Raw genomic sequence first — 231,311 nt, forward strand, 5'->3', positions numbered from 1 at the left:
ACTGAGCACATGCAAACCCAGCTTTCTCCACATCAAGGCAAGAAGCAGTAACCACGGTCCCACGCTCTGTAACCAAACAGCACATCTTGCTGCAAACTGGCCCAGGCTGTCACTCTCAAAATTATTATATAGTGATGGAAAAAATAAAGTGTGAATTATGCCCTACTCATTAGAATTAAGAATCTGACTCAAAATGTAGACACAGAATACCTTCATTAATCATATTCTATTAGCAAGTAGCAAAACAAAAAAAAGGTTTTTGGCTTAGGGGAACAGGGAAGACTTTCTAGAAGGGGTGGTCCTTATTTTAGGCCTTAAAGGATATGTAGGATAAGGAAATGGCAAGTAGAGATCATTCCCAGCAGAGAGAACATCATACATGAAAACACAGTAATGAGGTCATAACTCATCAGACTTCCTTCCACCCAATCCATCCATCCATTCATTCAATTTCAACAAGCATTTGTGCAGTGCCAGCTATGTGTCAGAAACTGCCTTGAGCACCGTATGAACCACAATTAAATCCCTGCCTTTATGGAATTAACAATCTGGGCTGAGAGGCCAACACTAAACAAGTGTAAACAAGAAAAGAAATTCAAATCGTCATATTATTAAGGAAATGAAAACTGTGACGTGATTAAAAATAATGTCTAAGGGTGAGGTTCTGAAAAATGCAAGGACAGAGGTCCCAAGGCAGTCAGCTTAGTCATTTGGCTGCCGACTAATGTAATGGACCAGGGGAGACAAGGAACAGGATGAGGTTGGAGAGAAGAGGCAGTGGCCAGAGAAAACACAGTCTTGGGGATGAGGTAAGAAGTCTGGATCGCATTCCAAGTGCAAAGAAAATTACAGGAGAATTTTACATAGATCCAATTTGGCTTTTAAACAAACTCATTCTAGCTGCTATGCTCAGAGTATTGGAGGGGGGAAGTGGGAAGGCAGAAGCCCAGTTAAGAGATCTATGCAGTAATTCGGGTTAGAGGGGATGATGGCTGCCTTCACTGGGATGCCCCCCCCAGGAGCAGAACCTGGGATGAGCATTTGAGTGCAAGTAGTTCATGTGGGAGGAGAGCCAGGGCACTGTGGCATGTGAGAAGTGAGACAGTAAAGCAAAGGCTGCTGATAAAAAAAAATGCATTCATTATCAGACAAGTTATTGCTCTGAGCAACTAGAGCTTAATACCCCTGGGGAATTCTGGAAGCCAGCGCAAAACACGCACTCAGAATCGTCCCTCCAAGGGCAAGGAGCTGGAGTATTTATACACCAATTCTCTTCAGTGATTGGTTGAGAGCTTGTGGGGCTGGGTAGTATTTTCCCAACATTTCTAACCTGCTCTTTGTGGAGAAGGGGCAGGGCAGATGTCAGACCCCAAATCGTCGCTCAAGCAAAGAAACACAGATACTTACTGGCAGTTGGAAGTCAGGCCACCAAAATGCTAAGACCTGAAGAGACACAGACAGCACCTGCTACAATGGCTTAAACCTACAGATGTGCTAAAGATGAGCACCTTTCTTCTCTGCTCAGCCCCGGAAGAAGCCTTACATTTCACATAATCTGATCCACACCCCACCCCAGCCTCAGCCACAGCTGATTGGACAAGAAGTGAATGACTGACTCTAGAAAGTCCAAACCGATTCTCTCTCACAAAAACTTGAACGTGGAGCAGAGAGAAGAATGATCTAGGTCTGAAAAGATGAACTAGAAGGTCAGTAGAGTGGAAGAGCTAAGGTCCTCATTCTGTAGCAGCCATGAAGAGCCACAGGTTAGCTCATGAGTGGACAAAAAACTAGGTTTTGCCAAAAGTTATGCAACAGATGCATATTAAGCATCTACCATTTGCTTCTTGTAGGGGTTCTGAAAATGAAGACAATCTGGTATCTACCCTCAAGGAACTCAGTCTTGCAGAGGAGACATAATATAGATGATAAGAGTAGGAAATTAGAGAATTTGAACAATCTCAACCTACCTTTGTCAACTGCAAAGTAAGCATTCCATGGGTCTAGTTCAAAGGTTAAGTCTCCCAAGTAATCTTCATCGGTTGCCTGGCATACTCCAACCGTTTCCCCGGTTGGAATTTCCTCATCCAGTGTGATGTCGACTTTATTGTGCAGAGTTTGAGTTTACAGAGGTAACACTCAAAATAGCATTTTCCATATTGAATAATCTTGTTTTAAAAGAGAAGACAATTAGAGTGGCATTTGTTTGGTGTGTATTGCTCTCCACCTCTTATGGTGGTGGAGGGGTAGGGGCTACAGGTAGTAATGATGAAAGTGGAAACTATGGACCATGGTATTAACCCATTTACTGAGCATTTGCCTAGAGTGTAGACACAACGTTAACCACTTTTCATGTGTTTTCTCATTTATTCCTCACAGCAGCCCCAAGAAGTCGGTACCATTTTACAGATGTGGAAAGAGATTTTAAGAAATTAAGTAACTCTAAGAAGTAAATACCAAGGTGGCTAAGAGAGGATTTGACCCCTAGCGTATCTGGCTCTAGAGACTGTATGCTTAACCATTGTGCTCTTAGCCCTATATTGTAAGAACCAGTTTCTTAAAAATGCTGTCCCCTCAATATGGTTTTATAGACTCCCTGGTGATAATTATCTCCAGAATTTTTCTTGAGGGCAGTAAGAGAGAATCCAGCCCATCAGATACTAAGAACATATTGCACTAATAACACCTAATTCTGTTGCAATTTCAATATATTTTATACTTTAAAAAACTACTTTGCTTTCAGTTATTAAGAAAGCCTTTTCTTTGGAATCTGAAGAGATTGTTTACATCTGACTTGTTTATTTTCCTTCTCAGCAAAAAAAAAAAAGAAAAAAAGAAACCATTTCATTCTAATGGAAATTTCACTAATGAATTTCAGAGACTACATCTTCATATTCAATTTTCAAGGCCAAATTAGAAGAATAAGTTTTATTTCCTTACCTGCAGGTAAGAATGGGGTCCTTATTGTTGGCATTGATGAGGAAAATCTTTAGATTCCCAGCAGTAAAAGTCCTCCAGGATCAATCACTTTAATAACTAGTGAGAAACTGAAAGGGCAGCCACAGGAAAGACAGCTAAGATTTTATAGTAACTGACAGACTTTCACAGAAATAGAATCTGTTGGGCTTTAACTGACCAGTGAAAACAATTGATTCATTTAGTTAAAATGTCAGTCAAACAAGTTGTTTTAACACTTGGAAATGGCTAACACTTTGTTAGGAACCATATTAGTCAAATCCATTGAAAAGACGGGCAGAAACTTAGAAAAGTCTGTTAATCCCCATCAATCATACAAAATCGAAGGGAATTCCTTAGAGTGGTAGAGCAAACAAAGCTATGGAGATATTTATGGGTTTGAAGAATCAAAGTACGGAATATATCCTGATGGAAAGATGAATGTTCATACCGATAAACTGTGTCCTAGAGTCACCAATGGTCCCAATTTGCCCAGGACTATCCAGTCTAGCACTGAAAGTCCCACACACATCAGAGAAACTTCCCAGGCAAACCAGGATGGTTGGTCACCTTTCCAGAAAAAAAAAAAAAAAAATCTATTTTAACTTGAAATATACTGACAATCGAGACCAGAATGAATGTTTTCCTTCTATTTATCCTAAAAATCAAATCAGTTCTCAATTTTCCTCTTATTTTAAAACCTCTCTTACAAAAAGATGATTATTTAGGAGACAACTCTTGACAAAAATCATAAAGCCAATCCACTTTTAAGAATAAAGACGTTTCTTTCATAATTCTGGGAAGTCTTAACCACAAGACGAGAAGGAATAAGGTGTGGGCAGGATTACGTTTGGTCTAGCTGGATGCTGAAGAGCAGACTGCAAAGGGATAAGGAAGAAATGAGCCTTGCTAACTCTTTCGTATGGATTTGAACAAGTGCTTTCACGGCCCCTATATCTCCTTTAAAGAGAGGGAATTGATAAGATTCCCTTGCCAATGAGGCATTCCAAAATTTCCTTTCCTCTCATTTATAGGTCTGCTCAGTGACCCTGGAAACTCTGGAGTTAGGAAAATTAAGGCGTAGTGTGCTCTCTGTAAAGTTTTAGTGAAAATCCACTGCAAAATTTTAGCCAAAGAATTATTTATTCAAATTCTTCAAACAGAGCTTCAGTCTTTCAGTGCCAGCTCCTCTGATTTCAAAGATGCTGAAAAAAAGGAAAGCTTTAGTTTTCACTTATCAAGAAAAAAAGTTAATTTCTTAAACTCTCATTAATAAGTTTTACTCCAATTTGTTAACAAATTTAAGATTTGTAAATATCTTGAATACACATAATCATTTTTCCATGATTATGCCAGGCCAACAAAAGAAAAAAAGGAAACTGTTACAGACATTATCCATTATTCCCAGGGCTATTTATGCGATCAGATAAACATGGGGGCAGAGGATTTTGAGCGTAAGGGGAAATGGATAAAGATTTTGGCAATTTCTACCTCCCAAATATATAATGATAATACAAATTTAGGAGTGTTCTTCTCCTGCTGACTTCAGTCACATCCCATTTTTGAACCCTCAATCTGTTTTACTGAAGATGCTAAGACAGGATATATCCCATCCTCGACTTTCATAATCAGGAAGAATGTCGTTAAGAGATTCAGGAGCAAGCTGATTGGAATGGTTTAAAGGTCCATTTCGTTTTCCTGTAGAGCACGTTGATGCAGAACATGAGACTGAAAAGGGTGGTCATAAAAAACATTATAAAAATAGAAATAATAACTATGAACCAATCCCCTTCGGCAGATATGGAGGAAATAAGGAGAAATTGTCAGTCCATTAACTTTTCAAAGCTGCTGGATTACATCGTAAATGAATTCTGGGTCCCAGCCATCTAGAGGGAAGTCCCCACCGCCTTCTATGGCAGGTCACAAACGCCATCACTGAAATCACCTTGATGCTTAGATCTGAAGAAAGTGGATGATTCAGAGAAAGGCCAAAATAGCCACATCTATACCTAAACCAGTAATTGTGCAATTACAGTTTAGATGATGATTTCATATCTAAGGCAATGCCAAAAGCATGCTCATTTGGGAGCACATTAAGGCCAGATGGGGTGAAATACTCTTGAAAAGGGAAATATGAACCAAAGGGCAGGCATTTTGAGTAAATGAAAAGCCAGTAGCAGTATTTACCTTCTAGCTTCGCTCTCAAAAATCAAAAACTGCTGATGTAGAAATTGTTCCAGTGCTGTTGATTGTGAAGCCAGAGCCCTCCGGGGAAAGGAAGTACTATTTACTGGACAGGAAAGAGAAAGGAAAATATTGCAGAGACATTGACATAGCTAGGTTACGCCCGCCTCCAAGAACCAGGACTGAAATCTCTTTGTGCTCTGAGCCACCCCCCTCCCTCCCCCCCACCCCACGTGAGAAGATCCTCCTTAAATGTTTGCCAGTGACGATGATGATGATGAAATTGTACTCCATTCAACTGACTTCAAGCCAGATCATTTGCCCTTAAATATTAAAAATAGATTTTCCTAATACATCCCCTATGTTATCTGAACATTTTTCACACTCCAACCAAAGCTAAAATTAAAAAGGAGTTACATTTAGAAAAACATGATGACTGTCTAATGAGAACTTAGAGATTATTTTGTGTTCATTTGGTGGTGCTGAAGGTACACTTTTTGTGTGGGGGGGCTTGGGGGACAGAGAGCTGTGGAAGGGGAAAACGGAAATATTGGGATGTCTGTTCATCTCATTTTATGTGTGTAGGTACAGACAATCCTTTATTAAGTTGTTTTTTTCTTTGACTTTCATTTATACTATCTTCTAGTTTTCTGTTAAATGCTTCAAATACATTGTCTTTTAATGATCACAACTCTGCCATAGATACTGATATTATTCCCCATTTCACAGATAGGAATTCTGAGGCTTAGAAAATTCAAGTGGCTTGCCTCCAGTCTGAGAGCTGAGCTTTTCATAAGGCCTCTTTGCTCACCACACTGCATCCCCAAGAAAAATGCTTTCTTTGTTTTGTTTTGTTTTTGTTTTTTGCCAACGAGGGTAGGTGTGGTCAAGGTTTCTAGAATAGGTAAGAATCAAACGATTAGAAAAAGCTGGGGCAAAAAAAAATCCATGGGAGGATTAATATCAGGAGTTAATTATACCAAGCACTACTGGCTTAATAATTGTGTAGACCCAGAGATAATTTAATAGAGAAGACTAAACCCAGAAGGATTGCAAAGCTGCCTAAAAATCATTTGGAGACATTTGTGACCTTTTAATTTATTGATTTTCTGATGAATCACAGTGTTCTGATTAATTTAAATTCATACCATCCATTTCTACACATAAAAATAAGATGGAATTGAGTTCTGCTTTTTCTGTAGAACAATGCTGTAGAAATTAGCTTTCAGGAACTGCAGGAAAATCAATACTTACTTTTGGGCAAACAGAGGAATAATGATGTCCGTTTCATGGTGGAAGGACGAAGGATAGCTGGTAGTTACATTACTTGAGAGTGCTCAGAAGCACTGGTTATATGTAAAAATACATGATTATTTAAAGGACACCTGCATTTATGTGTGTAACCACTCAAGAACTGGCAGTTCTCAATTCAATTTCTACATTACAGAGTTGTCAACAATTGTTTGGGAACAACATATAGTGGGAAGCTGTATTTTTATGAGGTTTAATTTTTCATAAAATGAAATGGTCTTTAAAAAAAGTGATGGCACTTTTATGAACAACTCCTGCCATTGTTCGGAGAAGGTTGGAGCTGACAGAAGTTAGTCCAAGGGATGAGAAATTAACTCCCTGTGGGACCAGGCACCTTAGATTCGTTTTTCCCCATTTTATCTATAACAACACCATCAACTAGTGAAGAAGTATCTCAGCCATAAGAATAACAATGGCAGTCTCATCCAGGTTCAGAATTATGACAATATCTCATGGGGGGGAAGTATGGCAAGGGGAGCTTTATGTCCTTCTGGATGGACTTACCTTCAAAATCCAGTTTATTCCCTTCTCTGAAAGGCTTGTTCATGACTATTTGCTCTCAGAGAAGCTCAGGAATTAGAAATGTCAGAGCCCAAACTGCAGGCCAACCCCAGCAAAGAGAGTTAGGGCCTCCGTGCTTCAGGAGCAGTGACAGGATTCTTCTGGATTTTTCTGTGTTAATAAAAACAAATATGATGGCTACCCGTTACTGTGACCCAGATTCTGTGCTAAACATTTTTTCCTGAACTATCTCATTTAATCCTTAAGATGACGCTAACAGATTGGTACTCTCCTAAGCCCCATCTTACAAGTGAGGAAGCTGAGGCTTACAAAGGTCACGGAAATGGTCCAAGAACATATAACTTGTCAGTGGTTAAGCTGAACCTCAGACCCAGGTCTTTCTGACTCCAGAACCATTATGTCATACTGGCCATCTCATGGGAGACTGTCTCTACGGGGGAAAGGCAGTATATATTTCTATTTTTAAAACATTACATTTAAACTTGTTTTTAAATGTTTAGGGTGGGGATTAGAGAATCTATGTGGGTGAAGACAGAGTGACAGTAACTCAATGTTACTGTTTACAGAGGACAGTAAGGGAGGGAAAGGAAGAGAAGGCAAGGGAAGACTAAGATGAAGCCCAGAAAAACTTTTAACATTTGAAGGTCCAACAGAGGAGGATGAACCAGGAAAGAAAAAAGAGTAGGCAGAAAGATAAAAGAAAAACCCGGAGAGTTTATTGTGAAAGAAGAACCCTAACATTATCTACTATTATTGAGTACACTCTGTCAAGCACTATTCTAAGCCCTCTGCATGTAGGACCTTATTTAATCTTCATAACAGCCCCAAGGTAGATCCTATTATTAACCTCATTACACATAAACTGAGGCACAGAGTGGCTAAGGGATTTGCTGAAGTTCACAAAGCCAGAAAGTGGCAAAGCCTGAACTTTAACCTAGGCTAGCTGACATTAGAATCTGAACTCTTTGCTGAAATACTGTGTCGAACTTAGTAGTTTGTCCCAAGGTAATATTTTCTTGAAGGAAATTAGTACAGAAGTATGATCTAAATGTTTTCATAACAAGACATTCTGTGATGGTTTTAAAGCACAAATACCGGCTAATCACAGATCACCTACAAAACCTTTTTATAGGAGAGATACATCCTCAAGAAAATATTTTCAAACTATAAACAAGGATATGATTCTAGACTAAACATTAATTATGTTAGTATAACCTTGCATTTCAGTCCTATTAGAGCGCTCTGTTACATTCACTTTATAAACAATAGGAATAGTTTGCTACCTATACACTTACACTGGAATATTAGAGCCCTCATTCTTTCTAGAACAAAGCCTTATTAACCATGTCTAACACATTGTCCCAGTGGCTAGCTAAAGTTACAGACCTTTAATGAAGTGCTGATCATGGTATCTTTGCTGGTTGAACCTAGACTCTGCCTCAGAATCCTTCTCTATCCATCAGAGAGGGTATGCAAGTTGAAACAGATTTGCCATCCCTGACCGAGCCAGATGTTCCCAGTGGACTTGCCCGGGTATTTATTATACACCTGGTAGCAGTTACAGCATCTGAAAAGCTAACTTTACAAACCATCTTGCAATGTTTCTCGGGCCTGTGGCTCAAGGACCACCTACACATTAAGAACCTTCATCCGCGAGTTAATTGTTAAAGCTGGGACTCAGTGGGAATTCATTACACTGTTCTCTCTACTTTTATATATGGATGAAATTTCCATAAATGTTTATTAGATACACAGACCTACTTGGTTCAGAATACCTGGGGCAGGGAGGCCTGGGAATGTAAATTTTTAGCAGGCTGACAAGAGTGACTTTTAGGTACCCTAAAGTTGGTTCTTTTAGAGTGATTCTCAGCCTTGGCTGTACAGCAGATTCACTTGGGGAACTTTAAACATGCCAATGTTCAGACCACATCCCAGATTAATGAAATCAGAATCTCTGGGCGGGGGCAGGGGGGTGTCACCTGGGCATCAGTAATTTTCGAAACTCTTTGGATATCTTCACGGTGCAGTCACGTCTCAGATCTATTGATACAGCACATCCTACCTCTTCTCACACATCAGTAGTCTATTTAGGTCCCACATTTTTCATGCACTGAAAGGTACAAAGGTATCCAAGGGGATCTGGGAAGAGCATGGATATTATCTCATACTGTCTCTAGAACTTCCTTTGTTACAGCAGCTGAAAACAATTGTTGGGCCAACTTGTACTAGAAAGCAGAGTTAGTTACCGCACACACTCTTTCACAGGTTTCCACCAGATGGGTTAACTCTGCATGATTTCAAGAATGGTTTATATAGATGCTCCTAGAGTCCAGTGGCCTTAAATTTTAGCCTCTGTCTTAGGGGTTCCCCAGCAACTGATCCAGAGGTGAAAATTTCTGTGCAAGAGATTTATTCATTAAGTACTCCAGGAAGACTAAGGTGGAAGTTGGGGAAACAGGACAGAGAAGGGGAGGAAGCCAAGCAAATTGCTACCTCCAAAGCCCACAGAAGCAGTTTCAGCCTGATGCCACAGAGAAGCTGTGGAGGGGACCTCATGCCTCTGAATTTTCCCCACTCAAAGAAAAGGAGATGGGGCTTTCCTACCCTTGCACCCCTCATTCAGTGGTTAAGGGCTACCCCAGAGAGATGGAAATTCCCAGGTGCTTCCTGCCCTTGGAAGTGCAAGAAAAGTCCAACGACCGTCCTCCTCTTGCTGAAGGAAGCAAAAACACATTGAAGTTGGCGGAAGGAAGCAGGGAGCATCACACAGAAAAGGTACAAAGGTATCCAAGGAGATCTGGGAAGAGTATGGATATTATCCCCTACAGTCTCTAAAACGTCCTCTGTTACAAGCAGCTGAAAACAATTGTTCGGCTGACTCAGGCTAGAGAGCAGAGATAGTTACCATATTAAGAAACCCATCACCTTCCACGAAACAGTTCACTGTCCCATATTCTTTGATAATTCTGATAGCAAGTAGGATTCATTTCAACTCTGAATTGATTGGTAAGGGCTACCCAGAGCATTTTACTGAGAAAGACCATGAGCTCCGGTTGGAAAAGTGTCACGTTCGATTAGTGATGCCTGCCACGAGCAAATGAGAAGGCAATCGCAGTAGGTACTCTCAGAGAACTTTGATGTCTAAGACATTGCTAGATTGCCTGGGCAAGTTTTTAAAAACACTGATGCCTGGATGCCACCTCCAGCGATTCTGATTTAGTCTGAGGAGGGAAGCTGGCATCTGTGTTTTATTAAAGCATCCCAAGTGACTATATTATTGCCGCAAAGGTAAAGAACCACAGTAATATTCAGATAAATCGACATGCTGCTTCCCAGTTGTCCCAGGAAATGTTTTCAGGCATACTTTAAAAGAACAAAATAAATCCTCCAAAACCCAAATATTTTATTTATAATTCCTTTCTCAATCTCATAAAAATGTCTTTTCAAACATGAACAGCAGAACACTTTTGTTTGTTTTGTCTTTTCCTGAAACTTCAATACAATGTGGACTTTGAATAGGCTAGTCATGGCCAAATCTTCAGTTGCCTTGTATGAATAGACTTAAATTACTGACTTCTATTCACACATTCTTCAAATAATTACATTTTGATATGCATCTCTGAAAGACAATGGTCTTTACCTATTGAAAACATTGCTTGAATGTATATACTTGCAATTTGTAAGGCAAAAAAATAACTTGTGTGATGTGAGTCAATGTAATTGTTTGATACAAGATCATTTAGCAAGAGCATGACTGCTGGCTAAAGTATGTTACAAACTTGCATGCCATCTTGTGGAGGATGGTGCAAGTGATGTAATTGCAAAGTAAATACTCCAAAAAAATAGTTATTAAAAATATGACTGTGGTTTTCTCCAAACATCCGCCTTTCGTGTGGAGAATTAAAGATTTTTTTTTCTAGGTAATTAAAGCTTTTCTTAAAATCACTTTTTTCCCCAATTATATACTATTCTAAGCAAAATTGTTCTTTAGCTTGAATAACTCAGATAATTATCTCAATTCTCAAATTCATTTAGCTAGTATATGCCAAAACGATATATTTCATCACATACCAGAACTTGACAAGAATGTCGTATTGTAGGATTTAACCCTTTCCCCCCTTTCTCTTGGTGTCACAGAGAGGTGAAATTTTAAGGTGAGGTTAGGGTAGAAGACCAGGCCATTGGAGCAACTCAGAAATAAATCTTTTGGATACATACCCAGAAGCGAGATTGCTAAATCACGTGTAGTTCACTTTTAATTTTTTGAGGAACCTCCATGCTGTTTTACGTAGTGGCTGCACCATTGTGCATCCCCATCAACAGTGTATAAGCTTTCCAGTTTCTCCACATCCTTGCCAGTACTTGCTGTCTTTGTTTTTGTTTGTTTGGTTGTTGTTGTTTTTTATAACAGCCATACTGACCCTTATAAGATAACTCGTGTTTTTGATTTGCATTTCCCTGATGATTAGTGACATTGAGCTTTTTTTTTTTTTTTTAATTTATTTATTTTTGGCTGCGTTGGGTCTTCATTGCTGCGCACGGGCTTTCTCTAGTTGTGGCGAGTGAGGGCTACTCTTCTTTGCGGTATGCGGGCTTCTCATTGAGGTGGCTTCTCTTGTTGCAGAGCACGGCTCTAGGGCGTGTGGGCTTCAGTAGTTGTGGCGCACAGGCTCAGTAGTTGTGTGGCGCACGGGCTTAGTTGCTCCGCACCATGTGGGATCTTCCTGGACCAGGGCTCGAACCCGTGTCCCCTGCATTGGCAGGCAGATTCTTAACTACTGCCACCAGGGAAGTCCTTGAGCATTTTTTATATACTTTTGGCCATTGTATATCTTTGGAAAAATGTCTGTTCAAGTCCTTAGCCCATTTTTAAATTGGGTCATTAGGGGGTTTTTTGCTATTGAGTTGTAGGAATGCCCCCCACACACAAATGAAACTTTAAAAATTGAAAGTGTAGGTGCTATCCAAAGGAAACACGGGCCTTTTCCCTAAAACGATTATACTTAAAAACAGGCCATTAAAACCAGAATTGCCACCCCAAATTATAAAGCAAAATTTACATATTCTGATTTCTAACTCAATAGACTGATCTTTTTCTCCCGTTAATGTTTGTTTTTACAGCTGAGTTACAACATAGGAGTATATAATTAAAATCCTCAGGTCCGTAATTATAAGCTCTACTGCAGTATAACTCTTGAGTCTTTTGATGATTCCATCACTAATTATGCCTCTCAGAAGATCCAAATATCACTTTACCATAAAAATCTGATCATCGTCAGCTTTCAGTCAGTATACTTGACTGAATGGAAAATATTATTTATTTCCATATAAAATCTGTGGGCTGCAATGATTCATTGTACGTATTTTATCAAAGAGGGAAAAATAATAAAACCATAGAAACAGATTTCTTTTTGTCATTAAATGGTACATCTTTTATCTTTAAAGGGATACCATGAAACTTTCAGAAATTATTCTTTATTGGAATTAAAAAAAAAAAAATCTTTCCAGCAAGTTATTAGTATGCTGGTTTAGTTAGCTGATTATTTCCTTATCCTATTACATAATGCCCAAAAGAAAGTAAAAGTTTATTAATGAAATGGCAATATATATCCAAGATCTATATTCTAAGGTTTGTCACTAAATTTGGAATACCTTGTATGAGATATTTTACCTTGAAGTAGAGTGATTAAATCTTATTTCATGAAAATAGTGCCATTTTATCTAACTTTCATCCTTCTCACCCTCAACCCTACTCTCATCTCTCCCACTGTCTGGCCATTTCTTGTCCTCAAAGCCTGGGCTTATTTTTACAAGCTGCTAATTAACTGTTTTGATAGACACAGTAAGGCACAACACAGTACTCTGAAAACTAACTTTAAGGGAATAAGTTTATTTCACCATGAAGAAAGGAAAAGACAGAATACATGTTGAGCAAGATACCTCTCTCCCTGCTACTTCTTGTTCATGACAGTCAGAGGCATCTATGTTGCCCCAGGAAGTAGGATTCTTAAAGCAAAATTGAACTGAGACAATGTACATAGATTTCTAAAACTGCCTCTCTATGTAATAGATAATAGAGAAAGCCACATGCAACCCCCTTACCACCACTACTCTCACCACCATGGAACCAGGAAGGTTAAGGTGGTCACATGGGGGGAGGGGTTGGTAATATGAATGGGGTGTGACATGGAGAGTTGGGGTACAGTAGAGACCCAGGGAAGCATTGGAAAGACCTCTGTGGGGAGGAGTAGGGTCAGCTTCAAGTCACCCAGGGATTTCAGTACTATGGGGTGGGAAAGAAGGGGGATCTTCTATCTGTGGCCATTTTTAAATCATCCCTAGATGGACCCCAGATATTGCTGACTTGCCCTTTCTGGAAATTCCCTAGCTGCCTACTCCCCACTTTCTGTTTGAAATTAATATAGCTACTCCAGCTTTCCAGGAATTGCTGTTAACATGGTATTTCTATTTCTACCCCTTTACTTTGAGCCTATTGGTGTTTTTATATTTAAAGTATGTTTCTTACAGACATTATATAGTTGGGCCTTGTTTTTGTTTTTGTTTTTGTCTTCATCCACTCTGACAATCTCTGTCTTTGAATTGATGCATTTGGACCATTTGTATTAGTTGAATTCATATCTACCACATTTGTAACTGTTTTCTATTCATTGCAATTGTCCTTTGTTTTTTCCCTCTTTGTTTTAACTGAACATTTTATATGATTCCATTTTGTCTTCTTTATTAGCATATCAGTTTCACTTCTTAATTTTTTTGTTATTGCCTCAATTTCTAATGTACATTTTTAACTAACCTAAACGTAGCTTCACATAACACTATATTGCTTTCTAGAGACTGCAACAATAACAGTATAGGTAGCTTATACCAGGGTATTCCCAATTCCTCTCTCCTGCTGCTTGTGATACTGCTGACTTTCATTTCACTTAACAATATGCTATAATCTTCTACTACATTGTTACTATTAGATAAAATTATCTTTTAGTGAACTAAAAATAGAAAATTATTTTACCTTTATTTCTTTCTTCTCTCATGTTTTTCCTTTCTTTATGTAGATCCAAGTTTTTCACCTATATTATTTTCCTTCTTACTGATGAACTTCCTTTGACATTTCTTGCAGGTCAAGTATGCTGGTAATCAATTTCCTCAGTTTGTGTTTGGCTGAAAAAGTCTTTATTCCTCCTTAGCTTTTGAAGGACACTTTCACTGGATATAGACTTCTTGTTGATTTTTTTTTCCTTTGAGCATTTAAAATATTTCACTCCACTCTCTTTTTGCTTGCACAGTTTCTAACAAGAAGTCTGTTATATTTCTTATCTTTGTTCCTCTACAGGTATGGTGTTCATTTTCCTGTGGCTTCTATCAAGATTTTCTCTTTGTCTTTGGGTTTCTGAACTTTGAATATGATTTGCCTAAGGGCATGTGTGTATGTGTGTGTATCCAGATGAGATAAGGTTCAGGAAAATTCTTTTCTCCAAGAGAGTAGGCTTTGTTAGGAGAAAGCTCTGGGTTTATTTCACAATGATTCTTTTCTCTCTCTCGCTCTCCCCAAGACACAGGTGATACTTTTTGAATCTTCACTGTGAAAACCTCATTAATGGAGTTCCTGGTGGTAAAAACCATGAAAGTGTGGAGTCCGCCTAAGACTGTGGCACCCAGCACTTTGTCTCATGGTAGTCCACCTTCAGCCTCCAGCAATTCATCAGAATTACCATGATAAGTCTTTATACCTGCTTATGGCTCTAGCAGTTTCCGCTCCAAGTAAGCAGAAATTGGCTGTGACTCTCGTGAGTCACCAGTCTATCCAAATTTTGGAGTGCTGGTTTCTCCTGATGGGTCCAAGAAAAGTCTTTGATTTTCAGCTTGTTCAGGATAAGAGGTCTTACTTTTTCTACCTCTAAGAACAATCCATGAACCAGAGTTTCAGGGATCTTTGAACATGTACAATAGCAATGGTGGTACAGCATGAAAAATCTTAGTCCTGGAACGTAGTGAGTCTAGATATATAGAAATCCACTCGTGTTACATTAATTATTGTGGGCCAAGTCTTCATCTAGAATTTCATCTTTCATCATTATAACAACCCCAGAGATATGTCATGTTTTATCAATCTTACAGCAGCATCTAGTATAATCTTTCTACCCTGTGGGATGCTTGATAGGCATTACATGAAAAGTTAACAGGTGTTACATTTCATTTAAAAAGTGCTATGGACGAATAATTACAACAAATCGGATTAAACAAACATCTCTCTATTAGAGAACTCCTCAGGGAATTTAATATGCTGGGTATTGAGAATTCAGAGGCAATAAGTAGACATCATTTCCCTAAATCATTTGATCATAGGATGTTTTATGTTTCTCTTGGAGCATCTGGTGGGACTTGTGTTTGGCGGAATACACTTTGGTGTGGTTTTGGTAGTATGAGAAGAAACACGCTGGCTTTAGAGCAAAAGGAACATGGGTTTGAATTTCAACTACACTAATTATTTTTTAGGCAAATTGCTTAATCCTATTAGCCTAATGGTGCTCATCTATAAATTAAAGGCATAATACATTAGCTTATTGATCCATTACTTAATATCATAATAGACAGTAGTATCTGCTTCAGGGATTAACATAGGGATTCAACGATATAAGGTATATGCCTGTCACCTGATAAACACTTAACAGTTATTAATGTCATTATTATTATCATCATACACCAGACTCCAAAAGAATGGTAAGCTCTTTCCCAGATTAGAACCAGTTTTTCTCTGAATCGATGTGAAGTCAAATGCAAATGAAAGTTGTTGCCCAGTCATGAATACTTGAATAACACATCTGGTCTGATCTCCTGTGTTAGAAGGATGTGTGTAGGAGTGGATCTAAGTGTAAGTTTCCGTGGCCTATATCAACACTGAAATGTCATTCCGTGTTTGGTAAAATTCACAAAGAACATTGCATGAGACTTCCAAATATGGCCCAGCAACCAATTCTCTTCTCAGAAAAGTATAGGGTCAGGGCCAAAAGCATTTAATCTCTATGACTAAGCGTTTGGGAGTCTTTCATTTGAAATGAATTACTTGCATTAATTGGCTAGTAAGTCACTGTGATTGCATATTAAAGTCACAGCTAAGCCCTATTGGACTGTGATGTGTTTTCCACACTAAAGTGTCAACATGGTGGGTGACCTGCCATGCAGAACACCAGGGAAGCAATTGCAATATGGTATCTGGTGCCCATGTGGCTGGAGTTGCTCAGTGCTGGACTCAACACTATAATCTTGAATAGGTTGATTTGGAGCAATATACATGATTCGGTGGCTTAATTGCATGTTGTAAAGGAAGCTGTGACCTTTCCAGTCCCATCCTGGATGTGGTATTGTGCTCTTGGGAGGAGGATAAGACAAATGTGTGGGGGGGAACTTGACAACAGCAGTGTTCATTCGTGTAATTACTTGAGTGTATTCAATACCTTAAAAAACTATACGGACAATGCCTCAGATATTAGTGGCCATCTATTGTTTAAAGAAAATTTTGTAAAAGTCAAGTTGCCTTGGATAAGGACCCAGTAGCATTACCAGTAAATTGTAAATGTTGAAAGTACAGCATCAGCATGAACAATTCTCTAATTTTTCACCAATTTAGAAAAGTCATACAACATTAAAAATTTAAGGCCATGATATTCTTGTCTATCAATCCATTAGCTAAAAATGTTACAGCCTAATAATGTCATAACGATTCCATGTGACATCAAAAATTAAGACAGTAATGTAAATCCTGTCATTTGCAAGATATTTTACAGTTGAAAAACTACTTTTAAGTCCATTATAACATGAGAGAAAGCAGTATGAGAGAAGACAAAGCAGATATCATTTTCCCAAATTTACAGCTGAAGCAGAGAAGCAGGTCGTGTAAAAGACTTAGAGCAGTAAAGTTGGGACTTAGATCCAAGCCTCTTGGCACAAAATCCACAGTTTCATCCCCCTCCCATGGTATCTATACCTAGAGGACACCTATTCTAAATAAGCGCATTCTTGGGGCATTATCAAGCCTGAGGACCAGACCTAGTGCTTTGAAATACAAGTTAATTCTGCCAGGAAGTTGTACTGTTTCACAACAGTATGTGTAGCCAAAATCCCCAAGAATTAAATGAAATGTTTGGCATCTTTTGACAAAAGTTACCTAAGGATTAGGCTGGGCCTGCCTGCACACTGTGAAATGCACCAGAAGAGAAGAAATTACTCAGACAACCCAGCCTTCTTTCATTTTCACCTGAAATGTCCTCATAATTGAGGCAAAAGTTATGTTTGGAACCTCAATTGTGGGCATAATTGATCTGGTTATCTCCATGGCTCTATTTGTGAACACAGTCACACATAAAACCACCAGGCACTGATAGTCTCTGCCCCAAACCATAAATTACCTCGAAAACAGCATCCTCTGGATCCTTGGCCGCAGCTCTGTAAATGACTGTGCCAGGGGCAGTGTCTCCTAGGATATCAATCTCGGTAACTGCCAGAAAATGTAAAATAGACGTCCTTGAATGAGTGTCACCATCATAAGCCCAGAAACTCTTCATTCAATCCTGGATCTTAGCTAAAACTTAATGCATTGTGCTTGCTCTGTACAGATGTTTTTATAGGGTGATTCCCATTAATCATAATCATAATAATAATAGACATCATTTATCAAACGTCTATCATGTATCAGGTATAGGGCAAAGAGGTATATAAATTTAAATAATAACAATATTGAACATTTCCTGAGTGCTTATAACTGCTAAGCACTCAAAACCATTGGTGACTATTATTTCCATTTTACTGAGCATTAGAAAGAGTAAGTAACTCAAGGTTACACAGCTAATACGTTATTGGGTGCTATTATTGTCTGATTATTAATGTCTGTCCTTTCCTTAAGTTTGCCTTCTTTCTATCCATTTTTAAAACATTGGGGACCATAAACTTGCATATTTACTAGTCAAACCACTCTTCAGGGATCAGGAACACTGGGGCAGAGGGAGACCCCTTAGTGCTGGAGGAGAGGACCCACCCCCGGAGAAGCTGCTGCACCACTTTGCCAAGGGGACAGGATTTGTGGAGCAAAGGCATCCACAGCCTGTTTGGACTCTAGTCAGGACACTGGCTGGGCCAGCCCATCAGCAAAGGTGCATGGTGTGTCCGCCAGCAACCTGGCACCAGGCTCACCGATTTAGAAGTCAGAAGAGCATGTGTTCACCTTGGATCTGCTTTTGAGGAGCTTATCCTCTGCTTGGAAAAGGGAATGGAAGAAAACGAACACGTATTCAGCACCTCCTGTGTGCCTGGCACTAGGGTTGCCCTGTGAACACACTCTGTCAGGTGACTTTCATCAAGAAGGGACTAATATCTCAGTTTAACTACTGGGGACGCTGAGGCTCAGGCAGAATGAGTAACTGTCAGTGACCATCCCAACATCTAAGCCTCAAATGCTTACGCTTCTAATAAAGAACATGGATCATCCACATGTAGGTGTTAAATATTTGACTACCTAGAAAAAGGCAGAGTTGAGAATAAATGAGACGAGAGTGAGGAAAAGAGATTCATACATGGTGAAAATCAAATAGAAAGGGATGGGGAGAGACAGAGGGAGAGAGAGAGAGAGAGAGAGCACAAGAAGGACTTGATCCCTGCCTTCATGAAGCATCTAACTCAATGACATAGACATGCTGTTCATTTAATCATCACACAAATAAAGGAATAATTTTAGTACATGATAAACAGATAAATGAATAATTCTTAACAGTGAGCAAGTTACTTCACCTTTCTAAGCCTGGTGACTCATCTATACAATGGAATGCAAATAGAACGTACCTCCAGTGCTCTCAGCATTAAATAAACTAATCCATCTGATGCTCTTAGCATAGTGCCTGCTACATAGTGCCCGGTAAGTGGCAGTCATGTATCACTACTTTTGTTATCATTATTCTCCTTATCACTCTTATAACCATGACACTATGAGAGGACACAGGGCATGATGTCGACATACATATGTCCACAGGGTCCTTCCTTCCCCAAGACAAGAGCTCTGTACCTTGGTCTCTTTGAGCAAGGGATCCGATGAAGATGGGTGTCTCGTTCACAACTGCAATCTGGATTAAAATGGTCTGTGAGGCTGTTGCCCCTTGATCGTCTTTGGCATAAATTATCAGGAAGTAGAGAGACACCATCTCAAAGTCCAGCTTGGGTACTCCAGTGGTGAATAACGAAAAAATTTTTTTAAATGCAGAATAATGGAATGAATGACTGGCTTCCTAAAGATGTAGACAGAATATTTTAGATCTATAATTCCCACTATGAATCAGCACTTAAAAAAAAAAGAAATAAAAACCTTGTATTTAAAAAGTGGAAGCAGGGAGTTCCCTGGTGGTCCAGTGGTGAAGACTCTGTGCTCCCAATGCAGGGGGCCCGGGTTCAATCCCTGGTCAGGGAACTAGATCCCGCATGTCTGCATGCTGCAACTAAAGATCCCCCATCGCCGCAGCTAAGACACGGCGCGGCCAAATAAATAAATATTAAAAATAAAATAAAATAAAAATAAAAAATGGAAGCAAGGGGATCTGATTTCTTAAAAACCTCCATGAACAGAGAATTCACGCATGTTGTATCAAATGGTTTCCCCTTCATCCAGCCCACTTTTCCATGTTATTCTTCCAAATGACAAAGCTGATCACATCCCTTCGCCTACTCTAATTTGTCACAGTTTATCCTAAGCACTCTACAAATAGCTCATTCTATCCTTGCTATGGGTACTGTTATTGGGTGCATTTTACAGATGCAGAAATTGAGGCTTGTAGAAGTTAAGTAACTCAGCCAAGTTTTCGCAGACAGAAATACAATAGCTCTGGACTCCATCTGACGTTTCACTCATGCTCTGGCTCTTCATCATTAGCCTAAACTGCCTAGCACCTCAAAAACGGATAGAAAGGGAGCGTAAGAGTCCTTTTCCTCCCCCATTCAGTCACCCCAAATCTCTTACTCTATGTTTTCCATGATTGTTTCACACTGGTTTTCAGGGTTTTTAAAATAAATTTATTGTTTTTTTATTTTTGGATGCGTTGGGTCTTCGTTGCTGCACGTGGGTTTTCTCTAGCTGCAGCCAGCGGGGGCTACTCTTCGTTGCGGTGCGCGGCCTTCTCATTGCGGTGGCTTCTCTTGTTGCAGAGCACGGGCTCTAGGCGCGAGGGCTTCAGTAGTTGTGGCACACAGGCTCAGTAGTTGTGGTTCACGGGCTTAGTTGCTCCACGGCATGTGGGATCTTCCCGGACCAGGGCTTGAAAGCGTGTCCCCTGCATTGGCAGGCGGATTCTTAACCACTGCGCCACCCGGGAAATCCCTCACACTGGTTTTTGAACTGCTCTCTTCAGGGATCCCCTGAGGTTGAACTACAAGAGAACTGGGTTCAAGTCCACGTCCACTATGAAATGGCTCCAAGACTTTGGCCATGACCCTTCAGGTCTCTAATTTGGAATTCTTCACCCTCACATGAAAGCCTTGTATGTTCTGTTGCTAATGTCCTTTCCATGTCTGGTCTGATATGGGTGGGTTGGGAAATTCTTGTTTCTAAAGCTTTTCTCACTGGTAAAGTTACAAAAAATAAAGATTTTATTGAGTAGCAAAACCCACTGAAAGTTTGGCCACTTGTCTTTGGATGTTCTATGTCAAACCATGAACCCGTTGTCCATAATGATGATGGATTCTAAGGCAATACTAATAGCTTACGTGTACTGAGCACTTACTATGTACCTACTGCAAATGTTTAATTTGACTCATTTAACCCTGAAAAAAAGAAAAGACCCAGTGTTATTGGTACTATTAGTATGCCCAGTTTACAAATGAAGTAACTGAGGCTTAGAGAGGTCACCAAGCAAAGAACAGAGGCAAGATGTGAATTCAGGCTTTTTGCACCAAAGTCCATGCCCTTAACCACGCTGTTCTACTTCCAATGTGTCTGCCTTCTCAGTAAGAGAATCACCGACCCTGAGAAGAGAGGATCATCACGCCATCCTGCCAGCCTCATGCTAACAAGGGCTAACATTTATTGAGCACTTTCTATGTGCCAGGCATTGCTCTCAGCTTTTGACATCATTTAAACATCAAAACAAACTCACAAGGAAGATAACATTATTACTCCCATTTCACAGAAGAGGCAACTGAAGTTTGGACTATATAATACAGCTAGGAAAGTCACACTGCTGGAAGAGGCAGTACTTGGACCTGACCCCTGTCAGTCTATCCCAGGGCTCTTGCACTGACCCACACCACCTCTGGCAGTTACCCCTGAGTGTTTTCCTCCCACTACCATGAGAAGTCAGTAATATATTCATATTTGACAGCACTCCTCTACCAAACACTTATCACAGGCTGGACATTTCATCTCTTAGATTCTCACAATTATCCCATGGAGCAAATGCTGTCAGCGACCTCATTCTACCAATGAGGAAACTGAGACCCAGAAATTAGATGACCGAAGTAACACAGCTAGGAAGTGACAGAGCTAAGATTTAAAGCCAGATTTAAAAAGTCTTCCTGACTCTACAACCCGTTTTCTTTTTCTCAAACTCTGATGCTTCCTGATAAGTTAATTTAATACTTTAGCCTGATTTGAAGATACATAGGATTTTCAAGCTGCAATTGAGCACAGTCTTGTTCTCAAGGACTCTTGCCCAAGAAACACAACCCTAAACTCAGGACGGCCCTAATGGTGTGGTTCCCTCTACTTTGGGAGCCCACGGGGGCAGCAGCTGTGTCCTTCTTACTCCCTAGCTCCTTCCACAGTATCAGGCTTTTCAACAAATACTTGCTAAATTTTTAAAAATGCAAATGCTATTCGTTACACTTTACAATGGAAGAAGGCAGAAGATGGTTTAAGTCTTCCTCTGGTTGATTACTCCTCTCCAAAGAACCGAAGGTGCACACCCGAAGGGTAAATTGAATTCCTTTTGCCGTACTGCCTGTGCAACCCCATTTAGATTACCCAATGACAGGTAACAATTTGAAGATTACAAAACCCGAGTGTACCTTGTCTCATTTCATTGATGTATCTATATAATCAGGTCACTTCAAGCTTTGTTATTGTTTCTTTTTTTTTTTTTTTTAAACATCTTTATTGAAGTATAATTGCCTTACAATGGTGTGTTAGCTTCTGCTTTATAACAAAGTTATTCAGTTATACATATACAATATGTTCCCATATCTCTTCCCTCTTGCATCTCCCTCCCTCCCACCCTCCCCATCCCACCCCTCTAGGTGGTCACAAAGCACCGAACTGATCTCCCTGTGCTATGCGGCTGCTTCCCACTAGCTATCTATTTTACATTTGGTAGTGTATATATGTCCATGACACTCTCTCACCCTGTCACATCTCACCCCATCCCCTCCCCATATCCTCAAGTCCATTCTCTAGTAGGTCTGTGTCTTTATTCCCGTCTTGCCACTAGGTTCTTCATGGCCTTTTTTTTTTTTTTTTCCTTAGATTCCGTATATATGTGTTAGCATACTGTATTTGTTTTTCTCTTTCTGACTTACTTCACTCTGTATGACAGCCTCTAACTCCATCCACCTCATTACAAATACCTCCATTTCATTTCTTTTTATGGCTGAGTAATATTCCATTGTATATATGTGCCACATCTTCTTTATCCATTCATCTGTCGATGGACATTTAGGTTGCTTCCATGTCCTGGCTATTGTAAATAGAGCTGCAATGAACATTTTGGTACATGACTCTTTTTGAACTATGGTTTTCTCAGGGTATATGCCCAGTAGTGGGATTGCTGGATCGTATGGTAGTTCTATTTGTAGTTTTTTAAGGAACCTCCATACTGTTCTCCATAGTGGCTGTATCAATTTACATTCCCACCACCAGTGCAAGAGAGTTCCCTTTCCTCCACACCCTCTCCAGCATTTATTGTTTCTAGATTTTTTGATGATGGCCATTCTGACCGGTGTGAGATGATATCTCATTGTAGTTTTGATTTGCATTTCTCTAATGATTAATGATGTTGAGCATTCTTTCATGTGTCTGTAGGCCATCTGTATATCTTCTTTGGAGAAATGTCTATTTAGGTCTTCTGCCCATTTTTGGATTGGGTTGTTCGTTTTTTTGTTATTGAGCTGCATGAGCTGCTTGTAAATCTTGGAGATTAATCCTTTGTCAGTTGCTTCATTTGCCAATATTTTCTCCCATTCTGATGGTTGTCTTTTGGTCTTGTTTATGGTTTCCTTTGCTGTGCAAAAGCTTTTAAGTTTCATTAGGTCCCATTTGTTTATTTGTGTTCTTATTTCCATTTCTCTGGGAGCTGGGTCAAAAAGAATCTTGCTGTGATGTATGTCATAGAGTGTTCTGCCTATGTTTTCCTCTAAGAGTTTGATAGTGTCTGGTCTTACACTTAGGTCTTTAATCCATTTTGAGTTTATTTTTGTGCATGGTGTCAGGGAGTGTTCTAATTTCATACTTTTACATGTATCTGTCCAATTTTCCCAGCACCACTTATTGAAGAGGCTGTCTTTTCTCCACTGTATATGCTTGCCTCCTTTATCAAAGATAAGGTGACCATATGTGCGTGGGTTTATCTCTGGGCTTTCTATCCTGTTCCATTGATCTATATTTCTGTTTTTGTGCCAGTACCAAACTGTCTTGATTACTGTTATTGTTTCTTCAGGAGACTAGTTTGGCTTTGGATTTTTTGTTTTCTTTCTTTCTTTTTTTCTTTTCTTTTTTTTGGGGGGTTTGATTGCCTGCCCAGTCACCCCTCCCAAGTCTTTTGCAAACCAAACAAGCATATATCCTGCAAGGAAGGAAGTTCAACAAAGGATAATGATATGCTAAACCTCACATAAAACAGTATATCCCCTTTTATAGAGTGATGTTGTAAAAACATATTAACTCATTTAGTTGTGCCTTTATCTGTAGATTTATTTCCATGCCATGAAACTGTTTCATGATTGAAATGTTTCTAAAGCTATCTAGAGCTGGTGTATGACATAATTATGGTAATGTGACAATCTTTCTTACAGTTTTTTATTCTCTGTAATTTAACTACACTAGCACTGAATATTGAAGTATAAATATATTTATGATAGTAACATGTACAATGTTAATTGCTCCTTATGGCCAAGCACTAAATGGCATTTTGCATACATTATCTCATGGGATCTTCTTACCAATCCCTGAGTGAGGTGGTATTATTATTATTAATCTCTTTATACAGAAAAGAAAACCAAAGTGCAGAAAAGTAATTTTCCCAAGGTCACATTGCTACTAACTGGAAGGGCTGTGATTCAAACCTATGTTTCTTGAACCACAAAACCTATGCTTAGAACAGCTATGATTCACTTTTTCACCAAAAACAAAACAAAACAGTAAGCAAACTACTGAACAATCTTTGCATCTTTTGAGGTTTAGACTTATAACAAAAATCAAATTAAGAACAAGCATTAGATAGCATTTTGCACCTAACTGAGGTTGGAAGCAAATGTAAAGTCTGACAATACCAAGGTTTGGCAAGGATATTCAATTAGCCACCTAGTGGCCACCTATCTGGATGAGACCAATGTAGTCACAAGGGTCCTTAAAAGTGGAAGAAGGAGGCAGAAAAAGAGAATCAGAAGGAGGTATGATGAATGTCAGAAAGATGCAAAGTTGCTGGCTTTAACATGGAGGAAGGGAGTGACTAGCCAAGGAAGGGGGTGGCCTCTAGACACTGGAAAAGGTAAGGAAATGGGTACAGCCCTAGAGATTCCAGAAGAAAATGTAGCTGTGCCAATACTTTGATGTTAGCCCAGTGAGACCTGTGTCAGACTGCTAACTGCAGAACTGTGAGGTCATAAATCTATGCTGTCTTAAGGCACCACCAAGTTTGTGGTAATCTGTTACAGCAGCAAAAGAAAACTAATACAGGGGCCATTTAGATTATGTTAGAAAATATTGGTGCGCACATTTTACATGATTGAGCAACTCGGAGCGGAGGTGACAATGTGCTAAAGCTGAAATCAGGTAACACCACGTTTTTTCTCAAAATCCTATAATAGCTTTTCATCTCGCAGAGAGTGAAAGCCAAGTTCATATGCTGGCCTCCAAGACCCACACGATAGATGTCTCCATTTATTTATCTGGCCTCATATTCCTCTACGGTTGCCTTCACTCCCTTCTGCTCAAGCCACACAAGCCTTTCTGTTCCTTAGACATATCAAGCAGGTCCTGCCTCAGGGCCTTTGCCTTGACCATACTCCCTGTCCAAAAGCATCTTCCCTCGATGACACTAGAGTGTCAGTCCTGGACAGGGATTCCAGTTGCTTTGTCCAGCGCTGGATCCTCACTGTCCAGAACAAATATGTATTGACTAGCTCCTGTAACCAAGCAGGACCCCATGAGGCTTTCCCAGAATAGAGCCCCGCCTGCCTTTCGTCTGTAGAAAAACTTTAGTCAAAGAATAAATTTAATCAGAGAAGTGAGAAAATGCGGAAAGAAAGGAACACAGTCAAGCAAGACAAAATAATAATACTTTGGCCATTAAACAAAGTCAAGGACCTTTAGTTCTTCCCCAAGGTCTATAGATAATATTCGGAGCCATGTCCTTTGAGCTGTTCTGCAGATACTGAAACTCCCCCCAGGTGGAAGAAGTTAATTGTATGCTGCCCTCAAGCACATTGGCCCCAGAGCAGCTGGAACCAGAAGGTTGATGATGCTGACTCCCAATTACCTCACCACCAACCAATCAGAAGAATGTCCACGAGCTGACCACGCCCTGCTCCCCGAACACTGTTAAAGACTCCTCACTACCCCTGTCCCGGGTGAGGCACAGTCTTATGGGCACTAGCCTGCTGTGGCCTCCTTTGCCTGGCAAAGCAATAAAGCTGTTCTCTTCTATTTCACCCAAAAGTCTGTCTCTGAGATTCAATTTGGCATCAGTGCACAGAGGCCGGGTTTTGGCATTACTCCTTAAAAACTATCGTCAAATTCATAGAGACAGATTGAACCCATCTCTTGGATTGGATGTAGCAATGACATTTTTTTGTTGTTGAGAGCTGTTGAATTCAGTCATTATCCCAAAGAACTAAAAAGAGTTGTTTCTGAATTCAATTCAGATTTCAAATTATTGAAATTTACCCCCAAAAATACAGAATTCTGATTTAGTTTACTTTTGCCCTTCAGTTACCTAATGTGCAGGTTGGATGAATAAAGCATGCACAGCTACAGGCTTTCTACTTAACTTCTGGGTTTGCTGTTAAAAATGCTGTCTTGGGACTTCCCTGGTGGCGCAGTGGTTAAGAATCCGCCTGCCAATGCAGGGGACATGGGTTCGAGCCCTGGTCCGGGAAGATCCCACATGCCGCGGAGCAGCTAAGCCCATGTGCCACAACTACTGAGCCCACGAGCCACAACTACTGAAGCCCGTGCGCCTAGAGCTGCGCTCTGCAACAAGAGAAGCCACTGCAATGAGAAGCCCAAGCACTGCAACGAAGCACTCACCGCAACTAGAGAAAGCCCGTGTGCAACAATGAAGACTCAAAAACAAATTAATTAATTAATTTTTTTAAATTAAAAAAATAAAAATGCTGTTTACCCTCATATCCTTCTCCTTAGCCCTTCGTATTTCGTTGTCTCTCTTCTATACAGCAGATTTTTCTCACCTATTGTATGAAGATATTGTGATGTATATTTTCATGTAATTTGATTTTTGGAATTCTGTCACCTTATGTGGTGAGTTCTTCCAAAATATAATCTTTTTCCAATTAAAAAAAATTCATAGAGACAGAAATGTTATTAGGAGTTATTGTTTAATGGGCATAGAGTTTCAGTTTTGCAAGATAAAAAAAGTGCTGGAGACAGTTGTGGTGATGGTGGCACAACAGTGTGAACGGACTTCCTGCCACTGAGCTGTACACTTCAAAATGGTAAATTTTATATGATGTCTAGTTTATCACAATTTAAAATTTTTTAATTTTATATTTAAAAAATTTTAATGATAGAAAAACCCTAATAGGGATTTCCCTGGCAGTTCAGTGGTTAAGTCTACGAGCTTCCACAGGGATTCCAGTTGTCTTGTTCAACGCTGTATCCTCACTGCCCAGAATAAATATGTATTGACTAGCTCCTGCAGGGGGCATGGGTTTGATCCCTGGTCGAGGAATTAAGATCCTGCATGCCATGCTGCATGGCCAAAACAAAACAAAACAAAACAAAACAAAAACTCTAATTATTTTCCATTATTCTGAAGAGCCAGACCAAAATCTTTCAATTGTTCTGTAGGATCCAGCAGGTTTGGCCCTGCCTGTCTCTCCAGCTCATCAGATACATCCATCTCTTTGCTGCAGCCACCCTGACTATCTTGTAAATTTTCAAAGACATCAGACTCCTAACACCTCAGGGCTTTGGTACCTGCTGATTCATCTGCCTGGAGCAGACAGATCCTCACGCAAGTAACTCTTTTATCTTGTTGCGCTCTCTGGCCCAATGACCTTATCAGGCAGAACTACTGCATTAAAATCTGCATGTTAATAAGATCCCCAGGTAATTTGTGTGCTCATGAAAGTCTGAGAAGCCAGCTCCAGATGACTGATGAGTGCAAACACAGCAAACAGAGTAATCCTTGTATCTCCCAACACTTTTCTAGAGTTTTCCTTCTTAGCTTCTAGTTAAGTTCAGACTGAAAAACTCAAAGCACCAGAGAAGGATGGGAATAAATCCTAGTGTCTGCTGCCACCTTGTGGTGGGAAGTTCAAACCCAGCCAGAATTTGCTCTTCTCTGGGAAATAAACTAGAAAATGTTAGAAGGGAGGGGTGGACTCAACTTTCTCAGCCACGTGTGTTGAGAGATCACTACAAAATACAAGATATAATAGCCCTTGGAAGAAGCCCTTGTACTGTGAGAAGGCCAAATAAAAACGTGACAGAGAGAGTATTCATCAGCTCTACTTGAAAAATCTAACAAAAGCTGGGATCATTGGAATTCCTATTGCTTCTGCTTCTGCCCTCTTCGGAATTCAAACATGCACACCTGACTGTGATAATCAATTGGTGTGTGATTATTTTATTACCAACCCAAATGGCAGTGGTTAGACAATCAGGTCACCTGTTCTGCATCTGCCTTGCCCAGAAGTTCACAACAGGAAAGGGAATTTCCCACCGCTCTGTCAAATGCGTCACTGGTGACCTCCGTGAAGTGGTAAACAGGGCCGGTCCAACAAATGATGTCTCTAACACCTTAAAGGGAATCAGGAAGCAATTCCAAAAATTTCCTAGTACTTTACCCCAAACAGCCCAGAAGTTAAAAGCGCCTCAGTCACTCACTGCATGATTTTGTTTTGAAGTTTGTGAGCTCAAGAGCTGAAGAAATCCAAAACAGCTGCTACAGGTGAAGTTGATAGCAACGGACCATCCTCACCTATATACACCAGAGCCCTTTAAGGTTGCTTACGGAAAAGCTGGCCAGTACCGGAGATTTCAGCAACCCAGAAAGAGAAATGGCTCATTCAAAAGGAAAGGGATTGAAAGGTAGGAAACTGGGACTCATTTCCTTCTCTCTTGAGTGAGATTCTTTGGATTTTGCATTGTCCAATATTCACTGTGATGATTAGAAAAGGTAGCATCTCTTTTTAAGCATTGCGTTTAGAAATGAAGGCTCTGTATGGATTAGAGGAAGAGGAGACAGCATTTATACACTGGATCAGAGAACCTAGTGCCACAATGGAAGCTTCATTTTGTGATTAGAAAAGTCTTCATTGTAATGGGGAAAACCTTTGCTTTCTACCTGAATTTGAGTTTTAATGTTGCATATTATACTAAAATAAGCAGATGGTAAGTTAATATTTCAGTCTCACAATTTTAGACAGCAAATACTATTATTTTGAAAATTCAGTAGTGCATTTTTCAAGATGAGTCCATGAGCAATGCTCTTTCTGTTCCCTTTTCCAGCAATTTTGGCTGCTGAGATACATACTAATTGTATTTCACCCATGTGCATGCTCTTATGTAACCTAAAAACTGTCTTATACTTAATTTTTCTTGCCAATGGCAAAACCATGAAGACAAGCATGAAATACTCCAAAAATAATACATTTTAATTTGGAAAGTTAGTGAGATGAATTATTTTCCAATTTTGAGGGCAGGGTGTTTTCTTTCTTACCAGGTTCATGAGCAATATCTTAGATAGGTAGAAATGAGGTGTTTTCATGAGACCTGAAGCATCAAAGATCAGACTTCTGAACTTCCACAGGTAAAATGAAATTTTGCAGAGATTTCCACTTCCAGTAAGAAACAGGGGTTAAAAGGAGAGGCAATACAACCAAATAAATTCACCACCAACCAAGATACTTAAAAGCTTAGGAAAGAAAGGATTCTTTTCATAACAACAATGGCAGCAGTTCTACTCCTAGGCTCTGGAGCAAAATTACATTTGTTAATTATGTTATAAATAGACTGGGAATAAGGGTGGAGGGATGGGCATGGGAGACGCATTCTAGAGATTCAGAAACTGCTTAGGGCAGGGCTTATTATTTGAGGGGTTGCATGGATGGCCTTGGGGGTTCCTGAACCTCCTGAATTGTATTCCCATGTGTATGTGTATTTATGGTAGTAGAAACAGATGGCTTTATTAAAAGATTCTCAGAAGGGTCCATGGGAAATTAGTCTTAGCCCGTAAATGACCTTTGGGCAAATTAGAATATGGCACCCCTTCCTTAGGACACTTGACTGCCCTCTGCTGGAAAGTTATTGTATTATAGTAACTATGCTCAACTATAATGAATGTGAATAATACCACCTCGTGAGTGTGTGTGTGTGTGTGTGTGTGTGTGTGTGTACAACTGACAGAACTCTACGTCCTTGGTCCCAAAAAGGAGGCTGCTAGCCTATGAGGGCTCCCTTCTTTTGACCTCTTAGCTTGCACTCCCTTCTTGCCTTTTAAATTTTTTCCACACAGATCTGTTCCACATGGTAATAAAAGCTATCATTTATTGAATGTATTATCAGGTTTCAAGCACATAAATTATTTTCTTTTATTTGTACATTCCTGAGAACAACATACCTATTTTCAAATGAGAAAACTGAAGCTTATAGATGTTAAATAACATGGCCAAGATCACACAGTTAGGAAGTATGGTGCTGGTTTGAACCAAACCATTTAACTCCAGTGCTTGGGCTGAACTATTTAGTGGGCTGAACTACTTCTCTTGCATAATGACAGAGAAGCTGAATGATTTAGGTTCAATTGAGAATAGTGTTTTTCTGGAGGTTGGTATTTTGCTGCTGGTGGGACTTGACATAGTTTAAGTAGCATATGAAAAATGTTTTTAATAGTTATGAAGTTATTTATATCCTCATTAGAAATATGTATTACATGTATTATAAATATAATGTAATATAATATAATATAAAACCTGGGATTTCACCCTGAGAAATGAAGATTTATGCTCACACAAAAACTTGTACACACATGTTTATAGTAGCTTTATTCATAACGGCCCCAAATTGGAAACTACCCAAATGTCTTCCAATGAGTGAATGGTTAGACAAAGTGTGGTATGTCCACATCATGGAATGTTACTCAGCAATAAAGAGGAATAGAATATTGATAAACACAACAACCTGAATGAATCTCTGGAGAATTATGCTGAATGAAAAAAGTAAACCCCAAAAGATTTTACAGTTGACTCTTGAACAAAGCAGGGATTAGGGATGCCAGCCATTTGCACAGTCAAAAATCTATGTATAACCTAGAGTCAACCCTCCATATCTGTAGTTCCTTGGTGTCTAAGGTTCCACATCCACGGACTCAACTGACCTTGGATCATGTAGTACTTACTATTGAAAAAAATTTGCATGTAAGTAGAACTGTACAGTTCAGACCCATGTTGTTCCAGGGTCAACCATATGCTGTATGATTCCATTTACAGTACCTTCTTGAAAGGACATAGATTGTACACATGGAGGACAGCTTAGTGATTGCCAGGGTTTAAGGAAAAGGTAGGGGTGAGTGGGAAGTGGGTGTGGCTATAAAACACGAAGTATCCTAGTGGTGATGGAAATGTTCGGTATCTTGCCAGTATCAGTGTCAATATCCTGGTTGTGCCAATGTATTTTAGTTTTGCAGGAGTTTGCCATTGGGGGAAACTGGGTAAAGGGTACACAGAGAATCTCCCTGTATTATTTATTACAACTGCATGTGAAACTACAATTATCTCGAAATAAAAAGGTTAATTTTTTTAAATCCCTGGGATTTTATGGATATTGTTGCTTTGGATGAAACTAACAAAAAAACAGTTAATTGAGGAAGAATATTAGGTAAATCAGGGTATCATGGAATGGATGATATTTACCTAGCACAGAGGATAACAACACAGACTTTGGGGTCAGATTGTCTGGGCATAAGTTACTTAATCTTATTTAATCTTATTTAATCTTTCCAACTTTTAATTTCCTCATTTGTAAAATGGAGAGGACAGTAGGAGGATTAAATTGTGTAATACATATGAAAGAACTTAGATGAGTGTTTAGCACGTAGAAGTCTATTAAGAAGTGTTACCTATTTACTAAAATATGAAAAATTACTAAAATATGCAAAAATGATGAAGATGCTATATGACTATTTGGAATTTTGGAAATAATGCATTTAGAATTATTCTCTCTAAATGCATATTCTATGTAAATGAAGTGTTTATAGGACCTTGGAGACTATAGTCTTTATTGACTACCCTAGCAGACTCTTTCATCTCTCATCACTGTAGCCTGGGAACCACTAAATCCAGCAAAAACTATCTCAAACCATTACTGAAATAAGATCTCCAATTTGCCAATAAGAGGTAATATAATTTAACAATCACAAACCAAGATTAAAATCTGCATTCTATGCTTGGTCAATTAAGTTAATCTCTCTATGTCTCAGTTTACTCATTAGTAAAATGAAGATAATAATATAACCTACCTGCTATGAGGATTAAATGAGATAGTGGCCAGAATGCACTTCTAGAGTTTGGCAACAAAACGCCAAGTAGTTGCTTTGGCTTTATTCTTCTGTGATTTGGGTCTTCAAATTTATTTTTTGGAACTGTATGATTTTTTCACATTTGCAGTGGATTTTAATGATTTAAATGATACCTTTTTTTTAACTTTTCAATTTCCTTGATACAAATTATTTCTCTTTTGTTCAGATGGCATAGAGCTGTGTCTACCAACTTAGTAAAACAAAATGTATTGGTCCCCAAAGAGGAATCATCCAATGAGAGTGACATGGAATTTCATGAAAGCCAGCAAAATCAGAAAAGAGATTTGGTCAAGAAAGTGAAGACTTTTTTGGGGAGGATGCTGTCACACAAGTACAGAAGCAAGCCAGCAAGTGTCAGCGGAGAGGGCTCCACTAACCATAAGGAAACCCTCCTTTCAAATACGCAGAGCCCTCTTCCTAGAATTGTCAAGGAGCTTCCATCGCCCAAGTTATTTACCGAACCAAGAATGAGAAAGTTCTCACAGGATGGTAATCAAAGGCAACATATGGTTAAGTGTCAAGGCCAAGAGGAAAAATGAAATTAGGATGGCTTTTCTTGCTACCCCAAGTATGGCATCTCCTGGGAGCTGGTCTGAACTGCAGAAGCTCAGTCCCCACCCAGGTCTACTGAGTCAGAATCTGCATTTTAGAAAGACCCCCAGGTGACTCGTATGTACACGGATTTTGAAAAGCTCTGAATTAGATCACCTTTGAGGTCCCTCCCAGTCCAATTAATCAGTGGTTCTCATCAGTCTAAAGCTACTTTTCATTTAAATACAGATGCATGCATAGGCATATGTATGTGTATACGTATGTACACATACACATACACTAGAAAATCAAACCACATACACATACACATATATTAGAAAATCAAACCAAAGTGGGATTTTGTTTTGTTTTGTTTCTGGAGAAAGGAGTGAGGCAGACTTTCAAATGGCTACTTCTAACAGAAGAGGGTGTGGTGAGAATTCTATTTTTTAAATCTATGATTGGTAAGTCAGAAAGGAAGTTTTATTTTGTTGTATCTACTTCTCATGTACCTTGTGAAGAATCAATGTTTGAACAGTTAACTTTGTCTTTTTTGCAACGTGGTGATGCTGTTTTGGGGGGGCCCTAATGAGTGATGACTAACGATACTACTACTATTTGCATTCTCCTCTGTAGCTTTTTAAAATTAATAGACCTTATTTTTTAGAGCAGTTTTAGGTTTACTGGAAAATTGGGCAGAAAATACAGAAAGTTAGTTCCCATATACCTCTCTCTCCTTACCCTACCCTCATAGTTTCCTCTGTTATTAACATCTTGCCTTAGCATGGTTACATTTGTTACAATTGATGAGCCAATATTAATATATTATTATTAAGTATAGTCCATAGTTTACATTAGAGTTCACTCTTTGCCCTGCACACTTCTATGGTTTTGAAAAACCCACCATGTAATGTGTCTCTCATTATAATATCATACAGAAGAGCTTCACTGCCATGAATATCCTTTGTAGGTTTCTAATACCCTTTATAGCACAGCATCCAGAAACATATAAAGTCCTTATGTATACGTAGGAAATTCAAACATACCTTCAAATTTCACATGGTTATAAGGCTGCAAGCCTAGTGGATACTTTTTCCAGAAAAAAACCCCCAAAAAACAAAAATGATGGCTTCCAGCTGCCTGATTGCCCTTTCAAACAAACTCTTCTGGAAAAAGCAGTCACTATTACAAGGATCCAAGCATCTAGCAATTACCTGGTATGGATTGACCTGCCTATTTCTGTTAAAAATAGCAAAGAGGACATGCTTATATACTGATGGGGGTGGAGTTGGAGGGTCCAGCAGAAAACAGAGGACCAGAATCTTCCCCCTCATCCCATGCACTGGCTTATTTTCAACTTAGTTGGAATAACAAATCTCTACACTAAGATTTTTCCAAGAAACTTGCCCATCCTTCAGGCTTCCACTCAAACATTCTGACCCTCAGCTGTGACCAAAAGACAGTTGCTCATCCCTGTTGACCCTCATTACACTTTTTTAACAAAAATTTAGTAAATAATTATTATATGCCAGCCACACTGTTAGGGATAGAGTAGCAGATAGAACACACATGGTCCCTACCCTCCTGGAGTTACAGCACAGAGGGACATTCCAGCATTATGCAGATGATTACCTCTCATGCAAAGGAGAAGCAGATGGCACTATGGGTACACATCATGGATGCTAATTTAGGGGCAGGGGCTCAGGAAAGGCCTCTCTGAGGAAGGAACAACTCAGATGAGATCTGAGGGACAGCTAGAGTTAGATAAGGAAAGAGTGGTGAGAACAGTTTCCCAGGAAGAGGGGAGAGCACTTTCAAGTTCCAACATCAAGAGAGCACTGGGCGTAATTAAGAAATTAAAGTAATCCAGCCAAGGAGAGGCTGGTGAATAAGGTGGTAAGGGTGTCTGTAAGCCATGTTAAGAAATGTTAACTTTTCCTAAGGGTGATAAGAAACCATCAAATATTTTCAAGCTGGGGATTTATATAATCTGATTGGCATTTTTTAAAGGTAGCTCAGGCCGCAGGGTAGAGACTGGATCGAAGAAGAGCAAGAAGAGATGCAGAAGGAACAATAAACAGGCTCTTACATTCGTTCAGGCAAGGGATGATAATAGTTTGGACGAGTCGTGGTGGTGGGGATGGTGAGATGAAGGGAGAAATATTCGCAGGTAGAAGTTGCAAGATTTGGGGATGAGCTGGACGGTGGCAGGGGAGAAGGAAGGGTCCCCGGGTTGAGCATCTGCTTTGAAGGTGGAGCCACCAGTCACTGAGATGAGGAGCCACGGCTCCTAGATGTGGTTATCAATGGACCTAAAGCAGGTTAAGTTGATTTTAGGTGCTGCGCACAGCTTGAACACACTGAAACGGGACAAGCTGCAAAACCCTTTTTCCAAATGACCCTGTCGATCCCTTTGACTACAACAAGGAAAAAGTCTCATTTCCTGCCCTTTTTCTGTTACAGTAAAAAAGAGAGTAATCTCAAGTTTAGTGCCTTCTGTAGGCAATAACATGGTTTTGGTTTTACCATACTAGTCTCAGTGCCTATATTTATGATACTGGTTTTTGATTTATGATCGTGTTTTAAGTTTCCTTTATAAGTACGTTTATTGTGTTAAGAATTGAATTGATAGAGAAAAATATTAAGGGCTCTAGGGTCCACGGGGCTCCTGGAATGTGGGAAAAACTCTTAAGATGGTATGTGAACGACTGAGCCTTGTGCCACTTTGCTGCAGAGTAGATTTAAAGTTGGCTTTTGTCTACAGCAAATACTCAAGCGATTGTCTTGCACATTAGAGGGTTACTTTTTCGAATTCCACAAGAGTTACAGGGAACAGCAACAGAGGGCAAAACTGAAGTCTCAAAGACAGGTAACCACCTTGTTAAGACGGGTTGGTGACCACTGAGGTCATGACCACAAGGAAAGGCAAATGTTCAGTAGAAAGTGTAAGCTTCAGCAAAACAAATCCATTTTAATTTTTAACCCCAAAGAAAAAAGCCACTGAGACAGCATGTGATGCTGGCTTTTCAGGAGACTTTCTAATAGGGAGCATATGTTTATTACTGTGATCCTTCAAGATTGTCTGTTTTTTTCTTCCCCTTCCCTCTAAGCAACTATACAACTTGAAGTTGTAGAAGCAGAGACAGAGGAGATAACCCAAGGAAATACACTCCTCCGAGCCAGGAGAACCACCAAGCAGTTATCTGTGACATCCCTTCCCTCAGGACTGCAGAAGGTAAAATGCTAAAACAAACTCGCCTCTAAAGACTTATCAGTAAGTCAGTGTTTAGGGATGTTGTAAAAACCAAGTTCTCTCCCACTGCAAGTCCCTCATAATAAAGCATTTAAAGCTGCTACTTGTGTGTCTCCACTCCCAGAATTTAGGGCACAGAATGTGGACTTTCCAGTTTTGATTCCTCTAGTTCTGAGCGCAAACTGTGCAGCTTCTGCTACAATCTGGGCAACGGTGAAGTTTACAGCTTTATATTGACTTTGTCAGCTGTTCAGATATCAAGACTCATTAGTATATTAGCACCTGGCCTATCATGCATACATGTGGAGAGGAATTCTCTAGACCAACCCAATAGAATTTCTGTGAGGATGCAAGTGTACATTTGTCCAAAATAGTAGCCATTAGCACGTGTGGCTTTTCAGACTTTGGAATGTGGCCAGTGCAACTGAGGAGCTGAATTTTAAATTTTATTTCATTGTAATTGAAATTAGAATACAAATAGCCATATGTATAGTATAGACAGTACAGCACTAGATGATCCAGGACTCTCCAACCCAAAGCTTGTACTTACCTGTACTTATCAAGTTTTAGCCTAAATTGCCCAGACTATTTTTTTAATAGAACCCTGAAATACTATTATTACTTCAGATATAATAAGCATTTACTTAAAGCTGACTATGTTCCAGGCCCTGTTCTCAGTGCTTTAAAAATACCAACTCAGTTAATCCTTACGACAGCCATATAAGGTAGAGAGCAATAGGTTACTACAGTAAGTAGGATATTATTTTAGGGATGGTAATGAGAGGTTAAGTAATTGGCCCAGATAATTGGAAGAGCCAGGCTTCAAACAGCAGAAGACCTGGCTCTGGAGTGCTTAGTCCTAATTACTATGCTAGGTACTAATTGTACCGTCCAATATGGTAGCCAATAGCCACGTGTGACTATTTACATTAATTAAAATTAAATAAAAGTCCATTCCCTTTGCTGCACTAGCTACCTTTCAAGTGCTCAGTAAACGTATATGGCCAGCGTCTGTTGGACTGGACAGCGCAGATAAAGAACATTTCCATTTTTGTGGAAAGTTCTGTCGAACAATGCTGCTCTAGAGCATCACTGCCAGAGTGCACCAATATTAGTTTTGAATTTTACCTTTTTTGTGCTAAGTTTGCATTTATCGTATTCCTATTATGTGCTGGGCAGTCTGGGGAGGCTATAAAGGTGACCCAAGGTCATGGTCCTGTTTGTGTGGAACTTATAGTTTGATAGAGGAGATGGACATGAAAGTATGGCACTGTTAGCTCTCAGAATGTTCTCAAAAATATATCTGAATGAACGGCCCACATTTCAAAATCAGAAAAATTCAAACAGAAATCTGGATTTTCAACTTCCTTTTGAAAAATAGGAGGATTTGGCAACACTGGGCCCACAATTCCCGGGGCAACAGCAGGAGCCGGCGCAGAGGCCTGCCGCCTTTGCAGGAGGGCATGTTCTCTCCAGTTCACACCAGCCCCAGCTAAGCCTGTTTTACAAACCCTGCCTGACCCTTCTAGGCATTTGACTTTTTAATAGTGGTATTCAACAAACACAGAAGTAAGTAATTACCAAGTGCTTAATAGAAAAAAAGCCCCCAAAACACTTGGTTTTACGAGAGAGGAAAAAGAGGAGTCGTACTCTGGATGGACTGGGGAAGATTCTGCCAGTGACACTTGAGCCTGGGCGAGCTGGCAGGGCAGAGTGGAGGTTCCGCAGACTCATTTGTAAATTCAGGCAAAGGGCAAGACCCAGATGTGATCCCACATCCTACTTTGTGTAGGCCTCACAATAGTCCTAATGCTAATTACTAAGCACAAGGGGAAGGAAGAGTGAACCCAATAAGACTAAAAAGGGCATATTAGCCAGGAGCCATGACCTAGGAATGATTTCCAATAGCACAGGTACTTGAAACCAGCAAGCCAGGGACCAGGGGAAGAGTATCAGGCATGCAGCAAAAAGAACCCAGAGCTTTCTTTTTATGTTTGGAGACATGTCTGTCATGAAAATAAGGAAACCTGCAGAAACAAGACCAAATTAACAACTGGATCCAGTGATAATGAGCTTTCTGGGGCACTGGTCTACAACAGCCCCACACTCTGTGCTCAGCGGCTGCAGAAGCAATTTCTTCTTCTTCCCCCTTACAAATGACCTGCTTTTTTCCTGACACTGTATTTTCTCTTAGAACCAGACAATCTCATTTCTCTGCACCCTATAGATCTCTTCAAAGAGAGCTCTGGGCACAAAGGAGATACATGGGGGGTGGAGAATAATATGAATACGACCTCCAACTCAACGTTGTTATGGGGCAAATGTTCAGTTTATAAGAGAATGTCCCAAAGGTGAGAATGTTCATTTAAGCACCGTCACAGATATCATGTTGGCACTTCTTAATCTGATGTATTTTTGCATTTTTATGATAGGTTCCGTATTCCTCAAAAAAGAGACCACACTTTCCAGCATTTAAAAAAAAGAAACATAGCACGGAAAACATCCTCCGAAAATCAGATTTGACAGTAGTAAAGCTTCAAATGCAGGTAGTGGACAAAGGCTTTTACTTGGTGTTTCAAAAGCATCAGAGGGCCAGGCTTAACTGAATGCACAGCCCTGCTAGACAGCGCGGATGTGGGATGAAACTAATGATTAGCATGAAGGAATCATGTTAGTGGGGGGCATTCAAGAGTGGCTACAGGATTGCTGAGGGCACCGAGGATGGTGCTGCGTGCCTAATAAATATCAAGTGAATTCAATTAAAATGAAGGCACACACATGGGCTTCTTTTGAGAAGAAATGACATCCTCTTTACCACTGGGTGGTAAATGTATGTTTTCAAGCTCTGTTTGCTATGACTTGAATTAGATTAATACTTTGGGACTTGTAAACGTCCAACAATTCCTGAACTTATCTCTCAGGAAAAACAGGCCTCCTTTGGATGTGGACAAGGCTTTCTAGCACATGGTTTCATTTCTTTGTATCTGGCTGTCATAGGTGGATGACCTCATAGAAACAGTGACAGATAAATCCATGAAGCTATTGGCCCAAAGACATGCTGAGCTTCAACAGTGTGAGTTTCTAGGGGATGAAATCCTTCAGTCTTCCAAGCAGTTCCAGAGGATATCCAAGAGAACCATGAGGAAGTATAAATTGAAAAACGTGTGTTTCCCATGTACTTGGTGCTGCTTCTGATTTTGTTTCTGACTGCACAAAAGTTATGTTCATAGGGGTTCTTATCTTTTGGTACATAATCCTGAATAAGTTTCTCTTAATCAGTGGCGGCAGCGGGGGGTTAAGGGGGGTGGGGTCGGTGGTAAAAATATTCTGCCCAACAGTCCTTAAAAAAAGATCCTTTTGGAAAAATTGATTTTTAATTCTGAGTCGATATAAGCAAATTTTTGCTTCATAATTCTTACTAATAACGGAAAATAGAAATATTTATCAGGGTATAGCAATTCTGCAAAGAAATTTCTCTCATGAAATTTGCCAGATGAAATTAGAGGAAGCACTTAAAAGTATTCTGACACTTTCACTGTGACTACTATTGAGCTAACTTTAAACTTTCGTTTTTAAAGATACGAGTTTGTATCAAAATTACAAAAATGTAGCATTATTAAGGTATGATTCATGCAAAATGCTATGTTTCTGAACTAAAATAAATGGATAAGGATAGACCCTAATAAGTATTAGACATGTAATTCAATGCGTAAGACAATTATAAGTGATTCAGACCTGGCTTAATTTTTTAAAAAGATCATGAAATCCTTTTTGCAAGACTCTTGAAAATGACTCCTACAGAACAAAACGATAGAGAGAAAACATTTCAACAAAACATTTAATAACCACATTGCTGAAGTATTAAGGACAGAGATCTAGAAAGTAATGCATATTGATTTACTTTGCATCTTGTAATTACCTCTGATATCAGTGATTCTTAATATCATGGAACCTCTCCCACAATAAGCATACACCACAAACATTTTGTACATAATTTCATAAGTTCACAGCCCTCCTGAGAGCCTATTCATGGACTTCATTTTCAAAAGTGGTAACGATTTCCAGAAATTGACTAATTTTCTCAGGTACATCCTAGAAATGCCACCTTCTCACTATCTTCCACTTATTTTGTGAACAAATCAATGTTACCAGTTAAAAACTACCTAGAATACCAATGAGCACTAACATATCTGGCTTGAAAATATTTCATTAAACATTTTTGGATGTTGCTTCCTATCTTTTAAGTATAAAAAAGGCATTTCAATAAAAACAAATATATAATGAAGTCATCTCCCTTTGTGTGAAGAAATATGAATGAACTGCATTAAAATTTAAAAGCAACCTAGTTCACTGCCAAAACTTTAAATGTCTCAAGAGCACAACAAATTCTGAACACACTAAGATCATGTTGCTACTTCAATATTCTTGGGAATGGTGAGTGATTAGTTGGTCTATGGTTTAGGATCAGTTTCCATGCTTGTTTCTTGAGCTTCTTCTACCTCTGAGAGCTTTTCATCATCTGCAATTGAGAAAGAAACATAAAACTTTAATCAAATTTGCTTAAATTATATGTTTAATGAATACATGAAAACACTTTTATCCTTTATTAGCGAATATATTTAAAGCAAAAATGGCAAAATGGCAGCCTATGACTGTAATTGACCCATACAAGTGGGTTTGGTTTTAAAAGTCCTGTTTTGGTTGTTGTTATTAGTTGAATCAAAATGCAAAATTTATGTGATAGACTTCACTTTAAAAAAAAAAATCTAGGTCTTAGGCTTTTTTGCAAACAATCAGAAGATCAGATAACACAAAAATTGACTCTAGTCAATACAAAGAGCAAGTCCCCTGGTCTCTAAAGCACCTAGTTCATTGAGAATGCAAATGTGTTTATGCATTGATTATTTCATTCACTTATTGCCTGCCTGGGTCCTGAATTGTTACTTTATAGCAATATACTACAGTAAACCAAGAACAGTTCCAAATCTATCATGCTTAAATTTCTCTTAATTTACAAACCACTAGACAGGTATTCAAATCATACATATTCAGGCTTTTCTGCATATAATCAGAAAGATGAACAACATGAGTACCTTCTAATGTCATCCAGCTACACTCCTGTTCTGAAACTGAAGGTGCACTCTCTCTAAAATGTATATTTTAGAAGACGTGCCTCTGATCATTTAAAAATCTTCATACACATTCATTCTGTGACTCTTGTTACTTACTTTCCAGTGTTTGCTGAAGTTCATGGATGGTACTAAGAAGAACATGAAACTGTTTCCTTCTCAATTCTAGCTGTGTTAATAAGAAAAAAAATTAATACACATTGATCTATAAACCTATACAGAACACAAAGGCTAACATATATCACATGCAAATACCTTATCTTCAACACTTTCTTTAATATGTGAAAGATGCTCTAATTCTTTTCCCAGAGCCTCTAGTTCCCTGAAAAAAATAAAATAGTGTTATATTTTGCTAATTGGGGGAACAGAATTCATAATTAATATCTAACTTTTTAGTTACTAAATAGTATTTATTTTAAAAATAAAAGATAAGGAGTTATAATACTCCATTATGATGAGACTTTTAAAACTAAAGGTGATTTCTTAACTTCTAAATATGCACTAATTTTCATTAAAATTAAATTTTAGATAACTTTTAAAGTATAGAAAAACTTGATAACAGGATATCAAACCCCAAGAGATGGTAACTTTTAACATTTTGTCATACTTATTTCAAGTCTTTTTTTTTGGTAAATTGCAGATTAACTTGAAATACCCTTTGAACTTTACCCCTAGTCCTCTGAACCAGGCCTTTTTCTCCTCCTCTCCTCCCCATTCAGGCAATCACTATATCATTCTAATCCTTTTTTACACATATATTTGTATCTCTAAATAATATACCGTATAAGTATATAATATTTGGGGGGCTCTAACTTTTATAAATGGTTATTATTCTGTATGTATTTCCAAAACTTAGGAATAATTTAAAATTCATTGCATATGTCTTCTGTTTTTCTTTCACTAATTGTTTTTGAGATCTGTGTTTAAAAAGTGTTTATCTAGTTAATTCTTTTTATTGAAGATCGGGCTCCTGCTTTTGATGATGTACTCCCACAAAAATGGAATGTGTAGACTAGTATGTAAACATTTACGTATAAAGATTAGTTCCTTTCAGAGTAAAACTCTGAACTTACTTTAACGTCTCATGCCTGTCTGGATGACGCTGGATCACTTTTGCCAATGCATCATATTCTGAAAGATATAAAAATGTTTACTAAAATAAGGTTTTTTGAAACTTGTTATCAAACCAAAATGTCTAACATCACAAATCTCTCCTAATCACTTTCTTAGTACAAAAAGAAGTGGAAACACTGAAGGATGGACAGAGTATCATCAGTTTCTCTTGCTTCAATTATAATTTCAAGGATACATGACTTCAAAGGTATTCCAAACAAGGATTTATACCTCCACTCTGTTTTTCCATTTACCTATGCCTGGGCAGAATACAAGAGGCTAGCATAAACGTGAGTGAACTTAAGTCATTATTGATCATCAAGTGAACTGATTCTGAAGAGGATCTTATTCCCTATTTGCCCAGCAAATAGAAGATCAGCAAGGTCTATATATCTATATATCTATCTCCTACCATTAATTTCAGATCTTAGACAACAGAAAATTATACTTCTCACTCATTTCAAAGGTAAAGATCTCATAAACTTAGAAATGATTTATAGTTCAGGAACTTTGTTTCTGCTCCACTGAGAACTCCAAGATAAGTCATGTATCTCCTGTTAAGTTTTCCTATGAAATGATATGTGGCACATTTATTTAAAAGTCTCTTTAATCAATAAAAATACTGTAAATTGACATTAATTCTTAAGTAAGTTGGTATATCCTGCTCTAAATTGGCCACTGCAACCTGACCACATGCATTTTAGACTGAATTCAAAAACCATCTTTTAAAAATAAGGAATTAGGAATTAAATGTCATCTTAATTAGCTCATTAAAAAGTAAAATTCAAGAGTCATGTACCACAATGTTCATTGCAGCTCTATTTACAATAGCCAGGACATGGAAGCAACCTAAGTGCCCATCGACAGATGAATGGATAAAGAAGATGTGGCACATATATACAATGGAATATTACTCAGCCATAAAAAGAAATAAAATTGAGTTATTTGTAGTGAGGTGGATGGACCTAGAGTCTGTCATACAGAGTGAAGTAAGTCAGAAAGAGAAAAACAAATACAGTATGCTAACACATATATATGGAATCTAAAAAAAAAAAAGGTTCTGAAAAACCTAGGGGCAGGACAGGAATAAAGAGGCAGATGTAGAGAATGGATTCGAGGACATGGGGAGGGGGAAGGGTAAGCTGGGACGAAGTGAGAGAGTGGCATGGACATATATACACTACCAAATGTAAAATAGATAGCTAGTGGGAAGCAGCTGCATAGCACAGGGAGATCAGCTCGGTGCTTTGTGACCACCTAGAGGGGTGGGATAGGGAGGGCGGGAGGCAGATGCAAGAGGGAGGAGATATGGGGATATATGTATATGTATAGCTGATTCACTTTGTTATAAAGCAGAAACTAACACACCATTGTAAAGCAATTATACTCCAATAAAGATGTTAAAAAAAAAAACAAACAAAAAATGCAAAAAAAAAAGTAAAATTCATTGTTTTGGCAATCAGTGTATTAATTGGATATAAGTGTGATTTTTAATAAAAAATTTTTTGGGTTACAGTGTAAAAAAAAGAAAAAACAAAAAAAACCCCCTAAGTCATAAAACCCCACAACTCCAAAATAGCCATTAACATTTTCTATATCCTTCTAGTTTTGCATTTATATGTCACAATTGTGACTACATATTATATTTTTTATCTTTCTTTCAATTTACATTATAGGAGGAACAATGCTCTGCCATTAAAATTATTTTGAAATAGTTGTTATGGACTAAAATAAGACAGACGCTAAATAAAAACAAGAAATCAGAACAAAACTAAGCTTTATCTTTCCTCTTATTAGAAATTTAGGCAGATTGTAAATGTTTGCTTGCATTGTGCTTAATAAAAATTGACTGGGCTTATGGACTTCCTTGGTGGCACAGTGGTTAAGAATCCGCCTGCCAATGCAGAGGACACGGGTTCGAGCCTTGGTCCGGGAATATCCCACATGCCGTGGTGCACCACAACCCCCGTGCGCCTAGAGCCTGTGCTCTGCAACAAGAGAAGCCACCGCAAGGAGAAGCCCACACACAGCAGTGAAGACCCAACGCAGCCATAAATAAATTTATATATAAAAAAAAATTCACTGGGCTTAAATTCTTTTCTGTTTTTTGAAAGTAGTTCCATTAAACAAACAAAAAAACAAGAAACAAAACCCTAAATAAATTACCTTTGCTCATTAACCATAACACTATTTAGGCAAAGGGATCTGAGTACAGTAAACAAAAAACAAATAAAATACTTGTTTAATCAATACAGTCCAACAACAACAAAATATTTTTTCAGCATGACCTCCTTCTCTGCTATTTTAAAGAATAATATAGTTTTAAAGAATTAAGTTTAACTCATAATTCTTTTTTATAATTCAGGTTGATTCTAGCTGAAGGTTTCCCCTCACAATGTTAAAAACTGCATGAAAATACTAGTCAGTAATAAAGTATTTGCACACTAAATCCCACAAAACCCTTACCTTGGCGATTTTTTCGTATTCGTTTTGCTTGAAGAATTTGCTTTTTGCACTCAGCAATTTTTTCATGTGCTCCAGCAATGCTACATTCTATATAAAAGGTTATTTTTTTTTAAAGATAGTTATAACAACATGTATAATCTCCGCCCATTTTCAATTTTAAAATATGTTTTTAAATTAAGTTTCATTGCTAATAAAATAGATGCTGGCATTTAAAAAATAGCTGTAACCCAAAGTATTACATATCATTTTAGAATACATTCTTTCAATTAATGTTGTTATTGTTATTATTTCACCACTAACCAAAGAAAAATATTAGCAGATATTATTTCCCTTAGACCATAAAAATTACAATTACAGATAGAAACAACAATTAAGTTTCCTTACCTATTTCTTTGTAAATTTTTTCATAGTTTTCCATTTCTCTGAGATTCATATCATACACCAGCAAAGTTTTGCCCATTGAAAATTCACATTGGGACAGTGTGCTCAGCATACGTTGGTACTGGCTGTATCTAACAAAAAAAAGAGAGAAAGAGAAAAAAGATGTTTGTGGATTTCCAGTTGAAGTATTATAATGCAGGCACAGATTTGCCAAGTAAATTATACCAGGTTCTGAGAGAATAATTTGCTTTATTTAAAAAAAATTTAGAATATCTGTCCCTTATGTTTTCTTTTTCCAAATGTGGTTTACTTGAATTTATAAACTGTATCAGTTACAAATGCAAAGATGGGACTGTAGATCTTAGCAATATAAGCTTAATTCAAACAACTATTTGTTGAATTTTGTTTAAAATCCTTTTTAAAATGTTTTGATTAAGATGGTTTTTATCTTCACAATTCTGTTCTCATAATTTTTTCACTCTATATAATTATTTATCTGTGTGAAAAGCTAATTCAAATGATGAAAAAAATTTTAAGTTAAAAAAATTATCAAAAATATAAAACCTTGCAGCAACTTTTATTAGTATGTTAAAAAAAGAAAAAATTTCATTTAGATATTTTGTCTTACTAAACACTTACCTGCTTTTAAGAGTGACCAAAGTAATGAGTCTGAATTTCGCCTTCATTGCTTACCACTATGCCTTCTGCACATTTTAATAAACATAAAGCAGGCCTCTGAAGAGAAGGCCAGAAAAGTCTACTCTGGATTAACAGAGAGTTGACTCCACTGGACATTTAAGGTGAGTGAAAATTTGAAATATTAACAGGACTGTATATATGGTCTAAAAAAATCACACCAGGACATTAGTATAGAAACAACAGCAAAATGAAATACCCCTCTTCCTGGGATCCAGAGTTGCACCATTTAATGAAACTTTTCACTAGTAGATTAATTCTCCGATCATCTCCAGCGCCATCTCCATCAATTAGGAGACGCTTCCGTATGACTTCGTCTGGAAGAAAGAACAATGTGAATTAAAATGACTGTCTGGCTCTTGTTAACTTTCGGGGAAAATAACCAATACCATTACTCATTCATTAATCCAAAAGAAAATTATTGAAATGTAAATGTACTTAATGCCACTGAACTGTACATTTTAAATGATTAAAACGTTAAATTTTGTTAGGTTTTACTATCATATATATATATGGAAAGTTATTAAGTGTTCGGTCAGGCACTGTTTTAGGGGCTAGGGTTATAGCAGAAAAAAGCCTTGCCCTCACAGAACTGGCATTCTACAGCCGGATTGTTGAGTAGAAATAATTTTCGGGTACTACCAGGGAAATAAGCCAATAATTTCTTGGAGAACTTTTTTTTGAAAAACCTGTTCAGACAGAAGGAAGTCTAAAGCATTCATGTCTCTGACTAGTGTGAGGTACTGGTAAAAGGAAAAGAAAGAAAAGATTTAAAAGATGTAGTGGCAGAATAGGAAAAGAGAATGAGATGGGTCAGAGAAAAAGGAATAGGTTTGTTGTTGTTTTTTTTAAAGTGTAATTTTTTAAATAAATTTATTTTATTTATTCATTTTTGGCTGCGTTGGGTCTTCGTTGCTGCACAAGGGCTTTCTCTAGCTGTGGCAAGCAGGGGCTACTCTTGGTTGTGGTGCGCGGGCTTCTCATTGCGGTGGCTTCTCTTGTTGCGGAGCACAGGCTCTAGGCCTGCGGGCTTCAGTACTTATGGCACACGGGCTCAGTAGTTGTGGCTCACGGGCTATAGAGCACAGGTTCAGTAGTTATGGCGCACGGGCTTAGTTGCTCCGCAGCATGTGGGATCTTCCCAGACCAGGGCTCTGAACCCGTGTCCCCTGCATTGGCAGGCAGATTCTTAACCACTGCACCACCAGGGAAGTCCCCAAAAAAGTGTAATTTAGTTATTATATCTGTAATGTTTCTTTCCCCATGAGGACTTTTTTTTTTTAATAAGTCTGTCTCACTTTTGTTCCAAGGAAAAGAAAAAAAAAAAAAAGGAATAGAAAAGCAGCGCAGATGATAATGATGAGTAACAGGTGGGGCCCCAAAGGGTCTGCCTGGCAGCGGTGACCTAGTGTTCTTCCTGGACAAGATAATGCTGGATCATAACAAGAGAAACGCAAATTGAAACCACAATAAGGTATCATTTTCATCTATCATATTGGCAAAGATCAAAGACCTGATAATCAATGATGGCAAAGGTTGAGAAATCGCACTTCCGCACACTGATGGAATGCAAACTGGTACACTCTTTGCAGGGCAGCTGGCCAATAAGACAATATTCAAAACGCACATACCTTTCTGACCCCATTATTCCAGTTCTAGGAATTCATCCTATAGATACATGTGCACCCATGCACAAAGATAAATGTAAAGGGACGTTCTTAACGGTGCTGCTTGTGGTAGAAAGATTGCAAACCTAAACATTCACCAGTAAGAGACTGGGTAAATTATGAAACATTCATTAAATGTAATAATATGCAGCCAGAAGAATAGTGTGGATGTATATACTGATATCAAAAAAATCTCCTTAGATATGTTAAATAAAATGAAAACAAAACAGGTGCAGAGAAACACATAGTTTGCTGCCATTGTGTAGAAAAGGAGGAGGCCATGTGTGTATATGTGCGCCCATCACATATATATGTGTTTGTGTATTCAGAGACTATCTTTGGAAGAATCCACAAGAAACTGGTAACAGTGGCTGTTTCTGGTGAGAGGGATTACAGATATAGGATGAGAAGGGATTTAATTTTTATATGACTTTGTAGGATTTCTTGGTTTTTTACCATATGCGTGCATCTAAAAAAAATAATTTTTAAAGTGTGAATAATTCCTGGAGAGCCTGCAGGATGAATACAGCAAAATCTTTAAACAATAGTTCCTGTGTGTAGGCAGAAGCATTTCTGAGCGCAGGTGCAACAGAGATAAACTTTGGAAGGCAGATGGCTCCAGTTTTAAAATCTATTCTGTGACATCAGATAAACATTTTTAGAATTAGGTATTGTTCTCAGAGTCATGGCTTTGACAGATGGCTCAAGCTACAGATTCATCAAGTGTTTTAATTTTACACTTTAAAATATAAACTAATGCTTTCCGTATTTAACCACCAACAATGTTATTTGAGGAGACTAAGGACAAAACACAGTCCTTGAAGAGATTAAAATGCAGAAAATGAAATTGATTTTCTAAAATCACAAATGTTTTAACTTTGTTAAAAGTAAACATTCAGTGGGTGAGCAATCCAGTGGTCAATTGAGGCTGTTTAGTTTCTTTTTGATCTTCTTATCTCTAATCTTCCAAGCCCCCAAGAAACCCCATCTTCCTCTCAGATACCCCTGCACCCTACTTTATTGAGGACCAGGGATTTCAAATGTAAATGAATTCAGGGAATAGGGAGTAGGGAAATCGAGGAGTAAGTACCTAAAGGGGGAAGCTATTACCAGAGCTGGCTTTTCAAGAGATTTTTAAAGTTTGGTGACTAACTAAAAATGTTTCAAATACATTTTGTGATCTTTTCAGCTGTATACTTAAGATCTGCGTACTTTTTATATATGTATGTAATATCCTAACTACAGAAAAATGTTTAAAGCATTGTACAGGCCAAATAAACTTGGGAAAAAGGTTCATCAGGGCCCATCCTATGTCTTGTTCATTCTGTTTCCTCTCCAGCCTCTCACAGTGTCTTTACATTTCTGATGCTCAATAAAGATTTTTAAATTGGATTTGTGGTGCCTGCCTGGGACCATCTGCCCTCCAAAGAGTTTGTCTCAATAAAACACTACCAAGGACGAGCAGCAACCATCTTATTTTCAGGTCCATAGCAGAGATTTCCCTTCTTGTACAAAAGACATGAATATTTGATCAATGAGCAGATGTGTCCGTAGGTACCGGACTAAGTTCTGAGGACAGGAAGTAAAGACCTGAGCTCCTTCACTCTAGTTGGAGAAGTAACACCCATATGAATACACACACACACAGAGCAGGCTGTGATTGTTAAATGAGTGACACAGACACACAGCAGGAGATTAAGAGGAGAGCTTCCTTTAGCTTGGGGGGAACAGGGAAAGAGGATTTTGAGCTGCTCTTTTGATACTTGAAAATCATCAGTCAAAAAAGCCAAACGGCATTTTAATAGTATCTATCTAAATTTCAAATAATATGTACTCTTTGACCCAAATCTCCTAGATATACTTGCCTATATGCAATATGACATGTTCGTCAACAGGGGGTTAGATAAATTTCGGCATAAGAATATGATGGAATACTAAGAAGCGATAAAAAACAAAGAATGAGGAAACATCTGTGTACTGGGAGAGAGAGAGAGACCACTTAATACAACTTGTTAAAAGAGTAAGGTGAAGAATCATATTTATGGCATGCTTCTTTTCATATAAAAATGGGGGGAAATAAGAATATATATTCATGTGTTTATATTCACATAGATATCCTGGAATGATATACAAGAAACTAATAAAAGGGGTTACCAAGGAATTAGGGCAGTATCAGTTGGGGAGCTGGAGGACAGGCTGGAAGATGGGGAAATATTTTTTATATTATTTGATTTTTGAACCATATAGGTACCCAAAATCTGTTAGCTGTTGTTTGAAAAAGCAAGCAAGCTATAATTGTGATGATGGTATCATAGGTGTCTGTATATGCCCAAATGCATCAAATTGTACACAATATGCGTAGTTCTTTGTATATCAATTATACCTCAATAGAGGTGTTAGAAACAAAGAAAGCAAGCTAAAGTTGTTTCCCTACTCCCCATCCCCACCCCCAGCAGGCAGGGAGAAAGCTGTGAGCTAAGGCAGAGGTGTGGAATGCAAGGCTGGATCTGGCTGTGAGTACTCTAGGACAATAGGGAGGCTGGATGTGTGTGAAGACAGATATCGAGACCCAAGGTCATAAAGGCAGTTAGAGGTCAGATTATGGGAGTCCACACTAGTAAATGCCATCCTGGTAGACTTAGACCTTCCTGGTAGGCAACAAGTTGGAGTTGCTGAAGATTCATGGCTGGACTTTCTAGGAGGATCAAGTTGAGGGCAGTGTACAAAATGGAACGCAGCTGTGAAGCACCTAGGAGGCTACCAAAGCATACGCAGTAGGAGCTAAAATGCCATGAATTAAAGCAGAGATTAAAATCGCAGGTCCTGGAAGGCAAATTACGAAAGGCAGGGGCCAGGGCCAACACTGGTCGGCACGAGGAGTGCAGTCTGATGAGTTCTGGTAGCACGGGGGATTCGCTGTCCAGGCATTCACGGGTCTTTCTCCTACTTCAGTCCTGTCCCTCTTTTGTCTACAGAGCATTTCTTCACAGCCAGACCCTGGGCCAGAAGTCAAAACCTGGGTCCAACGTTCTGGCTAGTCCACAGTGTTTACTTTGTATTTGTGACCAACTTTTAACTTCACCTGTAAAAATGGGAATAAAACTAAAACTATCCACTTCATATGACTGCTGTGAAACTTTATGGAAATAAAAGTGTACAGAGGAGCATGATGCCTGTTCATTGTAGGAAAGAAAAAAAGGGAAAAAAAAGTTATTCTTATCTTCATGTTAAATTTAATTCACAACTTAATGTTAAAAAGTGAGTACATGTTGGAGATATATCTATAGATACATCTATATACCCATGTAGATATATATTATGCATACAAAGTTTTGTCCAGTTATGATTTCTCACAAATTTGCTTGTCTCAAGCTTTGTGCTGTAAGGTCACGATATTTCTAGCTTAAACTGCATAGGCAGTTGCTGCCTAGGAAATTCTCTGGGGATGAGGATGACTGAAATAACATACATAAAGTACAGAGCACAGCTCCAACAGCAACAAAATAAAACCAAAGGGTAAGTTGCCAGTTTGAAAACAGCCTCTGTTCTTTTTAAATTTAAAGATGGCCAGCTGCTGACGGTTCCCAGCGTGTATGACACCAGCATTGTTATTTTTAATGGTACCTCCTCAATTAGCTCTAGATGGAACACACCTAAACATGTTCTGTTTACTATATACATTGACTTCATAAATTATTATCATGCTGAAACTCTCTGTAAGCAATCTGCATGCTAATATTAATCCTGGCGGGCCTTGGTCCACCTGTAAAAATGGTGAAGATGGCTTAGAAACTATTTCAGTGATATTATCAACATCATTCCTCAGTTGTCCCAATTACTTTCTTAACTGACTACGAGGATCAAAACCATCTGGGAAAAGCCTTGAAACCAAAATACCTAACATCTGCTCTGAGAGTGGTGGTTTTCCACCTAATTTTAGGCTCGTAGGAAGATTTCCTACTGGATTCAGTTATATGTGTGCCATAATTATACCTACAAAATGTCTGCCATTCAAAAATCACTTTCAAATCAGTTATGACACATGCATGGTGATAAGCAAATATTTACTCAAAAAACTGGGATGTATTTTAGACCCTTTCCTGTCTTACATGCCACTTTCTACCTAAAAGAAATACGTCAAGAAGTCCTTTTAAAGGGTTAGACTTAATGCCCAATTTTCCATAAACAGGCTGGAAGAAATGACTGCTTTACAGTCACTAAACCAACTCTCCATTTCCAAGCCTCTGGTTGGCTGACACAGCCATCTTAGGAATTTTCTCATTTTAGTGTGGAAAGGACAATCTCTCCTAAACCCAGACTAACACTGCTTTCAAAACCCCTAATTGTTATTCTCTCAAAGTGGCTATTAAAACCTTGATTACAAAACAAGTTTTCATACCCTCTTGGAGAAAATACTGAAAAAAGGAAAGAGAAGAACAATTTGGAAGATAATGGTGGGCCAAGTTCCAAAACACTTACTTTAGGGACATGTCAAGGCTTGACAACCAGTGATAAGAGCCTGTTATGTACCTTCCTCCTAGGGCTAAGCTACTGTCAAGTGTGCCCGCCGATCTGCTAGACCGCACAGCCCCCTATCTCACCTGCTTTCAAGAAATAGCAATTCTGTGATCTAACAGTGAGGATCAGCATTTCTTTTCTGAAGGCAGTTTAGCAAGAAATTCTGCAGGCACACAAACACACCACTGGCTTTTTCTTGGTGTTCCTAAACACTCTGGATCCAAACTGAAAACCACAGGAAGGGATAATTGGAGATAAAATTACACAGGAAAAAACAGCTAGCTACTAGGAAACCAATGTAGCAATATGTATTTTAATTAAGAATACATATACCCTTGACCTGTCTTCTAGAAATGATTCCCACAAGTGTACAAAGACAACTATGCAAATATCTCCAGTCATACTATTTGTAAGAGTAAAAAACAGAAAATAACAAAAAATGTTTACAAGGGGATTAATTAAAAAAAAAAAAAACAATATCACAAAAGAATAAGGTAGAAAAAGCTCCAAAAGAACTCAAAGATGTATCATTAATTATGGAAGTATAGTTCAAAAGAGCACGTAAACATTTGTGTAAAACTTTACATGCGCATACCGGCACACCAACTAACATATACATAATGCTTATAATATGCTAAGTTATCCTCACAAGAGCCCTACAAAGTGGATATTACCCCCATTTACCAATGAAGGAACTGAGTTACTTGTCTAAATTAAATGCCACAAGAAGTAAGGAGTAGAGCTGGGACTCGAACTCAGGAGTTCGACGCCTGAGAAGGTGTTTTTTGCCTTTTATGGCATTTAAAAATCATTCTGGAAGGGTACACAAAAAAACACCTTACACTAATTACCTCTGGGGAGTGGGATTAGCAGTGGAAGGTGAAGAGGGGAAGGTTTTCACTTGTCGCTTGGTGCATTTCTTCTTGAATTTCCTGACATGTATTATTTGTCTTCCTCACAGTATCAACAGTCGTTATCTGGATAGAGAGCTTACTGGTCATTTTGAGGTATTTTTCTTCATTTTTTCTGTATTAAAAATTCTCATCAGTGTTCTTTAATAAATCTATGATGTGTTAACAAGAAAAAAGAAAACTGGCTTGACTTGACCTATTAACTAGAGGAGAGACTAAGGCCATGTAAAAACAACGTGTGTGTAGATTCCTCTTTTTTTTTTTTTTTTTTTTTAATTGATTGATTGATTGATTGATTGCTATGTTGGGTCTTCGTTTCTGTGCGAGGGCTTTCTCTAGTTGCGGCAAGTGGGGGCCACTCTTCATCGCGGTGCGCGGGCCTCTCACTATCCTGGCCTCTCTTGTTGCGGAGCACAGGCTCCAGACGCGCAGGCTCAGTAGTTGTGGCTCACGGGCCTAGTTGCTCCGCGGCATGTGGGATCTTCCCAGACCGGGGCTCGAACCCGTGTCCCCTGCATTGGCAGGCAGATTCTCAACCACTGCGCCACCAGGGAAGCCCTAGATTCCTCTTAAGAGTCATCACTAGATCACCATCGCTTATGGGTTATTAAGCTGAATTACGTATATCCCATTGTGTTGGATTCCGCCTGGTAAAATAACACCTAGCCCCTCCTTTCAAGAAGCTTAAAATCATTAAAACAACTTTTAAGGCCAACAATATTAAGACACAAAGAAGTCAGGTGGAAAGAATAAATAAGATGGTTTGATTCTTCCATGTAAATATGGATTTCTCGGGAGACACTTAGGCCCAGTCTAAATAAATTGCTGATATCAAAGTAAATTACATAAACCAAAATTAAATTAAACATTAAAAAAAGAAAAGCAAAAAAATGAATGTTGAGGGCCTTTGTCCTTCTCTAGATTTATTTAAACGTCTAGAGTATGGCCCTAATAAAGTCAAGGTTGAAAGTCCAATCTTGCTTTGAGATACCTTTTATCTTGGCTAAAGAAGTATTATTTTATATTTGAACTGCTTCAGAAACCCCTGTGCTGGGACCACAGATGAGGGCACAAAGTGGGCAAATCCATTGGCACTAGTGAAAAAAAAAGCCAAGCAAACTCCTTGGCCACAAATGTCTAATTAACTTTGGATCAGCAATTGAGATTGGAATAGCGGCAGCAGCAGACACTTAGCGTTTGTACACTCCTTTATTTGATGACCATACCTCTTGTTTGTTTCCTTTCACTCTGAAAAGTGTCCTCGTTTGGACAATCAATTAAATGGTCACTCAACTTCGAAGTGCTTTACATATATTAATCACGCTTCATCCTTGAAAACACCCTATAAAGTATGATTATCTTCCTTTTACAGATGAGTAGTGTCACCTCTGCAGTCAGAGGAATATATACACAATTACATTATTAGAAAAGTCATAGTGCCGTTCCATTATTCTGTCATATTGTTCATGGGCATGTTAAAAACCATTATTTCAAGTTTTAACAAGCATATTATCCATTCATGACACTTTCTAATTTAATAAACAACAACAACAACAAAAACGCTGTCAAAACCAACAAGCTCTATCAAATGGAGTGTACAGCCACATCCCGCTCCCCACCCCTCTTCTCCTCTCCCATCTGTTGCTCTGGCATATCAAGATATATACCTAATGTTCTCTGTACTGAAAAAAGTGCTTCTGAAACGCTTTCTATCAGGGTACTAACACTGTTTAACACCCTTTAAATTAACACATACAAAATACAAACTGTGAACATAGTTTAAATTAACAGTAACAACATCTAAACTGTTTTCCAGTTAGCCAGAATGCTGGGGTGGCAACAGAGGAGGAGAGAGAATGGCTTTGCCGATAACTAGCTATATGACAGTAAGCCACTAACTTCCCAGGACTTCCACTTCATCGTCCATCTAAAGGCGACGGTACTGGTGATAATATTTATAGCTCAGTATCTATAGGTAACAATATAGCGTCTCTCTCCTTCCCTTTGAGGAGGGCAGTTCCTCCAATTAACCAATGTGTCCTTGTACAGGAAATAAAGAGTTTCTCCTCAAGGGCTCCCAGTCCAATTGGATATGCAAACCCAGATGTAAGGACTACATGAAGGCACGGCACCTTGCCAGGCACTCAGACTTGGAAGAGGACATCAGCCCTCCTCTAGTCTCCAGAGACAGGTATTGGAACTTCTTCAAGACCTTTTCAGGAGGATGACAGAAATATGGAGGCCACCTACTCCTCAGTCCTCTCCACTGTCATGTCATCATCCTAATCCAAGCCCACCTTGTCTCTCACTTGGAGTACTTCTCGTTGGCCTCCCTGTTTCCATTCTTGCCTTCCTAGAATCCATTCTCTATACAGCAACCCAGAATGATCCAAAAGATGTATCGTATCACTAACTCTTCTGCTTGAAACCCTCCGATCACTTCCGAGTGGCCACAGAAGACAACCTGATCTCCTTTCCATGGCCTGCAAGGCTCTGTTTATTTCTCTGACCTCCTTTTGTATCCCACCCGTCCTGGTCCACCTGGATCCAGCCCCAGTGGCCTTCCCTATCTTCCTTAAAGGGTGCAGAGCTTGTCTGCACCTCAGGCCTTTGCACTAGTTGTTGCCTCTATCTGGAATACTTTCCTTGGCTCTTCACACAGTGGACCCCTTCAGGTCTTATCGTAAACACCACTTATCAGAGGTCACACCTGAGCACCTGATTTTAACCTAACTCTCCACAGCTCTCCCCCATTACTCTCTCTCTTATTCCATCTAGTTCATTCTCAGAACCAAATTATGCTCTTTCTCGGAAATTATCTTACTTACTTACTTGATTGCATGCTGTTGCTTCCCTCCCCCAAGTAAGAGTCGGGCCTTCCTCTATACAGTCTACTGTTACAGCCAGCACTGTGCTTGGGAGGCATGTAATAGATATTTACATTATGTATCACTCACTCCTGCTTGATTCTTACCAAAAGCTCAGCTGAGGAAAATCAAGTTTACTGAGATTACCTAAAGAAGTTGTGGCTTGTCCTTTCCTCTATGGTCTAGATGATTCTTAAAACAAAAAAAGCCAAAAAACCTTGCTCTGAAGTAAGGCAGACCAGCAGAGCTATTCACCTAAACCACATGGTCTATCTGCTTTGGAATGCCTTTCTAAGTTGTGATTTAGCCTTCTTTGACCTAGTAAGGCATGTGCTAAGAAACAGTTTTATGATCCTCAGTGCTGAAAAGAGGTTAAGGATATGACACTGGCTTTTCTTTATGAGGACCCTAAAGAGAAGCTTATTTTTTAGTGTTTAAATTTAAAAAAAAACAAACACACACTGCTTGTCCTGGGTATCTAATGTTGCCTTCCTGCTCTCATGAAAACTAGATCACAGGATGGCCTAGGTCCTGCCTCTTGGTATGGACAGCCAGGGAAACAAGTCACTTGCACCTTTAATTAACATACAGATTTGACCCCCTGATTACAAGGATCACCCCGCTTCTAACTTCCTCTTGTTTTTTACTAGTCTTTATCTTCTTTTTGCCTTGTTTCCTCATCCATTTATTTTAACGTTTTCTCATTATAATGAGCTGCTTTAAATATTTTCTGGAATATGCCATATAAGTAAATTAAGTATTAAGGGCTAGAGCAGAAACATACATAAGATAATATGGTTAATAGGTGAAAGATCAACTGGTTCAGAGCAGAGAATATTTGATGTGAGTCCTGAAGAATAAATGGGCGGTCACCAGGCAGAAAAGGCAGGGAGTGGCAATCTGCACAGATGAAGAGAGGGAGAAGGCACAGTCCTCATCAAACGAAAGTGGAGGAGAGGCAAGTAAACCAACTCTTACATTTAATAGTACTTACTGAACATTACTATGTATCAGAGGCAGTGCAAAGCACTTCACAACTTTTACTGCATCTAATTCTCAAAACCAGCCTATGAGGTAGACTGTATTATTATCCCCATTTACAAGGAATGAAAGTGAGGCTCAAAGAGGTTATTTAACCTGCACAAGGTCAGACTGCTTTTAAGTGGCAGAGTGAGGATTCTGATGGCCTCTTTGGATGTAGGGAGCATTTGACTGCAATCGGCGCATTTACTAGAACTCATCTTCCCTCTCCATTTCCCTTCTGACAAAACCTCTCTCTCCCCTGCCGTTGTCTACTTCAATGAATAGAGAAGTAGCACTAATAAGCACATAGTCACTCCAATCAGAAACCAGGGATAGTCCTCGGCCCTTCCCCTCACATCCATTCAATCTCCTGACATTTGACCTCATAAATTTCTCTCCCACCTGTCTACTTCTCTGCAGTCCCTCTTGGTCCCAGCCTCTATCATCTCTCACTAGGACCATGGCAGCTGTAGCTGAGAGACAGGATGCACAAGGGGGAAGAGGAAGAACTCTGAGCCAGACTGCTTGATGTGGAGCTCAGGCTCTATAACTTGCTACCTGTACAACCTGGGGCAAGTTACTTCACCTCGTTGTGTCCCAGTGTCATCTGTAAAGTGGGGATAATAATTAGAACATGCTTGACATACTAACAATACTATATAGATGTTAGAAAGGAGAGAGGCCACTTCTCACTTTCCCTTCCCCTCATCATTATTCACATAGTAGAGTGTGGTGGTTGTTTTTGATGCAAATCTGATAACATCCCACCAATGATAAAAAAACTTTTAATGGTTTCCCATTGCCCTCAAAATTTTCTGGCTCATAACTTTCTAACTTCTAGCCAACACTTACCATCTTTGAGTTCTTCCAATGCTTTGTGGCCTTTGCACAAGTAGTTCTCCACCTGGCATACCAATCCAACTACATCTAGCTATCCTTCAAAAAACGGGATTAAGAGTAACTTTTTCAGGGAGGCTTTCTGATCTCTGAGAATGGATAAGCAATCTTTGTTACATGCTTCTACAGTTCCGAACCTTGAACTTCCTCTGTAGTAACGTTTGCCACTGTGAAAACTAATTATCTCGTGTTTTTCCCACCAGACTGTGACCTCAGAGGAGGAAAAGGTCTTGCCTGTTGGTTCTGGGCTGTAAGCCCAAGGCCTAGCCCAGGTGGGATAAATATCTACTGAATAAATGAAACTGGAATGAAGTGAAGTTTTAACTGGACCTTGAAGGGACTTCACTTCATTACTCCTCATCATGATCACAAATTTGGGCCTATTACTCTTCCCCACAGTGGCCTGGTCCTTCAAAGCGGAAACTGTCTATCTCCCACTCTTTAGAAATGGCCTTTCTATAGGCATCTAAGGTTACTGGCCACTCTTTCTTCAAGGAGACCCTGCACCCCTAGGTCTCCCCTTCCCAAATGTCAAAGGCCTTCCTTACTCCTTAACTGGATACCTTCTTAGATTCTCCCTCCAGTTGCCCATCATGCTTGCCCACCTTCCCCAAGGTGTCACTCTATTTCTGCTCTCACTCTGTAGACCACCCCCTGGGCCCCTCCTTACATGGAGGGACCTCCTAAACTGTCCTCACAACTTTCCAGAAACCCAGCCCCTGCCCCTCCCCCGACTCCATTCCAGCAGACAAACCACCCTCCCCAAGACATACACACAAACGAATCTTCTAGTGTCCTGATCTACCCCAGGTGGCCCCATCCCTATATTGGCTCCTCTTAATTCCCCAGGCACAGTCCCTGACTGTCCTCCGGATACCCCGTCCACACCTACTCTTTTTAGATACTGTCCCCAGATCCCTCTCCCTACCCCCAAGCCAGGGCTAGTTCTCAGGCCTCAGTGCGATCCACCCCATTGTCTGGGGGACCTTCCCAATCTGTCCAGAGGACTCCTCCAGGTGTCACCCTCTGTGCGCTGACACCCCTGGTACTATTGTCCCGGGACTCCCTTCTTTCCGACTTGGCCCGAAACCCTCGGCCCATCCCCGGAGTTCCCACTCCCCTTCAGCTCTCCAAAAGTCCTCCGGACCCCCGGCTGCAAGGCCTCCACCCCTTCCTCCCCTTCGCCGCCCCTCGGGCCCCATCACCCCCACCCAGTGCTCCCTCACCACATCCTCCGACAGCCTGGACCCCTTCCGGGTACCATCCGCCCGCGCATAGCTGCCGGCCTCCCCGGGCCCCCACGTGTGCTCCCGGCCCCTCGACGATCCTCCCAGCGCACCCTCCCCACGCCCCGCGCGGCCTCGGGAGAGCGGGCGCGGAGTTCGCGGGGCTCCGAGGGGGACGGGGAGGGCTCCGGGGAGAGGCCCAAGGGCTCAGGGGAAGCGGCCGGGAAAGCCCGGGTCTCCGAGGGGCCCGATCGGGGAGGCCAAGGGGCTCCCGGAAGCGGCGGGGGAGACCGGGGGTCTCGGGGGAGGCGGCGGCGGGGGCCGGGGAGGCCGCGCGGCCCCGGGGAGCGGGCCGGAGCGGCAGCGAGCGGGCCTCACCGTCAGTCACGGCTCCCATGGCGTGCGCGGCGGCGGCGGCGGCGCAAGCTGAGGCGGCGGTTGGCGGCGGCGGAGGTCAAACTCCCACAATGCAGCCGGGTAAACAGCCATGGAGGAAGAGGCGGCGGCGCCCGCGGCCGCCCGCTCCGCCGCCTGAGCCCCGCCGCGCCGCCGCCGCCGCCGCGGGACCTGCGCTCCGCGCGCTCCCCGAACTCCCCGGGGGCGGCCGCGGCCGGCGCGTGTGGGGCGAAGCCAGGCGGGCGGTGGCGGCGGCCCCGGTGCAGCCCCGGCCTCCGCCGCCCCCCCCCGCCCCCCGCTGCCCCCGTCCGGCCCACGCCCAGAGGCCGCCCCGGAGGCCTCCGCCAAACGCCAGGTGAGCTCGCCCGGGCGCCGCCGGGGCGGCGGGGGCCACGCGGGGTCCAAGCCCCCCGCGCCTCCCGGGGGACGGCGACCGCGGCTCCGCCACCCCATTCCCGCTACCGCCGCTGGGGGTGGGCTCGCTCTCCTGGGGGGGGGGGCGGGGCGCGCGGAGGGGGCGCCCTGCCCGCCTGAGCCCGGGAGTCGGGGGACCCGGGGCACAGAGGGGGCGCGGCGTGAGGGTCCCCGCGAAGTTGGCGCCCACGCGCGCCGGGGCGGGTCTCGCGCGCGGACATTTGCGCGGGGCGCGGCCGGCAAGCGAAAAAGGCCCCGGGTTCCAGGTGGCGCGGTTCCGGTCCCGGCGGCCGCCCCCTTCCCCTCGGGGCTCGGGCGGGTGCTGGGAAAGGGGGCCCGAGACATTCAGCGACCTGCGGGTGGAGTTTACGCAGCGACTGGGAGCCGGCTGCCGGCCGTCCTCCCTGGGCGCCGGAATCCCCGTCGGTGACCGGGATGGGGTGCTCTTATTTATTTTTCTCTGTGATTTTCAAAAACTGCCCCCATCTTAAGGGGAAGTCGAAAGTGAAGGGAGAGGGAGGTGCTCGATAAGAAACGATCCCTAGTGTGTAGACTTACACATTTCTGGAGCACACTGCCGGTGATACTGGTATCTTTTCCCAAAAGTCACTTTGATTCAACTTCGATGGGTTTCTCGCAAATGGCAACATTTCGGTGGTGAGGGGCGAGAGGAAACAAGCAGCAGCAGTCCGGCTGATTTGATCTCCAGTGGGATCGATTCAGTGAGCCGCAAGAAGCGGGTCTGAGTTTTCAACCCAGGTTTGATGTTCTATTGAGTTACTTTCTAAGATTTCTGCCCCCCAGGTGCCTCGCTTCTTCATATTAGGGATGAAGCATCTATGGAGGATGGATTTGGTTGTTTCAGTTTCCTTAAGCAAATTGGGTTCATTCTCCCGGTTTTCTCTTAGTTGTAGAGGAAGAGCTATATATGCAAATGTATGACAGTTAAGGGTGTATCACCTCTAGCGAGAAATCAGTATGCAGGGAATTTTATTCGTATATATGAAGTCTAAACTTCAGTAATGCTCTTCAACAGTTATCTAAAGAGTTAGCACCTTTGACTTTTAGCACAAAGGCAAAAAAAATTTTTTTTACCTTGAGTGAATATTTTGAGGTATAACTTGCCCTCCCCCACCGTGGGAAATCTCTCCTGGTTTTGAAAAAATATTGGCCTCAATGCTGGCTGTGCATGGGTTTGGGATCCTGTTCATTTTCTTGGTTTAGAGGAAGAGAAGACACTGTAACCAAAAGATGAATTACTATAAATCTTAAGTACTACATATTGTAAGTTGAAGTGTCAGTTGACTGTCTATCCCAAGTGGCATTTTGGAGGGGATCATTGTTGTTTAAAAGGTAATAGTCAAAAAAAATAAAAAAAGTAATAGTCAAGTGGTGAAAGGGTGTTCTTTTTAAGTTACTTGTTACTTGGCTGTATCATCATAATACTGATTTGGAAACAGTATCTAGTGACTTAAAATAATCTTTAATGTTGTTGATGGGAAAGTATCACTGCCCCCTGTAACTTAAATTTTCATGAGGCAGGCTGTCATTCGTAGATGGAGTCCTGGCGAAACACTTATAAGTTCATTTTGTATTTTGTTGGGCAGTGCCAGGAATTTTCTGAAGTAATAAGCCCAAGAGAGATTGGAAAGACTTTAAAGTTGAGGTATACCTGAAAATAAACATTTCTGAACGTTCTTGACTCAAGTGGTGGGAAACACAGCAAAATTTGAGCCTTTCTGAACTTGAAAAAATCTGCTTTGTTAGCTACATAACTGGCAATTGCATTGACACAGATCTTTTGTGTTGAACATTTAAGCACTCTTTTAATTGACTTTTCTCCATCTCATATATAGTGAGAGAACATCTTTTAATAAATCTTACAAGTGGTTTTCTTTTATACAGTTATTATATATTCACATGTTCATGAATGTTAAAGTAGAAGAGGCTCAAGCTCTATGCCATACTAACATTTCTTCCTTTCCTAGGGAAATCTCTGAGCAGAAAGAAGTAGCAGATTTTAAACTATACGAAAACTGATTTGGACTTCGAACATGTATGACTTTAGGTTTGGTTATTTACTCAAGTCATTAGATTCGTTCTTTGAGAGTATGAGAGTCTAGTTAAGGAAGTTTCTTTGAGTATTTATTTAATATTAGCCTCTGAAACTAAAAGATGATGAGAGAGCTAGCTCTATGGTCTTTACCCTGGTCCTGTAAAACAGGCATTTCGTAATATGCTTTTAGAGCTAGGATTATTTTGGGGGTCTGTGGACCTCAAAGAGTCATGAATGGGCTTCAAGAGATTCCTGCACCCCCTATAGTTGTGACCTAATCTTTTTTGTGTATGTGTATTTTTCTGGGGAGGGGTCTGTAGGAGAGGTCCTGGGCCCCCCTAATGAGAGATATATGTTTTTATTAAATAAAATGGGAGTTAGAATAATTCTTAAGAGAAAAAAAATAAGAAAAAGTAGATATTTGTGCTCAGTACTTGCCTTTTAAAGTTGTCTTAATCTAGTCATGTGGTCTTAAAGGTGCAAAAGCACTGCCATTTTGTTCCCACAGCAAACTGTTGTCTGTCAGTTGATAAGCCATGCATACACATAAAGGGCTTGACCTAGGTGCATTGTGGCTGTTTATCAATTATACTTAAAAATTTAGACCAAATTGATGGTCGATAAGCAGAGGCTTGAGCTTGACAACCAGTTCTTGGAGTGAACGGTTTATTCAGTTCCACTCTCTACTGCTCTCCAGCAAAGATTCTGGAAGAAGTGAATTTTCCTTTCTTTAAACACTGAAGGAAGAGAGGATATTATGAGTGAAGAGAGAGAGGAATAAAATGCTCATGGCCATAAAAATAAACTTGCTTCCGCTATTCCTGTGGTCTTTCCCTTTCCCTCTCATTTATTCCTGGTGAGCATTCTTGCCCTTTGCTTTCAAGTTGGAGAGTGGTTAGGAACACAGGCTTTAGACTCGAACCTGGATTTGATTCCCATTTCCTGAGCCAGCCAGCCAGCCTCTCAGAGTCTAGAAAAGATGACCATTAAATGAGATAAGAAAAGCAAAAGGCTTTGCTCAGTCATAGGCCCCTAGTAAGTGCTCAAAGGTGGTAGCCCTTTTGAGGATGGTTTTATTCTCATCTGTAGAAGGAGATAGCTCATACGTTCTTTCAAAGAGAAAACCTTTAATCATACTCATTCCCACATAAACCTTCTGGGACCATCCTGCTTTCAATTCAGAAAAGCCTTTCACATCTTTCTGGTTATCATGGGTATGTACCCCAGCCTCTATAGGTCCTATTAGACCTGTCTAGTGTTCTTAACAATGGGGTTGCATTCTCTGTTAGGCTGGCAGGCTATGTCTACGTCCTGGGTATGTCAGAGCCAAACTAATAAGCATGCACCAAGGTTGAGAGCTGTGAACCATTCAAAAATGACTTGATTTTGTGGCCTAGAACAGAGATCAGCAAACTTTCTGTAAAGGATGAGGTAGTAAATGTTTTCAACTTTGCTGGCCACCCAGGTCCCTGTCACCCCTTCCATCTCTGTCAGTGCATGGAGAAAGCAGCCATAGACAAAAGTGAGTTGGCATGGCTGCATTCCAGTAAAACTTTGTGGACACTGATGCTTGAATTTCGTATAATTTTTATATGCCATGAAATATTAAACAATTTTTTCAACCATTTAAAAATGTTGTGTACAGGCAGCAGCTCATGGTGTGCACAGGCAGCAGCTCATGGTGTGTACAGGCTGAGGCTGGATTTGACCCATGCATGGGCCATAGTTTGCTGACCCCCTTGCTGAGAAGACCCGGAAGTCCTTTAGGTTTATGAAGTCACCAAGCAGCACTCCCCGCAGCCATTTGCCATCTCAAGTATTCAGTGCTTTTGGTATGCAGACTTTATCTAATGCCCCCATCGTCCCCATTAGCATGAGACTCCAGTACATTGTTATTAGTTTTGGTGTGTGGCCTTCCCTTCTTAGCACACGCATTGTGCTCACCAGTAAATTATTTATTGCTAAAAATGTTCTCACTTTGCCCAGTTTTCTGTAGAGCTTGATGAGTGAGCCCTGTCCTGTGTGATGGTTTTGAAGGGAATCAGTGCCTTTGGAGCTGTCTCACGCCTCAAGTTCCTGTTACCCTCCCTGTGCCCTGGAAGGGAGGTAATTGATACTAGGCCTCAAGCTGCTAAAGAGCCGCTCTTACCTGCATGCAGCCTCCTCCACCGGCCTCTGCATGATGTTTGCTCAAATAAAGCACACAAAGATTCCTCTTGTGTTCTAACCCCTGGAGATTAGCTCCAGGATTGGTGTGTACAGAGCATGTAGATGTATATGTCTGTGTGTAATTTCATCCGGCCGTCACTGAAGCTCTGAGAGTCGCTTCTTCTAGTTTTCACCTTTTCTCTCTCTTGACCCTTTTCTCTTGGCCATTGTATAGGGTGCAGATTTGGTGACCTAGTGGTTGCTATAATTGATTATTTTTTACTTCTCTTCCTGCCTTTTAGAATTCTCTACTAATTGCTTGTTTTGCAGCAAATATGTTCTTTTTGGAGTTTAACTTTTCAAAACAACATTATGCTGGAAATAAAACCCACTAATTGGGTATTTTAGAATTTTCCTCCTCCAAATGTAAACCTAATGCAATGTCAGAGGCTTGAATTGATATTTTAGATACTTAGTGATAAATTGCAGTTTTAAAGTTCTTGGCCATTTAATCTAAATGTTGGAAGTGTAAAGTATGTTATTACATTTAAGGCTTAACATTTAAGAGTTTCCTTCTTTTGAAAAAGGTAAATTTGGTACATATTTTCTGGATGACACTTGGGGCAATATGAATCCAACAAGGTCATGAATAAAATGGGAAGCCAACGTCTAGGAATTTATCTTAAAGAACCAATCAGTCAAGGGTGCATAGATGTGTGTGCCGGACTCCTCACTGCCCTGGTTTCTGTAAAAGCAAAACACAGAAAGTAATCTGAATGCTTATTAATAAAGGGTTGATTAAGTCAATTAGAGCCTATCCATACAGTGAAATAAATACTGTGCAGTCTTTAAACAGGATGATGCAGGTTGATATTTATTGACATGGGAATGATGTTTAGGAAAACAGAGGATAGCACGAGAATATGTTTAATGTGTGATTTTTAAGGTGGATGAAAGCCCTGTGTATAGAAACCTAAAAGAAAGTATCTGGAAGGATGTACACCAAATACTAATAGGAGCTTGTTACCTCTAGGTAATAATATTGTGGATGATCTTTTCTCTTTATTTTTTGTTTGTTTGTTTGTTTGTTTTAGGTAGCATGTGCTGCTTTTGTAATGAGGAAAAAATGATAAAGTTATTAAAGAATAAACATACTAATGGAAAACATCTCCTATATGTGGCTAAATGAGGCCTCATTCCCCGAGATGACCAATTTCCCTCATGGTCTGTGTTGTATTGAATGAGAAGTGAAATATGCTGTCTCATATGCCTTTAAAAATGTTTTCTATATTACTAATAAGCAAGAATATTTTCCAGACTCTTCCAACAGGAAAGAAAAAATTCCATACAGGACTAAATAAATATCAGTTTTTAGAAGAAACTCACTGAAAACACTCACAGACGCATAGGCATTGATTAAGAGAGTATGTTGTGCCTCATTTCTTGTTGTGAAGGATTCTTTTCCCCCTGTTGAAATTCTTATAAAACTGTAAGGAATTCATATGTATGGAGGGAGTATAGGCTAGTGGTTAAAAGCATGAGCTCCAACACTTTCTGTGTTGCTCTTGTCCAGTTAGAACTCAGTCTCCTCATCTGTAAAATGTGGGTAATACCATGCTAAGCTGTTGTGAAGATTAAATGATAAGTGCTTAGCAGAGTGCCAGATACTTAGCAGTAACTAAGAGGAAGAAGTGGTGGGAGGGGTGAGGGCATAATAATAACAGTAATGATAGAGATAATAGTGCTGATAATGATAATATTAGCTACTAATATTTCCCCCCTTCTAGATATAGGTTTGCATGAGGGCAGAGCCTTGTTTGCGGCATTCATCAGCCTAAACCCTCTAACCAGACCAGGTACCTTGACCAAGAGAGGTGTGTCGTCTAGTTTCACCCAGTCATGCTCCCTTTACCCTGGTCTCACTATCAAAAAAAAGAAGAAGAAGAAAAAAAAAAGGAGTGCTCAGGGGCTCACAGGCATAGAGCTGGTGCTCCATAAATAGTTGTTGAATGGATGGTAACCTAAAGCAAGCATTTTCTCTAGATAGTATGTGGTGAACTTTTAAAAGAGGGTTTTGATCATTTTTCAAGTTTATATGGAAGGCGGTTCCAGGCAGAGAAACTGTTAAAGGGAGAATCTGTTTTGAGTTCTCTAGTTTTCAAACTAAGTTTTTAGACATAGCAGTTTTGCTTCATTTTTCTTCTCTTAGCCAGTTACCTTCAATCCCAGCTCAACCCTGTTTGTACCTGCATCCTTGTGGTATAACTATGATAATTGGAGAAAATTTTCACTTTATGTTCACCTAAGTTAGTTTGGCTTTGGAGTATGTTCTACCTCCTGCCTAAACCTCTGTGTTCTGACTGAGGTACATTTCATTGTTTCTGTGGAATTAGAAGCATTGACCTGGCTGTAAAGAATGAGAAGTGTAACCACATCTGCCTGTGACGGTTATTTGGAAACACTGGAGTGTTGAGTTCCTTCCTAGGAAACTTTAGGAAATGCATGGAATAAAAGAATGTAGACATATTATGATAATTCATGAAGCACATCTATCAGTTATCTATTGCTGAGTAATAACAACCCGCTCCAAAGCTTTGTGGCTTAAAACAGTGATCTTTTTTTTTTTTTATAAATTTATTTATTTATTTATTTTTGCTGTGTTGGGTCTTCGTTTCTGTGCGAGGGCTTTCTCTAGTTGCGGCGAGCGTGGACCACTCTTCATTGCGGTGTGCGAGACTCTCAATATCGCGGCCTCTGTTGTTGTGGAGAACAGGCTCCAGACGCGCAGGCTCAGTAGTTGTGGCTCACGGGCCCAGTTGCTCCGCGCCATGTGGGATCTTCCCAGACCAGGGCTTGAACCCGTGTCCCCTGCATTGGCAGGCAGATTCTCAACCACTGTGCCTCCAGGGAAGCCCAGTGATCATTTTTTTGCTTACAGTTAGGGCAGGGCAGTTCTTCCACAGGTCTTGCCTGGCCTGAGATCAAATCCTAAAAGTTAAGGAAAGTTAATCTCTATACTAGTGCTTCTTAAACCCCTTGCTAAAGACACTTGCATGGGGCAGGGAGAGAGAGTGAGAAGTGGGAGGAAGCAGATCTTTAACAATCTCAAAAGAACAATCCATTATCTTAAAATTCGACATGAATTTTGTATGCTACTCCATGATGCATGCCTTTGTTTTACCATAAAATTAAGTCTAAATTACTTGCCAATCAAATTATATTTTATCTCCCAAATCTCTGAGCAAATTCCTTCTTCTAGACTCAAAATAATGACTAATCAGCTAAAGGTCTTCGGTTGTAAGCAACAGAAACTAAATCTGGCCACTTTAAGTGAAAAAGGAGGTTGCTGGAAGGATGTGGTGTAGCTCTCAGCATTGACAATAGAGCTGAAGAACCAGGCCTCAGAATGGATCAGATCCAGAGCAGCTTCAGAGATCCACGTAGCGGGACTCGGTGGAGAGTGTCCGCGGGGTGCCGGACTTCATAACTTCTCCAATTGTTTTTAACCCCTCTCTCTACTGAGTGTGTCTCTCTCAGGCTCAGACTGCGTGCTGGCAGGTGCCTTGGTTCCTGCCTCACCAAGAAAGTACATGTTGAGGCAATTATCATTCCTCAGCAGGGGGGAGTGGACGCAGGGCTGATAAAACCATGGATGTCCACAGTCTAAACATTTGTGGGCCTCTGTGTGTGCATTACTTTGTGCATTATCTATCACATTAATACTTGCAACACTTCTCTCCCTCCCAATCCTGCATGCCTCTTAAACCCCAGTTTGAGACACAATATTATGGTTCCACACCACCTATTTCCATTTCAGCTAATCTTACCACTGTAAGTGCAGTAACATATTTATCCATTTCTTATGTGGTAATCTTTTATAAAACATTATGCATTTCCCTGATACTTTAGAAGAAAAGCACATGGACTGTAATTTAACCAGTTTTTGGTAACAGAGTCCCTGTGAAGAACATTTTTACCCAGTGCATGGTGATCCCTTTAGGACACAGTGAGATAAATACCGTTATTGGCCTCTGCACTAAATGTCCCAAACTGTCCTGCGTTTGTTTCTCTCTCATCTTGAAATGTCTAGCTGCTTTCATGGTATTTTTGCTAATACCTTAAAATAAACATTTTAGACCTTCCAGCTTATAAGCTGAAGGGACAACCTATGTTTATATAGCCTTTAGAGTATAAGTTAAACCATGCTTCAGTCAGTAACATGTGCAAATACAATGTGATTTTATTCAGAACATTTTCACATATTTTCCTGTTTTATACTCTCATCTTTTGAAGTCAGAGAAGAGCATATTTCCCCCTATTTTTTAGCTGAGAATATGGTTTAGAAAAGGTAAGCAGTTACCCTTGCAGCATATGACTGTTGGCAGGAGAACCCCTGGATACTTTGACTACCCATGCCTTTGCTGAGGGCAGTTCTAGAATGGTGGTTTACCAATTGCAGAAGCCCCTTATCCGGTTACTCAAGGTCCCAGGCTGAATTAGAGATGGGTGAACCTACGATTAACCTCTTACTGTGGGCACATTGGTGTGTAATGGAGGTATCTAATGGTTTCCTTGGTCATTTGCAGCCGCTTTTGTTTACTCTTGCCTTGGAGTCCCAGCATCTTTTTATTTCCCCACAGATAACCAGTCAAGAAGCCGATTTACCCCACCTCTTCTTCCCAAGATTAGCTGGTTTTGAAGTACCTCTTGGAGCCCTTTAGTCTGGCCTTTTTTACTTCCCCAGGATGTAATTACCACCTTTGGTGTAGTCACTTGTCCTCCCAACCCCTGGACGCTTCTTTTAAATGGTCTGCCCTGTTTTCTGCTCTTCAGGTCCATCACTGCAAGAGATTTTGAGAGGAGCACTTGACGCTTGTGTTTAATTAAGTCTCCAGACAGTGTTCTGTTAACAATAGGGTTGTACGTTAGGCCTTTTCCGCCTCGGTTTTAAAGTTTAATTGTCGTCTGAACCATCAACATGATCATAATGACAATATGGTGGTTCTTGTTTGGCCATAGAGATGTCACAAGACTTTTCTGTAGCTTTAGAAGCTCGTTTTAGCATTTAACACTAGTTTTTAAATTATCTCTCTTTTTCTAATTTGTTTCAGGCACTGATTTCTACAGCTTTTAAACATGTTCTGTTAACGACACTAGTCAAAAATCTGATTTTCTCATGGTCTCTTGCATTTCTAATTTGTATTATGGTCTCAGTTTTGCAGACATTTTGAACCTTTAGGATCCTTGAACTTAATCGTGAAGAGTGCTAACAAAGTTCTGCATTGAAAAATGCATATTTTTCATTGCTTTGTATTTTATTCACTTTTTTTTCTTAAGTTTTAAAGTACTGAACACAAAAGGAGATTAAATATCTCCTCTTAGCTGCTCTTAAGAGGAGATAGTTAAGACTCTAGTCTCTGCTCCCTCCACTCCTCACCCTGTTGATTATTATTGTTCTGGTAGTTATAACTGTAAATCGAAGTTGGAAAAGAGACCACTTGCCATTACATTAGGACAGTTTAAATGGAATCACTTGTTCAAATTTACTAGCTTCCTGAAGCTAGTAAAGATGTTTATGGTTTCTAAGATTCCTTGTTAATTTATTTCAACACTACAAGACAGTGAATAATACATGTTTAGCTATTATAGATTATGAGAAAGGTAGCTCCTAGAAAACTAGTTACATATTCCAGCTTTCTGTTTAGAACTATAAATGGCACTGAATTGAAAAATCAGTTGTCATAGTAAACAGCAGTGATGATGTCGTAGTAGGCTGGTTTCTGAGTGTGTCTGTTGCCTTAGCTGACTGCCAGCAACGATTAGCTTTCTTTTCCAGAGAGCTGGTGTCAAGTGTTAATCAGCTATAGACTGTAAAGTTTTTACTGGCTAACATTTGTGGTGCAAGAAACACCAGTCTGTTTTTTTATCTGTAGTCTCTTAGCCATATCATTGCATATGATATCATGCATATGATATTGCGTGGTAGTCTTACAAAAAGAAACAGTTCCATTTTTCGTCTGTATTAGGAGTGCTTCAGAGTATGAAAATAGTGAATTTTGACCTTGAAGAGTCTAAATTATCTCAGTTAAGGTTGTGATGTGTCCCAGAAAAAATTTACACATTAAACCCAGTTTATCATTCTTGTTTTTTACATTTAGAATAGTTTTTTTAAAAATTTTATTTATTTATTTATTTATTTATTTATTTATTTATTTATTTATTTTTGGCTGTGTTGGGTCTTCGTTTCTGTGCGAGGGCTTTCTCTAGTTGCGGCGAGCGGGGACCACTCTTCATCGCTGTGCGCGGGCCTCTCACTGTCGCGGCCTCCCTTGTTGCGGAGCACAAGCTCCAGATGCCCAGGCTCAGTAGTTGTGGCTCACGGGCCTAGTTGCTCCGCGGCATGTGGGATCTTCCCAGACCAGGGTTCGAATCCGTGTCCCCTGCATTGGCAGGCAGATTCTCAACCACTGCGCCACCAGGGAAGCCCTAGAATAGTTTCTTAATATGAAAACATAGTTCATAAAAAGTAGTATTGAAAATCTTAAAATACACAAAAGCTAAGAAAGGTAACTTGGATTTTTGAGTTTCAAGAATTACATAAACTTGCTTCTTACAGAAAGCTGAAATTCCAGAATGCTTATAGGGTTTTTGTTTAATAATTTTTCCCTGATTTGCATAAGTCAGAGGTGTTTGTAGAAAATTTGGAAGATTTCACAAATACACAGAAGGAAACAAAAGTTACTCATACTTCTACTACCTAGAGATACCACTATTAACAGTATATGTATGTCCACCTAGCTGCTTATAGAGTTTGCCAATAAAATATCCTTTGAAATGAACACTTAAGGGTAACAAGTGTTAGAAATGGATACACTACAGTGAGAACCCAGTTTTGTTAATCCCACTGCTTCTCAGTGTTTCCTTCAAGCTGAAGAGAGAGGCCTCCCCCCTGGGGTGGGACATGAGAGCTCCCTCGCTCTTTGGCCAGCTTTCGCTGAAGTGTAGCAGAGCATCTTTTCTGCAGACTGTAGTGTATCTGCCTGTCTTTATCTTAGCAACTCTTGCTGTCAGCTCTGAATGCCTGCTGGTTGCAGAGGGAGACATTTGGAGTCTTTGTTGGAGTGGCTTGTTGACATAAGCGCCATGGATCCTTATCAACCTCCTAGAAGGATTCTTTCAATCAGCTCTTGATTGATCAAAAGAATGCCCCAATATTCAGAAATATAGTAACCTCCAGGGTAGCCGTGCCAAGTGAAAGCAAGGTGGAGTGTTTAGAGACTCCCAGGTGATTTCAATTAACATCTAACCTCAAATCCAGTCGCCTTGGTAAAAAAATCCGAAGGAGCTCAGAGCAGATTATGGTATAAGCATATGCCAGTCCTTGCCATTGGAAAAGTGCTAATCTGGTCAGCTCTGTTAAAGAGACAAGCGAGGCTGAGCAAAGCAGAATTTCTCATCCTGTTCGTCTTTCGCCTAGTGCAGACGTAACCTGTGAAAGAGAGAAAGAAGGAAAGGTCACAGGCAGGTGGCTAGTAATACAAGATGGTTGGCTTTCTTTCTGTGTGCCTTGGCTAGTGGTAAGCAGATCCTCAGGTCTGAGAAAAGAGCAAAGTGAAGTGACACACAGGACAACTTCCCCAGGCAGTGATACAACTTTTGGGTATTCAGTGTGAAAATACAGTGCTGACTTTGATTCCAAAGCCCTCAGGGAGAGGAAACCCAGGGAGAAATAGGAGGAGGTGGCATCTCTTTGTAAACATTTTATTTTTCACATGTAGCAGACTCCTGCCTAGAGAATTGTTAAGTGTCAGCCCCTCCATTCTGCCAGCTGTTTTTCAAGAGCGCCCTCTCATGTTCTCTTGAACTGACCAGTTTAAAAGGTGTCACTTCTGCCTGAGAAACCTAAGAGCTTACATACAGTGCTTGGTGTGAAGGAATTGCTCTGGAAAATAACCTTTGTGATAACTGCTCACGTGCAAAGGAGGGAGACTGCTGGTTTTACAAGTCTATGGTTTGAATTCTTAGTTCTGGCTGGGAACAGAGTCCAACTCTGATGGTTCAGGACTTTAATGAAGGGGTTATTTTCAGAGAGTGGGCAGAGTTAAGGGTGACATGGGGTTCCTGTCACCCAGAAACTAACAGCAATGGGAAGGTGTTACCACTTGCTAGGTCCAAAGGAGCAAAGAGAAGAAATAGCGTTCATTCCTGGAGTCCAAAGAGAGAGCTAGAGCCAAAGAGGAGGGGCTGTCTGACAGGCGCAATAGCCCTGGAGGGATTCAGCCACTGCCAGAAAATGCAGCCCAGACGGGGGAGAGAATAAAGAAGTAATACTCCCCTCCCCCACTTTCTTTCCTCCCTCTTTGATCTCCTTCCAGTGCCTTCTATTGGCCAAACCCACCTGGAAGCCTGACTGCATGAACTTAGTGATGCTACCCGTAGAGGTCAGCCTCTGGGGCACAGAGCAGGGCCAGAATGGCGGAAAATTGGTCTGGGGATGGAAAAAGGATCAAACAGAAAATTACTAGCACACCCTAGTAGCATATTCATAATCCCAGTTTCATCATTTTATCTTATCATCCTCATCTCCTGAAATCCCAAAATAAACCCTCAAGTGTATGAGCTGTTGGTTATGACTCAGTTCTGTCTTTTAATATAAGTAGCCTAAACAGTTACCCTACCCTTATTAGAGTTATTAAATATTCAAAGAGAGAATCTGAACAATTCTCAGAAGAATTGGAAAATCACTGTAAGACCTTCTGTTGGGGCATTTTGTTGTTGGTTAAAATTAAACTAAGATTAGAAAAAAATGCATGCGAACTGTACAAGTGATTTATCCTAAAATATAAAAATTGTAAGTTCAATTACACATTGGTGAGATGGGTTTTTGTTGTTAAAATTAAGCTGCAAAAGGAAAGCAGAACTTTTTTTTTTTAAATCCTTGCCAATTATCCCTTCAGATCTATTTCACTAAGGTAGGGTGAAGATTCTTACTCAGGCAATCTAGAAATAGAAGAAGAGATTTTTAGCTGTTAAAAGAGGATGTTTCAATCCATAACTATTGAGCATTTGGCTTTGAGAGATAGAAAAATAAATAAGATATTTACTCTGCTTTCCAGAAACTTATGACCAAACAGTGAAAAGAGGTTCACACCCATCTATAATAATCAGCAATAGGAACTTTAATAGAAGTATCAGCTGTGGACTTAGAAAGAGGGAGAAGTGGTTTGTCTTTCCCAAAGATTCTTTCATATGGCTCACAAATATTTATCAAAAGTATACTTGCTGTGTCCTAGAAGTACAGACGATAAAAAGATACCAAACGGCCCTGACCTCAGGGAGCTGGGGTCAGAATAAGCATTTTACTACTGTTTCATCAAGGGCAGCCAATCATTTGGTGCCTTACCATTGCCTCAGTGATGGATGACATCCAGAATCCTTACCATGTTCTACCGTGGTCCTCTGATCTGGCCCCACCTACCTCTCCAGCCTCCTCAGGTGCTCTGGCCTCTTAGTTCCTCGAATATGACATGCTTTCTCAGAGTCTCTTCTCTTGAGTTTCCCTTGCCTGGAGAGCCTGCTGCCACCCTCATCTCTGAACACCTCTTCTGTCTCCTGGACCCTCCTGGTCCCAGTTTAAGTGCCACCTCTTCATAGAAGCCTTCCCTGACCGTCCAGACAAATTCCAGGGATCTTATTACTTTCTGTCAAACCCGTATGTATTCAGGTACCCTGCTTTTACTCCTTCAAGCACCTTTCCACTTATTTGTGTAAAGTTTCGATGGCTGTCTTCCTTAGCAGAATGTAAGCACCATGAGAGCAAGGTACCTGTCTGTCTGTTTCACAGTTATGTCCTTAAGCGCCAAGCATGGTGCTCAATAAGGAGTTGTAGAAGGAAGGAAAAAAACTGGTTTCAAGCCCTGGCCCCTACCACTCACCAGCTCTGTGACCTTTGTTATTTCACCACTTGGAGACTCAATTTCTTATCTGTAGAATGGGGATAATGGTGATAATGGCACTTAATATGTGCTAGGCACTGTGCTTTATTGGTCTTATCTCCTCCATTAATTCTCCTCTGGGAGAGGTGAACTGATTTGCTTGAGGTCACATAGTTTGTTAAGTAGAAAACAGGATTTAAATCCTGATCTAATTCCAAAAACTGATTGCTCTTCTCCAGGCCTGTGATTGTCCTGGGGGTAAATCCAGGAGGGGAGAAGGTCCTTGATACAGGGTAGGATGGATGCCCAGGTTGGGAATGTTAACATGAATGAGGAAGCCAGCTGGAGATCTCTTAAACCAGTTTTAGGGAATCAGTGTGTGTGATTAACTCCATTTAGATGGAGAGGTAATGACTTGAGCCCTGAAGAAGCTTGCTGGATCTAGAAGTGGCCTGTAGTGTGAATGCCCTGAGGCAATCACTGGGGCCAAAGAGTGAAGCACCTTGCAAACTGAGCCAGGTAGTTGCTACTTTCTGTAAAATGCTGTAGGGAGACCTCAGTGGGTTTTATTTATTGAAAATATTTTGGAAGTGGGAAGTCTCAGTTTGGAGTCCCTTTGGGGGCAGAAGTGTCCAAAGCCCTCTCAGTTTGCATCTCTGTAGCAAAGGATACATTTTAGCTGATTCTTTCACTCCACTGTAGCACCCAGTGCAACAGTGTTTGAAAAGGAAGCACCAGTGTGAGGTAAGGGACGGATGTTTATGTTCAGTTGTTTGATATAATTCTGTTATTGTTTGTTATGGTTTTTCTGTAAGAGTATGCCTAGCCCAGATGGGTGGCACCTGTGCACAAGTTACTTGACCTCTCTAGCCTCAATTTCTCATTTGGAAATTAGGGAAAATTAAAAATATCTATTTCATAGGCCTGGCGTGCTGCATCCACACAGTGTCTGGCACAAAATAAGCTTTCAGGCATTGTTAGCTGTTATCGTTGTTAATATTTCCTGTCCATTCTGGTCCGTGCCTCTTGAATGAATGGGCATCGTTTACTTATCAAAGACAGGTTGACTGGGGCATAAGAATTGACTTTTTTTTTGACTTTTTTTAAAGATCATGATTTTAGGGTTTACAAAGATAGTAAAACTGGCAATGAAAAAAGGCAATGGCACACCCTAGTTGGACAGTCCTAGTGTTTCCTAGATGTGATTATGATGAAACGTAAAGCGTGAACACAGGCTAATTCTTACAGAATCCATAGTGTGGGCCGGGGCTTTGCTTTCTACGCATTCTCCCTGAGAAGTAGGTTTGATTATATCTATTTTATAGATAGGAAGTTATGATCTTTTCTAAGATGTTATAAGACAATTCTAGAAGTAGACGCTAAACCATGTGCTTCTCCAAACCGTTTTGTGCCTTCAGCATTGTCAAGGCCTGACTTATCTTCCAACAACTTCAACAACTCTGCTGGGAGGGAAAAATGGGAACAGAGCTAATTTCTTTTGAATCTATAGGATTAATTGGAAGCACTAGGCATAGTGTGCTGTCTAGTGTACAGAAGAGGCTCAAGAAATGTTTACTGAATATAAATCTTAATCAGATTGAGTGAGAAAAAGATGACAGAAAATCAGTATTGGGTGCTGGCTCCAGCCTATTTTCTATTTAAAAAAAAAGGCAGGGGGTGAGGTCACTAACTATTTTATTAGCATAGTCTGTTTACACAGACTAATGGCTGGAGTCTGAGGTGAAGGATTTTCCTGTGTGTGTTGCATGTGATTAACTCCATTCTGTGCCGTTCAGTTATCTATGGAAATCTGTTTGTTTCCCATTAGGTAACCCCTGATGCCCAGGAAGCTCCTGGCTCTGTCCTTGTGTTGGGCTGATTAGTTTAGTCTCAGTGAAGATAAACTATGTGTAACCTTAAAATATTCAGACCATAAATAGGAAGATGTAGCTGCTGTCATTGGTCATCATCAATGTATTTCATAGATAGGTCTGACTGATATTTCTGTTTTCCTTTAACTCAGTAATTAAGAGCTGACATAAAGGAGGTACCGTATAATGGTAATGGGGGGGGGGAGAGAGAGAAAAGAGGGGACCTTCTTGCATTAAAAAAAAAAAAAAGTTCATTCTGTTTCTCCATCGCCCCCCCGCCCTGCCCCGGAACTTTCTTTGCAATAAGGCATTTATTGTCATATCAAACCTGAAAGTTTGGCCAGTCAGATGGTAGTTTGATTACTAAGCATCCTCTTCATGATTTAGCATGTTATGCCACAAAGTGAAGATACTTAATGGGATAATTGTGTTGATTTACTATGCAAGTAGTTCATACAGAAATTTAAAAGTGTCAAACATTAAAAGACTTTGATAAGCCCCAATTCCCAGATCTTGGTTTCTAATACCATTTCCAATAAAAGGAACCACACATGACTTAATTCTATGGCTGGGGCAGGGAATAAGCAAGATGAGCCTGGAGGGTATCCTAATGCCAGAAAGCAAAAAGTGATGAAACAAAACACAGATACACAACACACAATGAATGATGAGGTATGTCAAAGGGACACAGGAGCCTGAAAGAGCTCCCAGTGGTCACAGCTGGAATGATTTAACTAAATAATGTAGTTTTAAATTATAACCCAAGATATAAAATAAATATAAATAAAATATGTACATATAATAAATACTAATAAAATATATATAACTAATATGTAATATATATATATATAGCAAAATAATAATGTAAAGCACATACCCCTGAGTCCATACTGATACAAATAAATGATTGAATAAGTAAAGCAAATTAGAGAGAATAGATAAATTTTCTGTGTGGAAGAATTCCAAACGATTTTTGTTGATAATCCCCTGAAAGGAAGTGTAACATAACTGCCCATCCCTTAAATGTGGGCCTTGCACAGTGACTTCCTTCCCCAGAGTACAGTATGGAAAGAGGAGGGAGAACCTTTACAGGGGAGAAACCTGACAGACACTACCTCAGCCAGTTGATCAAGTTAACAACAACAGTGACAAATGTACACTTGACATGACATAACAAGGGTGGCACTTGAGCTCCCCCAATCCAAGAATCTCATTATAATCCTGAGAAAAACATTGGACAAACAATTCAACACTTTCTACAAAATACCTCACCAGTACTCCTCAAAACTGTTGTCAAGTTTATCAAAAAAGGAAAGTCTGAGAAACTGTCACGGTCTAGAGGAGTAGAAGGGAGACATGACAACTAAATGTAATGTGATATGGATGGGATCCTGGAGTGGAAAAAGGACATTAGGCAAGAACTAAGGAAATCTGAATAAAGTATGGACTTTAGTTAATAGTAATGTGTCAGTATTGGTTCATTAGTTATGACAAATACGGCACACTAAGAGGTGAACAATAGGGGAAATGGGGTGGGGTGTATAGGGACTCTCTGTTTAATCTTTACAACTTCTCTGTAAACTTAAAATCATTCTAAAATTAAAAGTTTATTTTTAAAAAAAGACTGTGGCAAAGATTAATCTATAGTTCAAGTTTAATTTTCATCATGCTGGGAGCCTGAAGTAAATAAAACAGCCCATGGTGTTCTGGGCTGATTATGGTGTAAAGTGGGGCAACTTCCTTGCTGTTGTCTTGCAAAGCCATGACAGTTTGTTTGCAGAATCAGAGAATGCAGTATTTCTAAATATTCTCTTGTGGAATTTCCTACTGGCATGACTTTCTTCCCCCTTTGCTTCTGCCCAGTAGCAGTCCCTTGAGCGGCATTTGCTGTCCTAGTTAATCAGAGGGTAGGAGAAATGAAAAACTCTCCTCTTCCCCCTCCTACAAAGTTTCAATGGGCACTGGAAATGTAGGTCAAATTGCATCACTGTAGAAAGGAGTGAACAGGAAGGTATTTATGAAGTGCTGCCAGCCTCTCTTTAGATTCCGAGTCATGATGAACCAGTGTTGAGCCAGCTTAGGTGTGAGATACAGGGAATCAGGGAGTCATGTTTTTGATGTAGTCCCAGAATGTTACATTTTAGTCAGTGATAAAAAGATCTCTGTCTAAAGCCCTAGTGAAAATAACTTACACTGGCTTTAATTTGCATCTCCCAGCTTCTGGAATTCTTTTTGTCTCATTTATTATTGGCACATTGCAGCAATTTATATTAATTTAGCCAGAGAGATGTTTGAATTGTAGAAATGATTGCCATGTGTACATAAGAAAATAAATCTCATATTTGATAATCACATGTCTAATAATGCATTTTGCAAATTGCATATAATCATATGCTCAATGGGATCTTGATATCACAAATAGGTTAAGTTCTATTTAAAGTATACTATTTCATGGCTCTCCATTTTTTTAATGACAGCATCTTACAGATTTTAAAATAAGTCTTTAAATACATGCTCTTATTTTTTACATATTGTATACTACCTGCCCTTTGTGAGACATCCAGATGTTGGCTGCCAAAGTGGTCCATGTTACATTGTCCTGAACAGTATGCATCCTGACAGCAAAACCTACTCCATTTTCACTCTCTCCTTGCCTCTGTCAAGATAATTGGTAGTTCATTTGTATACAGAATGGAAAATCAGATGATAAAATATATTTGCATAGGCTTGGGTATTATTTATAAACTTATAGGATGAATAAATTATTCTGTGAAATATATTTATAATCCAACATTTAGCTGTTTCTTTAACTTTTAATTTTGAAATAATTCAAGATTCACAGGAAATTGTGAAGATAGAACAGAGAGGTCCTGGTTGCTCTTCACCTAGCTTCTCCCGTTGATTACATCTTACCTAATGATAGCACAGTAGCAAAGCCAGGAAATTGACATTGGTATATAAGGTATGGGTATAGTTCTGTGTTAGTTTATCTCATCTGTCGATGCATGTAACCACTACAGTAATCAAGGTGCAGAACTATTCCATCACTGCAAAAATCTCCCCTGTGCTGCCTTTTCCGAGGCACAGTCATTCCTGTTACCCTCACAGTCTCTAACTCCTGGCAACCACTAATCTGTTCTCCAACTCTATAATTTTGTCGTTTTGGGAATGTTACATAAATGTGATCTTTTGAGATTGGCTTTTTTCACTGAGTATTTTAAAAAGAATTTTATTTTAAAAAGAATATTTATGTTAAACATTTTTAAGGAATATTTATTTTTAAAAGAAGTTATCATCCAGAGTTTGATTCACTAATTTTCAAACCTGTATTTTTCTAGCTTGGGTGTTGTATACTCTGTGTTGCTATATTTGAACAGCAGCAAAAGTCGTATGTGCCGACGTAATAGCTGATTATAGCATTAACCTTATTGCCTACTGTTAAGGATGATACAGAGAAGTTAAAGGGAAAATTATCCCGGGAGAAGCCAATTTCATCAACAAAGTAAATATTACAATTGATTACTGAGCAGGAGTAAGAAGTCCAAATATATACTTTAATTGTACCAAATAAAGTAACTGACCCACATTCGTGTTCCATTTCATCCTGAAAGAACTCTTTAAAGAAGAGAGACTTTTTGGAACAGGATATTTAAATGAACAACAATTGAAATATTTACATTAATTAGCTAATGTAAAGATCGTGTCACAGAATTGCTATATGTGGTTATTGTGAAGTATCACCATAAGAAAGCCAGTATCTTCATCATGTTAATGAGATTCTTTGGAAATGGAGTCGTGTGTGTAAATGAAGGCTGGGAACAAACAGCCTCAAAAGGAACAAATCTTCCTCAGAATCCAGTGTGTTGTTTTTGAACAAAATATTAAAAATATTCTGCGAGCTGTAGGAGGGCACCTTAGTGTTTGGCTACAAATAATGATACCATGGCTCTAGGGAATCCCATGTGGCCAGACCTACAGAATTGTAATTGAGCAAATAGAAGGTGGGTCCCAAGGCACCATTCTGAGCTCACTGGTGGTGAAGGTGAAGGAGTGAGCAGCCCTGCTCCTCGGCTTGCCCAGAGTTCCTGTTCCTGCACAGATTTTTACAAATGGGATACTCTTGTAACTGGTGTTTGATCTCCATTTGACTCTAGCTCCTGACATTTTAGACAGTCTTCCTCCCGGACAGGAAAATATTCTTTCTAATTAACATCAGCCTCTATTTACTGACAACATTTTTCTTCAAGTAGCATTTGACCCTACTTAAAGTAGCTGTTGGGATGGAGGAGAAGGGAAACAATCATTTATCGATCATTGAATGTATGCCAGCCACTGTACTGTGTATGTACATTTACACATGTAATTATAGTATTGAAAAATTGCATTAATGATACTCATTAAGTGATGGGTCTGAAATAAACAGCATACTAAGTAACTCTTCATAGCAAATAAGCCATTTTTCTTGGTCAGGTATACCTAAGAGGCCTGTGGCCCAAAACACTATCTATCTATATCTATATAGATATATACACACACACACACACACACACATTATATAGAGATAATTTAAAGAATATATATCTGTTAATTAACTTGTATATTTATACAATGTGTGAAGTGATACAGAATTTAAAGGTATAAGATTTACCCCTCCTTTTAGCAGCTTTCTATCCAGATGAGGAAAATAATTTATAGGTACAAGAAAAAGCAACTAACTACGGGAGTGAAAACTACTTAACCTATCAATGCAATGTGTATAGTAAGGCAATCCATAATTAATTACTAAGTAAATCTTTCAGATTGTAAATGCTATAATTATTCAGAGGAGGAAATGATTATTGATCTTTTACCCTTGATTTTTGTCACCTGTAACGTGCAGATAATACCTACCTCATAATGAGAAATGAATAAAATAGGTATGTATTTCCTATTAGTACACTTTCAATCAATTATAGCTGTGCCATTGATAATGAAAATTATGATGATATAGTAACAACAATAATACTGTATTAGTGTAGCTTGACTGCTGTCACTACCCAAAACCTCAGTAGCTTAACACAATACATGTTTACGTGTCACTCATTTCACAACTCAGTGTGGGTTGGCAAGGAGGTTCTTGCTTCACCCAGTCATTCAAGGGTGAGATTTTGTGACTTTGCTCACCTCTGGGTGCTTGGAGCCTTCTCCATTTGACCAGTAGAGGGTATGAGAGATTGAGGATCAAGACAAGGAGCTTTGTCTGGGCCAAACCTAGAAGTGGCCCCAAACATTTCTGTTCATGTTTTAGGACTCAGTCATATGGTTACACCTTACTAGAACGAATACTGGGAAATTTAGTCTAATTGTGTGCTCAGGAAGAGGAGAATGTGGGTATAGGTGAGCATTGGCAGTCTATACAAATAATAATTAGAAAGGCTTAATAGAAGAGGAGGGATTTTTCCTGGATCTCTTAGAGAAGAAAGTGAGATTTGTAATAGGTTACTCAGCCTGCCTTTAGGTGGCATTATTTCAAGAGGAAGGCTAGAAGAACTTAAAAAGCCTGTAAGCATTGTTAATAAAAATTACACATTTGTCCCACTAGCCACTGCCTTTACTGTAAGCCATTTGGTAATGACCTTGGGCATGCCATCTAACTACTTTAGACCTCCATTTCCTCACTTATAAATGTTCTTCATAGGGATGTGGTGAAGTTTAAACAAGACTGGGCATACAAAGTGCTTAGCACAGGGTCTGGCCCAGAGTAAACATTCAGTAAGAGTTATTATTACTGATAATGTTAATATGTATGGCCCCAGAGCTAAATACTTGCTAGCCGTTCATTTATTTGTCATCTTTCCTAAAGGACTACTCAGAGTAGCAAAGAATGACTTGACTGAGTATATTTATATGAATTTTAGAATTCCATAACCCCAGTTCAGTAATAGGAGATTAGTGTTCCCCTGGCAGAATATTGGGGGAGAAACCCTCTCTGTCACCCAAGGCTGGCATCCTCCCATTCAACTCCACAGACTTTTTATTCTTCTATGAAGAGGACAACAGTAGTATTGGGCCGTGATTTACCTCTCCTCCCTTCTTCCCAGAACTTTCTCAGTGTTGAACTCTCTCCGTGAGTTTGTCAGGGAAGAGTGAGGGTAAATGTCAGAACAGCTACTTTTTGCTCAGGCCTAATTGCAAGTTCTTAGCAAGGCAAGAACATCCCACCCAGGCCCATGTTAACTTGAGTGGATGGGTAGCTGTCAGAGCCTCTGGTTCCTTTAACTTAATTCTGTTCAGCAAACATTTATTAACAGCCCTGGGGATACAAGGTTGAAATGTTGCAGACCCTGCCTCTAAGAAACTGACTTAGGAAGGGTGAGTTTCTTGGAAGGTAGGAAGAAAGGAATTCAAGGTGGTGAGAAGAGCAGGTGTGGAGGAATAGAGGTAGGAATTGCTGTAGGGCGGCAGTGGAAGGAATGCTACAAGCTCAGCTCGAGTATGCAACTGCCTCAGGTCTGCCCCTAATTGGCCTCTCCTCGCAAGCCTCAGTTTTCTCTCTTTTAAAGGAGTGGAGTAAAAGTTCTGACATCATAGACCTGGGACGATTAAGTGAGATGATATATGTAAAGGGTTTACTATGTGTTAATAGTACTGGGCACATAGTAATTGCTTAGTACATGTCAGCTGCTACTATTGTTATTGTTTTTGTGTGCTTCTGTGAATCGACTTGTAAACCCACTGCCTTGACCAAGGATTTTGTGCAGGCAAATTAGAGAACTACTGGGAATTTTATTATATTTTTGGTTCTCTCTTAGGCTACTGGTGAAATAGTGTACTATAGTCACAACTAATGGAAAAATGGCCTGCTGACCCCTGAGCTAAAAGGATAGAGAGCCCAGTTAATATCAGTGAAATCTGGGAGAGTTAGGGCTTGAGATGGGAGAGCCGTGAGACTTAAATGGCAAAGGGAGGGAGGGATGGCTATGTTGAACCCTTTGGAGAGAAGAGGGGCTGAATGTGTGTGGATATGTAGACGTTGTCAGAAAATGGAGCCTCCTTTTTTTTCTTTTTTTTAAAAAATATTTTATTTATTTTTGGCTGCGTTGGGTCTTCATTGCTGCGTGCGGGCTTTCTCTAGTTGCGGTGAGCAGGGGCTACTCTTCGTTGCGGTGCGCAGGCTTCTCATTGCGGTGGCTTCTCTTGTTGCAGAGCATGGGCTCTAGGCGTGTGTGCTTCAGTAGGTGTGGTGCACGGGCTCAGTAGTTGTGGCTCATGGGCTCTAGAGTGTAGGCTCAGTAGTTGTGGCGCACAGGCTTAATTGCTTCGCAGCATGTGGGATCTTCCCGGACCAGGGGTCCAGTCCGTGTCCCCTGCGTTGGTAGGCAGATTCATAACCACTGCACCACCAGGGAAGCCCTGGAGGCTCCTTTTAAAATGTTAAGACTTCGCGTGAGGAGTTTCACGGAGGGTCAGGAAAGCCCACGACTGACTGCAGGTACTAAAACGTATCCCTGAAACGTAGGCCAGAGGTGCTGGAGTCCTTCCTGGTAACTGGCTTCAGCTCCCTCTTTACCGGTTATGTTTTCAAACTCTTTTTTGGTGTTCAGTGGAGTGACCCTTAGAGCAGTAGGTGCAAAAACTGGACGGTATCTGTGGGGGATTTATTCCAGTACTGCACTGTGGACCCTCCAGTCCCATGGTATCCATGGGTTCTGCATCCACGGTTTCAACCAACTGCAGACTGTGAACATAGTGCCCGACCAGATGAATGATGGTTGAATCCACGGATGTGGAACCTGTGGATAGGAGGGCCAACTGTATAGAGTTTCATTATTAAATTTGCTTTGCCAGGGAGAAAACCGGTTAGGGTGAAAGCAAGGTGGAACTTGGGTGGGAAGAGAGTGAGTAAACTAGGGACACTGTCAAATCACATTTTTGGAGAATATGCCTACAGTTGACAATGTAACCTGTTTTAAAAATTTTGGTTTGTGGTTTTTCATTTGGGAGAAGAGACTTAGGAAAATGACAAAGGCTCAGTGTCACAAGCTTGACTGCCTACAGGAGACAGGCCTGGAAGGAAAATAAGTGATGTGGCCACCTGCGTACTTTGGGAAGTACATGCCCACTGACAAGAGGTAGCCCACGACGTGGCATCAGCCAATTATCCCCATGTGGGAGAGCTGGCCTCAGTGGCCAAATTTTTGGACCTTCAAAGAGAAAGTGGGAATATAGAATTTTAAGTGAATCTTCCTACCTTTTAAATATTAGCAACAAATTCCCTTTTTCTCCCCCTAAGATCACCAAGCAAACAGACAAAAAAGTGAACTATTTTAGGCCCATGTTCTTTGTTTGCAGTGAGAGTCAAAGAGTGGAGAGAAAAATGTGTAACCTGGGAGTTAGGCAGCTCAAATGAATACACTCCTGGTTCTGGTGCTCGCAAGGCACAGGACCTGGCATGGGGCACGTGCTCCACACGTTTTCATTGAATAAATACACCGGCTGGGGTAAACCTCTCTAGAGAGATGGAGAGAGGAGTTCGCCTTCCCTCACCTCCAGCTTAGAAGATAGAATCAAGTCAAAACCTGTGTTGCCCTCCTTGTTGGGCCCACCTTTCTAGCCCTTTCTCTTCCCTTTCACAGCCTCTGCAAGCGCCTGAGGTGCATTCTCACATTGCAGCTCCATGGTTTGCCTAGAATTTAAGAAAGTTTAGGAAATAAAAAGAAAGTGTATACTGCTATGCTTAAAAACAGGACCAACTCAGTTTAGCCTGTATTTTCTTTCCTCTATCATGGTTAGTGCTTAATTTTGATAGACTCAATTATATAACAAGAAGTGATCCAGATTATGCCATAAATTGCAACAAGGGTCTCAGAGTCTTAAAAGGACGTAGAAATGTTACTCCTGGAAAATAAGTCATTTTCTTTGTTAAAGTTGATATAACAGTGCCCATGTAACAGTGTGGGCTTTTCGCTGTTTAAAGTTAATGAGAGGATTTTTCTGAACCCTTGGGCAGTCCACAGGATCTTCTTTTATAACAAATTTTGCTGATATCTGCCCTTTTATTTATTTATTTATTTTTAGTACAGAAGTTTTACTGTCTTGAGCAAGATTATTTTTGTTGCGGTTATCAGAAATCAATTCCTAAAAATTCAAGCTCTGATTAGGGGGGGCCATTTACCCTTCAGGTCCAGGGGATTCTTAAAACCCTACAGAAGGATGTGCTTGGGTCCTCTGGGAGACTATACATGGGACAGGAAAGCCCTAGAACCCCCTGGGCAGAAACTGTTTCCCTTTCTGTCCTCTGGGGCTTCGGGGCCTCCTGGGGCTGATTTACTCTGAGCAGCATGTTCATTCGTCAGTCTTTGCCGACTGGCTTTTTCCTAGAGACTGAGAGCACATGGGGGAGCTTGCAGCGTAGACCAGAGTAGACCCTCTTCATCCCAATTTCTAGTTCTCAGGAGAACGAATTGAATGTCTCAGTTTGGGTCATGTGTCCAGCTTTCACAAAACAAGAAAGGAGTTTGGAGTTTCATAGTACAAGCATTACTTGGCATTGGGTTATATGGTGCTTACAAAAAGGGTCACCATGGGCTAGGCAGCTACTCTAGAAGAAAGCCGTCTTTTACAAGCTCCATCCTCCACCCCCCAAGCAAAAATCTAAAAAAAGAGTAAATAAATTAAATTTATGCCTGTCAGGACTTTGGAGGACATTCAAATTAGGTCTTTTCTTTCTTCTTGTTTCCATCTCCTCTCCCACCTCTAATGGGTTGCCATTTAAAAAGTCTTTTAAAAATTTGTATTTGTTGAATGCTTGTTACATAGTAGGTGGTGAATGAGTAAAAGCTATCAAGTTTTATGTTTCTATTGTTAGAAAATGTTCTCCAGTCTTCCTTTTAAATTATTTCTTTCTCTTCGCTAAACAAAATTAAGTTGCTGTTTAGGCAGTTTGGTATACTGGAAAGGGAACTAAATAGCACCAAAGGCCTCCATTCTGGTTCCAGTTTCAAACCATTTATTTTCTGGGTTATCTTGAGCAAATTATGACCTTCTCTCAGTGTGTTTCCTCACTAGTAAAATGGAGATCATAAATAACAGCCCTTTTGAGCACAGTGTCATTGTGAAGATAAAATGAAAGAATATATACAAACGTGTGATAGTTGTTTTTTTCCTACTAAAGAAAGATTTCTGACCCCTATTCTAAGTAGAAAAGTTACTATTTTTAAATGCTTATTTTTAGTAACTGCCACTACCATTTTTCTCTAGGAATAGGGTTTCTCTTAATGCATTTTTACAGTATTCAGGCTAGTAAATGGTGAATTCTTTTAACGGCAAACACTATCTTGGGGGAGATTTCATAGCACTCTGATGACTTCCTTGGATACTTTGGAGATATAGCTGAAGTGTTCTGATGGAAAACTGGAAACTAGCTTGACTTAGAGAAAGTAGGGTCAAGCACACATGATGCCGGTGTTGTTGTATCTGCATCTCCAGCCTACCTTGAAGGAATCGTCGTCAAAGAGGTGGTTATCTGTAACATAACATCTTTATTGGCTGCCTCTATCCTGGGAATTTGTAGCTTCCTTTGAGTGATTTTGCATAGCCGTAAAATGTTTAGAATGCAAAGAAATGAATTTTGGCTCAGGACAGACGTGTTAAACAAGATAGTGGCTTTTATTGGAAATAAGGCAGAAAAGGAACACTGAAATGGAAATCAGAGAAAATTTTTAAAAGATAGGAGACTGGGAAGCAATTAGAAATCTGAGAAAGAGAAACAGCTGGCTTATAAAGATTGTAGGAATGATTACTTTACTGAATGATTACACTGCTGAGTAACATTTTGTGGGTGAATAAAACAGACTGTCTAAAAAAGGGAGAGGGGAAGGATATGATCCAGGAATAACTTAAAAGCCAATAAAGGTAATTATGAAAAAATGTTCAAACATGGCATAGAATTTCAGCCACTGACTTTGGAGGATGCTTTATTGGCACCTCAAACCATAGAAATATTTGCCATCTTAGAGTACGTGATAATAAATAAAAGTTGAGCAAAGCCTTGGTGTATAGCCAGTGAGGATTATAGGAAGAGAAGTGTATTACTAGTGAATTTTTCATATGAAATCAGCCTGCCTTGTGCTTTATATACTTGGACAGCATCTGTTCCATAGCTGTGTCATTGCCCATATTTGCTGTTTTTTCCCTCCTGCACGTCAAACTTGAAAACCAGCTTAATTTCTAACTCTGGTTTGTTAATCTCCAATCCCTTGATTCCATAACTCAATGCTCTTCCCCAAATTAATTTGAGTAGTACCCACATTCTACTTGAAATATGTATGAATGCATATGCACAAAAATATGCAGATAAGGGAACGGGTAATTTCTTTGTGTTTTTTTTTAGGAAGATGGTTTAATTGAGTTTTTGTTTCCTGTTCGTACTATTATGAATTGCTTTTATAAACTGCTGAATGATAAAGGACAGAGAGAGCTTTCCAAATAATATTCTCACTCAGTGTGTTATGTGCATGTTAAAATCTGTGATTCTGACAGGTTTCATAGAGCAGGCTTTCTGAATAGCCATTTTAAAATTTAAGTGAAAACTCATTAGTGGCAAATTACACACAATGATTTTAAGCCCCAGGAGGCTGACTCTATGTACATATTGAATAGTTGTTTGTTCTTAGTTTATTGTATAAATATAGCCAATTAAGTTCATTGTAAAAAAAAAAAAAATTGAATTGCATTTGTTGTAAAATTGGTAAAGTGACTCGAATTTTAACACTTCGACATTTTAAACACATATAATTTGGGGACTTCTGGCAACTAATGAGATTGTAGATTTCTGATTAATTTTATACATTGTTTCATCGCTTTGCCCCTTTTCTTTTTTTGTAGGTCTGAACAAAATTAAGAAGAAGGAGCTTCTACAATCGCAGCAGATGAAGATCCACTGGTAAATCGATCAGGATTTTTGGCCTGCCCTCCAAAGAAAAGGTAACTGGTTCTTTCAACATAGCACAGCTGAGTAAATGCTGCAGTGCCTCTGATTATAATGGAGTTTGAGTTTTACCAAAGGATGATAATTTTTTAAATTTAAGGTATCTGAGTAAGGTCTCCAATTTTAAGCATTGGATCATTGAATATGATCTTATTAATATGAAATGACAGTGAATTTTAGAGTACAGTATTTTTAGATGTTTGTCAAAATAAAATCTGCTAAATAACCTTCCCTCCCCCAAATTCATTAAAAGTTTTGGAATACTTTGGAGATAGGAACCTGCACCGCCCGCCCCCCCCCCCCCCCCAATCCATATTCACCTTTTCCTGTGAAGTTGTCTAAAGACGTGCTCTTGGATTTTTGTCCCGTTCTACTTTCCCAAGCTCCTGTTTTCTTCTCTCTACAAGCAATGTAGACCCAGCTGCTGAGGGCAGGGGAGAGCCTAAGGAAATTGTAAAACAGACCGGAGTACTTCAGGTGCACTTTCTGGGCCCAGTGCCTTTGCCCAGCCTGCCGGCTCTGCTCGTGAGCAGTTCCAGATCATTACAAAAATAGCAGCCACCATTGATTGAGTTCCTCACTACATACTCACTATTTTCATTTACTATTTGGGGAGGAGGGTGGTAAGTTTCATATAATGTGAAAAAGAAGAAAAATTTCTGAAGGTGTTTTTATTTAAAAAAAAAAAAATGATGCATCCTCCCATCTACTCTTGAAAGGAATGAGGGGGGCTTCCAAGTTAAGATGCAGTTTAAGATGAGTCATTGAAGGATAAAACTGAACAGAATCCAAACAGGAAAGACCAAAGGAGTTTCAGCCTCTGAAATTGGTCAACTTACATATTTAGGCAACAAATGCAATGCCTCAGTCAGGTTTTAGGCATCTGTAGCAAAGATGGAAACATTTTGGACAACATGAACATGCATCTGCAAAGGTAACATTTTCACTGTGACCAAACAGAAACAGGAGCTTGTAGAAGGATGTAGCAGTTTTGTTAAGGTGTTTAGAAGAGCAGGACTGGGCAGCTCCGAAGTCTCCACCTTCAAAATAGGCCCTTAAAATTTTCCAGCCCAAAGCTGAAAGGCCAGCAATGCAGAGGTATCTTTCAGTGATCATCAAAGTCATCACAGAGGATGGCATTCACTGTGGAATGTCTGGAAAGTGCCAGAGAAGCAAGAAGCAGGGCTTTCCTAGATGGTGGTCAGCAACTGGCAGTGGTGGGATATGAGGGAGTGGGAGGTGAAGGTAGAGAGGAAACATATTTGACAGAAATATGCCAAAGGACCTCTTTAGTCCATAACTGTTTACTGAGCTTCTACTACGTGCAGAAGGATTATCCTTGAGGAGGAAAAGAGAAGAATAGGAGGTGATTTTCACAGACTATAATTATGACTTACCCTTTTTGAATACTGTTCCGATGAAAAGTCAAGTATAATAGGATACCAGGAAGCCAATGACAAGGGGGGTAAAGAAGTATCGCAACTCAAGACTGCAGGGATCAGACATGTGGAGGAATGAAATGGACCAGGTGGAACTATGAGAAACTGTTAAATTCATGACTAATCTCAAAGGGCTTACCTTTTCAGTGCCAGCTGATTTTAGGCCCAAAATCCATTCAACAGATATTAATGGAGTGCCTACTTATATGCTGTGCTCTTCCGGGCACCGGGAATTAATTAGTAAATCAAAGGGACAAAGTCCCTGCCATTGTGGTACTTACCTTTTAATAAGAAGAAACAGATAGTAGGTAGCAAATGTAATAAGTAAATACATTGATTTGACTTCTGTTTTAATAAAACCACTTTGGCCACTATATTGAGATAGGATATAGAGGGCAAGGGTAAAAGCAGTGAAAGCAGTTAAACTGTGGTTATTGAAATAACCCAGACCTTTCAAAATTTTAAGGGAACTGAAATCTTAACTTTAATGACTTTTCTTGATTTTTTCAAAGTTAGCAATTTAAGAAAACAGTTTGAGTCCACCTAAATAAGTCAGTGGGATTCTGCCATGTGGTGACAGTTTGCTACCTTGGGTATAGAAGTGATAAAGGAAGTCAGAAAAAGGTGAGGACTTCGGGCCAGGCTAAGTTGGGGAAGGTCAGAGTTGACTTGAAACTCACATGAAAGCTTGATTTTGATTAGCACATGAAACTGAAGGAAGGGAAAAGATAATGGCATGTAACTAGTCACAGTAGCAAAAAGGTGGAAAGAACCCAAACGTCCATCACCTGATGAATGGATAAACAAACTGGTATATCCACACAGTGAAATTTTATTCAGCCATAAAGTAGAAAAAATTACAGATATATGCTCCAACATGGGTGAACCTCGAAAACCTGGCTAACTGAAAGAAGCCAGACACAAGAGGTCGCATACTGTATGGTTTCAACATTGTGAAATATCCAAAATAGGCAAATCTATTGAGAAAGAAAACAGATGTGGTTTCTAGGGGCTGTGGGAGGGATGGGAGACGGGGAGTGACTGCTTAACGGGTACAGGGTTTCCTTTCGGGGTGATGAAATGTTCTGGAACAAAATAGTGATGATGATTGCACCACATTGTGAGTGTACTAAATGTCACTAAGTTGTATACTTTAAAATGGTGAGTTCTATGTTATGTGAATTTTACCTCAATTTAAAAAAAAAAAAAGGATGGCATGTGGAAAAGTATTTGAAGGATGTGTATTTTACGTCTTGTTTAGCTGGAGTGGAGTCTTTGTAAGTGGGCGTGATGGATGATAAAACTAGGAAAAAAGGATGTTGAGTCAGATAGTGAAAGTTGTTGGCTGCCAGGCAAGCGGTTTAGACTGTCTTCTGTTAGCAGCTGTAAAACATAGCAGTGTGTACTCCCTAAGTAAGAAGGAAACTGAAGAGAGGTTGGTGCTTTGGGAATCGCAGCCTCTGGGTTTCAAAGCAAAGCAAGCGGCCTCTGGCTTTATCAGTCTGTGCTATTGCTGCTCCCCTCGTGGAATTTTATGATAATCTCATGGAAGTCGCAAACAAAATTAATTTAGAGTTTCTTCATCTTTTAAAGAATATGCTTATTATAGTTCCTGATTATAAATGTTTGTTATTAAAAAAATTAGGTAACTATGTGAGGTGATTGATATGTCAACTAACCTTATCGTGGTAACTGTTTTGAGAGATATATATATATCTCCATATCTATATATCTATCTCAAGTATCTCAAATCATCACATTGTATACCGTAAACATACACAATCTTATGTGTCAATTATATTTCAGTAAAACTGGAAAAAATTTAAACATTATATAAACCCTAATAAAAAGCATAATAATTACATTCCTTCCCTCCCTCGTACCCAAAAGTCCAGAGCTATCTAGACTGTTTTCTGTGAATAGACATATCGTCATCATCATTATTACATTTTCACAAAAACAGGCACATATTATGCATAGTATTTTGCATGTCACTTTTTTTTTTTAATTTTTTTTTTTTTACTTTTTTAATTTTTTTTACTTTTTTATTTTTTTACTTTTTTTTTTTTACATGTCACTTTTAAAAAACTTACATCTTGGCTGTCTTTCTACTTCTTTCCTTTGGATTGCTACATTATATGCTAGACTTTCATTTGTAAAAACAAACAAAAAAAATTGAAAAGCAAATGCGGTTTACCTCTATTACGAAGAAAATGGGGTATCATAAAATGTAAAAGTAGCTAACACTTAATGAGCCCTAACTATTTGCCAGGCGCTCTTCTAAGCATATTAATTCACTCACTCCTTGTAACAACCTGATGAGGTAGATACTGTTTTGATCCTTTTACAGAGAAGCTAACTGAGGCAGAGACAAAATGTGTCCTGTTGTGGTCCATGGTTAGGCAGTAGCAGAAATGGGCTCCAGGACAAGCTTCAGCTCCAACTGATGGTTGTTATGAGGGACCTTGTGGCCAATGGTGTGAGATCATAGAGATTTTTCAAGAGAAGTCAATCTGGAATTTTGTGTGAATTTTTCCAGATTTTAATGTTGGCTTTTAAAAAAAATAGCTTTCTTGAGATATAATTTAAATGCCACAAATTTAAATCATTTTTTGTATATTGACGCTTTAATTGCCACTTTAATCATTTTTAGTATATTGACAATGTTGTGCAGACAACACCTCTGTCTAGGTCTAAAACATTTTTATCACGCCCAAAGGAAACATCGTTTCCATTAAACAGTCACTTTCCATCCTCCCCTCTCACCAAACCCTGGAAGCCACTACTCTGCTTTGTTTCTGTGAATTTGCCTACTTTGGATATTTCACATAAATGAAATCATATAATATGTGGCCTCTTGTGTCTGGCTTCTTTTACTTAGCTTGTTTTTGAGGTTCATCCATATTGTAGCATGTATCAGTACTTCATTCCTTTGAATGGGTGAATAATACTCTATTGTGTGGCTATACCACATTTTACTTAGCCATTCTTCAGTTGATGGACACTTGGGTTGCTTCCACCTTTTGGCTTTGTGAACAATGCCATTATGAACATTGGTATACAAGTATCTCTTTGAGTTCCTGCTTTCAGTTCTTTGAGTGTACACCTAGAAGTGGAATTGCTGGATCATATTGTAATTGTTTGTTTAACCTTTCGAAAGACTGTCAAACTATTTTCCACAGGGGCTGCACCATTTTACATTCCCATCAACAATGTAGAAGGATTCCAATTCCTCCACATCCTTACCAACACTTGTCATTTTCTATTTTTGTTTGTTTTTATTTCCTTACTAGCCATCCTAGTGGGTGTGGAGTGGTATCTCATTGTTGTTTTGATTTGTATTTCTCTAATGACAAATGATGTTGAGCATCTTTTCACGTACTTGTTGGTCATTTGTATTATCTCCTTTGGAGAAATGTCTGTTGAGATCCTTTGCCCATTGCAAAAATTGGATTCTTTGTCTTTTGTTGTTGTTTTTGTTGTCAGAGCTCTTTACACATTCTAGATACAAGTCCCTTATCAGATATTGGATTTGCAAAAATTTTCTCCATTCTGTGGGTTCTTTTCACTTCCTTCAGGGTGTCCTTTGAAGCACAAAAGTTTAATGATTTTGATGAAGTCCAGTTTATCTATTTGGCCCTGTTTTGTAAGAAATACTTGGTGAGTTGGATTCCAGCCTTCTAATCATCCACTTGTGATTGCTGCTGTGCTGCCACTTCCCCCAGAAACCATTTGGAAAAATCCTAATGTTTTGTGAAGATCCCTGTTTTCTGAAGTGGAGGCAAGAAGCTCTAGAAAGCAGCAAAGATAGATTCCCTACCAGTAGTGGTTTTGTTTTGATTCACCTTTTCAGCTCCTGAAGTTCCTTCACTTCGAGCAGTTTGGTGGAGAGGAGGATGCAGTAGAAAGTGGACAAGAAGATCATGGTCTCTGGGTCCTGCAGATTTTGTGTCAATAGAGAGGTTTAAATAGGTTAAAATAAAAGGTCACAACTTTGCCTTGAGTCATAGGTGGTGCCATTTAAAATCAGAGAGGCCATGGGAGTGAAGTAATTGTGTGTTTCTGGGAAGAAAGGTTTAGGGACCCTGAAATCTGGAGAGTCATTTGGGTTCAGGTCTCGCCTTTTGTATGAGAAAATATGTGTTTAGGTTGGGGGTTGAAGAGAGGGAACTGTATTCATTCATAGTCATTCATTCACACGTTAGTGAAATGTAGTAAAGTCTGCATGCCATCTATCTTTACCAAGACATGGAAGGTTTTATTTTAGAGGTGGAAAGGGGATGCAAGCCTTTGTGGAACAGTCTGCCTTTGGGGAAGCAGTACAAACCCAGATGGGTTTCTGGATCAGGGTGTACACAAAGAATGTGGAAAAGTTAGGTGGATTGTGTTTGCTAGATCTGTGTCTTTACTTAGGACTGGAACTTTGCTGCAGAAAGGGGGAAGAAAAAGCTGTGTTGTTCCTTCCTTCTTGTACTAACACACCTATACTGTTAGTCCTAGAGTTCAGCCCTAACGCATTTTGCTGGCCAGCTTGGGGACCTGGCCACTGCACATCTTATGGTATGAGAGGAGGTGGGTTCCATGTTCCAAATGACACCCTTATGTTGGAATGCAAACTGTTAATCCTTGGGAGACTAAGCATATATCTCATTGCCACCTTGATTTCAGGGCATATACTCTTAACCCTAGTCCAGGAAGTCCAATTTAGATTTAGATGTAGAAGTGGGGATGAGTTCCTATGAGCTTAGTGTGAGAGATCAGGAAAGATTTTGTTAAGGAAATGGAACTTGAGGGGGAACGTGACTGAACAGTAGGATTTCAGCCAAGGGAGGGAAGTATTACAGATTGCGTGGCCTGTATGAACAAAGGCTTGAGAGCTGGGATCTGGAGGGGGAGCATATTCAAAGCTATGAATTGGTCATTTGGGCTGGACTGTAGGGTACCTGCAAGAGGGAACACTGTAGATGTGGTGGAGCTGAGCCTGGGGCCAACCGGAGAGGGCCTGGAGTGCTAGGAGAAAAGTTTTTATTGAGTTCAGTGGTCAGTGCTGAGCCCCTGAAAGTGTTAGAGCAAGGACTGACAAACTAACGCCATGCTTTACCCTGCAAGAATGATCTGCTAGCATATCATGGCTAGATTAGAATTGGGGCTTCTTATGTGACAGGCATGGTTCTGGTAATGATAGCTCTAGGGTAGGGTAGTTTTTGCGCTATTAACTTTCTTAATATTCCTCATAAAGTAGATACTCCTATTTTATATCATATTTATTTATTTGGACTTTGTTGGGTCTTTGTTGCTGCGCGCGGGCTTTCTCTAGTTGCGGCGAGCAGGGGCTACTCTTCATTGCGGTGCACGGGCTTCTCACTGCGGTCGCTTCTTTTGTTGTGGAGCACAGGCCCTAGAGCTCGCGGGATTCAGTTCTAGCAGTGCGTGGGCTCAGTAGTTGTGGCTCGTGGGCTCTAGAGTGCAGGCTCAGTAGTTGTGGCGCACAGGCTTAGTTGCTCCGTGGCATGTGGGATCTTCCTGGACAAGGGATCGAACCCGTGTCCCCTGCATTGGCAGGCGGATTCTTAACCACTGCGCCACCAGGGAAGTCCCACATCATTTTATAAATGAGGAAACAGGCACAGAGAAGTTAAAATTTCCCCAGAGTTATACAGTAAATAAGTGGTAGAACTGGGATTCAGCCTGGGCATATTGGCTCTAGAACACCTGTTCTTAACTGCTGGGCCCATAAGATGGTAGTACTTACCATCACTTCAGTGAAAGCTGATTGGTACAAAGGTGACATAGGGAATTATTTTTAACAGTGTGTTTAATCTTTGCATTTTAGTGCATCTGAGGCAGTGCGCTAGAACTATGACTATACAGTCAGCCGCTTTTTATAGCTAAATGTTAGTCCATTTAGCTATTTTTTCCATTCCTTTCCTATAACTTAATCCTTTCTCTCTCTTTTTAAAAAAACTCTTTAACCTGAAGGCTTTAAATGAAGATTTTAAATGAAATTTGTCAGTCCTTCAAAATTACAGGCCGGTATTAAATTCCTAGAAACATTTGGGCCTTATTCAGTTTAAAGTTACATGTTAATACCTTTTATATGTGTATTGTTAAATTTTCTCTCTTTTCAAGCGGCTTGCTATTACTGGTGAATGATTCTTTGGAAGAATTTGTACGTAGCTCCACCCATATGATTAAGAAAACAAACCAAAAATTCAAAACTTTGAACTTTTGGGCAAATGACACAGTTTATAGAATGACTATGCATACAGGTCAAGTCTTTAAAAAGATAATTACCTTCATCTTTTAGTCTCCACTTTTGCAACTCTCCTTATTTTTCCTAATTTCGCACTTGATTGTCAGCAATTCTAGCCACTGAGCTGATGAGTTAAATTTCTTCCACTGTTCTCCCCCTTCTGGAATACTGATGTATTCATAACAGGCTGTAAGGTATTTCACTAGAGGGAGCACAGTTAAAGAGGGGCCTTGCCTGCCATACCCCTTATGCAGAAGAGAGCCCTGGCTCTGTCTCCAGAAGAAAGAAGGAAAGAGAGAGGTGTGGTCAGAGGAGGGAGAGAGGATATGAACAAAGGCACAGCCAATTTTAGGAGGAGATAAAGCAACCCAAGGCAACACATTCCTAATTTAGTGGTTCCAAGTTTCTTTTTACTCAAATGACTGCAATCCTTTGGGGTTGATAATGGAGAATCTCTGTTATCAACCCTGTAATTTGCACACATAAATATACTGTAGTTGCTGGTTTTCAAGTTTATTAAAATGTTGTATTGGGACTGGTTGTTCTTTCCAAATAAAAAGGCTGGTTGTGTGGGGTCTTGCATCTTAGGCAAGTTTTGGACAGTTTCAGCTATTTTACATGAAACCGAATTTAAAGATTTTGTTATGGTTGTTGCTGTTGTTTTGTTTTGTTTTGCATTTAGTGATGCCTTTGGCCTTTGAACAAAGCATTTTACAAGTTAATCTGCTGTGCAAAGAATCCTTTTTGTAAAGAGAGACCTTGTTACCCTGGCACCTACTGGGAACATCCCTAAATTTGGATGGTGAAGTAAGGCCACCTTTTAAATACATCCCTGGAAGGGATGAAATACTCAGAACTTGGCAGTGTTTCACTTCTGACGGCCTAGTTCTTAAGCCACATACAGTCTAATTGGTGGTGACAGCTTTTTCCATAAGAGCATTTTGATTAAAATTAAATCAAAAAATTTCCCCTACTTCTCATTCTTCTCACGTCCTCAGTGAAATTGTTGTGTTTACTCTGGTGCCTAGCAGAGTGCCTGGTATGTGGTAGGCAAGCAGGAACGGTTTGATAAATTGAATCCTCATTACTCAAACCTTACAAAACATATCATTTATCTGTACAGACAGATGCTGAATATCTTCAGAACTATAGGACATCATCAGAAGTACACCAGTAGGAGAACTGATTGATAGCATACCAGGAATGCTATTACATGAAAATAATTATAGTAAATGAATGTAAATTGTATTGTTCATGTTTTAAAATATTTTTTGGGTGCAGAGGAGGGGTGTTTAGGTTAAGAAGTCATCAGGTTCTTTGTTATAAAACCAAGTGTTTTGAGTTTCTGTTGTACTCTTGTTTATAGAGAGTGCCCTTTGTATAAGAACACTTTTTAAATGTTGCCCAGATTTGAGTATCAGACAACTGTACTTTCTCAGCTAGCAGTTTTGGCTTCTGTTGGTGACTCATTCAAACGGTTGAGAAACCCAAACCAACTATGGATATCAGAAACTGCATGTTCTGGAAGGGGTTAGGACTTTCTCATGGGTGAAGAGAATGTAGTAAAACGCATTGTCTGCAGCAGAAGAGAATTGGTAGGGAGATGGCCAGGAATTGCCTGTCATTCTCTTGGTGCTCACATCTTCTTCAACTTGGTAATACATTTCTTAGATGAGAATAGATCTGAATTGCTCTGTGTGATATAACATGTTTGTTTTGTGTTATTTTGTACTTTCCATGGATCTTTTTATGCAATCCTCAGAAACCTGGCTTTATCTCTGTTTTACAGATTAGGAAACTGAGGTCCAAGTAAATTAGGTAACTTGCTTACATTACACAGTTTGTAAGTGAAAGACCCAGTATATGAACCCAGAAAAAATTCATAGGGACTGGCTCCAGGGCCGTCCCTCATTTTCCTTATCTGTAAAATAGTAATACAACTCCTACCCTACACAATTGAGAATATTAATAGAGATAATGCAAAAAGGTACCTATAGCAATGCTTGGCACCTAGTAGGTGCCCAATAATTGATAGCTGCTATTAGTAACAATTTCTCTTAATAACTATCATAATACTAAGAGGATATTTAGTATTTTTTATTCTAAGCCCTGTTGTGTTTTCTTTATTAAACCAATCAAAAAATGGGGGGGGGGAAGGTATGAAACAAGAATAAGGACAGAAGTTGGAAGTATTATAAATTGCCATATTGACCCCCATTGGCTTGAAGTCATATTAGTGAATCTTGAAGTATTTTCACATGTAAAAAGGGGGAAATCAAGCAGTGTCTTGAGGAAGTAGGACTGTACTTCATGTTTGCCATTCTTCCCCTTATTTTCATTCTCACCCTCTACTCTCAGGGATCAGAAGGGCTGTACTCAATAGGCAAGCTGTCTTTTGTACCTATATAGCTGGGTGGCCCTAAGCTTTTCTTTTTAATGGTGGCTCCAAATGCCGTAAAATTCAAATTTTTGTTTCCCTTAAATGTAGAATTAGAAAATTCAAAACAATTCATAAATTGTGTACTTTAATCTCGGAAAACCAAAAAGTTAGGTGTTTTTATGTATTTCTGTAATTCTACAGATTTTTCAGTGATTTGGATGAATGAAAAATTGAAGGTCTGCATTGGTGACATCCAAGATTGAGGGCCTTGGTTAAGAGTTAGGAACCTTACTACTAAGGGAATTATGTTTTACCTATTCATTTTTTTTCCTCATTGATGCTCTTATGTAGGAAGTTAAAGCTTTAGAAATATGGTTTTTAATCCTACCAATCATTTCTACCATTTTTGTTTATTCTGTTTTTTCTGCTTCTTAGATAAGGACAGGAAGCATCCATAGTTTTGGGGAACTTTTGTTTGCATGCAATCCAGGAAAAAATGTACGCACTTATTTCTAAACATTTAAAAAATAAATTCATATATATGTGTGTATATATATTTTATTTTTAAATTTTTTTCACTAAAGCCTTTAAATTTTGAACCCAAAACAAGCACTTTCTACAGGAGCCCTGCATTGAGTTTAGGTTGCAATAACATTTCCTTATTTTTACTTTTCTTTTTAAACATTTTTATGTTTCTGAGAGTTGGATTTTGTTTCTTTAGCAGAGAAGTTGGCCACCTCTATGACGCCAGATGTTCTAGATAAAAAACCTGAATAAGGCCGCTTTTTCCCCACCTAAAGAAAGCACCTCTAGGCAAGCAGCTATGACACACGTGCCTCAGGAGTGCTGATGTTACTGCTATGTGAAACATGATGATTAAAATCATTGTTTCATGTCTCAGGCTGCAGATTTTCACATCAGTTTGAAGGAAGAGTAATGATAAGAACACTTAATCGAAAGTGCTTGATGTGGTCTGCTACTGTTTCAAATATTTCAGGTGCTTTAGTTCATTAAGTAGCCCTGTATTTTATCTTTACCCATCACTTGAGCAAAAGCTTTGCGCGCAGTCTGTGTATTGGGGAGGGGTGCTAAGTTTTGTGGGCCAATGCTTAATTTAGTGAACAATATCTAACAGAAAACAGTATTTTCTAGGAATGCTGTACCTACACCTAAACCTTAGGTTCCCTCCCTGCCCAGGCAAAGACAATCAATCATAAAGAGGGAGACCAACGGCTTGAATTAAAACTAAACTAGATTTGGGGGGGGGGGTGCGGGGCGAATGAATCACTTCCAGGAGCATTGGAAAGGGAAATAAAGAAATTTGGGGTAGTGTCTCCAAAACAGGTAAATGGATTCGCCTCGGTCTCTCTCTCCTCCACTCCATTTTACACTGATTTCATGGTCTCCTCTTTGCTGGACGAGCTCAAATACCCCGGGAGCACGCTGTGACCTCCCGCGGTGGGCTTAGGGCCGACACCTGGGACTGCACCTGGGCCGCATTTCCTCGCCTGCCAGTGGTTTCCTCCACGCCAGGCTTCCGCTCGGCGGCGGTTTCCCATTCATGCTTTTGACAGACGCGCGGCCGCCCGCGAGCGGAGATCCAAGTGCTCCCTGAACCGGCCCCTGCGTCCCAGGTCGGACCCCGGGCGGGAAGGCCCTACGGCGACGCCGCCCGCTGGTGCTCCGGGGCCAGCCGGCCGGCTTCTCCATAGGTGGCTGCGTTTCCGACTTCGCCCTGGCTCCACTCCGGGGGCTTGACGCGCAAACTTCGCCGGAGCGAGCTGAGAGGGTGGGACCGGCGAGGGGGAGGAGGCGGCGGGAGGCGCCTCCGCTTAAGGGAGCCGGCCGGGCGCCGCCGCTCGGACGGACGCGCGGACGGAAGGGAGGAGCGGGGCCGCCGGGCCCGGCCCGGGGATGCGAGCGGCCTCAGGGTGGGCAGCCCGAGGGCCGGGGGTGCGTCTTGGGCCTCCCCGCCGCGGCGGGGCGCGGGGCTGGGGCGGAGGCAGCTCGGGGCGCCGGCCTCCGCGCCGGCTCTCCGCGGCGGAGGCAGGCTGGGGACCCTGCGCCGCGGTGGCGGGTCGCCGGCGCTTGTCCCCTCCCCCGAGGGGCGCCGGAGTCGAAAGCGAAAGCGAGCCCGCGCAGCGGACTTTGCGCCTGGGGCGGGGGGTGGCCCGGGAGGAGACGAGCTGGGGGGCTGGGCGGCTGGGGGCGCTGTCAGCGCGCCCCACCCGGCCCGCGGGCCGCGCACGCCGCCGGAACTCCCCGGCGCCTCCTTAAAAGCGGCCCCCGCGCGACTCTTTCCCCCCTTTTTTTTGTTACATTGTAGGAGCGGAAAGAATGTCGGAGCGGGCCGCGGATGACGTCAGGGGGGAGCCGCGCCGAGCGGCGGCGGCGGCGGCGGCGGCGGGCGGAGCAGCGGCCGCGGCTGCCCGGCAGCAGCAGCAGCAGCAGCAACAGCAGCCTCCGCAGCCCCAGCGACAGCCGCCGCCGCCGCCGCGGCGCCTACGGCCGGAGGACGGCGGCCCCGGGGCCGCCTCCACCTCGGCCGCCACCGCAATGGCGACCGTCGGGGAGCGCCGGCCCCTGCCCAGTCCCGAAGCGATGCTGGGACAGTCGTGGAATCTGTGGGTCGAGGCTTCCAAACTTCCTGGGAAAGACGGTGAGTGTCCACGCCTTCCTCTTCCCCCCCGCTCCGCCCCCCCACCCCCGCTCCCCCGTCGTCTGACCCTTCTCCCTTCCCCCGTCCCGTGACCCGCCCCCTCGGGGGTCAGAGATGCTATCGCTCGGTTGGGGAACGCGGAGGTGCCCGCACCTACTCCGTGCGTGCGTGAGCGTGCGTCACACTCCCGGCCACTGACCTGCTTCTCCCCTCCTCCTGTGTGTGTGTATCTCCTAGGGACGGAATTGGACGAAAGTTTCAAGGAGTTTGGGAAAAACCGCGAAGTCATGGGGCTCTGTCGCGAAGGTGAGTCCAGCCCCCTGAAGGAGTTTGTGCAAGGCTAGGGGAAGTATCCCGGCCGGCTAACCAGGGCGGGAGCTCGAGCCCACCTGACCCGCTCCGCCCCCGCACGCGAGGATGCTGTCTGAGGAAGAAGGGGGAGGACTGCGCGTTTGGAAAAACCCGTTTCCGGGGGCTTCCTGTAACGGGGAGCGTCAGGAACCCTTCAGTGGAGGCCTGGCTGGGTGCAGTTTGAGCGGCGCTCGGTGATGAGCGCTGGGGAGCAGCAGTGATTTTAACCCAGATCCGTTCAGGTCTGACCCCCTTATGGAAAAACAAGAGGAGTGGAGGAATTCTCAGTTTCCGAAAGCTTTTCCATGAATGTTTTAGGGGGCTCTGAAAAGGAAACCTTGCCACCTGAAATTTATTGCCGGCAATCAAAATGAATTTTGAACTTTAGAAAAGGTGACACTTTACCTGTGCAGCCTATTTCTATGGGATTTAAGTTACAGAATTTCATCAAAAGGATCATCACAATTGAGGAGCTCTTGGTCGGATTTTTTTTCCTTTTTCTTTTTTTTTTTGAGCTGCCAAAATCAATGAGGCGGTGGGGGTGAAGAATTTTATATGGTGAAACAAGCCTTTAGTGCTCTTAGCTAGTGAAATCGGAGTCTAATTATTGGTCAGTTTTTAATAAAACTGGTAGAAGGGTACTCTAGGGAAATAACTGTAGTTAAAAGTGTGTCTCCAAATGAAAGGTCAGGTATCTAGGAACTGTCAGACCTTTACTTCAGATTTTCTTTTTCTGTGAATAGTCACCTTTGCTGTCTAATGCCCCTGCCAGGCCCGGGCACACTGTGGTCAGAAAGGACTTCTGAAGCCCAGTCAATTTTAGGTTCAGTTCAAGCGATTCCTTCAGTAGCAGTATGGACGAGGACTTGAGTGAGCTTTGGTATCCAAAATACTGAGTTTATTTTCCCAGTGCAATTTTATTTCTCAGTGTGACCATGTATTTTGGTATAGTTATTGTCAGGGGCCCAAGAATAGGTACAGCTTTGGCAAGTGGAATATTTTAAAGTCCAGAGTTGGCCCATTGTTATTCTGTCTCCACAGTTACTTCTTGTTTTTAGTGCCTGTGTTGCCTCCATGTTCACTGTTTTGGTTTTTTTGAACTGGCCATTTGTTGGCCTCTTGGCACTAGGAGGAAGAGTAATACCAGTGGCAGCTCTCTGAGAGCTTCCAATTGGAACAGATTACAGAGCAAATTAGTTGATTTTGAGAATGAGAATTGCTGTTTGAGACTGAAGGAAAGAGAGAGAAAGCACAGGACTTGCTGGCGATGTTGCAATAGGAAAAATCAGTTGTTAGTCCGGTTTTAGTTTTGAATTGGCAGCCCGCCTGGGCTTAAAAAATTAAAATCACTAGGTGGTAACTCATAGGAAGCAGTTGGAGTAGAGCTTTAGAGGACCTGACCCGCTCCTGTTCTTAGTCTCTTTCTCTGGGTGTGGATGCATTTCCCATAAAGGGTTTCTAAATCCGTGTGAATACAGGGTGCTAATTATTGGTAATTCCCCTATAGAGGATGAGTAAGTGTATTAGTGTTTAACTGGGCAACTTGGTCTGGATTGAGACCCAACCAAATTTAGTTGCCTGGACCCACTTTTTGCTGTATTTATTATTTTCAGTTGGGACATAGTCATGAGTGGATTTTACCAAGAAGATCTAGGACCTCTTAATTACTTTATTCAGGCACAAAGGGATCATAGATTATTTGGTTGTATGTGCTTTTGACCTATCAAATTATTAGTGACTGTTAGAGGTGCCATTTTTTTGTAAGCTGCTCTAACCATTCAGAGGATGCTGAAGCAGCCAGGATGGCTGAAACACTGCCTGCCTGTTTTGAGTAGAGACTGGACTGAAGTTTTTAACTCAGTCAATTCTTGATTTATTTGTGACATTGTGCATTTTCTGGGACAGTTTAAAAATCCAAGCATAAGGATGTTCAGCACCTAACACAGAGGGCCTTTGTTTTTCTAACAAATAGTTCATGTCAGGCTGTTTAAGAAAGGAAGATACATTTTTAAATTATCAGAAATTATTAGACAGTTATCCTTTGTCTTTGGTTGAGATTATCTCCTACCAAGAAAACGTGTTTTGGAATTAACTTTATACTAATTCCTCTTGTCAACAAAGTTAAATTGGAAAGAGATATGTAGATAAATTGATAATATGAATGAAGCACTCAGTCAGAAACTCCTCATCTTGGAGGATATTTAGGAATATTGGCCAGACGTTTCGAATTCTCCAGTTCACGATTGTGCATCTAAGAGTTGGAAACCTGGGTATAAGATTAAGTTGCTTAATGTTGCATTTCACCTTTCAGAATCTAGCTTTCCCCTTTGTAAAAGGAGATGATAACACCTACTTCTCATGGTTGTTATAAGGGTTGACATTAAATTAGATTATGGAAAATGACTTTACACATACTAATTCTTTTCAACCCTTTTAAATGCTGGTAATCTTAGACCTGATCTCCTAATTTGATATTTGTCTAGGTCAGAGGTTTTTAACCTGGGGCTTGAATGGGCTTCAGGGGGTCATAGTTCCCCTGAAATTGTATGCAAAATAGTATGTATGTCCACTTTCAGGGCAAGTGTTCCCAGCTTCTCTTGGATTCTCAAAGATTCTTCACATATCTCTATCCCCCAAAATTCAAAACTGCTAAGCTAGGATCTCTGCCTTTTTTTCTTTTTCTCTTTTTTTCTTTTTGCTCCTGTAGCTTATTTTGGCCAGTTTCCTCATGTGAGACTGCCCGAGGGTTAATGCTGTGGGAGAGGTCGGAACTATAGATTTAGATGGAAGTGAGATTATCTGTGGTTTAGCTAATATGTCATCCCCCTGTTTTCCTATTAGCTCAAGTAGGTAAATGTTAGGATAAAATTTCAGTTATCTTTCAGAGGTCAGTCTATTTTTTATCTGCATCCTCACATTTTTATTGCCTTGATTGTTTTATTCTGTAATTTGTAATATTATTTGATGGCACATTTGGTTTTAGTGGAAAAAGGTTGATAATACATTTTTAACTTTTTCAAAGACTAAACTCAGAAGAAAATTACCTTTTTTTAAAGGTGATTTTTGAAATTGTAGATTTAACAAAGTAATGTTTAGATGAAATTAATTGGTATGAGTAACTGACTAAGGTTTCCATATTAGTACCTGAAAACGTAGGGAGCCTTAAAAAATAAAAACATTAAATGCCTTAACTTCACAGCAAGTTGAAACAAAATGTAAAGTGTTATTGTGGGAGTCAACAGTGGAAATAGGACGTTTTCTTTGGGAAGTCATTCCTAACTTTTCTTGCGCCCACTTCTTATACAACATCAAAGTACCCAGTACTTTTCCTTCCTCCGAACTCTCTATCACCATTTGAAAGTGTGTGTTATGTGACAGCTCTTTTATTAGAGTGCAGGCTCCCAGAGGACAGGCTTCTTATTGACCAAGATATATTGAGCTCCTGCACATTGTTTGTGTTCAGTGAATATTTGCCCCCAAAATGAATGAACTGGGCTACTAGGAAGACTGAAGAGTTCAAATGATCAATTTTCCATTGTGTTGTGACTCAAAAAAAAGGTACCTGTTCTGTGGGGAGATGCACTTTCTGGCCCCAGGGGAGGCCAGGGACTGTCTTTCAGCATTTCCTGTGTCTCTGTCCTGAGTTTAGCACTCCATTTACACTTTCCAGAAAGAGTGCAGACAGGACACCACCTCTCTTATCTCTGATACTTAGGCAAGGGAGTAGGATGGCAACCTAGAGGATATCCACACTTGATGACAGGTGACCTCCCTATCAAAATAACAGGGACATAGTTGAGCCTAGGGCAAGATGGAAGAGAGATTGGTTGGCATCTACAGGCAGCTAGGTTAAAAAAAAAAAAAAGAGACAGACTAGGAAGATGGGTAGCCTCAGTCAACACAGACTGAGTCAACATAACAATACCACCTTTTTCTTTCCTAGGGAAAAAAAATTGTTCATAGTGAGTTAACTGAAAACAAATCAGGTATTGGTGCTGAAGACTATTAAAGTAACTACGTTATAGACATAAAACTTTCTCTCTGAAGTAAAGAGCACTTCTGTTTTTCTCTAGGGTTTCTCTTATGTTTTTCCCCCCAACTTTTCCTTTGGACAATTTGAAATGTACAAAAGTAGAGAGTATTTTAATGAGTCTCCTTATATCTTTCCTACAGCTCAAACAGCTAATGAATCCCTGCCCAATCTTGTTTCATCTCTACTGAACTCCCCACATGTCCCAGACATCATATTTCTTTTGGTTTTCTCTTTTATGCTTGCACGGACTTAAGCTTGTCTCCTGCAAAATGGAGCCTTCCTGTACTCTGCGGCTTCTTCTGAGGCAAGCCCGGCTGCCATTTGTCATCCCCTCCATGAGTGTGTAAGGGTTCTGCAGGTGGCAGGGCTTGCAGTTGGTTGACATCTCAAGCAGAGACCAAAACTAAGCCTCAGACAGGAGTCAGTGCGATCCAAGTTCACTGCATCAGAATCGCATTAATATACATTAAGGCGCATTCGGATGATGTGGTTGCAGGTCACCCACGCTTGACACTCCCTGGATGAGTGCTACGGCTGCAGTAGGCAGTGTCCTTGCTGACAGTTCCTGTTTGTAACTTTCTACCTGTAAAGTCGGCGCTAACCCAGGAGTGAGAGCCCCGGTAGACCTAGAGAGACACTCCTAAGGAAGGGTTCTTTCCCCTGAGTGTGGCTCCTTAGCTATTTTACCGCAGACTGCACTCTAGCTGAGAATGCTTTTTACATTGTTGAATGGTTGAAATAAAAACTTTGGAAAGAAGACGATTAGTTCATGACCTGTGGGAAAATATGTAAAATTCAGCTGTCAGAGTCCATGAGTAAAGTTTCATTGGAACATAGCCACAGCCCTTCATCTACTGACTGTCTGTGGCTGCTTTCTCCATGCAGTGAACCGTGGAGCTGAGTTAGGTGCGACTGAGACCATACATCCCACCAAGGCCTAAATTCACCATCTGACTCTACAGAAAAAGTTTGCCGTCCCTGTTTTAATGGGTTTCTTGGTTAATGAAGGGCCATTCTTTCTGCAGAATGTGATTCTACTACTCGAACTTTCTGTTTTGAGGGGGAGAATCTTCAAAATATTAAAAACCACTATTAAACCCAAAGTTAATTCAACATTGAAGAAATATTTGAGCTAGAAGGAGATAGTTGTGAGAGTATAAGGTTTTGTGTAAGAAGGTTCCTATTTTTGTCACTTTTGTCATTCCCTGCCACTTTTCCAGGGCATGTACGTGTTCCTGGGCAATGCAAATACAGAACATCAACAGAGCTGTTACTGTCCCGGCTTCCCAGAGCCTTTGACTACTGTGAGGGTGGGGCTTGGCTTCTGTAAAGCTCCTGTATAGTATGTAAATCCTCAGGAGAAGGAATCTAGAACTTCATGGGATTTTCTTCAAAAGGGTACCTGACACAGATTCTTGAGAATTTCTGCCCTTGAGTTGGATTAGAGAAGCTGAAGCCCTGTTGGAGGCCTTGGAACTTGACTTACAGGGCAGATTCACCAGGAAACACATCTACATTTTGATTTATAAAGAGGACATACTGAATCCTCTGATCTCTCATCTTTGATTTTGTGCTTGCTGGGAAGTGTCACACCTGGCACAGTCCATGCTGAATTCTTCAACCCACAAGGCTTCGCAGTAAAGGAAACCATGCACGTTTCCTGTAGTAGCAAGGGGCTTCCAAGCTGAATGTACTCCATTTACAGTTTTGATTGGTTCTTGTGAACTCTGATCTCAGGAGGGAAGCATGGGGAATTTATGCCTCGTTATTGAGTATGACCTGCATGTTATGTGGTCTGATTTTTCCCTTATAACAACATCCTGCTTCCTCCTGTCCACATCTCACGATATTCCCACATGTATGTGGACAGCTCAAGTTCAGTGAGAACTTTTACTCTGTGTCAGCACAGGTTTTACCTTATGTATTCTTCACAGCTGTCGTATGATCTAGGTATTACCATTATCCCCATTTTACAGATGAGGAAACAGAGGCCCAGAGAAGTGAGATTACCTCAGCAAGAACACAAAGCATGTAAGAGACCCTGGAACCCATATCTGCCTAACTCTACAGCTCACATGCTTAACCCTCCGCTGTGCTGAGCTCATTCCAGAATGTGCACCTGCTTTTCATGAGCCGAAACAGGTTGCTGTGACCTTTGTTTTCCTTATCTTTGGCTAGAAATACTGACTTAAAAAAAAAAAAATTTTTTTTTTTTTTTTAAGTAAAGAGATGAAGAGCCCTTTGGTGTGCTTTACAGCAGTCTATATGCTGTATTTAGCAGTTCTTTCATAAAATCTTTTTTTTGAGGGGGAGGGGAAGTATGCACAGTTGGCATTAGAAGTAATTGGCTTTTAAAAAAAAGATTTAAATGAAAGCTAAAGTTGCAGCGGATAGCAAACACAATCATCTGGGATTTGTACCATTAAAAAAAAATCCTTTAAAAAAAAGAAGTGAAATTCCACTGTTTAAATAGCATTTCAGTGCAAGATTGCTTTTAATCACATTGATATTCAAAGTTTATGGCAGTATTTTAATAAATGTGCTCCTCTGATTATTAAAGTAGTTTTTCATTGAAGTTCTAAGAAGAAAAAGAAGCCTGTTACTAGACTTAACAGTTGGAGTTACTGTACTTTTGAGAGGAAGGCAGAAGATTACATTTATATTCATCTTGTACAGCAGGGATTATTATAAATGAGCAGAAGAAGGAGAAGAATGATTTTTGCATGTCAGGCATTTATAACATAAAACTAGATGAAGTATTCTTGTTCCTCTTTGTGGTAAAGACCCTGCTAACATCAAATACTTTTTCTCTTATATGTAAGCTTATGGCAAGGAGAAAGTAATAGTTCATTATCAATTAGACTCATAATCTTAAAAACAGAAAATATTCCCATCCCAGGTTATACAGATGTTTTCCACAATCCTGAACTCCAGTGAGGCAGTTTTAAAAAAAACAAAAACGAAGAATGCGTTTAACCAGTGGTCCCAGGCTTTTATATTTCAAACCAGAAAGTTTCTGAAATAAATTGGGGACCAAACAAAGGGTTGCTAGCGTTTTATAATGTATATAATTAGACATTATAACATATAATTCTTATCATCATAAAAGTGTGAGGGCCATTGTTTTAGAATAAAGGACAATCCTTTAAATTTGAAGAAAGTTTAGGTTTGGGAAGGACTCATTGCATCGTCCTTATTTTTCACATTTTCTTGTGGACTTTTTGGAGATCATTGTGTATTTTGGTGTTTGATAATCACTGCTTTAAATCAGCTTCCCTAAGTGTCTGTCTTGTAACCCTAGTAGGTGTTATGCAGAAAACGGGGTTCCATTTTGTAAGTTTGCAAAAGATAGCTTTAAATACAGGCAATACTGAGAACTCCAGTTCTGGAGTTAAACAAACCTGGGTTCAGATCTCAGCTCTAGTAGGTGAGTAACTTGAGAAAGATTTACATGGCTTTGCTAAGCCTCAGGTGACTTACCTGTGCAATGGGAATCGTAGTACAGGAGTACCTCATAGTGACTGGGAGGATGAAATGGTATAATATGGTTTCAGCCTTTTGTATAATGTCTGGCAGAGTAACTGTTCAATAAACGTTACTTGCTAATTTTATTATTTTTGTCAATCATGAAAATGCAGTGACGCGAGCATGCCTCTGATCAAGTGGTTTGCCAGGACTCTCGGGAGCAGCAGGAAGTGAAATGCCAGTTTTCCTTTTGCAGGCAATTTGTAGGCAGTGAGAGGACCCCTCAGTGTGCTCAGGACAACAGAGCATAGCAAATGAACCCAAGCTCCCAGCTGTCATGGACTCCAGTGAAAATGAGAAGGGGGAGTTGACATTGCTTGTTTCCTCCTTTAGTCAGTGTCTTGACTTGCAGAGGGAAGCCCAGTGTGGGGATTGACTTTCCCCTGCTTGTACAGAGCTGCACTTGCTCCTCTCCTGGAAGCCTGTAGTTTGTGTTTCTTCTTAGACTGTTTTACAAAGCTCTTTTTCTGGGCAAGAACGGTAAATTACAGCCACCAGAATAAAGTCATCCTCACTAAGTTGGGAAATGGGTCAGAAATAACTGAGGCTACTATTTTATGATTTTATGTATGTGTGGTGGTAGTCACGGGGTTTTCTGCCTGATGAGGGAATTTTAAAAATTGCCTTTTCAATTCTAGGAAATTTCCATTTAAATTTGAAGCAGTTCTCCATTTAAATGACCTTGTTCTCTTTGGAAACTATATAGACAGATATGTTTCAATGGAAAAAAATTGTTATTGAAGTTAATACATATTCATTGTAAAGATTCTGCTAATAATTTCACTAATTTTTTCCATACTAATGGTAGTATGTAGCCATCATTTTCTGTAATCCCACTGTAGGCCAGTTTTGAGTCTTCAGTTACAGGATTTGGACTTAGGGCAATTCATACCTGATCAGGGACACCCATGTAACTACCTTGGGCACTTACTGACAGGCAGGACTCATATTTGCCAGCCTGGTCATTTCACTTTCTTTCAAGGTCCAGACTCTGTCCTTCAGCAGGCCTCAGGATATTTTGTCCAGCCATGATTCCTGCCTTGAGAATCCTCTGGCTGTTTTGCCTTTGTTCATTTGCTTTTATCCCGCAGGCGTTTGACAGGCACATTCTCTGTGCCTCTTGCGGGGTTAGAGTCCAAGGGTATAACTGCGAACAAGAAGGCACAGTACTGTCCGGCATTTGGTTAGCAAGTGTTGATGGAGTTACCCACTAAGTGCCAGGTTCTCTTGTGGGAGTTGGGATAGAGTGACACAAGTTAGAAAGAGCCCCTGCCCTCTAGTGAAGCGAGACACAATAAATACACGAACATTTTTGAAGGACATTGCGTGCTGTAAAGTCAATAAAGTAGGCTAATGAGTTGGCGGTGGAGGAGGGGGGGTTCAAGCTAACATGATCAAGGACAGCTTATCTGAGCTTTAACATTTAAACTGAGATGGGAATGGTGAGAAGGAAGTGGCCACTGGATCATGTGGAAGAAGGCGAAAGAGTGTTCCAAGCAGAAGGAAAAAGCAAGTATGCGGCCTCTGAGATGGGCATGGAGCAGAGTAGAGGGAGATGAGGCTAACAAAGGTCAGATAACAGAGGCCAAGGTCAGGAATTTGGGTTTATCCGAAGTGTAATGAGAGCCTACTGGGGGGTAGTAGCTTCAGCAGGGGGTGGCCTGATCTAATTTGTGATGTGTAAAGACCACTGGCTGTTGGATGGTGGATGGATTGGGGAGAGGGTCTAGGGACCAGTCAACTAGGTGAGAGGTGATAGTGGCTAGATCCCGGTGATGGCACTGGCAAGGCAGAAAGGCTGTCCTCTTAAGGATGTACTTTGGAGGTGGAGTTGGTTTTTTTTTTTTATTGGAGTGTAGTTGCTTTACATTGCTGTGTCAGTTTCTGCCGTACAGCAAAGTGAATCAGCCATACGTATATATGTCCCCTCTTTTTTGGATTTCCTTCCTATTTAGGTCACCACAGAGCACTAAGTGGAGTTCTCTGTGCTCTACAGTAGGTTCTCATTAGCTACCTATTTTATACATAGTAGTGTATATATGTCAATCCCAGTCTCCCAATTCATCCCACCCCCCTCCCTTTTCCCCTTGGTATCCATACGTTTGTTCTCTATGTCTGTGTGTCTGTTTCTGCTTTGCAAGTAAGATCATCTGTACCATTTTTCTAGATTCCACACATATGCGTTAACATACGATATTTGTTTTTCTCTTTCTGACTTACTTCACTCCGTATGACAGACTCTAGGTCCATCCACCTCTCTGCAAATGACCCAGTTTCGTTCCTTTTTATGGCTAATATTCCATAGTATATATATACCACATCTTCTTTATCTGTTCATCTGTTGATGGACATTTAGGTTGCTTCCATGTCTTGGCTATTGTAAATAGTGCTGCAGTGAACATTGGGGTGCATGTATCTCTTGGAATTATGGTTTTCTCCGGGTATATGCGTAGGAGTGGGATTGCTGGGTCATATGGTAGTTCTATTTTTAGTTTTTTAAGGAACCTCCATTCTGTTCTCCATAGTGGCTGTATCAATTTACATTCCCGCCAACAGTGTAAGAGGGTTCCCTTTTCTCTACACCCTGGAGTTGATGATTTAGTGAAGAATTGAATGTGGATGAGGGAGAGAAGTAAGGATTGGAATCTGAGGCTTGAGCAGCTGAGTGGTACCATCTAATGAGCTGAGGAATGGTGGAAAATCAGGAGACTCAGGGTCAGGAGCTCTGTTTTTGGCCACACTGTGCATCCTCATGCAGCAGTTGAATATAGAGCCCGGAGCTGGTGGAGCAGCCTGGGTTGGAGCCACTGGGTGAGTCTGTGTCATCACTGTACAGAGGGCATGGAAAGCTGGGGACAGGTGAGTTCCTCTCAGGTGTGAGCGTCAGTAAAGAAAAGAAGGGAGCCAGTGGCTGAGCCCTCATTAAGGGCGTGTGTGGGTGAGGGGGAATCAGCAGGAGGGGTGAGGAATCACCAGTGAGGGGGGAGGGAAACCAGGTGAGTGTGGTGGTGTAGGATTCCAGAGAAGAAACACGGTAAGTGAGGAGTGATGGCCAGTGTCCCGTGCTGCTGTGAAGTAGAGTAGAGCCAAGCCAGGGAATTGATCTCTGGCTGTGGCAGTGTGGAGGTCATTAGTGACCTTAATCAGGAGAGTCAGGGAGGCAGATGCCTGGTTGGAGGGGAGCTATATGACCAGAGCTGGAGAAGTGGAGAGGGCAAGTGGGGCCAGGTCTTCAGAGGGTTTTGCTTTAAAGAGAATGGAGAAATGAGTTAAAAGCAGGATGGGGGCATAGATAAAGGCAATAAAGGGAAGGTGTGTTTTGTTTCGTTTCATTTCATGTTATTTATTTTGGATAGTATTGGGGCACATTTGTCTGCCACTGGAAATGATCCAGGAGTGAAAAGTAATTGATCACATGTGAGAAAATGGATAATCACGAGGATAATACCTTGTGACGGGAAAAGGCCATGGGATCACAGCCCAGGTGGATGGGTCAGTTCTGGGTTGAATCAGAGACTTTTTTGTGTTGTAGTGAGAGGAGGAGCATGTGGATCAGTTGCAGGCAGGGGTGTGGAATTGTGGGAAGATAAGGTAGGGAGTTCTTTCCTGTCATTTCTGTGACGTAAAAGAGAACATAGGTTATCAGTTGAGTGTGGGTAGGAAGAAGAATTTTGTATGTCTTTTTCTTAAAGTATCTAGACAGGGCTGATGGGGAGGTATTACCCAAGTAAATGGGCAGTTATGTAGCCTTTAGAAGCCTCCCATGGTGCTTAGAAGAAAATCGAAACTTCCTAGCAAGACCTGTGAGGTCTTGGATGGGTGGGAGTGTGAGCCCAAAAAATCAGGGATCTCCACAACTTGAGGGGAGAGTAAAGTCAGAGCTCGGAGTGGGGAAGCAGTGGTCAGGCAAGGAAGGCTTCCTGGAGGCGGTGAAGGGGAGAGTTGGAGCTTTTGTTAAGCCACAAAGGAGGAGTTAGCTGGTATGGTATGGGAGCAGCCTCTGCGGTGGGGACATATCTAGGGGGTGGGGGAGCCTGGAACTTGGCTGCAGTCCTGGGAGGTGAGTGCTGGAGCTCTCCATGCACCAGGAGGGAAGTCATCCTGAAAAGAGGTTTGTACTTTGTCCAGAGGGTGGACTCTGAAAGGTTGCCATGGTAGTAGTATGGATGTTGAATTAGCAGTGGCTGACGTAGAAGCTGGAGGCCAGTGGGGCCTGTAGCCTGCCTCCTTATGTGAAATCCTCAGGGGTATAGGTAATCATAAGCTGAGGAAGTGAGGTTTCAAAATATAGCTTTAAAATCTAAAGTGGATAGTTTCTCCCTCATAAAACACTTCAGTGATGTCTGTTTCTTTGTGTTCAGTCATTGATTCAGCGCGTATTAATTGAGCACCTACTTTGAGCTAGGTATTGTTCTAATTTTCAGCAAAACAGCAAACGTTCTAGAGCTGCCCTCACAGAGTTTCTATTTTTGTGGGCGAGAGGCAACAACTTTTTAAAAAGTGAAATATATATACGGTAGTTGGTGATGGGTGGTCTGGAGAAGGATTAAGTTGGAGGGGTACAATTTAAAATAGGGTGAGAAGGAGGTCTCTGAACAAGACTTGCAGGGTATGAAGGTGTGAGCCATGTGGATATGGTGGACGAACCTTGGGCAGAAGGAACAGAGAATCCAAAGGCTGTGGCAGGAGAGGGTCCTGGAGGGTTCCAAGAACAACAGGGGGTCAGGGGGACTGGTAGAGCTTGAGTAGGGGGAGTGTAGCAGCAGAAGTCAGCTGCTGAGGGCTTGGGAGGGAGTTGGGGAGGCAGGTCACTTAAGGGCCTCGTAGCCCATTGAAAATCCAAATCCCTTCACTGCGACCCACAGGCCCTGCTTGGTCTGGCCTCTGCCGGGCCAGCCAGCATCCCCTTCTGCTTTCCCCTGGGCCTCAGGCCTGCGGCCTCCTTGCAGTTGTTCTTGCAGGCTAGGCTCTTCCCCTCTTCTGAACCCTTGCATGGGCTCTTCCCTCTCTCTCTGCCCCCGACCTCTTCCTTAAGTCAGGAGTCACCTTCTTCTTTTTTTTTGTTTTTTAAAAATATTTATTTATTTAGCTGCGCCGGGTCTTAGTTGAGGCACGCAGGATCTTCATTGCGGCATGCGGGATCTAGTTCCCTGACCAGGGATCAAACCTGGGCTCCCTGCACTGGGAATGGAGAGTCGTATCCACTGGACCGCTAGGGAAGTCCCGGGGCGTCACCTTCTTGAAGGAGTCCTCCGCATCACTATAGGTTCATAGCCCTTTTCAAAAAGTATCTGTTAGTATATTGTATTGATATAAAGCAAGCCATCACCATCACCACCATCACCATCAGTACTAAGATAGGTCATTACTGTTAGATTTGGGGTATAGATGGTGGGTAGAAGGAATTATCACGGCAAGTTTTTATGTAAGTCTCGGCTAAATTTGCAAATTTGACCTAGAGGGGAAAACCAATATAGAATAGCCACTAATGATATTCTTTGGCCTCTGGGTGATAGGGTTCACTGCAATAACATTTCATTCCCCTGTTGATTATAAAGTTTGATAGGTCATTGTTCATCTTCATTCCCAGTGTTCCAGCACCCTCTTTTTGGTTGACTAACAGTATGCTGTGAAGAGAGAAATGGTTTTGGTTTTAGAATAACTGGTTATGTACGAATAAATGACACTGTGCCCTAATCCTTCTGTTACATCACTGGGGTTTTCTTTCCCAAGATAAACTCTGTGCTTTTTTCAGTCTCTGAATAGGAAATTTATTTTCTGCCTTCCCTTTATTCCTGTTTCTAGGCCTTTTTCTGTCTCTCTGATGCACCACTGTACTCAGGACAGACTCAGAGTTTACTGTAGACTTTGTGTGCTACACTTTCTATTCCTCTTATCTCACTTAGCACCATGTCTCATGAGCTTTTCATTGTTAACTGGCAGCTGCACTGGCTATTCCTCTAAAAGATCTTGTGTTTGGTAGATGTTTTCTTAAAAGCTGGTGGCTGTTGCTGAGAATAATCTGTGTTGTGTGAGTTTATAATCTATCCATGAATCATAACCTTGTCATTGAAGAAAGAGTTATGGCAGGGTAACAAATAAAATAACTGATTTTTTTATAGTCTAAAAACCAAACCATCCAGATAGATTAATAAAGTTGGTAAGTTCTAGTATTCATTAAATGCTGGGTAAAGTTGGGAAGCACTAGTGTGCAGCAATTTCTTGTAGAAATGTCACAAAGATTCTTGTTTTTCCTCACTAGTAATTCTGAAATAAAAAGAGCTCCTTAAAAACAAGAATTTGATAGATGGTGTTCAAGAATTAAGAAAACATGTCAAATCCTGATAGCTATGTGGTTTGCATACCGATTGTATTTGAATGGCAAAATGCTTTTGAAAAGTGTTTGAGAACTTGAAAAACTCTTGAAAATTCGAATCACTAATTTTTACTATCTCACTCACCAAACCACGTCCTGGTTGATATTAAATAGCTCAGTTGATTGATCTGAGCTCATTCTTTTTTTCCCCCGTCTCTGTCTTGCCGGTGGTGCTTCCCCAAAAGGGAAATAGGTTTCAACAACAAAACTTTGCGTCACATAGTTTTTCTCTGCTCCGGTCGTGTTGCGTTACGGTGGTGGTCTCGCCTACGTGTGCCACGGTTGGCACAAGGCACATGGGAGTTGGCTCGAAGGCCAGGCAGCCTACTCTTCCCGGCCACAGAGCCCCTCACGGCATCCCAGCTGCTCTGCTCACAGTGGGCTTACACAGCCTGTTGTCAGTGAAGCGACTGACAGGTAGTGGAGAGATGACCTAGTGGCTCCCTGTTCATCCACAGGAGCTGGGAACTACTGGCTCAGGAGCCTTTGGCAGGAATCTAGAGTTTTGAAATGGTTATGACTAAATTGGTCATAATTTGGGTTTCTTTTTTTTCCACAGGAAAAATAGGTCTTAATGTATATTTTAATGGCTTTCAAATAGTGCTGATTACTTTGAGAGGTCAGACTTCAGTGCTTGATTTTGGTAAAATTTAGCAGCCCCTGTTCAGAGACAGCTTTTCCTTCCATTTAAAAAGATAACAAGTTTTTATTTTTATCCTCAAATCCCCAGGAAGTTTTAAGTGCTGTCAGTTTTATGGAAAGGTAATTAAGGAGCGAGTAGGGAATATGTCTTTTGAGCAGTTTGGTTTGGCATCATCACTCAAGTTCTTATTTGCCTGATGAACGTACCTCGGAGTAAGATCCCTCTGTATGCAGCCCTCCACATCTTTCCCTGGAAGGCCTTGGCCAGGATTATGTCTATATGTGGGCACTGTCAAAGGAAGAGAGGAGCCAGAGTGGAAGAAGAGCCACCTGATCTTTTTCAAGCCCACAGTTTAAAATTTGGGGTGGTTCTAACACACCCCTGTCGCTTTAGGATTTTTGTACCAACTTCTAAGGCCCTAGGCAGGGGGCTGCTTCTGTGGAGACACAGTGAGAGCTTGCACGTTCATTTTGTTGAGTGCCGTACAAGGCGTGGAGAGTAGAGCAGTGCCATTACGAAGAACTGCTAGGAGTTAAAGTGAAACGGGTCTAGAAGAGCTCGGAAATCAATGGAATGTATGGTAGAAGTTTCTACTGCTAATGTTCTTACCATGATTTACTTGTAAGCAGCCCCTGAAAAAGTGGAGGGGAAAACATGAAGCTTAATCGCTCAAAATCGTAACTGAGCTCTGACAAAGGTTTGGCGAGTGGTAGCTGTGGATACCCATGTGTGGAATTGGTGCTTATAAGACGTCTGGCTTTTTGACTAGGGTGTCAGGAAGGACGAGTCCCTGAAGACCAGAGAGGGCGCTCGTGGACTTTCTCTTACTGCAGAAAACAAGCCTCCTCCCTGGCCTGTGAGGCCACTGACGGACCCACCCGGTCAGGGTTCCCTCTTCCTTACAGCCTTTTTACCTTCTCTTCAGAAAAAAAGTACATCGTTGCCATCTCTTTTTTTTTTTTACTTTGTTTCCAACACTCTTGACTGTATATTTTCGGTTTAGGTAGTCTCCTTGGTATACCCACACCCTCTTTAAATTGACCCCTACCCCTCTAAGTCGTATTTCAGGAAAATAATTCACATTAAATCCTGCTTTCTTTTTTTTAAATTATTTATTTATTTATTTATTTATTTATTTATTTATTTATTTTTGGCTGTGTTGGGTCTTCGTTTCTGTGCGAGGGCTTCCTCTAGCTGCGGCAAGTGGGGGCCACTCTTCATCGCGGTGCGCAGGCCTCACTATCGTGGCCTTTCGTTGCGGAGCACAGGCTCCAGACGCGCAGGCTCAGTAGTTGTGGCTCACGGGCCCAGCTGCACTGCGGCATGTGGGATCTTCCCAGACCAGGGCTCGAACCCGTGTTCCCTGCATTAGCAGGCAGATTCTCAACCACTGCGCCACCGGGGAAGCCCCCTGCTTTCTTTTAATGTCTCTCATCTTATGTCATGACGTGGGTGATGGTTGTAAATAGTGACTGTGGTAAACCTGTGTCAGAGGGAAGAAGAGCCTTGAATGTAGAAGTGGAAACAGATACATGAAGAACTAATACGTGGGCTTTGGAATCAGGGGTTCTCAAACTTGAGCAGTGTACAGTCTTTGCACTCCTTTGTAGATTTATGCAAAATATTGTCTGTATTTGCATAAGTACAGTTTTCTAGGGGGAGACAATATACATTTCAGCAGATGTTCAAAGGCCTTCATGATCCAATAGTAATAGTGTTCAGCACTACCAGTGAAGGTACCCAAAGTCTTTTTATAAGATCTTAGCAAGTCTCCATTATTATTTTATTTGTAGTTAAAGCAGGTTTTGTGTTCCAGTTCCCTTATTCAAGATACATATTTTTAAAATTTCCTATTGGGTTTCTAATTTTTTTGTTTTGCTTATTAATGCTTTCACAGCAGTATTGTTTTCTATAGTTTTCATTAAAAAACATAGTATTCTGGCTACATTAAAGGTTACGAGTCATAAGTGGGCCAGCCTGAGAAGATGGCCATTTTTTTTCATAGTAATACCTTGTGGACCTGTGTCATTTCAGATAGACAGAGATATAAATCCTGCCTGAAGTTTTGTAACTGCACCTGTTTATAACTCAAGGGCAAGTGAGGGACAGACTTGAGGACATGAAGTGGCAGCCTGGGTGATCTTTGTGAAATTCACATCTAATAGTGTTATTATGGCTTAAATGGCAGGCTCTTGCTTAACAGACTTCACTCATTCCCCTTGCCCTTAGGGTGGAGCTGAAACTACTTACTGTGGCTGCTGGATAAGGTTCTGTTTGCCTGAGGCCACCCCAGCCTCTCAGCTCCTTAGCTCCTCCCTGCAGGTTCTGTGCTGTCCCTGGGTGGGGACACTGCCCCCTTTGCCCAGACGCCCTCCCCCTCTCCTGCTTCCTTCCTTCTTTCCCCTAACTCTCTTCCCCAACAGAAGGAAAACTGACCTTCATCTCTCAGGTCCAGGCTTCAACATCAATTCTGCCGGGCCGCCCACCTGGGCCCCTGGGCCCGCTTTATGTCTGCGGCGTGCTTTCTGTGTTAATCCACAGGACATCTCCCCATGTCATTGTGTGTAGCTCTGCCTAGGTTTGTCTAAACTATTGCATAGTGTTTTGTATTATGAATATAGTATGGTTGTGTAAACCTGACCTTTCTGGATGGATATTTAGGCTGTTGGCAGTTTTGCTGCTTTTACCAACAGTGCCCCAGTTAAAGTACTTTTATAAGCTTCTTAGTGCTAGTGAAGTTTTTATTTGCTTGTTTTTTTCTTAAATAAACAGACAAATGTAGAGTATATTTAAGTAGATACTGCCAAAGTGCCCTCCGAAAAGGCTTTTCAAGTGTCAGAGTCCATCTAAGTGACAGAAAAGTTTGTTGATGGCTGGGGGCACAGTTATTTTCTCTGAGAGTTCATCTCTCCTTAAGGAACTGGCAGGATCCCGCTGTTTTCCCTGTCTTCCTGCTCCCCAAGTTTTGGGCTGTCGAAATTGCAGTCATCTGTCCTGTGGAAATTTAGAGCTCCGTGTTTTGAAAATGCAGTCTGACCTTCAAAGTGTTGTTGTTAAAGGAAGAATCAGTTGTAGGCTTCCAGTTACAATAAGGTTCATCATTTGAGGTTCACAAAAGTACCTAAGGTATTCGCTCTTTAATCCACACAAAATCTGGGGTACAATTTTTGCCACATTACCGTTGACTTTCTTCACCTACTCAGCTAAGCCCTGGCCTCCACAGTCTCAAACAAAGGCAAAAGCTGTTTTCCACCTTCCTTGAGAAAGTCCACAATGAGTGAACATCTCATAACAGGATTGGGGGTGGAATACGGAACAGAATGTTAAGTGACTGTAGTCTAAGCTACTCTTTTTTCACAAAAAAAGAGGAACCATAATTTTCCTGTGACTGTGGTAATCTCCCTTGTCCTCCCTCTTGATATAATGATATTCTTTATTGGGTATTGAAATAAATCTGTGCAAAGTAGTTGGTTAGATAACCTTTCTGGTGAGGGGGTAATGGTTCCTGCTGAAGGGATAATAAAGTTGATGCCTCACAGGTACCTGTTGGAGGGAGCAGCAAGTTGATTTTTTTTTTTTTTTTTTTGGTATCGTATTTGAGATAGAACCCTCAGTTTTCCCAAAGAAAGTTTTTTTTAAAAAGGTAAAATGGTTGAAAAAAAATTTTTCGTTTTAAAAAAATGTTACTGGAAGTTGGGTGGTTCAAAATTCATTCACACATTTAGTGCTTAAAAAGTTACTGATGTTCATCCTTATTTTCAGAATCATCAATTGTCCTAACTCCTTTGCAGCTGATGGCCAACACTGCATTCGTATTGAGAGGCCAAAGGCTAATTCCTCCAGGAGCTGGGAAAATCTGAACACCCACCCCTTTACATCCTGTCCTTTCGTATTTGCCTGCCAGCTGGTAGCCCCCCACCTCCCATAGCCTCTTCGCTCCTGCCTACTCGGAGACTGTGATTGAGTCTGGCTTCTTTGGCGGACCACGTGCCGAGGTTTCTCCCCTTTTGGGAAGAGAGTTCACAGAGAGAAAGAATTGCCTGGTTCTCTGGGTTCCTGGGGCAGGGGATGTTTTTGTTGATGCTTATGGGAACCACGCTGAACAATGGATGGAGAAATCAGAGATCAGACAGTCATCCTACTTAAGCACCTCTTTCTAGAGATCAAGATGAGATGGGGTAGCACTGGGAGAGAGATGGCCTGTGTGAGACGCAGAAAGGGAATACTTTTGGATGGGAGCTGAGGGAAGAGAGGGTGAATGAGTATTATGCCCTGGTGACTCAGTTTTTTAAGTACTTCCTCTCTGGGTTTCTGTAATCACATTAAGAGTTTCGCAGGGTGTTAATGCTTGTTGCGTAGCATCGCATTTCCTGGGTGACAGTCCCTCCTCCATATCTTCACTGATGACCTTGAGCAAGTTATGTAATACCTCCTGGCCTCAGTTTCCTTGCAAGTGGGCATGGATTAGAGTAGTGTTTCCCCCATAGGGCTGTTTTGAGGGTGCTTTAGTTAATGCAGGGTTTCTCAGTCTCAATGTTGCTGACATTTGGGATCAGATCATTCTTTGTTGTAGGGGAATGTCCTGTGCATTGTAGGATGTTTAGGAGCATGTGGCCTCTACCACTGGATGCCAGTAGCACCACCCCCTCCAGCTGTCACAGCGGAAAAACGTCTCCGAACATTGCCGATGTCCCCTGTGGGGCAAAATTGCCCCCCAGTCGAGAACCATGGCTTTAAAGCCCCTTGCTTAGTGCGTGGCATGTAGAGTGTTCTTCGGAGTTTGAGGCACAGGAGATGCTTGATAAAAGTGTGCATGCGGGAATGAATGTTGGTGTTGCTGGGGTACTGGAAGGGTGCTAGCTCCCTCCGTAGAAGTCACGTGCAGGAGGTTCCTTGGTGAGACTCGTGGCACTCAGGGAGCTGAATTCTTTGGGGCTGGCTACCGAGAGGAGCCCTCCCTCCCCATCCTGAGTTTCACTTCCATTGCACAGCAGCACCCATGAAGTGTCAGAGTAGCTATTACTGTATATCCTTGATTCCAAGATGCCTATTTTTCTCATGTTTCATTATTTCAGAAATCAGAATGGATTATAAAGTTGAAGGGTACATTTTTTTTATTCTTCCCCAAATGCTGGCCTTGACACACACTTGATGGCATCTTTGAAATTAAGGAATGAGGTATTTCTGTGTATGTCTCGGCTTTGCAACTGGATTGGAACCTCCTTCTGGGCAGAGGCTGTCTTACCTGGCCATTTTTTCCAGTACTCAGCACAGTGCCTCAAACACACAGTCTCAAACGTTTGAGCAGCCTGCACTTCCCAGTGTTCTGTGCTGATGCCCCTAAACTGCCTTTCACGTGGTTTTTGGACCTTTACACAGCTCAGGACAAAAACCAGTGCAGTCTCTCACAGGTTGGTACCAGCAGTGTTTTTTTCACGGTCCCTGTTTTGCCCTTGCCCCGCAGTGTGTTTGAGTGGTTATTTGACTGCTTTACTATACTTTGCTTACTGTAAAGATGAGCGAGTACACAGGACAAACTAGTTTTCTAACACTGGTGATAAGAAACATATGTCTCAGACTTTTACAGGAGGGTTGTATCATAAGTGCTTGTAAGTTATTTGAATTATTCTATAGGATGGCACAAAAGAGAAAAGTAGTGTGGCTGATTTCACCAGTCATTCAGTGCATACTGACCTGAAACGTGCTTGAAATGGGAGGTGTGAATCAGCCAAGATGTAAGTTCCATGAGGACAGGGTTTTGCTTACTGCTCTCTCTTCAGCATCCTGAAAGAGTGCTTTGAACATAGTAAGCACACAAATAATTATGAAATATTGATTGCTTTCCTTTATTTGGACTCAGTTCCTGCAAGTGTCTCAGAGCGTAAGCATCTCATTGTCCTGTGATTGTGGTGTTTAATTACATGGATTTTTTCATACAAGAAGGACCTTAAACGCAAGCCAACTACTTAATCTGGTAGAAACAGCCATCTGTTCTGACATCAGTGACACAACTGGCTGTGTAGGACTTACTGGTAGAGCTCCATGTGGTGTCTGAGAAATTTTCATGGATGATTTCAAGTGACTTTAGAAACTAACCAACAGATTCCTCTCTTAAAATGGAACTCCACCATCACCACCTAAACAGATGAAAATCATTAGGCATGCAAAAAGCGTTGACATCAGTTGTACGTTAGGTGGGCTTAAGCGGACCAAGGAACTGCTGTGTTTACCTTTGAAGAGCTAGAACTTTATCACCAGAGACTGGGTTTCAAAGGTGATACCTAATTAGAAATTTTGTGGCTTGTGGTGCTGAGTACAGGATCCCACTGATCTCCTGTTTGACTTTCTCATGTATGGTTTTGTGTAGAAAAGAAGGGGGCTGCCTTTGGTAGGTTCTAGGTAAATATTTGTTGATAGATTAACCTCAGATTTAACATGATGAAAGTGATGAAGGTCTCTCCTGGAAAAGAGCTGGATATTTCTTCGTTCATGGTTCTACTCAGCCCATACGTTGTGCCTTTGACTGGTTGGTCAGTTTTCTCCCTTGCCCCTTTGATTCCCGATTGAATATTCATGCTTTAGTAAAGAATGGAAACATTATCATTTTGTAGTGACCTTAATCTGATTTGCAAGTGTTCTACAACTCAGACCCATTTAAAGAAAGGCAGCAGGCCCCACGATAAGAAATCTCAAAAAGAAGAGTGAAAATGTTCCCTCTTTAGCCTAGTGTAATTATTTTTGCTGTTTGGTTGCATAGGCAGGCTGCCAAAAGAGAGGGGTACAAATTAATTAACCAACTGTTTGCAGAGATATGGCCATGTCATTACTGATAAGCATAGATGTAAGTAAGGCAGTGTGTCGGCTGTTTTTCTAAAATGTGGGAGGACAGAAACATGTTACCTCAAATAAAATAGACCAAATGCTTAGTGGGGGGAAAAGTATAGTTTCTGTTAGTTTCCATTTATTAGCACATGTATTTCTTTTTCCTTATTGTTCTAAGTGCTTCCTAATGTGCTGAATGGCAGGAGAAAGTGTGGATTGTCGTGTTAGTCTTTTAAAAATACAGCTGAATGCTTTGTACCTCAATTGAACATATTTGGATTCCACCCCCGCCAACTAAAATCATTTCCATTATAACTTTTATACACCGTACTTTAGAGTAATTGGGATTTATTAAGCCAGTTGTGAATTTTAAGTAGTAGTATGTATAAAGAATGTATGTGAATAGTTTTGCCCAGACAAGTGTCTTAAACAATTTTCATAATATAAGCAGCTGTGTCAATTCTGTAAGGACTGACACTTTGTGTTTCTCATTTATTCTTCGCCAGAGGTGACACTACTAGGACCCCTAGTTAATATCTGTTGGAGGAAGGACTGAAGCTCTGTGACCAGTGACATGTCATTGCATGCTGGTTAAGGGACTAGGATCTAGAGTCAACTAGATTTAACCTTTAACCCCAGCCCCACCTCTTGCCAGCTGTGTGATCTTGGGCCAGTTACTTAATCCTTCCATGCCTGTTTCCTCATTTGTAAACTTGGGCTCATAATAGTACCTGTACCACAGGGTTGTTGTGAGGATTTTGTAACATAAAGCATGTAAAGTACTTACCATCCTGTCTGGCCCAGTAAGTTCTCCATAAACATTTGACAAGGTGGCTATTGTTATTATATTGTATTTTAAACATTTGCCTGACCTTTTACTTTAGAAGCTCTCTAGAAAACAAACACACAAGCTACTGGGGAGAAATGGGTGTTGAACTTTGAGGCATCACTCTGAACTGTGGCTGCGTAGGGTGTTGTTATCTGCAAACCACATCTGTTTGCATATGGTTTTGGTAAGTGAGCTTTGAGTTCTTTGTTCAGGTATGTTGACCAGTTTCCTCTGGAAGGACAAGGAGTGAAACTACAAAGTCTGAAGAAGCAAAACTGAGATAAGAGAATGCATAAAACTTTCTTGTGAAAGTATTGCCCATTAGGTCAGAAATGAGCTAACAGTCAAAACAAACTTGAAATACTTTAATGTTTCCCAGTAGTAATAAATTGCACCTCATCTGTTTAAACAGAACAAACCTTTGTAACATTATGAGAGATTAGGAATAGAAGTAATTAACCAGCAGTCAACCCTCCCTGCCCACCCCCCACAGTGTTCCCTTACAAATCTATCCCTGCCCAACTCTGACCAGAAAAAGCAGCTGTACAAGTGAATGTCGTGCATGAAAGAGAGGCCTAACGGAAAGGATTACAGAACCAAAAAACTATGATATTCAGACAAGTTGGTGTTGGGACCAAAAGAACAATTCACACTTCAGGGACCTAGTCTGACCTATTCCCAGCTGTCTCCTAGGTCTGACCAAGCGCTTTCAAATAGGAGGCACTTGAGTATTTATGGAATGAGTGGAGGCGTGAACGAATGTGATTGATTTGTTTTCACAGGCATCAATGTGAACATTAAATTGAACATTAAATTGACATCTGCAAGAGTGCAACAGAATCTTTTAAGACGGAGGAAAGATTTATCTTTATTTTCATTGTAACTTCTCTTTAAATAAAGCTGCCTTTGGGGAAGCTTTAATTCACTTGCATGTAGGCAATGAGTAATCTCAGACATTTATGCATGGTTCTCATCATTCTTGGAACCGTATTTTTAATTCCTGGGTGACTATGAATTATTGGTATTTAGTATACATGCCTTGCCTTCCCCCCCCCCCCCCACCCCATGTAGAGGAAATAATGTTTTAGGACTTGACTTATAAAGCATTTCTCTAAAACTGGGGGAGAGTCTTCAAGATGATGGCTTCCTTGGTATCTTCTTGGAAATCTCAGAGGCACCTAGATTTAAGATGTCCCCGGTGTATATTCCTCATACTCTGACCTGGCATTCTTCCAGGATTCCTTCTCAGAGACTGGTACCACCCATCCATCCTGTTCTGCAAGACAGGAAACTTGGCATCATTCTCTGCACCACCCTTGTATCCAGGCCATTACCAAGTCATGTCAGCAGTTCCTTCTAAATATTTGTGAATCATTTCTATGCCATCTCACTGTGATCTCCAAGTCCAAGCTACGCTGTGTCTCTCACCTGTACTATTGCAAATGCAAATGACTGGCCTTCTCACTTTTACTTTTTTTTTTTTTAATTTATTTTTGGCTGTGTTGGGTCTTCGTTTCTGTGCGAGGGCTTTCTCCAGTTGCGGCGAGCGGGGGCCGCTCTTCATCACGGTGCGCGGGCCTCTCACTGTTGTGGCCTCTCCCGTTGCGGAGCACAGGCTCCAGACGCGCAGGCTCAGTAGTTGTGGCTCACGGGCTTAGTTGCTCCGCGGCATGTGGGATCTTTCCAGACCAGGGCTCGAACCCGTGTCCCCTGCATTGGCAGGCAGATTCTTAACCACTGCGCCACCAGGGAAGCCCTCACTTTTACTTTTGAACCACGAATTTCCCTTCTCCATTCCACAGTCTGAGTAGGGTTGAAAATAATAAAGAATCTGATAATGTTATCCTCCATTAAAATACTTGCAGTAAGCATTTCCTATTGGTGGAGTAAGAACTTCCCAAAATCTTCTCTGTAAAAACAGTGAGAACACTGGCAAGAATTGACAAAATTAACTTTTTCAGAGTTCTAAAAATTAAAGGCTTGCAGGATTTATGGAGCATTTATACAAGAAAAATAACTGAATCTCTGTAAATAAATAAATACAGCAAACTCTGTGGTGTTTTAACTCACTGTGTGTTAATGCTGCTGCACCCCACCCCCAACTCCACAGTAACTTTGAAAACCTACAAACCTCACAACTACGGTAGCTGTGAAAACCAGTAGCTTAGAAGCCATCAGAGTGGAAAGAATGGGTTTGGGAGCTTCCCTAAAGCCATATGCCCAGAAAATTGTCACTGTTAGAACTGTCTAGTAGCTCCCTAAAAAGTTCCATTCTCAGCACTTGTCTGTATCAGAGCTCACTCTGTGCCCTATCCCTAGGGTGTTTGTTTTTAAAAAAAAAAAAAAATCAGTGGCAATTATTGTACATTGCAGTTGTTTGAGGTGGTGATATCAGTTGAGGCTGACAAGAGGCTGACCAAAAAACTAAATAGAAAACACTAGGAAATGAGATGTCAATTGGGGTTTTTAAAGAGCTCCAACATTTTCAAGATTCCTGGGAATCTAGAAAAACAAGTGCATTAAATTAGCTATACTTCAATTTAAAAAGAAGAAAGAAAAGAAAACAGTGTGTGTGTATAGGGCTGTCCACATGCCTAGGAATGACCTGAGAAAACCCTAATCTCTCACCTCTGGCTGACTTTGAGGTTCTATGCAAGCAGGAAGTGAAGGCTAAGGCAGAGTTGTAAATTGCTTGCTAGAGCATTGAAGACACGTCCCAACATATGCACAGAGCCCCTTGGCAAAGCCTGGGAGACTTATTCGTTCAAGATATTTAAGGAAATCCCTGTCCAATAATTAGCTAACCAAGCACGCACATAACAAAGAATACAGACTTTATACAATTAGACCAGGTAACTCACTAAACAAACCAAAAGGGCAGGTGGATCTCATTTGTAGAATTGCCAGATTACATTGTCTGTATTGTCTAGTTTTCAACAAAAAATTATAATTTTTTCAACAAAAAATTACAAGTTTTAATTGTAATCCCCAGGGCAACTACTAAGACAATAACTTGTGGGGGGGGGAGAGTAAAAGAAAAAAAGGGGAATTAAAAAGGTATATTAGAATCTATTAATTTAACACAAAAGGATGCCGTAATAGAATAGAGGAACAAAAAAAGACATAAAACATGTATTAAACAAGTAGCAAAATCACAGACATAAATCCTACCTTATCAGTAATTACATTAAATGTAAGTAGAATAAACACTAATCAGCAGGCAGAAATTGGCAGAATGAATTTTAAAAAATCACGATTCAGTGATATGCTGTCAACAAGAGACACACTTCAGATTCAAAGTTGGAAGTATGTTGAAAGTTAATAGAAAATATAACATGCAAACAGTAGTCAAAAGAGAGCTAGTCTAACTGTACAAATATCCGACAAAACAGACCTTTTAAAGTCATTAATGATAGAGGAGGATATTTTATAATCATGAATGAGTCAATCCATCAGGAAGAAATAGCAGTTACAAAGATATATGTACCTAACAAGAGAGCTTCAAAATACATGAAGCAAAAAACTTACACTGTGAAAGGAGAAATGGACAATTCAACAGTAATAGTTGGAGATTTCAATAACTCACTTTAAAGAATGGATACAACAGCTAGGCAGAAGATCAGCACGGATGTCAAAGACTTGAAAAACAAACCAATTAGACACAACCAACAGCGGAATATTCATGCTTTTCAAGCGCACATGGAATATTCTCAGAATAATATGTTAGGCCACAATAAAATAAGCCTAACTAAATGTAAAAGTACTGAAATCATACAAATACAAATTACATTCTCTAACCACAGTGGAGAAAATTAGAAATCAACAACCAAAGGAAATTTGGGAAATTAACAAGCTTGTGAAAATTAAAGAACATTCCTAAATAAGCAGTGGGTCAAAGAAGAAATCACAAGAGAAATTATACTTTGAAATTAATGAAAATGAAACAGAGCACACCAAAACTTAACATACTGCAGCTGAAGCAGTACTTGAGGGAAAATTTATAGCTGTAAATAGTTATATTAAAAAGTAAGAATGATCTTAAATCAATAACCTAACCTTCCTCACTAAGAAACTAGAAAAAGAAGAGCAAACTAAACACAAAGCAAGCAGAAGGAAGAAAATAATGAATTAGATGAACTAGGTAGTAGAAAAACAAAGCTAAAAAATCAGTGAAACCAAAAGTTGATACTTGACAACATTAGAGTGATTTGATTTTGATAAAACTGACAAACCTTTGGCTAGACCTGACCACATCACTCATATCACTGAAATCAGGAATTAAATAGGGTAATATCACTACCGACCTGACAGATACAGGGTTATAAAGGAATACTGTGAATGACTGTATGCCTACACATTGAATAACCTAGATGAAATGGACAAATTCCAAGAAAGATACTGCCAACTTTAAACTGCAAACTTTAAAATTTCCCACAAAAGAAAGCCCAGGCCTAGATGGCTTCACTGGTGCATTTTACTAAATGTATAAAGAAGTAGGACCCACCCAACACAAACTTTTCTAAAAAATAGGAACTCATCCTGTGAGGCCAGTACCAAAACCAAAGACATCACAGTAACTGAAAATTACAGACTAATATACTCAATATACATGATATAGTATATATTTATTATATTCTATAATAGGCAAATACTAAATACACATTTGAGCAATGTACAGTTGAGCAGATATGTTCAATATGCCTTTGATGGATGGATTGGAAAAAAGTCTGGATAATATATGAATAATTTCTCCAATATTGGTCACATTATTCAAGTTTCAGTCCAGATTATATGATGTTCTGTTTTCAGCACTTCTCAAACATGTATATAAATCACCTGGGAATCTTGATAAAATGCAGATTCTGATTTGCTAGGTCTGGGTTGGGTCCTGAAACTCTGTAATTCTAACCAGGTTCTCAGTGATACAGAAACAATTGGCCCGTGGACCGTACTTCAAGTAGTGAGGCTTTATCTTGAGGATGAATATAGAGTTGAGTGTACCTTCTTTTTCATTGTGACCATTAATATAGAAGATCTAAAGAGCATTTCCCCTCTGACTTGAGGAATCTGAAACAAACTCAAGACAGTTATTACACTTCAATTTTCTATTAAAAGCTCTGAATCTTCTGCGGCATGCTTTGGGTAAGATATTTAGAGACTTTACAAATATGAGATAATTATAACATCCCTTTAAGGACATTATGAAAGATACAGCTCTCTAGTTTGCTACATTCATCATAGCCACATGGCTGTTGGATAATAGGTATACCATAAAGCAAATAACTTGCTTAACATGCTATGCCAGCTGAAGGCTAGCCATGTGATTTTGGTTTTCATGTGTTCATTACAAATGTATAGAAAGACAGTTGATTTTTCTGTTGATCTTGTGTACAGACTGAATGTTTGTGTCCTGTCGTCCCCCTGCCCCCCGCAAATTCATATGTTGAAACCTGATTGCCAGTGTGATGATTTTTGGAGGTGGGGCCTTTGGGAAGTGGTTAGATCATGAAGGTGGAGCTCTCGTGAATGGGATTAGTGCCCTTGTGAAAGAGGCTGCAGAGAGGTCCCTCTCCCCTTAAGCTCAGTGTGGAGGACACCATGAAAAGACGACTCTGAACCAGGAAGCAGGCTCTCACCAGACACTCAGTGTGCTGGTGCCTTAATCTTGGATTCCCAGCTCCCAGAACTGTGAGAAATAAATGTTTGTTGTTTATAAGCTACCCAGTCTATGGTATTTTGTTATAGCAGCCCAAACAGACCAAGTAAATTTTGTATCCTGTGATATTGCTAAGCTGGTAAATTTGGGGAGGTTTTGTGTAGGTTCTTTGTGGTTTTCTCCACAGACCATCAAGTCATCTGCAGATGGAGAAAGTTTATTTCTTCCTTTCGAATCTGTATGCCTTTTATTTCCTTTTCTTGCCTGATTTCTCTGGCTAGAACTTCAGTGCTTTGCTAAGAGTGGGTATCCTTGCCTTGTTCCTGACCTTAGGAGGAAAGCATGCAGCCTTTCTCCATTAAGTATGATGTTAATTGTAGGGTTTTTTGTAAATGTTCTTTATCAAGTTAAGGAAATCCCCTTTATTCCAAGTTCTCTGGATTTTTTAAAAAAATCATACATATTTTTTCTGCACAACTATTACGGTAGTATGATTTTTCTTTAGCTTGTTCATATCACGTATTACATCGGTTATGGATTATTTGAAGTGTCTAGTTTCCAAGTGTTTGGAAATTTTCTAGTATCTTTCTGTTACTGGTTTCTAATTTGATTCCGTTGTGGTCAGAGAAAATAACTTGGTACGATTTCATTTCTTTTAAATTTGTTGAGCTTGATTTTCTGGGCTAGGGTATGGTCTATATAAAGCTAACCACTTAAAAATATAAAGCTAGGTGAGGAGGCAATACCATTCCATAGTTAATGCTGTTTTTAGTTGTATGAGAGCCGTGGGTTTTCCGCATACAAGATATCTGGCAGATGTGGTGTTGCGTATTGACTGCCTTTTGAAGAAAAGAAAGTATTCTTAACTGAGTCATGAGTTTATAACTGTAACCTTAACAATAATAATGATAATAATAATATTAACACTACTCTTTATGAAGTCTTTACATATACTCTGCTTATTGTGTTTAGGCAGACAGAACTAAGCATTTTACATGAATTATCTCATTCAATCCAACAGTCTCCTGCTATAGATACCATTGTTTTCACCATTTTTCAAACGCAGGAACTGGATGTCTAGAGGTAAGTACCTCTCTTGAGGTTATAATACCAGCTAAGTGGTAAACTCTCTTATAGCCCATATCTTATCATAGTCTGCAAGCTTAGCTGAATGGTAGTGATGCAGGTAAGATTCCCTAAGGGTTTTGGAAGGTGCCTCTAGTTTCTGTTTGAAAGGTCAGAATTTGCTGACAGTATTTTGAGTAGCTAAAGGTACACGTGAGGTAGCCTGTCATGTATGTCACCTTTGTAACCCTACCTGGCCTTCCCTAACTCAGGTTCCCTAGGATTTTGATATTTGCTTCCTCTCTTCTTTGCCAGGTACTGTGTCTCATTTTCAGTACAATTAGTGACAACAGTAGCACTTATGACTTGTCTATGGAGGGTCACTCTAAGGTTGGCCACTTTTAGATAGTGATTAATAACTGTTAGACAGGACTGCTTTCTAATCTCTAACTCTTTGGTCCTCTGGTGTTTGGTTGGTTGCTTTTTAACTGGAAACATCTCTCTTTTTTTTTTTTTTTTAATGTAATTTTATTGACTGCTTTAGTTCAGACAGGGTCCCAAACTACATACATTTTGGCAGGTTGTTGAGTGGCCTTTTTTTTTGTCTGGTTGGTTCATCATCTAATGTCTTATGATCAAAGGAAAGTCCAGTTCCCTTTAATTATTGGAGCAGAGAATATGAATTTGGGAGAAGTGTGTGCGGAAGGTAGAAATAAAATTCTGTTTTATCTTTTCCCAGTTGAGATGTTAAAGCTCACTTAAGAGCAGTTTAAAACTTTTTTATTATATCATTGATATTCCTTTTGATTACCCAGAATTGACAGTTACCATTTGAAATAAATTTGGGACTGACTGTAGTAAAAGTCAGTTACGTGCAGACCAGCCTTCCAAGTTGGTCCATCAGGTTACTTCGAAGTGTTTCCGACATTAGTGGAGCTGAGAGTCCTAGTATCTAAGGAAACCTCTGCGTAGCAGTGAGAGCAGACAGTCCAGAGGTAGCATCAGCAGTCTGCTGTTCGATAGGATGCCTTGACTGACTTTGATTAAACAAGGCGGGAGAGGCTGGGAGTGCGCTGAGCAACGGTGAGGCTCTGGTGAGGTGGTGAGGAGCACGTACGTGGGGGTAGCCTACCTTCACATCTCAGCTCCTCCATGTGCTGGCTCTGTGGCTTAAGGCAGGTAATCTTGTTCCTCACTTGCTTTATCTGTAAAGTGGGGACAGCGACCCTGAAAGGTGGGTAGTGTTGTGAAGAGCAAATGAGTTAATACTTAGCACTGGACCTGGAACATAGCAAGTGCTCAGTAATTGCAAACTTTTATTGTTTTTGTTATATGTATTGCTTCTCAGGTGGTGGTGTTGCTGTTGTGATTTTTGTTCACTGATGTATATCCAGTACCTAGAATCGTGTCTAGGCATAGTAGACTTTTGATACATGAATGAATGATATACACAGAGTGCTTGCCATGAGACCTGACATACAGTGAGTACTTAATCCATTGAGTGTACAAGAGGTGGTGGCTGTAGATTAGAAGCAGTGGCCAGTGTAACCCTAACTGACAGTGAAAACGGAAATAATTATAATCCTAATAGGCAAGACAGACCTAGCACATGCTCTGTGCCAGACATAGTTCTAAGAGCTTTATTTATACTAACTCATCTCATCCTCATAACTACACATTAAGGTAGCTACTCTTAGCGTGTCCATTTTACAAATGAGGGTACTGAAGCTGAGGAACTTGCCCGAGTTACTGCTCCTAGTGAGTGATGGCATTGGAATTTGAACTCAGGAAGTCCAATCCAGAGGCCTTTCTCAAATTCTTTCGTTGAGAACCTACTGTGTGCTAGGCACTGTGCTGCACAGACATGGCCTCTGCCCTCATGGAGTTTATATCTTAGGGCGATAGCCAAAACACAAATTAGAAATAACTAATGAGTGAAGAGAAAGTACTGCCTGAAGAGATAGGGTCCTGCTTTAAACTGAGTGGTCAGGCAAGGTCTTTCAGTGGAATGTAAGCCGTGATCTGGAACCAGCCAGACAAAGCATTCTGTACAGAGGGAGCAGAATTAGCAAAGGGCCTGAGGTGCGAAAGTGGTTGGCCTGTGTGCGTAACTGTCGAGGAGGTGGAATTCTGGCATGGATGAGGAGTGGCTGTGTCTTATGGTTGCAGAGATCAGGCAGGGTCTTCTAAGCACTGATTTTCATTGTGACTGCATTGGAGTACTCTACATGGTAAACTAAGGGTTTAATCAGACTAGGTGACATTTATGATTTTAAAACATCACTGTTTTTATTTTTATTTTTTATTTTAAAAATAGATTTATTTATTTATTTATTTTTGGCTGTGTTGGGTCTTTGTTGCTGCGCGCGGGCTTCTCATAGCGGTGGCTTCTCTTGTTGCGGAGCACGGGCTCTAGGCGCGCGGGCTTCAGTAGTTGTGGCTCGCGGGCTCTAGAGCGCAGGCTCAGTAGTTGTGGCGCACGGGCTTAGTTGCTCCGTGGCATGTGGGATCTTCTCGGACCAGGGATCGAACCTGTGTCCCCTGCCTTAGCAGGCGGATTCTTAACCACTGTGCCCCCAGGGAAGTCCCTAAAAACATCACGGTTTAAATGTGTATGGGTGGGGGAGTTGGAATAGGCGGAGGGGAGAATAGCCACTATTTAGGTCAAAGACAAGAGGACAGTGATCTGGAAGATGATAAAAAATGGCTCACGTTTACAAAGTACTTTGCGTTGTTCTAAACATTTTACATCTGTTCATTAGTTCTTCCTACAACCAGTGAGGTAGGTACTGTCACTTTTCCCATTTATAGATGAGGGAGCTGAGGTAAAGGCTGCCAAGCGGCAAGGCTGGGATTTGAATGCAGCCAGTGTGGTTCTAGCGGCTGTGCCTTTAACTGCCAGGCTCTGTTGCCTTAGCAAGCTAAGTTCTTCCATCTGTGTGTCTCCCATCATCCATTAGCTGGCCACGTTAGCTACAGTGAGCAAGGAACAAACTGCAGCCCATCCTTGGCTTTCTCCCCTCTCCCTCACCCCCGATCCATGGTCTCCCCAGCTCTTTGCAGAGCTCTCCAGAGCATGTCTTCAGTCTTGTCTCTCCCGTCTTCATCACATAGGCACTTCCTGTCTCACTCTGACTTTTGCATCAGCCCCTGGGGACCACCCCCCTACCCCCTTACCTCGGTAGATCCACACTCATGCCCGAGTGACCTTTTGTATCATGTGGCTTCCTTCCTTAAAACTGGGTTCTCCCAAGCTTGCAGGGTAGAGCTTAAACTCCGAAACTTGAGCCTTGACCCTGTGCAGGGGGAGCACCAGCAAGTCTCGCCCGCCTCTCCCCTGCCTTTCATTGCTTACAGGGAGGAGTGTGTGGTCAGCAGCAGGGGCAGAGACCACTTGGAAGTTAAGCTCACATTGTAAAATAGTCAGTTGCCATTTGGTGTATATATCGATCTTCTGCGACTTTAATCAGTGAGAACTGAGGCCCTTGCAGCAGAACATGTCTAGTGTGTGTATATTGTGTGTTTTTGTTTATTTTGCTAACACTGAGTGTTCACTATGTGTTCAGCATGGAATGCTCTCCACGGAGTAGTTCATTTCATCCTCACAACAGCACTGTGAAATGTAGGTCCTGTTCTCTGTATTTTACAGATGAGGAAACTGAAGTTAATAATTTAACTGTGTTCACATAGCTAGTAAGAGAAAGATTAGGCACTTGAATCTCAGTAGTCTGACTCCAGAACTGTTCTTAGTTACTGCACTGCACACACTAGCAAAAGAGAATTGGCCAGTGTGCACATTTGAGAAGCAGACCCTGCAACACAGATTTTACCAGAAACCGCCCCCAGGAATGGGATCATGTGTTCACGGGAAACCTTCTCACCCTTGAACTTTTATCTCACTGGATACCCATTTCTAGTGGGTGACTGTATGTCATTACATGACATAAAGGCACAATTATACCCTTGACTTACGGTGGCACCACAGGGACTTCATCTAATACTTTAGTTACTCTCCACCCAATAACATTAGTACATCCATTTGCTGCTTCCTGTGCATCAAGTTAGGCATCGTTAGGCACTGTCACTAGAGCAGAAAACAAGACAGATGTGGAACTTAGTCTAGCGGGAGGAGATGAAGGCTCACACAGTTAGATGGATAGTTACAAACGGGGCATGGTGCTGTGTGGCAAGGCTAAGTCAGTGCTCTGAGAGCAGATAACGGGGCCCTGACCAGCCAAGTCTCCAAGGGAGCGACACTGAAGCTGAGACCAAATGAAGTAAAGTAACAAGCCAGGTTAAGATCTGGAGGAAGGGAGTTCAAACAGAGGGAACAGCAAGCACCATGGTACTGTGACAGGAGAGAGCATGGTGTGCACCAAGGACAAAATGAAGGCCAGAGGGGCCAGGTGCAGGGTGCCAGCGGGGAGAGAGCCTTGTCAGGGGTCTTAGTTTTTATCCTAAGAGCAACTGGAAGCTACGGGAGAGTTCCAGATGTCAGTCATTACTTCACAGTCACACAATCCTGAGCTCACTTCTCAGACTCTGTGCTAGGCAAGGCAAGGAGTCTGCTGTCAGACAGGGCTACAGAGGCATCCACTTATCAATTACCATTCAAAAATCATAAGTCAGTGAGTGAAGGGGTGGTCGCTCTGGTCGAGTGGCGGGGATTCCAGAAAGAAGAGAGAAGAGCTTTCTGTGCTGTAGGAACAGTTGTGTCCAAAAGGTAGGATTGCAGAGAACAGGGCAGGTTCTGAGAAGACCCACACAGTCTTGAGCCTAGAGCAGGTAGACTCAGCCTGGAGAGATGGGAGGAGAAAAGAGTGCTAGGGCCTTGCTTACAGAGAGGTAGGTCAGGGGTCCAAGTACCACTTTGAAGCCAACAGAGGTCTTCAAGGAGAGGAATGGCTTTATTACTTTGTAGGTTGGTGGCTTTGGTAGCAGAGTGGAGGAGGCTGAAGAGGGAAACAACTCAGACCCTATTAGGAGCTCTGTACCGGTGTGTGGAGGCCGCCAGGCTCTGACCGTGTGCACTGGCAGTGGGAGCAGCATGGAGGAGGCAGATTCTGACAGTTTCTGGGAGAATGTTGGGAAATGCCTGGGCTTTTGAGCCCAGCAGACCTGGGTTCAAATCTTGACTGTGCCACTCACTAGCTTGTGAGATCTCAGTGTCTGTGTGCCTTAGTTTCCTGAGCAATACAGTGGGCGTGCATGACTCCTACCTCACAGGCTGTTGGGGGACATTGATTGAGCACTTCCTGGGGCCTTCTAAGGCTTTGCGTGTATTAGCTCTCTTACTCTTTCTACCCTGAGAGGTGCCTGGTGAATTAGATACTGTGATCGTCAACATTTGACACATGAAGAGACTGAAGTTCAAAGAGGTTATAGAACTTGCCCAAGATCACATTGGATTCGGAGTGCTGGGGAGTGGCCCACACTGTTAGCCACTCTGCTTAAAATACCTGTGACAGAGAATAACTAACTGGGGAGGAGCTGGAGACAGCCCTTTGAAGAGATGACAGCTGGGCTGAGACCTGATGTGTGAGAATGCACCAGGCATCTTGTGAAGAGCAAGGGCAGAGCCTGGCCGAGAAAAAGCTTTCCAAGGAGAGAATGGCGATCAGTGTGCCTGGAGCAGAGTGAGCCAAGGAGAGGGGGGCAGGGACTCGGGGGACAGGGAGTGGAGGGCGGAGGGTAGACCTCTGGTGTATCCCATAACCTTGGGGGTTATGGTAGAGGCTGGGGTTTTATGGGATTTTATTCCGAGAGGAGTGGCAAGTCACTTGGGAAATTTTAACGGTATTTACGTGATCTGTAGGAGGATTTAGAAGAATCACTCTGGCAGTCGTGTGGAAGGGATTGTCGACCATGTGGGAGACTTTCTTCCACAGTCCATAGGAAAGGTGCTGGTGACAGGCTTTACAGTGGTGGGCTGGACAGTGGAGAGAAGTGGACAGAGGTGTTAGAGGAGAGCTGATCGGACCTGCTGGTGGCCTGGGTGTGATGAGGGAAAGAAGAGTCAGGGGTGTTGTGTGGGTTTTTAGTTTGAGAAGATGAGCAGGGTCATTTACCCAAAAGGGGGAAGATTTTGGGGGGCAGGGAACAGGGCAGGGTGGAAGGCAAAGCTGTCTTGGACGTGCTTGTTTGATTTGAGATGTATGAAAGACATCCAGATGGCAGTGTCTAATAGGGAGGGAGTTGGATTTGTGAGTCTAGACAGAGCTCGGGAGCCGTCTGGGCTAGAGATAGAAATGTGGGAGTCGTTGGCATGTAGAAGTTTGGGTGCGTGGGAGAAGGGAGACGCACAGCGTACTGCAAAGGTGAAATGCTTTGCTACGGTGCTCAAGTTTTGTTGTTGGGCACAGGCCTCAAAATGGGGATGGCAGCACCAAAGTAACTGTTCAGGACTGGCTTTGGCCAGAGAGCCTTCAGTCTGCACGGGACTGTGAAGGTTCTGCACACATGTGCTCATGTGTCCATGTGCTTAAACCCAGTCCTTCCTACCCTGCTGGCCTGGGGTCTCCAAAGTACATGACGGCCTCGATGTGGGTGCCGGGCCACTCACTGATTGGAAGATTGGGGTGACCTGAAACCTGAGAAAGATCTAGGGCTTACACATGATAAAATCCATTCTTTCAAATTAGGTAAGAGTCCATGGGGTCAAGTACAGTTTTAAAACTTTCATTATATTTCATATAATGGTTTAAGTTGTATATTTAAAGACAATTTTGTAAACTTTTTTTTTAACTCAATAGGAACTCATTTTAACTCGATAGGAACTCTGTTTTCTGTCATAAATGAAGCTTTTCCCTTCTTGCATTTGGGCAAGTTCCGTGTGTTAATTTGTAGATGGGCTGATTGTGAACTTACACTTTGAAAGTATTCAGAAACATACATACTGTCACTCGCAAAAATTATTTCATTTTCTCTGTTACCACAACATTCCACACGCTGTTCCTGTTGCTAAGGCCTCTGGAATGTCCTAATGCAGAAAAAGGATATAGAACTCCTTTTTTTCCCCCAAAGAAGACATTTTATTTAAATGATTTTGTATCCTTTAGCTTAGGTCCAAATATGGATATCTGAAAGTAAAGAATTCAGAAAGCTAAAATTAAAGTTGCTTTAGGTTCTCCGAACAGGAACTTGATTTCATAGGGTAGCATGAAGTGCGTTTAAGTGTACCATGTTTCTTTCCACAGGGATTGTGTGTGTGTGTGTGTGTGTGTGTGTGTGTGTGTGTGTGTGTGTTTGTGTGGGCACACGTGGAATTGACGTCACAGATGGTGCAAACCTCAGTTTGAGTCCTGGTTGTATTTTTTTGCTGGGTGAAATTAGACAAGTTCTTGTCTCCATCGGTAAAATGAGGATTATATTGAAGGATAAACCTTATGAAAAGTGCTTAGCTGAGAACCTGGCACAGAGTGGTCTCAGAAAATGCCAACTGTTTATCATATGATTATCATCTTTATTGTCATCAATTGCAAATAACTATAAGTTATTGAGGAAATTGAACCTTTTACAGAAGTATAAATTCTTGGTCCCCCACAGAATGACCCCTACTCACTTAGTTTTATTAGTATTTCTGAGTCTCACAAGAGGATCAAAGGAATCAGAACAAAAAAAGAACAGTTTTCTACATAAACATCATTGTGGCCAGTTAAATTCTTATTATTTGAAAGGATTGATACAGTTTTTTATTTTTTACAATTGGCTTATTTATAAAGGGGTGGGAGGCTAGTCCCCAGCAGTATCTGGTATCTGGCAAAGTGGCATATTTTAAACAGCATCGCTTGAAATAGAGTGCTGTGAGGAATCACACAAACCAGGCACATTGCCGAGGCCTAAGTCTAAACTGAGACCACTTAATTTAATACTTTAACTATTGTTTAATTAATAAAACTGATCGAGTTGATTTCATTAATGAAACTGTTGATTTGATATTTATGGGCATTTCATACTTTTCAGCTGTAAGTTATGAATGTTTTGCCATTTCTGTAATTCATACTTAATTGTCCTGTATCAGAGTGATTTAGCATAGGGATATATGGAACTTAAGGTAAACTACTTTAAATTTTTATTTTTAAAACTGAAATGTTGGGAGTTCCCTGACGGTCCGGTGGTTAAGACTCTGCGCTTCCAATGCAGGGGGCGCGGGTTCAATCCCTGATTGGGGAACTAAGATCCTGCGTGCCACGGGGCATGGCCAAAAAAAGAAACAGAAAAAAGGAAATGTCATGTCAAACTGTAGCCATTGAAAATGGCTTATTACGTGTTGATCATTGCATGGATATAACCTTTCCCCTTCTCCCACATGCACTATTTTTAACTCAATGTGGGCATGCTTTCAAGGAAAATAGCACATTGTTTGGCTCTTATTTTTCATGAAATTGTTAAGCTTAGTCAAAGAAGTCAGCAGTCTGTTAGAACCTTCTTCTGTTATCTTATCAGTTTATGCCGTCAAAGGTGTTCAGCCCTGACATTCAACTTGTTGAAGTTGGAATCTGGAAGGAGTTTCTAGAAATCATATTCCTTTGGTCTTCAAGGGACGAAATTCAAGCCATTGTTATGAGTCAGAATCAAATCTCAGCTACTGACTTGGACAAGGTAGTTCACCTTTCTGTGAATCAGTTTCCTCCTCTCTAGAGCAGGGTTATAATGGTATCTACCTAAGTAGTTGTGAGGATGAAATGAGATCATAGCACGTAGAACCTGCTCAGTGCTGCTGCTGCATCCCAGAATCGTGTTGGTCCCTGGTATGTTTCAGATTCACAGCTAGCTATCTGTGCAGTTCAGTGTAATAGAAACTGTTTAAGAAAATCTGACCTATAGCCATGTGTAGATATTAGATCAGTAATTTGACATTTTAGAGATTATCATCACTTTACATCACCTCGGGGCATTTTCTGTTTCCTTTAAAACCACCAAGCCCACCCAAGCTGGAGAAAGTGTGAAATTAAATCTTACAGGAAAGAAAGCAGATGCTAATCAGCTTTTTGGATCTTTTTTCCCCCTTTAAACTTGGTATTTGGTCTACTAAAATATTTGCCTAATTGAAATGTGCTAATTATCCATTCATTGCAGATGTTCTAAATAGTGCTTATAGTGTAAAATGCCAACTCTGAAATATTTAAAAGATTTAGATTCTGGATTTGAACTGTTACCTCTGTTCCCTAGGTTGTTACTAATAATTAATTGTCCACGGTTAGGACTTTTTAGTTAACCATATATTACCAGGTATCAAGTTACTGTGCTTTGTTTTCATGTATATGCAGATAGTCTAGTTTTACATTTGTATTTTAATTAAGTTAACTTCTTAGTATAAAAAAATCCAACTTGTATCTTGCCCTATTCTGGTAACTGAACTGAGATTAATGTATGAAATGTTGTGCTTAGGTACTGAGGTTCTTTCTGTCCAGTGGCATCAGTGTGTAAGCAAAGGACTAGAGGTTAGTTGTGACCTGAAGAAAAAAAAGTACGAAAATCATTTTCTTTGTATTACTTGCTGACAAAACCAGCAGTTTTACTCTTCAGTGAAACCTCTGCTTCCTTTCTTAAGGGTTCCATAGAACTCAGAGACCAGATGGCTGGAATAGAATGCATAGTTAACCAAACAAAACCATTAGATGGTACAGCTTTGTGAATTGCTAGGCATTTTATGTGGTTGCAGATTCTTCCTCATAACCCTCGGTAGAGTTCATCTAAAGTTGCTTTATTGTGTGAATGTATTCATTGTTCGCATTTTAAAAGATTTGTCTGGTTTACCTCATACTAATGATTTCTCGTGCATTTTATTTTAACCCTTTATAATGGTGTTTCTGTAAGCCTGATTTGATTTCTCTGTTTTAATAATCATGGTGTGTCACATCAGTTACTTTTAAACTGGAACAACTTTTATCCTGTGTACTTTATCATAAGGCAGCTCCTTTAGAAAGTGTTGCCACCCCAGATGGTTTCATATTATTAACAGGAACCACATGAGTGAGTGTGATGCTCTCTTTCTTTATTGCAGACATGCCAATATTTGGTCTCTGTCCAGCCCACGATGATTTCTACTTGGTGGTGTGTAACGACTGTAATCAGGTTGTCAAACCGCAGGCATTTCAATCACATTATGGTAAGTGCTTAACCATTTAAAAATCATTATTAGAGGGTAAAAGGTAGAGCAGTATTAAACTGAAGACCAGTGACAGCATGGGTAGGCTATAATACCCCTCCCCCTGTCAGGAAGTAGGTTTTCTAATTCATTGAATGGGTTAATGCCTATCAGATGTTGGGTATTTTCTGAATTTTCTTGAAAGGGATGTGCATTTTCTGATTTTTATTAAAATTAGACAGGGAAAAAATGTATTTTATAAAATCTTTGTTGAAATATTGCATCAGTGTAGTAGAAGGTTTGTTTCCTTCTAGATCCCACGGTTGTGAATTTAGTGGTTGGTAAAATTATATATACACACACAGAGTATAGAGACATGGCTTTTTTAAAGGAAATGTGATTTTGAAATGTCCAGGTTCAGTAGTTGTAAATCTATCTTGATGTTGTAATCTGTGAATGTGATGAAGCTATGCTATCTTGCCCCATCAAAATACGCATGTACTTAGAATGAAGCATTGTGACTTCAGGAGTTTCATGAACCTCTGAGCTGTCCCTGGTCTTTTAGGCTCCAAGCCTGTTGTTATCTGATGTCAATCATGTGAGAATCCAAATAAGCTTGTTTTTCCATTGTCATAATGCTGCCTGAAGTGTTTCAAAAAAATTCTGATCATAAAACTTAATTTTATATCCAGTTAGATTCAGTAACAACTCGAAAGTATTTGAGTGCTCACCTTGTTTCAGGCATTGGGGATGTGGTATCATTCCTACCTCCATGGAGTTTAAAATCTAGCTGGAGAGAAAGGCAAAACTAACTAGACACATTTTTTTAAATAACTGCAAGTTGTTTTGTCATTGTCCTCACGACTACAAATGCAAGCTTGAGACAGGGAAGAACAACAGGGTCTTTCTGTAATAGCGTGTTCAAGCAAAGCCTCTAAGGAGGTGACCCTGGTGACCTGAGCCCTAAGTGAGGAGAGGGAGCCACCCATGCGGCGATCTGGAATAAAAGCGTTTGATACAGAGGGGAGAGCCGGTGCCCAGACTTGAAGAAGGCTAGTGAAGTTGGTGAGGGAAGTAGATAGAGACTTGGAAAGTCAGACCTTTTGGACCAGGACCCTGTTCATGTACAGGCTTGTAGGCCAGAGGAAGAAGCCGCTTGGGGGCATTGGAAAGTTTATGTAAGGGAGTAACACAAGACCATCTCACTGGTTGACTTGCTGAGTGTAGATTGTGGGAGAAGGGTGGAAGCAGGGAGAATGGTTCAGAGGTAAAGATGATAATAGACTAAGGCTAAGTGGGGGAGTAGAGCTGGGGACACAGCCTAGCTAGCTTTGAACCTACAGGGCTTTCTGTCGGGCTGGATGCAGTTGTTGTAAGAGTCACACTGTCATAATCAACATCCCACCTCTTCCCCCAAGGAATCTTTTATGTAATCATAAAAAGTTCTTTGAGTTTGTGGTTCTCAGTGAGGCTGGGGAGTAGGCACCAGAGTGAGTACAAAGCTGAATAAGATACTGTCTCCTTGCTTAAGACTCTAAGTGGCTAATATCGGAAAAGGCAGTTAGTCAGTTGCCAAGTATTTTGGAGTTAAGGATTCTGAAGCCAGACTAGACTGGATTTAAATCTAAACTTGCAAGAGCCATAGGTTAGTTCTTTGTCTTGAGCAAGTTTTCCAACCTTGGCTTCCTTTGTTATAATGTGGGGACAGTAATAGCAGCCTCACTGGTTTCCAGAGAGGATGAAATGAAACAGCATGGTGAAGGCCCGCATGCAGTGCCTGACAGTTGATAGGTATGAGAGAGAGAAAAGGGTACAGCCGTAGATACAGGAAAATGTGGCGAAAGTCGTAAAACAGTCCAAGTTCTTAAGAATAAGGAGGAGCACAGGTTGCTTCTTGCACAGTAACTCAGAGCAGGCTTCTTAAAGGAAATAGCCTTCACATTAGGCTATTCGGAAGAGCAGAATGGATTGTTTTTCCCATGTGCAAATTTTTTCCCGTCAATTTTTAGGTGTGTAATACATACATGTCCGTTGTGGAAAATGCAGAAAATACCTAAAAAATAAATCAACTATAATACCCTAAAATTGGAAGTGTTTTGATGGGGATGGACAGGGCTGCCACATACAGCTGCACAGCTTGTGCACTGAACAGCCATGTTTGGTGGCTCCAGGTTGGCAGCAGGGATGATGGGAGCAAGTGCAGAGGCAGGAAATTCCAGGCTGTCTGGAATGTACTCCGTGGAGTCTCCATTGGCCGGAGCTGGTGTACCCACGTGTGGAAAAGCTGTGTGCAAAGGCAGGCTGGGGCTGCTCAGAGAGACTCAGTGCCATCAGACACCCCTGGCCTTGATATGTCGGTGGGGACCTGTTGCAGGTTTTTTAGCGCCTGAGTGATGTGACTTAGTGATGCTCTAGAGAATGGGCAAAGTGGATTAGAAAGGAGTGTGAAAACAGCTGCTGTTTGTACCAAGGCCCACTTAAAGGTGTTACCTCTTCCAGGACTTCCTGAGGCAGAAGGGGGCCCTCTTGGTCCCCTCTTCCAGAAGCACTTCACTCAGTTACATACAGCATGTTTCATGGAGATGATTTTCTTTCTCTTCCTCTGTCTCTCTCATAGAATGTCTGTGTATTGGGGGTGGGGTGTGGGTGAGGGGAGGGAGTGTCTTAAAATCATATTTCTGCGCTTTCTATCTACCAATATGTAGCATACACAGTGTCTTCTAATAAGGTACTTGTTCAATGACAGAGCAATTGTGATAACTTCCAAAATAGAAGAAGGTGTGGTGTGAATGCAGGATTTACATACATAATCCAATGCCTTTTGTCGCCAGGCAGGAAATGCAACTGATAAAGGCCCCTGGTCCCTCTAGTGGCAAGGGAAATTTAAAGCTGTAAGAAAGAAGAGAGTCTGGCAGAAAGATGAGGGCCAGGTGCTGCTGAGAGAGGGATTCAGCTGGGAAGTGTAGAAGGAGGTCCCTCTTTGGGAGCAGCAGCCAAGGAGAAGGCTGATGGAAAAAACAGGAGGTTGGGAGATGGATAGGTGTGTGGGCTTGGGGGCAGCTCCACGCAGTGGAGGAAGGCACCTTGTGATGGCTCTCGGCTGGTTTGGGAGTAACATCTTACTCACCTGGAAAGGAGAGGCAGTCAGGGGACCAGGAACAAGAACCATTCCCAATGCTGCCAGTGTCTCTTCTGTCTTTGGAGTGAGGGGCTGTAACAGGAAGAAGTATTTGGAACCCGTTCTTCTTTGTTGTCATTCCAGAAGGCTTATCACTACATGTTTGTTTTCCAGAGTTAACACCAAAAGACCAAAAATGTTTTTGAAATTCAAGAAATTTCTACAATCTGTTTATTACTATATTAGGAAGAACTCATACCTGCCAAAGGAGAGATTCTGCTGTCTTATCTTTTGATGAAATTGGTGAAAATGTGTGGGTGGGCAGTCTTCTGTGAATTCGTGTATTGCTGATATTCATCTGTGACTTTTATGAACAAATGAGCAGTTGCTACAAAATTCAGCAGGCGGTTCCTTTAAAACCACTGCTGGGCTTCCCTGGTGGCGCAGTGGTTGAGAATCTGCCTGCCAATGCAGGGGACACGGGTTCGAGCCCTAGTCTGGGAAGATCCCACATGCCGCGGAGCGGCTAGGCCCGTGAGCCACAACTACTGAGCCTGCGCGTCTGGAGCCTGTGCTCCGCAACGGGAGAGGCCGCGATAGTGAGAGGCCCGCGCACCGCGATGAAGAGTGGCCCCCACTTGCCACAGCTAGAGAAAGCCCTCGCACAGAAACGAAGACCCAACACAGCCATAAATAAATAAATAAATAAATAAATAAATAAATAAATAAATAAATAATTTAAAAACAAAAACAAAACAAAAAAACCCCACTGCTGCCTGGCAGTGACAGGGAGGGAGCTACAATGGCAACAAGGCTTATAACTCAGTTCATGTTGGTGGTAATGTTATTCTGAATTGGTGAGGAGGTTATTACCCAGGGGTAGCGAGAGACCTACAGACATACCTCACTTCTTGTGCTTTGATTTATTGTTCTTTGCAGATAGTGCGTCTTTTACGAATTGAAAGTTGGGGGCAACCCTGCATCAAGCACATTTGTTGGTGCCATTTTTCCAGTAGCATTTGCTGGCTTCATGTCTCTGTGTCACATTTTGGGAATTCTTGAAACATTTCAGACTTTTTCTTTGTTACTATGTTTGTTATCATGATCTTTGATCAGTGATTATTGTTGCGACTAGAACTTGCTAAAGGCTCAGATGATGGTTAGCATTTTTTAGAAATAAAGGTTTTTTTAAAAAATAAAGTATTTTTAAATTAAGGTATGTACATTCTTTTAAGTCATAATGCTATTGCACAGTTAATAGGCTACGGTATAGTGTAAATGTAACTAAGTATTGGGAAACCAGAGAATTCGTGTGACCCGCTTTATTGCGATATTCACTTTATTGCGGTGGTCTGGAACCACACCTGCAGTGTAATATCTGTGGAGTGTGCCGGTACTTTTTTGCTAGCCGAGCTGCCTTTTTGGGAGTTAACTAACTATTAACCAGGATTTCCATTGGAGCAATGATGGTGAGCGATGGTAGTGTCCTTTTGGCATTTCTAGTTTCATAGTCTGATTGTTCTTGTAGTATAGATGGCTTTCTTTCTTGGAAACTGCATAGTAATACCATGCTTTGTTTTAATGTTTTGAAATAGTCCAGGCTGCCTCATATTTCTCTTCAGTATTTTTAGGCGTGAGATGTTTCTTACTGCTAATTTTCAGATTTAAAAATGTAATTGAATCAGTGGATCCCATACCTGATGTGCCTCCAAATCAAAGGGGAGCTTCCTAAGTGGCCCCTTCCTACAGCCCACTGCAGTCTAGCTGGCTGGGAGTCGCCAGGGATAGCACCCAGGAATCTGCATTCCACACAGCTCCCTAGGCTGATTCTGGCCCACAAGCTGGCCAGAATGCATTCTGCTCACAGCAGATCCCCTCACTCGGTAGGGGCTGCTGCTTTGTATTCCTGTGCTTGGCATAGTGACTGGCGCAGATCGGCGCTCCGAGATTTGTTGAGTCTAGCAAGGATGGCATGAAAGGAGGCCCCTGCTTTTTTTAACTGATTTTTAACTTTTTGTATTACGTGCTAGAAGTCTCACAGTACTTGCCTCTAAAACTTAACGTATGAAAGAGGGCTGAGATGGTGACATTCCCTATGGCCAGAAGCACCTTTCTTTTGAGGTTGTGAACCAGGTTGGGAATCTGAGTTGATCATTTAGTAATAAGTGTGTTGGTCCTAAACTGGCTACTGAAGAGCGTAAACTTTGTATTCCTGTTTACATGCATTTACTCTGGATCCGAACAGGTAGGATCAGCTGATGACTTTTGGGGGGGCCTCTGGGGTTCGGTGTTGAAAGAGCTTCGCAGGTGATTCTGAGAAGCTGTGCACTTGCACTGCTCTGTGCTCTGCCGCTTCTCTTTGAATTTGCTTGTGAAGACTACCATAATTTCTCTCTTAGGCAGACATGGGCTTATCTTACCTAGGCGAAATAAATGAGTGATGTTAATTCAGCTCGGACAGGTGCTACGTTTAGCATCTCTATAATTAATTGAAACCTGCTCGAATGTCAGCTGTTGAAGTATTTTGCCTCTGATGAGTTAGGCTGACCCACTTTTTCACCTTGTGGCTCAGCCCTGAGTCCCTGAGCACATGTGCCTCTGCCACCTTTTCCCAATTTCGATCCACCGAGTTCCATCTTTATGATTTGCTTATTTAATGCCACTTAATATTTTTTCTTTAAATCAAACCACTTCTATTTAAATAAATCTTTCACAAAGAAAACCTTACTAGAATCATCAACGGGAAAACTGCTCTTCTTTGCCATAGATGGTAAGTGTGAAAATAAACACAGTGAAAAGATTAAATCCTTTGTTGCTGCTCTTGCCAATGCCAGCACTCAGTCTTGAAGCCTGCTCTCTTAGTTAAAAGCGAGACTAGCACGTTTTAGGCAAGTGTCATCCACAGAGTAGCGTGATGTTACCAGAAGACTTGAAAGAGATTTAGAAAGGGAGTAAGTTTTCACTTGAGATTTAATGTTATTAATGTTGGAGAGTGATACCTACTCCATGTTTGGGGAAACACCAGCTCAAGCTGTTGGATTTGGTTTCCTCTGATGTTCAGGGAGCTGTCTCCTGAGGCCAGCCCTAGCCTAGGAGATGCCTTACCGAGCGAGCAATATTCTCAAATCTCATGTTGATCTGCAAAAGGATCACAGTTAAATACCCTTTGCCATTTATCCATCGATACCACGTGTTGCGTGCCGTCCCATTGCTGTAAGTGGGGTGGGAGTCTGGGCTCGGTGTGAAACATCTGCCCCTCTCTCAGACCTCGCTTCACAGATGGGGATGTCATAAATATGGCTTTTTCATAACTTTGTGAAGGTACCTTTAGCAGAAACACCTCTGCAATCTGAGAGCTTTCTCCGCTTGCAGATATTACAAATCCTGTAAAATTAACAGCCACGTGTATTGCTTGGACTTAATGTTCCTTAAAGTGCACTGAGGTGGTTTGGATTCTTTTAGGTGCCAGCATAAATTATATTTTCTAAAATGTCATTTTCAGCAGAGGACGAGTAAACAGAAGTTACTCATACTTTTTTGAGCTAATTAATTGGTTTCAAAGCCCGTCAGTGTAAGAGCAAAATGAATCTTACTCTGAGATCCCGTGGGCTGTTTCTGGTAAAAATGCCGATCCCATTGTTGACAACAATTTCACATAGTTGTGACCAATGATTGCCATCATATAATTAAGTTAATCTGCATCACAGAGCAGAGGTTTTGCTGTTTATAAAGAACACCCTCTCCCTCTTGTCATCTGATGGACTTAGATGTGGAAAGTAACATATTCAGGTATTTTGAATGAGTTGTTTTATTTGGCTATTAAGTAACTGATTTTGGATAAAGAAAAAAATGTTTCTTTTTTTCTCTCCAGTTGTTAGCTAAATTTGGCCTCTACATTCTTATAATTTGGGTCTTATTCTACTTTGAAACTTTCAGTGATACTTAATCTTTTTAGGATTGGCATTCATTTAAAAGCCCACAGAGTACTGATAATTTGTACTTGATTCACAAAGTGTTTTTGCACGTATTATCTTATTTCTTGTTCTTAGCGACCCGCTGAATGGATGGTTTTATTCCCAGTTTACGGATCAAACTCCTAAATTAAACTTCATTCACACAGATAAAATGTCCGAGGCTGGGTTTTCTGTCTGCTTACATCTGTTTCTTTTGCATATAAGAAGGATGTATAGAGTTAAAAGAAAATCTAGAGTAGATGTAATGAATTCCACATGTCACAAAACTGTCATTAATGACAGATGTTCTAGTTCAGGTAGAATTTTAAGTTTGCTTAGAGTGGCTGGGTCAGCATTGTAAACCCATTACCTCAGAGAGGACATTTAGTAATTTGAAGACATAATGGTAGTAGGTAGATATTTGATTTAGCATAGTCATTGGATTTCTCTTCAGCCTGTTCTACTTTGTTTAACCCTAAATCATAGTAGCTATCCAAAGCCAAGCTACTCCTCTTTTTGTTACAGCCTCATAACATTTTTCAGCTTCTTTAGAGAATTGGTTGGCATATTTCTGCACTCAGTATAAAGATTGAAATTTGTTGCAGAGCCAAAAATACTTCACTCTTTTACTTCAAAGACACACGCCAGGCCTTTCTCCAGCAGTCGGGGGCTGAGCCAGGGAAGGGAGCAAACCAGAGCAGGCACATCAAAACGTGAGCAGTGTCAGGGTAGACATTAGTTTAATTCTCGAAGGAAATTCCAAGTTAACTATTTGATCTAAGCTTCTTGTCACTGAGCAGCATGATGTAAAATTAATGCAGTGAATTCAGTTCTTCTTTACCACAAGCCAAATAGTGCTAATTAAAATTTTCAGATAACTTAAGTAGCATCAGATAAAGGATCACTGTGTCCCTAACCAATGTAATTTTATCTTTTTTTCTTAGTTATATAATAAGCAGGTACATTTAAAATGGTGTTATTTATGCCATTTGTAGGAGCAACATTTTAATTGCTAGTTATAAAATGTATTGATTTTCCTTTGTACTGAAATCTGTGCCTTTATTAACGTCTGTGCCTTTGGGGTTTTTAAAAAAATCATAAACTGGAAATGAATAATATCATTCACATTTAACGAGTATTTATTGAGTACCTCCTGTCTAGGCATTGCTCTCCACTGAACGGAAAGCAGTGTCTTTGATTTCATGCAGCTTAGGGAGGGTAGAGCGAGAAAGATGAAATCAAGTAAAATAAGATGATTTCAGGTAGTAATAAAGGCTTGGGATAGTATGAGAGAATAACTGGGGCAAGGCACTTCTGGTAAGGCCAGTCAAATGTTGAAGATCTGGAGGAGCAGTGTTCCACAAAGAGAAAATAGCAGGTGCAAAGATCCTGTGGGGAGGAATGAGCTTGGCAGAAAGGCCAGTGAGGAGGTGGAAAAACAGTGTGAAGGAGGAGAGGGGTCCAGGTTGAGGTTGGAGAAAGGGGTGCTGCGCCAGATGGAAGGCCGATGCAGGCCATGCAGAGTCACTGGAGGGTTTTGAGCAAGGAAGTGTCTTGATCTGATTCATGGTTGCTCTGAGGAACATAGAGGGCAAGAGCGGAAGCAGGGAGACGGTTAGTGGGCTGTATTGCACTAGTCCAGGTGAGGGTGGGATTTGGAGAGAAAGCTTAAGTTGAAGATGGTAGCAGCAGAGGCAGAGAGATGCGGATAGAATAGGAATCAGCACAGAAGTAAGAAGGCCGGCAGGGGTGGCTGATGGACTGGGATTGAGTGAGACAGGAAAAGAAGAGATGAGAAATGGCTCTTGGGGCTTTGGCCTCAGCAGCTGGATGGATTTACTTAGCTTGTAGATCATGGGGTGGTTCTTTCCATTTGTATATGGGCTTTTGTTTGTTTTAATGAGGTGTACTGACCTGAATGAAAAGCCTTTGATGTAATATATGCATTCAGTCTTTAGACATTTTCTAGAGATTGTGGGGGTAGAAAATAGTTATTGCAGTGATGCCAAACTTTGGGGTCATTTATTCTTTTGGGTTTTTGTTGTTTTTGTCTTTTTTTTTTTTTTAGTGGAACAGTAATTTAGTCATGTAAGCCAGGAAACAAAGGGATGCTCTCATTTGGGTAATAGAAACTTATTGATTAAAAAGGAAAAACACATGTATTTGATTTTTCCATTATTAACATAGTAATGCACGTTGTGAAGGAAAAACAGTAACCATCAGCAAGAGGATAAACATGCAGTCAGAATAAGTAAATCTCCATCTTACTTTTCAGGGGTACAGGTTGGCATAAACCCTTGGAATGTTTCTAGACCCCGGACAAGGGAATATTTGGCTGTATATTTCTTGTTCTCTCACACACATGGAAAATTAGACTTATTATAAGTTCACTTTTTTAAACTTAGTGATCTAGCTTATTTTTCCATGTTAATGCACATTACTTCCTTCTTTTTAAAGATTGCCTATTATTCTACTTTCTTAATGTATTTAATTTAACCTATCCCCTATCGGTGGACATATAGACTGTTAGTGCTACATTATCACGTGTAGTGCTTTAAACCCATTCTTCTTTGGGAATGTCTGTCAGTATGTCAGTGTATTGATTTTCCACCTGGAGGCTGGTCAGAGCTGCCCTCCAGGTTAGTGCTGCTGTGATTGAATGAACTACTTCAACAGTTCTGATTTGTGTCACCAGAATGAGGCAGTGAAAATGTGAGTTTCCAGCAGCATCAATCAATCAATAAAAATTGTTAATGTTAGCCAGTGCTACTCTTGACTTCTCTGCTACATATAGAAATTATTAGGATGGATGTGCTTCAGATTTTAAAGGGGACATTTCAGGATATAAATCCATATTTTAGTTATATTTGCTGAAAGATGTTTTTCCTGACAATCATTTCACAAGGCTAATTTGTGGGTTGACTAGTTAAGATACACGTACACCTGCTGTGTCAACCCCGTTAAGCTGTGGTCTTATGTCTGACCAGAAGAGGGAGTTTTTATCGCTTGGATATGCAGTAGCACCTACTTACTACCTGGCTGGGGTAGTTCCTCCCACGCACATGCTAGTTCAAGCCCCTAAAACTGGTTTGGGGCAGGGGGCAATGGCTAAATATATCTGTTTCCTTCCTCATTCCTTATTGTGTGTATAGAAATTCCAGTCTTTAGGTTTTCTTCTCTAGTCTGTTTTTAAGACAACAGTGCTCAGTTTGAATGTCAAAGCCATTGTATACCTTTTCCTCTTGTGTGTTCGAAAGTTAATAAAAAGAGAAGTGGAGGAAGGTAATTATCTCAATTTAAAATACAAGCCATCAGCCCCTAATCACACATGATATAGTTCTTGATTTGTAGTCTCCTAGGGTGAAAAACTCCAGTATGAAATTTGTTTCATTACTTCTTATGCTTGATATTTTAAAAAGATTGCTGAAACTCCTACTACAGAAGATTTGTAGTGAGCTTTAGAAAATTAAGGTGTTGTTTCGCAAGAGTGGCTAATAGGCCTTTTTCTGTGTTACTCTTACTGTGCTCAGTTGTGTTACTAGACTCTCAGTCTGTGTAGCCAAACAATTGAAATGGGTTCCACAGTCAGGATAAAGTGCTTTGATGTAATACCAGAATTTCATGCTGTTTAAATTTTTCTTCCACTTTCTTCACAGTGCATTTTTTGTAACAAAAACTCAAAGTCAGTTTCTTAGTGGATTTTTTGATTGATACGTGAATATATGAGATGCATGCATCCACCATATATACTTACATAGATACACAAATGTAGTAATCTCAAACATGCTATTTTCAGTTCAGCCTACTTCTTTCTTGTTTCTTTTTTTTTTAATGTTTACTTATTTATTTTCTTATTAGTCATCCATCTTTCTTGTTTCTTTGGCTCTGACGCCCCACCTTCTCCAACTGTAACGGTCCTCTCCACTCTGTAATCCATCTATGTAACTTGGTACATTCTTAGTATGTAACTTAGTATACATCATTCTATATTTTTTCTCATGCTCATAACTCTTTACAGACACATGTAATCCCATGTTCTATTAGCAGGGGCTACTGGTCATAGTTTTACCCGCCCCCCCCCCCCAAAAAAAATGGATCCTGTTACGCATACTTCTGCTTCTTTTCCACTCAACCATACAACATGGAGATCCATTCACATCCCAAGATAACACTAATCCCCTTTTTAAGGTGCGGCTGTGCGGTAGCTTCCTCAGCCAGACCCTCTGTCTGTGGACATTCACTTTGTTTCCTGCTTTTTGCCTCTGTGAACAAAGCAGCAGTAGCCACACTGCTACATAAGTCCTTAACTGCTGGTGGTTTTGTTTCTATGGGATAGAGTCTCAGGAAAGGATTCTGGGATCAGAAAGGATATTTATTTGCATTGTTAATAGCTGCTACTAGATTGTTTTCCAAAAAGGCTGTTAATACTTTGTATCTCTACTAGCCATGTATGACAGTATCACCACCAGGAGTAGGTGTTTTATTTATTTTTCTAAACTTCCATTTCTTTTTTTTCTAAAGCCTCTTACAGTGTTTTGCACGCATATGCACAAGTGTGATTAATTGTAATTTGACTTTGAAGTCGATTTCGCAAACAAGTGCAAACTTTTGTTTACTACCAGTGTAGCATGTGTCTTCTGAGTCTGAGTGATAGTTTGAGTAATGATACGAGGTAAAGAGATCTTTCAAAACGAGTGATGATTTTTAAAATATTCATTTAAACAATTATAGGCAGTTTTCCTGGCATTTGTGGGAGATTTCTATTCATTCTGTGTGGAATTTATCTTAGGGAAGAAATCTAGTTCTGTTAGGCTGAGATTCCTCTCTGCAAAATGTGTAGTCTTCTAGAAGACAATAATTTCTGTTGAGATCAGTTGCGGGGCCAGTGAAAAACTATTGCCAGTTTTATTTCTGATCTCATTATCCTCCTTGAATTTGGTGTGATTGGTCACCTTTTAACAGTGTTCACTTTGTGTGTCAAATAATGACTGGGCTGAGGTCAGACTGTGGTTCACTCAAAGCCTATGTAAATCAGGCTGTGAGGTTATACTTCATTTGCCTGCCTTTGAACAATCTGAACAGCTGAAAAGGGACACACACACGAAGTGTGGCTGAGCCCTGAAGAAGCGTCCACCAAACAGATCAGACAATGCCAGCCAGAGGGGGGCTGCTGCGTGCTGTCAGCCCCTAAGGTGAATTATCCCCCTTTAAACTTCATCGCCCACCTCTCCTAATCCTGTGTGAGCACCTAATGAGCACTGGATAATAACATAGCAGCATTTCTTGGTGAAGCTAATCTGATTCTGGATAGCAGGCTTCCCGGCCCACAGCTGAATGAATTGCTTGGTATTTCCAAGTTTGAAAATACTTTCTCCCCCTTTCAAGTGCTCCTTGGCAGCAGGTAAGGAATGTTAAAGCTCCTGTAAGTGCCAATTAAGGCCAATTATAACTCGCCCGGCCTGCTGAGACAGTGAAGTGGAGTGAGTGGAGGCTTGTGCTTCTGTAAGCTGGAGAACTGGCTGCCACTGGTGACAGGAACACAGGATTTCCCAACTGCCAACAGCTCGTTTGTTGTCCTGCAGAACACCAAGTGACACCTCTGTTGGCTTCTCAGGATTGGATTTAGGAAATCCCAAGATTTTTGGGGGACCTCACTAGTTTCTGTAACAGAAAGCGCTGTCTTTCTCTTGGTCTTCCTTTATTTTGAATGATGTCCACCATCCAGTTTCTCCTTCTTTCTAATCGTAATAGCTAACATTTATCGAGCATTTAAGATGTGCTGGGCACTGCATTACATGTGTCACCTCCTTTACTCCTCACCGAGGCCCTGTTAGAGGAGGCGGTATTACTGCTTCTCAGGGGAGGGCACAGACCCTGAGGGACAGAAGTCTCTTGCCCAAGGCTACACAACTAAAAGTGCTGAGGCCGCGGCCAAACCCAAGCCCTCGCGGCCCCTCCTAGCTGCTGCCGGTTTGCTTGTTTGCTGGGAGCGGGCTAATTCACAGAAGAATTTGTGTCAGTTCAGGACTCCCTTTGTGCAACCAGAGTAAAATTGATGAGTGCACACCATCCACACCACAGCCAATACCTATAATTTTTGGTCTGTAAGGCATGGATGTTATTCTATTAAAATGGTATTTTAGTCTGTAGTCTTTTTTTAGTCTGTAGTCTGTTTGTTTTTTCATAAGAAAAAAGAAATGTGACCATGTCGCCAGACGTAGGCACTGAAATATGAGCCATCATTGGGAGATTTAATATCAATATAAACTTTATTTGGATAGGATATTGAGAAATGGTTTGAAGAAAATAGTAATAATGCTTTCCAAGCAGAACAGGGTGGTATTTGGTTAAGCATTTTACTCAGGGCATTAAGAGAGGTATGTGTTTAAAAGTTCAGTCTGAGCTTTATATGCCCAGTTGTTGTGTATTTGTTTATATTCTTATTGTACAAATTTTAATTTTTCTGGTTTGCACTATCATTCATCCCTTCTTTGATGTAGGTCTTAAAAATAAATTAGGATTGTTTCTTTCTTGTTTATATATGAAATTAAGTGTAGACGTATGTTTGTAGCATTTAAGAAGATTTGCTGAAGTTCATCCTGAAGTTCATCCGGGTTACAGAAAGACTTCGTTCCCAAAATTGTCTTGGGTTGGCTGGTTCTCGTAAGGATTGTTTTCCCCACTAGCACCATCACCATCTACGAAATGGAACATTAGAAAGGCAAGCGTTTGTGCTGGGAGACTTGCAAGGAGTCTGGTGTCCAGGCTGAGGGGTGCAGTGATGTGGAGCTGAGGCTTAGTCCGAGTCAGGTCCTCTTATCCCAGTTCAGTTCTGCCATTGACGATGTCAGAGAGACCCCTCAGCTCCCCCTTGGCGAGGGCGAGGGCAGGTGGGTGCAGGGAATGATGCTAAAAAACTTTGTGCAATCAGGTAGTACGGCAATAGAATTTTTTTTTTCCCTGCTAGCTTAAGAAACCCTTCAGTGAGTTAACCTAAGTGTCTTATTTTTGCTAATTAACTTTGGAAAGATTTGCTCATCCTGTGCTTCTAAGTCCTGCTGATGGCTCTTTCCTTGTGTTCTTCTGTCTTTTAAGAACCACCATAGTTTTGCATTGTTTGAACCGGAAATCTGGTGGGGGGTCGGGGGAGGGTTTCAGAAAGCCCTCTAGATCTCAATATTGCTGCTATGGTTAGGGTCTGAATGCTTGCTGTGAAAATAAAGCAGTGTGGCTACTACTCTTTTGTTTTACAGTAAATTTAGAATTTGTGTCTGGTCTAATAGAAGCCATTTCCTATGCCTCACAACTCTTTACCACCCCTTCCAGGCCAAATCTTTTCCACACATGTAATTCATGACTTTGTGCCAAATAGTCTGTGTTGGGTGATGGTATTTTGTAGAGGAATTTACCCGCTCCTTTTGACATTTAAAAGTGTTCATTCTGAACTATCAGGCATCTGAGTCTATTTATGTGTGCAGCCTTTATTATCATAAAATTCAGATCAGTTGGCTGCTTTTTTCCATGTCTATTTGATAGTAAGATTTGGCGATTGACAAAATTGGGGAGTAGTAACGCAGGGAGTGTAATAGGGCTGAAGACAGACAAACAGCTAAACCAGGAAGGCCTGGTTTACAAAGAGCCACTTAGAGAAGGTTTTGGATTAAAAGTCTAAAAGTTCCCCAGCTTTAGTCAGTCATCCAGTGGTTGAACTCTGGACAATAAGGTATATATTTTTTCTGAAATTAGACTATTTTACAAACATGCACAGAAAATGGGTTAAGATTTTTCTTACTAGATTTAAGGAAAACTATGCTTAGGTTTAACAGACTTCTGTTGTTTTAAAGTGTAGATAGTGGGGAAGTAGAATGTGGAGAAAGACTGCTGATATTTGTAAAAATGTATAACATTAAAACTTGTAGGTTTGTCAAGGCTTAAAGTGTAGATATATAACGAATCAAGTACATTTTCTAATATACCTGGTAATAGTTGTCATTTTATTCAGGAAAATCAGGTGTGAGTAATTTACATTCTAATTCTAGCAGGTTAAATTTATAAATTCCATCTCCCTCAGTTTTGGCCAGCTGCCTTTCAAAGAGAAGGATTAATTTACACCAGCCAGGACGCCTTGTATGACCATATTAGATGAAATTAGACTCCACCCCTTGTTTTCTGTTGATCTGCCAGGACCTTTGTAATTCAAGTGCTTTTTACAGTAGTAGCAAATGTTACATAAGACCAAACATGGAGCATATTTGGAGTTGGTGGGCAGACTCAAATCATGATGCAAGCCTGCAGTAGCAAGTGTGCAATGAAGCACAACCAAATTATGTGAATGGAAGGTAACAAGAAGCCTCTTCAGAACAGCCCTTCCTCCGCACGGGGGCTGAAAGCTCCACCGGGTAAGTTTTCCGAGGCAGTTTTCCGAGGCTGGGCTTGGCTCGGGGCCCAGTTCTGGACGAGCTTGCGGAAGGTGGGCTAGGTCTTTGGGAACAGGACAGAGACCCACGCAGAGCCGAGCGTGGCGAGCTGGCGCAGGCCCCCTTCCTCTGGTGGCCGTCCTGCCCCGCCAGCAGGCCCGGAGCACTTCGTGGCTGAAGTGGTGGAGAGAGTGCGCTCTGCAGACTGGTGGATCAGGGGGGTAATCGCAACTAGAGGGATTAGCTGCTGCCGGCCGTCCACAGGAGCCATGCTGAAATGTCATTTGAGTGATCTGGCCAAAGGTCAAACGCAGGCAGGAGTTGAGTTTGCTATTAACTCCAACAAAATGCTGAGGTTTGCACCAAACGGTGCCCATATCTCAAAACAGGGAGAGCAGTGGTTACGTCGCTCTCTAAAAATGGACGAACGTTGTAACACGCTTTAACTGTTTGTTTTTTATCTCACTTGTGGTGAGTGAGGTTTCATGACAGGCAGTTCACCGTGTTTCCTGTAGAACGTGTTTGAAAGCTGTTTTGTCGGATACTTCAAATCCACAGCAAAGTTTCAAGCAGAACACTGTGTCAAGAGGAAGAACAACTTTAGAATACAAACAGTAACCCTGGGAAGTCATTCAGTAACTTAAATTGAGTGTATAAGAATTTAATTACTGACTGACTGCCAGAAAAGACTATTTTTTTTTTTGGTTGTGTTATTAAGGTGGCCAGTACAGCCAAGCAGATTCTTCCTGGGTGGGTTGGGCGGCTGTTCTCAAAGTTACCTTAACTCTCTCATGCCTCGTCTGCAAGCAGGAAGTGAGGTGACAGTTGAGATCTTTAGTTTTCACTGGATTCACCTTTCATGCCTCTTGCAGTAATGTGCTTGACCGGATGGTTCTAATTGAGGCTGAAATTTAGCTACTGGTTTGCAGAACTTTAAATACAAACAGATTTTCAAACCTTTATTCAAATTGCTGTTTAACTCCCTAAGATTGATTTTTCTAAGAACTCTTATTTCTCGTCAGGCAGTTTTAGTGCTGCTGTTTCTGGTTTCATTTTTGCATATCGCTTTTGGTGTTGATTAGTTGACAGCCCCATCCTGTAGGTGGGGCAGACGCTGTTTTCTGTCTTCAGAAAAAATAACCACGTGCTGCAAACTCCTCACTGGCATTGTTACGTCATGAATCACCCATTCCTTATTAACAGAGCGCTTAATGAGGAGGCTTTAAGGGCTGCGTTGTGAGTTTGGGGTTTTTGTTACTCCCAGGTTCACGGTCTTTTCACCCCTTCCCCACCTTCCCCCCAGTAAAGTGAAATATAAAGGCCACAAAACTAGTGGGAAACAGCAATAAGGATGTGGCTTACAGACTGGCCCAGCACTCTGAGGCAGATGGTGCTGTCATTCCGTTGCACCTTGGACTTGCTGCTCCTTTTGGCCTCAGAGGACAGTGCTCCCTGAGGGGATTCCTGCACAGAAGTTTTCGTTTTAAAAAACAAACGAACAGAACAAAAACAGAGAACTCCTCTAGTTTGAGTTCTGCCAGGTTTCTTTTAATTTTCTCTCTCTCCCCTACCCTTTGTGTGTGTGTTAAAACTGGATTGGAGTGGTAAAGGCATAGCTTGTTTTTCTTAATACTTTTTGCGTTTTGATGATAGCCTTGTATCTTTCATTAGAGACAAACCGGGACCCAGACCCAAAACGTGACTAGAGAGGTGCTTGCGTAAGGACTGAGGGTGTCGACGCTTGACCTGTGCAAGGTGTTCACAAATTGGAAGGCTAAACTTAAAGTGATAGATCGCTAAACGTATAGGATGCTTTTTCCCCCAACAGATAAAGGATTAAAGCAAAAGTAAATGGAGACTGATGGCGTTTTGGTTTTGGCTTTTGGTTTCTTCTCACATGTTGATACCTGAGGCGTGCAAACATTTCAAGTCAATGGGAGCGAATTCGGGGGAGATGCTGTGCATCGCTCAGCGCTCAGACCGTGAGATCCTGTTTGTTTCAGGCAGGGTGAGTGCTTGCTGTACTCTGCCAGTATCATTTGGGTAACAGTGTGTGTCCTGAGGACAGCGGAGAGAGGTGCTTGTGACTGTTAGCAAAGTGGAAGTGTCAGCCAGCATGTCGTTCATTGCATGATATCCTGTAGCCAGAAATGGTGACGGCAACATCCCAGAGGTGGCGTAGTTTGGTGGCTGTGTTTTGCTCAAGGCGGTAACAGCCTTTTCCCCAAAGTTATATTTGCTAAAAACATCTGTGTGTGTCTGTCTGAGATCATGGTGATAACTCTCAGTTCAAAGTCTGCACCTTGAACGGGAGGATAGGAAGGGCCCCCTTAAGGAAATGAACTGTTATTCAGACCATTCAATGTTCCTTAAACAAGATGTCTTATGACAACGATTATGAAGAAATGATATTCTCCCAACTGAGGTGATCAGTTGTTATACCATCCAGTATCCCCTCTTTTTCTCTATCATTCCATCTCCTTTAATAAAGTGTTTGGAATTTTTAAAAGCCATTTTTTTCTAATGTTTGCACAGACCTACAAGTTGGGACAGCAGGGGAGGGCTACCTCCAGATATTCAGTAAGTTTTTCATATTTCTCACATACTTGAAAGCAAAGTTCAGAAAGAACAGTCCCCATGGGAAGAATTCCTGGCAAGAGGATTATCTGAGGTTGCCATATTCGTGGTCCTTTCTTAGCAACATTATTTACAATCCATTCACGCCTGTCCCTTCCCCCACCGGAGCTGGAGTCATTCTCCCTTGTAATCTGCCCTTTGTGATCTGTTCTCTTTCATCAGCTAGTGTGAATGGGAATGCTGCAGTGCCGCCCTGCCCAGAGACGTGGAGATGCCAAGGGACCTGGAATACTTTAGTGGGGCTTTTATTTCCGTCATAAAGCACTGACTTCAAGAGCTTGATAATTTGATTATAGACCTTGGCGAAAAGTTGTTTCAAGTGGCCCAAGTGCTGTAAATGACTCTCTCTTCTGCACTTTCCCCTCATGTTTTAATTTAAAAACATTCTGCATTAGGGGGAGGAGAAACGCATTTGGCAGAAGTCGCAGTTGGAGACTAATTTGTTAGGGCAGCCAGTGTTGAAATCATCCTTTTCAGTTAAATCTCTCTAGTGGAAATGATGCCGAGTGCTTTGTGTAAAGACCTTTTTTTCTTCCTCACTGTTTTCCAGTGCCATTTGTAACCCACCTAAGCATGCTCTGAGGCTGCCTCGCGGCTCTGGTTTTGGCTTTTGGTGAACTGTCCTTTGAGGCACTGTGTGTCAGAGGTCAGCTCTGGATTCCACAACTTGAGATTTGAATGTTCCAGGGACAGTCCCACAGATTTGCTTCCTTTTTAGCATCAGACTACGCTTTGCTTGCTCTGGAGTAGTCCGGTCGACTCCCTGGGGACCCTCCAGAAATTGGATCAAAGAAAAAGCAGATTTAGGATTAAAAAAGAATATGTAATGACAAGGAGTGGAGTTGGATTGTGTTTGCTGGTCAGACACGTGAAAGTGCTTTTAGAAAAGAATAAGAACGTTTACAGGGAGAAGTTGACAGTGAGAGTAGTGAGGAGACACTATTAAATGCTTTATGTCCGCACATAGTCCACGGTGTGACTTTAAAAGTGTGCCAAGGTTTTTTTTGTAATAATTAAGAAAAAAAATAGATGTGTCCACCCAAAGTGTGGTTTCACAGATACTGCTTAGGATAATGCTGAATTGGGTATGCCTGGTCAGTCACTGAATTTTATATGTATATTACACACACACACACACACACACACACACACACACACACACACACAATATGCAGTCTTGATATATAGTCTGCCTCAGGTTCTGATCTTAGATGTTTCAGAGTGCGTCATAATCCTTATGAAAGACAGATGATGCCTCATGAGTTGTGTTTGGTGGCCTGAAACTGAACTGTGATGGCTACTTGGGGTTAACTGGGAGCTGGGGAATAGCACATAGCAGTTATTTTCAACCTGCATGTCAAAATAAACAATTTGATTAGTTTTTTTAAAGGGCTGCTTAATGAATGACCCAGCATTTCTAAACTGACCTTTTGGTATATGTAATTATTGATTGCTTTGCCTGGCCAAAGGAGCTCTATATGTTTACCTGTGTTTTACATTTTATAGCTATGTGTAAGCTTGATTTTAATAATCAAGCTTACACATAGCTATAAAATATGTGTAAGCTTGATTAATCCTTGCTTTAAATGGGAGCAGTTATAGAGCATTTTCTGTAACAGAGTATGCACTCTGTCTAACCTTACCTGACCAAATCTATCCAAAAGTGTGAGTTTCATTTAGAGAAGAATTTGTGAGTTTTAGGAGTCATTGCTTTGATAATCTACATAAAATTGCCACCCTTGGATCCATAAACTTGATCTTCACTTTCTTCCTTTTCACCTGCAGTTCTTCCTGAGTGACTCAGTTCTGTCAGGAAAATGAGCCAACTTTTTACTTGTAAAATAACTTTAGCTTGAATGAGCATCTTTTTTGGTTGGTGTGTGAATTTATTCATTTTTTTTTAATTTATTTTTTTATTTTTGGCTGTGTTGATGCACGCGGGCTTTCTCTAGTGTGGTGAGCGGGGGCTACTGTTTGTTGCGGTGCGTGGGCTTCTCATTGCGGTGACTTCTCTTGTTGCGGAGCACGGGCTCTAGGCATGCGGGCTTCAGTAGTTGTGGCTCACGGGCTCTGGAACGCAGGCTCAGTAGTTGTGGTGCACAGGCTTTGTTGCTCTGCGGCATGTGGGATCTTCCCGGACCAGGGCTCAAACCCGTGTCCCCTCCATTGGCAGGCGGATTCTTAACCACTGCGCCACCAGGGAAGCCCTTTTCATTTTTAATGAATTCTAAACATTGTTCTTCCGAGCTCTTGACTGAGAAGAGCTTAGTATCTTCCTGGACTGACATGTAAACTAAATCTATAAACTTAAGTCTCTACCACACTGGGGAAGGTAGAGTAAGTGGTTTTGGTTTGTTCTTCACTGATTTCTGTCTGCTTGGCCTTTCTCACTTGAGTCTGTAACTGGCATTACCTGGACCAACAGGGGGCCTCTGTCTTACTCCCTATGGAGTACCCAGTACCTGGTCCACAGTCAGCCCTGGGCTGCAGGCTTTACAACTCTGTTATTTAATCCCAGCAGCCTGCAGGGTAGGCTTGACAGATGAAGAGTCTGCCAAAGTAGGTAGAGCCAGGTCTTTGCCCAGGGTCACCCAGCTAGTTGGTGACAGAACAAGGGTTTGAACCCACATGTGTCTGACTCCAGCGTTCTTGCCCCTTCAAGTGATCTATTAAAAAAAAAAATTTTGTTTTTTGGTTTTACTTTGGATTCTATTCAAGCTGGTTAGTTAATTAAGACTGTGCCCAACAGCCTCTGCTGGGAAGGCAACCAGGACCAGGGCATGACTGTAAGCATGCATAATGGTGTTGGTCTGTGGGGGCCGGCCAGCCTAATCCTATAGAACAAGTATTTCTGTTACAGGTATAGAACAGGTATAACTGCTCCTCCTCATGGGTTCTTTGTAGAGCATATCCATCTGGGAACTTTCTAAGTGATTCTTTTTAGCCAAGCCAGAAAGACAGCTCTGACTGGCACTTTCTACCAAAATTCACTCTTCAAACCATCTTTAATGTTTCCCTGCGTAAAAAAAGACAAATGCAACACTGGCTGACACCCATAGCTAATCTTTAGGATAGCAACTTCCAAAATAGGAAGATTAAATCCACAACAGCCTGGGTTTCCCTTAAACAGATTCTGGATCCCCACCCCAAATTTACCAAAACTCTGTCTTAAACTTGTATGTTCCAACTGTGCGGCCCGTTGTGCTAATAGCCTGCATTTGCGGAGCACTTGGAAAGATGACATATGCCGCAACCCTCACCATCACCCCTCTGCCTGCCTTTGGACCGTGCATTGTGGCCTGCTAATGACACCGCTTAAGGTGGACTGTCATGTGGTCCCACCCGGGCACTAGAGTCCGCCTGCCTGGCGTTGCATCCTGATCCTGCCTCTTCGCTAGCTGGGTGATGTTGGGCGACTGACCTGAGTCCTTTAAAGCCTTGGCCTTCTCATCTGGAAAGTGGGAATCATGGCAGTATCTGCTCTGTAGGAAGATGGTTAGGACTAACTGAGGCAATCCCTGTAAATTTCGTAGCATGGTGCCTGATGGGTGGTCTCTGCCCACTAACAGTAGTGGCTGCTGTTGTTGCAGGTGAGACTTTCCATTAATCAGTTGCTCGGATCATAAAAGATTAGCAAAAGGTTTAATAAAATACCAGAAAAGGGCTTGGAGTAAAAATAGTTTTGTGGGCTTTTCCGAACTGTTAGCCACTCTGCCTGCTCTTGCGTGATGATCATTGAGCGTGGGACAAATTGATTCTATGCTCCCGAGTGATAATAGGCCTTGCATTATTTTGGCATGTGTGAAATTGAGGCCAGAACACCAAATGATCTCTCTCTTTTAAAAGTATGTATTTAATAAACAAGTAAACCATATTTGTTGTAGAAAAATTAAACATTGTGGAAAAGTTTTTCAAAAATAGACCTACAGTCCCAGGGATAACCACTTAAAAAAAGTTTGACAAATATTTTTCTAGATTTTTTTCAAGCATGAATGATTTGAAGTGACAGTGTGCTTTTGACTGCATTTTAGGTTTGTGTCCTAACTTTGACACTTACACATTATAAGTTATCTTTAGGTTTTTTTCCAAAGCAATGTATATGCCTTTAAAAGATCTAATTATTTGCTTTGAACTCCTTTTTGGTTTGTACCTAGGTGTCAACACTTACATATATATTTTTTTAAACCTCAGCGTGAATCCACAATTATAAGCTCAGTATTCTTGGTTGCTTTCTATTTTGGAAGACTTAAAGCTGTCCTCTCCACTGGCCACCCCTGTATCCTACCCTTGCCTGCAGTGGTATCACATGCTCAGGCCACAAGGGAAAAAAGCCCGATGCATCCATCTCTTGCTCTCTGTCTCTTTCTCCCTGTCTCTGTTTCCAGATCTGTCTGTCTGTGTGGTCCCCCCCGCCCCCAACCCCAGCACTGCCCCACATACACCACACACTCACCCGTGTCTGTCCTTCTGTCTCTGCTCTGTCTTTTCACTGTATCTGTGTTTGTCTGTTTGTTGGTCTGCCTGTCTCTCCTGCTTGCTGGAGCCGTTCACAGTGCCCTCCTCATTCAGGGACAGAGTGTGCTTTCTCTGGGCTGGTGCCAGACCCTGGAGAGAGGAGTGCTTTGAAAACTCAACTTGGACTCCTCACCAAACCACACTTCAGTTATGCTTAGCATCTGGCCACCAGTTTGTCCACTTAATATAAGGTCCCTAACCCTACCCATAACTTGCCCGTTTCCCTTTTGATCTAGAAACAAACACTTTTTTAAAACTGGAAGCCCAGTTTAAAATCTTAAGAAAAATAAGGGCCCAATGTGAAAGGTTGGGGAGAGTCCAACTCATCTATAATTTAATTTGGTTTTTCCTCTTTGCTTTCTTGTGAAGGGAAAGCCAAATGCCACCCTTTCCAGAGAATGAGTTAGCAGACCATGATGTGAAGGAACAACTTAATTCAGCAGCATGACAAGGATTTGAGCTGGCACTTTTCAGCCAGAATCACAGTTAACACACACACACACACATACACACACACACGCACACGCGCGCGCACGCGCAGTCTGTTTCAAGTTCTAGTGAATGAAGGAAGTTCACATGATAGATTGCCATTCTTAGTTTTTAAATAGCTTTTATTGTTGCAGTAGAAAATACAACTTTTTTGAAATGCTATTGATACATCAGCTGACCTTTAATGTTAGAAAGCTTTGACTCCTGATTTTCTAATGCGAAATCCCGTATCAAGAGTTAATAGACAACTCAGAAAAAAAAAAAAGCATTAACGGAAGAAAACAGGGAAAGTGGACTATGATGGGAATAGAAAATTGAAAGGACAGGGAATTCCCTCGTGGTCCAGTGGTTAGGACTCCGCGCTTCCACTGCAGGGGGCTCTGGTTCGATCATTGGTCAGGGAACTAAGATCCCACATGCAGCTCGGTGCAGCTAAAAAAAAAAAAAGAAAAAATTGAAAGGGTAGACTGGAAGTTGCAGCCAGTTCTGCCATAAGACAGCACACATTCCTAAGAAATTACTGCACTATGCAAAATGGCGCAATAAAAACCACAGGAGACTCATTAGAAAAATGGGATAATGGGCACAACACTCAAAACTTCATCGGTGACACACAGAAAAAGATAGGAACCTAACAAGAATGGTAGCACAGTTTTATGTGTATTAAATGGTTTAAAAAATACATAAATATTCATTCTAATATGACATTTTTCCTTGAAAACAACCTGACATGTGCTTTTGCAGGTAGGTGTCAGAAGGATTTCAGTTTGTAAGCTATTGTGAAGTGGTGGAAGGAAGATTATCTGATATCGAGGAAAAGGTGTAGCACCAGCTGTGGATGGTGTGGCTCCTAAGGTCCATGGTGAACTGAGGTGGATGGTGGATGTTTGCAGGGGGGGGGGGCGGGGGGGTGCTGGGCAGGCTGAGGGTGTGAGCTTTTATGCCCACGTGGCTCAGTTTAGCCAGGTGTGGTTTTCTGCATTCACCTAGTGCTTCTTGCAGATGAAATCTTGCAAAAGGAAATGCGAAAATTCTTTATGCTCAAATTGTTCCTTAGTAGATCAGTGACTTCGGAATAAGTTTACGTTTTCAAAACAAGCATTATAGTGAACTATGTTTAATTCGATTGAGAATTTTATTTACATCATTTGCTATCAGAGAAAATATATCACTTTTACTCTGAGACACTTGCTTGAGAATTCTGATACCCCCAAAATAGTAAAAAGAGTGTATTTCCTAGAAGTCAAAGTTCTGGTTGGAATTTTTCCCCCTCTTTGTACCACAGACATGGGAATTATTCCTTTAGTACACTGCCACTGGGGGTGATTTTTGTGGCTGAACATTTTAATTTAAATATTTATTTATTTTAATGTATATCAGAAATATATATTACACACTTTTTAAACCTGTTGTTTTATAGATGCTATTGTTTTGGAAAACAATAAGAGTTCTGGAAAACACTGAGAGTGGTACCCTGCTTCACGTTGGGCCATCTGAAAACAGATTGGGGGTAGTTTCAGGTTGCCCCTGATAGAGGGGCACTACTTACTGGTGATTAAGGGCTGGGGGACAGGAATTCTAACCACCCTGAAATCCTGTACAAGGATTGTTGTGTCCAAAATACCAGTGCTGTCCCCGTGAAAGACTGGTGAGTATTAGATTAAGGAGGAGGAAGGAACAGTAGAGTTGATAATTTGAATAAAAGTGTTGAGTAAAAAATAGTCTTTTATGTGTCTTTGGTAAGAATGATGAAAATAGTTTGCAGTTGAGGGAAGTTTGGAAAACACTAGTTGAGGACAAGTAGTAGCGGTGAGCTTCATTTAACAAACCCTGGTGTATAGTGCCATGTGCCGGGCAGTGTCCTCGGTGCCGTACAGATGGTGATTTACTCAGCTGTGGTTAATGGTTCTTGAGGCATTAGCCTAGTCTAGGGTAGCCTCTCACCATTGGCTGCGCAGTGGAATCACACAGAAGAGCTTGTAAAAGTCTGGATGCCCAGGCCACAGAAAAATCAGACTCAGAATCTTTGAAGGTGGGACTGAGGCATCAGTCTTTTTTAATAAGCTCATTAGATTATGCCGATGTGTAGCCAAGGCTGAGAACCACTCGTCTAGGACCATTTGAAAATCACTCTCTTCATGAGAAGAGCTGTACCGATGGGGCAAATGTTAATTGAAGGCCTACTCTGTGCCATGCTGTCAGGGGCAGATGACCGAGACAGGAAGCTCCACCATCCAAGGGAGTCGGCAGAACGGGAGACAGATTTTTACAGTCCTGGCTGACAAGTGCCAGTGCTTGAAAGTATATTCAGAGTGTTTTGGGATCACGGAAGAGAAGGAAACTAATTTTTTTTTAAAGAAAACCTCAGGTGCCAAATTTGGAAAATTATTAAACTTGTTATTTTAACTTTCCCTTCCTTACACACTACTTTCATATCTGGCGGGAAAAAAAGCAGCAGGCAGTTATAAATTACTATCAGTTTAGCCTTCCTGATCTGCTTGTAGCCCTTGTGTGGTCTAGTTGGAGAATTTGAATTCTGCCTGTAGGTAGCATGATGATTTTGTCCTGGTGTAGAGCAGGCTCTTTAGTACCCCAGAAAGCGTCCTTGAGCTAATGCCCTTCTGGGAAGAAGTCAGCACAGCTTCACAGAGAGTCTCAGGACTGATGTAAAAGGACCTTTGGAAATAAATCCTTTACGTGATGGTTGTAGTCAAATTGATTCTAATATGCTTAGTTTAAAAAATACTCATATAGCTTCCATATTGTGATAAATAAATGTTGGATCACATACATTTTAAAACTTAAGAGTAAAGCAAACATATTTTAAATTACAAGTTTAACTAAAGGCAACTACTCAAGCTACCAGCTTGAGGTACTTAAGTAGATAAAGTTACTAAATAATTTACTTGTTTCTGATGGTAACATTCTTCAACAGCTCTCGATTTATTTAGTGTGGGTTGCCTTACTCTGAGAAAACCTGATTCTCTAGTGGATAGACTTACCTTCAGTTAAGCCTGCGTAGTCCTTACTTAACCATGAATTACTTCCTGGTATAAAAAGCAGGCTTAGCTATTTGTGGTATTTTTGTCTTGCGCCTTTGGCATCCTGTGGTGTGAACAAGAGCTGTGCCATCTGTAGTCAAGTGAGATTATTTAAAAAGGGGGGGGTTGGGAGTGGGGAGTGAAGTGATTGACTGGAAAATTTCAGCACAGATTCTTAGGGAACGATAAGATAACCCTAGAAACATTCTTATTTGGTGCTATATACTGGTGGGTAGTGACAAAAATAAAAAAATTAAGGTACAACTTGTTTCTTAACATTTTGCTATTTTGAAAATTGGAGAGGGTACTATGCTAGAAAGGCAGAAAGAATTCCGTGCAGTGTCAATTAGCAGAGCTCTGCAGATGAATGAATAATTTCCCCCTCTCTGACTACAAGTTGCAGTCAGTGAGGTTCATTTCTAAAATGCAAAACCCACTATTCTCAGGTTTAGAATGTCTGCTTCCTAATGGTTATCTATGTATGATAAACCTCTTTATGCCGAGACATTTCCTAAGCAGAAGGACCAGTTCCTAGAATCCAGAATAAGTCTGTGGGGTCTAGATAAGCCATTTCTGAAAGCTGCTGAGTTTAATATATTTTCACTAGTGACACGTATTTGAACCTAAATGTGTTGATTTCCGGGGACTCCCCCAGGGTTCCATTGGAGACTTGCCTGAAACAGTGTCTTCCCCCCCCCACCTTTTGTGTTCCTTTTCAGAAAGAAGACATAGCTCATCCAGCAAGCCTTCTTTGGCCGTTCCTCCCACTTCAGTATTTTCCTTCTTCCCTTCTCTGTCCAAAAGCAAAGGAGGCAGTGGAAGTGGAAGCAGCCGTTCTTCCAGTGGAGGTGTTCTAAGTGCATCCTCGTTAAGTTCCAAGTTGTTGAAATCGCCCAAAGAGAAACTGCAGCTCAGGGGGAGCAGGCCAATGCATCCCATTCAGCAAAATAGAGTCCCCCATGGTAGAATGTGAGTATGGCCCAGAGGGTTCTTAAAGCTCACCTGCCAGAAGTGGAACTGTGTACACAAGTAGCATCTGAGAGTGTACGTGGATAATGTGAAAGAGAGCCCACTTTGGGGAAAATTCAAATATATGTTGTTGTTTCTTTTTGTTTCCCTATTATACCTTGGGAGACTTTATAGAGTCATAATAGCAATAATAATACTTATCTATTGATCCTTTCTTGTGTGCCAGCTATTGAAATTTAGCTAAGTGTATTGTCATTTACTTATCACAACAACCCTTTGAAATAGGTATTGCTGTTATCTCCATTTTCTGGGTAAGGAGAGGGAAGCGTGATAAGATTGAAGAACTTAAGCCACGGGCCTCTCAGGTCGAACAGGCCTGGGGTTCAAATCCCGCCTCTATCACTTCCTAGCTGAGGGGCCTTGGCCAAGGCCCTGTTTCTCTCAGAGTCTAAGATAACGGCCCCTGTGCAGGGTTAGTGGGGGTGGTAGGATTCATGTATTAGACTCAAGCACCTGGCTAGTGTCCGGCCCACAGGAGACCGTAAAGGAACGGATGCTGGTGCCGCCGCTGAGGATGACAGTAGGAATAAAAAGGTGAAGAGATCCCCAGAAGCTGTTCTAGGATTTTCTGGGGCCCACACAGCAAATAGGGAAGCAGTGCTTCCTCCCACCCCCAGTCTTGGGTTCACATCCAAGCACTGATGAGGGGAGACTGGAAGAAGTTCACACCACCAGGCAAGGCCTTGACGAGTTTCCCTGGCGGGCCTGTAGGCTGGCCGGCGCTCTGTGGGTCACGTGGGGGGGCAGCCGTGCGCTCCCATGGAAACATATCTTGCCCCGTCACGGCATGCTTCGGCCTTGGTGGTGGGCGGCTTTTCCCTGGCCTGCCTCCCTTTCGGAGGGTATGCCACACATCTCAGTCCCAAGGTCTGATAACCTGGTTAATCTTCAGGCAGCGGTCAGCACCTGCTCTTGCGCACGGACCTTGCCAGCTGGGAGAGGCTGTGGCATCTTGCAGTGTCTCTGCTGCTGTTGGGCTGTTCCAGGTACAGCTGTTTGGTGCTATTTGTCCTGGTTGCTAAGCCCGCAGCCTCTGCTCATCTGTCAGAAGTGCAAGTACAGGAAGCTTGGCTTTCGTTCCTGGAGCTGTCAGAGAGCCAAAGAAAATGCCAGTACAGTGTGTAAGTCAGTCGCCCGCTTAACAGCTGTTAGAGCACTGACTCCACTGGGCGAAGTTTATAAAACCTCATCAATCCAAATCTTCTTTATTTGTAGCTGGGCTTTAGACGGGGACCAGGCTAACTGTCAGCTTCGTACCAACATTTGCCACCCAAATGACAGTATCAGTAAGATTCCAGAAAAAAGTCAGTTCTTGGTTAGTGATACAGGTATTCAGTGCTCACCAGCTGAGTGCCAGGCACTTAGATTCCAGGCTCCTATGGAGAAACCTTTTTCAGGGACTGGAGAATTACCACTTCAGTGACACATCGTCTCCTAATTAAACATTGGTCTTCCTCATTGACAGAGGCAGAGCGCCTCTTCTTGGAGATACATTGTTAGGGACATTTGAGTTCTTCCAAGTCCTTAGTGACATTTCTTGGAAATGTTCTCTAATTTCAGTTGTTCTTTTCGCTGCTCACTCATTTTACTTTATTTTGGTGGATCATTTCTTAAAAGTGACAGCTCTCAAAAGATATCCTCTAAAGGTCCTGCCACAGTCTTTGGTCCTTTTAGACCTTTTCATATTTTGCTTCTTGCAGGAATTACATTGGGTAACGGGCTCATGTGTAGGATTGTTCTGGAATGATGATAGACCAGGTAAATTTGATGGTTCCGCTGGAGCTTTCTGCTGCTCCAGAAGGGCTTACAGACTGAGTAAAAGTCTTACTGAGTTTTCTGCGTAGCCCTAACAAATTTTCGTAATGTGTACCTTTGGGAGCCTAGCTCTGCACGGTGCACAGGTAGACCCAGGCTCTGCCCTCGTCCCTCTGGCTCACCAGTCACCCTGGGCTGCCGGGGCACTCAGGTGCTGGTGTTCTCACTTCCCCCTACGACAGCATGACGCCCTCTGTCCAAGTGGAAAAGATTCCTCCGAAGATGGATGGCGCACTACTGAAATCTGCGGTAGGGCCAGTCTGTCCTGCTGCTGTGAGTTCCTCAGTCAAGCCTGGCCTTAACTGCCCCTCAATACCAAAGCCAACCTTGCCTTCGCCTGGACAGATTCTGAATGGCAAAGGGCTTCCTGCACCGCCTACGCTGGAGAAGAAGTCAGAAGATAACTCCAATAACAGGAAATTTTTAAATAAGAGATTATCAGGTAACTTCATATTTTCTCTCAGTATTTCTTTCTGTATTAATTGGGCATTCCTGGGAGAGCAAATCAACTGTTATCTGTAAGTCCTCTTTTTGAAACTGGCCAACTTCAGCTTTAGGATGAAGTTCCTTAAGTAGTGTCTTTGAGCTCTTCATTCTTGGTTTTAAAGTGCACGTGTGTGGGTAGGTGACGTAAAAGTAGCTTTCTAGTGGTGTATTCCTAAATGGAGTAATGAGTAATGCTGCCTTAAACAGTCTCTTTCCTGTCATCTGGTGGCGAGAGTCCCCACTCTCTTAGAGATGTTGTGGCTTTCTAGTGGCGCTCGTTCGTACTTTGTATATTTTATATTTATTGATAATGTGATAGATTTGCTTCAAGTTATAATTGGTCTGAGATAGGAGAATCTCAGATTTCTCCTATTTTATTATTTTCAAAATAAATGAAGCAGCGTCTGAGCCCATTGTAATGTCTGTGTGCTTTTGACAGAAAGGGAGTTTGATCCTGACATCCACTGTGGGGTCATCGATCTCGACACCAAGAAGCCCTGCACCCGGTCTTTGACATGCAAGGTAGGGGGCTCCTGGGCAGAGCCCGATGCTCCAGGAAGCTCGGGGACCTGGGCTGTACAGCACTGCTCCCCAAGCGTCTCTCACTCACAGGGCATCTGCTCTGAGGATTGTTCTGAATTTTTAAGTGAGGGAATGACTCCGTTTTGATGAAGAACGCCTCAAGTTCAGAAAACGTGGAGCCTGTTGTTATAAACTGCTATCTTAAGAGGGGTTTTGCCTCCAGTGAGCCTTACTGTATCCAGGGGAATGGTGTTTTTTCCTAAGCAATCTGTTATTTTTCAAAGCTTTTTAATATTTCCTCATAGAAATTTGAGAGGCTCCCCTTTACTGTGGTTTAAATTGTACTGACTTGGAATGAGTCCAGAAATTTCCTTTGCATATATGTGAATATTCTTAAAATGTTTGTGTTATCTCTGGTTCTTCAATTTTACAGCTACTTTAAAAATATCTGTGACTTTGAGATAGCTTTATTTTTTTAGTTCTAAAAAAAAATACTAGGTACCACATAATCTAATGTATATGTAAAACCCAAGAAAATGTGAAGATTCCCCCTTTCTATCCTGAGTTTTCCTTTGAAATGCCAGTATGCTAGTGGGAAGACGGTATATTTGCTATAAAATAAGGGTTGACATGGGGGTGGCCTCTGGCTTCAGTAGACCCCCTTCATAAATGAGCTTATATGCTTATGTCCCCAGCCACCCTGCAGAAGGGTTCAAAAAGTATTAAGAATCATTGCCTTGAAGTAATTTTAAAACCCTTGTTTAAAGGAGGAGGTTAAAAATTATAAAAATTAGTGTTGTTCTCTAAAAATTAATAAAATTTTTGATGTATTATTTTAAGTTTTACCAAAGATTATGTTTGAATAAAGAAATTCAGACTCCACTCCAGCCCTAAACAGTAGAGGAACGTTAAAATCTTCAGAAACGGGAAACGTTATTTCTCGGTAGTTCTTATTTTAATTTAAATTTCTAATTTAATTTTAGCCTGTGGATTTTATCTTGCAACAATGGTACTGAATCTTGTGAGGAACTAGGTTGGTCAAAAGCACCTTTAAATACCTAATTTTTAAAGAATTATGGATTCTCTTCCCAGAGGAAAACATATATACACATATATATTCTGAATTTTGCATTTTATTTCAGAGGTAGATGGTCATCCCCACTCCAATTGCACCGTTGAATCTCTAGGTTAAAAACTCCTCAGGACAGATTGCTTTGTTTTATATAATATTAACTGGACACATCGAGTGGTGTGTTGTTTGACAGTAGCCAGTTGAGCTCTGTAGAATCATGTCCTGTTCCGCTGCCCCCGAGGGAACTTGTGAGTGTGTGCCTCAGCCCTGCTCCACGCCATGTCACACTGCCAACCGCTCTCTGCTCTCTTCCTGCCTACCTGGCTCTCAGAAACATAGATTTCTCAGTATTGTGATACCTGTGGTCAATGAAGGATGCTTGCTTAACCCGGGGTGCTCTTTTCTAATCATCTGTGAGGCATGCTGGTGAACCAGAAGCTTTATCAACTCCGAATCTGCAAGGAAGTTGACCAGCCTTTTTCCTGAACCTTCGTTGGCTTTGTGTCGATCCCGCATTTTCCCCCATCTTCCTTTTCAAGTCGTGTACGCTCTCCACGTGTCCTGTTAAGGGTGTCATCACCATCTGTAGCAGGGTGCTAAGCCTGTCTTTGCGTTAGTATGCATCCTCATCCAGGCATGCCATGAGTTCGGCATGGAGCCGGCAGAACGTGCGGCATTGTGGCTGGCCTGCCCTTGCACAGAACACCCTTACTTTCTTTCCGTGTCCTGTTTGTCAGTGCTTCTCCCTCTCCTTGCCTCCGCTGCGGCCCGAATCCATTCAGCGGTGGGTGGGCTAATAAACACACTGGAACGCTTGACATGCAAGCGGTGGGTCTTGCATGTCAAAGACCCAGCTGAATGTCCCCCACGCTGCTGCCCAGATCGCTCCTGTCTTAGACTGAGGACGTTGTCCGTTCTCTTTGCTGTCAGGGCATCTGCTGCTGCCCACTCCTGTCACTCTGTCGTCTGCCTGCCACCCTCACTGTCCCCTCCTCACTTCCTCACCTGTCCAGTGTTCTGTGTCCTCTGTGCCTTCCATGCAAGTAGATTTGGGCTCCTCTCAGGGTAGAAGCATTTACTGCACACATCTGCGGGCACAGACCTCCTTCTGGGCCTCAGAGGATACAGGCTTGAACAAAATCAAGGCGTGGCTCCTACCCTTTTGGGGCTTACGGTCTAATGGAAGAGATGAAGATTAACTTGGTAATGACTCAAGTAACTGTAAAAGTTACCACTGATGGGTAATAAAAAAGAGAGGCCTGTGTAATGACAGCCTTCACTAGGGGAACGGAGTCAGGGCAGGCTCCTTTGCTGTAGGAATACTGGGCTGAAATCCATATGATTTGTCTGGGCAGAAAGGGGTGGGAGAGGCAGAGGAGACAACCTTTGTGTGAAGGCTCTGGGACGGGGCAGGACAAACAGCTTAGGGTCTGAAGGGCAGCCAGGAGGCTGAGCAGGAGGAGGAGGCGGCACCTGGTGCCAGAGGAGCAGGGAGCAGGGGTGTTAGAGCGTGCAGCGCCCCGGGCCTCCGTGCAGCTACTCTTTATCCTGTGCGCCTTGGGCAGCCCCCCACAGAGTTCTGATGGCGAGGAGGGCATCAGGGTTGTGGCTGAAAGATTCTTCAGAGCTCAGGGCAAATGCTATGTACTCTTCAAACCAAGCTGGGAAAGCACTGATCGTCTCTGCCTACTTTCTTCACTTGGTCTTCCCACGCTAGGCACCAGGGGACATGCAAAGGTGAGGAGAGGCTTCTGTATCATCTGTCTGGAGAGACAGGCAGGTGGACCCCCAGTGACGTATATTCGTTTGTTCATTCAACATGTATTGGGGGGCCATTATTTTTATCTGGTTTTTGTTTGAAGCATTTATGGCGTGTCAGGTGCCGTACTAGGTGTTGGTACAGCACTGAACAAAACAAAGGTCCTTGTCTTCACTTAGGGTTACTTTCTTGTGGATATATTACATATTAAAGAAAACCAAGTAAAATCTTAAAAAGAAGCTCAACATATTTTTCTAACGATCTGTGCCAGGTTAGATTTTGGGCGAACATAGTTTGCAGTATATGTGGTATGGACGTAGGTTATGTTATTGAACCGCAAAAGGGAATTAGAAGCCTAACTCCCCTTAAAATCCCTTAAATTGTAGCGAACATGTAAGCCTTTAGAGCAATACATTTGTATAATGTGTGTATAATGAACACACAGAAAGTATCATTTGTAGTATTGTTGTAACATAGAAGAGGGAAGGATTTATGTAGATGAACTCATATTTGGGAGGTGTGATTTGGGGCTGCTGTGGTTAGTGGCTCCTTGCATTTTTTTCTTTACAGACGGAGGCCCTAAGCAGTATGGAGTGGTCAGGTTTACTTGACCATTCTTCTTCTCAAGAGTAATTTCAAATTTCTCAACAATGTGACCGTTTTGGGGAGGTCCAAGAGGGAGGGGATCTAGGTATACATATAGCTGATTCACTTCATTGTACAGCGGAAACTAACACAACACTGTAAAGCAGTTATACTCCAATAAAAAAAAAAAAGAATGTGACCATCTTTAAATTCTGAGGTTAGACATTGTCTCTGGATCCAAAAATGCTATCCCATTTTCTTGATTTCCATAGTGAGTGTCTTTCGATAGGGACTCATGCTGGTTTGCGTCGTTCCCTGTGCACAGCCTGTCTTCTTTTGGCCTCTTACTCTTTAATCACCCCAGGTCTCCCTCGGCCTGTCTCCAGGATGCTGTGAGCCCTTCTCTCTCTGTGTAGCATTGCCACAGGAATAAAGAAACAGTTGTGTTTAATTTTTACTCTCTGGCAGTTAGTGAAAGAAGACTTTGTGATACGTATTTTATGGAATAAGTGCTTCTTCCCTGTTAACATTCAAAACTCTGAATGGCCCAAAGGGGACTTCTGTAGCGGAGTTGGTAACAGCTCTGATCAATGAATTGTTCCTGTGGCACAAAACACGAGGACCTGTTACCTGTTTGTATCTACTGTTTGCCCCCCAGTTACATACCTGGTGGCACAGTTAACATTTCTTCTTTCTTCTGGTGGAAATAACATCACCAGGTTCTTATACATTTGGAGCCTGGAATATCTGCTTCTAACTATTAGGAAAAAAAAATCATACTCTTAAGATTTTTAGCCTATCAGATACTGAGCAGCCTTTGATTAAGCTAATGGTTCAAATTGCTTTTTTATTGGCATTGGTATTTTTTGATGTATGGCAGAAAAGATTATTACTGAGATTCCTCCATTTCTGGTTGTTTGTTTTTGTTGTTGTTGTTTTTGGTCTGCAGACACATTCCTTAACCCAGCGGAGGGCTGTCCAGGGTAGAAGAAAACGATTCGATGTGTTGTTAGCCGAGCACAAAAACAAAACCAGGGAAAAGGAATCGATTCGCCATCCGGACTCTCAGCAACCAACGCAGCCTCTCAGGGACCCGCATCCCACTCCTCCTAGAACTTCACAGGAGCCACACCAAAACTCTCACGGAGTGATTCCTTCCGAATCAAAGCCTTTCGTAGCTAGTAAACCTAAACCTCACACCCCTAGTCTTCCAAGGTAAGCCACGTCCTCCAGCTCTCTCTCCCTCTTTCAGAGAACAGACGTGCAGACTGTAGAGCCCCGGTGTATCTTGATGTCGAGGACAGACGTCAGGCTCGCTACGAGAAGAGATGTTTTTCTAATGGGGTTTTACTTTAAGAAAAAAAAACGTTCATCACTGAGTTTCAACCAGGGCTGTTTGTGGCCAAATGCAAGCAGCAGAGTAAAGCTAGAATTATCTGTTCTGCCCCTGCTCAGCGTTTGGTGTCTCCTGACCCTGTTGAGTTAGGGCTGCAGCCCGGATCCTGCCCGCAAGTTAGTGATGGGAACGTTTCACATGGCTTTGGCAGCCATTTCCCATTCATTTGTCTTGCTTCTTGCAAAACACAGCAGTTGGGATTCTTGCTGGGGATAGGCATTCAGCCTGAGTCTTTACAGCATTTACAACATGTTTTTTCATTCATTCATTTGGGACTCTGGCCCGAGTGTGTATTAGTCATTTGAGCTGTGTAGTGAGCAGCAGGTCAGAACTTAGACACATCCCTTGGAGACAGTGATGGTGGGCTGAATATATGTGTGTGCGTGCTTGTATATTTAACCAAGTTGAAGTAAAGGACTTGGTACCCACTTTCCAGAAAGAAGGGAAAAAGAAAGGCATAGAGAACGAGGGTTTTGAGTTTGGGCCGAGGGCTTCTGCTTAGGAATGTGCCAACCCTTGGGTGCTGTTGCTTGATTAACCTTTTACCCTCACGTGTCTTGATTCTTGAAATGGTCACATGAGGGATGGAAGTGCCTCCCTCTTGGAAACCTGAGTGTGCACGTGAGCCTGTCCCCACATGGGCCCCCTGGTTTCCGAACAACATGGTTGGAGGAGTGATCAGAGGAGGTGCCTGAGGATGTGGCCAGGCCCAGGCTGTCGATTCCTTAGCAAGTCCTTTCTTTGGCCAATTTCATTAAAGTTTTTCCATCTATTAAAAAATAGGCTTAAGCCTAGAAACACCAGGCCTTTATGTGTGTTGGAAAAGCACACTGCTGTCCTTGAGTTACATACTCTAGATTACCCACATAAAATGGTAAAGCTACCTTCTTTTATCACCTCCTGTCCCTCTTAGGTTATTTTAGAGCATATTACCAATTACCTCATTGATTGCCTTAGTAACCCAGTTCCAGGTGAAATTTGAACAGGAATCAAAGAAAGAATTCTCTTAAATTCCACATGTATTTCGCCTTCTTTGGGGAGAATAGGAGGCGGACCAGGTGGCTATGGAATAGAGAAGTGGTTATAAGTTACTTTGGTTAGATCGGGCAGATAGCTGCATTTGACATCGCGCGGTTCGGGAGAGAGGACCCTTCACTCCCAGGCCCCCTGGATCAGCATCTGTGTCCCTAGTGCTAGTGGTGGAGCCCAGACCTCCCCGGATGGTTTTGGATACATTGTTGTATCTGAGTTAAGGCGGCTGATTCCCAGACATGTGATGTGATCTGATCAGTGCTGCACTTTCTACTTACCAAGGCCTCCAGGCTGTCCTGCTCAGCAAGGTGGGAGTGCCCCCATTGACCCGCCTCCAGTCCATGAATCTCCACACCCTCCCCTGCCTGCCACTGAGCCAGCTTCTCGGTTATCCAGTGAGGAGGGAGAAGGCGATGACAAAGAAGAGTCTGTTGAAAAACTGGACTGTCATTATTCAGGTCATCATCCTCAGCCAGCATCTGTAAGTTCCACATCCGCCCCCGCGCCAACCCTCCCCACGCCGCAGGGACAGGGCACTGCAGGGGGGCGCGCCGGGGACCCGGGCATGCCCTCCGGTCCATGCGGGGCGAGGTCAAGGTGCGAGTGCAGCTCAGAGCAGGGCGCCCCGAGGCAGCATGCACTCGGTCGGGTGCATCTCCTGCTCTTCCCGTTCTCTTCCATGACACTCAGGGCTAGGCATTGTCACACTCGTGCTTCACAGCCCTCGGTCCTCAGTAAGCACCGTCTGTCCTCGCCGCTCCTTCCCGGGCCGCACGCCCTTGGAGTTAGCGAGTCTGAGCGTGTGCTCTCTCTCTTGCAGTTTTGCACATTCGGGAGCCGGCAGATTGGAAGAGGCTATTACGTGTTTGACTCCAGGTGGAATCGGCTTCGCTGCGCCCTCAACCTCATGGTGGAGAAGCATCTGAACGCGCAGCTGTGGAAGTGAGTGCCCGTCCCACCACCTCTGGGGGCGGGTGGCACATCAGGGCTGCATCCTCTTTGTTTCTTATGGAGCTGATTTAATGAAGGTAATGGTCCCTGAGATGAACACGTGGCCTTTGACCAGCCTTGGAGGAAGGGCCCTCATCATTCATACACTCACTCTTGGAGCAAATGTGTCTTGTTCTCGGTGCTGGGGTTTCAGGCCGAGGGACTCCCAGATGGACGGAGCTCACCTTCTAGGTCGGGGAGAAATGCGAAAGCCAGTCAACAGAACATAGAGATCATAGCTTGTCATAAGGGAGATAACAGAAACGCTAATAACGTGTAGCACTTACTGAGACTACTGTAGGCCAGGCACCTTATTAGCAAATACAATTTTCACATCTTGCTATGTCAGGTGGCCTGGATTATTCCTGTTTTACAGATATTGAAACTGAGAAGCAAGGTCACACAGAACGTTAGAGGTGGAGCCAGGGTTTGGACCCACCTAAGAGCTGAGATGGGAAAATAACAGGACGGAGGGATTCATGGAGAGCCTGTCTTAAGGGTCCCTTGAGCTGAGACGAATGGATGAGAAAGAGCAGCCGTGGGGCTGGCGGGGAGGAGTGGGTTCCAGGCAAGGAGAACCGTGTGTGCGAAGGTCTTGAGTCAGAAAAGAACGTGGCTTGTTTGAGAAAGAGCAAGAAAGCTCCTGGAACAAGAGGAGATCCGAGAGGTCAGATGACGCTGAAATTGATTGAGGGCCCTGAGGAGCTGCCGAGGGTGTTAGGGAAAGGAGCCATTCGCTCTGGTTTACAGTTGAAAGCAAGACGATCATCTCGTGTGGCCTCAAGCATGCCGTTTCCCCAACGTGATGTTAAGTGGAAGAACAGTTCCGTGGCCCGAAAGGTTTATTAGCTCAGCCTTTCCTGAAGTAAAATAGTTTTTGTCACTGCAGGACTTCTCAAAGCCTTTAATGGGCACGGTCCGTTGTAACTCTCAAAGCAGAGGATATCGTGTATAATGCGGACTGTCTCCCAGGCTCTTTTGACCTGGGAACCTCTTTTAGGGGAGCATCCTGGGGACTAGTGTTTGGTGGAACCTACTTCGGGAAGCACTGAGCTTTGCTAAAGGGGGCTGTCCGATAATAGTCATCCCAAACCCTCCATTTGGGCGTCAGTTACTAGTGCCTCCCTGAGTGGGTTCTGCGAGTACATCTATTTTTGCCTCTCTGCTTTGCTTGCCTGATACAGTCAGAGGAAGCTGTCAGAGACCTCGGGTAGTCCAAAATCCAGAGAACCATCCCCATGGTCGTTAATAGGACGTGCACTTGTTCACGGTGAAGCCCAGCCCCAGAGCAGTGTTACTCTGCTTTGTTTCATGTTTCTTCCTGGTTCTTACTAGATAAGAACCTTTAGCAAGGAACAGTGTTCTGAACCAGAGACAGACTTGGGCAGTGGTTTGTTGGGATTCTTTGGGGGGTGGCCTCATATCAGAAAACTTTAAAATGCATGAAATCTCAGCTTCTTACCTGGTGGGACCTGGAGAGCTCACTGAGCTCACAGAACTATGGGTTTAATGTACTCCTAAGGGTTTAGAAGGGTCCTCAGAATTTTTATCCCCATTATATTGGTAAGTGGCTTATGGCCAGTGGTTTGGGTTGCGAGAGTTTCAGTTCCTAATGGCTTGTGTTGGAGAGGTTTTCTTCTGTGTGCTGTGAGCTTCTGAAGAAGCAGGATCCTGAAGCTGACTCCACTGTCTGTGTCCCTCTGTTCTGACAGAGGCTCACCGCCTCATCCGTCACTTGCGCCCAGTGAGGAGGAAACCGTTCTTTCTCTTGACATGACCTTTGGTTTTGAAAAAGTCAATTCGGCAGAGACAGACGGACCACTCAGTGATGAGCTGGCACACGGCCTGGGGCGGGTAGGGGCTTGCAGAGAGGTGCGGGGCCCGGTGCTTGAGGAGGCCAGTGCTGCCGGCACAGGAGTGGGGGCGCCGGCGCTTCTCACCCAGCAGAGAACTGTTCTCCAGGTGGCATCTTTGAGGCACTCAAGGAAAGTCTTGAAGTCGGCCGGGTCCCATCCGGCTGGCTCAGCCGGAAGTCCTCCCTTCTGCAGAGAGCCCCGGCAGCACTCTCCTCGGCCCCTTACCCTTTAGTTACTGTGGTTAACTTCGGGATAAGTGGAGGTGCAATTTCAGCCTGGCAGTTGAAGTCAGTTATCTTCAGTGTGTGGAGTCTCTGGGCAGCAGTGAAAGTAGACCAGCTCTTCCTCTGGAGCATGGCCACGACCCAAAAGGCCGTTTGCAAGCTCCTGTGAGTTCTGTCCGCTGCTTGCGTGCTGTGACTGGGGACCACTATTGCACTTCCCCTACGGAGGGGCTGGGGTGGTGATCAAAAGGTTTTGTGGTTTGGGTTTTCCTTTTTCTAATTTAATTTTTTAGATTGATAATAAAGTCACTTGGCTAAAAAAAGAAACATGAATATAAAGAGGCATACAGTGAAAAGTTTTAGTCCCCCTGGCCCCCATACTCCTGTTTTCTACCCACTCCTCACAGACAGAAGCAGTTTTATCCGTTGCTCGTGTCTCTGAGTTCATGTGTGCAAACACAGGTCAATATGACTACCTCTTCTTTTTTTGTCTCTTCTTTATGCAGAAGGTAAGAAATGACTTAAAAGAGCTTTTTTAAGAGAAACCAGTCATGTCATCCAGAGAGGTCCACATCCTTGCCCCTATGGAAGGAAGCCTTTCCTTTTCACAGGATTTGGTTGTAGCAGCCTGGCCCTTAGGCCCGTCTTCCTAAGCCACCTGGTGGCCATGAGAAGCCAGTGCGCCCAGGGAGCCGGAGCCCCTGTGCTGCGTTTCGAGCAGAGCTTCTCACAGGTGCCAGTTGCCCTGGGGATCTTGTTGAGATACACAGCACGATGAAGGAGGTCTGGGGTGAGGCCCAGGGACTCAGCATCTCTAGTAAGCCTCTCAGGTAATGTCAGTGCTTATCCTTCGTGAGTAGCACGGGGATAGAGCCCGGCTTCTCAGCCTTGGCTTCACGCTGGAATCTCCTGGAGAGGTTTAGAACATACTGACGCCTGGACCCCACCCCGAGATTCTGATGCGGCCCGTCTGGGTGTGGCCTGAACTCCACAGGTGATTCTGACGTGCAGCCGCAGTTGGGAAGCACTGACTTAGGGCCAGAGCCACACTCTTGAGTGGGAGTTTTAAGGCTGGTGCGCACACTTGCAGTTGTTAATTCCGTTTGTTAATAGCTATAGTCCTTCTCAAAACGCATGTGGAAAGCCCTTGGGCAGCAGTCTAGGCCAGCGCTCTCACTTGAAGGATGAGGAGCCCGGCCCCCGCTGGTGTGGCGCCCGGATCAGCCAGAGCTGCCCGTGGAGTCCGGGAGCCGGGCAGTCTTGGCACTTGGCTTCCAGTCAGGCCGTTTGCTGTTTTGCCACCTCAGGGTTTATTATGCCATAGGGGTTTCTGAGATTTTGGCGCCATCACATTTTAAAAATCGGAGCTAAAATAAAAGCCGGGGTGGGGGGGGGTCCTCCCTGGTTTGAGTGTTTGAATACATACTTTACCCAAATATTGTAAACAGAACACAGTGTTAGTGCACCGTGACCAGAAGTCCCCCTGAGATTTGGGGGCTTTGTTCCCTTGTACAGGCATTGAGGCCAGTAGCTGGGACCTAGCTGTTAGTAACTAGTTGTGCCCTTCCTTTTCCCTCGTTCGTTCATGAGTTCTCTCAGCGTTTGAAGCGCCTTCTGTGTGCCAGGCACCGTGCTGGATGGACAGTGGTAAATCAGCTGTGGATTGCTCCGTCTGCAGAGATGCTAGACAGTGATCATCAGTCCCACATTAAAACTACCAGACTCTTCCAAAGTCTAGGAACAGGGGGCAGTGCGGGAGCGAAGCGAGTCAGGACGGTCAGGACAGTTTTCCTAAGAAAGTGATGGTGGGCTGAAACAGAAGGGTAAGCAGAAGTTGGGGTGAGAGTGCTGTAGGCGGAAGATACACAGGGTCTCGCTTCACGGCCTGGTCTCGGAACTGAAGGAAGATCAGTGGCCAGGATCATGGAGTTCGGGGTGCCGGACGGGAGGGTGCGGGATACGTACCTACGGCCGCAGCACCGGTGAGGCACACGGCCTTACAGGCCGTTGTTCTCAGAGCGCAGGAAGGCATTAAGAATCTGAAGGGGAAAAGTGACCCTCTGTGTGGCCCAGCATCTCAGCGCGATCCCTGTGACCAAGGGGTGTGTTGAGTGCCAGAGGTGAAGGGAGTGTCCTGAAAGTTGCCACGAAGGGCAGTGGTGGATGTTGCTCAGGCCCCTCTTCTGTTCCGCAGGAAGATCCCGCCAGTGCCCGGTGCCGCGTCGCCCGTCTCCACACGTGTTCCTCACCGGATGAACTCTGTGCCCACAGCACACTGTGGGGTCAGCCACCTGGCAGCAGCCACCGTGTCTCCCTCCCCTGTCCCGCTGTCGTCCTCCTGCATCTCCCCCAGTAGCAAGTCGGTACCAGCTCATGGAACCACGCTGAACGCACAGCCCGCCGCCTCCGGGGCCGTGGATCCCGTGTGCAGTATGCAGTCCCGACAGCTGTCCTCCTCCTCGTCCTCCCCCTCCACGCCCTCCGGCCTGTCCTCCGTGCCCTCCTCCCCCATGGCCAGGAAACCTCAGAAGTTGAAATCTAGCAAGTCTTTAAGGCCCAAGGAGTCTTCTGGTAACAGCACTAACTGTCACCACGCGAGTAGCAGTGCCGGCAGCAGTGGCTCAGGAAAGAAACGCAAAAACACTTCCCCGCTGTTAGTCCCGCCCCTCTCCTCCTCCTCCTCCTCCTCTTCCTCCTCCTCCTCCTCCTCCTCTTCCTCCTCCTCTTCCTCTTCTTCTCATTCCATGGAGTCTTTTAGGAAAAACTGTGTGGCTCACCCTGGGCCTCCCCACCCCGCGGCGGTAGCCTCTCCCCACGGCGTCGGCCTCAACTGTGTGGCCGGCAGAGCGAACTCGGTGAGCGGCCGGCACGAGCAGCCCGGGCGGGGCGTCCCCGGCGGGAGCCCCGGCGAGTCCATCAAGAGGATGAGCGTGATGGTGAACAGCGGCGACTCCACACTCTCCCTCGGCCCCTTCGTGCACCAGGCCGGCGAGCTGCCCGTCAGCTCTCACGGCGCCTGCTCCCACCCACACACTCCTCTGGACAAGCTCCTAGGCAAGAAAAGAAAGTGCTCGCCTGGCTCGAGCGGCATCAACAGCAGCAGCGGCAGGCCCACCAAGGTGGCTAAACTGCCAGCCGTGAACAACGTCCACGTGAAGCACGCGGGCCCCAGCCCGGGGCCGCCAGGACTGGCAAACAGCTCCCTCCTGCATCAGGTAGGACAGGGCCTGGGAGCCCCATGGGGAGGCCCGTGGCCCCTCCCGTGAGATCTTCCGTCAGCTTGGAGACCTGTGTGGTCGGGTTGGTGGGTTTGCCTAAAAGCCAGTGTCCAGCTTTGCGGGGCCTTTTAAGAGAAGGGAGGGTTGGTGGCCGGATGGAGGCCAAACAGGCTCCTCTCTGCCTGACTCTGTGATGACCCGGAGGGCGCTCCTGGGTGAGGGGGCCGCGACAAGTGCGTTTCGGCGGCCAGTGCTGCGGACACCGTCGTGCGTGACGGCAGACCCCTCCCGGAGGCCGGCGGGCCGTGTTTCCCGGAGAGCGGTCCTTCGGTGTGTTTTTCTGAAGAAAGCTGGGCTAAAATCAGACTGATGTAGAAAGGGATGATTTAAATTTGAAAGAGACCGTTTAATATTTTTCCCATCAAAGAATTTCAGAATTTTAATTTTCTTGTTAATTCTCTGCCTATTTTTTCTCCTCCCTGTTTTCCAAGGAGGCAGGAAAACAGCATTTACTATGGGCAGAGCAGAAGACTAAAATCTTGTTTAAGTTAACAGATTGAAAAGAAATCTGAACGTGACCCACTTGTAGAGAAGGGCTGTCTGGCCTTCGGATTCCTTACTGACCGTGGCTTTCTCAGGCGGTGTCTTGTCTTTTCCCCACTCTTCCCCTGCTGCTGTTTCCTCCTGGCCTTCCCTTCTGTGGCCGCTTCCTCCAGCTCCCTTTCTCTTCTGTCCAGGTCCTCTCTCATCTTGTTATTTCATTCAGCAGGATACCTCCTGCCCTTGCTTACAAGCAGGAATTTCAGCGGTGTCACCCCCAGAGCCCTACTTTAAAATGTGAGCCTCTTTTTTGTTTTGTTTTGTTTTTTTCCTTCCTCATCTTCAAAACTGAACTTAAATGCCAGGCTAGAACTTTTCCAGAAAATACCAAGAAGTTTCTTCATGTGATAGAAGTTTCCCTTCAATATCTGTGTGAATTAATACTCAGTGCCAAAGGTATGGGGAAAATAATTATGCACAAATTTAGGTAGCAGCTGCTTCAATTCTTCTCTCTGAGCCACAAATACATATGGGCTATTCGTGTGTTGTTTGGGTCTCTTTGAACAGGGGTTCCTGGACAAGTGAAACCTTCTTGATTTGTAGTTATTCCTTCTAGTTTAATGATAAGCATAAAAACACAGTGCAAACACTGTAAGAATCCATCCCTTAATAACTCCCTTCTGGGTGTAGTTTCCTGATTCACATGAATCCCGGGAGGGATGTCCCACTGCCTCGGGATGCCCACGCCAGTGTCACTGAGCACGCCGTCTTCACGCAGACGCCGCTGCGGACCTTACTGCCCACCAGTGCCAGAAGGCGAGGAAGAGGCCGGGTGGGTGCAGCAGAGAGTGACAGTGTCTGTGGGGAATGGGGGAGTGGGAGTCTCGTCTACACAGAGCAGCTGCTCCCAGAAGCTTGTTACCAATTTCAAAGAGAAACTGCTGATCTGGACTTGCGTGAGAAATTTGACCATTTTCTAAAGCTCTGTAGTCTTTCGTTTTGTTTTGATCTGGTGAAGCCCACACATTTGCCAGCGAAGTTTGGCTCATGAGCTGCCAGTTTGCCACCTCTGATTTCCACCGTCTAGGGGGGGACTGTGTCCCACTAGGACAAACAGCGCAAGTTTGGGTTCTTAAAAGCAGTTTCATGTTAAGTTTGTATTTGAGAAAGATTTCCTCTGCAGTGGCATACTTTCTGTTATGCTGCACAAATTCTAGGGGGGCCCATGGCTACAGATCAGAGGATGGATGAACCCCCAAGATGTTGCGTATTTTTACGTCTGTGATCATTTATCTGCAAGAGGGATCCTGTAGCTTTCTTCAGACTATCAAAGGGACCCATGACTCCAAAATGCTGTAAAGAAGGCTGCTTCTTAGACCAGTAGGGACCTGAGCTCGCTGTTCTCCGTGGAGCTGATTTTAAAGCAGAGATAACTGAACTGGTTGGAATCCCCTCAACAGCGGAATCAGTGCGACCTACTGGGGAGCCTAGGAGATGGGGCTGGGTGCGAGCCCAGCCCCCGAGTTGATTCGTGGGCTCTGCCACCGAGGACCTAAAAATAGCTCACTGTGGGACTGTGAAGGCCGGAGTCCCCTCTCCCCGCCTCAGCACGGCCTTGGGTGTGAGTTTTCACACCTGTGTGGTGGCCCATTTGACCTTGTTCACGTCTCAGTTGACAACCTGGAATACCTTCAAGGAAACAGCATCAGTAAATAGAACCAAAAGGCAAACATGTGAGCCTTTTCTCTAAGCTAGAAATCCAGTCTGTGTCTCTTCTGGACAGTTTTCTAGAAGCCAGTCTTTTAGAAGGATTGTGCCCCAGGGCACAGAAGGCTTTTGAAAGCTAAAGCCAAATTCTAGAGCTGCCTGCTCCTGGCATCGCCCAGTTGGTGGAGACGCAGTGGCCTCGGGAATACCTTGTTTAGAAATCAGGGCGGGGCCGTGTACAGCCACTTACTTACCTTTCGTTGTCTCCCCACCCCCTCTTTTTTGAAAGCCAAAGGCACGTCCCTGACAGCTGAAAATAGCACGGGGAGGAATAATCTGGACACTTTTGACGACAAGTTACACCTCCACTCAGCACTCTGGACTCCACGATGCCTTTGAGTCTGTTTTCCCAACCTCCTGTGGGCCTCGAGGGTAGAAATCTGCTGGGCTGTTGTTTTAACGAGGATGTCCCTGAAGCTTTGTCTGTAGCAGTGAGTACTCGTAAAGGACACTGGATCAAGTCCAGCCACCGAATTGCTTTTAACAGTGTTAGAGTGGTCTGGACTACTTGCTACAATCTGTGAGAAGTTCCTGTCTCGTTGTTGAACCTGTAGTATTTCACGGAGCCACTCTTGGAGGAGGTTGGCTGGCGAGAGTGTCTTGGCAAGAGCGTGACTGTAGACTTTTCTCCCTCCCTCCTCTCCCTGCCTAGTTCTTTCCTCACCCTGTCGCCTGTAGGTCCCTCTCCAGCAGTCAGGCACCTTAACTGGAGACACCTCCCAGGGGCGAGCAGAGCTGCACCCCAAGCAGCCCTTTGGAGTAAGGGGGTCTGCAGCTAGGTTTTTATAGCAGGTGCCGGGAATGGAATATGGACGTCAGTGAGAGGCACCGTGACAAAAGAGCCTGTGTTTTTGCCCAGCCTTTTGCAAGTAATTTGGGATCAGAAGCCGTCAGAAGTTTCTAATGTACAAACTGGTTTAAAGCCATTGATGGCCAGAGAGCAAGTATACACCAGTTTAGAGGCTTACTTTTCATGGTACAAAAGCAATTCTGTGTGATTTTTTTTTTTTTTCAAAGAAAATGCAAATGCAAACAATTTTGATAATGGAAAGCCAAATTCTGGTGGGTGGGGAGGTAGACAGAAATCACTATGGGGGAAAATTTTCCAAGATTTCCAAAGAGATTGAATTTTTTTTAACCTTTGTTTTCATGTTAAACAGTATACAATTAGGTTGGTTGTCCTGCCCAGTCTCCTGTTTTTAAAAATTGCCTTTGTAACGTGAAATAGTTGGGATGCAGCAGACTCTGTCGTTCACCAAGTCATTGATATACTTAAATGTTTCCAAGGCACTCGGTGCATTACCCGCAACCTCTTCTTTGGATACTGTCCTGGGACTAAGTGTAAATTTCCGCTTGGAGCACGCCCCATATTGTGTGTATCTACACACCCCTTCCTGCCACTGCACATGTTTATGTGGATGCAGTTGGGATGGGGAGCAGGCACCCAGGGAGGGGCGTTGGTGACTGTGAACACCTGCCCATGCGGCGATGACGGGATGCATGCGTAGTGTCTCCCAGTCACACCTCCTTTCTGGGGATTTACGCCTGCCATCTCACGGAGAGTTTCAGAGACCCTCCAGGATAGTGTTTCTAGTACCCCACCCCAAAAGGAAGAGCTTGATAGGTTAAGACGTCATTGATTGAGAAGGTGTCATTGAATTTGAGGGGATGAGCTGGAGCCCTTTAACAGATGATTCCACCACCACAGCTCCTGAAAGGAGAGCCAGGCACTTTTGCTTAGAAGAACACACAAAGCTGCCGAACACAGGGTAAATTTCCCAAGGTTCTGATCCTGGCCCTGGGCGGGGCTGGGACAGAGCCAGTCAGTGCATCCGTTTTCCTTGCAATTCTTGGGTTACAAACTTCAGTTTCAGGGAATTTTAAGTCAACAACAGGTAGAATGAATAAATACTTGGTTACCAGCCTAATAATGTGAATTGCTACAGAACTATTCTTATTATGTAAGGTAACAAAAACTTTATTCAGATACTTTAGCTATAAATTGATGTAAAATATTGATTTTCTTTTTAAAGGAAGGGGAGAACAGTATCTTGTTCACCTATTATGCAATCAGTCAGTAAATGTTTTAAAAATGATACTGTAAGAGAGCTTGTAAGAAGAAAGCACGGATGGGCCAGTTTGGTGTCATTAGGAGAGGTCAGTCTGGTTGTTCATCCCAGGAGATGGAGAGAAGGAGGTAAGAGGGAATCAGAACGTACTTAGTTGATTCCTTGGTGACAAGTGCAATGGGGTATGGGTAGAATTTATTTTCAGAGCCAAGGGGACTTGATGGTTATAAATAAAGTTGCTTTTAGTGATGGAATTTATAGACAGATCATGTTGTTCTGAAAGATGTGAATAGGATCCACGATAGCAGGTTGATGCAGAATAATGTAGATATTTAGATTAGCGAGTCTTGATCATTTGATTTCTTAGACTGAGGTTTTAATTGAAATTTCATTATTGTCTCCCGGTAGTACACAGAGCATCGGGGTTAGGAAATTAGCCATTTTGGATTCTGCCTGCCACAAACAGACCTAAACAGTGCTATTAAATTTTAGACTGTTGTTCAAATATTGTATTTTCTCCTACAACTACTTTTTATTATGATGAACAATTAAGACCATTTAAAACACGGGAGTACAAGTATTTTTTTGAATTAAATTAACTTGCAAAAACCAAATTTGCAGTGGTTGGGTTGTTTCTAGACAGACTTTGGTATCAATTTAAAACCAAGATAATTTTTATATTCTTTCCAATAGAATTTCATGACAACTCCTGCAGTTTTCTTAACCTACAAAAAAAAAAAAAATGCTGCAATGATGAACAAAGAATTATACAAAACCTACTTTTGTATCTTTATTTTGGAATTTCTTGTTCTATTATAAATATGGAAGTATCCCTATTTGAGAAGACATATTTTGTTAAAAATGAATTGTACATATTTAAATATGTATTTTTGCACAGGTCTTTTTTTCGGATATCCTGTTTTGGTACAATTGAGATCATCTAGTATTTATTTATTAATTAATAAAAGTAAATACCTTTTTATAATTTGAAGTGGTTCACTGCCAAGCCAATAGTTCTAGAACCTGCCTCCTTTACGGTTTAAGGGATGCCTCTGTTCTGTGAAAGTCTTTTGTCCCTTTCAGTGTCTCGGGAGTGGATTCATACAGATGAAGTGGGCATTGCTTCTCCCTAGTTGCCTGATTTCCCAATAGACTACATGTAATAAGTGACACACTGCTTTTCTTTTGTTAGTGTTTTATGTGTGAGAGAGTGTGTGTGTGTGCACGTGCGTGCACGCGCGTGTGTGTGTGTGTGCGTGCGCCCTGAGCACATGTGCGTTAGTATGTGATGTGATTAAAACTAATGGGGAAAAAAAAAACAAAAAAAAACTGAAAGTGCCTGAACCTAGTTTTAAGCTTAGACAGATACTTTAAAAAGACTTGAATGTTCAGTTGAACTTTTGGAGTTTGCTTTTTCCACCTAAATATTGTTACTAAAATTTTAGGGGAGGAGTTGAAAACCACCAAATGCTGGTAATTTTATAAGGTATTTTAAAATTAAGACCTTTTGGTTCACAGGAATTCAACTGGTGATGGATTGTCCGGTGGCACCAAGGGTTACAAATCTTCTTGTCAGCCAGCAACTTACACAATGTGTCTGTTTTGTTATTCACTGGTGAAATGCAGAGTTTAAGATAGAATATTTAAAATATTTTGTATTCCAAAAATATAATACAAAGTACCTCTGAGAACATTGAAAAAAATGTATAATTTGAAAAATGTAACTTATAAAGGCAGCTGTCTTCCTGCGAGAGTTCTGTTGCCAAGGAATTTCTTAATATCTCCCATTCTGTCCTGCTGGGGAAAAAGTTGGGCTTTGGAAAATGATTGTTAAAAGTTTCATTGTTTAGCAGAAAATAATCATTGTTACATTTTGTGCAAAACCTTTTACATTTTCAGATCATTTAAATGAGCACTACATACTGTCAGTGTGAATGAATGTAGGGCCTTGAAAGCATTTTGCTGTGTTTTTTTTTTTGTTTGTTTTCTGTTTTTGAGCTTGGTTATAAAAGCAATCTCCTGTGTTAAAATGTGTGAATAGGTTGATCATTTGTACACATAATCAAGAGCATCTCAGCTGGACTTTGTGTTGGCTGCTGTATAGAACATGAACAAATGTCAAGGGATAGAAAATTACTTTGGATATTTAAAAGAGAAGAAATATATAGTCTATTTGTTTTGTAACAAGTTCTGTAAATAAAATAATTTATACTATTTATAAGAAAAAGTTGTGCTTTGCTTTATGAGAAATTAGTTTGTGGAGCAAACATGTTAACGGGCAATAAAACCAGGATTTCTCAATAAACAAGGTTGGCTGCATGGAATATTTTACATGTTTCTGCCTCGTTGTGATACTAAACCCTTTTCGATCTAGTCTGACTTTTCTTCATTTGTAGCATCAGACACCCTTATGAAGCTCAGCCTCCCTTCCATGCCACCTAAAAACTTCTAAGGGCTTAGGATGTTTCTGTTCTTGGGCACAAAGGTTTGCCTTGGGTAAATTAATAACCGGGTAAACAGTGAACACTACTGTATTCTTGCCCTGTAGGTTTGTCAACAAAGGGAAGTTGATAGATTGAGAAATACATTCTGTTTGTACTGTTTGATGGCATATGGTCAGTTTTCGTTAGAGGTAAGTTTTTTGTGTGTTTTAAAAAAATTTTATTTTATATTAGAGTATAATTAACAATGTGTTAGTTTCAGGTATACAGCAAAGTGATTCAGTTACACAAGTATCTGTTGTTTTTCAAATTCTTTTCCCATTTAAGTTATTACAGAATGCTGAGGAGAGAGGTAAGTTTTAATCCAGAGCTGGTCTGGTTTCTTCCTTGCTTTTACAGACCTCCCTCACTGGCAGTACATTTTGATATTAGGCACAGCATAATCTTTCATCTCTAGAAATTTGGCCGGTTTTACCATTTGCAAATCACTCTTATCAATTACAAATTATTTTTGTTGCTTAAAACAATGAAGGAAGCAACGGATTTGTGTACTGGAGCAAAGGTGCATATACATTACAGGAAGGAGTGAGTCTGGCTTCAGTCCCCACTGCCCTGCCCCTTGGACTTCCGTTCAGTCCTTAGATCAGCTGACTGCTCAAACTCATTCTTAATAAGTTCCCTGTGGATAACTCCTTTCACTTTGGATGTCCTCCTTAACCTTCACTCAAGGAAAAGGTTCAATCACTCAATCCCTTTACGCTTTTTACTTCCGCTCTCTTGCAGATAACCTGGACCTGGACAGCAGGAGGCTATCCCAGTTCACGGAATGGGGGCTGGCAGTCTTGGATGCTAGCCTGTGGGAAGTGACCAGCAGAAAGGCAGGGTGAGGCCATTCTAGGCAGAGGGAGCACGCTGGGCTGACACAGGTGTGAAGAAATGCAGACTGGAGGACAGTTCCGGGTGAAGCTTGCTGGAAGGGAGGGGCGGACAGGGTGGGAGAAGTTGGCACCAGATGGTCAAGGACCTTAAATGTCACGGGGCCTTCATCCCCAGGAACATGCAGTTTAACCAGATGTAACTGTCAGAGCCCAGAGGTTTTCATGGTCCCGTCCCAGCACATGCAGAAGTAATAGTCGTTCAAATCTTTACTGGTGACTCTGGCAAATCAAAGAAGCACCTAAATCTCTGTCCCTTTTTCTCGCATTTTCACCCTGGCCTCAAACTCTGTCTTTAGCCCCTACCCCCAACCCCCAAGTCGTCATCACAGAGCTCTCCCCTACATCAAGCCTAAGGTCCTCCCCTTTCGTACTCCACTTTCTGCTCTCTCAGTCCTCCCTTTCTCATAAGAAACCCTTGCTCCTGTTGCTAGTGGGACTGAAACGAGTCTTTCGCCTGGTAAGGCTGTGATTCTTGCACCTGTTATCTTCACTTTCCATAATCGGAGCTCATGGAACAAAGGTGGCACTGGCAGAGGATCTTTTCCAGGGGAGGGTGAGACCATCAGCCAAAGAGAAGGTTTTCGGGGGAAGGGGAAAATCTAACACTTATAATTTAATAATTTCTTAAAATCCCCATCACGTAGGGCCCTCCAATAAATGTGGAAGACAGAATGGACAGGTGAGAACCTTGGGACAAAAATCATTCATAAAGCTGTTGCAGTGATCCAGGTAAGAGCTATTAAGTTTCCAAACTAAGGCAGTGACCATGTGGATAAAGTGGGGACGGATTCCAGAGATCTCTTAAAGGTAGAACCAATAGAACTTGAGGTCTCATTGAACGTTCAAGGGAAGATTGAGTCTAAGATAACTTTAGAGATTTCTAGCTTGGCCAAACTGGTTGAGGAGCCTTAACATGAAATACATGGTATGGCGATAGAGAAGGGAAAACATACTATAATGAATTTGAGTTGCCCATGGGAAATTCAAGTGTAGTACCCAGTGGCTATTTGTGTAGTCTGGAGCTTATGAGAGAGGTTTGAGCCTAAATAGAATTGGAGGGTTGTCTTTCACTGGGAGTGGATGAGTTCACCTAGGAAAATAGGTAGCTATCTGGCTTATTATTAGTTAAAATAATACTCATCAAGTCGAAGGCCTAATGTGCCAGATACGGTACCAAGCACTTTATCTGCCTTCTCTCTCACAGAGCCCTGAACAGAGTTGGTAGTTTGATCCTAATCATACTGATGAGGAACTTCTAAAAAGGTAGGTGTCTTGCCTAAGGTCCCACAATGAGTTAGGGGTATTGCCAGGCTTTGAACTCAGGTCTGTCAGATCAGTGGTTCTTAAATCTTTTTTTCTTTTTTTCCTTCCTTCCATAGATTCTCAGAATCACATGAAAGAAATCATAGGTTCTCTCTGACAGAGGCACAGGCACCCCACATTTTATTTTATGTTCCATTTCCAGGATTTCACAAACTTGAAGCCCATGCTCCATGGCCCAGAGAGAGAAGGCAGCCAAAGACGAAACCCTGGAGAAGAGAGTATTGTGGTAAAGAGAGAAGGAGAAGCGGTACTAAAGAGTAGAAAATTAGATCAGGGAAGGCAGAGAAGGATGAAGTTGAGTTGGTTGAGTTAGAAGTTCAGACAGTTGACTCTGTCTTAATTATCAACCCATCAACCCACTTAGGTATTTTTTTTCTTCTGCTTCTTTCTCCAGGATAACTGGAATCGGTATTGAGATGAAAAGTTAGAAGAACCTGGGCAGGGAGATTGCCAAAGAATTAAAAAGTATGAGTGTGGCTAAGTGATGGCCTTGCCTGCATTTTCAAGGAAGAACTGGAAGCTGCCATGTAAGTCCATGCTGGCCCCCTAGTGATGTTGTATTTGCAATTTCCCTCTTGTTACGTCTTACGACCGTCCTTCCAGGTAACTTGTCTGTGATCAGACCAGTTAAGTGATTTGTTCAGAGTTACAGAGCAAAGTCCATGTTCAATTTGATATGGCCAGTAATGAAGAAGGACTATGTACAAGGCCGATCCAGAGTTATGATGGTGGCACAGCACTTTTAGGAATAGATCAGGATAGGAATAGGATCATAGAGTCCGAGGGGCACTCCAGGTTTCAGTTTCAAAAGCAGAGCTGTTCAGAGGTGCTTGTGATCCCTGGGTCCTGGGTGAGCCCGTGGCAGTGGGTGGAAGTGGCGTGGAGAAAAAGAGCGCTGGAGTTAAGGCCAGGGAACTAGGCTGTCGCTGTGCACGTTGTCCATTTCAGAGTCGGTAGGGTTGAGAGGAAGACGGAGCCGGCTGCTCAGGTCTGGAGTGGACGAGACATGGTAACTTACAGTTCTGAGGGCAGTGAGCACCGTGGGTTGGTATTGCTGGGTGGTGAGCAGCTTCAAAGAAAAGGTATTTTGAATGAGGGTGGAAACATAATGGCCAGGAGAGAGAGCCAGGGAGTAGGAAACAGTGGACTTCATCTTGGCCCCAAGTTCCTGAGGTGTAGATGAAAGAAAAGCCTCTAAGCCAGAGCACTTCAAGAAAAGTAGAGTCTTCCAAAACCAAGTGTAGAGTTTTACCAGTGTTGATAATCCACTAATTGCAGATACACTCTGGAAAAGCAGGTCTCTGATAACTTCTAAAAGAGAGGGTTAGTACCGTTGTCAGGACGCCACCTACTGGTAGTCTTGACTAAGTGGTCCCTTCCCCAAGGCAGTGTCAGGGTTTATGATATGTAGTTGCCGGACAGGAGGTTGATCATTCACTGGCAAGTTGTACCTTTTATTTCTTACATCCAGTCTGCACAGGGAAAATTATGCCACTACAGGAGATTTCCCAATGACAAGAGGTAACCCACCCCCCCGCCCCGCCCTTGACCGTACACTTCAAGGTTATTATAATGGCCTGGACCAAAGTGACCCACATTCTTGATACCCTTTGTAGGTCTTCAGAAACAGAAGAATAATGCAAAATGGCTTACCAAACCAAAACCAGTGATTATTAGAGCCTTTCATGTTTTCCAGACAGGCATGTAACTTCACCTCCCCCATAGCCGTTGTGGAGATGTGACGTTTGTTACTAACAACTACAAATTTGTGTAGAATTAGGAGGATGAAGGATTATCACAGCCCCTCTCCCTTTTTTCCCCCGTAATGTCAAGTATCAGCTATTAATCTTCTTCAAAAACAGGTTTCAGACAGCACCAGGGATTAATTTAGAATTAATTATACAATTGATTTGCTAATGGTCAGTAACCTTCCATCCATCAATTGCTATTAATGCCTGGTCAGGTTACTGAAGACTACCTGTGTTCAGTCACGAAACGTTAAGTGTGCTGCAGTGTGTGCGCTCCGTGAACAAATGCGGTAGGTTATCCTTGCAGCCACTGGGTTAGGTAAAAGTCAGGTGCAGACACTTAATAACAAAAATGCTTGTAGACAGTATTTCCACTCCTAAAAGACTGCTAGTAAATGAAAAATTGATCTATTTTTTTCTAATGTAGGAAATAGATTACCAAAATTTGACAGAGCTTATAAATACTTATCTCACTGGATAAATTTGATACACAGATGTTATTGAAACAAGAAATCGGTATGGTGGTTTTAGAGAATAATGACAAAATCGTTCATCCCAGTGACTTCATTTTGTACTTGAATAGTGTATTATGAGTGAGACTAGGGTTGCTAAAAGAGACGGGTTGCTAAAAGTGACAGGTTGCCAACTTCGATCAGTACTGAAGAGGGACTAAACAAACATAGCGAAAGTGTTTTAGCACTATATCACTTAGCAAATAAAACTATCATTTGATGATAATCTTATTTTCATATTGTGATATGTGTGCCCTTCATGGCTAAAACCAGAAAATTAAGACTTTAATTCTTTGGATGGATTCTCCTAGGTGATTAACGGAGGCTGCTGATCATCAACCCCAGGTGTACGATACGGGGGTAGGACCAGGACAGCAAACTCAGATGGCAGTGGAGACAGGCAGGTGCTGTAAGGTAACAAACAGGGGCAGGCCGGGCGAACAGGGCCTGCTGGAGGAGATGTGCTAGCCATTAGGCTGGACTGGAAATGGGAGCTCAGAGTTAACCTGATCTGTCCATTTTTCCAGAGAAGCTAGATGAGAGGTGATTTTTGAATTTTCTTTCAATTTTTAGATGGCAGCCATACATCTTTTTTTCTTAAAAACGTATGGGGGTCAGGGGGCCGATGACAGTTGCAGCCCATCGGTGACCAGTTTGCAGCTTGGTAGCTTCAGGAAGCCTCCTTTGGCGTCCTGACTTGCTTTGGGTTTCTGAACGTTTTGTATCTGCAATTGTGAGAAATACAGGCCCGGACCTAAAACTTCCTCGACGAGCCTTTTATCAAGATTTAAAATACTCCCACTGGTCAAAAAGCAGAGAACCAAGGTTTGAAATTAGCATTCTACGTAGTCTTACTACGTAACAAACGTAAGTGAAAAACATCAATGAGGTGGTCAAATACAAAAAAATTCTCCGTTTTTCCCATAAGACATGGCTTAGATGGCCCAATTTATTAATTTTATGTGACAGCTTTCTACCAACACTCATGGTAATTAATGTGCATATGTTTTAGTTTGTAATGTTTTCATATAAATGAACCTCATAATAAGCCTGGTTTTCTCCTCCATTTTACAGCTGAGGAAATAGGCTGAAGGAAGTAATTTCTCCCAGCATCAGAGAGCCAGCATGAGGAGAGCTGGGATCAGAATTTGGTTTTCCAGCTGCAGTGTCCTGTGCTCATTTCTCCTATACCACATGGCCACATTAAAAAGAAATGTGTTAGGTTCCAATTTTATTTTCACTTCCAAACTTGATACTCTGAAGCTAACACAGAGACTCTGATTTTGTATTAAAAAATACATATGCATAGGACTAAATATAGAGAATATTCATCAAAATATTAATAGGTGTTATTACCTCTGCAGGGTAGAATGACAAGGCAAGTCGACTTTAGTATCCTGAATTTCTTTTGCAATGAGCATATTCTTTTTCAGGAAAAGAAAGGAAAAACTGGACTCCTTCACCTCAGAACTGTATTGTTTACTCATCATGAGGCAGTTTACTCACCTGGACCTTTATCTGCAGTCTTAGAGTTTTCAGCTTCCCCATCTAGCACTGGGAGTGAAGAACATTTCTTGTTTCTTTTAGTATCTCTTACCTGTTATCCTCATCTAATTTTAGGCTGGTGGGGCTAAAATGGTAAAACAAACAAAAAAGCCGGGAAGGGGGGAATGGAGAGTGTTCTGTGGCTTTTTGCTCTCTTCTAGGCCAACACTCAATCTAAGCCTCGACTGAAAAGCCGTGGTTGCTGTGTGTGATCACATCAGTCCAGGTGGTTTTTAGAGGTGGGAGTTGAGGGAAGGAGTTATTTTAAGAAACTGACATTTTAATCCTACTTCTTCCCCTCTAGCATGAACTGCAATGCGATAACTGGCTGAAAACAGAGCCCTAATTTTTAAATGGGCACAGGGAACACAGTAAGTTCTCAATGACCATATATGTTGGATTTAACAGCACTGATTTTCAGGGTTGTGGGTTTTGTAAGGGTACTTATATTACCAATTTCTTCAAGAAATTACAGTGATCATTGTGAATAAGGTTTTATAAATAAGCATTTTTAGAAATCCATCCGGCATTTTAATAGTCCACAGCACCTGCAGGAAGCTCCTGTCAGAGCACAGCTCTGGTCCCTCTTTCAGTACAGTACTGACGACTGCCACTGTCTTGACTTTCAAGGCAGTGCTTCTAATGTTTTGCCATTAAGTACCTCATTTGCAAGAGGGCTTTGCTTTCCCAACCTGTTATTACTCGTAGTTTTACTCAAGAAGTTTTTAATGAAGAATGTATGTTTGTTTCAAGTTATTTTCAACAGATTATCCACTGACATCATGTGTTTTCTCCTCTAATATGTTAATGAATCATTCCCATCAGCATGTAAACATGCTCTCTTTAAAAAAATGAATCAAAACTTCATACTTTTCTCCCCTTCCTTTTACAGTAAAATGCCATTTCCCATTCTCTTTTTAACTCAGCTCTACCAAAACTGCTCTTGTCAAGGTCACCATTCAGCAAGCCTGGGATCCTCTCTTTCAGCAAATCCGGCTGCCTCTACGGTTTATTCCACCACTCCCCATCGTCCCTGCAGCTCAGGGCCATGGTGACACTTAAAAGGTAAGTCAAATTGGGCCGTTCCTCTGCTGAAAACCTCCAGCTACTTTCTTCCCCTCGATAATTGCTCTCGTGGTCTCTCTCTTTTTCTGTAAGCACCACCGTACTAGACAGGCCTTCTGTGACACCCTATAGCAGAGAGCTCCCATGCCCTATCACCTATATCTGGTTTTGTATTTTCTTCCTTCCTAGCACTTCTCCCCCTCTAAGTAAGTTTATAATTGGGAAAAAAGATTCCCTTTGCCAATATAGCTAAAATCTTCAGTGAGACTGGCTTTGGCAGATTCTAGAATCGGGTTATGGTAGCCTCCAAAAAAAGGAGTAACTTCCTATCTATCTTCTGTAGATAGTTGTTTCAGAGGGAAAGCTTATGATACACTGCATTTCTCATCTGTTCTATGTACTAAGCACTGTGTTTAATTATACAGCATGTTCCCTTCGTAAAATTCAGAAGGCTTCAAGGTAAGAGATGACATGCATGATCCCCTATTTTACTGAAGAGGCAGAGTCAGTCAGGATTTGAACTCAAGTAAAGTACTGTAGTCTAGTCTCTGTAACCATTTACCATAAATCAGAGACGTTCAAATGACGCAAATGTGACATTATTTTAACCTTACTGGACCCCATCCTTAGAGAGAGATGTCAAAAGAAGTAAATTGAAAGAAACAACGCAGTATTTATTTTATACAGTTCAACTGGGCACAAAGTAAAGTAAGCACCTCTACAGGAAATCCTTTGTGTATGAGGTTTTTTTTTTTTTTTACATATTAATTACTCTGGATAGTTTTTGAACTCTGTTTAATAGCAGGTCTCCTTTCTTGATAGTTTCTTGGTACTGCCAGTTCTTGCTATCAGGTCTATAAATAAATTGAAGAAAAAATTGAATTATTTACCAGTCACATTACTCCATAACAACAATAGTTGACCTACTTTAAAAAGAAGGCACTCTTCTTTTAAGAGTGCCCTTTATTCTGTGCAGTATTACAAATGATACACAAACTTGAGTACCTGTTCGTTTCCACTATTTCATTCACTTTATCTATTTTGCAGTGTAGCCTCCCAGCAGCAATAAATCTGGAGAGTTCCCTAATTGGGAGAGAAGGGGAAAAAAAGCCTTTAGCATTACCCTTAGTTAGCCTTATAGAGAATTCTTAGAAAAATAAACTGCACTAAATAAACACATGATTTGTCTTCCAAGGTAACATTTTGATGCCCAGTAGTTGAGAGGATGGTCTCCGGTGTACTGCAGGTGTCTTATCTACCAGAATTAACGTGACCCTACAAGTGCCTATTCATATGAAGCGTAGGTGTCAAAGAATGAAGCCATCCACAGCTACAGTAAGTGCTCAGGAAGAAACCTGAAGGGGTTAGAAAAATTAAATAAACATACGGAGGAAAATATGAGCTTTACTGGGGTGGGGGGGGAAACCTGATGAAGCCGTCCAGTTTCCTTCTACTTAACCTTTCTGGAGCAGGGAACTCTAAGGATTTTCAGAATCCTTCAGAGGACAGAGGGAAGGAAAGCTTTCAAATTATTTTTAAGACGGAATAACGTGCCACAATAAATTCGGATTAGGAATGTGAAAAAAGGCATTTCTGAGTATATCCCGTCACAACCCAAACCCCCTTATTTAAGACAGTTACTTAAACAACACAGTCACACACCCCGCTCCACAGCAGCATTAGCAGTGGAACCCTCCATCCAGGTCTACCACCACGTGACACGCAGAAGAAAGGACATGCTCAGAAATGCACTAGAGCTACGTGAAGACAGCTTTCCAATGCTGCCAAAGAGAATAAACGGAAAGCTGACTCCTTTAAAATAATCCATTTATAATAGAATTATGTTAAATTTGGAGATTAATTAAGAAAAATCTGATTCCAAATAAGTAAAAATGTGACAGATTACTGTCACAGAGACTAGAACAAACTCCAAATCTTAAGAACCAAATCTCAAATGAAAGTGCCATTTCAAGTCAGTGGGGAAAGGTTGGCTTATGGAATGGTGTTGAGGCAGCCTAATTATCACAAATCCCAGAAACCATGTAAGGAAAAAATAATAAACTCGATTATGTAAAGAGAATTTCTACACAGCAAAATACCAAAATCAAGTCCAAAACCAAATGAAAATGTGGCTAAAAGATGTTTGCAGTATGTCGTTGCCACTGGTCAGTCAGTGGTGAAAGCCCCACTATTCCTTTTCAATAAGGAAATGTTCAATTTTGGAAAATCTGGTGATGATGGGCTTGAAAGATGAGGAAGTTATGCTACTGAAGATTTTAAGCTAGAGGTTATCTTAAAAATAGCAAGACCTATGTGTAACAGTGTTTATAGAGCATGCTCTATTGCTATACTCATTAAAAATTCAACTGTTGGTTTTTGAGTTATGTTATTACTGAGTGGCTTTAGGTAAAAATCTAAAAATTAAAAAAGATCAGCACTGTTTCTAAACTCACTTGTGTTCATTTTCCAGCAGTTTACATAGTTGCATCTCCAGACTGCAGCTGCGAAACCCACTGGTACCTATTATTCTGGGACTGAAGGACACAGAGAAAACTACCCAACCAGATATAACCAGCCCTGTGAGTCCTACCCAGATCCAAAGAACAGCAGGGGAAACCTCTAAAGAAGAAATCTTGATGTTATGATTTAGGAACAAGATGTAGAGAACAGCACCTAGACTTGATGTACAAGCAAACTGACTCAAGGATGCCCTCTGCTGAGGTAAGACCTCCCAGTCAACTGCTGACACCCAGGCTGACAATTCCACTGCTTCTCCCCATGCCCACCATCACCAGACTAGTTTGGCCCTTCATTTACCAACCCCCACCCCCACCCCCGACGATTAGAAGAGACTCTAAACAACTTTAAGACACCCCTTCAGATCCAACCTAGTATCTTCCCATGCTTCACTCTGGACGGCTGTGTGCCCGTCACCACACGTTCCATCCAGTGCCCCTAGGCTGCTGGTTTCTCAGCCATGCTCCTAAATCTGTCTCTGCTATTTCCTCCATCTGGAATGTCCTTTTTCCCCATCACTTCCTATAAAAATCCTAAATATGCAGTGACAACCGGTCTCAATGCCCACGGGAAGCCATCTGTGGTGTGCCCATTTTGGGGGCACTTCGATCACATACTCTGTCTGACTCCTAGTTATGCTCATTTTGAACTATGTGCACCAAGAGTCATCTAAGCAGAGTCTCCTTAATGCCCTAAATCGGTGTTCAAGTCCAATTCCCTAGATCCAAATGACATTTCTGTCGCCTCCCCGTGTGCTAATCAATCATACATATCCCAAGGTGACTCACCTTCCCCAGACAAACCATCTACCAACAAATGGGAGAATACAGCCCATGGGTATGGTTTCCAACCTTACACAGGTCAACACAAGGCCCGGTTTATTCAAATAATGGCCTGGTCCCCTTCTCCGACAATATCTTATTAAGTCTAAGGAAGTGGAAGTACAATGGTTGTTCAATCGTCCAAAATCATTTTTTGAGGGAAGAAAAACAATCTGTGAAAACCCAGGCGTGAATCAGATACCACAGAAATTTCAAACAAGGCCTTTCACAACAACTGCAGCTCGGTAGGTACTGACAACCTCTGCCTCCAAAGCCGGTCTGAGACCATGAAGGGAACAACTAAACAAATACCACCAGAAATGTACCACATACCATCAGTTCAGACGCCATCGTAACGACTCGCAGAACACTGCAGTGTGTCTAACTGGTACGCGCTGCTTCCGTGCATCTTATCCACAGCTTCAGCTGAGCCTCGCGCTGCTCCCAACCAGTGGACATGGCTTCATCACCACCACAGCACAGTTAAGAAACTAAAGGGTAGGAAGCCAGACCAGCCCGCTTTTCGTGCACTGCCCACCACAGTAAGCCACTCCTTACACTGCCGCGTGAGAAGCACATTTATAACGCCCCCAGCCCCACCCCACCCCACTAACCAGCTGCTCTTGGGCAGTGGTTACCAGACTTAATTTCACACACGAGTTCAATTCAGAAGTGAAACCAAACCAAACCAACCTAGGGAATGCGCAGCCTTCTATTTTGGTATGGATAACCCAACAAATACTACTATCACTGCCTCTTTTTCTTTCACAGGAAGAGAACGAGGAAATTTCTGGCTCCATAGTTTGGGTACACTTAAGATCTGCGCATTTTGTAAAGATTACTGAAAACCCACCCACCCACCCATAAACAAACATTGATATGCATGCTAAGGTGACTGGGGATGAAATGTACTGGTGTCTGACACTTCCTTTCAAGTGGTTAAAAATAAGATGGAAGGTGATAAAACAAATATAACAAAATGTTAATAAATTACAGAATCAAGGATCTATGGGAATTTACGGTGTAACTCTTTACAATTTTCTGCATGTTTGAAATTTTCCATAATAAAATATTAGAAAAAAACCAAAATGGCTAAAAAGAGTGTGGTCTTTTAAAATGAAATGCAGCTTCATTAAAAACTGCTTTTTTCACTGTGAGCCACTGCAAACTACATCTTCAAAGTTAAAAGGCCAATGTTTGTTTGGGAGCCACTTATATATCTAGACACCACCTGGACAGCTCACATTCTGAACGTCTACTTCTCCCCAACTCTACTCCCACGACCCTGGGTCCAAGACACAGGAACATCTCCTCCATGAGCTACTGAACAGACCACCTGGTCTCCCCATCCAGCATGCGCTAAGACGGAGCATGGAACCGTGTTACCCACCAGAGGCTTAAAATGCTCCAGTGGCTCCCCACAGCACCTGGATTAAAAGCCGAGTTCCCCACCAGGCCCTACACGGCCATACACGGCCTGTCTCTCCCACGGCTACCCTCCTACCCCCACTACTATGCTGCAGCTACGCATCTTTCTGTGCCATTGTATTCTCTCTCTATGTAGACTCACTTCTATCTGAAATGACTTACACGTTTATTTGCTTACTTGCCAACTCTCCCCATAACTAGAATGAAACTCCATGAAGAGGGAGACCTGAAACAATGCCAACCCATTCAGTTAAGGCTTTAATACATATTTGATGAATCTCTGATTCAAGCGCTGAAAGTTCCATTTTTAACAACCAGTTTGCCCAGAATTGCAGTAGCAACCAAAAAATTGTAAGGCGTAAGCAGAGGAAATAGCTCTCTATCTTATACTTCACACTAGGTCCTAAGAGTCACTACTGTAGTAGCAGTGTGGTTCACGAAGATGTAACAGAGACGACTTCTGCTCCAGTTATTATTAAAAGTAGACTTCTGTTCCATCTTTGCTACTACAGTAGAAACACATCATGAAAGCAGAGATAACAGATATGATTGTTTTGATATTGAAAGAAAAATTCTTAGATCTTTTTTTTATAATTGAGGGAAGCAATGTAAATGGAGAAAATATACAAGTTCACACATGCAAAGATAACTGTAAAAAATAAATTGACATGATGTTATTTAAACTTACTGATCAATGAACTCCACACCAACACCAAAGGCTTCTGCCATATAGCCCAGGGTTAATGACCTGTATGATTCCAGCAGCTGGCTGTACGCATGAATCCGCATTTCTCTTACATAGTATCGATAATGAGGAGCAAAAAGCCAGTCCTTTTTCATTTCCTGTTCCACAAAAGCTGCAATGAATAAGATGACAAATTATAAGAACCTCCCTTTGGATAAACTGATTAAACTGGAGGACGGATTTATAACATGATAGAAGTTAACAGCCTTTATCTATAAAGTGTATACAAAGTATTAATGAGCAATCCACACACAGAAGTGCAAATTATTTTACTGAATATCTACTATCTATCACTGTTTTGAATAATGAGGATATGGCAGGAAACCAAAAGACCAGATCTCTGCTGCCACAGCAACTAAATTTTCAAAGAGAAGAGATAAATGAACAAATAAAGAAGATACTCTCCAAAAAGAACAGGTTCTGTAAGGAAAATAAAACTGTGATGTGATAGTGAACAGGAGGGCTTCCACGGGATTGGAGTCAAAAGGGAAGACTTCTCTGAGGAACCTGCCCTGCAGAGAGCAGGAGGCTTAGAGCAACACAAAGAATGCCAAGATCCAAGGCAGGAAGAGCCTGGCTAAGCCCAAGAACAGAAAGGAGAGCAGGTTCAGAATGTAGCAGGAGGACAGCTACAAGGATATGGAAGGTAAGCAAGACAAAAGATTCAAGAATATACTTATGTTTCTGGCTTGAACAAGATAAAAATCCCTGGAGAAAGAGATTTTTTTTTTGAGTTGGTGTGTATGTGTGTGTGTGTGGGTGGGTGGGTGTAAGTGTGTGTGGAGGTGGGGAGGGAAGGATTCAAACATTACCCTTTGGCAGGGTTGAGGTGGACTCCCCTATCAGACATCCAAGTCGAAGATCCCAAGGCTTGGGTCTGGTGCACACTGGCAAGTGTGGGGCTGGAGACACGAATCTGGAAATCACTGCCACTCATATGTATTTGATGATGGAATTATAGAGATAAGGGCAATGACCAAGCCTGGGCCACTTAGTCACCGAGAGGCCTAACAAAGGATGAGGCAGTAGGTCCAGAGAAAATACATTATTTCAATACACTGAAGTTCTAAGGTCCTTAAAAAAGGATAACTGGCAGTTGCAAGGAGTTCCGCCTGTTTGATGTGCCATTACATACACAGTGTCTGATGCCTGACAGCCACTTAAAAATACTCACTCAATAACCAGCTATTTCTAAAAGACATAAAAAGATACATTATATTTTAAAGAAAAAAAAAAACCTACTTACAAAACTGCATGTAAAATACATCCACACGTGTTTAAAGGTGTTACGTGCTTATACCTCTGGATACAAATGCCCCTGGATGGACACCCTTGGAACCTGAAATCAGTAGTTGCCTCTAGAGAAAGGACCCAGGCAATCAAAGGCTAGAGAGAGACTTTTTCTTCTTTCTGTGATACAGTTTGAAAACTTTCCATGTATACAAAAAACTTTGGGGTTTTTTTTTGTGTGTTATTTTCTGATTTTTAAAGTACATATAATGAATAAAAGTTCCGGAGGGATATATAACAATCTTAAAATGGTTCTCTTCCAGAAGAATTCTGTGTATGTGAATGTGTAAATGAATTTGGACGTAGGGCTTTCTCATCTCAGTTTTTAATTTTTGAAGACAATCAGGTATTACCCAGAAAAGGATGCTATTTTCTCTTTCAAATAAAATATTTTAAAGTACAAAGTCTATGTATATTTGGAGAAGCAAAAAGGCTTATTATAAAACCAAATAAATGCTACATGCCTTAGTACACAAAAGGAGTAAATGATACAAATGATGACTGTTGTCGAAAAGATTTAACTATCTGTCCTTTGTATTTTAAATATCTGGGAAATCGCGAGCAGGCACCAGGCCCGGCCCCCACTGTCCCAGCAGTGTGCAGACAGCAGCCACCCATGTGAGACCCGCCAGCAGGCACCGAGTGCTAACCCCGCTATACTGGGAAGGGCCGCTATACCTGCACACCCATATCAAGTGGGTAACAGCCAGCACACACTGACCAAAGAGGCAGCAAGCATCCAAACTAAAAGCCACCACTCGATTCCAGAGAAGAGAGCAGAGTAGAAGGACTTGAGCTCACCTACTCTCGCAAAAACACCAAAATCACAACTGACTGCTGAACCACCACTGATAAAGAAGACTGGAACCTACCAAAACAGATATTTCACACTCAATGAAAAGAAGAAGCCACAACAAGACGGCAGGAGGGGCACTGTTGCAACATAATCAAATCCCATTCCTGCCAGGTGAGTGACCCACAAACTGGAAAATAAATATATCCCAGAGGTTCTCCCACAAGAGTGAGAGTCCTGAGCCCCACATCAGGCTCCCCAGCCTGAGGGTCTGGCATTGGGAGGAGGAATCCCAAAAGCATTTGGCTTTGAAGGCCAGTGGGGCTTGAGTACAGGATCTCCACAGGACTGGGGGGAACAGAGATGCCACTCTTGGAGGGCGCACACAAGGTTTCATGTACACTGGGACCCAGCACAAAGCAGCAACTCCATAAGAGCCAGGGCTAGACCTACCTATGAGTCTTGGAGGGTCTCCTGAGGAGGCAGGGGTTGGCTGTGGCTCACACCAATCAATACTCTCTGGGGGGAGGCCCCAGAGACTACTGATCAGCATGAGCTCTCCTGGAGGTCACCATTTTGGCATCAAGACCTGGCCCTACCTAACAGCCTACAGGCTCCAGTGCCGGAAAGCCTCAGGTCAAACAACCAGCAAGATGGGAACACAGCCCCACCCATCAGCAGACCAGCTGCCTAAAGCCATACTGAGCTCCCAGTCACCTATAAACACACCCCTTGACACTGCCCTGCCCACCAGAGGGACAAGACCCATCAGTGAGCAGGCACCAGTCCCTCCCACCAGGAAGCCTGCACAAGCCTCAGGACCAACCTCACCCACCAGAGGGCAGACACCAGAAGCAAGACGAGCTACGATCCTCCAGCCTGCAGAAAGGCGACCACAAACACAGAAAATCAGACAAAACGAGACAGCAGAGAAATATGTTTCAGATGAAGGAACAAGATAAAAATCCATAAGAACAACTAAATGAAGAGGAAGTAGGTGACCTACCTGAAAAAAAGAATTTACAGTAATGACAGTAAATATGATTCAAGATCTCAAAAAGTATGGAGGCACAGACCGAGAAGTTACAAGAGATGTTTAACAAAGAGCTAGAAGATTTAAAGAATAAACAGAGATGAACAATACAAAAACCGGAATGAAAAATAAACTAGAGAGGATCAATAGCACAATAACTGAGGCAGAAGAACGAACGAGTAAGCTGGAAGACGGAATGGTGGAAATAACTGCCACGGAACAGAATAAAGAAAAAAGAATGAAGAGAAATGAGGACAGTCTCAGAGACCTCTGGGATAACACTAAATGCACCAACATTCACATTATAGGAGTTCCAGAAGAAAAAGAGAGAAAGGGCCTGAGAAAATACTTGAAGAGATTATAGCCGAATACTTCCCTAACGTGAGAAAGGAAACACTCACTCACGTCCAGGAAGCACAGAGAGGCCCATACAAGATAAACCCAAGGAGGAACACTCCGAGACACATATTAATCAAACTAACAAAAAGTAAAGACAAAGAAAAAATATAAAAAGCAACAAGGGAATAGCAACAAATAACATACAAAGGAACCCCCATAAAATTATCAGCTGATTTTTCAGCAGAAACTGCAGGACAGAAGGGAGTGGGGCATGATATATTTAAAGTGATGAAAGGGAAAAACCTACAGCCAAGAATACTCTACCCAGCAAGGCTCTAGTTCAGATTCAACGGAGAAATCAAAAGCTTTACAGACAAGCAAAAGCTAACAGAATTTAGAACCACCAAACCACCTTCACAACAAATCCTAAAAGAACTTCTCTAGGCGGAAAAGAAAAGGCCACAACTAGAATCAAGAAAATTACAAATGGAGAAGCTCACTGGTAGAGGCAAATACAAAGTAACGGTAGGAAATCATCCACACGTATATATGATATCAAAACCAGCAATTGTGAGGAAAGTACACAGGCAGGATATTGGAAATGCATTTGAGATTAAGAGATCAGCAACTTAACACAATCTTGTACATATACAGACTGCCATATCAAAACCTCATGGGAATTACAAACCAAAAATCTACAATAGAGATACAAAAAAGAAAACGCAATCCAAACACATCACTGAAGATAGACATCAAATCACAAGAGAAGAGAACAAAAGAGGAAGGGAAGAAAAAAAGACCTTCAAAACCAAATCCAAAACAATTAACAAAATGGCAATAAAACATTCATATTGATGATTACCTTAAACGTAAATGGATTAAATGGTCCAACCAAAAGACACAAGACTGGTTGAACGGATATAAAAACAAGACTCATATATATGCTATCTACAAGAAATCCACTTCAGATCTAGGGACACACACAGACTGAAAGTGAGCGGATGGAAAAAAGGTATTCCATGCAAATGGAAACCAAAAGAAAGCTGGACTAGCAATATTCACATCAGACAAAATAGACTTGAAAATAAAGACTGTTACAGGAGACAAAGAAGGACACTACATAATGATCAAGGGATCAATCCAAGATGTGACAGTTGTAAATATATATGCACCCAACACAGGAGCACCTCAATATATAAGGCAAATGCTAACAGCCATACAGGGAGAAATTGACAGTAAGACAATAATAGCGGGGGATTTTAACATCTCCCTTTCATCAATGGACAGATCATCCAGACAGAAAATCAATCAGGAAACACAGGCATTAAATGACACATTAGATCAGATGGACTTAATTGATATTTAGAGAGCATTCCATCCATCAGAAAGCAGAAGAATACACGTTCTTCTAAACATTCTCCAGGACAGATCACATCTTGGGCCACAAATCGAGCCTCAGTAAATTTAAGAAAAGTGAAATCATATCAAGCCTCTTTTCCAACCACAGCACTATGAGATTAGAAATCAGTTACAGGAAAAAAACTGTAAAAAACACAAACAGATGGAGGCTAAACAATATGTTACTAAACAACCAACGGCTCACTGAAGAAATCAAAGAGGAAATCAAAAATTACCTAGAGACAAATGACAATGAAAACATGATGGGCCAAAACCTTTGGGATGCAGCAAAAGCAGTTCTAAGAGGGAAGTTTACAGCAATACAATCTTACCTCAGGAAACAAGAAAAATCTCAAATAAACAACCTAACCTTACACCTAAAGCAACCAGAGGAAGAACAACAAACAAAACCCAAAGTTAGTAGAACGAAAGAAATCATAAAGATCAGAGCAGAAATAAATGAAATAGAGATGAAGAAAACAATAGAAAAGATCAATGAAACTAAAAGTTGGTTCTTTGAGAAGATAAACAAACTCGCTAAACTTATAGCCAGACTCATCAAGAAAAAAAAGAGGACTCAAATCAATAAAATGAGAAATGAAAAAGGAAAAGTTACAATGGATACCACAGAAATACAAAGGATCATAAGAGACTACTACCAACAACCATATGCCAATAAAATGGACAACCTGGAAGAAATGGACAAATTCTTAGAAAGATACAACCTTCCAAGACTTAACTGGGAAGAAATAGAAAATATGAACAGGCCAATCACAAGTACTTAAATTGAAACAGTGATTAAAAAACTTCGAAAAAACAGAAGTCCTGGACCAGATGGCTTCACAGGCGAATGCTATCAAACATTTAGAGAAGAGTTAACACCTGTCCTTCTGAAACTCTTCCAAAAAACTGCAGAGGAAGAAACACTCCCAAGCTCATTCTATGAGGCCACCCTCACCCTGACATGAAACCAAAGATACCACAAAAAAAGAAAATTACAGGCCAATATCACTGATGAACATAAACACAAAAATACTCGACAAAATACTAGCAAACCAAATCCAACAATACACTAAAAGGATCATACACCATACTCAAGTGGGATTTATCCCAGATATGCAAGGATTCTTCAATATCCACAACTCAATCAGTGTGACACACCACATTAACAAACTGAAGAATAAAAACCATATGATCATCTCAATAGATGCAGGAAAAGCTTTTGACAAAATTCAACACCGATTTATGAGAACAGCTCTCCAGAGAGTGGGAATTGAGGAAACTTACCTCAACATAATAAAGGCCATATATGACCAACCCACAGCTAACATCATTCTCAACAGAGAAAAGCTATAAGCGTTCCCTCTAAGATCAGCAACAAGGCAAGGATGTCCATTGTCGCCACTTCTATTCAGTATAGTTTTGGAAGTCCTAGCCACAGCAATGAAAGAAAAAAATAAAAGGAATCCAAATTGGAAAAGAAGTAAAACTGTCACCATTGGAGATGACATGATACTATACATAGAAAAGATGCTACCAGAAAACCACTAGAGCTCACCAATGAATTCAGTAAAGTTGTAGGATACAAAATTAACACACAGAAATCCCTTGCATTCCTATATACTAACAACAAAAGATCAGAAAGAAAAATTAAGGAAACAATCCCATTTTCCATCGCATCAAAAAGAACAAAATACCTAGGAATAAACCTACCAAAGGAGACAAAAGACCTGTACTCTGAAAACTGTAAGACCCTGATGAAAGAAACTGAAGATGAACACAAACAGATGGAAGGATATATACCATGTTCTTGGATTGGAAGAATCAATATTGTCAAAATGACTATACTACCCGAGGCAATCTACAGATTCAGTGCAATCCCTATCAAATTACCAATGGCATTTTCCACAGAACTAGAACAAAAAATTTTTTTACTTTATATGGAGACACAAAAGACCCTGAATAGCCAGAGCAATCCTGAGAAAGAAAAATGGAGCTGGAGGAATCAAACTCCCTGACTTCAAACTATGCTACAAAGCTACAGTCATCAAGACAATATGGTACTGGCACAAAAACAGAAATATAGATCAACGGAGCAGGACAGAAAGCCCAGAAATAAAAACTCAGGCACTTATGGTCAATTAATCTACAACAAAGGAGGCAAGAATATACAATGGAGAAAAAACAGTCTCTTCAATAAGTGGTGCCAGACAGCTACATGTAAAAGAGTGAAATTAGAACATTCTCTAACACCATACACAAAAATAAACCTAAAATGGATCGAAGACCTAAATGTAAGGCCGGACACTATAAAACTCTTAGAGGAAAGCATAGGCAGACCACTCTTTGACATAAATCACAGCAATATCTTTTTTGATCACCTCCTAGAGTAATGAAAATAAAAATAAAAGTAAAAATAAACAAATGGGACCTAATTAAACTTAAAAGCTTCTGTACAACAAAGGAAACCATGAACAGAAGGAAAAGACAACCCACAGAATGGGGGAAAGTATCTGCAAATGAAGCAACCTACAAGGGATTAATCTCCAAAATACACAAACAGCTCACACAGCTCTATGTCAAAAACAAACAAACAAACAATGCAATCAAAAAATGGGCAGAAGATCTAAATAGACATTTCTCCAAAGAAGACATACAGATGGCCAATAAAGCACATGAAAAGATGCTCAACATCAGTAATTATCAGAAAAGTGCAAAGCAAAACTACAATGAGGTATCACCTCACAAGGGTCAGAATGGCCATCATCAAAATGTCTACAAACAATAAATGCTGGAGAGGGTGTGGAGAAAAGGGAACCCTCCTACACTGTTGGTGGGAATGTAAATTGGTGCAACCACTATGGAGAACAATATGGAGGATCTTTTAAAAACTAAGTATAGAATTACCATATGATCCAGCAATCCCACTCCTGGGCATGTATCTGGAGAAAACCATAATCTGAAAAGTTACACGCAACCCAATGTTCACTGCAGCACTATTTAAAATAGCTAAGACATGGAAGCAACCTAAATGTCCATCGACAAAGGAATGGATAATGAAGGTGTGGTACACATATACAATGGAGTATTACTCAGCCACAAAAAAAGAATGAGATAATACCATCTGCAGCAGCACGGATGGATCTACAGATTATCATACTAAGTGAAGTAAGTCAGACAGAGAAAGACAAATATATGGTATCACTCATACGTGGTATCTAATTTAAAAAAAAAGATACAAGTGAACTTACTTACAAAACAGAAACAGACTTACAGATATCGAAAATAAACTTATGGTTACCAAAGGGGAAATGAGGAGGGGGAGGGATAAATCAGGAGCTTGGGATGAACATACACACACTACTATATATAAGACAGATAACCAACAAGGACCTACTGTATAGCACAGGGAACTCTACTTAATATTCTGTGATAACCTATATGAGAAAAGAATCTAAAAAAGAATGAACATATGTATATGTATAACTGAATCACTTTGCTGTACGTCTGAAACTAACACATTGTAAATCAACTATACTCCAATAAAATTAAAATATTTTTAAAAAATAAAAATAAAAAAATATCTGGGAAATGAGTAAATTTGGTAAATATAAAAAGTTTAATCCAAAATTGTTTAAATGAAAGGTTGCCAGTAGGGACGGGGAAGATGGGAAGAGGTTACCTTAACCATTCAAAAGTTTCCAAAAGCCATCAATTTCATCACACTAGGATAGCACTTCCCCCCATTTTTCTCTTAAATTACAGTTACACAGAGCACTCAATAATATATGGGCACTGTGCTGGTGTCAAGATCACTACAAAGGAAAAAAGCATAAGGTCTACTTTTAATTATCCTAAGTAGCAGTAGAGAAAAACTCTAAAAAAGAATCACAAAATAATTTGCTGTTTAAAAAATGGGGCAGGGAATTCCCGGGCGGTCCAGTAGTTAGGACTCTGTGCTTTCACTGCCAAGGACGTGGGTTTGATCCCTGGTCGGGGAACTAAGATCCTGAAAGCCATGCGGCACAGCCAAAAAATAAAAAAATAAAGATTAAAAAAAAAAAATTAAATAAGTAAGTAAAAATAGGGCATATGACCAATAAGCACATGACAAAATATGCAGCACCACTAGTCATCAGAGAAATGCAAATCAAAACCGTAAGATATCACTTCACACCCACTAAGATGCCTATGATCAAAAAGACACACGATTACAAGTATTAGATGTGGGGAAACTGGAACTCTCACACTGCTGGTGGGAATGTAAAATTGTGTAGCTGCTTTGGAAAACAGTTCAGCAGTTTCTCAAAAAGTTAATTGAAGAGTTACCATATGACACATCAATTCCATTACTAGGTATATCCCCAGGAGAAACTAGACACTGTGTCCACACAAAAACTTGTACATAAACATTGATTACAGCATTATTTATAATGTATCCATCATCTGATGAACGGATAAATAAAATGTGGTATATCCATGCAATGGCATTATCCCTCAGCTATAAACTGCATGAAGCACTGATACATGCTACAGCATGGATGACAGTAAAAGCATTATGCTGGGCAAAAGAAGCTAGGCACAAAGGCCACATATTGTGTAATTCCATTTATATGCAATGTCCAGAATAAGCAAATCCACAGAGATAGAAAGACTAGGGGCTGGGACCAGGAATGGGAAGTGACTGCTAATGGGTACAGAACATCTTTTGGGGTGATGAAGATGTTCTGGAATCAGTGGTGTGGCTACACACCTTGTCAACATACTAATAAAACCACTGAAATTACACACTTTAAAATACTGAATTTTACAGTGATTTACATCTCAATAAAAAAAGAGGATGGGGCATAAAATAAGACCTCCAGGAATGTGGAGAAGGGATTTTTAAAATTTTTGGACTGAAGGAAGAAGGGAAAAGCGCCACATTTGAGCAGAATAATGACGAGATCCACACGCCTAAAAAAGGGAGAAGGGCAATTCTGCAGTACATCTTGGGTGCAAACCCACCCATCGTGCACATATGGGAAGATAGGGCCATGCAGGTCGTTCACACCTGAGGAGCCCTGTTCCCACACTGCATGAGGGGAGTAGTATGAATTCCCATAAAGCAGCCTAACTTTATGCAGAAAGCACTCCATAAACACTGGGCCAATACCTACTCCAAACATAGAAGACCATCATTTGGAGTCCTCCTATCCCATGTTTTGTAAATTCTACCTACTTATTAACCAAATACTTCCTGAAACTTGCAGCACAAACAAGAGAATTATCAATGCCAAGTTCTTTAAGTTTTAGGAAAATCATCTGGGAAGGACCCCTGGGTTGAACACCACAAGCACTTTCAACAGATTTTCTCAACCAACATCCCTTGAAAATGATTTGCAAATCGGCACAAAGATTTAGCTGTTGCATAAATAACCCATTGTTGAATTCAACTCAATTAACATCAACTCAATCAAAAAGAGATTCAAGATCTCAATTCTAAAACTCAGTACGTCGAACCATTTGCTCACTTCTGCCTTACATCCCAGTAAGACTCTAAACCAGGGGTCAGGCAAACTTCCTTGGCAAAGGGCCAGACGGTTGATATTTTTAGCCGCTGAGAGCCATAGAGCTGTCACATATCTTTCTTTGTCCTGTTTTGTTAAACGATCCTTTAAAAATGTAAACATCAATCTTACCTCTTGGACCACACAAAAGCACTTGATCAAAGTCTGCTAACCCCCCTATAAACAAGATGGGCAAAAGATTAGCTGTACTAACCAAAGACCTACAGCTATCTGCACACTATATTTTTCATATATGTGAAAAATCATCTTAGGTTATCTGCAAACAGGGTCAGGAATAAGATGAAGACAGACAGTCAAAACGAGCAACTCTATCCTTACCTAATGATTGGAAGAAAACTGAGTAACGGCATTCATAGAGTGAAAACAGATACTGCCGAACTGCTGGAAGACTGTGCAACACTTCCAGAATCTCTGCTCCTTTAATAACCTAGAAATTTTTTTTAAAAACAAATATGTGCTTTAATGATTTTTGTGTATTTAAGGTGGAAAAGCACGGGGTATTCTTTAAATATGATTCAGTCATTACCTTTTCCCTGAGATCTGGTCTTTCTAAAGCAATCATGCTGACATAGACGGTGTAAGTCACAAAGGTTTTATAATCCATGAGTTCATAGGATGTAAATGTTGAAACTGTGTCAAGGAAGAGTTCAGCTGCCTGTTTGAAATCACGAATAGCCACACAATAAAGACCTTGATATACTTTTAGGCGGTTTCTCCGGTCCCAGTCTCCTCCTTCCTCTATCAAGCTATAAAATACAAAACAGTAAGGTGATGATCTGGAAAAAAACAGTGCCACTTTTTACAAGTTTTGTGTTATTATGAAAGAGAAAACAGCTTTTAACAACTTAAACCAAAAAGAAATATTTAAAGAGAACATTTCTGTAAGTAAGAACATTAATTATTTGACCAAATTTACTAGTTGGAAACAAAAGAAAATAGGCAAATTTCTTACATCAATTTCCTATCTGTAGCATCATAATTTAGAGGGAATAAATCCCCACTGCTAAAACTCACCTTCTGGGAAATTCCCTGGTGGTCCAATGGTAAAGAATCCACCTTACAATGCAAGGGACGCGGGTTCCATCCCTGGTCAGGGAACTAAGATCCCACATGCCGCATGGCAACTAAGCCCGCACGCCACAACTACTGAGCTTGCAGGCCTCAACTAGAGAGCCCGTGTGCCGCAAACTACAGAGCCCATGTGCCCTGGAGCCCACGCACCACAGCTAGAGAAGAGAAAACCCGCATGCCACAAGTAGAGAGAAGCCCGCGCGCCACAACGAAGAGCCCGCACGCCACAACGAAAAGATCCTGCGTGCCTCAACAAAGATCCCGTGTGCCGCAACTAAGACCAGACACAGCCAAAAAATAAATAAATAAAATAAATAAATAAAACATTAAAAAAATGAAAAAATAAAATGCACCTTTTGGCCTTTTCTGTGTTTCGTGTGATGAGGTCATTATCCATGTAAAATAAGCCAATTCTAAGGAGATAGAACACAATATCCAGTCGGTGACCCAGGGCCACGGTTTTGTCATATGTCTTGCGAAAGGCTGTCAGAGCTCCTTCCTGTCAAGAGAACCAAGGCAACAGGTGAGAAAAGGTTAAAAGTTTCAAAAGCTATCAGCTGTCTAGGATTTTCTTAGCAAGGAGTTGGGGAAACATGTAGGAGTAGAGATAGAACAGTATGGCCATGAGCTGATATTTGTTAAAGCTGGGGGATAATTGCATGGGGTTCCTTATACGATTCTCTCCACTTTTATAAAAAATACATCAACTGTATCTAAGCATATACTTATATTCTAGAAAACAATGGAAGAAACACATTCATAATTTATTCACCATTATTTCAATATTCTTCTTTGTTCTATATATTCAATATTTTTCCCTTTAACAATTAAAATACACTACTGTAAAATTACTGTAAACTGTCAATCTTATCACCTAAAGGGTAATAAAAATTTTATCTTAATCACTGACTACTAGAACACAATTAAGTATTTAAATATACAATTCTATCTCAAATCATTGTGGAATAAAATTTTTATTGCTTTTAAAACATGAACATGTGGGACTTCCCTGGCAGTCCAGTGGTTAAGACTGCGATTCCACTGCAGGGGATATGGGTTTGATCCCTGGTTGGGGAACTAAGATCCCACATGCCACGTGGCCTGGCCAAAAAACAGAAAAAAACCCACCACCACCAGCAAAAAAAAACACCCAAAACAAAACAAAAACAAACAAACCACCCCCAAAAACAAAAACAAAAAAAATGAACATGAATAAAATCATCTGCTTATACTTGGTACTTTTTAGTATGTGTCTGGCTTTGTTTTATGTAATTATTAGTTATGCCTCATACATTTCTAAAAAGAGACTGGCAAGACAGTAATGGGCACACCCAGCACTAAGATCTCGGTTTTTAAACACTATCCCCCAATAAAAGAAACCAGGGATCCTAGGAGAAATGGATGATTCCAGGTTTGGAGAGTGAAAATAACAGGTGAGCCTGTGACATCTTGTTGTATGACAAAATAAGGAAGACCAAGGAGATCATGTCAAAAGGACCAAGAAACCATCTTGAAGGAAACTGCACTAACAAACCTGTAACAAACTGAGCACCGGAAAGAATAATGACTATAATCGATACAACACAGTGAATAATAAAAATCCACTAAGTCCGTTATTTACTAATAGTACACAAAATAAAATATTAAAACAAGAAAGTAAACAGGAGGGAAAAAAGACAACTCTTCTTTTTAGAAGAATGCTATTTAACAAACATGGAACATATTATTAGAACATCACCGATTTACAACCCCCTGATGTTGATTCAAACATATCCTTGTTGAAATTCCTTAAGGCCTGAATCAAAAGCTTTAAGTTTCTCATTCACATGTAATAATGCATCCTCTTTAAAACCAAACCAAAGCAAACCACACACAGCCTAGAAAGCCACACAAGCTATTAGCTATTTTTAAACTGTTCTGTATTTTCCAACTTTTTACAATGACCAAAGCTTCTTTTTTTTCAAACCCTAAATTTATAATCAGAAGAAAAAAACTTGTTTTAAATTTAAACTAAATAATAATAGCTCGTATCATTTAACATTTTAGCACTTTGCAGCAGGCACTAGTCTAAGCTCTTTGCCCCTAAGGACTATCATTATCCCTGTTTAACAGATGAGGAAGCTCATACAGAGGAGTAAATCATAATTACTGAAGTCAGAAATACAACCCAGGCAATCTTATCCAAGAGCTCACACTATTTAATTTATTTATATTGACACCATGACATCCATTACGTAAATACTTCAGGGTGCACTGCTTAAAATTAGGACATTCAAAGCCCATCCTCTTAACCACTATTACAGAACTACTAAGTTAAAAAGTTTAAAAGATCCGATGCTTGCGGGCATCGCTCTTGTGCCCTGATAGTGCAGTATAAATTAGGTTGGCTGCTGTGCAGGAGAACAGGCCACATGTACTAAGATAAAAACTGTTCTTCGTCCCAGAGATTTCATCTCATAGAATACACCTTAGACAAACATGAGCATATATAAACAAAGAGGCACACACACAGGCATGTTTTTACAGCAGTGGCTTGTCCTAGCAAAAACAGCTGAAAACAACACACATCCCCAACCACTGAATAGCTAAGTAAACTACAGCATAGCCCTACAATGGACTACTAGCTAGCAGTTAACCAGAAAGAGCAAGATTTATGCACATCAATATGGGAAGTCACTCAGATATAATGCTGAATGAAAAAGTAAACGGGACAACATGAGTACACTATGATTCCATTTATTCAAAACAAAGTTTTTAAACCAATACTACCTAATTTCTACAAGTACATACACATGCCTGTAAATGTACAATAAAAGAATTTAAAAGATTATCTCTGAGGAGATAGAGAATAAAGAAAAACCAAACAGAACTTCAGCATTAACTATAATATTTTAGTTTCGTATAAGGAGACGATTACCTGTGTAAACAATAATTTTCAAAATGCACCAGAATCAATGCTTCCCAACCAGGATATGTTACAAAAGTGAACTACTGAGAATGATCCCAATTTTGTAAAAACAGTAAATAAACATCTCCGAACAGGCACTTGTTTTATTGGCATAGAGAGAGAGGGGGAAGAATACACAGCGGCTGCTGTTTGGGGGCAGGTGACAGAATGGGTGTAGCAAGAAAACTACTAACTTTTTCTTTATTAATTTTTTGCACTGATTCACTAGTTCAGGTAAGCAGGTTACCTCTGCACTTGGTGGAAAAGGACGTTAATTTTTAAAATGACACATTACTAACCTTGAACAGTGCCCATTTCAGGCTGTACAGAGAGGGGAGACCATCTCACTCACCTTGTCACCTATCCGGCAGAGGTACTCGGCCTTTGCCATCATCGCGTCTCGGATTTCGCTCTCTCCCAGATTCTTCTCCGCATCTTCCAGCTCCTCGTCCAAACGTTTCAACTCGTCTTCATTTGCCTTCTTCATTTTACTGAGCAGGTCCACGTCCATCTGCCAGTCAAGGGATTTGCACAAGGCTTCGTAATAAGGAGCCATGTCTGAGAGCGAACAAGAGGGATGTGACTTAGGAGTGAGGCCCCGTCCTGCCCTAACCTCAGTGTCTACCCACTCCTTCCTCGTACACAACTGCGAGGTCATCCACCAGTCGCCTACCTGCCAGGAGGAAGGGATGGGACAGAGCTTGGTAAAGGGCTGGGCGGTCAGCATCAGGGCCAAGCCTGTCACCGCCGCCCTCTACTAGGGCCGGGGGAGGACAACCTCGGTTTGCCTCTCGGCGGCTTCTGTTCCCCCAGAGTCTTCCAGCAAGGGAAAGGCTAAGCTTGTTTACACACACACACACACACACACACACACACACACACACACTCAGACCCGTGCGTACAAGGGTACAGGGCCCGCTGCCATTCACTGCTAGGAAGGGCGAAAGGAACCGACCCAAGTTTCCCCTCCACCCGCAATGCTGAAGTCCCCGAGACCAGTCGCTAATGACAGTAAGTCATGTCTCTCTTCCGTGCCTGGCACGGGGCTCAACACCTCGGGATCCGCACCCCCCCCCCCCCCCGCCCACGACCGAGGCTGGCCCCAGGGGTGGAGGCGCACAGAGATGCAAACCTCTGAGGGCAAGGCTGGCGGTCCCAGAGGGCGCGCCCAACAAAAGGAAAGCCCCGAGGGGCGGAAAAGCCAGGTCTGGTCTCGGGGACCCCGGCGGAGGGGCGCCCCGGGGTCGCGAACCCCGTCGGGGAAAACCCCGCAGGCTCGGGAGCGCGGGGCCGCCCAGGCCTAGGCCGCTGACTCGGCTCTCGCGCCGGCCTCACTGTTATCGCGGACGGCTGCCATCAGTTCGTCGCGCACGGCCGCGTCCCCGCGGTGCTCCGGCAGGCTGAGCAGGAAGCGCAGCTGCGCGATGCGTAGGTCCGGATTCTTGGGCAGACCCTCCTCTTCCAGGTTCTCCAGCGGCATCGCGACGGCGAGGATAGCGGCTCGGAACAAACGGCAACTCAGCCCAGACCCGCGGCGGCGGCGGCGGAAGTGGAAGAAGTCCGCGACTGCGCCCGGACGCCTCCAGCCCGGCTTCCGGTCCAGGGTCCGTCTCCGCCCACAGCGTCCCCTGCTGGACACGCCCGGGAATGCCTCACCCGGCCCGAACGCGGGCGCCCTCGTGTGGTCGCCGGTGGCTTTCCCTCGCTCTCACCCACGAGAGTCCCAGAGTGGGTGGTGCCCAACTCCAAGGTTGGATTTCCCTCTCCCCACTAGTAACCATTAGTTTGTTCTCTATCTCTGTGATGGCTTTTACTTTTATGTGCATCTCATTTGAATTCTCCCAGTATCAGGAAGTAGTACTATTAGCCCATCTTGTAGATAAGAAAAATGAAGCACAAAGAAGTTAGGGAATATGACCAACCAAGGTTATGCAACAGCTACGCCTGAATAAAAACCTCTGTCTGCAGCTCGAAAGCTCATGTTCTTTCCGCTCTTTTCAGAAAACGGCTCCCAGAATTCCACAGTCTTAATACCACAGCACCATTACTTTGTTTATGCAGAATTTAAGTCGTTGCGTGCCTGCGTTTTCAGCCTCTCTTTGTTCATGTTGCTGCAGAGTCTTCAGAACTGGTAATGGTTACATGAAATTCCACCTAGTGGATTTTCATAGTTTACTTTTACTCTTCCCTCCGTTAGAAGTACCTTTAGGTTGTCCAGGGTTGTTATTTTCCGAATATAAAAACCGAGATGAACACCTTGGGACGTACAGGGCATTTCATATTTTACGTTTTTTTTTTTTTTTTTTTTTTCCGTAGCATAAATACCCAGGCAGGATTAATAGGCACAAGGAAGGAACCCTTTGTGATTTTCGAATATTGAATATCCAGTGGTTTTCAGAAAGAGTTAAACCAGTTTACACAGTCACTGAAACATTTGGGACTGCCATGTTCTCACCAGCAGAAGGCATTACCATAGGTTTTTAATAGCGTTATCTGTTTTGGTAAAAGTAAACATTTGGAAGGCAACTCAAAAGACAGAGAAAATGTAGAGAGCACAGAAAAAATTACCAGCACTCCTTCATGTTAAACTTTTGGTGAAGAACTCTGTAAACCGCTTTCATTCGTTCATTCATTCAACAAACATTATTGCACAGCTGCAAAGTACCAGGCACAGTTTGAGGCACTGGGAACACAGCAGTGAAGAACACGAAGGCCTTGTCCTCGGGGGAAACTTACATTCTACAGACACTTAGCTTCACTGAAACTCACCTAGATATATATTAATAGGATCATTCTAAACTTGTACCTTATAAACTGCTTTGTTCGCCCCGCCATGTACGGTAGATGTCTTTCCATGCCGGTAAATACGGATTGACATCATCACTTCTAACGACCACATAGGATTCCATTATTTTTATGTACCAACTTTTCCCCTTTCAATCCTTAATTGATATCAATTTGAATCATCTTCATTTTCTCACTCTCGTAAACACCCTAGTGTTGACCATCTACATGCATATATTTTCACACTTGAGTAATTATTTCTTACCCCAAATCCCTAGAAGTGTAATTGCTGAATAAGAGGGCTGAACGTTTTATATTTTGACATAGTATATAAGGATTAGATAAATTGTTTTTCTAAAAATTATACACCAACTCACATTCCCACCAACATTAAACAGAAGGCCTGTCTCCCCCTTTGCCAAGACATTTTTATCACCCATTTTAATCTTTGGCAACAGAAACAGTGTTGCTTTCCCATTACATTTATTAGTATGACGCTGAATTTCTTTTCACAACTGTAGTGACTATATATTTCCTCTTTGATGAAATGCCTATCTTGCTTTATCAATTCCTCTACGAAATCTTCCTTATTGATCTGTGAGCACTCTTCATATCTTAAGGATACTAACTGCTTGTCAACTGTTGCAAAATTTCCTCTAGTTATTTTTCTACATTTTTATGGCATTTTTTTCAACATAAAAGTTTACAGTGTTTATGTAGTTAAATTTGTCATTCTTTTCCTTACGGTCTCTGTTCTCATTGTCAAACCTTTCCAACACCATGGATTGAAAAATATTCATCCATGTTTTCCTCTGATATATTTATGCTCTTCTGTCTTTCCTCCCTTCCTTCTTTCCTCCCTTCCTTTGTCTCTCTTTCTCTTTCTTCACTTAAATCTTTGATCCATCTGGAAGGTACATCTAAAGAGAAAGGTATATAATATTTAAAATATTTTTTACAATTTACTAGGGAAAAATATATATATTTATAATATATATTTAAACTATACATATATAAATATATATATTTTTTAATATATATATTACATATATCTATAAAACCATATTTTCTAGCCCAGAATCTATTACTTGACATAAGATTTGACAGCAAAGAATATTTGCAATTAGCTCTATCTTAGTGACATAAGCCTGTTCCCAAATGCCTACCCTCCTGCTTTTGGGACTCTCAGGAGTGGCAGCTCTGGTGTCATGTGACTCAAAGCTGATCAGATGAGTGAAGCTGAGGGAAACTGATTCATTGGCTGGTTAGCAATTCATGACCAATTTGGCTTGTCTCAACTAGATGAACTGGTTGGGCAGATTCTGTTTTCTTCTGGAGAATCCAAACTAGGAACCTCCCTGACGGTGTTCAGACAGAAGCCATCAGGAGAGCCGCCATCTGAGTAAGAGTTCCAGAAAGAGAGAACAGAGAAAACTGAGAAGAGGGACACTCTAGAGCTGAACGACACCACATTTCTAGTTTGAAAGAATCCACCGAGTACCCAGCAATAGGGATTTTTTTTTTAAGTCGCCCCATTGTGAAAACTCAGAACAGTGGGCACAACAAGAAAATTCCAAAGGTTGTTAAAGAGAAGAAAAAACAAAGTCACTTAGAAAGGAATGAGAATCGGAATGACTCATATCTTCTGAAATGGGACACTGGGGACCATGGAACAGGGCCTTCAGAGATCAAGGTAAAATGATTTTCAGCCTAGAATCCCATGCTCAGCCTTTATTGTGGAATGAGTATGGGCATTTGAAGACCTACAAAAATCTCAAACATACCTCCCATCTACCCATTCTCAGGAAGGAAGTCGCAGAGGATGAACTCTACCTAGAAAATGGGGAATCCAACCCAAGGGAAGAGGAATCCCTGGGATGGTATAAAGAGAGAGCTCAGGGAATGGACAAACAACAAGGTGCTACACACAGTGAACTGTATTCAGTATCTTATGATAAACCATAATGGAGAAGAAAATTTTTTAAAATGTATATATATTAATAACTGAATCACTTTGCCGTACAGCAGAAATTGACACATTGTAAATCAACTATATTTCAATTAAAAAAAAAGTCTGGCAAAGCATACATCAAAATGTTACCAGTAGTTATCTTTGGGTGGCAGAATTATGTGCAATTTTACCTTTTTTTTTTTAATGAAGTTTCTGCTTTTTTCCAATGAAGAAAAAAAAGAGAGAGATCTCAGGATGACAACCCTGTCGATGACCTCGAAAGCTCCAGAAAGACTGGAGCAGGAAGTGGGTTCCCCGTGATACCTCTTTTTCTTTCTCCCTTTCTCTCCTCTTCACATTCACTTCCCTAGGAAATCATACTCACTGTAACTTCAAAATCTACCCAGAGTCTGGCCGCTTTCCACCATTTCTCCTGCTAACACCTGGTCCAGTCCGCCACTCTCTGCCTCCTGGATCTTGGTCTCCTAACTGGTCTCCCTGCGTCGCCCCTGGTGCTCTTCTTGACAGAGCAATCACCATGGTGTGATCCTTTTCAAGTTCAAGTTCCCCTTTACAGTGGCCCACAAGGCCCTGCGAGAGGCCGCCTCCCAATGTCTCTGTGTTGTCCTCTTTGACCGTTCTCCCCTCACTCATCCGCTGCAGCTCCCGTCTCCTAGCTATGGCCTGAACACATTAGGCACATTCTCACATCAGAGCCTTTGCCATGACCATTCCCTCTGCCTGGAATGCGCTCCCCCCGTGACCCGCTCATCCCTTCGAGGCTGCTCAAATGTCACCTCTCCCAACTCCTCTATTTATAATATCATTAGGCCCCCCCTTCCTGCACTCCCAATCCATCTTGCCAAGCTTACTTTTTTTCCCATACAATGTACCATCATCTAAAATAATATGTTTTATTAGGCTTATTGCTTATTTCCATCTCCTCCAACTCCAATGTAAACTCCAGGAGGGCAAGAATCCTATCTTTCATGCACATTCAGTGCCTAGAAGATGGCCTGGCACCTAGTAGACACCCACAAACATTTCTTGAATCAATGAATGAATGAATAAATAGAGCGGAGGCTTCTAGAAGGGAATCTCCAAGAAGAAGAAACAGATCAAATACATGATGAGTTTGAAACTACTGGGAATGTATTTATACTCCTGCCTGAGAGTCTAGGTCTGAGATAGGAACTTAGAAAACTATGCCCAAAACCACAAGACAATTATTAACCCCAATTGCACCAAGGTTGTACAGGAAAGAAAATATAACTCTGAAATAATTCATGGCTCAATTGTGAATAACACTTATGTCGTTATAACAATGTAAATAGAAGCAAAGCTAGGATAAAAACAGATTGAGAAGATGGAGAGCAGGCGTGGAATTAATGAGAGCAGGATGGGAAGTCCATGGAAATGACAGGCCCAGCAATTCAGAATGGGGCCCAGATCACTGTGCTCTCAATCAGCACAAATTCTTCTGCGTTCATGTCCTAATTTTTTTTTTTTTTTTCAGCCAGGACTGAAACTTTTTCAGAGGATCTGAGAAAATGTGTGTCTGCATGGAGCTTTACTTTTCATGGTGGGCAGTTAAAAGTTAATATCTAAAACTGGAAAAGAAGCAAAAGCAGCACAAGCCCGTTGTTTAGAAATACAGGGGTCGGGGCTTCCCTGGTGGCGCAGTGGTTGAGAATCTGCCTGCCAATGCAGGGGACACGGGTTCGAGCCCTGGTCTGGGAAGATCCCACATGCCGCGGAGCAACTAGGCCCGTGAGCCACAACTACTGAGCCTGCACATCTGAAGCCTGTGCTCCGCAACAAGAGAGGCCGCGATAGTGAGAGGCCCGCGCACCGCAATGAAGAGTGGCCCCCACTTGCCACAACTAGAGAAAGCCCTCGCACAGAAACGAAGACCCAACACAGCCATAAATAAATAAATTAATTAATTAATTAAAAAAAAAAAAAGAAATACAGGGGTCAAACGCCCAAGACAAGGTTAAAAGTGGTGGCCTTTGGATGTGGGATACTACTGGGGAAGGTGCTGGAAGCCAGGCACTGTGGTTTTTTCAAAACAAACCTCTAAAAACCATATACTACTTGAATAATTTGAAGAATACATTTAAATATTTGAGAAAAGCAGTCAAGACTCTGCATTTTTGTTTGAAGGCTCTGCTTTTGAATTTATGATTGTGAAGGTTTGGAATCTGCAAATCTCTTTGCCTCCTTAAACAATACTTCTTCCTGGATACATGATGGGTGTTTTTTCTTAAATGTGTTACTCATTGTGGACACTTCTGGAAACCCGTATCTCTGGCGGAGATTTTCCACTTGAGGAATTACTTTAACCCCACAGACAAGAGGGTGAACTCTTGACGGCAATGAGCATTCTTGGATGAAAACAACAGACTGATTACAATGAACGCAGGGGAAATTTTGACTTTTATACTTGGGATGCTTTTAGTTGTCATTTATTCTTTTTTTCACCTCACTTTTCACATTTTTATGTGAAGATAAATCTCCCAGGGAATTATGTGAAAATCCTCACTTCTGTCGTTTGATTTATGATTTCAGGTGAAGCCCAGCTTTAAACAAAATCCAGTATAAATATTAGCCAATGTTTTGAAACTTGGAGCTAAGACATGAAGTATTTCAATTCAAAGAAGGGGGAAGATAAATTCAAGTCCGTCAGCAAAGAAGTAAAGAATCCTCCCAACACCCCAAAAATGATCATCAGAGACTCAGATTTTTGATAAGGAGTGGATATATGATCAAAAACTCATTATGAAGTTTAAGGGAAAACCTGTATACATAGTCATTAATGCAGAGAGGGCCGTTTAAATTATATACGACTCGTATTTTCTGGTTTCCAATTCTTCCTACTGTAGATTCATAACCAAACTTCAACTGCAATTGCCCAGAGACCTAAATCACAGGGGATTCTGGGACTTATCGCCAGGTGCCAACGCTCTCTGGGGCCACGTGCCCAGCTCCTGCTGTCAGGCTCTCTGCTCGGCACAGAGGAGACACATTTCTAGTCAGCTCTGTCTTCGTCTTTGCTTTTTAGCACCGTGCCCACTAACTGCAGAGAAATCAATGGAACCCTGAACTGTTGCCGTGATTGGCTTGATCAAAGGAGTTCTTTGCCCCATATTGACAGCTCATTATTGAACAGTAAATTGCCCATTCCAGCAACCTCTCCGTAGCCATTAACTCCATTTGACTGGATTAACTAGTTTCACAAAGACCCTGCTAGAGAAGCCTGAAGTCTGGGGTTTTTGTTGCCTCTTGGAGAAAAAATAAACATGTCTCTTCTTTGTAGAATCCAGCCCCCTAGAAATTAAAACGTTGACTTGACATGGGCTATGGTGAGCTCAGGGCAGGGATGTCTTCTTTATCAGCTCTGCTTTTAGGGTTTATTTTAAAATCAGACTTTCTTCATTTATGATGAGTGTTACAAGCTCTTTTCTATTGGAGCCTGGTTTTATTTAGAAACCCGATCAAGCGGGCCCTCCTCCTTCTTCTCAGCCTTTGTACTTTCCCTTTATGTGAGAGCATTTGGCTCTGAAAAGGATGCTCTGTTTCAGGGAACTGGATTCTTTCATTCTGAGCAGAACGTAGTCAGCTTGCTGTACCAGGCCCCGCAGGCTGTTAATGTGGATGACGACCATGCCCACTGCATGAAAAAATGGTCCTCTTAGTGTATAATTAACTTCATCTGCTTGGCTGTGGCGATGCTCACTTTTAATTACATGCACTTTCAGCTTTTTTACTGAATTTCAAAGACTTGATATGAGAGGCCGATTACAGCTTCCCCGCTTACGTCCGAGATGGGTTGAAGCAGGCGCAGTTATCTCTACCACTGCCAGCGTCCTTCCTTGGAGGCAGCTACTGATGACACCTCAGAGGGTGCCGACTTAGACCATCTGCTCTGAACACACCAAGCTCCGGTGTTATGGCAGCATAATGATCGATCCACGTAGCACGCTCATTTCGCCCTCGCTAAAAGATACCTCTGCAAAGAAGCATTTTGGAGGAAGAAGAGTACTTAGAAAATGCTCTTGTTCCTGGATTTGGTTATCGAGCTGGAATAATTGATGTAAACAATATCAGTTTAATTTTTGATTACTAAAAGCCACTTGCACACAGCAGGAAGTGTCAAATGTGTCACACGGTATGCCACTTTTCACACAGCCTCACCGTCAGTATATTGATTTGCTGAACAAATATTTATAAGCTCCTACTGTGTGCCGAGCACTGTTCTGGGTGCCGTGGGTATAGGACAGACCGGTAGCCACTAAGTTCGTGGAGCTTATGTTCTGGTGGGGAAGGAATGGGGAAAGGCAAACAAACAACAAACCACTAAGTAAATTATTCAGACAGTGGCCAGAATAGCGAGGTCGTAAACACATTCATGGGATAGAGATGGTAAGGAGAGGCTTTTTTGACGAGGGGACATTTAGGGTAAGATACAAATGATGGACTTGGTCTAGGATCACTTTTTAAGGAAGTTACCTTGTACCAACTTTCTCAGTTCCGTTAGTAATTACCTCCCTCCATATACAAAACAAGTGATGAAACACGTGATACCTTCCCCCCCCCCCCCTTGACAGTTTAAAAACAAGAGTGTGATAGGAAAGACCACGGATTTACAACTGGCCTTGTGCAGCCATTGAGAACATAACAGGTAAAGTCATAAGCGGCGCGGCCAAGCTCCCATTTCTGGTGAATTGCTCAATTATATAAATATCAATCCTGTTACCTGCCATAGCTCCAGTGCCACCCATTAGCCCCTCTGGAGAGGCTGCCCTAGGGGGACACATGATACACTGTGTAAGCTGCAGGTGGCCTAGGAGACGCCCTGGCATGACCAGTTCTGTCCCAAAGGGAAGTACGGGGCACGGAGACTCTTACTTATCAGAATCTGAATTAGAAACTGTGGTGAGATTCCCCAGTTAGTAGCGGACATACAAAGCACAGCATGAAAAAGGCGGTGCAGTGAGAGTGGCCACGATCAGATCAGAAAGTGAAGCGTGAGCTGAAACCATGGCAAGAAAGAGCAGGAGGAAGGGATGGATGTCACAGAGCCAAGGACTCAGGTGGTGTTGTTAGGAAGAGCAGCCAGACAAGAGTGGTGTCGCAAACAGGGACAGGCATACCAGAATGGATATTCATCAACCCAGGCTGTGCAGGGACCAAGGTCAGCCTTGCGGCCAGAACCAGCCAAGCCGCAGATCCGTCTCTACGAGCTGAGTCGTGCTACTGTTCCTAATTGTCCCAAGAGGTCTAGTGCACGCCTCCCCCTCCTCGCCAACCAGACTATTTTCCTGAGTCCTCATGAGATGTGACCACAAGGCTAAAATTCCATGTGGTCCTCCCTCCTTCCCTCCCTCCCTCCCTCCCTCCTTCCCTCTCTCCCTCTCCCTTTCTTTTCTTCCTCTCTTTCTTTTCTTTTTCTCTCTTTCTCTCTCTCCCTCTCTCTCTCTTTCTTTCATCACAAGTATCCTCACAATAAATGCTAGTCACTAACACTCTCAGAGTGAGCCTCTGCCCCTAGTAAGTCTGGTAAAATTGAACAAAACTACATGTGCACACACCTTTTCATGCAAGAATCCCACTTCTAATCACCTACCCTGAAGATACACCTCCAGTCATACAAAAATACACATGCACATGCTTATTCATGGCAGCATTATGTGAAGTTGTACAATATTAGAAACAATTTACATGCCCAAATATAGGAAAGTGGTCGAATAAACTACAGCACGTAACACACGATGAAGCATTAGGCTGAGCTACAAAAGAATAAAGAAAATCCTTATGAACTGATATGGAGTGATTTCCAGAAATCAAAGGTTATCATTTAACAACAAAAATGATCAAGGGGCGTAAGGCAAAAGGCACTACAAAAGGTATAAATTCAAAGCTAACCACTAGGCCGTAAATATTGAAAGAGGAAAAAAAGGGTGAGTCTCTGATTTTTGTCATCAGGAGTCTAAGACACAACCACAGAGCACTGCTGAACATTGTGTGACCGGTCCAGAACACACGGCACCTACATTCCAATTTCTTCTTAAGATAGACTTGAAAAAACTACACTGGACACATCGAAACGGCACTGTATCCAGCCAATTCAACGAAGCAGAGGCGCGGGAAAGTGAACTTTGGGAAAAAATTAAATAGTGAACATTTAAAGAAGAGCTGTGGTCTAATGGTGGGAAAAATCAGAACTGTGTCAGACTTCCTACTGCTCATGTCTACCACTTAGTAGTGCTTTGATTTTGAACTTTTTTTTTGCAGGGCGCGGGGGGCGGGTGAGGGAGGTTTCGGAGGTACTCACAGGTTCAGCCCCTTTCCTCCGAGAAGCCCAGGTGAAGGGAACGGAGAGCGGTGTTTCGCGCGGTTACCAGCAGAGGGCAGCAGCGCCCACCGAGTCTCTCAGAGTCCAGCCTGTAGAGGAGCCCAGCTCCCGGGGGCCCCAGGTCCGCCTGGCGATCAGGAATTCCAGGGGCGGTGGGCAAGGTGGCGTGCAGCTGGTCCAGGGGTAAGGGTACACCGCACGGAGGCACTTGGTATTAAGCACAGCCAATCTGGGCGTCTTCTAAATTTCCCGGGAGAAAAATCAAAGAAAAACCCTCTCATTTAAAAGCTGAATATGACCTTCAAAACAGTGCCCCTGATTTTAGTTACAAGTGAAGCAAAAGATCCTTAGAAACCCGTATTCCTAATTTCAGACGTGGATAAAGATACTTTATTATTTCCTTCATTTAGTCAACCACATGGTGATTCAGCCCCTACTATGTGCTCAACTCAATATTACACGTTGTAGGCAAAAAAAAAAAAAACAAAAATAAACAAATTTAAAAAAACGTAGACCCCAGACATAGAAACAATCTAAAACTCTATTACAAAGAGTCCAAGTCAATGAATTTTTAAAAGTGAGTTATGATGATACCAATTATGTATTTTAAAATTGACTTTTAACCAAAAAATGAATAATTAGCATTGACGTGGAGGCCAGTATTCTTGGTTAACTCAAACCATTGAGCCGGGTACTTCTTCAACCACTCAACGAATGCTAAATCATTTAATCTGTGTATAACAATCCAGTGAGATAGATACTCCTATGACTCCTTATTACAGAGGTTCATAGAGGTTAAGTAGCTTGACCAAGCCCACACAGCTAGTACATGACAGAGTAGGATTTGAACTCAAGAAGTCTGGATCCAGACTCCAGGCTCCTAGCCATGATATCACACTTACCACTGCCAAGCACTGACCATAGCAGAGTCCTCCACGAGGACTGGTCTTCCACGTAGAATTAATTCACACTCCCTCCCTGAATTGTTACTTTCCATCACTCTAGAGTGATTGATCACCCATCCTTCCTACCTCTTTCCCTTCCTATGAAGTGCCATGTCACATGAACCATGATGTTAAAGAGTAGAATTCTTTTGTTCTTTAATTTGGGTTTATCCTAAAAGAACATCACACCTCATTCTGACCTTTTCCTTGTACTGTGTTGATAATTTAAGTAACTGTTTTCTTGACTTCTTAATAGACTGTCTCATTTAAGTGTAGCTTAAAAATTAATCACCCAAGTTACCCAGACTCAAAACATCTGTTATCCTCCCTCCCCTTATCCCCAAGGTAATTTTGCCAGGTCATGTAGTGGCTTCCTCCTGTATTTTCCCTAAATGTCTCCTAAATCTTCTTTTCCATTTCAGTAGCAGCTCCTAATGCTCTGTACCCCCAGCCTGGGGCTTTATAACAGCCTCTCAACTGGTCTCCAGACCCCGATCCATTCCACAAACCTCTTCCAGATGAAGCTACGAAAGCTACGTATAGATCAGGTCGTATTTCTTGCTCTGAAACTTTGTATGGCTTCACTTGTCTACAAAATTAAGTACTGAATCCACCAAGAATTAGTCTTTTCTAATTGGGTCATGTGTAGAGATGTGGATGGACCTAGAGACTGTCATACAGAGTGAAGTAAGTCAGAAAGAGAAAAACAAATATCGTATATTAACGCATATATGTGGAATCTAGAAACATGGTACAGATGAACCAGTTTGCAGGGCAGAAAAGGAGACACGGATGTAGAGAACAAACGTATGGACACCAAGGGGGGAAAGCGGGGGCGGTGGTGGTGGTGGAATGAATTGGGAGATTGGGATTGACATACATACACTAATATGTATAAAATAGATAACTAATAAGAACCTGCTGTGTAAAAAAATAAAAAAAATTAAAAAAAAAAAAAAAAAAAGAATCAGTCTTTTCACCCAAGCTCCAACTTAGTTTTATAGCTCCCTGGTTCACAAAAGTACTTCATTCCATAGGCAAATTCATAAAGACAGAAAGTAGAAAAGACCTTACCAAAGACTGGGGGGAGAGGAGAGTTAGGCTTAATGGTTACAAAGTTTCTCTTTGAGGAGATGAAAACATTTTGGAAATCGTAGTGAAGGTTATTCAACACTGAATGTAATTCATGCCACAGAATGATACACATAAAAATGGTTACAATGTCAAATTTTATGTTGTATATATTTTACCACAATAAAAACATTCACAAAAAGTATACTTCATTCTAGCACAACTAGACCAATTGCTTCTTCCGCTCTGAACCACAGTCCCCCGATTAATTTTTACCTTTCCACAAGGCAGAAAAAAAATGGTCTGTCCATATCGTCTATGATTTCTCGAATCTTGTGAGGCTTCCGGCTTCCTCCTTCTGATCAGTGAAATATTAGAATAAAAATTTCAGACTGTCTCTAGTGGCTTTTATTGCTTTTCTGTCCCGTTTATAGGAACATTCTTTTCTTTCTTCTCAGTGAGACCTTCTAATAAAAGCCTACAGAAATAGCAAAACAAGTTTATGTCATGGATGCCGCTTTCTAACCAGATAGATGGTCTCTCGTGGAGTACTTTCTCCAAGGAGGTCATGAGTGCTCCGGACCATCACGCCATGCACTGTGGTCTTATCTTTCCCTTTTCAAAAGCAAGCTGGCTGGGAGATTTCCTAGACCATATATAACTGCCAAATGCCTGAAAATTTTAACATCCCTCTTTTTTTTTTTTTTTTTTAGTGGAGAACACTGATGCCACACTTTAAGCTTTATTTTAGGGAAAAATAATTGAACGCCTACTCTGTTTAAAAGGATGCTACAGTTACTGAACAGCAGCTTTACTGTCACTGTGGGATGTCTAACATTGAAGAGTTCATATGTCTGCAGGAAAAGTCTTAAGCAAGCTTTACTCCAAGAACCTTGCACTCAAAACAGCAAGGTCCTACTGCAGAGCATGGGGAACTACATTCAATATCCTGGGATTAACCATAATGGAAAAGAATCTGAAAAAGAATAGATAGATATAGGACTGAATCACTTTGCTGTACACCTGAAACTGACACAACATTGTACATCAACTCTACTTCAATTTTTAAACATCAATAAAAAAATCAATCAATCAAAAGAACTCTACACTCAGAGAGGATGAGGAGGGATTCTGGGACTATGGCATCAAGAAAGCAACCTCCTTTGCCTCCATGCTCACCTCCATTGATCTGCTTCTCATGGGGTCCTCTTGCAGAAGCCTAAGGACAGTGGGGTCCAGGTGAGGCCGTCAGCTTTGTGGGGTGGAGAAAACCACCAGAAGTATTTTTCCACTTGGGCTGGGGAAGTACCTGGAGCCCAGGCTTGGGAAGACCAAGGATGAGGACAAGATAGTGGCAGATGCTGGAAAGAGGTGGGCCCGCAGTCATCTGTGATTCTTGTGATGAAAGTTGACATGGACGGTGCCTCTTGGCACTGGGCAAGGTGACAGCCCTGATTGATATTGTTCTCCCAACACCCTCAAACTGCAGCCACCCCCCATCAACATGCACACAGAAAAACTCAGCAGAATAGCCTGAGACTTCTCACCTGCTACTCTGACATAGTGGAGTAGCATCTAAGAGAGAAGGGCTGCAACCTAAGAATCCTACATCCACCCAAGAGCTTCCAACAGTCAGGAAGATATTTGAAGATAAGCAAATAGCCAGAAACTATGATACTCAAATACCCCTTTCCAAGGAAATAATTAAGATTCAAAACCAACCACAGAGGAACCGGAAGAGAGGTCTCAAGATGGAAGAAGATGAATAGGAGAGGTCCAAACCACTCAGCCCCTCAAGGATATGTAGGGCCTTTTTATAAACACAAAGCTGACTTTTGTTAAAGCAGTATAACAGACACAGCATTTATGCACCAAACTCTACAAGTTAAAAGCACAAAGCAAAAAAGATGACAAATTCAAGAACTATTTGATAAAATTACTATTAGAGTCAGAGTCTTCTAGATATCTTCCTTAGACAGCATATCCAGCAGGAAAAATATAAGCAAGAACATAGAGGAATTGAAAAATATAATCAATAAGCTTGATATAACTGGTACTTATATATAGAACCTTACATCCATTGAATAGGGAATGTACATTATTTTCAAAGGTCCAAGAATATCTATTAAAAGTTATCATAAAGAAGTGACACAAGTCCACAATTAAAACCTTAAACATTCAAAAGCATTGAGATTTTAAACATCCCAATTTTTCAGTTCATAATCAACTAAAATTAGATACAAGCAACTCACAGACATAGAAAACAAACTTATGGCTATGAAAGGGGGGCAGGGGAGAGGGATAAATTAGGAGTTTGGGATTAAAATATACACACTACTATATATAAAATAGATAACCAACAAGAACCTACTGCATAACACAGGGAACTATACTCAATATCTTGTAATAACCTATAATGGAAGGGAATGTAAAAAAAAAAAGATATATATATTTCTATATATGTATAATTGAATCACTTTACTGTATACCTGAAACTAACACAACATTGTAAGGAAACTATATTTAAATAAAAAATTTTTAAAAAGATATAAGTAACAAAAATGACCAAAAATC

The 231,311-nt window shown here is 41.6% G+C and overlaps 4 protein-coding genes across 18 annotated transcripts; 2 read left to right on the plus strand and 2 right to left on the minus strand.

Moving 5' to 3' along the window:
- The first annotated feature begins 9,615 nt into the window (after window positions 1-9,615).
- On the plus strand, window positions 9,616-38,967 carry C11H3orf49 (chromosome 11 C3orf49 homolog). The gene is made up of 6 exons (XM_059940602.1): window positions 9,616-9,744; window positions 28,353-28,501; window positions 32,155-32,477; window positions 35,630-35,754; window positions 38,205-38,318; window positions 38,770-38,967. The coding sequence occupies exons 1-6, from the start codon at window positions 9,616-9,618 to the stop codon at window positions 38,965-38,967; spliced, it is 1,038 nt and encodes a 345-aa protein (XP_059796585.1).
- A 629-nt stretch (window positions 38,968-39,596) lies between these two features.
- THOC7 (THO complex subunit 7) lies at window positions 39,597-59,208 on the minus strand. Of its 2 annotated transcripts, none has more exons than XM_059940127.1 (8): window positions 59,045-59,208; window positions 45,757-45,874; window positions 44,865-44,992; window positions 44,481-44,567; window positions 41,975-42,032; window positions 41,157-41,223; window positions 41,001-41,070; window positions 39,597-40,291 (listed from the first exon to the last, which is right to left on the minus strand). In XM_059940127.1, the coding sequence occupies exons 1-8, from the start codon at window positions 59,061-59,063 to the stop codon at window positions 40,224-40,226; spliced, it is 615 nt and encodes a 204-aa protein (XP_059796110.1). In that variant the 5' UTR covers window positions 59,064-59,208; the 3' UTR covers window positions 39,597-40,223. The 2 variants fall into 2 exon arrangements, with proteins under 2 accessions (XP_059796110.1, XP_059796111.1); XM_059940128.1 differs by lacking the exon at window positions 59,045-59,208 and adding an exon at window positions 58,667-58,932.
- A 144-nt stretch (window positions 59,209-59,352) lies between these two features.
- On the plus strand, window positions 59,353-200,094 carry ATXN7 (ataxin 7). Of its 13 annotated transcripts, XM_059940115.1 has the most exons (23): window positions 59,353-59,417; window positions 87,352-87,450; window positions 99,853-100,185; window positions 100,423-100,491; window positions 139,492-139,596; window positions 166,465-166,714; window positions 168,772-169,031; window positions 169,515-169,597; window positions 173,963-174,228; window positions 175,724-175,922; window positions 176,262-176,383; window positions 180,706-181,726; window positions 188,654-188,737; window positions 189,330-189,472; window positions 190,129-190,213; window positions 190,689-190,747; window positions 190,950-191,033; window positions 191,202-191,334; window positions 193,379-194,983; window positions 195,539-195,677; window positions 196,873-197,012; window positions 198,148-198,398; window positions 199,787-200,094. In XM_059940115.1, the coding sequence occupies exons 3-14, from the start codon at window positions 99,864-99,866 to the stop codon at window positions 189,411-189,413; spliced, it is 2,865 nt and encodes a 954-aa protein (XP_059796098.1). In that variant the 5' UTR covers window positions 59,353-59,417; window positions 87,352-87,450; window positions 99,853-99,863; the 3' UTR covers window positions 189,414-189,472; window positions 190,129-190,213; window positions 190,689-190,747; window positions 190,950-191,033; window positions 191,202-191,334; window positions 193,379-194,983; window positions 195,539-195,677; window positions 196,873-197,012; window positions 198,148-198,398; window positions 199,787-200,094. The 13 variants fall into 13 exon arrangements, with proteins under 13 accessions (XP_059796098.1, XP_059796095.1, XP_059796099.1 ...); XM_059940112.1 differs by adding an exon at window positions 196,103-196,136 and having other exon boundaries at window positions 190,129-191,033; XM_059940116.1 differs by having other exon boundaries at window positions 190,129-191,033; window positions 193,379-193,481; window positions 194,917-194,983.
- PSMD6 (proteasome 26S subunit, non-ATPase 6) lies at window positions 196,327-217,191 on the minus strand. 2 transcript variants are annotated; one of them, XM_059940125.1, is made up of 8 exons: window positions 216,965-217,191; window positions 215,982-216,187; window positions 213,036-213,181; window positions 212,138-212,357; window positions 211,930-212,038; window positions 201,132-201,300; window positions 196,683-196,760; window positions 196,327-196,531 (listed from the first exon to the last, which is right to left on the minus strand). In XM_059940125.1, the coding sequence occupies exons 1-8, from the start codon at window positions 217,107-217,109 to the stop codon at window positions 196,435-196,437; spliced, it is 1,170 nt and encodes a 389-aa protein (XP_059796108.1). In that variant the 5' UTR covers window positions 217,110-217,191; the 3' UTR covers window positions 196,327-196,434. The 2 variants fall into 2 exon arrangements, with proteins under 2 accessions (XP_059796108.1, XP_059796109.1); XM_059940126.1 differs by lacking the exon at window positions 216,965-217,191 and adding an exon at window positions 216,762-216,958.
- Window positions 217,192-231,311: the final 14,120 nt, after the last annotated feature.

Source organism: Balaenoptera ricei, chromosome 11, assembly GCF_028023285.1.
Source record: "Balaenoptera ricei isolate mBalRic1 chromosome 11, mBalRic1.hap2, whole genome shotgun sequence".
Lineage (NCBI taxonomy): Eukaryota > Metazoa > Chordata > Mammalia > Artiodactyla > Balaenopteridae > Balaenoptera > Balaenoptera ricei.

Excerpts from the sequence above, each read along its gene's own strand:
- C11H3orf49 (XM_059940602.1), top strand. The coding sequence starts at position 9,616 with ATGGAAATTCCCAGGTGCTTCCTGCCCTTGGAAGTGCAAGAAAAGTCC. Across the intron at positions 28,502-32,154 it reads AAAAGGAAAGGGATTGAAAG|ATGGCATAGAGCTGTGTCTA; the intron begins GTAGGAAACTGG and ends TCTTTTGTTCAG. Across the intron at positions 35,755-38,204 it reads TTCCCTCAGGACTGCAGAAG|GTTCCGTATTCCTCAAAAAA; the intron begins GTAAAATGCTAA and ends TTTTTATGATAG.
- THOC7 (XM_059940127.1), bottom strand. Across the intron at positions 42,033-44,480 it reads AATACGAAAAAATCGCCAAG|AATATGATGCATTGGCAAAA; the intron begins GTAAGGGTTTTG and ends TATATCTTTCAG. Across the intron at positions 41,071-41,156 it reads AAGAAAGTGTTGAAGATAAG|CTAGAATTGAGAAGGAAACA; the intron begins GTATTTGCATGT and ends TTATTAACACAG.
- ATXN7 (XM_059940114.1), top strand. The coding sequence starts at position 99,864 with ATGTCGGAGCGGGCCGCGGATGACGTCAGGGGGGAGCCGCGCCGAGCG. Across the intron at positions 139,597-166,464 it reads GGCATTTCAATCACATTATG|AAAGAAGACATAGCTCATCC; the intron begins GTAAGTGCTTAA and ends GTTCCTTTTCAG. Across the intron at positions 166,715-168,771 it reads AGAGTCCCCCATGGTAGAAT|CATGACGCCCTCTGTCCAAG; the intron begins GTGAGTATGGCC and ends CCCCTACGACAG.
- PSMD6 (XM_059940125.1), bottom strand. The coding sequence starts at position 217,109 with ATGCCGCTGGAGAACCTGGAAGAGGAGGGTCTGCCCAAGAATCCGGAC. Across the intron at positions 216,188-216,964 it reads GGCAGCCGTCCGCGATAACA|ACATGGCTCCTTATTACGAA; the intron begins GTGAGGCCGGCG and ends GTTCGCTCTCAG. Across the intron at positions 201,301-211,929 it reads AGTTTTCTTCCAATCATTAG|CTTTTGTGGAACAGGAAATG; the intron begins GTAAGGATAGAG and ends TATTCATTGCAG.